At 45.7% G+C, this 288,358-nt stretch overlaps 3 protein-coding genes, 1 long non-coding RNA gene and 1 pseudogene across 5 annotated transcripts in view; 2 read left to right on the forward strand and 3 right to left on the reverse strand.

Annotated features, from left to right (window-relative positions):
• Positions 1-15,804: 15,804 nt before the first annotated feature.
• On the forward strand, positions 15,805-16,982 carry LOC119461685 (ras-related protein Rab-25-like; annotated as a pseudogene).
• Positions 16,983-18,471: 1,489 nt separating this feature from the next.
• On the reverse strand, positions 18,472-20,980 carry LOC125940018 (uncharacterized). Its single transcript, XR_007463244.1, has 3 exons — positions 20,790-20,980; positions 19,031-19,084; positions 18,472-18,516 (listed from the first exon to the last, which is right to left on the reverse strand). It is a non-coding gene; the product is annotated as an uncharacterized LOC125940018 (long non-coding RNA).
• Positions 20,981-21,143: 163 nt separating this feature from the next.
• On the forward strand, positions 21,144-35,116 carry LOC119436087 (transcription and mRNA export factor ENY2-like). Of its 2 annotated transcripts, none has more exons than XM_037702833.2 (5): positions 21,144-21,284; positions 21,401-21,480; positions 31,895-31,965; positions 33,458-33,532; positions 34,885-35,116. In XM_037702833.2, exons 2-5 carry the CDS (start codon positions 21,431-21,433, stop codon positions 34,962-34,964), a joined length of 276 nt encoding a protein of 91 aa, XP_037558761.1. In that variant the 5' UTR covers positions 21,144-21,284; positions 21,401-21,430; the 3' UTR covers positions 34,965-35,116. The 2 variants fall into 2 exon arrangements, with proteins under 2 accessions (XP_037558761.1, XP_037558760.1); XM_037702832.2 differs by having other exon boundaries at positions 21,161-21,288.
• Positions 35,117-35,205: 89 nt separating this feature from the next.
• Positions 35,206-172,185, reverse strand: LOC119436086 (protein FAN). The gene is made up of 32 exons (XM_037702829.2): positions 171,930-172,185; positions 162,340-162,438; positions 162,188-162,266; positions 160,297-160,352; positions 160,101-160,194; positions 157,036-157,104; positions 153,231-153,275; positions 151,463-151,515; positions 147,272-147,404; positions 141,345-141,416; positions 129,000-129,108; positions 128,503-128,596; positions 128,107-128,189; positions 123,394-123,473; positions 118,021-118,111; positions 113,784-113,847; positions 113,570-113,678; positions 107,982-108,051; positions 107,737-107,868; positions 102,898-102,940; positions 100,487-100,671; positions 97,430-97,529; positions 91,108-91,166; positions 85,291-85,358; positions 81,685-81,749; positions 76,634-76,695; positions 60,743-60,804; positions 53,262-53,445; positions 44,143-44,181; positions 43,863-43,965; positions 40,055-40,164; positions 35,206-35,483 (listed from the first exon to the last, which is right to left on the reverse strand). The coding sequence occupies exons 1-32, from the start codon at positions 171,959-171,961 to the stop codon at positions 35,386-35,388; spliced, it is 2,742 nt and encodes a 913-aa protein (XP_037558757.1). The 5' UTR covers positions 171,962-172,185; the 3' UTR covers positions 35,206-35,385.
• A 32,022-nt stretch (positions 172,186-204,207) lies between these two features.
• Positions 204,208-288,358, reverse strand: part of LOC119461779 (uncharacterized) — a 382,744-nt gene continuing 298,593 nt past the window's right edge. Inside the window, exons 7-23 of the mRNA XM_049669559.1 lie at positions 268,382-268,485; positions 257,558-257,758; positions 252,975-253,173; positions 250,830-251,020; positions 250,052-250,209; positions 248,432-248,591; positions 247,632-247,775; positions 245,929-246,190; positions 245,517-245,729; positions 243,853-244,142; positions 223,108-223,455; positions 221,782-221,928; positions 219,039-219,266; positions 214,163-214,360; positions 211,445-213,845; positions 208,913-209,047; positions 204,208-204,585 (exon numbers count right to left, since the gene is read on the reverse strand). Coding sequence (XP_049525516.1) covers positions 204,366-204,585; positions 208,913-209,047; positions 211,445-213,845; positions 214,163-214,360; positions 219,039-219,266; positions 221,782-221,928; positions 223,108-223,455; positions 243,853-244,142; positions 245,517-245,729; positions 245,929-246,190; positions 247,632-247,775; positions 248,432-248,591; positions 250,052-250,209; positions 250,830-251,020; positions 252,975-253,173; positions 257,558-257,758; positions 268,382-268,485 — 5,599 coding nt within the window. The 3' untranslated portion in view covers positions 204,208-204,365. The remainder of the gene's footprint in view (positions 204,586-208,912; positions 209,048-211,444; positions 213,846-214,162; positions 214,361-219,038; positions 219,267-221,781; positions 221,929-223,107; positions 223,456-243,852; positions 244,143-245,516; positions 245,730-245,928; positions 246,191-247,631; positions 247,776-248,431; positions 248,592-250,051; positions 250,210-250,829; positions 251,021-252,974; positions 253,174-257,557; positions 257,759-268,381; positions 268,486-288,358) is intronic.

Below are 288,358 nucleotides of genomic sequence, written 5' to 3' on the forward strand. Positions count from 1 at the left end.
TGCTGCGGCTGACAGCCAATACTTGAGATGAGCCAAGAAACACCCACGACGGGCGCGACGTCAAGCGAACGACAAGAAACAAGCGCAATGCAAACATACTCAGCGGAATTAGCCAACGTCACGCGATCTTGGACCTATGACAAGAACAGCGGCATAACTATAAACCTGAACGACCAATGGCTGACAAAGGAAAGGCAACAAGGAAATCACGTGCATCAAAGCCCCCGCAGTCACCCAATCCACACAACAGCCAGTCACGCCGCCACCGCCGCGCAAGTCTAGAATGCCACCCCTACCTTTGGACGACATCAAGATCGTCTACCGCCCACAAGCTGGCCTTGAACTCACCAAATGGTCACTCGTCGCAGTCACTCACGCAGTCGGAAGAGCCAGCGATATAATGCAAAAAGAATCCCGAAGACAACGTCCGCGTACAAATGCAAAAAGAAGAAAACATCATTATTGCACGTGCAGCCAACAAGACCTACGCTCAGAACTTGGCCAAGATCACCAACATACAGCTTGGAGGCAACATTTACAACGTGAAAGCCAACTCGCGTCTACCCGAAGATGTTAGCAAGGTGTTACCTACGGCATCACGCCTGGGACCTGCAGTGCGGAGCTAATGGATGGAATCCGAGTGCCAGCGCGCTATACAGTCCTCAAGCCCGCATGCTTGGACAGTCTACGGCGGCGGTCTTCTATTTTGAGGGCCCACACGTTCCCTACAGCATCATTTATCAGAGCGGTGACTGCCGATGCAAGCCATACCGCAAGTCAGTTCAATACTGCCGAACTTGTGGCAACCTCGGACATCGCCAAGACGTTTGCCCAAAACCAACCCCAAATTTCTGTTACAAATGTGGCAAAACAAACCAACCCTCAAAGCATGACTGCCAACCCACGTGCAAGATTTGCGGAGAAAGACACGAAACAGCCGCGAAAGACGGCAAAAAAAAAAAAAAAAGCTCAAGCCTAACCCACCACCTTACCAAATAAGACAGCAATGGCAAAACAAGATCCAAGAACGAGACAGTCGATGGAGCTCCAACCGCGACGACTTCCCTGAACTAGGCGCTGCCAATAGATAGGCCTCCAACTCAAGTAACACCACCAGTAGCACCACAAGAAGTAGCAGAGCCACGTCAAGATCAAGATCGCGGTCGCGTTCCCGAAAACGCGTGAATTACGCCAAAGCGACCGGCAGCGCCAGCGTCGAATTGGCAGAAGCGGTAGGCGTAAGAGCCCTCGAGAGCAAACTGCAAAATCAACAAAGCCTCATAGACAAACTACTCCAAAGATGCAAGAATACGAACATGGAAGCAGCAGTCATCTACACCACGGAGGCAGTTGATGCCGCGATTGAAGCTATAGCTCAGAAGCACCTCCTGGCTTTCGAGGATGTCTTTACAAAGAACATCCTCGCCATGATCGAAAACATCACCAAGCCTATCGTCGAAAAGTTTGTGACCCTTACCACGCAAGTCGCCTCCCTCGCAAATCAAGTCACCGCTCTTACGTATAAGCCAGGTGACTGGCCTAACAGCCCAGGTCAACAACTTCATAGCGCACGCGAAGAACAATTACGTCACCAAGTCCTACCTCGACAGCCTTCTCAACGCCACCTGAGCAGGGCAGAAAGAAGGCTCGCACGAACATTCACATGCATCCCGCTCCATCTCACCCAACCGTGATTCTACCTGTGAAACTGAAAAGCCTAATGCTGGCGACACCTAAAACCACAACAAAGAGCCCGCAAAGATCCCTGCGCATCTGGCAATGGAACTGTCGGTCCTTCCGCCCCCGCTATGCAAACCTACAAGAATTCGTCAAACAGGACCACCCCGATGTCATTGCGCTACAGGAAACTAACACCCGCAACGTTCGACTTCAAGGATACACCACTGATACGCAAACCCAACGCACAGTCGTCCTAACCAGGAAAACTCTCACAACGCAAGAACATGAAATAGAAGACATCCCCATCGAGCATACCCTAGTGGAGATCCTACCAGACAGAAAAACGCAGCAAAGACTCTTTATCGTCAGCATATACAGCCCACCTCGGGACCAATTTCCGGATTTCGACCACTTTATTTGTGACTCGGGAAACGCACGAAAGGCCATCAAGTTGTCATCATGGGAGATTTCAAACGCTAGATCGGAGCACGATCTCCTTCGTGAATTTCAGCAGAAACTTAGCATGGGCATATCCAAATACCACCAAGAAGAGAGCCCGCGTACACGACACTGCCCAACAACACAGGCTGACCCTCTGAACGACCCGCTACAGGCCACGAGAGTCAGAAACAGTGTCTCCAGGGACACAAACCCGAACTAACCTTCACATCGAACGTCCTCTGGGCCAAATGAAGCAGACTCTCGGAGACGCTTGGAAGTGACCACCACATTCTCCAACTTGACATCGCCCACAACCGGAATCAGACTAAGATTGGAGTTGCCCGACTAACAGATTGGAAGTCCTTCAGAGACAACCTGAGCGGCAACACAACAATTGACGACATCGACCATTGGCTCAAGGGCCTTCTCATCACCGCAGAACACCACACCAAGAACATCCAACAGCCCCGCAGTCGACACGCATCTCCTTCATCTCTGGGAGGCCAAAATAAAACTCCTGAGGAGGTGAAAGACGCAGAAACTCATAGAAAACTTAAGCAACGAATCACCCTTCTCACCATACATGCCCAAGATTACGCGGAGAAACTTATCAGGCCATATTGGCGCACCTTTTGTGAAAGCCTACAGGAACACTCGGCACCAAGAAAACCTGGCACTTCCTAACGCGCTCTCTTAGCTACCGACCGCACCAAAACGCAACAAAGGCAAGATCTGCGCAGACCTAATCCACAACCACGCTAGATCGGAGCACGATCTCCTTCGTGAATTTCAGCAGAAACTTAGCAGCGACAAGCCCACTTCGTCGGCAAGCCGCAGGCGTACGACGGCGCACCAAACCAGACCTTTATCGACCCTTCACGCAAGCAGAGCTCCACGCAGCCTTAGCCAAACCCACTAGAAACACCAGTCCCGGCAAGGACAGAATCACAAATAAGCTCCTACGCAACCTCCCGCAATCGGCCACAACAGCACTGCTCCAGTACTACAACGACTGCTGGGAAAGGGGGACCTACCAGCAGCCTGGAAGCATTCGGAGCTCCACCATGATCCCCAAACCCAAAAAACCCCTTCGCATCGAAGACCTCCGTCCCATATCCCTCACGTCCTGCGTAGGCAAACTCCTCGAGCACGTGGTGCACGACCGATTAACGCCATACCTCGAGGACAACGGATACTTGCCGCACACCATGTTCGGATTCCGACAGCATTTGTCCACGTAGGACGTACTCCTACTCAAGGAAGAACCTGCTCGACTACCTTGATCACAAACGCAAATCATCAATCCTGGCAATCGACGTAAAGGGCGCATTCAACAACGTGAGCCCCGAAGGCATTCTCCGCAACCTCAAACATACAGGCTGCGGAGCCCGGATCTACAACTACATCAGCAGCTTTTAGGGGCGAAGCTCCTTAGGGTGTGGGTCTGTCCCTCCTCTGTAGTAGTAGTAGTAGTCGTCGTCGTAGTAGGTAGCCACGTCTACTTTTATGAAAAAAAAAATTCCGAAAGTTGTCTGTAGCGCGGAATCGAACCAGGGACCCCTCGCTTCCGAACGCGCGGGCGCTAACCACTACGCCACAAAGCGCACATGGAAACACGCACCACGATGCATGACAATAATACACAACATTAACGAAAGACTGCGCGTTTCTAAAGCGTTTGTGCTAGCGCGTTACGGCCCGTGTAGAAGCTGGGTGTAAGACGCTGTGGCCTCTCCGCCTTACCCCCGTATTCATAAACGCTCCTCGACTTGAACTTGACTTGCCACCTCCTTGGGCAGCGCGTTCGAATAGCGTTTGAAGGCGGTGGCAAGTCAAGTTCAAGTCGAGGAGCGTTTATGAATACGGGGTTATACTCTCTCAGCAGTCATGTGATGGCGTCGGCAAACGCGGTGCACGTTCCGGCATGTGTAAACCGGCTGCGTAAGACGCTGTGGCCTCTCCCCCTTACTAGAGAGTACTGCACGTTTCTAACGCGTTTGTGCTAGCGTCCCCTTAGCGGGAGATGGTGCAATTATAATGAAGGGCGCTGTTATAAAATAGGAATGACATCACATATGGCGCGTGTCATTGGTGGAAGTCAATCGTTCGATTTAGTGCGGCGAGACTGGGCGAATTACACGGAATATTCACGGTTTACCGATGATTCCCTCCGGAGCTTCGCCCACTCATCATCATTCACCCCGTGGATATGCGGTGTTTTTTTTTTTTTTTGACACACCGAACAGCAACAGTAGGCGTCTGCAACCTCCGCAGCGATAACTTTCGGCTACCCAACGAGGAACCCCACAAGGATCTGTGATTTCACCACTCCTTTTCAACATCGCAATAATCAAGCTGCCAAAACAACTCAATGCCATCCCAAACCTATGTCATTCCCTTTACGCCGACATCACACCCTGGACCAAAGCACCTACTACTGGACAACAAGAGCGCAGTCTACAAGAAGCCTTCGATACCATTGAAAGATACCTCCGAGACTGCGGTCTCCAATGCGCAGCCGAAAAGTCGGAGCTTCTCGTCCTCAGAGCACGGACGCGAGGACGACCGCCCAACTATACCGAACCCGATCCTAGCGTCTTCCTGGACGGAACCGAAATCCCTACAGTCGACTCCCTTCGCCCACTCGGTCCTTCACATCCACAAGGACTGATCAGGAGCGACCAATCTCCCGCGTCTCCACGTACACTGTCACAAGTTACGCACATCGTCAAGAGGATAACAACCAAAGAAGCGGACTCAAGAGGAAGACACACTAAGGATAATTCAAGCCCTCCTAACTAGCCGTATCACCTACGGCACTCCTTACTGACGCTCAAGCTGGCTGTAATCAAGAAAATCAATGCCATCATTCGAAGGCAATCAAAGTAGCCTTGACCCTCCCACCCACGCCATCAACGAAGAAACTCCTCAAGCTCGGTGTCCACAATACGTGGGAAGAGCTCTCCGAGGCTCATAAAATCAGCCACCAGAGCGGCTCACGCTCACACCCACCGGACAAGAAGTTTGGTGCTACCTCAACTACAGTGAAAGCTACATTGGCGAACAGACCAGAAAGCAAGAATCTCACCCGCACTCCGTGAGCATATCAGCGTTGCGCGTATACCGCGCAATGTGCATCCGACTTACCATAAGGAGCGTCGACAAAGCAGAATCCGCGCACTCAGAAAGAAATACGCGACAATCCCTAATACGAGTTACACCGATGCTGCCCGGTATATTAAACGAAATGCCTTTGCCCTAAGTGTCCCGGATCACCAAGGCAAAGAAACTCGCCGCTGTCACCAACCGGGCAAGAGCCGCCGAGACTGCAGAGGAAACGGCAATCGCTCTGGCGATAACAACTTGTACTGAAGTAGTCGTAATCCTCATTGATTCCCAGGCAGCAGCTCGCAACTATAAAAAAGGCGATATCAGAAACGCAACTCAAGATACTTCGCAATCGCATCGCACGCACCCCGCTCCCCGACACCTACATCAATGGACTCCAGGCCATCAGGGCGTGACAGGAAATGAGGAGGCACACGCCGCACCCGCGAGCATATCAGCCGGGCTTTCCTGCTATCCCACACCAGGCCGGCCACAACATGATGACATCGCCCTAAAGTATTCGGAGCTTCTGCACACCACCGACTCCAGAAGACGTACCCATCACCACACAGACTGAGCAAAGGGAAGGAGTCATCATCCGCCGCCTACAGACAAACACCTATGTACACGAAAAATTATGCACATACTGTATCCTACGCTGTACTCGTACATGCACCCGCTGTGACGTCCCAGACACCCTGCAAACATGGTCTAGGATTGCCCACTGCTTGACACATCCCCAGATCCCAGCTCACAAGCTCAACAAGACGGCTCCAAACAAGGACGCCCCATAGAGGCTGAAGAGAGCACCGCAACTCAGCGCACTTCAATACCACCGCTGAAAAGTGGGGCGAAGCTTCCTCTGACGACCTGGACGACCAACGCAGTCTTGTCGCCCGGGCCAAGGGGCATCCCAAGCCAGAGGGTTCTTGGAATAAGGAACCCTCCCCACCTGGTGAACCGGGTCCTGACTGAATACCGTTTCAGAAAATAAAAGTTATTTCCTCTCTCTCTCTTAATATGCCAGTCACTATTTTGCAGCCAACTACTGCACACGTCTTCCCTCTACCACTTCGCATTTGCAGCATGAAGGGAGCACATTGTCTTAGTGAGCAGCCAGTTGCATTTCCGACAGCTGATCGCACAGTATAGCATGCAGGGCAGAAGCAATACTGTATCAGCATGACACCATGTTCCGGGTAGCCAGGGCACGAGTGCCCAGGATTTATTGAGCCGTTCTTTATCATTGAAATGGGGCAACGCCCCTCAGATAATGCTACGATATACAGAGAAGTTGGGCAACGCCCCCTCAGCTTATCAACCGTAGCAACGTGTCAGACGCGATACGATACAATACGTAAAGGTTTTGTATTTGTGCACTTTTGATGAGGCAACGTGCGGCGCGACGCCGTAAGAGCCATGTCGTTTCTCACAGCAAACTGCTCCGCGAAAAGAGCTATATCAGCTCTAGAGGAAAAGCTGGCGAAAAAGCGCGACTACAAAGGCGCCGCCATGTTGCTACGAATAATTTTTCTAGCTCTAGGAATATTCAAAATATTATGCGAAAACCAGATTTACACGTATCCGTATGCATGGAAAACGTTTAAAGTTCATCCCATATTTTTCAGAAAGATCAGATGGTTATTTATAGAATTTGGATGCAAAATTGAAGGTACCTGAAAGGCTGCGTTGTAGGCGCCTAAACTAGATGGCGCTACCACTCAGATAGGATCGGGATCGCCTTAGGGTGGCTAGAATAATCGCGTTATTGCACGACTCGTCTGAATCACTTCTCGTCGTCTGCGGCACAGGATAGCAACATGGCGGGGCCCTTGCGGTTGCCGATTTCAATGCATGGGCGCCATGGGCATTTTCCTCTAGAGTTGGTTATATTAACTATATGCTTTTCCCTCACTACGGCATGCCTCATAATCAGATCGTAGCTTTGGCATGTAAAATTCCAGAATAATTTAGAATGAATTATCACGTCATCGTACGTCAAAATGCGGCCCGATTCCGAAGCTAGAGCAGTCAAAAAATTGAAGTAGTCCGACGCTCCTCCTACGCCCTCACGCTAGTGGTGACGGTAAAGTGCCGTGCGCAGTGATTCCGCCACATCTCACCCCCAACTAGCTCAGGAATACATTGTCTTTAATCGATTTCAGCTGGAGGTTGAATCACCTTCCTACTTTTAGAGCGCAGTTCTTAGGGCCCGTTCCTGCGGTGAGCGTCGGCGTTGTCCTCGTAATCGAGCGAACGAACACAGCTAAGGATGAAAGCGAACGCGGAGAGCAGCTGCAGATGAAGACGGCGATAGCGAAGAGGACAGCTCAGGAGGAGGGTGCAGCGGAACCTTGAGGCGGAAAGCGGAGGAGGATGGTATGGCGAAAGCGTGAGAAGAAAAGCGTAGGCCGCGCAAGACTGGCTTTGCGGCGACAATGCATATACGATATGGCGCCTGAGTAGCGCGCGTCGTCTGTATGGAAAAAAGCACTGCATGAGCGGAGGACGGTGTGCAGCGGCTGCTGTGAATCGTGCCCACGCGTCACCCACGCGCCGCCTCACGCGATCTCCTGATTAGCGAGGCATTCGCGCCACACTTCGCTCCGTTTGCAACTGCCGCACGAGACAGATTGTCCGCGCCAGCCAATATATCGCGAAATGAAAACAGTATACAGCTGCGCTCAAATTTCGCAATAGGGAATATCGTAATCGTCGGTGAATTTTTTTCTGACGCGCCAAGTTGGTCGTAAATGTTCGCTGCATGTATCCCACGCGCAAATTTAAGGGAAGCCTGTGTCGCCACTGCCGCATGTCTGCCACTATGATGCTCCAGTATTGTCCACATTTTCCCAAGAGTGAAGCAGAACATTGTCAGAGATAGTCCCGAGCACCCGCCGGCCACCTGATGGGTGTTCCCAATTTAACATTCTGTGGAGAAAGGTGGCTTTAGTTGGTCTACAAAAGGTATTTCCTTCAATACCCGCAGTGCCATTTGGAATAGTGTTCAAGTAGGCATGCCTATTTGAACAACTTCCAAATGACATTATGTGCATTGAAGGAAATAGGTAGAATTTTTATGTTCTGCAACATTTCCTGTTTTTATTTTTCAACTTCAAGAATCAATAAGTATCCATTAAATAAACACCTCATGTTTCGATTATTTATTCCATTTCCCGATTTCAATATTCGAACAGCCGTACTAAATATAAAGCCTAATAATTTCAAGCACTATAGGGACAGCCTGTGAATGTGTTTTTTTAGAATTTATAAATCAGAATGCGCAACCTCGAGGGCATGAAATTACGTGATGTCGTCATAAATACCGTTCAGAGTTCTCGGTTTTAATCTTTCGAAAATTCTGCGCACTTTCTTGGGTTTTTAATACGGTTCACTTAGGATACTTATACGCACTTTGCCACGTCTGTGTCTCTGACCGCTTTCCGTTCTCGACGGCGGCGCGCTTCGGCCGGAGGGGATCCGCTCCCCAGTCTCGGTGTAATATGATCCGCCGCCTGTGCGGTCGGAACGGTCCTGCTCTCGCGGGAGGTGCTGGCGCCGGTGGGGCCGTCCTTATTTACATCGCCAGTTTAATGGGTCGCGGAAAACGGGGTCACGGAAGCGGGGTGGTTTGCTTATTCTCAATTCCCAAGTTTCTTTAAATGGATATACGTACATCAGCATATGCATGACATGAATGCCATGACATGTCATGATATGCATGCATGACATGAATTTGGAGTGCAGATGAAATGCAGTACATTTCATTTTGTTTTATTCGGACATTTCAGGAAATACCCACGAAAGAGGCAAAAGGAGACAATCTGTCTCCTGACTAGGCATGTGCAATTTCCCATGCACATGCTGACGATGTTGGAGTGCAATTTGAGACACAGCAAAAACGTATAGAGTCGGCTATTCTGCAGAAATTTGGAGTTCCGCGCGACTGCACTCGGCCAATGGCAACGGAGCGGTGCATGAAGTGTCGCTACATTGCTTACTGCTAATCGTACTGTGACACCGAGATTCATCGTGAGATGGATTCCGCCGTAATTTCTTTCGACCTTAAAGGGCCCTAAACCACTCTGAGGTCGAAATTTAGCTGTGGTGTTGCAGTTGTGCATGAGTATACAACGACACGTAGCCGTGAGAATTTTTCGAAATGGTGCCATAATAGCGGAGTTACACGCGTTTGATGATCGAAACGCGGCCCTTGCTCGTTTCGCTCTTCGCTACTCTCCTAGCGGCTGGTCTCTCCTCCTCGCCGAGTGCTCCTCCAAATGTCACGTGACATATGTCATCTCCAACGCGCTTTCAAAACAGTGTCCACTTCTGGTTAAGGCACGTCCACGCTAGCGGCAATATACCGACGTCGGCGACCGGCCTCCAGTGCCGTAGTTCGTCTGCCACGCGAGAAGTGTCCAAAGTAGACGGCAGTTCGCCGCCGGCGTGCGTGGTGTGTGTGTGTGTGTGTGTGTGTGTGTGTGTGTGTGTGTGTGTGTGTGTGTGTGTTGTGTGTGTGTGTGTGTGTGTGTGTGTGTGTGTGTGTGTGTGTGTGGAGAGAGAGAGAGAGAGAGAGACTATCCGACTCACTAATTTTGTTGACGCTGAAACAGGTCGTGTAAAAGTGCGGATCCTGCTCTTCGACACTGTAGTTGCATCTAATACAAATAAAAATTCATCTTAGAGAAGCAAGTTACAACGCCCTACGGCGATGTGACTATGCAAGGAATTAAGTTGAGTGCATTTGATATTCGACACAAATTTACGAGACTTTATTCGTAGCTTATAAATGCGGTTGCAGAACTCGGGAAATAAAAAAAAAAACACAAGTTAAATATGACTATAGTCGTATCTAACGTCGCTATTTGGCTTTCTTCTTTTATTTCATTTTTTTTTTATGAGACATGCAGAAAGAAAGACGCAGTTTCGCTCGAAGCCGAAGGATCGATTGCGTAGCGGACAGCTATACAAAGTAAGGATAGTATTTTATCGGCCGTATATAAACTTGTAAACATTCGCTTACTAACAAAATTGACAAGCAGGGTCACGCGCGCACAAGCAACATGAACACATCTCACTCGATGACCGCACCACTCGCTGTGAAAATCAGAAGTAAGAAAGCGCGGCAGCAGCGAGCGAATTGACCTTCGTGCTGCCTCTCGCTTCAACGCGAACTCAGCGGCGAGAACAAAGTGCACACGAAGCTATCTTTCCAGATAGGGCCCCCGCGGCCACGCCATACGCAGCGCCGCCGGAGTATACAACGCCGCCCCCCCCCCTCTCTCCCATCCTCCCGGTGACTTGCGCGCGACGGAAGACAGCGCGCTTCCTCCCCGCTTTCCTCCCTTGCGCGCGTGAGATTGAGGCGCCATTGTTAGCTCACACTCGCACGCTTTCACTCCCGCATACAGCATACGGCGCGCGGCGAGGATGTTATCGCCCTTGGGCATTATACGGAACATCACGGCGACGCCGACGGCAGAAATGCGCTGGATGTCCATATAATTGATGTTGCAATAATAACGAAACTGAACATTCAAGGACGCAAATAATAACTAACGGAAATAAAGATAGCAAACGGTGAACTAGCCTAGTGGTACATTATAAAAGGGATAAAAACAGCGGGAACATATGAGAGACCTGATGAAGAACGGAGGGACTATCTGGATATAGATAGCTTGGGCGCTGGATGGCGTGTGACCTTGACCTCGCCGGGCTCCTTCCTTCTGAGCATAGGTCGGCAAACTCACTATGAGTCGACTCACACTTCCTCAAACTCAGACCAACCGTGAGTCTGAGTGAACCCGACTTATAAACTAGTTGCAAAGAGAAAAAACAAGCTTTTTGGTATAACTAGATAACCATAAAGCAAGCACACCAGGATACACAGTGATCAGAAAGAATGGTGCTCTCGTGGAGCAAAATATTAAAACCAACGAGTGCAGCAGCGTGTATTCTAGTAAGCACGGCCGCAAATGAATGCCGCCAACTCTAACCGCCGCTGTAAACTACACTGAGCTCCCTTTTGCTAGGTGTTAGGCTCAGCGCATGTCTGGTGCATCCAAACGGAGTACAACGCTCGTCCTGTTGTACAAATCATTCCCGGGGCACAATGACCGTTCTTTGGACTTTTTCGCTCGCCCTTAAAGAGCCCCTCACCCGGTCTGGCCATTTTAGCTGACAAGCGCAGTGCATACAATGCGCGCTAACGATCGTGTCTGCTAAGTATCTGGTATCAGTGGCGCACCGACGGGGGGGGGGGGGGGGATTCGGCGTTGTAACCCCCCCTCCCCTGAGGCCGACTTAACCCCCTCTTTTGTTTAACCCTTTCTTTCCTTGCGCATTTGAGTACTGCAACTAAGATGTAACGCGCAATCGTCTGCACACTCACAAAAAGCGCATTTTGGACAATTGCAAGTGAAGAAATGAAATTAGTGCTATATTTAGATGGTATTGGCAAACTGTCAACCCCCCCCCCCCCCCCCCCCTGGCAGAGATCCTGGGTACGCTACTGACTGGTATTACATCCCTATACGCGCCGATGAAAAGGCTTAAATTTCAAACCAAACGCCGTGCGCCCTTCTCGCGGGCGCCGCGCTCCAGCCGGAAAGTCGAAGTCAATCGCGCAATAGAGACCCGTAAAAGAGCAATCGGAGCTTCCGGTTCGACGGATGACGCGCGGCATCGGCGGCATGCCTGGCGCACATGTTTTTCTACGCGGTTTCAACTGTCAGTCGTGCGAAGCTTTCCGTACGCTTTGTCGACTAGCAATGTCGTACCATTCATGCAGCTGATTTCTAGGTTTCAGTTCACTCTGCATGGGCGCGACGATGACGAGCCAAGAAAGGCAAGGATACATTTTTATTCATAAAGGAACTCTGGTTTTCGTTTCGGCGGCCTTTTTTGTTTCTGTCAGGTTTAGCTCTACGACATTTGCCGTTGCTTGGACGCACCGTCACTGAATGCTCTGCCTGCGGGTCAGTCAGACAGGTGAAAAAGTTATCGTTATCCGATCATTTATCAAGCGTATAGAAGCATTACTTAGAAAATCGGGTGCTGAGACGATGCTACAGTGGTGCATGCTGTTCTGTGATCCTAGCTAGAAACCGATATGGTCGGTTATAACGGCGCACTGAAAATGATAACTTTGCACGCTGTCAACGCCATTTCTCGGTCGAAACTCTAGGTTCATTTGAAGTGGAACGTAGTTAGACGTTCTCGCTTTTTTTTGCGATAGCAATTATATGGACACTCAAAAGCAGATTTCTGCCGTCGGCGTCGCCGTCGCCGTCGCCGTGAGGTTCCGTATGACGTCATTTGGAGAAGAAATCGTCGCCGCGCGCCGAACGCTGTATGTGCGAGTGAAAGGGCGCGAGGCGCGCGCGCTTTCACGGGGAGTGAACGCATGGCGGAGAACAAACGCGCGTTCTGCGCCGTGCTCGCTTAAGGGCTGCAGAAGTAGGCGTCTCTGTTCTCCTTCACAATCACCATGTATGTAGAGCAAACGCGCCTTCTTCCGACGAGCGAGAGGCCGTGGGGGAGGGGGAGGGAAGGGAGGCGACGTTTAGCTGCGGCACGCATGCCTATTTATATCAGAGCTCCGGCAACAGTCACCAACCCGCACGCATTTTCAGCGAACGCGGGCAAAACGCCGATGGCGTCGACAACAGTTCTGCGTTGTTGCCGATGCTGCTGCATGTCCAAGTTTATACAGCTGATAAAGCTAATATTACTCCGTATAGCTCTCTACAAGTTTGCTATCGCAATTGATGCTTCGCCTTTCAGGTGAAACTGCGACAACTTTTTTTGTCATCAATGACCGTATCGCCGTCATAATACGGCTGCGCATTATCTCTATCTGTGCTGAAGGAGCTGAGGAGGGCTAGTTAAAATCCCTATATAAGAAAAGTACCACCATCTACTCTTAGCTCCGCCGCCTCCTCTCCTAAAGCGCTTGCTTTTCTCTTTACTTTTTGGTTGCGAAAGCCAAGTCGACGGTGGCGCACCTAGAAAGTCCACGTTGAAGCTGTCAGGCCGGGCGCGCGCCGCCGCCGGCGGCGGCGACTGCGGCTGCGCAAGGACTTTCAACATGGCTCTCAGGCGGAAAAAAAGAAAATATAAAGAAGTAAAAATCGCGCGCTATCATCGTCCAATCGGAGATACAGGAGAGAGAGAAGCGGCGTTTATCAAAGGATGGTGGTACTTTTCTTATATAGGGACTTTAGAGCTAGTTGGTTACGAGTATTATGTATGTATCTTGCTGTGTCCCGCTTAAATTCGCGCTGCAAAACCTCGTTTCATAATACCTCTATATGCGCATGCGAGTACTGACATAGTTTCTGGTTGCCTGAGTCACTGTTAAGAAAGAAATAACTTTGGTAATCATTCCGTGTCGGCCCTTACACAGCTTCGCCGCCTGATAAGTGGCACTGTACGTCATTTTCTTTTTGTTCACGGATGGTCTCTGCATTGTTACAGTTTTGGAAGTGGCAGCCATTCCTTTGATGCTTGTGCACAGCTGACTCAGCAAGGGTTGCTGCAAGGCAGTATAGTTACATGCGTCCACATTTAACGCTTGAATTTGAGCAGCCAACGGCTGAACAGCCGACGATGGTTTTGCTAGGCACCTGCAAGCGGGTAATCTTTGATGGGATAAAGCCGGACTGCAAGCACAAGTGGCTCAGTAAGCTAAGGCGTTGGGCTGCTGAGCACGAGCTCGCGTGATCGAATCCGGCCGTGGGGCCGCATTTCGATGGAACCGAAATGCGAAAACACCCGTGTGCTTGCGTTGTAGTGCATGTTAAAGAACCCCAGGTGGTCAAAATTAATCCGGAGCCCTCCACCACAGCGTGCCTCATAATCAGAACTGGTTTTGGCACGAGCACCCCAGAAAGAAGAACGGACTGCAAGCGCATCAATGGAATTCAACGGCGAAGCGGTGGCGGCGGCTGCGCTGACTCGAACCGGAAGCAGCTAGCAGCCGGCGTATCCCACAATCCCTCACTATTTTACGGGTCACCTATTCCACGCGCGATTGTCTCTGAACAGCCTCCCGATAACATAGTCGAGGAAATTGACCGCGATAAATTCAGGCACTCACTCCACTCTCGCTTATCCCTTGTTAATCATACTCACTGTTGGTCTTCTTTCCCTACTATTTTCGTTCATTGTTGTACAATAGTTTACAAACCTATCGAGCTGTTTCTATTGTTATAATACAGAGCTGCATGTTAAAATTGTTTCATTTTAAGCTGTGCACCTGGCTGCAGTGTTTTTCGACCTTGATGTTTTGCGAGTTTGTCACTTTATGTGTCTGTGTACTAAGTTCTATGCCCCCCTTACTCAATGCCCCATGTAGGGGCCTTGTAAGGTATTTACAAATAAATAAATAAATAATCATGCGAAACTGGTGTTCGTGTCGCTTTGTCGGTATACACGTTAATGCCACACGTTTCTCTTCAAAATCTCAAAACGGTTATAAACTGCACTGAATGTACGCTTCACGTGGCGACATCTACCTTGTAGCTACCTTAATTAAAAAAGCTTTTAGCGTAATTTCATATAAATGACTTAATTTGGAAAGTTGAAACCATTGAAATAGTCGCCACTGTGGTTAGGATAATTCTGAAATCACTGGAATATCTCTCGAATATCTCATCTTTATTTAGGGTTTCCGACTAATTAATTCAGCGTATGTGATCGCCTATCTACATACGCCGCGCTTGGCGGAACAGTAGGCGATACAAGAGCCTACGAATAAATGAAGTAAATTCCAGCAAGCTCACAAACCCGTAGCCATCTATCAGACTAACCGCGTGTCTGACCAATTATGTACCTCTGAATAGTTTGGCTTGGCTCTCAAATGATTAATATCAAATTGCGCGCCCTGGATGCACGTGATCTTGCTTTGATCACCGGCCACAGATGGCGCCAGCGTGCAGATGATGGCATTAGAAAAGCGCAGTGTCGTCGTAGGTTTGCGTTCTACGTTAAAATGTTACTTTGCCAAATCGCGGACCCAAACTGCTTGAAATTCATAACAAGAACCACTGATTTCATTTCTGCGTTTGTATTCACCGCTGAGTTTTTGGTCCGCTCTGACTTCCTTACGGCTACACTTAATATTGTCTCATGGTCGTGCCACAATCACCGCTGAAAAACGACTAAGGCGGCTTTTCTGTAAGTATAGTATGTGTCGCCGAGTTAAACGGTAATTTTTAATAGTGTTTACACGGTTACATGCGAGCGAGTTGGAGTTGTGGCGCGTGAAAGTATCCGAACGGAAGGAGAAGACGTTTGTGGTAGTAGCTCGCCCTCGTGGCGTCACCAAAAGGGTTCTTTCATACTTTTGAGAACATCAGGCCACCGCACATTGCTCGTTTGTCTTCTGTGCTTGTAAAATAATGTAGTAAATATTCTGGAAAGAATGGGGATAGGTCTCTCTTTTAGGGAGTTACTTATGTGATTTCGGCGACGTTTGCGCCTTTGAACTCAGTTGCCACCGTTTGGATGCCTCGAATATGTGTTCATTTCATGGTTATTATATAATTTATTTCAGATTCACAGTTGACAATGGCATCAACAAAACTGCCTGAGCAGAAGGTGATTCTATGTGGAGAGTACGGCGTTGGGAGAAAAGTCACTGTTTCGTAGGTTCCGAAACAACTTTTGTGGCAAGCAACGATCGAAGCTCCACGCTTGGTTTAGACCATTTGACAAGTCTATAAGGTGAGGACGGGACTCAAGGTAAGCTTCCAGTTAGTGCATTGTTTGCGAGCCTCAACTGTTTTCTGTTATTGGACAGGCATACTAGGGCTCCATGCAATGCAGTTTCTCTCTTCTGAGTGAAAGACTGCATGTGGAGCGCATAGCAAAACTGGCGGTTTATTACACATCTGTGCTAGTGCGCGTGTTCCAGTAATGATCACGTTCTTGTGACACAGTAAGGTCAGACGCATGGGAAAGAGTTGTGCTGGTGTCTGATTTGTGCTTACTTGTGACAGTTTCTAAGTGCCTTGTTACAAAATTTATTTGATGGTAATACAGCAAGTTCTTGAATTTGTCAAATAAATAAATTTAAGGGCAACTTGTTATTAATTTTGCTGCCATAACAAAAGTTTTAGCCATTAGTAGGGCTGGTTGGCAGTATTTGCAATGAAGTGCTCGAATTTCAAAGCATTTGAGAAATATTGCAATATAATTCTTAGGATTTGGTGTACTGCATGCTCGTGAAATGTGTTGAATTCACTGACTGGGGTAGGGAATGCCATCACTGCACATTCCTTATACATATTTCCTTTAGAACTATACTTTCTGATTGTGAATGACTGTAGCTGCGCTCTGGGACACAGGGGGCATGGAGCGTGTGGCATCCGTCACGTCCAGCACTACAAGTTTGCCGAGGCAGCCGTTGGTTTTTAGCCTGGACAATCCTGACTCGTTCACATCTTGTCACACAGCATCTGCTGGACACGTAAGCTAGCGAGAATGCAAAGATATTTCTCTGTGGAAACAAAAGTTGACTTAGCGCATCTATGTCTCAAACAGATATAGAAGCCTTCTGTGAGCAGTGCCACAACCTCATCAGTGGGGTTTACCGCACATCATGTAAAACTGGTCAAGGAATCGAGGAGATGTTCACAGACATTGCGCGGCAGCTGGTTATGTCTTGCAGAGTAAAAGATTTGGAGATGTGGCCAAAGACTCTTTCAAGTCACCCAGCCAGAAGAACACAGGAATCGTGTTGCTAGGCGTGAAGGATCGGCACAATGAAGATAAATGTGAAATGGCAGCTGCGGCTTAAGAGTAAATCCAAGTCCACCAAACCTATCTGCTTTCCTCTCAGACAGAGACAATTACGAATTTTCAAGTTTTCTTGTTTAACTTGATGAAAATGGTTCATTTTTTCATGCCTTTTAGTGATCATGGCTTTTTATGTAGCAGCACAAAAATGCTATTGCTGTGGACTTTAGGAGCATTTGTTTTATTGTTTTAACATAGGGCAATTTTGGGCCCTTGCAGAAGTCATATTTTAGAATGCTTGAGTCACTTTCATCATACTGTGAATTATGATCACCACTCTCTTTTGACAAGCTATCAATGCTGGCATACTTCCTATGGCTGTCTTTTTAGTCATGCATACCTGTCAATGGTGTTTGTGTCGTTGGATACTTGCCAGTTTTCTTCTGCAACTTTACAAACTTTTAAGCTTGCAGAAATAGATTGTACATTTATTTAATAGAGTTGTATTTATACCAATGTTGTGCAAGCACTTCCAAGTGCATTGCTGGTTTACAAAGCAGCCTAATGGGACTTAACATGCATCTCGACTATGTGGCATGTTGCTCGGCCACTTGGCTCAAGGTTTGTTTGCAACCATTTCAGTCTGTTTTTTGCCAGGTCAATGTGCAAGAAGCTTGTGAAAATGTTGTTCGGCCATCTGCTGATTGTGCGCATGTTTTTTGTGCACAGAGGCAGAGGGAAAAAAGTGCCAAACATTGTGTATGTGGACATTGTGCAGAAGCTATGTTTTTTGAGGTGGTGTATAGAACTTTTTTTTTTGTTTGTTTCATTGTCATGAAATGCTGTACTAGTTGACAAAATGTACAAACCAATTGGCGTATGCCTTTATTACAGTTGTGCTATGTACATATCATGCAGTTTCGTATCAGACATTCAACAGGCGTGCATCTTGCAGACGTGCCTTCGTGGCACCAAGCACTGTGTACAGTTTATTGTTGGGTATCATTTTCAGGTTTTGCTAATAAGTGCTTATAACAGTAAGTCGATGTGTGTGTCTTTCGGTGCACAAGTTACATTTCAAGCAGTCTAGCATATTTTTGAAGAACCAAAATTTTCAAATTTGAGTAATCTGGACACATTAGCTTGCAGTAAGCAAGCCCAGACCTCAAGAAATGCCTACTCCAGGTGAAGAGAACTTTTTTTTTGTTGTATAGGCAGCCACAGTAGAAAATACACATCACTATTCATAATAAATATCACGATGCAAACATGTTGATAAAACATTATTCTCTACAACTGTCTACCCTTGACATAGCTGCAGCAATGGCAGAGGTCATATGTACATCTATTGTAGACTTAATGCACATATAACACTGAACAACATGAAATGAAAATGACAGCCTGCATCCAATGCACAACTTAGAAGTTCGAACCAGAGCTATACAAATATTGGAATGCTAGACACCAGGGGGGCCTTCCTGTACTGATCAGCGAAGTCCTTTATCTTTCGCCGAGTTCTTGTGGCTCATCAACACGGGGCACCTGCAATGACAGCAACAAAGTTAGTATATGATATCCGCACGCACACAAAAAAAAGTCTGGGATCCGCCCATGCCCATTGCTGACCCTACTCTCTGTATATGCCATTCTGCCGTCTGAACTAATGACCACACACAGCCTAAATACTGTTCACATTCGCAAACTAGCCACTTTGGTTGGGCAGTTTCACTAATTAAGAGGTTCATTGTGAACAAAAGGATTTCATAAAGTTCAAGGACTATAAATGGTTTTGTAAATGTGTGCTGTAAAATAAAGAACACAGCAGGTTTATTAACAAGGGCCCAATTGTGCTTCATGGCCAACACACTGCACAGCTGAAGTTATTGCAGTCCATGTTGTTGACTAGTTAGTCCATAACTTTCTCTTCACCACATAAGCAAATAACTCAGCACTTCTCGGGCAACTGGCCGTATACTAGAGAAGGCAGGAGCCCATGCACAATCATAGTGCCGCATGCAGCACTGCCCCTCCATGACCCTTCAGTGTGTGTACAAACCTGATAGTTTCGTGCTACATACACGCCCGCGTAGACTCCAGCGCCGAAAGAAATCTGCAAGAATACCAATAGGATCAGAAGGCTGCAGTCACAGGCAAGACCTTGGTTATAGGCGTTGCTCGCACAGAAGGCGCATTTGTCGATCACATCAGCATATATAAAATATAAGCCGCATATAGAACACATCTAATATATGCTGCAACACATAAAAAAGGCATGACATGTATTAGTAAAGTTAGCAGTTGAGTAGCTATCTGGGTCAGTTGGTACATACTGAATAGTAAAAACCAGTCATAAGAAGAACGACAGAGAAGAGACATCGCACACACAATGACTGGACTAACAACTGTGCTTTATGAAAAACCCCGTCTCCAGGAAAAACCAGGCGAGCATGCGCAGCTGAAAAGCCAACAGCTACACACAAATAATGTTGATTGCAAAAGGCCACGTTGCTAACGCCAGTGCGATAGGAAACTTAGTTCCTTCTGCATCAGTGAGATGGAGGTAGAACTGATGCAATTATCCCCTTGCATGTTGATATGGTAAGCTTCGAGAATTTCACACTCCGTCTTGCCCTTGCCTCTACCAAGTTTTAACATTAGAAAAAAGCGGGACGCAGCCGCATTCTCGACAATGGCGCGGCAAATTTGCTCCATCAGAGTGTTCCAAGAATTGTAGTGCTCTCGCAGCCTCTCATTAATACACCGGCCTGTTTGACCGATGTAAACTTTTTCACAGTTCAGCGGAAGCTCGTACACCACACGTGTCGCACAAGAAATGCAACCATTGTCATGACACGCGGGGGGTCTATTTCTGCCACGCGCAACACGTGAACAAAGGCCTGAAAGTTTGCATGGAGCAGAAAAAACAACGTTAACGCCCTGCCTCGCAGCAACTTTATTGACGTTGTGAGAAACCCTATGTACATAGGGCATCACTGGGTCAGCCCTTTTTCTCTCTCGCCTCTTAATTTTTTGCAGCAACGTTTCTGCCACTGCGTTCAAAAGCGCTTTTGGGAAATCAGCGGCAACCAAACGCTCGAACTGGTTGTCCAAACTTGATTTTATGCTGTGGTGGCAACTCTTTTGCAAGGTATTACTAAAACAATTCGCAGCAATCCCTCTCTTAACGACTTTTTGAGTGTGCGGATAAGTACGGTACCAAGCCTTCTTACTCCAAGGCAAGAAGCACCAGCACACATGCCATCGTCAAGAAAAGTTAGTTCAATTTCTAAAATCTAATCGAGTGGTTAGAATGCAGTCCATGTGTAAAGCAAAGTGCACTCGAGCAAGCTTTAAAAACCGTTAAGACCTGATCTACTACGACAGGCAAGAAGTCATTCGGTGAAAGATTTAAATAATCAAGAATCGTCCACATATCTGAAAACTTGGTTTATCAAGAAGAGAGCCCACGTCTCTTCTCTGTCCTTCGTCTTTTGACTGGTTTTTACTATTTAGTAAAAGTTTGTAATAGATTATGCTCGAATCACCGCTGACGAGACCAAAATAGCACCGTAAAGTAGCGCCGCCCCCGACACAACAGAAGGAAACATAACTGAAGCCCCAAGTTTGTACGATAACTTTTTAAAGAAATTATTTACAGTATCCGGCATAGTGCTTTAACGACGGACAAAATAAATGCCAGATATCGGTGAATGTATTTCAAGGTCGTAAAGCTATGTCGCGCAGTGTGCATGTGCACGCTGCTGCACCAAGACATTTGAGTGCGCGTGCAACGCCACGCACGCGCTGATACTCACAATAAATTTCAACATGTCCGCAGCTGCGCTGAGTCTGTTCCTGCTGTAGGATAGTGCTGCGCTCGCGGTTCAGTGATAAGTCACAGCAGGCTGTTACACGCAGAAAAGGCCCGTAGAGCCCGTAGAGAACAAGCACGCTTGCTTGCAGCTACACAAATTGCCCAAGGCGACAGGTTTCAGCCTTTGATTGTGCTAACACTACGCGCGCAGTATGGTATTCGCATTGCGCAACGGCCGCCCGCAATTCTTGGGTGAGTATAATATGCATCTGTTCCTGTACTGATGAAACTAGACGCAGGGCACAGTTTATTAACTAATACGATGGACAGGATTAGAATACGACAATACGTGGGAAATTCGTAATCTGACGAACCGCAGAGCATTGCGGACATTTTATTCCGGTTCCTGCAGCGATATTTGGCATAGAAATCTCCCCGAGAATAATCGAGCATCGACGTATGTCGAATCCATTGCCTGCTGGAAGGTTATGGGCGAGTAAGTACGTAACTTTGTGTACTCGGATGAACAGCAGTCCGTAATGACTACAAAAGATTCCATGTTGAGCGTGGATGAATAACCGTCATTTCATATTGGCAATCTTTGTGTTTCAGGCCTATTGACCGCCAACAGAGAGTGCAACAATGAAAGCCAGCATAAACCAAAGGCTCATAGAAACCGGAGAACGAGATCGGTGAGTTTTACTGCGCCGTACGCTCGCAACAGACATGCACGCGTGTGCGTCTACCCGCTACATCTCTTTGGGTATTCGCACGGTGTTCAGTTGTCATTCGACGCCCTTTTTTTTTTTTCATCTTCTTCCTTAGTGTTTTACTGTTGGCCATATTAACATAAAGTTGCAAGTAATTTACCAAAGAACTGTGTTACCCGAATGCTGCATTTCTAGAAACTGACACACGGGTTGTTTTCTGTGTTTCTAACCTATAAGTTGACGCCGCCGGTTAAGGTTGTAGCAGGCAGAAGCATAGTGGTTGAAACTGATAAAAACCCAATGGCATCCATAATCTTGTCAAATTCTGCATTAGCAGAGTGGACATTCAGTCTTTTCATTGGGTATAGGTTAGCCAGTGGTAATGCGCTGATGAATACTTTAAAAAGTGTATCTGCGCTTTTTTTGCATTAATATATCTGCGAAAAGGTAGTTGAAGTTTTTTTTTTTTTTTAATCTCTTCATCGAACAGGTGACAAAAATCTTTCATTCTTTGCACTTTGTAAATGTGCCTGTTGCTACGTTTTTGTGGCACATGCTTCTTAACCGTGGTTATCTCGTTGATGTTTGCGCAGTGCTTGTTCCCACATCGTTAAGCGCATCCATTTAGTTGCTTTAGCAGAGTACTATATTGGGCGAGTTGGTGCACAGTTAAGTTAATCTGACGTACTGTGGCGCAGTGTATTAAACACGTGGAAAAAAGACAAAGAACGCCACTGTCTCGTACTTTTTTTTTTTTTCCTCTCTGGTTTTTACATTGCGCCACAGTACGTCGTGTTAACCGTAGTACGCGTGCCTCTTTGTGGCACTTCACAGGCTTTGCTACAAACTGTTGTTATAAGTGAAAAGGCCATCACATGTTAGTGAATGGTTGTTGCAGAAATAAAAAGATTAACTTTCTTATGGAAATATCACCGAGAAACAGTATTCATTATTTTGTAGTGAGTGAAAAATAAGAAAATTGCTGAGAAATATTTGCTAAACTCTGCATATTTTGCTGTGTCACTGAAAGAAGCAAAAAATTGTATGTTTTATTGCCATACATAATGAGGAAGGTACTTATGTTAGAAATAAGCATGGCCATCCTGTATACATTTTAATGCCTGTGGCTGAGGTTCTGCAGAGTTGCAGTGGTAATGCTGAGGATCCTGGCAATTCCTGACAGTTAAGGGATATTTGCAAAGGGATATTTAGTACTGCAAAAATATTTGAACAGATTTTCACTTACCGGTCCTGGGCATACCCTTCAAAATTTTCTGATAATGAAAGGACACCACAAGGTACTTGCTTCAAGCAAGATAATTTAGACAACTTCCTGAAGCAGATGAAATTGGCAGCAGCATTGTTGCTGGAAAAGTCGCTGTTATCTAAAACAAGGTGTTGCTTGACAGCCTCTCTACTGCTTCAGTGCCACAGTTAAATGTAATCATTGCTAATAAAATGCACATGTATTCCAAAAAAGGTGTGAACTCGTGGCAAAATTTAAAAAATAAATCCGCACCAAGTGATGCCACCACTTCACCTCTTGTAAAAAGTTTCCCAAACTCGCTTTTCGTTCGCATTTTAAATTTATTATCATTTGTGGTTCAGCTTGGCCACAGCCACAGAACCAAACAGCACTGCTAAATTTATTGAAGCTCCTTGCAGCTTGCTTGCCAAGAGTGCCATCTGTGCAGCAGCATTATTTTTGCTTGTTCTTTTAATTATTATATTTGTAATTTTTTGCAATTCCATACCAACCTAATCTAGGCACCTCACCGGAAAAATCACTGAGGTTGCGTTTTAATACATGTACATTTAAAAAATTTAATAAATGTCTTTTCTCTCTTCATATGTTATTTTTTTGTTTAATTTTGTTATTTCTTTGCGACCATATTTAATTTATTGTGTGCGGCCAAACCCCCTTGTGGTTGTGTACCATGTGTTTAAAGTACTCAACATTCTTGAAACATTGGACCACTTTAGCAGTCTGTAATGGAGTGAGGTAATTTGATGCGTGTTACTGTAGCATTGGGAACTTAAACACTGAAGCGGCAAAACATTTAGCATATCTTCAACATTGATTTCCCATGGGTAATCTGGCATTCCTACAGTGACGCACCGACGGGGGGGGGGGTTTCGGGGGTTGTAACCCCCCCCTTGAGGTCGACTTAACCCCCTCTTTTGTTTAACCCCTTTTTTCCTTGCGCATTTGAGTACTGCAACTAAGATATAAGACGCGCAATCGTCTGCACACTCACAAAAAGCGCATTTTTTTGTCAATTTCCCGTGAGGAAATTGAAATTAGTGCTATTTAGATGGTATTGGCAAACTGTCAACCCCCCCTGGCAGAGATCCTGGGTACGCTACTGCATTCCTATGACTAAGTCTGGAAGCATTAGATTATGCAGTGGAACAGTGTGATTAGTTGCATTCTGCCTGCCTGCAAATGCATTGAAACTACTTCCATCAGCAAGCACAGTTTAATCACCTTCGGTGTTCCCTCTAAAAGTAGAGCCTGTTACAGATTACTTTGGTCCCACTGTGTGTTTACATCATTTTTAACCTTGTAATGATACAAAGTCCGAATTTTTCTAGTGGAATGCCATCCTAAATGTACTTTAAAATGCAACAGTGTGTAATCAGTAATCGCGCAGAGCAAATCCAGCAGCTGTGAATACATTCCAGCATACTGATCAGATCTGAGTGTGATTAGTGAGTTAGTATACTGCGCATGCATACTTCAGTATAAGTCTCGTATCCCATTCACATTCACACACTAATTATATTAAAAACTGATTTATGGTTCTCATGTATTCAGCAAATAAACAGAGGCATCAGCAAAACACGAATGTAAATTACAATTTTTTTTCCGCATTCAAATTGACATCCTGCTTACTATACAGGGTGTCCCAGCTATCACGCAGCACGATTTAAAAAAGAGGAATGGCGTTACGCGAAGCCAACCTAGTGCGTATTGTTTCCAGTACAGTGGAGTAGCCACCAGTAATTTTTCGTTACTGAGATTTAATTATCTAACTCGAGAAGTACTGGTCCTAATTATCAAAGTGTCAGTGAGAAAGTTGCAGAGCAACATGAAAAACTCCAGATACAGCTTTCTGTTGCTCAATACGTGCTACATAAATGTGTTTTTACGAGTGTGAAGTAAGCCCACGAATACACGCAGAATTGCCACACGACTGGCCGCTCGAGGCACTTTGCGTGTATTCGCGGGCTTCTTTCATGCTCGTAAAAACACTTTAAATGTAGCACGTATTGAGCAACAGAAAGCTGTTGTATGAAAGTTTTTCATGTTGCTCTACAACTTTCTCATTGACACTTTGACAATTAGGACACTACTTCTCGAGTTAGATAATTAGTTACAATTAGTTAATTAATCACGTAACGAAAAAAATACTGGCGGCTACTCCACTGTACTGGAAACAATACGCACTAGGTTTGCTTCGCGTATCGCCGTTCCTTGTTTTTTAAATCGTGCTGCGTGATAGCTGGGACACCCTGTATAGCCTAGCAGCCACAATGCTTATTGTGCATTACTTTTTGTCTTTGAAACAGTGTCTGCTAGATTTTGTGCATGTGGTGTGCAACACAGTTTTCACAGTCAGGTGAAATTTTTTTTTTTTCGGGGGGGGGGGGGGGTTGTGAGCACTAACCGTCGTATCTTTTGTATAGACCCACTGCAAATGCTGAGTAGACAGCGTGTGATGGCCGATTGGGGTTGCTGGCTTTTCCCCGGCCCCATGGGAATACATGAGAGAAAAAGAGTTTCAAATTTATATTCTCGTTGCACAGCGCAGCTATGAAGTGCACAATTCGTGAGAAAGTGCCTCATACTCTTGGAAGAGCTTGCAGAACAAAGCAGCAGCCATTTCAAACCTGCTATTCTTAAAACACAGTTCTAGAGGGAGAAGCAATATCCTCAATGCACCCACGTCATTGAAATGTTAGTTGAGTAGCACTTCAGACTTTTTAGAGATGTTTCATTTATTTCAACAATGACCAATAATGCAGGCATTTTGTTAACAGCTGCCCAGCACATGTCCCAAGAACTTTTTGAAAACATCGGTAGGCAGTCGCACAAAATGGTAATGACATGCTGGAAGCAATGGAGCGTAGCATGTGACACAGTGGTGTCAGATTGCACAAAACCATAATTGCTTAAAATTACTGGTATATTAGCATTTGCATAGCATGGCACCACACGCAGACACTGCATCGTGAAAGCAATTTTATTCAACCTTGTTTTTATAAAAACTACATCTTGTGATTGAAACCGGTGTCGAGCTTGTACTTTGACAATAAGCACTATGCAAATGAACACCAAGGCATTCAAACAATAAATGAACACTACCCAAGACACAGCAATGAAAACGTTGCATAAGTCATACAGAAAAACTAGCAAGAAAATTCAGCGCACTTGGCGTGCTGAGCATGCGGTATTCACGATGAGAAAATGCAAAATGTAAAAAGCAACGACACCATGTATATCCAAAGTGCACTGAGAACATGCACAGCCCCAAACACGTTCTGTTGCACACTTATGCACTGTCAAAACAGTACACATATTCCCCACAACAAATAAACCCGAATGCGACTCACAAGCACTTATAAAGATGCCGGTAACCGCGGACGTGAATGATTTCTTTGTCACAATTCGACAGGAGCTTGGCGTACTCCTGGGTCATTTCGCACGTCTTCGTTGGTTAGATGAGCCAGAAAGCACAAACAAAAGCTGCTCACAAGCAAAAACTGCTCGCCTTGTTTGTCCCATCTTGGTGTCATACGTAGCTTCGTTGCATTTGTGTGATCAATCGTTCACATTGTCGACAGCAAAATTCTTTCCTTGGCATGGACTTCTCTGGGAGTTCTGTGGTTTAATCATTCGATTTCTTCATACTGCCTAAAGGGCTCTGAACACTTCAATTAATTCAAACTTGAAGCTAAACATTTTGACAGAATTGCTGTCCTGTTGCGTTAATTAGTATTACTTATGTAGCATAGCCATGGCGTGTTCGTAGTAACGCCAGGCTAGTGAAGCATCAGCGTAGTCAGTAGAACAAAATGAGCGTTTATTCAAAGGTGTATAGCGTATTTATAAGTAGCCGAGTGGCAAGCAGATAGGAAAGAGCACGTGTTAGTAGTGATAGTCCGAACTCTGAAAGATCGCCAGATGAGGCGATAAAAGGTGCGCGCACTTCGAAGATACACGTGTAGTTGCAACATTCCTTCCTCCTCAGAAATGGAAGCGTTGCACTGGCTTGCGTTCTCTCGTTGAGCGTCTTAGAGTTTGTTGGGCGACACCGGTATTCAACGGGGCCACTGGAATATCTGGTGCCACCAGATCTGGAGAAACCGGTGCCATTTGGGATGCTCCGAGCAGTCATGCCTTCATCCGGGCTCACCGTTTCTGGATGCTGTAGTTGTGTTGCTTGGTCTGGCTCACTACGATTGTGGTGGTTGTAGTTACTGTCGGTTTATCCCCTGGTGTCGCGGGCGGACCTGGTCTACGTGCCGCTGGACGACCCCGTCCGACGTTTCCACGGCCACCATTCTCGCTCCAGATGTCGCCTTCACATGGCTGGGCGTCCACTTGCTCCCCGCACCGTAATTGCGGGCATACACATCGCTTCCAGGCAGTGGCAGCCAGTCATCTTGGTTCTTTTCGTCCTGGAAGTGCTGGAGGAAAACATGCGTCTAAGCGTGAGCGTATTTGATAACCCAAAGCAGCTCTGCTGGGATTTACCCGATTTTCGCGGAGTCCTCCGGTAGTTAAAGAGCAACCGTAAATAGGTTCTCTTCCAGATTTCCTTTACTCATTTTTCGAAGGCCATCTTTAATAGTTCGCACTGCCCTTTCCGCCGCACCATTAGATTGAGGAGGTATGGAGCAGATCGAAGGTGGACAATGTTGTTGTTCGCCAAGAACAACGCGAAGTCTTGACTGGCAAACTGGGTCCCATTGGGAAACGATCGTGCGTGGTATTCCAAACCTGCTGAAAATGCCACGTAGACAGTTAATGGTAGTCTGCGTTGAAGCATGCGACAAAGGTATTGCTTCGAGCCATTTGGTGTGTGCGACTACTACGAGTATCATTTTTCCGCAGATCGGACCCGCGTAGTCAATGTGAATACGGGACCACCTTTCGCCTGTTTCAGGCCAGTTAACGGCGGGCGCCGCGGTTGGCATCGGCAGATTTTGCACACAGTTCTGGCACTGAGCAGACACCTCTTCAATATTTCTGTCGAGGCCTGGCCACCAGAACAAGGAACACGCGACAGATTTCATTGCCGGTGAACCCTGGTGGTCTCATGTAGAAGATGCAGCACTCGCTCTCTAGCTTTGGTTGGTATTATGACCCTATTACCCCAGTACACCAGTTCATGTGCTACGGATAGTTCGAGCTTACGGTCAAAAAACGGCAATACCGCCCGGCCATTCCGTTTGCGTTTCTGGGCCACCCATGTAGTATGTACCGTTTGACCTCGACTAGGACAGGGTCAGAAGACGTTAATGCCTTCAGCTCATGCGTTGTTATGGCGCCATTGTTCAGCTGGTTTAGCGACAGCACATATTCGGGCGGCTCACCGTCGTCGTCAGATTCCGGAGATCGCTGCGGAAGTCGGCTCAGGGCGTCAGCGTTTAGCATCTGTCGTCCTGGTGCGTACTGTAGCCGGTATCGGTAGGCCCCCAGGTGGAGCGCCCATTGTTGTATCCGTGCGGCGGCCATTGTCGGCGTCTGCTTGTCTGATCTCAGCAGACCCAGCAACGGCTGGTGGTCAGTCACCAAGGTAAATTCCCGACCTAGAAGGTAGTCACGGAATTTCGTGACGCCAAATACCAGTGCCAGTGCCTCTCGCTCGAGCTGTGAATAGTTGCGCTCCGCCTGCGTTAATGTTCGCGAGCGGAAACCGATGGGCCTGTGGACGTTACCGATCGTGTGAAACAAGATAGCTCCCACACCGTACGGAGACGCGTCACATTCAAGCTTAAGTTCCTTCGAAGGGTCGAAATGAACGAGAACCTTGGCTGTTTTAAGGCTTTGCTTGGCAAGATCAAACGCGAGCTCTTGAGGCTGTTTCCATTGCCAACGGGCATTCTTTTCAAGCAGTTGATACAATGGACCAAGTTGGTTGACATGTTCGGCAGAAACCTCGCGTAAAAAGTAATCATACCCAAAAACGAGCGTAGCTCGCTGACATTACAGGGACTCGGTGCCTGCATGATAGCGTCAAGGTTTTTCTCTGTCGGATGAAGCCCATCACGATCGATGCGATGCCCTAGATAAGTTGCTGCTGGGCTGCGGAAGTTGCACTTATCGAACCTTAGCTTTACACCACGCTCTCGGAAGCGCTCTAAGACGTTTTTCAGCCTTTCGCCGTTGTCACTCGCTCTTTCGGAAATGAGCACATCGTCAAGATAAGCCTGTGCTCCTGGAAGGCCAGCCAATACCTCATCCATTTTTCTTTGAAATATCGCGGGCACAGAAGCTATCCCGAAAGGAAGTCTGTTGTAGCAAAATAGCCCTTTTGGCGTATTAATGACGCAAACTTTCTTCGCGTTATCGTCTAGCGCCACTTGATTGTATGCATCCCGTAAATCCAAAGTGCTGAAATAGTCCCCATCGTGTAGTTGCGCAAACATATCCTCAATAATTGGCAATGGGTATTGCTCAGTTGCACACGCTGGATTTACTGTGGCCTTGAAATCACCGCATATTCTTACTGCGCCGTCTTTCTTAAGCACTACGACTATGGGCGTTGCCCATTCAGAGTGTGCCACCGGCGACAGCACGCCCAGAGAAACTAAACGGTCTAGTTCAAGTGACACTCGCTCGCGTAGCGCGTATGGAATGGGTCTGGCCTTACAGAACTTGGGTACGGCGCCTTCCTTCATGTGCAGGCTGGCTGGAGGACCCTTGATTAGCCCCAGTTCCTCGGAGAACACGTCATGGTAGTCGTTGAATATGCTGTTCACGCTGGATTCGCTTGGTTCTTTTGTTGACCCCGAGTCTTCTACAAAACGAACCACCGGAGCACCTGCGCTGCTCAGCTGCTGGATTAAATCGCGACCGCAGAGGCTTGGTCCCGCACAGTCCAACACGGTCAGCGAACACTCTACTGTCACTCCTTTATGACAAACCTCGAGCGCAAGCTCCCCAAGTACTGGAAGGCGTCCTGTGTAGCAGGATAAATTCAGACCGGACGGTTTCAGTTTCGGCCATTGGTCGCGGTGCGTATCGTACAGTTGACGCGGAATGACACAAACGGGCGACCCGGTATCGACTTCCATGCTCAGCTGCACACCGCACCAAGTGAATGTTCGGCGAATCGGCGGTTCCAGACAACTTTTTAGTTGTGATACCAAAGTCCAAATGTGGGCGGCTTCGTGTTCTTCTGCTGAGGCTTCCGTCCCCAAGAGGGTGTTAGTTTGTGCCGTCCTCGCCGCGCCTTGTTCTCGAGCCCCGCGGCTTCGACATTTCCTTGCAAGGTGACCACGTCGTCCACAGCGGTAACAGCGCGCGTTAGACCAGGGGCAACATGCGTCATTATGTTTTGTACTGCCGCACCTTGTGCATTCTTGACGTGCGTCAGCCCTCCTCTCATCCAGCAGAGTTTCTTTCTGATACGCCTGTACTTTTAACACGGGTTTCGTTGCCGGTGGTGCACTTTACATCACTATCCGCAGCCTCAGCTGCAAGAGCCATCGCTTCAGCGTCTTGTAGGGTTAATTCCCGCTTTGCCAGTAGCTGCTTCTGCAGGGCACCTGACCGTATAGCACACACAATGCGATCTCGTAGCATGCGATCCAAAGAACTGCCAAAATTGCAATTGTCAGCCATGCGGCGAATGTCTACCAGGAATTCATTAATCGGCTCGCCCTCAGCTTGACAACGACTGAAGAACTTGTAGCTTTCGGTGATTTCGTGTCTCTTGGGACTGTAGTGCTCGCTCAAAACTTCTACGACTTCTTCATACATCAACATTTGGCTTGCGCGGAGTCACCTTCCCTGCCAGCACTTGGATCGTATGCGTATTAAACGCGCCAACCAGCAATGCTCTTTTCTTAGTCGAGTCTTCAATTGCATTCGCTTCGAAGTACGCTTCTACTTTAATAAGGTACGGCTTCCACTTATCTTTGCCTTCTTCAAAGTCCGGAAGGTGGTGAGCCATGATGGCCTTGGTTTCTCGGTTCTCGTGGGTTCCAGATCAGTGTCGACTTTCACAGCATGGGCGATGTTCATCCTCGTCGCCACTGTAGCATAGCCATGGCGTGTTCGTAGTAACGCCAGGCCAGTGAAGCATCAGCGTAGTCAGTAGAACAAAATGAGCGTTTATTCAAAGGTGTATAGTGTATTTATAAGTAGCCGAGTGGCAAGCAGATAGGAAAGAGCACGTGTTAGTAGTGATAGTCCGAACTCTGAAAGATCGCCAGATGAGGCGATAAAAGGTGCGCATACTTCGAAGATACACGTGTAGTTGCAACAACTTACAAGTGGCTCCAACCAAAAAATAGGTTTATTTTCTGGACGTTTCGGAAACAACTTTGTTCCTTCTTCAGGGGGAGTGACGACGGAGTTGCGCCTCGACATCTCCGTTGTCACTCCCTCTGAAGAAGGAATCGAGTTGGTTCTGAAACGTCGGGAAAATGAACCTATTTTTTGGTTGGAGCCACTTGAAAGTCATAACTTCAAACATAGCGGCAACTCTCATTATTGGCTGTAGTCTGTTAACAAGGTGTTGAGAGAGAGAACCGCTCTGACCTTCACTTTCACTCTTGCATGGCAACAACAAAAAAAGTTCATCTGCGTGGAAGCATGCTCTTTGCAGAGAAATGGAAAGTGAAAAGGGCAGAGAGCAAAGCATGCCTTGTGCACATCGTGTTGTTCTTTGCTTGGTGCTGCTGCTGGCTGTTTCGATGAGCACTGCTCAATGACCAAAAAACTTTTGAGTGTTGCATCCACATGTGATGCTAATAAAGAATATTAGAAAATATTGCCAGAAGTGGGCTCCAAGCGTTCCTTTCGAGCGTTAGGTGATACTCTTGAACATTGTTGCCATTTCTCCTTTTTCACGAAAATCTTATGTGTGCAGATAATGAAAGATCCGTGTATTTTTAAGTGAGAATGTTTGACGCTAACCTGCTATGCATTCCGCATCAGTTAAAAGTAAACCACCAAACAAAGACGTGTAGCAGGTGACAACAGCTACAATGGCGCAGTCATATTGCTAAGGACGCCAGCGTCCTGACCTTTGTTGGTAAATTTCCTAGCTGGTCTGTATGAGTACTAATTGATGTAAGATAGATAAATAATGCAAAAACATTCTTGGAATCTTGCATTTGAGAGGTTTCATTTGTACACCTGTGTTTTTGTTCCTAGGTTAAAGGAGTTGCTGAGGACAAGGCTCATAGAATGCGGGTGGAAGGACCAGTTGAAAGCATACTGCAAAGGTTAGTGACTCTTTTGTAGGCTATAAGTGTGTGTTTGAGAAGAACTACAGAGCATTTTTTTTTTGTGCACATTGGCTAAGTCATGAAAGGGACACTTAAGGAAAAGACTTAAGTCATGCTAGATTGGTAACTACATTCCTCGAGAATAGCAAATAGGTGGACCTTTCGTACACCACAGAATGCCATAGCCATAAGTGTGAAAGATGGGACTGTGATTCTGCCTTTGAATACTTGAAGCAGTCTTCTGCTACATCATAGAGTTTGACACCCTGTGATGGCTTGTTAATTCTTGATCATTAAAAAGCGCCGCGCATCATTTAAGAACAAGGGTTGTAGGCATTCATTGCACAAAAAAGAACAGGACCCAAAACCCACCTTTTCAGTTAACCTTAGAATTTATAGCTTTGCAGTAAAGTTATTATTATTCCGTGGTTTAAGCAAACTTTCAGTATATATTTTTTCCTTTTTCAAAGCTTTTTTTTTTTCTAAAAAAGATTTCAGAAGTGTATTTTGGCTCTTTCTTTGTGTATATGTCTGTCTGAGCAAATAAAAACAATCTATACATTTGGGTCATTTTTTGCAGTGTGTGCTCAGTAGCGAAAAAGTTTACACAAAAGCCATTTCTTCATCTATTTGTATGAGGATTGTGTACTGTAGGAAGATGTTGAGGCATTAAGTAGCTTTTCGATTATTGGTTTTTTAGGGCCCATGTTGGAATAGCGGTATTGCAGCGGGGCACTGCAGGAGGCTAGAGCAGTTTGTGCGATTTTAAAAAACCGTTGACAGGATTTTCTCACTCAGACTCCGAAACGGGGCACACACAGCAGCTCACTGCAATGACCTCTAAAGGGATGCAGTTCTGTGTGTCTCACACTGACAGATGAGCTTTGCAAGACAATGCAGTAAGAGGCATGCACAGGTAGTGAACCTTAGACGTAAAGATACCAGGTGAGGTGGAAAGCATCATGTGGGCACCCCGAGTTTTGGAAAGGTGAATGTTTTTTTTTTTCGCAAATAATCTAACAGGTAGAATCTAACAGGTAGCCTTTCTAACATCATGTTAATTGCTTTTGCCTCCAGTGGTGCTTCCTTGCAAGCAATACTGGCATCGCAACATGGACATTAAAACCAGTTATAAAATCAGTTTAGCTAGTGAAACTGATAGTGATGGCTACTTGACCATGTAGTGTCTGTCATGCTGAAGGGACAAATAGTGAAGAAAGCATCCTCGCATCTGTTTCCGTTTAAAATAGGTCACCTGGAATGCCTTGCAACTTAGTATTAAGATACTGGTGATCAGCCATGCAGGTTATGTCTGCCCAGCTGTAAGCAGAACTGGCTAGATCTGCCTAGGGCATTGTAAATATCCATTGAGTATATATTTAAAACTAATAACACAGGATGCTGGCCAACTTTGAAGCCAGTATGTCCATACCAGTGATTTTGGAGTGACATTGTGCAAACACTATTTATGGATATTCTTCCATTACAGAAATCATCAGAGAAAAGGGCGTAGAAAACGTATCTGTCGATGAACTTATTGCAGCAGTCACACCTAGAGGAAGAGGTGAGTGTCAAATAGTTGGAATCGAGTAACATTTCTTAGTTAATAATTATTTTTAAAGCAGAACTAGAGCAGGTTGCGGCATTGGATTCATTGTAAGACATTTTCTTCCAGTGGTAACTGTCAGTGTTTGTCCCATCTTGATTTCATCATTAATTGTGCCATTTTCTTTCATGTTCCAATAATGAACCAATTGAGACCTTCTTTAGTCTACTTCTCCAGTGCCAACTCTTGTTTTACTAATCTTTAGTGTGGACAGTGCATTACTGAAATGCATAAGAGTCACGAGCAAGAAAGTTCTCTTGCCATGTCGTCCTTGATTGCCAGTATTTTTGCCAGTAGTACTGGGCAATGTTGGAGGAGAAATGACCACTAATATTGCCCTGGCTAGATATAGTACACACACACACAAGTACCAAAGAAAGCGTATGGGAGGACACCTGCCACATAGCTTAGCATCACACCCACCGTGATAGCCCAGCGGCTATTATGGCGTCCCACTGCTCAGCTTAAGATAAGGATTCGATCCCGGCAATGGTAGCCGAATTTCGATGGGGGGGTGGAATGCAGAAACACTTCTGTACTTCAGTGCACGTTAAAAAAGGTGGTAAGATTAATCTGAAAACCCCGTTTATGACGTGCCTCGTAATCATATTGTGGTTTTGGCACGTAAAACACCAGAATTTGATTTTAAACTTCGCATCACAGATGTGGGTTCGGCTCCCACTTGTGACGACTTGTCTTTTTATTCACTTTAATTTGTGCATTTCAATGAAAAAGAACAGTTAATTTCCCCTATGGCTTCATTGTCTGTGGTTCTAAATTAAGCAAACGATTGAGCCCCTCTATTCCTGTTATTCTTGATAATTAAGGCCTTGCTTTTATCTCCTTTATGGTGCTCAATCGTGCATGTCAAGGTAATCCATCAGAATTACTAATGTCCTTCAAGACTTGTTGCGTACAATTATTACTTGCAAAGTGTGCTAGAGAAGACTTTGATCCTACATAGGCGTGTGGGTGTTTTTGCAAGTTAAGGTGTGGAACCCACATTTTCGGACGACTAAACTCGCTATAAGACACGTAAATTTTTAGCTGTATCTTTTTCTTTTTAAGTTTATAACAGACAGAATTGGCATATGAATGGTTATTAAAACAACTCGTGTTGCTTTTGTGCCCATGAATTTTGCCCTTCCTCATCACAACTAAAGCGCTCTGCTGTGACTGTTCTTGCCAGCACAGCTTTGGGATGCAAAAGGCTGTTTGCAAGTATTTGCAAACAGCCTTTTTGACACCTACCTGAAAAGCACGATTGACATTGTCAAGATTTTTAGACAATATGAAATCTTGTGTTGCAGCTACTGTGCCAGACATCATCAAGCGTGAACTCCTTCACCAGATCAAGAATTTCCTGATGGATCAGCAAGGAGGCAGTTGACTTCATGGCTCAAGACCGTCGACGTAAAGATGTGCTTGATTGCGAAACTTGTGGCTTAAGACATGTCAGAAAGCGCTTGATTGCACTTTTATCACAAGACTAATAGATTGACGCATGCGTGATGCTGTATGATAAACTTACGATTTTGTGAAGATTGAGTGTTGTTTATTATGTTTAGTATTTCAATGAAGAACAAAATTTGTAAAAATATATTCTGCATGGGCAACAGGCAACACTGGTAAAAAAAAAGTGTATATATATTCTCAAAATGTCAAATACTGTACAGCAAGAAATAGTAGATACAAACTTTCCTGTGTGCCTTAATTGCCAGAAAAAATACACATGGCACACAGTCGTAGTGCTGTAGAGGCTGTTCTTTGCATCAAAAACATAAGGACAGCAGTATCTGCAGTTATAGCCATCAGGGTTCTCCAGACTGCCATACCACCACTTTTCCATCACTTCCACCTGTTGCAATAAGGCTTCCATCGTCGGACACATGGATGCAGGTCACAGGTCCTGTAAAGAGAAGTACATGAATTGTCTGTATCTGGGCATTTCAACTATTAAATAAAGTACACTTGGATGCATAAATTATATGTTCAGGCTAAGCAGCAAAGATTTTTGCAATTTTACTCATACTTAAGTTACTTCTGTTTTTTTTGCTATCCATCAGTAGTCAACTTTGAAAATAGCACTTCAAGAAACTATTGACCAAGCAATGCCTTATGGCTAAACAAGTATTTGAGAAATACTGTTCAGAATGCACTATACCATCTCTAAAAGGCTGTCAGAATTGCTTGTAGCTGCGGATGTCAGGAGTGTTCATGACCCACTGTAAGTGACTAACAAAGGAATTCAGTGTATATTTGCCAAGTGCTCATGCAAGCATCAAATTGAAAGCTACAGGGTTTAAAACTCTCGCAGAATCCAGATGTATTAGGCGGGATACAACTGAAGATTTTGATGTTCTCTTTGACGAAAAACTCGTCGCAAATCGACCATGCTATCTATAGCAGAGCATCAGGCCATTTGCATCAAAGTATCATGGGACAAGCTACAGAATGAATAGACGTTTTCAGAAAAAAATTAGGATCAACATATATATCCAAGAGTACTTCCCTGCACTCAAATAACTGCATTAAAAAAATGATCTGGCTATTCACAAAAATTATAGCTGTTAAACAGAGAAGCACCCATGGGATGCACTCAACAATTACTGAGGAAAATGTACCCATGGCCACTACATTCAATACCAGCATTTCAATCTGTGCAGTCAGGCCTGCCAGTAGTCGCATAAATACTAACTAGCACCCATTTCCAAATTGATACGTCGGCTTAAATCCCAGAATCCTACCTCCATGCCTTCACGGTTGTCTTTGGAAAGTGTAAAAAAAAATTCAAAAATATATAGCACACATTGCTGTCTATACTGAGTCTCACCCTCTACATATTCGATACCTTTTCAAGCTTTTATCATTTTACAATGTCTCTGAAACTTTGCAGCACACTGTGCAATTTATTAAGATACCAATGAAGTGGAATTTTAAAGGGCCCCTCAACACTTATTGAGCATTTCTAAAAACTTCATTGTCAATAACTCGATTCATACAAGTTGCATTCAAAAAACATTTTGTTGAGAATGGCATTTTGGAGATAAAACTGGATGCATTCCACACTTGGTTCTGCAGGGCCCTTTTAAAAATAGAGGCAACGTTATTACACTTTACAAGGAAGAATGCGTGATCCTGGAGAGGGCAAACTAATGACCAATGGAATCCGTGCTTTTAAATTCTAAAAGCTGGCAGTGGTGTGCAACGCGTCGTCATACTGCATCATCCCAGCAAAGGCATGGGAATGTGTGTAAACATCAACATTCATCGACTTCATTTTAAAGTGATAGCTACTTTGGCCACTGTGGGAGGTTGGATGATTTCGCACAATAAACAGTGGCACATATCCAGTGACCCAAGTTATCTACTAGCTTGGGCCACTGGGTATGTGCCCGAACAGATCACTTCAGCACTGCGAATGTGACATTGGTATGTGCCCATTCATGGCCAATGCCCCAGAATGAATGTGCCAAGGTGACACAAAGGGTACGTAGCCTTAAATATATTGTCACCGTGGCGTGCAGTTTAAATTTTATTGTGGATGTTAACATCGACACCACAACTTCCGATTTTGGTGCCTACGACGCGCTAAACATAAGCCAAACGCGGCTGTCCTCAGCGTGCCGCAATGCACTTAGCCAGTGGACTCATGGTGGCACCCCACCGCGGTGTAGCCGACTGCAGCAACCAATAGCAGCTGCGTATTGGAATGTGCTTTATTACGTAATAAAGCGCACAGAAGAGAGTGAGGATCATTTCTTCTTTTGAAACGAATTGAAATGAGCGTTTAAGAGAAAGGTGACTTCGCATTCCGCTTGCGAGCTCCACGCACCACGGATGACAGCAAAACTTAGCCGAGATGTTCACAGCAGCGTATGCTACCCGCGGACTGAAGTGCAGTGGCCACAGGTTAGTGAGGTCTAGGATTTTTCTCAATTTGAAGAGAATAAAATTGGTCAAGAAAAAACAGACCAACCTATACGCAGTAAGGGTAAGAGCAGACCAATTCAGGCTGGTGCTCGCAAACAAATATGCAGCATTAGAACAGGAAGGTAAAGACAACATAGAAGTAATGAATGAAACCGTAACTAGGCAGATCTCGGAAGCAGCAATTGAAGTGGGAGGCAAGGCACCAAGGCAACCAGTAGGTAAGCTCTCCCAAGTAACAAAGGACCTAACGGCAAAACATGAAAGTGTCAAACTCGACAGATCAGATAGAATTCACTGAACTGTCGAAACTTGATCAACAAGAAGTAAGTAAGGGATATACGCAATTATAACGTGGAAAAGATAGACGAAGCATGAAATCAATGAGAACAAAACTTGGCATAGGACAAGGCAACATGTATGCACTGAAGGATAAGCAGGGTAATACCATCAGCAATTTCGATGACATAAAAGCAGCGGAAGAATTCTATACTGACCCATACAGTACCCAGAGCAGCCATGCTACTTTCATTCGAAGTAGTGATGAACAGGATACAGAGACTCCTATAACTAGCGATGAAGTTAGAAGGGCCTTGAAAGACATGACCAGGGGAAAAGCTGCCGGAGAAGATGCAATAACAGTCAATTTAATCAAAGATAGAGGAGATGAGATATCATGCTTGAAAAGCTTGCGACCCTTTATACGCAATGCCCCACGACTTCAAGTGTACCAGAAAGCTGGAAGAATGCCAACATTATATTCATCCATAAGAAGGGAGATGTTAAAGAAATGAATTATAGACCCATTAGCTTGCTTTCAGTATTGTATAAAATATTCACCAAGGTAATTTCAAATAGAATCAGGGCAACACTTGACTTCAGCCAACCAAGAGAACAGGCTGGCTTCAGGAAGGGATATACTACGATGGATCATATCCATGTCATCAATCAGGTAATACAGAAATCTGCAGAGTACAATCAACCTCTCTATATGGCTTTCATAGACTATGAAAAAGCATTTGATTCAGTAGAGGCATTGCATAATCAAGGAGTACAGGAAGCATACGTGAATATCTTAGCAAATATCTACAAGGATTGCACAGCAACCTTGGTTCTCCACAAGAAAAGTAGAAAGATACCTATCAAGAAAGGGGTCGGGCAAGGAGACACAATCTCTCCAATGCTATTCACTGCATGCTTAGAAGAAGTATTCAAGCTCTTAGACTGGGAAGGCTTAGGAGTGAGGATCAACGGCGAATATCTCAACAACCTTCGGTTTGCAGATAACATTGTCCTATTCAGCAACAATGGGGACGAATTACAGCTAATGACTGAGGACCTTAACCAAGAAAGTGTAAAAGTGGGGTTGAAGATTAACATGCAGAAGACAAAAATAATGGTAAAAAGCCTGGCAAGAGAACAAGAATTCAGGATGGCCAGTCAGCCTCTAGAGTCTGTAAAGGAGCACGTTTATTTAGGTCAATTACTCACAGGGGACCCTGATCATGAGAAAGAAATTTACAGAAGAATAAAATTTGGTTGGAGTGCATACGGCAGGCATTGCCAAATCCTGACTGGGAGCTTACCACTGTCGTTGAAAAGAAAGGTGTACAATCATTGCATTCTATCGGTACTAACATATGCGGCAGAAACTAGGAGGTTAACAAAGAAGCTCGAGAACAAGTTAAGGACCGCACAAAGAGCGATGGAACGAAAAATGTTAGGCCTAACGTTAAGAGACGGGAAGAGAGCTGTGTGTATGAGAGAACAAATGGAGATAACTGATATTCTAGCTGACATTAAACGGAAAAAATGGAGCTGGGCAGGCCATGTAGGATGGATAACCGGTGGACCATTAGAGCTACAGAATGGATACCAAGAGAAGGGAAGCGCAGTCGAGGACGGCAGAAAACTAGGTGGGGTGATGAAGTTAGGAAATTTGCAGGTGCAAGCTGGAATAAGCTAGCGCAAGACAGGGGTAATTGGAGATCACAGGGAGAGGCCTTCGTCCTGCAGTGGACATAAATATAGGCTGATGATGATGCTACCCGCGGACTATGTTATTTCACCGAGCACGAGGGGTGGTTCAGGGCCCCTTTAAGGTTTTGTGATTGGAAGATGGTGTGGGGATATGCAGCAATAAATTACACAAAGCTATCGCTGAATGAATAATCTTCAATAGTTTCTGCCACAACTTTTTTTTTTGTTGATGCTGACGTGAAAACAAAGAAATAACTTTCAGCAAGCTAGGTGGCAGCACTAGCAGAGGCAACATCATGTTCAACTCACCTCAGCTGTTCTATGTCAATTAACTGAGTCATGCAAAACTTCCCTAGCCTTCATTTCAATCGTTTTGGCTTGCACTAAAATTTTCTGAAAAATCTACACAGCATTATGATCAGTTGTGCTACAATGAATGGGTAGTGGTATCACTCGTCTTGTAAGCATTGCACACTCACACAAGACTTTAAGTAATAAATGTGTCACAGATCTAATGAACACAGTTCCCAGACCTAACAGCTCTGATGACTAGGGCAATAGAAGCCTCACCAGAATGTGCCGACACAGTTGCAGCAAGCTTTGCACTCAGCAGGTCCCAGACATGGATGCTTCCTGAATCACAGCCAGTAAACACGGTGGCACCATCCCAGGACAGGCATCTTGCAATGATCCATTATATGTCAGCAAAAAAATGCACGAGAAGTCGTCAGTCTATGAACTGAGGGTAGGTCTAAAGTTTGAATGGTTTCAGAAGCATAATATTTGGATGTATCATACACAGTTGTGGCTGCTGTGGTTATTAATACCTTGCAGACATTTGAAAAAGGTCGGTATTTTGTAATGTTCCATTTCATTTTCCATTCTTTTTTTCTCGTGCGCTGCACCAGTGACTGATCTCAGCAACAACAGTGGCATGCAAGTTGCCAGTCATGTTTGAGCCAATGACAAAGGTCAAAATCTATGGAAAATAAAATCAAATGCTAAAAAAAAACAACCTCAGACTTACAAATTGGCTGCACACACAGTACACGAGGCTCGGTGGAACATTTATATGGTGTCTCGAATTGATCAAAGTTTATGTGTAGACATGACCAGTGCACAAATGTGCCTTGTTTGCTTTCCACTGCTGCTGCTTGGCTGTAGCAGCAGGGACATGACCTTTGCCGCTCCTTTGGCAATTACGCTGCTGTACCTTCTTCACCATGTAACCTTATTTGCACCAGCATTGCAAATAACTAATGAATCTGAGATCAGCAGGGTGCTTTAGAGGCAAAATTTAATGCTATTCTGTGGCTTAATTTACTTTGAATCCCGCAGAAAACATTCAGATGTTTGTGGACAGAAACCACAGCTAACCCAAATGAAATCGACACCATCAAAATGAACACATAATACCGTTGCAGGCTTCACAAAAGTCCCTATAGACCCTTTTCAAGGCGATCCCGTGGGTGCATCCATGTTTGATCATATGGTGACGCGTACATTGCTTGCCTCAGCTGCCTCCGTGTTTACAATGAATGTGCATGACACGCCGGCGCGGCTCGGCAAACCTCTGTTTTGGCGGATATCATAGACAGTGACTGGGTGGACGACACAAAACTTTGGTCACAGTTTCAGAGAAGATGTATGCGCTTTCGGAGCTCATGACTTCTTGTCAAAACGGCGTGAGCAGCATATACGGTGCTTGTACTAAAAGCGGGGCTAAAAATGTATCCCAAGCTGTCCAAACTTTCCGCCTATGAATTAAATAAGGCTGAGAGTGTTGCTTTTCATTGTTTATTTGATTAACACTTCGAAGCACGGCTTGTCACATTTCTGACTCGGTAACGTTCCTCGGTGCATTAACTATCTAATTGTTTCTTTTCTGCCTAATCGCTTGTGGGTGTGCTCGGTTGCTGTAGATTTGTTCTTAGAACATGGATGTTCTGTGCTTTGCAACCGCTTATAGCAAAGATGTATTATCACTAGTCGCTCGCTTACTCTGTGGGCCGTCGTGAATTGTTTAGCTTGAACATTTGCATGTTGTCGGTCAAGTCACCGTCATCCATGCGCAGTTATTCAAGTGGCGCCCAATCACTTATTGATACGTTGGCGATAGAGTGGGCGTAAGTTTTCGTGGGAGGTTGGGGTGGATGTATGTAGACAATGTGCGAGAAACTATGCCAGGACGTGGCGCTACTCCCTTTGTCACTGTGTAAAGAGTGGTACTCAGTGTTGCCAATGTTCCTAGGTTTAAGACCTTTCTTTCGAGGTTAGCGAGACAATCGCTGGCAGATGAGTGAATCTTTTTATCCTCGAGGAAAGTCATGCATCGAAAAGGGCCGGCAACACAGACATTCCTTATGAAGCAGCGGCCTGTGGACTTGGTCACACAGATTCATTCCATTGTGCCTATTTCAGCAGCCAACTACTGCACACGTCTTCCTTCTACCATTCCACATCTTGCAGCAGGAATGGAGCATTGTGCATTAGCGATCACCTGGTTGCATTTCCAACAGCTTATGATCGCCCAGTAGCAAGGCAGAAGTCGTAATGGTTTCGTATTAATGCGCTTTCTCTAAGGCAACGTGGGTGCGCTGGTGAAAGCGCCATCTCGTTCCTCTAGCGCAATCTGCTCCGTGAAAAGGGTCTATATGATCACCGTAACATGGATACTACCCTCATGATTCCTGAATGTTCCAATCTCTATCTCCAAGAGATGGAGCCCAGAGGAGCAGCAAAGCTACTGCGGTGCTACAATAGTCGTCACTACTGCATTTTGTGTCACGTCACCGATGTGACCTACAATAATGCCCCGGTCAATCCAATAGCACCATCTACATTCCCTTAGACTGGTACAGTCGAACCTCAACATAACAATTGCGAATGTAACAAATTATCGGACATAACTATGTAAATCTAAAATGTTTCTCCAAGATATCAGCATGTAACGAATATATGCTTATAAGAAAGTGCAAATAGACAATGAATGCATTTTCACGTGGGATGCCACTTCATTATAACGGGTAACTTGCCGCGGTGGCTTAGTGGCTATGGTGTTGTGCTGCTAAGCACAAGATTTCAGGATCGAATCCCAGCCGCGGCAGCCGCGTTTCAATGAAGGAAAAATGCAAAAATGTGTGTGTCCCGTGCGTTGGCAGCATGTTAAAAATCCCTTGGTGGTCAAAATTAATCTGGAGTCCCCCACTACGGCATGCCTCATAATCAACTTGTGGCTTTGGCACGTAAAACACCAGTATTCAATTCAATTCATTATAACGAGGTGTTTCTCGAACTTGAGCCAAAGCTTTAAAAAAAATGTGGCACATCTTTAGATTATTAGACCACTGGCATATTGTTCGTAGTCATCCTTAGCTTTTTTTTTAAGTACCAATAATTAGCTAATTAGATAGGTTCAATTATGCAAATTTTTAAATATTTGTTTTGGGGCATAATTGGTGATTGTAAAAGTTGTAAAGCATGTTCAGAAATGCCCAATGAACTTGATTTCATTACATCTCTTACGCGGCTCTTTTTTCCAGGCTCTGAAGAAAGCCTGCAAAATAAAGAAAATGACATCACTGCATGCTAGTCTGTCAGGTATGCAGCGCCCTTAACTGCATTTCCAAGGAACAAAGCCCGCATACTTGTCATAAATCAGGCTGACGGGTGTGTTTCGATCCTCTTTCAGCACCGGTCTATTGCTTATGATTTTGGACCGTGCTGATGTGGCTGCCTGGATGCCGAGGCCCATAAGCTGATTTTTACGAGGGAACACATGGCCATTATTTGGAAACATAATTGAGGGTTCTGCGAGCCAGGCATGCAAACTCATAGTGATGTCTTTTTCACAGGCCTGCTTCAGAGCTTGGAAAAAAGAACCACGTAAAAGATAATGGACACAACTTCACTGGGTTACTGAGCGCGCTCTACAACTTTTACAATCACACTTATGCCCGAAGATAAATATTAAAATTTGTATAATTGAACTAACCTAATCAAGTAACCAAACTTCAAAAAATACTCTGAGTAACCTAGGACAACTACTACAAACAATAAGCTGGTAGTTAGTCTCAATAGCCCAATATGTACCACTTTTTCTTTTTTTTTAAAGATTGGTTCAAGTTATGTTCCAGCTTCTTCTGCTGCACTCTCTACATCCCTGTGTCGGTGTTTCTTCCCAGATGTAGTGTCGCAAAACTGAAGATAGCTAAAGCGTTTGGTCACCCAATACTGACGACGACGATGTGAAGGTTCTTCCACGCAATCGTGGCAACTATTATGCCTGTGTGGCTTCTTTTATTTTATATATAGTTGGAAACACATGTTCTCACACATCACAAATGCAATGTGCTTATCACAAATGCAATGTGCTTACCTCATTGGCCAACCAACATCTTTGCTGAAGAGAACTGTACCCGTCTGGACATCTAAAACTTTCAGGAGTTTATCTTCACTGCATGATGCTACCCTATAACCATCTTAAAAAAAAGAAAAGAAAAGCATGACCTCTTTCGCACTATGAACAGGCTAAAATAAAATGAAACATGTCAAAAAGCATGCTTGTTAGTTCAATGTTTATTCCTGCAGAGCATCAATGTTGTGTGGAGTGCATTAATGCTGTCTGGCTACATAATAAAGTTTCTGTTTGTACTTACCTGGACTGAAAGAGACAGCTGAAACAGAACCTTTGTGGACTGGAAAAGGAAAAAAATAATAAAGTGCCTTAAATATATGATCAAAATGTTCTGAAACATGTAATTCTGTAATAATTAGCACCACAGAAACACAACAAAATTAATTACTGCTCTTAATTCTGGATGCATAAGCAAATAATGAAGCAAACGTCTGCGTATGCTGCGACTCAAAAGCGCTTTTAAGGCAGTAGCAGGTCAACAATGCATTAGCAAATAACCCTCAAAGGGAACAAATTCTAGCGATGGGCGAATATCAACTTTTTCGAATACAAATCGAATATAAATAGCAAGTATTGAATATTAAATCCAATATTGAACAGTCTAACGCAAACACATATATTTACAACAGGAATATTTATTTTGGTATAATTAGGCACCACGCCTGCAACTGGTGCAAAAAAGACAGCTAACTATCAGGGACAAAGGATCAGTTTTATACATGGGATAACTAATTGCCATTATAAAAACTGTACAAATAACCTATCAAGATACATAGAGCCTGGCTGCTGAAAAATGAGTTGTGTAAAAATAAAAAAAAAAATAATCTGCAGAAGGACTTGTGTGCCGTAAACAGATGTAAACAGGCCCTTTGCAAAGAAAACATCATGGTTGTAGCATAAAAGATCGAACTGCTGCATGACTAGACCTACAAAAACACTAAATGGTAGACAACAAGCAAGAAATTGGGTAGCCTGTATCAGGGACACAGTCACAGTGGGCTACATGAAACATCTTATGCGTGCTGTTGAGGGTGTATGGGCACCAGGGTACAGAAATGATGTACACACTGTGGAGATGGGCTTTCACAAGGCTTACCCTACGAGCGACGGTCAGGAAACGGCACGACGCTCCTCCACTCCGCAATGCACAAAGGTGCTACGGCAGGGTTCGTCGACTCTCCGACACGGCGCAGAGAAGGCTCCGGAGTCAGATCGTCAACAGACACGGGTTTATTCACCCAAGATACAGCACAGTGCGACAGTCACGGCGCTTACGGGCCAAGGCTCACCGCAAGACCGATCGAGTACGCGCGCCCGCTGCGCTAGAGCTAACCGGGTAGCGGTCCGCCAAGCGCGATAACGAGGAGTCGCGAGAACAAAGGTCTCATGTAACCACCTCGTTGCGGGTCTGTGAGCATCTGCCGCGCGAGGAAGCGCTCAGCGGACAAGAGCTCGGGTGGAGAGGGTGCCCGGGGGCCGCCGCGCGGGAGGCCAATCAGGGCGCGTCCCAGTGACGTGCTCTCGCGGGGCAAGTCCAATCCCGGGGGGGAGAAGCACGGTTTGCGCGGGAAAGTAGGTCCAGCGCGCTAGCCATGTCCGCCACGTTGCCGTTACGGCAGTGGTTCCCGGAGATCAGGCTAAGCGCCACGCGCGAGCTGGGGAATGGGACGCGGGAAGGCACTTTGATCCCCACATTCCCCCCTCCTAAAGACCGAGGCCAGCCTCCAAAGGTGGCTGACCGAGGCCAAGTGGCAAGGTTGACTCAGCGAAAGAGGGCTAAGCCAACGTGGCAAAGTCTGAGAGGGTGTCGTCGTCTTCACTTGATATGAAGCCAGGGGCTTGCCTTGGCCACCAAAGTTCCGCACACTGGAAGGACCCACTGCCAGGAGGAAGAGTCGGCAGCCCAGGAAGGACGGGCCAGGGCAGCACCATGGTTCAGCCAGCAACACTCGAGGTCCGCTGAATAGGAGCAGCCAGGAACGCGCGAGTCGTGGCTGCCACTTTGGCGCAGCAGCCACCACGGAGGTCACAGGGCCCTCCGGATTGTGCGCTAGCAGAAACAGCAGGCCGGGATGACTGGCAGCCAGGTCAGCAGCGGAAGCCTGAGTGACCTTCCTCGGCCAGGGGTCAGCGCTTGATTGGGCGGACCAGCCGCAGTTAGCGGCAGCCTAGGCAGCAGGAGGCAAGGCTGGCACGCGTTTGTGGCCCCCAAAGGCAGGAGTAAGTCGTGGCAGAAGGACCAGGAGCAGCTGGCTTCGTGGTCAGCAAGACTGGAGGCGCGCGCAGTGGAGCCAGGCGCAGGGAGAAGACTGGACGACACAAGGTGAAGGACAGGAAAGCCCCCCGGCATAGCCGGCGTGCCAAGAAAGTTGCCCGCGCCTGGCTGACTGCCCAAAGAGGGGCGTTTGCCAGGCTGAGGCTTGGGCAACACATAAGAGGGTATACTAGGCCACATGGGCCTGTCACGGCTTCGATGTGCGCCCTCGCACCGTAGCTACATTTCTCCATTCACCGGCATGGTAGGGAATGAAGTGCAGCTACCTGCTAGTGGGAGAAAGCTGACTAGGCGCGTCAGAAGGCAGGTGAGCTCGAGAGGGCATATTAGGCCAAAAGGGCCTGTCGCCGCTTCAACGTGCACCCTCGCACCGTAGCTGTGTTCTCTCCGTTCGCCGGCGTGGTAGGGAATAAAGTCCGGCTACCCGTTGGTGGGAGGAAGTCTGCCTAGGTGCGTTTCCGCAAGTTGTACCGGTGGCGTGGCCTGGGGCCAGCCATGTCACGGTTTGTCTGCAGTTCGTTGACCGCCTCCCCCTCTCCCCAGTCGTTGCTACGGGCAACGAAAGGTTTGAGGTCCGAGACGTGAACTGGACCGCCGACTGGTCTCCCTTGGGAGTCAGCCAGTTTGTATACCAGAGGGGACATTTTGGTCTCGACTCGGTACGGGCTCAACCATTTGGCCGACAGGGAGGCAGAGATGCCTCTGGTGGCGTCACTCAAGACATGGTTGCATCTGAGGACGAGATCGCCGACACCATAGTGCACGTCCCTATGTGACCGGTCGTACTGGGCTTTTTTGTCCAGCTCGCGCTTTTGCCAGGTTGGAACAGGCCAGGTCAAGAGCCGCGTCCATCCGTGAGCGTAGTTCCGCCGCGTAGCCAGAAAGGCCGGCTTTCGTGGCGCACGCCCTGCTGCCAGTCCACAGAACGCGGTCCATGGGGTTTGGCAGCTCTCCCGAAGTTGAGGAAAGCGGGCATGTACCAAGTTGAACAGTTCACCGCGGACTGCAAGGAGAAGCCTATCTCGTTAAGACAGACATCCCAATCCCTGTGTTGCTGGGCAAAGGCCGCGAGCAAGGGCTTGAGGTTCCGGTTAATCTGCTCTGTTGGGTTGGCCTGTGGGTGATACGTGGTTGTCTTGCGGTGCTTAATGCCAAAGGCGGCACACGCATCCACGAACACCTTGGCCGTGAAGTAGGACGCATTGTCCGTTATCAGCTCCGCCGGAAAGCCGAAGCGGTTAAAGACCTCGGTCAACTTGTCCCAGATTGTGCGTGCCGTTAACTTCCGAAGGGGAAAAAGTTCAACCCATTTCGTGAAGTGATCTGTGACAGCCAGGAGAAAAACGTAGCCTCACCGGCTTCTGGGACAAGGTCCCACAATGTCACAGGCCGCGACTTGCCAGGGTAGCTGGCTGTCGATTCGCTGCATGAGCCCGGGGGGTTTGCACGCGCGAGGCTTCACACAGTGGCACACGCGGCATGAGCGGGCGTAGTGAAGAGCATCACGCTTCATGCCTGGCCAGGTAGCGGAGCGGCACAACTTTTGGAAAATCTTAAGGCCACTCGCATGTCCGGCCACCCATGAGTCGTGGAAATAGCTCAAGGTGGCTTTCCTTAGACTGCGGGGTATCACCACCTTGAAAGACTCCTGGGGAGCCTCTTCAGATGGGATATAGCGCAAGAGAGCGTTATCGGCATCCAGCAGATACGTATCCAACGTGCCCGCAGCAATACCAGCTGCCTCGCACTCGGCGCCAACAGCAATACCAGCTGTCCGGGTGCCCCCGTCGGCATTGCCGCCCTGCTCCTCTTGGGAGCTCGGCTCTTTGAGCCCGTCAACAATTCGTCGACAAAATGGATCGCTCTGCTGTGCCTTTAGTAACTCCTGCCTGCTGAAGACGATACTCGATGAGTTAATGGGGTCCACCAGGTAAACGTCCTCTCCCGGGGCTGGCAATCCGGGGATCGCTTCGCCGCCGGGGGTTGCGCCTTTCGAGTCATTGGAGGTGTGGCTCCGGTCTCTACTAAGTGCGTGAGCTTCGCGCCTTTTGAGCCATTGGAGACTGAGGCTCCGGTTTCTACTTGGTGCGAATGCTCATGGAAGTGGCGGACCAAAGGATCAGACGCCGAAACGGGGGCTCGCAACATGGCGTCCGCCACCACGTTTGAACTCCCTTTCCGGTAGCGCACAACAAAGTTGTACCGCTGCAGTGTCAACGCCCAGCAGCGCGAGGCGGCCTGAAGGCTCGCGCAAGCACTTAAGCCGGATTGTACGTCTCCACGGCAAACGGCACTTACGCTAACGCAAACTTCCGAGAGCAAAAAGAACCAACGGTCAGGTGGTCCGCTCAATGCGCGACCGACCCTATAGGGCCAGTAAACGGCAGTGAGCAGAGCTGGGTTGCCGCTTCGACAAGCGCATGAGGCCTCACATGACCGGGAGATGGATTGACGGCAGAGCGGGGTGGCTCACGCACGTCGAAAATGTCGCTCGGATGCGTATGAGGCAAGCGGCAGTCGGAAAGCGCGGCGACTTTGTCGGCTGAGCGGTGATATGGTCTCGACCGGGTGAGGTGGGTCGCCACCGCAAGAATCAGGAGACGACGATGAAGGCGGGCATCGTGATGACGAAAAATAGAAAAGATTGTATTCACTTCATTGGTACATGGTTTTGACTCAATCCGAGTCTCGAGCGGTTCTGCTTAATACGGGGGCCAGGATGGCCTTAAATAACCCGTCGTGGTCTTGTGGTAGCCGATGTCTCCTTCGGGGAACTTGTGGAAGTGTCAGTCCTCTATCGGGTGGTCAAGTTGATGACCACCTCCCCCTCGGGTCCTGTCCTTTGGTAGCTTGCCTTTTTCGTCTGCTCAGGTCGTAGAGGTGTGACGCTTTCTCCGCATTGAAGGGGATTATCTCATCACAGGAAAGGCGCTCGGGCTTGTTTCCCACATTTGAGAGGTACAGTTTCCAGGAAGATCATAACCGCCTCTTGGGGATGAAGATAATTGCCCCGACATGGGAACGTGCGCGGGTTTGGTTTCCCACAAGTGAGATGCAGAGTTCCAAGCCGATCATAACAGCGGGGTGGCTCGCGCTCGACACTGCCTCCCAGCTGCGCTCGGGACAAGGAGAGGCCAGCGAGCGGTTTTGCACCAACAGCTAGGCAGGGAGGCTCAGCTGCGGTGCACGGGACACCGAACTGCGCTCGGGACAAAGGAAGGCCAGCAAGCGAGCTCGCGCCTACGGTGGAGTGGGAAGGCTGCACAGCGGCGTATTCGTCCGAGAAAGGCGCTCGGGACAAAAGGTAGGCCAGCGAGCGTACGTGTACCAGCACTTAAGCAGGGTGGCTCCGATGTGGCACTTTAGGCACTAAACTGCACTTGGGACAAAGCGAGGCCAGCGAGAGAGTTTGTTCCAATACCTAAGCAGTGTGGCTCTGGTGCAACACCAGCCTGTGCTTGGGGCAGGAAATGGCCCGCGAACGCACCGGCAGAACGGTGTGGCTCCGGCACGGCACATGGCGCGGCGAACGACGCTCGGGACAAAGGAAGGCCGGCGAGCGTATTCGTGCGAGCATCTAAGCGGGGTGGCTTCGATGCAGCACATGGCGCGGCGAACGACGCTCGGGACAAAGGGAGGCCGGCGAGCGTATTCGTGCCGGCATCTAAGCAGAGTGGCTCCAATGCGGCACGTTGGGCAAAACTGCGCTCGGGACAAAGGCCAGCGAGCAGAGACAGCACGCCGGAGGGGCTAGTAAGCACCTGCTCCCCGCGCGTCTCAAGCAGTTGAGAAAACCTGTAACTGGCGTGGCTATATAGGACTAGCGTACACATCCGAGCGGTCGACATCACCTAGGGCGCTCCAAGGAAGGGATCGCTTCCGGTGGCCGAAAGCATAGGGTTGCGAAGGCGAACCTACCCCGTGCTATCGGTGTCGTTCGCTCCGAAGGACGATAAGTCCGCAGCCAGGGAGTCAAGCAGAACGACGGCCGTGAAGGGGGCTGCTCTGATGCCATGCCGAAACCACGTTGGGTGCCAGTTATGTAGAGATGGGTTTGCACAGGGCTTACCCTACGAGCGACAGTCAGGAAAGGGCACGACGCTCCTCCACTCCGCGACGCACCAAGGCGCTACGGCAGGGTTCGTTGACTCTCCGACACGGCGCAGAGAAGGCTCCGGAGTCAGATCGCCAGCAAACACGGGTTTATTCACCCAAGATACAGCACAGTGCGACAGTAACGGTGCTTACAGGCCAAGGCTCACCGCAAGACCGATTGGGTACGCGCGCTCGCTGCGCTAGAGCTAACCAGGTAGCGGTCCGCCAAGCGCGAGAACGAGGAGTCGCGAGAACAAAGGTCTCATGTAAACACCTCGTTGCAGGCCTGTGAGCATCTGCTGCGCGAGGAAGCGCTCAGCGGATGAGAGCTCGGGTGAAGAGGGTGCCCGGGGGCCGCCGCGTGGGAGGCCAATCAGGGCGCGTCCCGGTGACGTGTTCTCGAGGGGCAAGTCCAATCCCGGGGGGGGGGGGGGGGGGGGAGAAGCATGGTTTGCGCGGGACAGTAGGTCCGGCGCGCTAGCCATGTCCGCCATGTTGCCGTTATGGCGGCGGTTCCCCGACATCGGGCTAAGCGCCACGCGCGAGCTGGAGGACGAGACGCGGGAAGGCACCTCGATCCCCACAACACAAGTGAGATTTATTAACGTATTACAAAGCTTACATGCTTAAGTTATGGCAAAGCTAGTGTGAGTCCTATGGTCTAATCTTGCACTTTGTAAGCCTTGTAACTCCGATAAGCACAGGTTTGAGTTTTATACCTACTATGTCTGAGTTAGCTATTTCAAACGCGACCACTCCAGCTTGGATCACCATACTACCGAGTTATGCCTCTCTGAGCACCGAGTGAGAGGCTAAATTTAGCTTTAATTGCATCATGTGTGGTGTGGCAATGGCACCATCTTTGAATGCGACACATGCATGATTGAGTAATATCTTCGGTAAGGCGCGTTATAGTATAACATGTTTTTGCTACATGTGGTTATAGCAAGCGACCCCTTAAGCTAACTGAACTGAAAGACATCTGATGTAAAAAATTACAGTTGTTGTGTTGGCTCGCACTGCGAACACGAAAAAAAAAAAAAAAAAAAATGTTGCATTACCCATTTTGTATCTGCATAGCTTCAAAAAGCTTTGGTGTTGTGAAATATTTGGTTAGTTTTGAGTATTCGAAAATATCGAATATAGTTCCTTTTTGAATACGAACAGTTCGTGTGTAACATTTGATTTGTATTCCAAACTTTGAATACTGTATTTGCACACCCCTGACAAATACATGTCCCAGCAAATTACAGTGTTCGTATTAACCCCGTAAGTGTTCTATTAATTTTACCAAAAGTGACCTTATCTTGCTTTTTATTAATGGTTTATTTTCAAACTTCAGTCTATCAAAAGCCCTTCTAAAGCTTTTTAAACTAATTTGCTTCATGTTTTATGTATGAAAACACTGAACCACTGTTGGGCCAAGTCAATGTTGTCTTCGCTATCCAAATCATCACTTTTGGTAGAAGCGACGAGAAAACTATCATCATCATCCCCTTCTCTCGAAGAACAAAACTCTAGTGCATCGCTTTCACTCTCGCTTATACTGTCGGAGTCGAGCAGCGGCTGTATTTTGCATGCGCGACAAATGTACGAGCTGACAGAGGCAGAAGCTATCGTTTTTACGCCAAAAGATGCAAAAAGCGTGCGATTCTAAAAATGTGGCCTTTAAGCACTGTCAAAGTGCTGCCATCTGTGCAGTAGAAAACAAAGACCACAATAAATGCACCTCTCCAGTGCTGACGATATGGCTGCCATCTAATGTTGTAGAACACGAAGACTGAATAAACGTGGCCTTTGAGGTGCTGAAAAAGTGCTGTATCTACGTAGTAAAACAAGAAAGAGCAAAATAACCATGGATTTCAAACACTAGCACTGTAGCCGTTAATGTACTAGTAGAAGAAAAACTAAGTGGACGTGCCGAGTTTGTCTAAATCACTTCGAAAACGGGATTATTGCCGTTGACAAGCTGAGCTCGTCCAAAGCAGAATTAGCCAGCATCGCACTGACGAGTTGAGCTCATCCAAAACACTTTGAAAGTGTTAAGCACTGCCTCTTTGATCAAGCAGTGCTGGGGCATGAACCTGCTGACTTTAGGAGAGGGGAGTAATGGTTAGTGAGGTACAAGCTACTCTTGTATCCATTGAGATATTATCTTGAGCTTGTCTGGTGCATTTTCCTGGCTGCGATCAGTGTGCACCTTACTATCCAGGCTAAGATAAGATGGTAAGGTAAAGATGGTAAGGAGGTTCTTTGGACATGAATTCAGCATAATATACCTCTTCTAATACCTTTTCAAAATCCTCCATATTACTCTGCGACATTTGTGCTGTTAGCCTTGTGTTCACACCTGCCCATCTTGCCTGCTTGTGTGAGACGAGTTGGACCATGATGTGTTCATTGCTGTTGAACTATTTGAAGTGCCTCATTTTCATGACTATACAGCCCGTAAAGGAACTTTTAAAGCATGGGAGACAAGGTGCAGCATGCTTTTGTGCAAGAAGCCTCTCCTGCATTCTTGACCTGTCACTGGCTATAGGTACATAGCAGATTCAGTAGTCTTTGCCAAAGGGGAAGACTGTAAATGAGAGAAGTTTGGTCTTGCCTGCCTGAGGTACAGTAGACTTTGATACAATATGTGAGCCCTAACCGGCTTCAATTTTGCAGCGGCAATGTATGTACTAAAGTGACTAAAATAAGTAAAATTTAGTTTATTGGCAACCGTCACACAAATTCTGACATCTGCCACTTCTATGAATTTTAGCCAGCAAAAGTTATTATTGTGTCTCAAATACCGTGCTCTCAATACTTGGAAGCAGTGGTCAATGAAACAACCAGTATGACAGCAGGCCACACACAAGAGTGCAGCACAAGTGATAATAATTATAAACAGCAGCTCTGACACGGAATGCACTAGCTGCCTTACAGAGAACATCTCTGCTTCCAGAGAAATAGAAGAAATGGAGGTATGACAAGCACGAATGACTGACTCTCAAACTGTCCAGTGCAAGTAGAGCCCTGCAGCTTCCAGAGGCTGATGCAACCCTCCACGGTGCCTGAGACCAAGTTCTCCCCTTCAGCATCCAGTGAAACACAGGCCACACCCGACTCATGTTCCAATTCCATGAGCAGGCTGAAACCACTCTTGTCACCATGAGCCTTTAGCTTCCAGATCTGAAGAGATAGGAAAAATGCCACCGCCATGGCACAACCAGTTCTAAAATCAGACCTGCTAACTTTAAATTCGAATAATGCTGCAGTCAAACTCAAAAAGTACTTATAGTGAAAAATATTTTTTTATTATTCAAGATGGTGACTGTGTATTATAAAATTCGCAGACTTTGTTCTGTAGGGACACTGTGAACAGGTACTCGATCTGCTCTATAGCCATAGAAAGAATTTTCTGCACCACTCACAAACGAAATTTTCACAAAGTTTTTCATTAAATATTCGTGTAACAACGGCCGAAACTTCAGTTGCCGTTATACATTGGTTCTGTGAGAGAGTGCTGCTGCTGCTGTGGGTGGGCCTGAATAACTAAGTGGGTCCGAAAAATCAGGCTCTGAAAAATTGTTCGCAGACTGTATTTATATTAATTTGAAATCAGTTTTGCCCTAAACTTGTTAGGTGTGAAAAATAGAAAAATCCTCGATGTCAATACGACAATATTAAACAAGGTCTCAAAATTGGGCATTTTACAATACAATTGTAAAAGTTCAAGGGTGTGTAATTATGTACCTAGCTCATTATTATGTGGAATGTGGCAGACAATGCGCTTTTCATGAAATACAGATGCAAGAAAACACATAAACAGGACTATACTCGTGGACAACTTTCTGTGGCAATGAAGGGAAAGCTATGGGCACGTGGATGCTGCACATATCTGTTAGCACGTCAAGTAGTCTAGCAGCGTTTGAAAGTGCTTTTGGTTGCTCGGAACAGACGCTGAATCAGTGGCGCACCGACGGGGGGGGGGGGGGGGATTCGGGGGTTGTAACCCCCCCCCCCTGAGGCCGACTTAACCCCCCCTTTTGTTTAACCCCTTTTCTTTCCTTACGCATTTGAGTACTGCAGCTAAGATGTAAGACGCGCAATTGTCTGCACACTCGCAAAAAGCGCATTTTTTTACAACTTCCCGTGAAGAAACCGAAATTAGTGCTGTTTAGATGGTATTCGCAAACTGTCAACCCCCCCCCTGGCAGAGATCCTGGGTGCGCTACTGCGCTGAATCGACGCAGCTTCCCCGTGCGACGGTTTCACGTTTGCCCAGATGCGGAAGGGAAAAGCCGCAAAATAAGTAAACTTTTACACTCAGTGGTGTGTTCTGTCTTATTTAACTGTTGCTAATAAGCTGTTTATCTTTTCTCTTCCCCAGCCAAAACCAACATGGATTAAAATGCAGGACTCGTTTCAGAAGCGCTCTCACTTGTGCGTGCTTTGCCTCCGTAGCTTTCCCTTCATTGCCACAGAAAGTTGTCCCCGAGTATAGAGATGAACTTCCGAATTAATGTTCATTGCACCAGACCACCAGCCACTCATATGAGCCCCATGCTGTGCCGCTTGCGTGCACTTTATTTTATCTATTTTATTTGCACAAATAGACCCCCCAAATTTTTTTAAACCCTACCAGGTTTGGGCATTGCAGATACAATAGTCACCACGTGATCATTGCAAAGTATTACACCAACATAAGTCATGACAATACAAACACAAAATATTTACACAAAAGCTCGCACAATCTTATTCTCAGAGGAGCCACTCGCCCTGCCAGCAAGATCTCACTTGCATGGCTCTTGGGCATCACACGCATGGTGCAAGTAGCGTACAAAATGGCAGCAGCAGCGTGAACAACTCTGAAACACGGAATGCACAGAACCACCTCTGGCAATGTGCCACGCAGCAAAAGAAGGGAGAAAAAAAACAAAGAAAAGAAACAGAAATGAAGGTGAAGGTTGTGATAAAAGAGAAGGAGACAGCCCAGGTCCTTGGCTCCAATATTGGTGAAGGCAGGAGAGGAATATTGCTTGTGGGCAGGGCAAAGATACTTTGCAATTGTATCACGATACGATACAAGATACCCAGGCAACAAGTATTTGAGATACAGATACAAGATACGACCACAATTACTGTATCCGATACAATACTTTCCATTTGTATCTTAAGATACTTTGATACATTCACAAATTTCTTAAATGTTCTATATAATGTAGCAGCAAACATGTTTGCTAACACGTATGTAAATGTGTATACGCTGCGCTGTCAGCGGTTTTTGATTGCCGCTTTTGTAATTTGTGGGAGTCGGTACTCTGCTTGCTGACCAGCTAGCGGGTCACCATGTACAGTGGAATCTCGTTGATATGATCTTCACGGGAACCGGAAAATAAAGCGCGCCATCCGAAAATTGTATTATCCAACGTATTATACAACCAAATCGTATTATCGGAAAAAGAAAAAGAATCATATTATATCCCGAAAAACGTATTATACATAATCTTATCAACGAGATTCTGCTGTAACTACAAGAACGTGAATAAGAAGCAGCCTCTGCACAATGGCGCAAATACCACTGTGGAGTTTTACCTTGTCCGTAAAAACAAAAAAAAATCAATAAAACAAAAGGCAGGCTGTTCACAGACGTACGCGCTTGTTTTCATCGAGACGGCGTGAGCGCCACCGCGTGACTCTGCTCCAACAATTGGGACGCACAGACCTCATCACATGCTCTCGCTGGAGGGCTCTGGCAGAAAGATAAAAGAATGCCGCGAAGTTTTATTCAGGTGGCTTGGTGGCAGCAGTGTCAGCTTGAGAAGCGGAGTTCAGCCAACGTTTATCGCACGGTGATGTTGCGATTCAGGATTGCCAGTCAGCCTCTAGAGTCTGTAAAGGAGTACGTTTATCTAGGTCAATTAACTCACAGGGGACCCTGATCATGAGAAGGAAATTTACAGAAGAAAAAAATTGGGTTAGAGTGCATACGGCAGGCAGGCATTGCCAAATCCTGACTGAGAGCTTATCACTGTCGTTGAAAAGAAAAGTGTAAAATCATTGCATTCTACCGGTGCTGACATATGGGGCAGTAACTTGGAGGTTAACAAAGAAGCTCGAGAACAAGTTAAGGACTGCACAAAGAGCGATGGAACGAAACATGTTAGGCCTAACCTTAAGAGACAGGAAGAGAGCAGTGTGGATCAGAGAGCAAATGGGGATAGCTGATATTGATTGACATTAAGAGAAATAAATGGAGCTGGGCAGGCCATGTAATGCGTAGGATGGATAACCGGTGGACTATTAAGAGTTACAGAATGGATACCAAGAGAAGGGAAGTGCAGTGGAGGACGACAGAAAACTATGTGGGGTGATGAAGTTAGGAAATTTGCAGGTGCAAGTTGGAATCGGCTAGCGCAAGACAGGGGTAATTGGAGATCGCAGGGAGAGGCCTTCGTCCTGCAGTGGACATAAATATAGGCTGACGATGATGTTGCGATAGCAGTAACTTGTATCATAAGATACACGATACATTTTTCATGTATCGGAAATACAGATACTGATACACATCTTGTCACACGTATCATGATACAGATACAAGATACCCAAAGAGTATCTAAGATAGAATCTAGGATACATGCATCTTTGATACTGCCCAGCACTGCTTGTGGGTGCTGGCTGGGGCAATGGCAGAGAGAGCTTCTGCTGCAGGGAAGGTAGCGCTTCATGAGCTTTTATTTCGGCGGCTACAACTAAAGCCTTTTAAAATAATCTTGTAGCAGAATGCCACCTGGACAATGCTCAACAACTAGTGTATAAACAAAACTTCCGATGGGGCCTGGTGAGTGGCCCATTAACAACTGCAGCATATGAATAAGTCAATGAATGAAATAAACTTCCCAGTGAAGGACAGTGCCATCGCCAGGGACAGCTGTTTGTCTGTTGCTGCCATGACACATTCATTTTAAGCACAAGCAGCAGCAAAATAGCACAAACTACTATTTTGCTTTGTAAGCCAAACTGGCAGTTTCTGCCACAATAACACAGCAGCTATTGGTCATCATTATTACCAAAGATAAAGGGAGTTCACACAAGGGAATAATTCACTTCCCCACTGCACACGGGACAATGGGGACCACAATGGGGACCACAAGACGATGAAGTCAGGCCTTTGTCAGGCAGTGTAGCCCCATCATGATCCCCACAAAGGCAGGAGACTGTTCGAAATCCACAAATGGTCCTCACGGCCAGAAAGGGATGAGCTCTCAACCTTTGCAGGTGCATCTGCTCAGCAGCGACGCTGCTGGCGGGAAATGGAGAGCAAGTTCACCGGAAACAATTTCATGGATAGTACAGTCAACTTCAATTCGAGCCTGATGAGACCGACGCAACTAGTTGAATTATCCGGCAGGTCGAATTAAAAAAGGCAGAAAAAACGATGGAACACGCCGTTGATTCACTTGGCAGTATTTGCATTTAAAGTTAGCTTCACCGCAATACAGCAGTGTTATGCGGCGAAGTATGCCAAGTGGGAGAAGGTGCCACTGTTATGGGACATAGCATGCGTTCTTTAATTTGCACACGTACATGTGCCGTCTCCGTTCACAGTATACGCACCGAGACGCCTAATAAGTTTATTGGCAGGCCTTCAGAGTTTTAGGCCCTAGCTTTTTTGCTGGCTCGACCCCTCGACTTTCTAAGTTTTTTTATCTTACCGCTTTCCTTTTCGCTAGCTTTCCCAAAACACAGATGGTTTTTCTCTGCTTCTCGGTGAACGGCGCATGCGCGCGCCGTGCCCCGTTACCGATTTCACATACGAGACACGCATGGCAGACAAAACGAGGGCTCAAATCGTCACAGCAATGTTAGAAACAGCTCTGAATGGCTGCCAGTATGCTTATTAGGCATCTAGGTGCTAGTACTGTGACCGGAGACGGTGTGTGTGCGACTGTATAATTAAGAAACGCGTACTACGACCAGTGACAATGGCCCTTTTCATTCTTGGTATGCTTCACCGCATAACACTGCTGTATTGCAGCGACGCTCACCAGTCAAGTTCTTTTTATCCTGCGAAGGCCAAACTGAGATCGAAATAACGGAAGTTTTGGCCCATAAAATTGTATGGGTGCAGGCTGGGATATTCTGTCGGGATCGAATTAACCGGAGTCAAATTAACGGAAGTATGCTGCACTTCCCCAATCCCAGGAAGAAATCTCATGTGTGAATACTCCTTTTGCGAGAACACCATGTGAATAATAGTCTCACTGCTACTACAAAGCACCATGAATACATATTCATCAACATCAGCCTGTCTTACGCTAGCTGATTCCAACTTGCGCCTGCAAGTTTCCTAACTTCATCACCCTACCTAGTTTTCTGTCATCGTCCACTGCGCTTCCCTTCTCTTGGTATCCATACTGTAACTCTTAATAGTCCACCGGTTATCCATCCTATGCATTACATGGCCTGCCCAGCTCCAGTTATTTCTCTTAATGTCAATTAGAATATCAGCTATCCCCGTTTGCTCTCTGATCCACACCACTCTCTTCCCATCTCTTAACGTTAGGCCTAACACTTTTCGTTCCATCGCTCTTTGTGCGGTCCTTAACTTGTTCTCGAGCTTCTTCGTTAGCCTCCAAGTTTCTGCCCCATATGTCAGCGCCGGTAGGATGCAATGATTGTAAATTTTTCTTTTCAACGACAGTGGTAAGCTCCCAGTAAGGATTTGGTAATGCCTGCCGTATGCACTTCAGCCCAATTTTATTCTTCTGTAAATTTTTTTCTCATGATCAGGGTCTCCGGTAACTGACCTAGATAAACATACTCCTTTACAGACTCTAGAGGCTGACTGGCGATCCTGAATTCTTGTTCCCTTGCCAGGGAACAGGGAATTGAACCAGGGATTGAACATTATCTTAGTCTTCTGGATATTTAATCTTCAACCCCACTCTTACACTTTCTCGGTTAAGGTCCTCAACCATTTGTTGTAATTCATCCCCATTGTTGCTGAATAGGACAATGTCATCTGCAAACCGAAGGTTACTGAGATATTCGCCGTTGATCCTCACTCCTAAGCCTTCCCAGTCTAAGAGCTTGAATACTTCTAAGCATGCAGTGAATAGCAATGGAGAGATTGTGTCTCCTTGCCTGACCCCTTTCTTGATAGGTAACTTCCTACTTTTCTTGTGGAGAACCAACATAGCTGTGGAATCCTTGTAGATATTTGCCAAGATATTCATGTATGCCTCCTGTACTCCTTGATTACGCAATGCCTCTATGACTGCTGGTATCTCTACTGAATCAAATGCTTTTTCATACTCTATGAAAGCCATATAGAGAGGTTGATTGTACTCTGCTAATAGAGATTACTGTGACTTTTTCTCATTTTTGCAACATCTGCAAAACATGCAACATGTCAAGTTAAACTCCACCCATGGGAAACAACGTTTAATACAAGATAAAAAAAATCATGCAGATCCCAAGCACTGTGGGAATCGTATAAGTGAAGCTTTGATGAGCCAACAAGACAAAACAGTGCATCGCAATAAAAAATGTGCAGCGGATTTAGGAGCGAAAATGTCCCATAACAGTCATCAGCCATAGTGGCGTACCTTGCAGAGCAAAGGTAAGTTTTATTCAGGGGCGATATTCTCAAGTGATTACTTTTAGTGATAGTACTATCACCTTGGCAAGATTTCACGTGATTGAGCACTGGATGTGTCTTAGTAGATGGCGGAAAGTGTTTCTACCACTGCGTGAAGATGCGAGCTTTGCACAGCACCAGAAACGCTGTCAGCCGTATACGCTGACATGTCGGTGCAGAGTCACGTGAAAGTATGTTTGCTGCAATGACCACTATGTCATTGCACCGATAGTGCTTCTATGTTGTTTCTACCTAAAAGAGTTGGTTTATAGTCGGTTTGTTCTATCACATTAGCATTTATATGTATTTGTTATCACGATTTTGCTCTTGGTATGTATTTTTGCCTCTTCAGATTTTACAATTTTTGACACAATGACGATTGCAGTGAACACACTCTCTTTTTTCTTTAAGTGGTTTTTCTTATGGATGGCATGTATCGCAAAAAGCTATTGATAGCCTGATGTCTCACTCTTTTCAATGCCGTTTGTTGGTTCTTGCCTTTCCTAATTAATTTGTCTTGATTTGTGAAGTGATGGGCTATCAGTGGTCAGATTTTCTTGGTTAGTCATCCTTTATGTGTTCATGGTGTTTTGACGTGTGCTTTCTTCCTTTCGTTTGGCTTTTAAAAAAATAAAGTTGGATGGTATGCTATTCCTTGCCACTAGTTTTACTTGTTCATATGTTGTCGTTCAGTTCTTTGTTGTGATGAATCAACTAGCCCGAAACAGTCTTGGTTCCAAATATGTATGCTGATAAATATGCTGTAAGGAAGCACAAAGATAAAAATGGCAAAACTGTGTATCTGTCAGCAGTATAGTACTAGTCAGTAAGCTGTGACTCAACCTTTGCTGTGGAGTCCCAGGATGCAGTGGCCAGCACTCCATTTCTCCACGATAGGTCAGACACTGTGAGTAAAATTAGAAGAAATTGCCATTGCAGCAGTTACCAGTTCAAACAGCCCATAGCAAAAACTTTATAAGCTTGTTTTCTGGTGCCTCATGAATCTGGAAGATGACATGATGCACAAATCTAGCTATTTGAAATGGCATACATAGCCACTAGGTACTGTCTGCTACTACCCTCTCAAACCTAGATATGCAGGAGGCATTCAACAAGCAAATGGCACCGACAACCTGCTGCTATACCCAAATTTTCCCACCCTCACATGGTATCCAATGACATAGTGTGTCGTTTCTATGTGACCACAGTAGCATACAATGAAAACATGCACTGTAATTATGCAGTAGTGACAGCTGGCCAAAGTTAGTCATTTGTGTTGAGCAGAGAGACAGCAAGCAAGTAAAAAAGTGCTTTAAACATGAACATGACCCAATAATATGAGAAACAAACAGAAGATAAACCAAAGCTTTCTTAACCAAGTTGTTCCGAATCAATTGACTTTGTAGAGATTCACACTGTACTGTTGTTTTCAAAAATCATTCACAGCAATGTGATGATTACCAAAATGCTGTGAGAAAGCTCACAAAGCAGCTTATGCATGTAAAATTATGAATGCAAGACAGCACTACACTCAATGCCTTGTGGAGTGTTTGCAAACACAAGCACATGCATGGACCCACTCACCCATCCACACACACAAAATTGCTCCCTAAAATTACTTTTTCTGGTGAAGAAAACACCAATATAGTACAGTAAAAGCTCGATGATACGAATCTCACGGGGTCACGAAAAATATTCGTATTAGCCGAAATTCGTATCATCGAAACACAATTAAAACTACTGTCGAATCTCGATAATTCGAACTCGAAGGGGCCCGAAAATTTGTTTGAATTAAAAGGACGTATTTTTGAAGTATTCGTGCACCATAGCACGATGCACGAACGGTGCGAGTCGTGAAATATCGCGGCGCGCAAGCGCATAGCAAGCGCGGGCGACGAAACTGCCCATGCCGGCTCTTCCCGATAACGACAAAAAACGAAGCTTCAGGGAGCGAGCGGGCGGCGCCGGCACACGGGTGCGCGCGGAGACCGTCGAAGGTGAGGGAGGAGGGCGGCAGGGAAGCGGATTTGGCCGCGTCAACTCCGCCGCTTCGCTGGCTCCCCTCGCCCTCCCTCTCAACTCCCTCGTAGCTCTCTCACCTTCGACTCCGTGCGCACATCTCCGTGCGCGCCCGCCGCCGTGCTGGCGCCAGCTTATTTTAGCCGCCTCCTGAAGTTTCGTTTTCTGCCATTATCGGGAAGCGAGCGTTTGCGGGCGTGGCAGTTTCGTTGGCCCGACTGTGCCTCCGCCGCTGCTTCCCTCTGCGCTGCTGCCGCAGCGTGCAAGGTCAACATGTGACTAGAAAATAGAGGAGAAGGGTTCACTGCCATTTTATCCGCGTGGCTGAGACGTCGGCACTAGTGTGTGCTCGAATACGGTTGTCTAGAACACTCTAGTCGGCACGTACACGCTTGTTCCGGCGCGATGCAGAAACGGCGACCTTGCAATTTGAGAGAGAAGGAAATTTCCGCCGCGGGTTCTTTTCTTTTTTTTTTCTCCGTTCCTTCGCGCGCGGCATTGAGGGGTCTCTCCTGAGCTTTTGCTCTATGGCGGTGTCGGAGCAATGCCGGTCGGAGGCGCCGCCGCGTGATTTGGCGCGCTGCTAAGAGCATTGTCGGTGCGCGGTATGTTCGAAATAAGCGTGTTCGAATTCGCTTGCTTCGCGTTGACGTTGAAGGAAAGCACGTTTTTAATGATAGTCTCGCTGTGCAAGAATTGTGCTCAGTGTTGACGTTGCGAGGCCTAGCTCCTTAGCCAACTCCGTCCGCTTCATCTTGGGATCCTCATCGACCTTTCGAAGAATGTCTAATTTCTCTTTAAAGGAGAGTGCTTTCCGCTTGCGAGACATAGCTCGCTGCGACTAGGCAAAATGGCGCAAACACGAAGAACGCGGCCCGAAGCGCAGCAGCCACTCCATCTGACGGCTCGCAGAAAAGGAGGAAAAGTACAAAAGCACCAAAAGCGCCACCGCTTCAAACTATTCGCTTCAAACTATTCGCGCCCAGTCGCGGACTCCGCGCTGTCCGGCGCCGCGCCTCCGCACCAAAAGAGGAGAGAAAGCGCGTGACTGCGCGCTGTTCTCTTTCGCGGCCGTCGGAGGGGCGGTGTTTATTCGTATCAACCGACGCAGGCTGAAAATCGATTCGTAACAACCGTTCTCTAGCACGTTGCAAGGTAATGGGGCTCGGCCGGGACCACAGAAAAATTCGTATCATCCGGAAATTCGTATTAGCCGTGATCGTATCATCGAGCTTTTACTGTATACCTAGCATGAGGCCAAAGGGAAGCAAACCGCAAATAAGTGCAGAGAAGCAAGCAGCAAATACGACTCACATCTATCACTGTTAGCACATGCTCTTTTAAGCCATAAGGAGCCAGTACTAGCCAGAAGGCACTGTAACTCTTTCAGTGTACTATTAAAGTTATGAAAGACAACTGCATGCTCTTTGAAGAAAAAGATCTTATGAACAATAACAGATTTCATATCTACTTTCATTTATCACATGCACTCAGCGAACTCAGCCTTTGAAATTTCACAACCATGCTCATAGCTAGTGTGCACGTGCTTTAGCTTTCAATGAGAGATGCACATCAGAAACTCATTTTCCTAATTAATAAAGCTCAAAATTTGAAAACCTGACAATATGGCCGTCTTATTTGCTTTTTCAGAATTACAAATAATTTATGTAGCTTAAAGTAGCAAAATGTTACTTTTCTTGTGTATGGTTTTTCACATCGCTGTTTTAAAAGCTTGATACATCTGCATGCATATTTTGGAACCCATAAGTAGCCAAATGACTGCTCTTCATAAATATACACAAGAGATAACGTAAACAAATATAGACGAGTTAACTCAATGCACAGTGAAGATTGTGTATGGAATGTTTTAATATGATGCAACATTTAAGTAGGTAAAAGACCGCACAAAAAAGATGAAAACCCACCCACATTATGACATGAGAAAAATACACCTGAATGCTCTGCAAGGAGATTGAAAAAGTTTGGGAGAATGCATGTTTTGCTGTGACAGCAATAATAAGCTGCTGCAATGAAGTGTAATGCATGCAAGACAGCTGGACCATGGCACCACTTTCTCGTGGATCCAAATCAACTATGGAGGTTAGGTGTACAAATGCCACCATGAAAAGGCTCGTGATGGTTGAGCTCATGAAACTTGGCCGATCACTCCACCTACTTAACTGTAAAATGCGACATTTAGACAAAGCAAGTACTGCAGCTCATTTCCTTGTAAGTGTCCTCTGCATCTGCTGCCACAGCCGAGGGTGTTTGTAAAATGCAGTCAGTGAAATTCAAAGTACAGTATAGACCACTTATAACGTAACCGCTTATAGTACAGGACCGGATATAGTACGGTCTTTTCAGACTCCCGTTAATTTTCCCATAGCACTCCATGTATCTGCATACCACTTACAGTGCAGCCGCGTGAGACGAAATACCGGTTATAATGCGGCTTCCGCGGGAAAATCTCGCCGACAAGGGCGGCAGCGAGCACGTTTCTCAACGAGGTGCGCGCTCCCGGCCGGCGTATGCATATATTATTCAATGTAATCAAACTATCGTTAATTCGGACTTATTTGGCCGCACATCGGTTAATTTGGACTACTTTGGGAGCTCGGTGAGCGAGGGACGCCACAAATGTGCGACGCAAAAGAGCAAGAACAGCGCTAGCGTCCAACTGAAACGAAGCGGCGGAGTCCGCATCGCCACAGCCATCAGTTGAACTCGTACGTGAGTGACAGCAATGCCAGAACGCTTCGAGCCTATTTGTGTCTTTAAAGCTATATTCTTGCGTTTACCACTGCGCATAACACCACGTTGGCCGCGGGCTTTCGTAACTGCGTAGTCTTCATCCACGATCGCGTCGATAGCGGCCGCTGTTTTCTCCACAGCAGTTGCGGCGAACAGTAGTTTCGTTTTTACTCGGTACGTACGTCGGCCACGTGCGAAAAAAACCGCGTAGTCGCAATTAATGATCGCATAGATAGCGACCGCGGTTTCGGCTGCAGTTGTTGCAGCGAATGGTAGTTAATTCGTCCAGACTCTGTGCGTGCGTCGGGTGCCTGCCTTCAGCACCGCAAAGTGGCCGTTCATAATCGCGTCGATAGTTGTCACGGTTTTTTCCGCAGCGGTTGCGGCAAACAGTTGTTTCATTTTGACTCGGTGCAAAGCTGTCGAGCTTGAAGATAACCGGCTACATCGCGATTATGTTTTCGCCAGCTCACTGGCGAAAACGTGATCGCAATGTGCGCGCGATAGTACAAAGCGTGTCTACATGCTTGGCCTACATGTTTTCCATACGTGCAGGGCTTGAAAATCGTTGTTTTGGTTATAGTGCGGTACCGCTTATAGTGCAGATATTCGCGACTCCGGCGACTTACGTTATAAGCGGTCTACACTGTAATACCATGCCGCATCTCGTATCCTCTTGCAGTCTCGTTTTCTTGCCTGAGCATGCGCATTCCATTGACAGTTGTTAGGATCAACACCCCTTCGCATTTCCCCCCACTCACCCTACCTGCACATTATGAAATGCTACTACAGTCGAGTCACGGGACACGCGAAAAATTTTGTTGTGGTGGAACTTCATTGACGCAAAATTAGTATGTACAGTCGAACCCACTTACAACAATATTCAAGTGCCACAAAAGTTCCATTGTTATAACCGGGTTGCATGAAAAAAATCAACACGAGTATGGTAGAGCTGTTGTGAGAAAACTTTAATGGCGGGGAGGCCAGTGCCCCTCCCCACCACCTTCCTCTATCCGGCTGCTGATTCTGATGACTCGTTTAACTGTTTAACTTTGCTTTCTGCACGCTCCGATCTCGTGTAACAAGTCGCGGCTGTCGGCGTTCCAAGAATGGCACTGCTATAGTAAGACCTCGTTAATTCGGATTTCACGGACCGAAAAAATGTCCGAATTAACCGAATGTCGAATTATCGAAGGTATCAAAAAACCAATAAACAAATGCTTTTATTTACTAAATGAACCAGCATAATCCTGTTTCTATTTTGCAAAAAAGCAGTGCGGAAGGTGCAATTCTCGTCATCTCGTGATTAGTAGCGCACCCAGGATCTCTGCCAGGGGAGGGGCTGAATTTTTGTGGTGGTGGGGGGAGGGGGGAGGAAGCACTTTGCTTAATATGCAATTTCCTTGATTTAGCCAGAGGAATCCAACAGCAAATAAAATGCCTAATAATTATAATAATTTAATGACACCAAGAATGATGACGGTGTTTATTTCTTCAGCATTTTACTCAAAGTAATTTAAGAGTGAATGAATAAATACAAGACAGTGATAGAGTGTTTTTGTTAATCAGGAAAATTCAACCTCAAGCCACCTCCTGAATGGTAATGACAACGAGAACAGAGCACTGAAGGTACACGTTGGACTGGTGGGGCTGGACGCGTGGGGGGGGGTTAAATTTGCCTCAGGGGGGGGGGGTTAAAACACCCGAACCTCCCCCCCCCCCCCGTTGGTGCGCCACTGCTCGTGACTGATAAGCGCTCGCAGCGGCGAAGGCCTCGTGACTTTTACAGCGCGGACACGGCGCGCGTGTCTTCATCTGAGACATGCTTCCCAAGCAAAACAGGCTGAGGGCCGACCATCGGGTGGTGCTCTGCAGATCGCTGGGAGCCGATCATGTCGGCTTAAAGAGCTTGGACCGTAAAAAGGCCGTCTTATGTTGCCGAACCCGTCGGCGCTAGCTCGGCCTCGGATGCTGGCCCGGCTGCGTAGGGCTGCATAATGCCGAGCACGAAAGTTTTGGCTGGCCAGAGACGTCGGCTTCACGCTGGCATGACGCTGCTGGCCGATCATATAGGATGCCCCCGCCCGCCGCCTAGTCGGTGCCGACTTCCGCCTGGGGGGGGGGGGGGGGGAGCGAAAGAATAGAGAGAAGGAGGTCGCCTCCCGTCTGTGGCAGTCACGGGGAAGGAACCGGCAAGAGGCAGGCATGTAGATGCATGTTCGGGGGAGCTTTTGGCGGGAAGAGACGTTCAGTGGCTGCTTGATCGGTGCAGCTTCGCATGGTTTCTATGGCGCTGTGCTTCTTGCTTGCGGAAAATGGACACTTCCAGCCTACGAATTTTCACCTCCTATGGACGTCCATATTTACTCATAAGTTGCACGTATTATTTATGCCATTGGAGGCTATTTTTGTAGCGTTAATTTGGAAGGCGAGCACGTAAGGGCTGTGTTTCTTTGTTTCAAGAGCTCGTCTGCACTTTTCGATCTGTTGAAAGCGACATTATAATAGCGTGGCCAAAATTTGATGTCTTGTGGTTTGTCGTGCAAACGAATTAAGAGCCTGTGGGTGCATCGTGGTATGCATGTAGCACCGATGTGTGCATGCATTGCCCGTAGCACACTCATGCACCAAGATTTAAAAATATGCAAATGCCACGTAGTTGGACAGAACCAAGGTAATGTTGTTTGCCGTCGCTTGAAGATACTTAGATTCAGTGGCGTAGACAGGGGGGGGGGGGGTTGGGGGGTTCAACCACCCCCCCCCCTACTTACCCACCCTTTGTTTTCGTCGCTTCGCGCTGACATAATTCATGAAACCGGTGCTACTATCACAATTTAATTCCTGGGTGCTTCCGTTTGGGTTGGTAATTTACAGCGAATCATATCTGCATATGGAAAAAACTGTCACGGTGTTTGTCAAGGCTTTCAGACTCTGTGAAGTTTTGGGCGAGAATGTGGCGGCCGCATTCTGAAGCAACAAATGCGCAACAAATGAAGCAACAAATGCGGCAGCCGCATTTTAGATGATGGCAAAAACGCTCGACGCCCGTTTACTTAGATTTAGGTTGCACGTTAAAGACCCCAGGTGGTCGAAATCTCCTGTATACATTTCCGCCGCTTCCCTTCAGGTGCCGGTTAGGCCGCGCTCGCGCAGGATTCACGAGAAACGTCTCTTGTTTGCGATTGCGCCCCTACGGAAGGCTGGTAATTACTGTTGTGTTGTTGAATCCCAAACCAGCAATTACGGAAGGCTGGTAGTTGCTGTTTTGTTGTGGAATCCCAAACCAGCAATGTACACACGAAGGGGTTGATGACAGCAGTGAAATTCCACCGACTCGCAATAGAATGCACGAAACAGACAGCCGACAAGCATGAATTACTGCTGTGCGCAGTACAGCGTAAGTAAACTCTTGTTGCAGGCGCTGACAGTTCTCGTCGGAGTTCACGCGTCCTGAGAAATTGATTATGTGCACTATGCACTGAACAATACCGGAGTTCATTCCTGCATCACTAGTACACCAATCAGTCGAGATTCTGTGAGGTACAAGGCCGCTTCCTGTTTGCACCGGTGTAAGTGAAGCAGAAATGAGTTGCACGCACTACTTAAAATGCGTACACATGCCATATCTGTGCTGAGCGGTGAAATATTCTGTACAATTCTGAATCTGTTGACGTAAAGGCAAATGACGGCTGCACGCTCGCACACAGCGGAACACACAGCGGCCCATGCACTTGCCGCAGGAAATGCAACCCTCTCGTATGAGGGAGCAGGGCGACGAAAGCTTCGAAAAAAAAAAAAAAAAACGCCTTACGCGTTTTTGCGCATATTTAAGTTTTCTAGCGCAAAGACGCAGCGAACAAGCTATTGCTATGGGAGTAGGTATAGCCTGGTCACACGTGCATTTTCACGCGCATAGCCGACCTTGACTTGTGAAACGCACTTCGCCCCGACGAGGACGACGCCATCTACGCTTGACGAAAATTAACAATTAATGATGTCTTCTCCGATCGCACGGGTCGTCTCAATGATGCGTTTTCGAAGACTGGTCCATTCAGTGGCGCGATGAGAGACCGTTGCTCCAAACGCCCACTGTACCTGTCGTACTTACTGTATTTACTGAGCTTACTTTACTTTTTACTTAATTTCTTCACAAGCACACGCACACGCGAGGGGGGGCGGTCCCATGTCTTTGATATACATGTATAGAGTCTGCTTACACTACCGCTATTTATTATCGATCACGTGACCTAGAGGAAAGCAGAAGCTTGCCCCCCCCCCCCCCCCCCCCCCAGGTCGGGCCGGTGAATCCCACCCCCCCCCCCGAAAAAAATTTCTGGCTACGCCCCTGCTTAGATTATTTTTTGCATTCTACCTAATTACATAATTAGTTTTAATTAATTATTAAACTACTCAAATATTATAAAAAGTGTCGATGAGAAAATTGTAGAGAAACGTGAAAAACTCCCGATACAGCTTTCTGTTGCAATTAGTACGTGCTACATAAAAGTGTTTTGGAAAAACACTTTTATGAGTGAGTGTGAGTGAAACAGCTTTATTGAGACCAGCGGATTGAGGCCTGGGTCTAGTGTTCGGCCTAGGCCCAGGCCTCAATTTGCTGGTCTCAATAAAGTTGTTTCACTCACACTCACTCATAAAAGTGTTTTTCCAAATGTGAAAGAAGCTCGCGAATACATGCAAAGTGCTTCGAGCGGCATCGGGAGCTTTTCATGTTGCTCTACAATTTTCATCTTATTATAATATTTGAGAAATTGATTAATTAATTAGGACTAATTGTGTAAATAGGCGAAATGCAAAAATAATCTGAGTATATATCTCCAAGTGACGGCAAACATTACCTTGGTTCTGTCCAGCTACGTGGCACTTGCATATTTTTAAATCTTGGTGCATGGTAGTTGGGACACCCTGTATATGCCGTGCGCACGATGTATGTTTCTTTGCAGTCCTGTATATGCCGTGCGCACGATGTATGTTTCTTTGCAGTCCTGTATATGCCGTGCGCACGATGTATGTTTCTTTGCAGTTCTGTGACCCACCTAAGGTAATTTGAAGAAAGGCGAATTTCGCCCCACTAGCGTCAGATCTTCGCGATGCTTGTTTTGAGGCTAAATAATGTGAGACTGCGTTTGCATGTGTGATGCGTATTTAGGGTTTGTCATGAAAAATCATGGATTTGTCAGAACCTGCTCATAATCAAGTACAACGCTGAAAGAGTTATTGAGAGGCCACGAAGCATCTGGTCCAATATTAAGCATCCAAACAATAGTTCTAGATGTCCCACTTCTGAAACTTGCGTAGTACATGTTTGTATTTCAGGTACCAGGGCGGGACCATAGCAAAATCAGTCAAGTGACCTGGCTGCAGAGTTCTCTGGTAAATGGGCTTGCGCAATTCAAGGAAGGACATCTTCAAGTACCCATACAAGACTGCAATTGATTAATTCTCATTTTTTGTTTGTCACAACAACTAATTCCTACTATTACAGCATTTTACAACAAAGTATTTCAGTTTCTGTCGTGTTTGTATCTAAATAGTTCAATAAATGTCGACAAAAATCAACTGTATAGTGATAATTTGTCTACAAAGCGCTCGCCTTCTATATATAGCGTGCTTAAGGACACAAACATCTGCATGAATTCAGTAGTGAATTACACATGGTGCCCTTTCTTATGTCAAACTATCTTTTTTTAAATTCTTGTTGCACATACCAGCATTCCGTTTCTTCATCTGGGTTGCATTTAACAGGTGGACATTACTTTCTAAATGAGTATAGTATAGTGCATAAGTTGCCAATTGACAATATTGTGCCAATTATCTTTGTAACTATTAACTTTAGTGCCCATGTTGCAATAGTGGAAATGAGCCCGTTAACATACAGGGCCTATTCAGTTGGAACCAATTTTGTAACTAGTACCAGTTTCAAGATATACGTCAAAGTATGGGGCAAAAATGTCTTGGTGTCATCTGTATTTTCTTGCTGCACTGCGAATTATGCAATGCTCGAGGGTAGTATTCAGAACAACAACTCATTTTGCTGACTTAATTTGACTTCGTATATCTCGAAATTGGGCTAGTTAAAAAATTTATTCCGTTGAATAGGTCCTGCGTGCTTATGGCCTTAATTCCACCATTACGACATGCACCCTAAAGCGATTAAATAAAAATATAATTAGCGCGACTCTTTCAATTAAATGCTGCTGCACTTGCAAGTTATCCAGAATGTAATGTCTGCAGGTAACTCTGTTGAGCAAGCGAAATATTTGGTATCTGCGCCAGGGGCCTTAAGGTGGCGGTCCCACTCCGGCGGCACGAGCCCCCCCATTTTCAGTACTTTTGGAGCAACCGTGGCGGCTCTTCTACTAGGAATATAAGGTTGTTGTATATACCACAAAAAAGCTTAATCCTTGTAGATTCCAACTATATATAATATAAATAAATATTGTGGATAAATTAGAGTTCAAGAAATTTCCATTTAGGATGCAAAATTTCATTCATGTACCTTTATTAGTTTTAAACCGGAGCTTCATAGCTTTAGTACCTTCCCGCAAAAATGGGCAAAAGTAGGACCAGAATTCTAAATATTGCTTAATTTTGGTCGCATTATTAGGAAAACTAATAAAGGTACATAATGAAATTTTGCATCCTAAATGGAAATTCCCTGAACTATAATTTATCCACAATATAGCTTCCTTGAGCGTGTAGTTGCCGGGCTGTTTACAACAAAAGTTGCGATATTTTGGCGATCTTCAAAAGCAAATTATCCAAAAAGTAAAAATTCAACATTATTTTTCTGCGTCTAGGAAATAGATAAACATGTCCTAAAGCTACAGAGCAAGCCCCAATGCAGTAAATGCGCTAGTTTCTTCTAAATATGGTCACAACTGAGACGCAGTTCGCAAAACTATGTATCTCATGCTTGTTCTTGAACATATATTTCTAAATCACATTAATCAATTTATTTATATTATGTATAGTTGGAATCTACAAGAATTAAGCTTTTTTATGGTATATACGACAACTTTATATTCTAAGTAAAAGAGCCGCCACGGTTGCTCCAAAAGTACTGAAAACGGGGGGCTCATGCCGCCGGAGTGGGACCGCCACCTTAAAAATAGACATAAGAAAAAAAAAAAAAACTCAGTGCTTGAGTAAAAAAAAAAAAAGCCTACATATCAATGCCGGCAAAAGAATGTTGGCCGTGGACAAGCCATGTTGTGACCGTCGTGCGGAAGTCGTCGGCCCATATGGCGGCCAACCACGCCCACAATGAAACAACTGGCGGCCGTGACGTCGGCCCGATGCCGACTGCCGATCACCTACCGGTGGTCGCAAATAGATTGGCCACGTGCAAGAACCGAGCCCGGCCCGATCCAGATGTCCGAAATCGGGCCTTCGTTTCTTTAACTGGCCATGATGTCAGCCCGATTTCCTGCAAAGCTCATTTTTTTGCTTGGGTTTTTTTCACTACCGCGCGCACATCCAGATTATTTTTTCCACTAGTGTCGCCAGGTCGCCGCCCATCGTGATGTAGACGGTGCTCTTCATTCTCGACAGCTTTGCACTGAGTAAAAACGAAACTATTGTTTGCCGTGGCCGCTGTAGACTCGATTATGAACGGCAACCTTGCGGTTCTGAAGGCGCACGACCGACGCACGCAGAGTCAAACCGAAACTACCGTTTGCTGCAACTGCGGACGAAACCGCGGTCGCTATCGACGCAATCATGCATGGCGACTACTCAGTTATGAAGGCACGCGGCCGATGTGCGTACCGAGTCAAAACGAAACTACTGTTTGCCGCAACCACTGCGGACGAAATCGCGGCCGCTATCGACACGATCATGAATGGTGACTACGCAGTCATGAAGGCACGTGGCCAACACGGTGCTATGCGCGGCGGTAAACGCAAGAATAAAGGCTTTAAAGGCACAAATAGGCAAGAAGCCTTCCGGTGTTGTCATTCCAGTACGATTTTCACTGATGACTACAGCGATGCGAACTCCGTCGCTTCATTTAGGTGGACGCTAACGTCGTTTTGTCTATATACAAAGTTGGTTCTTTATTCTATGGTCGCACATTAGCGGCGCTCCGCCAGCCCCAGCGGTATCGGCGCAGTTGGCGCGGTCCATTCGTGTTTCAGAGGGTGCGTGGCGTAGAGCTATGGGTGCCGACCATTCGTGTACGTCCGTAGGGGTGGAAGGGCAACAGGACAGAGGCGCGCGAGGCTGGCGATGCGGAGAAGGATGGAAAACAGCGCCCGGCGGCATGCAATGGCTCAAATTTCTTTTCTTTTCAAGGAGTTCGCATTCCATTCCCTGTCGGCACGGACACCCAGTAGCTCAACTTCATCGTATGACCCTTTTCGCGGAGCAGTTTGTTTAGAGAAACGAGATGGCGCTCACCGCGGCGCACCATACCTCTCCTCAGCGACCGCGCATGAATACGAAACCATTACCGCTTCTACCTTGCTTCTGTGCGATCAGCTGTCGGAAATGCAACTGAGTTTTCGCTAACACACTGTGCTCCAATCATGCTAGACTGAATCATGTGGATTGAAGACGTGTGCAGTAGTTGGCTGCAAAAATAGTGACTGGCATGTTAAGGAATAGAATGAATTTGTGTGGCCAAGTTCACGGACCGCTGCTGCAACTGTCCGAACGTGTTACCGGCCCTTCGTAATGTATGGCTTTCCTCGAGGATACAGAAATTTGCTCATCCGCCAGCCTTATATCGCTAACCTTCAAAGATAGGGCTTCATCCCCAGAACCTCGGCAAGAGTGAGTACCACTCGTTAAAAAATGACAAAGGGAGTAGCGCCGCTTCCTGTCATAGTATGTTTCGCGCACGTTATCTATACACATCTGTCCCAAACGGCAGGAAAACTTACGCCCACTCTATCGCCAACGTATCAAGAATAAGTGAATGGGTGTACACTTGAATATATGCGCACTGTATACGCACAATAAATGACGGACTACACCTATGGTGCACGAATGGTCGAAGCTGAATGTTTCGTGGTGGTCCACAAGAGTAAGCGAGTTACTATTTGCTACAAGGTACCCAATGTACAAAACAGCGACGTTTCAAGCCATGTGCGCAGCAAGAACAAATATATTGGAACTGAGCCTACCAGCGAGCGATTAGGCAGAAAATAATCAGACAGTGGCCACACCGAGGAACTTCACTGAGTCAGAAACTGACAAGCCATTGCTTCAAAATATTTGCCGAATAAAGAACAAAGAGCAAAACACACTAATCCTGAATGAATTCATAATCAGAAAGCTTGGATAGCTTGGAATACATATTTAGTCCCGCTTTTAGAACAATACCATATACGGCTGCTTGCGCCGTTTGGACATAGCTCAATCAGCTCCAAAAGCGCTTTTGCATGTTCTATGAAGCTGTGATCAAAGCTTCGTGTCGTACACCTAGGCACCGTCTACGATATCTCCGAAAACAGAGGTTTTCTAAGCCGCGCTGGCGTCATACACTTCCACTGTAAACAAGGAGGCAACGGAGGCAGTTGAGGCAAGCAATGGACGTGTCACCACGTGATGAAACACGACAGCGCCCACGGGATCACCGCGAAAAGGGTCAATAACCGATAATGCAGCATGGGGGCATTGAACTAAGCAGGTTATTTCACATACAAAAGTTGACGGTGCAGCAGCTTCTCAGAGTTATAACCAATATATTGTTAAAACCGGTATTGTTATAAGTGGGTTCGACTGTATATAGGTATGCCAAACAGCAAAGCCGCAAACGAAACCGAAACCATCGTCCGGGAAATCTTCGCGATGGCGTGAGGCAAAGGTTGAGACATACCGAAGGCAGTCAATAACGTGTCGACTTCACGAGAGAATGCATCTCGCGCCGCTGTTACAGCATTTTTCGTACATTGCGGCCGATGCCTAACTCAACGTGCGTGCCCGGCCGATCTCGAAACACTCATTTTGCAGCACAGGCACCGCCGCAATGAAGCGGTTTGAATTATCACAATTTCATTGCATATTATGACAAAGTCGGCAAGCTTGCACTTACTGGAAGTTTTATTTCCAGAAGTCGGTCAGCCCAGATTTCTTATGCTTCACGGCAAGTAAAGCGCCAGTCTCACAGTCCATTAAAAGAGCCATCGCAATGTCATTGTCGTGGGCTCTGATAAGTTTTAGGATGAGGTCAAAAGGATCCATTACTTTCAAAGCAGTTGCCATGTCTTGAAAGCAATCTGCGACGTGCACAAAGTGCGCGCTTGCAAGGGCCTCATTTTCAAAGCGATCTGCAATGTGGGCAAAGTGCAACTAGTGCGGTAGAGTCGTGTGCGCTGTCCTTTCGACGTTTAGTTCACGTTGAAGCGAGAAACGGCACGGAGGTCAATTCGCTCGCTGCTATTTCCGCGCCTTCTCACTCCAACGTTTTGACACTGAGTTTCCGCGGTCATCGAGCAAGAGGTGTTCATGTTAACCTGTGCACGTGTGACACCGTGCTTGGTAATTTAGTTAGTAAGCGAATGTTTACAAGTTCATACGGCCGATAAAACTACTATTCTTAGTTCATATAGCTGTCTACTAATCTGCTATCGCAATCGATGCTTCGCCTTTCGGGCGAAACTGCGGCATTTTTTCCTTGCGCTTCTTCGATGGCGTAGCCATTTCGACCGGACACACACCAAAGAAAACGGCAGCGATTGTGGTGATCCCGTGCAGTCTTGCGCAGGCGCGTATGACCACGCGTGGCTATGGATTGCAGTGGCGTAAATCGGTACTATGAATTTGATTTTGTTAGCGAAAACCTAGACATACGATCAGACATACGAAGCAGACATACGATCGTCACAGCTTTGGAAGGGCCTTCTAATTTAACTACTCGGCAGTTCCAATTTCAGTTCTGTCCCAGTTTCATTATTGAAAAGTTTGATGAAGCGGAAATGCCGAATAAAACACACCTTCGTCATGAAGAAACTTTTTTTGTATTACTTTCTATGGGCAGCTGACGGGGAATCGTAAAATCTTCATTGTGGCGAAAATTTCGTTGTAGCGTATTCGTTGTACGGGGATTCGACTGTATTTCTGCATTAGATGTAAGCTGCTACAGTTGCGTAAATCTGAAAACTTCTTACATATGGCATTATTTTGATATCACAGGTGAAAATGTCAGCCTGAAGTAAGGCTGATGCACTTGAAGACCGCTGTGTGACCTAGAAAATAGCTACATTAATAAAGTACAAAAGCCTTGTATTTTTAACTGCCATGCACTCAGACAAAAAACGGTGCACTTAAGTCTTAGCATGTTGATTTATTGGCTGTGATTTATTGGCAGTTAATTTATTGGCTGAACACCATTCTGAAACACATTTTAAGTATGCATTGGTTTTGGCTCATCATTTCTGTCAGCTACAGTAACTTCTGTAGTTAGTGTCTGCAGCATTTGATGGTTATCTCAGTAAAACAAATGATTTGGCAAGCTGCCTGCGATGATCCATTATCATAGTATTATGCATGAAGCTATACAAGCTTTGTGTAATGTTTTTCTTGAGTCTGTTCTGCTGTTCAGCTTAAATCATGACACTGTCAACAAAGCAGCCATGGCTGTCAAAGTTTTTTCTCATTCGAAAAGCATTACAAACTTTTTGTGGCAGAGCAATGACAACAAGGTTACGCATTCAGTTGTTATTTTTCTGCAATAAAGGGCACTTGTACCAAGAACAGTCACACAGCAGTCAGATGGGCTTAGTAACAGCACCTAAACTAGCGTGCTTTTAAATGCAGTAACCATGGCAAGATATGTATTTGCAGTATAATGACATATGGCTAAGTGTTGCAAGTAAATGTTGTAGCAAATAAATTTCAGTACCCTTTCAACTTCATTAAAGTGAAGTTTAATTGTATTTGTCATATCTTGATGGAAATATAAACAAGTTGCAAAGATCTCCACCAGGAAAGCCAACTTGCCTGCATCTTCGTGAGCCATAGTTGATTCAGTGACACGCCCATATTCCATGTTGTAAACATACCTGTAAGCAAAACATGGTTTGCCTCGTGGAGCAAAAGCTATTACAGGAAGTGAAGGGCTTTGGTTGAATGAGGTGTGATTAATAAAAGAGCATATTAGTTTACACAACATGAACACAAATACTCAAGAAAGCGAAGGGAGTAACAGCCACAAAGCTCGATAGGTAGAGCACTGCATGCAAAAAGCAGAAGGTGTGTATTCAGAACTTATTTCTCAAGCTTTGTGGCCCTTCCACCTTATTATGCACATGAATACATTCTCTTTCAATAACTAAAACTTCTAAATCGCATATTCTCATTAGCTTCAGTGACATGGTTTTATCAGAAAGCAAAAAATAATCATTCAACGTTCACCTTCATTAAAGCCTGGCTGACAGAATTTATCAGAAAACAATTTGTACTAAGCAAGAAATACTTCCAAGTGCTCTTGATTATATAAAATGTGACTTTATAAATTTTAATGTCAAGACTCTAGGGTGACTAATTATGAGTTTCTTGAAAGCTCATGTTTTACAACACTGAATTAATCTGCTTAGTTGGTGCACAATGCTGTCATGAACATTTGAGCCAAAAACTATCCCTGACGTGCAATAGAGAGCTTGAAGTTTTGCTCAAGACCACCTGCTCTTTCCTTCAACTTGCTACAATCCCCATCACTTTTCACATTTGCAGCTTTCCCATTGCAGTCCTTGAACTATGAGACACCTGTGTAATATTTTTGTCTGTATACTATTATGTACTTATGTACTATTGTCCACAATTAAATAAATTCTTATATATGGCTATTGACCAAATTCTTAAGACTAACCAGGTCTTCTGGCAAGCTTTAGCAAGCACGGCCTCTGGCAGGAGCCAAAATGAGGAAATCTTATGACTGATAAGGTCATTGCACTACCTGGTCATGGAGAAGACTATCGCTGTGCCAATACTATATATGGTTTCCATCATTGGGTAATGTGGCAAAGCTTAGCAAGGTGATGGGTGGAGAGCAGCAGGCATAGCTATACACGAGCATAATGTTGCAGTGCCCTAAATTGAAAATTACCTTGCGACAATGGGCTTCCATATTTTTTTATTTTTTTTTTAGTTATAGGGTTCAATGCCCTGAATCTGCACAGGGGGCTATAAGATACGTTGTAGCCTAGGGCACCAGATTATATTTTGACTACTTGGGTCTTGATAATGTAATACTGTTCCAATCTGTTTTTATCCAAAATCTGCCATTACCCTTTCATGGTAGGTCAAAATGGCTTCGGCACCACTCACATGGGCCGGGCCCGAGCTATTTTGACCTATCAGAGAGAACTAACACCAGATTTGTAATAAAAACAGAATGGAATAGTTTCGCGGTATCCTGGCCTTGGTGTTGTTTAATATGCACCCAAAGCATGTCTTTGCATTCTGCCCCTATCACAATGTGGCTTCTGCGGCTGGAAATCAAGCCTGTGACCTAGTGGCCGGCAGAAATTCCTTTCTCTTTCTTTTTTTTTGTGCTCTTTGAAAGCAATCTATGATGGAAATATGATGTGAAAACATAGGATTGTTTCTTCTACTTGGTGTTTACCAAGTAGAAAATTCTCAGTCTGCAAAGCACACGGTAAACGCCCCTTTCTTTTTCCTCATGGCACAAGTCCTACTGCTACAGGGCTCACTAATCTCGCTAGAAACGATGAACTCTGCCATGAGTTACTTCTTCAGAAGCAGCAGTAGGGACTATACTGCAAATTTGTAGCTCTTAAGAGGCATGCACACTTCTTCATTGGAAGTTTGGTGATGATGAAACTCCATGCTAAACAGCAATACTATAAATATTGCAAATGACAGTGTAAACTTGTAAAATACTATCACATATAGCTGGCCAAAGTGCTTTATAAAACTCAGAACTATACAAGTGGTGTCAGATACTACATACTTTGGGTCAGGTGTTACCTTGAAGCAAGGGAAAAATGAGCTTGACTACTTCTGTCAGGCTCATACATGACGCCACAATGTCTGATCAGCATTAAAGGGTGCCCTGCAACGCTCATTAACAAAGTTGTGGAATATATTTGGTATTCAAGGGCTTTACTTCCCGAATCCCCTCCAGCTTGAAGTATCTGAATGCATTGTGTACAAGTAGAGTGATAGGCAGTCAACCCTTCAACCCTGCTATGATGCTTCTGCTCTTTCTTCCACGTCGTGCAGGCCGGAGGCTACTGTGGGGTTGGCCATTGCCCCCAGTGCTACACCTATTACACGTCACTTCAATGATGTTATCAGGGTGTCAAACAGAAAAAAAAAAAACAGTTTGGTTTGGGTTCGGGTTCAACATGCTCCGATTTCATTCTGGTTCAGTTCCAGCTTGAAGAAATAAAAATTTATCATTGTTCGCAAACTGATTCGCAACAGTGAATCACTTCGGCACAGTCTATTTTATCCTGCCTCATGGCAATCAATACACTGAATAGTACTATCGACTTGTCTGCGTGGAGCATGCGCAAGTTTCATCAGGAGGCAGAAATCTACAAATGAATTACATGCACACAGGGAAATTTTCATGTACTCATTAGAAACAGAGGTAATTAGTAAAAACTCCCTGCATCAGCGTAAGGTCTGGATAGCTTCCACACAGAGTCAGTAAATCCTCGCTTTGCTTCAGGTTTTTACTACAGGACTGGTGATGAGTGAAATGTGTCATGCGGTGTCGAAGACAGCGGAAATTCACAGTGTATTACATAAATTACAATTTCAAACTTCTAGTCTGCAGTGTAGCAAAGAAAGAAGCCACCATATGACATTTCCCTCAGTTTTCTACTTTTTTAGAAGCAGGTGAGGACATTGATGCTTCTAAATGATGAACAAGAACGGTTTGTGCTGAACCATATCCTTCTTGGGCATCTGCACATGCACGTAGCCTTGCACTGGCTAAGGGTACCAAGAAACTCAAAAGTATGCACGTTGTGCCCCACGAATAATTCCTAAAACTTGCTTGGCTGAGCACCAAACGTGCGTTGAACCAAGACACGTAGCAAAAGCAAATTTTGTGTGCCGTTTACAGCCGCCGTTACACCTCACTGAGAAGGTGACGGCATTCATTAGCGATCACAGAGTTACGGTTACAGTAAGTCATGCAGCTGAACTGGTTGATATCCCTCCTCGAGGACATTGTCCTTTCCACTCTCTGTGTTTATCAAGTTTATCTAGTCTTAGTAACAAGTTGACCTAACAGCGGAATTGGGAGCATCACCACAAATGTTGATTCTGCGGATCGACTGAAACAACCTTTAAGCAGCGGAACACGACTGGCATGGCCAACTTCAGAACTACCATCTACCAGCGTTTGTGCTGAGGTGGCCATAGTTACCAGCCCATACCTCATCGTCTATCCCCATTCTCACACACATTGCAACCCCCGAGTCGTAATCTGCTAGTAGGGTGCGCCAATTGAAACAGTTATTCGAACAATCATGCAAACTATTTAGCGCCCAGTTGTCACCTGATATGCTTCAACCGTCTCGTGCTGAACTGGTAACCATTATTATTTTGGGGGGTTCAGGTTGGTACGGGTTCAGGCACATTACAAAAATATTGTTTCAGCCCAAAATTGCAGTTTGGACACTGTTTTCGGTTCGGATTCGGTTTGATACCCTGGATGTTATTTCACTCCACCTACTATACGGCAGCATGGAGCTGTGTTTCTTTTATTGCGATAGCAATTATATGGACACTTCAACCAGATTTCTGCCGTAGGCGTCGCCGTCGTCGTGAGGTTCGTATAAAGTCCAAGGACGATAAAATCGTCGCCGCGCGCCGTATGCGCGAGTGAAAGCGTGCGGGAGACGCGCGCTATCACGGAGAGCGAACGCACGGCGGAAAGCAAACGCGACCGTCGCGCGAAAGGCCGTGGGGGTATGGGAGGGAGGGAGGAAGGCGGGCCAACGCTGTGCTGCTTCACCAAATGCTTATCTTGCAACCAGGCGCAAGGGGAACTGGCCACTCAATCTCCCACGCGAAAGCAAGAAAGCGGGAAGGCAGCGCGGGAGGAAGGGGGGGGGGGGGGTGGGGCAGCTTCTCCTCTACCAACAACTTCTCTGCACAACTCCTCTGCACTTTGCCCGGCGGTGGCGGTCGCCCGCACCGTCTCTTATCTCCGCACGGCTCTGACCTTTGTATGCGCTGTGCATTCGCTGCTCAGTTTCCGTTGAAGCGATAGACCGCGCGAACCTTCGCACACTGCGGCGGCTGTGCTTGCTGCCAGCGTTTTGACAGTCGTTGTCTGTGGTCATTCAGTGTGATCTATTCATGTTTGCTTGTGTGCGCTGACACCTACGCTTGTTAATTCAGTTAGTAAGCGAATTTGTCCAAGTTTATGCAGCTGATAAAACTACTATCCCTACTCCAAATAGCTCTCTACTAATTTGCTATCGCAACTGATGCTTCGCCTTTTGGGTGAAACTGCGACATTTTTGTTTTTCATTGATAATGTGACAACTACTACTCTTGCACAGCTTAAAGTCAAGTTGGTACAGTAGTAACACAGAAACAACAACAGAAAGCAGATAGAGTGGAGAGAGTAGCTGCTTCACTGCTTGAGAAAGGCAAAGCTAATACACACAGAATTGTAGCATAAGACATACGACATATTTAGTTCAAATACGCATAAACTTCTTTCAGAAAAACAGAGCTCGAGACACCATGTTCAGCAGACACAGCTACAGAAAGGACAATGCACAAACACTCCTTTTCCATTTTTGACCAAATAATAATGTGCACGTTGGAGTAAGGGCAGTTTTAATAGCATGCTATTAAGTATTACTATTGCTGTCTTTCAGTTTGTAGCAGGCAAACATAGGAAACAAAACTACATCAAGTCAATCCAACAAATGGACAAATATCTTTCAATGGCCTAAAGAAATTAAAGACTTCCTGTTCTGTTTGATGTTTAATTACTTCAGGTATTACACACTACACTGAATGAACAAGGCATTCTAGTTAAAGAGAAGGTTACTCACACATAATTATCCCACGATGCCACAACAACTGTTTTGTCATTCATTACGATGCATGAAGACAGTGCCTGTAGGACATGAACAACATGGCACTAGTAATCAATATGCAGATTATGCACCAACTTTTAAACACTTAATTATGCATTTTAACATTTAAGCACTTTAAATGCACTTTTTACCGGCCACAGTAGCTCAGTGGCTATGGCATTATGATGCTGAGCACAAGATTGTGGGTTTTGATCCCGGCCATGGCGGCCGCATTTCGATGGGGGAGGAATGCAGACATGCTCACGTACCATGCATTAGGTGCATGTTAAAGAAGCCCAGGTGATCAAAATTAATTCAGAGTCCCCCACTACGGTGTGTCTCATAATTAGATAGTGGTGTTGGCAAATAGAACACCAGAATTTAATTAATTTAATGCACTTTTTAAGACATATTGAATGCACTATATTCTCCCATATTCAATAACAATTTGCCTGTCCATGCAATGGTATATGTTAGCAACTTTGCACTTCACACAAGAAAAAATACTGTTTATGTAAAAGGGTTCCAAAGAACTGCAGTGAATATTTGAAAAACCACTTCATTGTAAAAGGACAAATGGACAATATTATTGTAATCTTGTGAGCAAACATGACTCTACAGGCAGTGGCTGGCAATGAAAAGTGTTTATATTGCCAAAAGATGCAGGCATGTCTTTTGTCTCAACTTTGACTTGCACTCTCAGACACATGCGCATTTGCAACTATGTAGCACCACGTCACAACTACAGTGGCAGTTTCCTTATGGAGCTGGTTGATTAAAAAGAGAATTTCAGTCAATGATTACTTAATTTTCAATTTGTCAAGTTATAGACAGCTGGGCCTCAGATCATAATGCATTTAAACCAATGGTGCAGAAGACAAATGCTACGTAGTACATAGGACAAGAGTACCACATCAGCTTTCAAGAGTCATTTGTTCATTAAATATTTTTCTTTCCAGTCCTTTTGTCAGGCAGTGTGCTTTACTGAAGTGAATATGAACCCAGATTAACTTTTTCCGTGCCAAAGACGAGTCTCACTCATTCAGGGATTTCCTTAAATCTACCGAGTGCCAAAACAAGTGGTAGTTGTTTCATCATTTGGCGTTAGTGCTGCACTACTGGATGGTACCAGCTTCCCAGAAAACTCATTTTTTGTGGCAGAGTTGGCAGAGACACAGAGGAAGTCTTGCTCCTCTAGGTTTTAAAGATGGCAGCACGGAGCGTGGCCCAGACGCAGCAACGACAGTTGCCTTTTTCAATGCCGAAATCATGAAGCTTTTGGATGTTTCTTTGCCTCATGTAAACAATTAGACCTAGAAAGCTCTAGTGAATCGAGTTCGAAGCTTCAACTTAGCACTGTGGATTGCATGGAAGAGTCCTTGCGTTGACACAGCTTGACAAAAACACTTTGCTGCTGCTGGTACCTGTGTGATTTTATTTTTTCAAACAGCCAGGAATGATGCATCATATCGAGGACAACAAATGTATGCTTGATTTTTGTTCTAAGAAATGTCTAGCTTCATTAGACTGTTTCTGTCATGCCTTACCTGCAACTCAAAAACATGACAAAATTGACAGTAACAGACAATAGAAAATAACAAATGAACTGCTGATATAGCAATAACGACAGTTGTTCACAACAAATCAGTCTTTAAAAGAAATTTGTAAGTTTTGGTGGCATTCTGATAAAAAAAAGTAGGCACAGAAAGGGCAATCTAACAAATGGTTTGTTGTGTACTCCACAAACTGAGGCTTCATACCATAACTATGAAGCCAAAAGCTACCTAACAAAACAAGAAAAGTGAGACAAGATTTTCATGTCAGTACTGATTTAATTTCAGCACAATATGACTGCTGAGACAGTTATGCATGCATCAAGGAAGCTTAATTCTTTAAATGCAGCATGCATGTTAATGCTAATAATTTCAAGACATGCTGGATCAACCAAGAACCTAGGTAAGTACATCCTGCTCCCAAAACCACCCCACCACTAAACTTACTGAAGAGATATGTGAAGAGCGGTGGCCTGTAGCTGTTCCCATATAGTACCCTCACCCCATAGCAATTCACTCTCATGAGGATTGTGTGAGGAGTGACGAAGTAATAGAATATACCTAGCCATTTGCTGTTGAGGTGCCTAGCATCAGGATGTTATGTGTTAAACACAATGCTACAAGGAAGTGTTTCTACTTTTGTACTAACAGGTGCACTTTGACAAGTTGGTTGTATATGAGTGCAAGGAAAACAAAGCAATAACAACACCGCAGGGCTACAAGTTTGTTGCAGTCAGTGCTGTGGTGTCTGTATCGTCTTTCTTTAATGCACTGCTTCCCTTGCAGGCATACAAACTTTTTGGGTTCAGTGTTCTGTATGTTGAATGACAGATAAATTTTCAGATAACCAGGAGGAAGCTATTACTGAGCATAAACTTCCAGTACTGAAAATGGTTATTACACAAGATGAAAACCATCAATATCAAATTTCGATGTGCAGCCATTAATGGCTATTGCAGATAAGGAGTAAAGCATAAATGGCCACTATAGCTAAAGCAGTAAAAGTTCTAGGATGATGGCGAGAGCAAGCAATATAAGATGAAGTGAAGCACAGAAAAATTTTTGTCTCAATTTACAGGTCATCTGTCTGACCAGCTCCGATTTCACAACAATGTTATCTGACACTGAGGCTTGCTGGCACCACTGACGTCAAGGGAGTTTCCTGGAGCAACGGAAACTGTTAGTAGAGTGCGGTACCTGTGAGGTCACATTAACGAGCAGCTTTTCTTTCACCATTCAACAATACTCTCCCTAACATAGTGTATCAGTGACACTCTGTGAGCTGAACTGTCTAACCTTCAGCAGTTAACCGAATGAGTCGTTTGGAAATCCACAAGATGTAGTATTCATGAAAAGGAAAGTTGGCATCTACGTGCAGTAGCCGTGAAGATACAAAGGAAACTCGTACAGGCTCCTCAGAAAGAGAGTGTGAATTGGCAACTCACCACACCATTTAAGCTAGCCTCCTAATAAGCTCAGTTTGTAGAGCGCCATGGAAAAGTGGTAGTGCCAGGTTAGATCCTCTAACTAGGACAGACTTTTCTTCAATTGCAAAGTTTCTTTCTGAGGTAACCACATGGCTTTCGTTTATAGCTTCATGCTAATTTCACATGGATGATGTTTACTTTCACTCCAGCAACTGAAATCACATTTAAATCAGACGCTTTTTGAAAGCATCTAATATGGTTCTTGAAGCCAACACCGATTTGATTTTCAACATAACCCTTGCTTTTGTAATTGATACAACTTCAAGCTCACCTTATGCACGAGCACTTGAAATTTTGGTTGCCACGACAAAAAAATGCTGCATATTTTGGTCCTCTTCAGATGGGGAAACTAAACATGCTGCCAAGGTGCCACCCCTCAGCAACAGTGACTGTTGAAAAAAGTGAACACCGCGTTCACTTTCTTCAGCAATCGCTTTACTTCCTGAACTTTAATTTAAGTGTTTCCATGATGAAACATTATGACCATGACAACTAGGCACAGCTGTAGAGTACCCAGAGTATAAGTAACACAAAGTCCTCACCATATGGGATACACTTGCACTCCTTAGCTGCTGCTTTTGCTCAAGAGAGTACAGCTTAAGAAGGCTGTCTGAAATTCACCAGAAAAAAAAAGGAAGAATACCATTATGGCTTACGCATGGAGCTTAAAACATCTGACCACCAAAGGCCTTCACCCATTATGCACAACAGTCAAACAAGATAAAGTGGCATTTTTAATGTACTTTATTTTAAGAAAGTGATTACTCAAGGAGTATGTAAAAAATCAGAAGTTAAAAAACGTACAACAACCAGAGAAATAAAACAGAAAAATTGTGCAATGCACACAAGCTAGGCCAGAACAACAGTAATCCCACAAAAAAAAAAATAAACTGTAATGAATCCATGCAAACCACTGTACCATGACAATTTCACTGTGTGCTATGACCACCTCAAAATAATACTGACTAACAAGAACAACACAATAGAACTAGTGCTTATTCTCAAAGCTTATGGGGAAACTGCACACCGCAATTCTTTATCATTGTATGTGTGCTGTGAACACTTCTGAGGTTTGTGCAAGTGAACTTTCATAGCACAACAAATAGAACTCCTTTTTCTTTGCCACATTTTGAGCAGCATGCATTTGAGACTTGGGCAAAGCGGTGAGTGTGGCAAGCAGCCTTCATTTTCATTCAGTGCAAGGTGGTGATGAGACAGATGCTGTAGAAACTATCTGCGAATAGAATGAAAAGTGCTTCAACTGCAGCCCACGTGCTAACATTAAATTTACAGCCAATGTTGTACGAACGACTACGTTGCCAGCCGGTTCACTGACAACTAATTCTGAGAAGTTCCCGAGTGTGAAAAGCATGCTTATTTGGATGAAGACGTGCATCACACTGCAACCACTCTTGAAATGCAAAAGACACGAGGCCATCACTATTCGAGAGCAGATTTGTGCAAGTTCTCCCAAGGCCTGTGAACACTCATTTGCAATATAGTCAGCGATAGGTTAAAAATAAATTCACAAATCCTTTTTAAAAGAGACATGTATACACACACTAATGAATTACACCTCTTCTGATTCTCTCTTCCCTTCATGGCTATGTATACTCCCACCTTTGCCTAGCTCAGGTGGGGCCCTGAGCTAGGCAAAGCCCTTCTGACCTTGAAGACACTGTTTGTGAGGTAAAAAAGATACCCATGTCTAAGAAGGGGTTTAACCTGGCCTTCTGTGATACAAATTGCTGTTAGTGCTCTTGTGACAATGAAAAGGTCCTCCTCATAATTTCTTTTCAATGTCCTCCATATTGCTGTGCGCATGTTTCAGCTGCAGGCTGTTTTCTTCATCCCCACATCCAACAGCATTGGTTGTTCATGTATGTGTGCATGACTGCAACTTAGTTGTTGGAGAACAGCTGGTGTGTTGGCCCATAAGAGAGAATTTTCTTGGAGCGCAGAGCGTAGAGTGCTTTTAAGGGCTTTTAAGGAAGAATTCTCATTCATTCTCAACCTATCACTGGCCATAGTTCCAAAAAATTGCACCTTCATGCAGATACAATAAACAAGCATAATCAATGATGAGCAGCAAACATTTTTTATTGTTTGGTTGTCTAATGTGACCTTCATATAGCTTGGAAACATTTTCCGCCCATAAAGTCTGAATTTACTCCATATCATTTTTATCAAAGGTAAACATTAGGCAGATATATGCATGGTTGGGGACAGTTGAATTAAAGAGAAGGAAAACTCCCACCAAAATTTATTTTTTATTTCGTCACAAACACTTCCCACCGTTTACTCTCAAGGCCTACGAAAAGTGTCTGCACACCTGTCTGTGCACCTGTCAAAGCGGCAAAAATGCATATACAGTATTTACTCGCATAATGAATGCACTTCTTTTCCCAAAAAATATGCGCAAAGTTGGAGGGTGCGTTCATTAGGCGGGGTAAAATTTTTAACCATATTTTTTACATGGCCACCTCTAAAAAAGTCAGTTTTGCCCGGAAGGTGAACCATCGATTGCGATAGCAAATGTATAGACAGCTATACGAAGTGAGTATAGTAGTTTTATCGGCCGTATAAACTTGCAAATATTCGCAAACTATGTAGATTAACAAGCCTGGTGTCAGCGCGCACAGGCAAACATAAACACATCCAACTTGATGACCGCGAACACTCGCTGTCAAAACGCTGGCGTGAGCTGGCGCGGCAGCAACACCATGCAAAGTGACCTTCGTTCCGTGTATCACTTCAATGCAAACTGAGCGACGAGAACGGAGCACGCACAAAGGTATAAGCCGCCATCGCACCTAGACTCAGCTCCCGACGCAGATTGCTTTCAAGATAGGGTGCGCACGGCCGCGCAATGCGCAGTTGCTAAGAAGTGTTTTTGCAACAAAGGGCCTATCTCGTAAAAAATACTTCTCTCATTATAAATGAAACACCAATGAAGCACATCTATAAAAGAACACAGGGCTTAGAAAAAGGATACTTATGAATTTAAGCACCATCTGGCGTACCAGTTTAAGGTGTCCCCTACCTGCTAGTTACTGTTAGAGAATATATCTTATAATTGCCAAGCAATAAAAATAACCTTGCACTCGGCTGCACAACGCTTTAAACAGCGAAGCTGGGTGATCGTAGCCCAGCATTTTTCGAAAGTGTGCGCAAACTTTTCATCTTATTACTCATGATGATGATAACTTCTTTTCGCGCGTCTCGGACATACGGCCGTCCCTGCGCGTTGCATAGTGCAGCTTGCAACAATGACACCGCGTTGCAATGCCGACAACGCGTTCCAGCAGACCCGCTCCGTGAATGCATCTCTCTTGCTCTCATAGCGCGCCAAACATGTTCACCTCGCAGAGCACGAGCATGCGAATGCGCCAGCTGTGGACGAAGACGACGACGCTCGTGTGCAATCATATGGTTCGCATAAATGCATGTTCGGCAAGCGTGGCTGTATAGCCTAGTGGTTACGACGCTCGCCTTGGGACTGGGGATACGCGGGCTCTAATCCCGCCTCGGCCAGAAAGTTTATTTTCTTCTATTTCTTGATAGTTTCTTGATACGAACCACAAACCACAAATTACGGCTTGCTTAAACAGCTTCGCTGTTAATAACATCTAAGAGATGCTCTACAAAGCCCTCCATTTTACTGTGACTGCATCCACAAACACTAGAGATGGAAATGCCACCAAAGCCATGAATAGAGTTACTGTACAGGCTCTCCTTAGGAAGCCAGAGTTGAGCGTCTGACTGAACTCACTATTCGCTAAACGTAGCCACATGCACAGCAAGCATCCTGCTTTGCAGGAAAGCCAACTTCACGGCTGTGCCGCTGATGCTAAGACTGGCCACATCGCCATTCCACAGTCTGGTCAGCTGGCAATGAAGCGGGATCATGCATTTTTAGGGGCGAAGCTCCTTAGGGTGTGGGTCTGTCCCTCCTCTGTAGTAGTAGTAGTAGTAGTAGTCGTCGTCGTAGTAGGTAGCCACGTCTACTTTTATGAAAAAAAAAAATTCCGAAAGTTGTGTCTGTAGCGCGGAATCGAACCAGGGACCCCTCGCTTCCGAACGCGCGGTGCTAACCACTACGCCACGAAGCGCACATGGACACACGCACCACGATGCATGACAATAAATACCCAACATTAACGAAAGACTGCGCGTTTCTAACGCGTTTGTGCTAGCGCGTTACGGCCCGTGTAAGAAGCTGGTGTAAGACGCTGTGGCCTCTCCGCCTTACCCCCGTATTCATAAACGCTCCTCGACTTGAACTTGACTTGCCACCGCCTTGGGCAGCAGCGTTCGAAACGCGTTGAAGGCGGTGGCAAGTCAAGTTCAAGTCGAGGAGCGTTTATGAATACGGGGGTTATACTCTCTCAGCAGTCATGTGATGGCGTCGGCAAACGCGGTGCACGTTCCGGCATGTGTAAACGGCTGCGTAAGATGCTGTGGCCTCTCCCCCTTACTAGAGAGTACTGCACGTTTCTAACACGTTTGTGCTAGCGTCCCTTTAAGCGGGAGATGGTGCAATTATAATGAAGGGCGCTGTTATAAAATAAGAATGACGTCACATATGGCGCGTGTCACTGGTGGAAGTCAATCGTTCGATTTAGTGCGGCGAGACTGGGCGAACTACACGGAAGATTCACGGTTTACCGATGATTCCCTCCGGAGCTTCGCCCACTCATCATCATTCACCCCGTGGATATGCGGTGTTTTTTTTTACCATGCTGTGTCTATTGGTATTGGTTCGCTGTTGCAATATTTTTAAAGATTGGTCGGTGCTTCACTCTCCCTAATCACTCTCCATAATCACGACTGTGATTACTCATGAACGGAACCCAGCTGCCCATATATATCGCAAATCTTTATTCGGCAAAGATTGACAGTATATGTCTGCTTATGTTTCAAATGTCCCCATGCAGTTACTTCTTATTTCACGTGCTATTTAAGCCGCACAAGCAAAGTAGCATGCAGCAGGTAGAGCATGAAGAAAATATAAATGTAGCAGTGCTGTGAGCATTTCTTCGATGCAAAACAATCCGTCTATAACGACCCGGCTTGAAGCCATGCTGCAGAATTTACTAATCGGGTGCTTACATTGCCTATGTCACATTGGGGTGACGGTAAAGAACACGGCAGTGCCAAAGCTCAGTCACAAATTTATTACCGGTGTCAGACGGCCCCTTTCGATCACGATCTTGCCCGATCCGGATTGAAATTCTCGACCACAACTGACTCCTTCCTGCAGCTTGAGCAAAGGAGCCAATCACAATCGAAAGTGCGCCGTGTGACACCCACTTAACTTGATATGGCAAACTTATGCCACAGAAACAAGTACCAAAAGCGCGGCGAGCATAGTAGGTGGTTGTCAAAATCCAACCTATGGGTAGGTTGCGTTGGCTATTTATAATGATTTGTACATTCCAGTACGTTTCAGAATGCGCAGCACCATTCGCATCGAGCACACAATTTGATTTGAATTGATTTAATGTAGAATTGGCAATGACATTCTGGACAGTTTCAATATATCTACGCGCGTCTTGCGACAAGCGATATCTTTGCAACAGTCGTTAACCGGTACAAGATAGCCACTAAAAACAGATAAGAACTTGCGCATGTCGGTATGCAAAGATGCACCGAACCGATCTAGCATGGCAGCATAATATATTTAGTCAAACAGCGCAGTATAAAAGTTGGCAGCCTTACCAGCATCTAAAGCGCACAATCTGCCTCGATCTAATCTAAATTCTCGTCGTTCTGATTATTGATCAAATACAGATCCCAGCGAAGTTGTAGCCCTTGTTTTATGGGGAATTGTTCTTTGCCGAAGATTTCTTATTTTAAATTTGAAACGATAGTGTTGCTATTGGCAACGATGTGAAACGAACGAGAGCCCACTGTCGCCGCTGACCTGAGCACCTCTCCTGCAGTCAGGAGATGTGGCTTTCCCACATAGTATGGATGCTTAAGCACGCAAGACGAAGGACCTATGCACCACTCTGCTACATTTGGTAGCATATACAGTAATTCTAGCCATGATAAGCTGTAAGAGCCATCTAGTGAAAGTGATATCACTGAAACAGGACATGTTGCAGTGAGGTTTATGAATGCCGCAGTGACACTTAACACAGAGAAGTATTTTGGAAAGAAGCATATTCTGGACTACCACAAAGAATGACAAATGTCTGTGCATGCAGACAGACAAAATAATACACAAATGGGATTATATGTCAAATCGACAATAAACAAAACCTACACGATCAATTCAAGCAATGAGTAAAATAAGAATACCTTAGCTGTAGTGAAATCTTACACAGACTTCCGAACATAACCCAATACCTTACCTTGAGAAACTGAGAAGACATTGCCTTTATTGGCTGAGAAGCAAACATCTGTCACCATTCTGTAAAGAAAGATTTGTTTGTTTATAGCTCATTTGCAAATATCAAGCTCTTGTCTGCACATACTGCTCTCATTTGCAGAAAGAGAAGAATGAAACACTACAACCACACAAGGTGTTCGACTCATGTAAGAGCAAGCTGTAAGAATAGAGTAATTGATGGTGTTTAACATACCGGGACTACAAGGGCTGTGAAGGCCCTGGAATAATATGAACCATCTGGGGTTCTTCAACACACTCCAAAGTCTCAGCACAGAGGTGTTTTTGCATTTCTCTCCCAATAGAACATGGCCGCCAAGGCTAGGAGCCAAGCACTATGTGACTGCATCCTCAGTGGCAGCATGCCATAGTCACTGAGCTGCTGCAACAGGTGCAGTAAGATAATTCACAAGCCCACCGAAGTAAAAATGCAGGGTTGTTGAAGTCCACCAAGTGTGAGAATATTACTTTAAGCTGAGAAAAATTATTAATGAGCTTATATACATTCGACACAGAGGGAAATGCTCAAAATGAAAGCTGCCAAGTGGTATGGCATCTAAAGATGTAATTATAGAAACTTGGGCTGGGACAATGTAACAATTCTATTCCAATGCTATTCCTTTTCGCATTTCATCAGTGGTCTGAGTGGAACTCCGCCTATCTTATCACCACGATTGGCCGGTCGTGAATGGTGGATGATGAAAAATTAATAAAATTGACTGAACAGAAACCTTACATTATACTAGCTTTGTCCTGAAGAACTTTCTCATAGCGTGAAGGATAGTCATGAAACCTAAATATTTTGTGGCAAGATTGCCTCATGCAACAAAATTTGCTCGACAGCACATATATGCTTAGCAGCCCCACCAAATAGCTGTTGTCATGGCATGCCCAAATTTGCACAGCCATAGTGCGAGAAGCCACAGCCTCCCAGTTTCCAAAACTGCACCACCAACGTTTCGGGTAAAAAGCTCCTCTGTGTTTTCTAGTACTTCCTTTGACATATCTACAATGATAATGATATAAACAGTTAGCTAATTATAGAGAAAAATACAATACATTTCCATTTCCACAACTTGAAACAAAGTCTAGAGGTTGCAAAGCACATTTGCTTTGTCCTCTCAGTTTTGCCCTACTTAGGTGGAGCATACTGTGTTTTAAAATCCTGGCATCACAATTTGAAAAAAAAAAAAGTTCCATCTGCATGCATGAAATTGACCCTGTGTTATTTTAAATGACCTTGTTCAAGACATGTATTTTCTTTCTTGTATTCGAGACATTAAGTTAACATTGATGGACAAATGTTGTAAGAAGTAGTATCAATTATGAAGGGTTTTTTTATGTTTTCATTAGGGGTGTGTGAATACTCAAATATCAGCAAATTAAATTGAATAGTGAACATTCGAATAATTTGATTGGCGTATTGAATATCTACTATTTGATACAAATGCCAATCAAATACCAGTCCAAAATGCCAATATACAAATCTGACATAGAAACAAGCCCCCCAAATTAACATGTATGAAGTTAGTTCGTTACTCCCAGACAACTAAATGATCACTTAGAATACAAGGACCCAAAGTTACACAAGGTATATGTGAATAACACAGCATTAGCTTTACCATGTAGACATTATCCCTATTTTCTTTTCTTTTTTTCTTCTTTTTAAACTTCATGCAAGTTACATAACATACTGAGTAAGCAAGCACAATATAGACCACTTATAACGTAACCGCTTATAGTGCAGGACCGGATATAGTGCGGTCTTTTCAGACTCCCGTTAATTTTCCCATAGCACTCCATGTATACACGTATCGCTCATAGTGCAGTTGCGGGAAACGAAATACCGGTTACAGTGCGGCTGCCTGGGAGTACGGAAGTCAGCGGAGACGGCGAATGCTCCCCTCGAACGGGCGCCCCAAGGAGTGCTCGAGGAAGAAAGAGAGACGAAGTGGAGGAGAAGGGCACGTGGTTCGAACAAACAGCCAGTGAGGCTGAAACCAGAATCTTGAGTGCGAGTCGTGAAATACCACGGCGCGCATAGCGAGCGAGGGCCACGAAACTGCCACCGCCGGCAAACGCTCGCTTCACGATAACGGCAGTAAACGAAACTTCAGGGAGCGGGCGGCGCCGGCACGGCATGGCGAAGGGCGGCAGGGAAGCGGATTTTGCCTCGGCAACTCCGCCGCTTCGGTGGCTCCCTTCGCCCTCCCTCGTAGCTCCCTCACTTTCGACTGTCACCGCGCGCGCGCGCCGCCGTGCAGGCGCCGCCGCTCCAGCTCCCCGAAGTTTCGTTTTCTGCCGTTATCGGGAAGCGGGCGTTTGCCCGCGTGGGCAGTTTCGTTGGCCGCCCTGGGACAGCGCCGCTGCTTCCCTCAGCGCCGTAGCCGCAGCGTGCAAGGCCAACACGTGACTAGAAAGTACAGGAAGCATAAAGGAGAAAGAAGGGTTCACGGCCATTTTCTACGCCTGGCTACGGTAGCGTGGCTGAGACGTCGGCACGTACACGCTTGGTCCGGTGCAACGCAGAATCGGCGACCTTGCTATTTGAGAGAGGGTGAAATTTCCACAGCGTTTTTTTTTCTTTCTTTCTTTTGTTTTGTTCACGCGCGACATTGAGGGGTCTCTCCTAAGCTTTTACTCTATGGCGGTGCCGGAGCAATGCCGGTCGGAGGCGCCGCCGCGTGATTTGGTTCGAATTAACGAGATGCGACTGTAAATTGAATGCAAACGTTCTAGCCGCATTCCTCGACTGTCGCATACGCGTGGCGGCTCGGTGCACATGTCTTGCATATGTGCGGGCCTTGAAAAATGTTGCTTTGGTTATAGTGCGGTACCGCTTATAGTGCGGATATTCGCGACTCCGGTAACTTACGTTATAAGCGGTCTACACTGTAATATGCAAGTGATAAAAAAAGTTCTAAAGCTGAATACGCTGACGTTTTTGATAAATATGCACATAACATTAGCCTATCTTGAATCAATACATAAAAGCACTTTTACAAAACAATGTATCACGAAATACTCTGACGTGACAGCTATTATTTTGTTAAAAATTTTCATGTTATGCATTGCTACATGAAATACAAGCATTTATTCCTTTTATGATGTCAAACATTCACTTGAGCAATAAGAATAAGGGAACACTAGGGGCTAAATTTTTGTTGCTCAGAACCATATGAAGTAACGGACAATGAAGCCAGAGAAGCATTGGGGAGTTAATTGTTATGTTTAATTCAAATTTAAATTAAAATGTATGTACAAATTGAAATGTAGAAATGAAGGATGCTCCGCATCTGTTGCCTTGGCTATGGGCGGTGCTGGCTAATGCATTCAAGACTAATCATGTACACAAATAGTGCCCAAGAAAGTGGATGAGAGGATGGCACCATGGCAGCTTAATTGGCATAGCACTGCGTGGATATTGTGCAAGATGTTAGTTCGGTCCCCACATGCAGCAAGTTATCTCTTAGTATTTTTACATTTCAATTAAACCTAACAATCAACTTTCCCTATGTTTCTCTGGCTTTTCATTGTCTGTTACTTCGTATGGTTGTGACTATAAAAAATCGAGCCCTTGGATCCCCTTATTTTCCTCACTTACTGCTTAGTGAGGGCCTCAAATTTGTCTTTTCTGGTGCCATAAGACAGCATACAAGTGTTTATGGTCAGTTGCTTGCTCCTAAGCAGGCCTACTATGTGATGCCCCAGATTAAAAAGGTTGTTTCAAATCTGCCACTTCAGCCGTGAACAGCTCTAGCTAACACTCTCAGGGATAATTTTGTGCACAAATACCCTAGAAAGTGGACAAGAGGTTGGCACCGTGATAGCTTAATTGGTAAGGAACTGCACGGGTAATGTGGAAGATGTGGATTTGGTCCCCCATTTGCAGCAAGCTATCTTTTCATCCACTTTCATTGTATTAATGTTATTTATACATTTCAATTCAACACAACAATTAAATATTCACTTGTTTCATTGAAACTATGCAGAGGAACATATTTTGGTAGTTTCAATAGCTAAATGTCATTTTAGTGTCTAGTTTTTTCTGAGCAAGGTCAATGAGATAAAAAGCAACAAGCATATAAAAGAAAAAAAAGAGGCTATTTTCCATCTATCTCTTTTCTTGCTTTACATGAAATACTCAAGAAACCTTTAAAACTACTGCATAATACCACCCGACTAACAAGCTTGCTGTATTTATATCTAGCATTATTTTTTTTAAGCGCTTTTGCATAAATGCACTGGCCGTGATATTTTAAAGCAACAGTAATTCGTAACACACACAGTAAATTCTGTTACAATGCACGCCAAACAAATAAAAGGCACAAAAATAGCAAGTGTACAAGGTGTGACCAAAAAGCCTCGAAATCACTTTTGTTGTACAAGAAAAGGGAGGGCAGCAAGGTGACCTGTGCTGAGTGGTTGATGATAACAAGCCTTATTTTTTATTGTGCTGAGTGGCACTGATGCATTGGAATTTGGAGCCAAGCCAAATGAGTCGCTGTGACACTATCCAATGACACACTTATGAATTACCTTACTTGTTTAACTCGGAAGCACCAAATGCACATTTACAAATGTCAAAATAACACACTTGCAAGTAGCATCAATCCAGTGTGGTTTTATGTGAGAACTTCGTATGTGCTAAGTCTTTTATGGCTTCAAAGCACAGTTTTCCCTCAAACAAGTACTACTAAGACCTTTATCCCAATTTATAATGTTGTAAATATGAGATAATCAATCAACATCACTTACAACATAAAAAAAAATTGTGTCAACAAAGATACACTAAGTGCTCACTTTAACTTAAAGTGCAATATACAGTGTAGACCGCTTATAACGTAAGTTGCCGGAGTCACGAATATCTGCACTATAAGCGGTACCGCACTATAACCAAAACAACAATTTTCAAGCCCTGCACGTATGCAAAACATGTAGACCAAGCATGTAGACACGCTTTGTACTACCGCGCGCACATCGCGATTACGTTTTCGCCAGTGAGCTGGTGAGAACATAATCGTGATGTAGCCGGTGATCTTCAAGCTCGACAGCTTTGCACCGAGTCAAAACTAAACAACTGTTTGCCGCAACCGCTACGGAAAAAAACGTGACCACTATCAACGTGATTATGAACGGTGACTTTGCGGTGCTGAAGGCACGCGCCCGACGCACGCACAGAGTCTGGACGAATTAACTAACATTCGCTGCAACAACTGCTGTCGAAACCGCGGTCGCTATCTATGCGATCATCGATGGCGACTACGCAGTTTTTTAGGCACGCGGCCGACGCGCGTACCGAGTAAGAACGAAACTACTGTTCGCCATAACTGCTGCGGAGAAAACCGCGGCCACTATCGACGCAATCGTGGATGAAGACTACGCAGTTATGAAAGCCCGCGGCCAACGCGGTGTTATGCGCGGCGGTAAACGAAAGAATACAGGCTTTAAAGGCGCAAATAGGCTCGAAGCGTTCCGGCGTTGCTGTCATTCACGTATGAAGCGTCCAACCGTCGCTTCGTTTCGGTTGGTTGCTAGCGCCATTCTTGCTCTTTTGCGTCGCACATTTGCGGTGCTCCTCGCTCACTGAGCTCCGAAAGTAGTCCGAATTAACCGATGTGCGGCAAATAAGGCCGAATTAACGAGAGTTTGATTGCATTGAATTTGATTGCATTGCATTGAATAATGCTATGCCGGCTGGGACTAGAGGACGAGTCCGAATTAACCGATTTTCCAAATTAACGAGTCGAATTAACAAGTATTACTGAAGCTCCAAACTAAATTTGCGGAACACTGCTTAAATTGACAGCATTGCTCGCGCGATATCTGCACTTCACGACACGCATCGCGACGGGTGCACAGAAACTGAAGCCGCGTTCAGTGCAAAACGCACCGCTGATAAGCCGCTGAGCAAAAGGTTTCTCCGTTGCCTAGACAACCTACGCGCGCATTTTTTTCCGTTCGTTTGCTCCGCGTCTCATGCTCCTCCTCCGCATCGCCCTCGTTGATCTTGTCTTTTATCGGTGGGCGCACCTTGTTGAGAAGCGTGCTCGCTGCCGCCCTTGTTGGCGAGATTTTCCCGCAGAAGCCACATTATAATCGGTATTTCGTTTCACGCGGCTGCACTGTAAGCGGTATGTGTATACATGGAGTTCTATGGGAGAGTGAACGGGAGTCGGAAAAGGCCGCGTTGTAGTCATTTCTGCACTATAAACGGTTAGGGTATAAGTGGTCTATACTCTATTAACATTTCTTAAGATTGCTGCATTGTTTCAGAATATATTTACTCTTTGTGAAGCATGTGCTCCGCCAACTTAGTGAGATCCGTCATGTTCCTCTTCCAGGCAAAGAATGAAAGCGAAGATGTCCGATCTCTTGTAGCAGTTTCTAGAAGAAAATCGAGGCAGGAGAAATGAAGAGGGAAAGCAATCTGTGAAATTAAGTTTTCAACTAGCTGATGATTGTGCCGACACTTTTGTTAGAGGAAGATGTGCCTGAGAAACCTTTTCTAGTTTTTAATAAACCTGTGATTTCATAATGAAATAATGGAGTTTTTTCTTTGTTCTCTTCAAAGTGTCTTATGTTTCAATGTAATTTTAATACTTTTTCTTTTATGGGGCAAGCAGCAACAAAATGCATTTCTTATTGACACTTTTTCATGCGCAAAACTTTTAAATGCATTAGTATTGCGAAAAAGATTAACTTAGTCGTGAACCATTTAACTTCCATGTTCTTTCCTTGAAAACGACATGAAAGTTCTCCGCCCTCCCCCCCCCCCCCCCCTTTTTTTTTCTTTTTCAATGTTTTGCACATAATGACCTCACTGAAAAAATGGTAAATTTTGAGTTTATTCCTTGTACTCAATGAAAACATTGAATAATAAATCGTGTTTTGAGAAAGTGAATTTTTCTTGCAGTACATAAAAGTCTTCAATAATATTATCTCAATGCATGACAAGAAAACAAATGTAAACTGCAAAATAGTATGCAAAATAGCACCAAAAGTCGGCAGTAGTCCGTGGGATGTGCAGAACCATTCGATGCGTTCATGGTGAACAAAGCAAAAGAAACTGTGGCATGGACAAGTAGGCTTGGTTGTTGCCGATAGTCGTACAAAGTGGTAAGGTGAGTACAGCTCCGGCTTGGGGTGTTCAAGGGTTGACCACTGTACAGCATAGTTAAGCAGTTAGAATTTGTCTACACCGCATCAACTTTTTCTTTTAAAGAGTTGACAATACTGAATGCATGCTTATTGGACCCAAATAAGAAAAGTGTAGGTTTTTCTCTATGTGACACACAGCAAGCACATTGTAAACGTGAATACATCATTGCACTCTATACAATATGGCCACAGATTTTTCTGCTGATATAACTATTCTAAGCGTGTAAAGACTACTTGAAAAGTTGAAAGCCAACCAATACTCTAAAATGAGCAAACTGCACTTGAGCGTTGTGCCAGGTCACTGAGATGACATGCAAAAATGGGTATTTCCCATTATCTTGCACTAGAATGTGAAATTCACTGGCAGTCAAACCATAACAAGAAAGTTTTTCTAAGTCTCCATAAATATTGCCACAGCTGCTGGCACCTGCAGTGTCATGTGAACAATAGTGTGCATGTGAGTGCACACTCATGCAAAGTGATTTCTGCAAAGTGATATAAAGTGGTTTCTCAAACCACCATGACTGCATTAGAAGATGCACTATTTTCATCAAATGCATGTCTTTGCCTCTGAATAAAAAAAAAGATTACTAAAATGTAATGCCCTGAAGTGGGCTAGGTCCCTGTACTTTCTTTTTCTTTCTTACTGGGGTTTTACGTGCCAAAACCAGTTCTGATTATGAGGCACGCCGTAGTGGAGGGCTCCGGATTAATTTCAACCACCTGGGGTTCTTTAACGTGCACTACAACGCAAGCACACGGGCGTTTTTGTATTTCGCCTCCATCGAAATGCGGCCGCCGGGGCTGGGATTCGATCCCGTGACCTCGTGCTCAGCAGCGCAATGCCTTAGCTGACTGAGCCACCCCGGCGGGTGGCTAGGTCCCTGTAGTGGATTACTCTGGATTAATGTTGACCACCTGGGGTTCCTTTACATATGTGGCTAAATGTCAGTGCATGAGCTACTCCACCAAAAATTTGCCTTTTTTTTATTTTGACATGTATCAGCACAATGTACAAGCATAATCTTGAAAAAATTTAAATAATTTTTATATGTATCTAATCGCTAACCGATTGATTCATTCATGGAGTTTCACCTCCTAAACCAATACGTGGCTGAGAGAGATGCCTTGGTGGAGAGCTCCAGTTTAACTTTGACTGCCTGGAGTTCTTGAACATGCAACTATATCTAAACAGACTAGCATTTCTGCACCCCACCTTCATCCGAATGTGGACATAGTGGTTGGGAATTGCACCCACAACCTTTTGCTCAGCAGCAGACCGCCATAGCCACTGAGCCACCACAGCTGTTGAAGCAGCAAATTACGTATACTTGAAAAGCAGCTGCCACATAGCAATAGCCGCAATGCCTGGAAATTACTTGGACACACAAACATTCACAGTGGAAAGAACACATCCTGCATTAAAATGAAGAAAAATCATAAACCTATGAATATGAACTGCACACAGCTCAACCACTTGGTGCCCTTCATCCTTATTGCAAAATTTTGCTATCTCATGCTGGGTGAATAGTTCTTGCATGCCAAAGCTAGAGCTGCGCAATGAACATCATAGTAGAAGGCCCCAGATTAATTCTGAACAGCCAAGGTTTTCTTAAAGCATGCGAAAATCTGAACACATGGGCACTCTTGCATTCAATCCTCATCAGAGTGCAGGTGCTTTGACCAGGAATCAAGTTCATTACTGTACTCAGTGGAAGAGTACTGTATCTACTCAGCCACCACAGTAGGTGTCTGTCTCATATAAAACTTTTAAAAATAAAAAAATGTGCACAATGCCACAGCGCTGCAGTAATGGGATTGTGCAATTGGGCGACTCTTCATTAATTTCCTGTGCTTTAGCTACGTGTTTGTGTAAGCAATGCAACACCTCAGGAGAAATAAAATTTCATGCTTCAGCCATCACACATTAAAGTCTGCACATAGAATGGGTGAAAGTGTCTAGTTACTAGTTTCACTATTACTAGTAAAAGTGTCTGCACTATACAGACACTTTCACTAGTAATAAGCAAAAGTGCAATACAAGCAATGTGCCCTGCTGCAAATATACTGATGTACGAATTTTTATGGCACAGGGGCCTAGAACGGCATGTAATTTTTCATAAAACTGATATGACACACCTTTGAAGTTTACTATGTGTAACCAAGAAAGCTTAGTTACAAACCTTCAGAGCTACTGCTGACATTCTCAGCCAGACTGTCAGGAGTAGCATCACTTGCAGTGCTCAGTGATCTTGGAAGAACAGTGCAGCATCGTTGCGGATGGGGGTGGTTGAAAATTTGCTTTGGTGTCTGGCCAAACTCCATGATCTGAACCTCTAAAGAGTGCCTTTCATGAATATCTTGGATGCTGAAGGAAAAAAAAATGAAAAAAGCAAGCTAATGAAAGAAGTCATTCTGTGTAACTCTGTGATACCCCTATCATTAATTACCAGAATTGTGGCACAGCAAAAGATGAGGTACGACAGAAGCAACACATACTGTGCACACTTCCAACTGATTTATTTTCAGAAGAACAGCGATTATTATACAGATGTACAGCACATGCGCAACAGGCACAATCAGCACCTCGTCTTCTGCTGAGCCACAATTCTGGTAATTAATCAGGCACCAACTAGCCCAGCAACATGTTTTATTGACTCCTATCATACATGCCATACTGCATTCTTGACTCACAAGCTATCAAATTAAAGTAATTGCGCTCAGGGGCAACGAAAATATATAGGTGGAAACAATAAGAATACGACAAAGTAATATTGCAATAACGAGACATGGACAGGGGGTACGAGATACACAAGGGCTAAGACTGACAGCTAAGCGAGTTCGTATAAATTCATGGTGGAAATTCTTAGCAATGTCTAAACTTTGGAACTTTCTTCATAATAAAAAAACGACGTACAGCGCGAAAGGACAAGGAGTGATAGAGACGACAAACAAACAGCGCGAAAGGACAAGGACTGATAGAGACGACAAACAAAGTGTTTGTCGTCTTCAGTCCTTGTCCTTTCGCGCTGTACGTCATTTTTTACCATGAATTACCAACTAGCCCAAGCAACCACCCTTGTTCAACTTTCATCAGCTTTGAATTAGGAGTGTTTCAAGTTGAGCGTGTGGTGTCCCATGTAAAACACATTGGGCATTACAGGATTGCTGTATGATGGCTGCACAGACTGAGGTAGGCAACATTTTTGTCAATTCTCAGATTAATTTTTCTTTGTTTATTTATGTCCCACTAATGAATATGCAAACCTCACTCTAATTATTAGCTGGCCCTAACCTCCAAGTTTTATCACTGTCACATCAGCCAGAAGCAATAACTACACATGAGCATGCAATATCTGTGCAGAGCCCAGACAGAGACTAGTGGAAAAATCCACACATTTATAGAAACACCAACTCCAGCATCTTGCAAGACATTTAATATGTGCACTTCATACCACGGTGCATGATGCACCTAGTATTTTAGTGCTCTCCTGTACCACATGCCTTCTCCTTTCGCTCTGCGATGGCGGCAAGGCACTAAAATTTACTCATTTACTTCCAATAAAGGCAAGGATTGAAAACACTGACAGCATGAACTTGGCAGTGCGTGCACAGTTTGTGCTGGTATAAACATCATGCTGCTCCACCATCTTACACAATGCATCATGAACAATGCTTCATTACAGACAAGCCTGTTCTTATCAGCAGTGTTGGCATCCTTGACCATCTTACACTTTATTTGTTTAGAAATTTCATTACAATCAAGTTAGATATTGTTACGGAGAGATGTCAAAAAGGGTTTATATACAATATTTACAAGTGACAGTGAGTGGCACAAACACAACAAAGATGGCGGGCCGGGATACAGCTCGTCCTCTTTCTTATCTGCTATGCCACTTCTATTTCATCCGCAGGATAGGTGCATGGCTCATAACAATATGCCATGTATTACGTGAAATGTAGTGTCCATGTCAAAGCAGGTCACTTGCTGCCCAACATTTAAAATTTTTACTCCACTTACATAGCATAGAGAAAAAAACAAGCAAATGATATATGCAGGTATGAAGCTTCAAATATGTAAAATGATTATTTGCCTTGATAAATAAATGTGTAAATAAGGAAGGAAGTTTAGGCAAATGTCTAGTCACAAAGACTGCACAAAAACTTTTGTATTAGTACTAGTATTACATCAGTAATAGTGCTAATACAAAAGCAAGTACAGTGAACAAAAGTCAGTTTTGCCCCCCCCCATGTGCTACCAGCACAATTCAAATCTTTCAAGAGCGTACTTCGAGCGTACAACAAAAGGTTTTCACTGTCAAATTGTGTAACAACATGCAATAATGTATGTGAAGCTACAGATTGTGATTTAGGCTTTCAGTGAGAAAAAGGAAATAGTGGAACAACGTTTTTATATTACAAGAAAATCTCAAAAGCAAGCTCTGGATGAAACAGTGTACCACAAGCTTTAAAGTACCTAAAATATGACTTGACAGTTGCCATGCCATTAACAAACATCAAGAAATCTTCCTGTGCACTGAAGACAAATTTGTCAATCAAACTTAAAAAATATATAAAAGAAACATCTTCTCACCTGTCCAGATCAACACTTCCTTCATATGTGAGGTGATAAAACACTGCAAAAGAAAAATGTTGGCTTTAGGTAAACAGTCCAAATTGCAATGCAGAGGGCTTCTTTTTTCTTTTGATTTATTTGTGCAGCTTTTAAGTTGAATATGTGCACAATCTTTGCAGTAGCAGCTATAGTTGAATGCTGACATAACAAAACTAATTTGAACAAAAATCGTTATGTAAAATATTTTTACCTCTTGAAGCCCATGTACTACTTCCCCAATCAATGAAGCAATCTTCCATCAAAATTTAAATTCAAAGAAGTAGATTATGAACAAAATAGTGACATACACACCAATATCAATGTGCATACACACATTGTTACGATTGGCGTGTAATACCCCGTGCAAAAAGGATGATCGAAAGACCATGCCTAATCGAAATGCAGGATGGATCCCAAATTTGCTACGGGTGTCACCAATGGTACCCGGCCTGGCTGGCACCCGCAGTGATTATGGGCCCCTTTGTGTGTGTGCATGACAGAAGGGGAGTGGGGGCGCCTGCCGCAAACTGTGCGAGTCAAGGGGAGGCCCTTTTTCATGAACCAAGCGGGACCCACGGGTTGCCGCCAGTGGAGGCAAACACGTGCAATGTCGTAGAAGAGAGGGAGCAGCCGCCAATCACCGACTGGACTCGGTACATGTCATGTGACATTGACATGAGCAAAATCCCGCCTACGATTTTAGCAAGCCTATTTCAGCAGCCCCACAATGTATCTTTTATTATTTTCTTCTTTTATTTCCTACTCCGTTACCATAGAATAAACAGTGCAAGTTTCGCACTAGGAATCGCTTCATCCCTGCCTGGTCGCCATGGTCTCCCGGACGCCTGCAGCCTGCCGACAAGGCCAGACTACCCAGAAGTAATGCCGGTCGAGGTTCGAGTAACCGGCGTCGCAACAACATACATATAGGCATGTCTGTGTGCCTCCACACACACAAAAAAATGTAATTAAATTCTGAGGTTTTGAGTGCTAAAACCATGATATGATTATGAGGCACACCATAATGGGCGGTCATCTGGGGTCCTTAACGTGCACCTAAATCAAAGTACACAAGCGTTCTTGCATTTTACCCCCATCGAAATGTGGCCGCCATGGCCAGGATCGAACCCGCAACCTCGAGCTCATCAGTGCAACGCCATGCCACTAAACTACCGCGGTGGGTAACACACAAAAGAAATTAATGGTTTAATGAAGTTTCTAGGAAAAAAGAAATGATGACTGTTGTACCAAGGTGGTTAGATAAACCTTGGTATAATGAACTTCAATATAACAAAATTTCACTGCCGCCACGAAGGCATACCAAGACACTAAACGGAAACGTCCGCAGACGCCACGGGAGGGGGGGAGGAGGGGGGGGCAGGTTGGCGAGTGTCCCCTTTTCTAGCACGGCCGTGGATGCGCATTACATACGCAGCTCGTGCGCCCTGATTTAGAGATAATCTACCGCGGGTGCAATGTGTGGGCACACTGAAATGATGTGGCATCAAATGCGCTGTCTTCCTGTGCATTTAGTACTGGAGGTTTCGTAACCTCAAGGTTCGGAGATCCATTAAAGCGAGAGGCAGACGAAGCATTCACCCACACTGGCAGCACTTTTCATGATAGCGTCATCTCACTGCACACGACACTATCAGCTGTGGGGGTGTAGTGGATGCGAAAGCGTGGCTGGCTTCCCTTTGTACTACCATTGTAAAGATATCGTCGACAAGGCATGAAACCGTATCTTTCCCATTGCCGACTCTCAAATTCAACAAAATTACATTTTTTCTCATTCAAATTTGCTTTTTCCAAGTGCCTAATAATTCAGAAAATTTTGCAGCCCCTTCCATTTAAGAAAAATTCATCGGCGAATGCACTTATTTGCATAAAAGGTTAAACTTCAATATAACGAAATTACAATATAATGAAGCAAATTGCCAATTTTACCAACTTTGTTATATTGAGGCTTAAATGTATAACCATAGTTTGTGCATAGTGGCAAGGCTGACATTTGGGTGACATGGTATGGATCCATGGTAAAATGTGAGTAGTGCGACAAAACCTGTTACATTCTTGTTTTTTCACATTACCCTCATTTTACCATGGTTCTGCATAGTGCACTGTGTGACCCCCATGTCTTCATGCATCAACCAATAGGTAGCTCTCCTCGACATTACGCTAGCTCACATTTTGTGGAACTGCACAAGTTCAGGCCCAATGGCTACCTCTTTATAACACTAAGTTAATTTTACACGCTGTAAATTATCAGCTGCAGTGGATGGATTGATTGATTGATTGACGGACTGACTGACTGGCTGATTGGGTGGGGGAGTGCGTGAGTTTAAGATCTCAAAGCAACAGGTCAGTAATGAGAGAGAACATATAATGTTGGGCTCCAGATTATTCTGACCAACTAAGGTTCTTTAAGCCTAAATACACAATTTTTGCCTTCTGCCCCTATCAGGACGCAGTTGTGCCAGCTAGGAATCAAACTAATGGTCATATGCACAGCAGAAGAACGCCATGGCCTATCAGTCAGTGTGGATAGTACATTAGCTGCAGTGATTGTAGATAATTTCCTCAATACCTCACATGACATGAATAGTAAACTTTTTATAGGCGCAGGATGTCACTTATTTAAAAATGTAAACAACTAAACATGGATCTATTCAAGACTAGCCTCGCAATTGCAGTGCGGCACCTAAATGCACTTGTACACGTGAACTGAATGTGCCTTCTGCCAGTTCTCAAGTAGCTACAGGTCACCTACTGTCCATTTGCAGCAAGCAAAACCAGTGCAGTTTGCTTTCTATTATTAACTACGTGCAAGGACAAATTTTACACTGCAAGAATAAGTAACAACCAATAGAAATGGTCAAATCATGAAGGTTCATGCAAAGTGTCAGTAAAGATGCTTCTACTATTCCTATGCAGATCAATCACACTAAATAGGCTGTTTAATCTATGGGAGGTAAATACAGTAGACTTCCGTTAATTCTATTTTTCTGTTAATTAGATCTTAAACAAAGGTCCCAGTGGGTGCGCATGCATTTTTAAGTGTCTTAACTTTCGTTATTTCAATTCTAAATTTGGCCTTCGCCAGATAATTCGAGCGTCTGCCTAGGCAGAGCTTAGGGGACAGTGAATGCAATGAACACACGTCATCTCCTGCTGAAAATGACTATTTTCGCCCTGACCTGCGAAGATTTTCAAGCAATAACGGTAGCTTACAATATCTGATTACGGTATTTACAAGATTTCAACGTGTGCCTTTTTTTTTTCTCTCTCAAGAAAATAACACCGAAACCCCCCGTTCGCAGTGTTCGTATGCTTTGATGCATAACACGGCTCTTTTCCAGACAAGCTGACTTAAAAAACGTGCGGCAAAGCTGACTTTAGGAAACTGGCCACTATCATGCAACACATACTCGACGCTTGCCCATTTTCTTTAGAAAAAAAAAAAGGTGAGTGTTGAATTTCTATGTTGTTTAGGTGCTTTAAAGTAATTTACACGTTAATTTATCGCGGGGGTGCATTTGATTCAGGGGCATGTTAAAATCGAGTAAATACTGCCAAATGAATCAGCAGTGCGCTTTCATGTTTTTTTCTGCTTCTTGTTTAATTCGACCCACCGGTTAATTAAATCAATTTTGTCGGTCCTGTCAGTATCGAATTAACGAAACCCGACTGTATTTATAACCAGGGGTGCAATATGAGTATACCTGAAGAGAATTCGAAGCGCTTTATCAGGGCTTATACCGCAAAAACATTCGCAGTTTTGCCCGAAAGGTGAAGCATCAATTGAGATAGTAAATTAGTAGCAAGCTATACAGAGTAAGGACAGTAGTTTTATCGGCTGTATAAACTTGGACACATTCACTTACTACTGAATTAACAACAAGGGTCAGCATGCACAAGCAAACATGAATAGATCACACCCGATGACCGCACACAACCGCTGTCAAACCGCTGGCGTGAGCAAGCGCGCCAGAAGCAGCGAGCGAAGGTTCGTACGGTCTATCGCTTCAAGGGAAACTGAGCGGCGAAAGCACAGCGTATACAAAGGTAGGAGCAGTGTTGCAGTGCGCGTGACCGGCTGCCGCCGCTCAAAGTATGCAGTTGCTCGCAGAGCAGAAGCCCCTCCCACGCTGCCTTCCTGCTTTCCTCCTTTTGCCTGTGAGATTTCAGTTCCCCTTGCGCCCGGTCCCAAGATGCGCATTTGGCACCGCAGCACAATGTCGCCCCCCTTCCCTCCCCCCACAGCCTTTCGCTCAATGGAAGAAGGCGCGTTTGCTCTCCGCCATGCATTCGCTCCCCATGAAAGCGCGCGTCCCTCTCATGCTATCACGCCCTTGGACTTCACACGGAATCTCACGGCGATGGCAGAAATCCGCTTGGAGTGTCCATATAATTGCTATCGCAATAAAAACATTATGCTCGACATAGCCAGCAAGGATAATTTCTTCACCTCAACCTTCTAAGATGCCCTTGCGCAATGACTGCCAACTACAGAACTCTCGCACTCTACTGTAGTTCTCAAAACTGAGTGCATATGTTTTCTCACTACTTTAATGACCAAAACAAAGCACTTTTCAGTGATGCCTTGTGACACATACTAGTTCCACATAATGAGAATATATTCAACACGGTCAAAAGCATTACCTTATTATGTGTCGAAAAAGCTGGACACAATAACAATGCTACCTACATAAGCCATATGTATTTAGACCAATGACAGCACAGATTTCCTTGAAATGCTATGAGTTCCTCAGACACCATTCTATGAACACCGAGAATGGAAGAAAAAAAAAAAGACACCATTGTCAGCTAGCACTGCCTCTTCTCCAGACTGTTTGTAGCCAAAAATTAGGTCAATCCAGGCATGAAGGTTTTCCGAAACAAAAGGTGCCTCAAGAGCCTCCCTGCAGGTGCGAATAAAATGTGCAGGGCCTGGAAAAAATAAAAAAATACAGTGTTCTGTAAGCTCAAAGTGCCCATGAACAAAAAAAAAAAAAAAAAAAAAGAAAGCAGGAAAGGCAGCCTATTAGATAGAACAAGAGTACCTTCAGCCCATGGTGGCAATTCAACATCACCGACAGCAGAGCCGTTTTGGCGTTTTCCAAAGTCCAAGTTCTAAAGCACACCAAAGAAGAACAATACACAACAGTAAGAATTAATGCTGCTGTAATACATTGCTGTTTATTCAAAAATATTTACAAACCTGACCAGATCTTGTATCAGACACAGCATTTCCAAAATTGTACACATTATTGTAGCCCTGCTGAATCACTAATCTAAAGTATGGAGTTTAATGTGCCGAAATTGCACAGTGGGTTATGAGGGACACCATAGTGGAGAGCTCTGAATTAATTTTGACCAACAGGCGTTCTTTATGATGCACCCAAAGCATGGCACACGAGCGCTTTTACATTCTGCCTCCACCAGAATGTGGCTGCCGTGGCCGGGGAATTGACCCTGCGACCTCGTGTTCAGCGACGAAACGCCGTAGCCACTAAGTCACCACAGCGGGTAATCACCAACCTACAATGAGCTTGCAAGAAGAATGCAAAGCGAAAGCATCTGCAGATGCAACTAAACAGTATGGTGGCCCTAGGTGGCCATTGTAAAACAGTCAGGCCATTTAATTTCATTCATAGCAGTTGTTTTACCATAGTTTTACCATTAACTTGAGTGGAAAAGGATAAAACCAAAACAAAGACAAAGGTTTCAACTCAAATTAATGTGTACTAAGTGGCCACCAAGCTGCAGAATTCAAATAAGTTAAACCTGCTTATAACGAACCTCCATATAATGAATTCCTGGATACAACGAAGTTTTTCTATTCCCCGCCGTTACTCCATAGAAGCACATGTACAGTTAAACCTGGATATAACGAAATTGACAAATTCCCGAAAAACTTCTTTATAAAGAGGATTTCGTTATATGCAGGTTCGGCACGAAAATTAGAAAAATAAACGTTTACCGTATGTACTCGATTCTAACGCGCCCTCAATTGTAACGCGCACCTGTTTTCCGTTTTCATCGAAGCACTCATCCTCGGAATGTCACACCAGGTACCGGATGCGTGGACGCGTGTCGTTTCGCACAAGCGCGAGGCATCGGAAACGAGGAGCGAGCGTCACGATGGCGTCGTAGCGTCGTATAGTGTTACAGTAGAACCTCGCTGTTAAGATCCCGGCGGCTGCATTTTCCCGGCTGTTACGTCGTTTTCGACCGGTCCCGGCACAGCTCCCTTAGAACTCAATGCATTGGTAACCCCGCTGTTGCGTCGCAACTGTGGGACCGTTCCCGCATCATACGTTGCAAACTGCCACCCCACGCTGGCCCGAGCGGCCATTTTGACTTTTCATGTCGCTTGGCTTGGTGGCTTGACGATGGCATTGGCCGCCCAAAGTGCCGGGGGCGACAAATATGACGTATTTTCGGTTTCCGCCAGCAAAAGTATGGCCCTTGAGATCCGTATTTGCTATATAATGATGGTGTCCATGACGCGCTCTGGCCCTAAAATTGGTTTTGGCTCATAGATATTCCGTATATAAGGGTACGGCCACGCTAGCGGCAAAAAACGTGCGCGTCATGCAGTGAGCGGCAACTTGCCGCACGTCAGCGCCTTGCCGCAAGGCCACCGTGGCACGCGCGTCTCGCCGCGCAGCAGCGCGATAAGATCTCCCGCGCTCTCCGAACAGGCGAGCAACACTGCGAGCGCATGTTGTTTCATGCGAGAGACGACGATCGTCGATTGAAAACCCGGCGTGGACCGGCGGCGTTCCGGTTGTGATGGCTCCGAGACGTCACCCTCGTCGCTCTTGATTGGTTCATCTCGCGGCACGCGGCATTTGCCGCAGAAACCATTTCGCGCGGCACGCCGCAAGACCCCCGATTCCTGCCGCTTTTGCCGCGCGTTTCTGACGCGCGTTTTTGCTGCGTGTTTTTGCCGCTAGCGTGGCCGTACCCTAAAGTCCAAGGGCGATAACGCAGTCGCCGCGCGCCATATGCTGTATGTGCGAGGGAAAACGTGCGAGGGGAGCCGACGACCGCGTCTAAATCTCGCGCGCGCAAGAAAAGCAGGGAGGAAGCGCGCCTTCTTCCGTTGCGCTCGAGGCACCGGCGAGGGAGCGAGGAAAGAGGGATAGCGGGGCGGCGCGCGGTCGTGCAGGCCGTATCTTGAAAGCGATCTGCGTTGGGGCAGAGTCTATAGCAGTGTAGGTGCGTCGGCGGCTCGTAGCTTTCTGTGTGCTGTGTGTTCTCGGCGCTCAGTTTGCGTTGAAGCGATAGACAACAGCACGAAGGCCACTTCGCTCGCTTCTCCGGCGGCGCTTCCACACGCCGCCAGCGTTTGACAGCACGTGTCCGCGCTCATCGAGTCTGATGTGCCACAGCGTGTACCAACGCGTCGGCAACATCAGCTGGAAAAGGAGAGAGTGCCGGCTTGGCGGGCTAGGCCAGCTGCAGCAAGCGGCAGGATCAGATTTGAATGAAGGGAGGGGGAAAGGTCACGCCCGCGGCGGCAAGATCGCCGGGTCGAGGGATGCAGGGCCGCCTCGCACACGCACTGCACGCACACGTGCGCTCGCTTCGCATTCCATCGCGGCGGAGAAGGTGCTTCCGGTTGCTGCTCGCACCAAAATGACAAAATTTGGGGCGAAATCTCTAGGTGGGGAAAATTCGTTACATCCAGGGGGTCCCGCTGCCACTTCGTTATGTAGAGGTCTCAAATACATGTGCTTCTATGGAGTAACGGCGGGGAATCGAAAAACTTCGTTATATCCAGGAATTCGTTATATGGAGGTTCGTTATAAGCAGGTTTAACTGTATTTGAGACCTCTATGTAACTAAGAGGCAGCGGGAGACACCCTTGAAATAACGAATTTTCCCCGCCAACAACCAAGAGATTTCGCCCCAAATTTTGTCATTTTTGCGCGAGCAGCAACCGGAAGCACCTTCTTCATCACAACGGAATGCGAAGCGAGCGCACATGTGCGTGCGTGCGAGCGTGTGCGAGGCGGGCCTGCATTCCTCGACCCGGCGATCTTGCCGCCGCGGGCGTGACCTTACCCCTCCCCTCATTTAAACCTGATCCTGCTGCTTGCTGCAGCTGGCCTAGCTGCCAAGCCGGCACTCTCCTTTTCCAGTTGATGTTGCCGACGTGCTGGCAGACGCTGTGACACATCACACTCGATGAGCGCGGACATGCTGTCAAGCGCTGGCGGCGTGTGGAAGCGCCGCTGCAGAAGAGAGCGAAGTGACCTTCGTGCTGTTGTCTATCGCTTTAACGTAAACTGAGCGCCGAGAACACACAGCACGCACAAAGCTATGAGCCGCCGACGCACTTACACTGCCTAGACTCTGCCCCAATGCAGATCACTTTCAAGATACGGCCCGCGCGACCCGCTGCGCAGTACGCAGTTGATGCCAGAGTACAGTACAACGCCGCCCGCTATCCCTCGCCCCCTCGCCGGTGCCTCGAGCGCAACGGAAGAAGGCGCACTTCCTCCCTGCTTTTCTTTCTTGCGCGCGCGAGATTTAGATGCCGCGTCGGCTCCCCTCGCACGTTTTCACTTGCACATACAGCATACGGCGCACGGCGACTGCCCTTGGACTTTATACGGAACATCTATGAGCCAAAACCAATTTTAGGGCCACAAAGCATCATAGACACCATCTTTAGATAGCAAATATGGATCTCAAGGGCCATACTTTTGCTGGCAGAAACTGAAAATATATCATAATTGTCACCCCTGGCACTTTGGGCGGCCAATGCCATCGTCAAGCCACCAAGCCAAGCGACATGAAAAGTCAAAATGGCCGCTCGGGCCGGCGCGGGGTGGCAGTTCGCAACGTATGATGCGGGAACGGTCCCACAGATGCGATGCAACAGCAGGGTTACCAATGCATTGGTTTCTATGGGAGCTGTTCCGGGACCAGCCGAAAACGACGTAACAGCCGGGATAACGCAGCACCTGGGAACGTAACAGCGGGGTTCCACTGTAACACTATACGACGCTACGACGTCATCATAACGCTCGCTCTTCATTTCCAATGCCTCGCGCTTGTGCGAAACGACACGCGTCCACGCATCCAGTACCTGGTGTGACATTCCAAGGATGAGTGCTTTGACGAAAACGAAAAATGGGTGCGCGTTACAATCGAGGGCACGTTTGAATCGAGTAAATACAGTAGGCGTGTCTTTTTCGAATTTTCGTGCCGAACCTGCATATAACGAAATCCTCTTTTTTTAACGAAGTTTTTCGGGAATTTGTCAATTTAGTTATATCCAGGTTTAACTGTAGATCCATATGCTTCTAAGATGAAGCTAGGCCATCACGACGGCCTGGAAAATGCAACGACATTTAACGTTGCCTAACGCCAACCTCACTAGACCAGTGGATATGCCCAGAGGGGTTGGCCAACTACAAAAAGAAAGCTTTAAATTCTGGTGCTGAATTATGATAGCAGGGCTTGAAGCCCACAATTACACCTCAAGAGGCACCCATTCAAGCCAGAGCTGCTACTGTGGACCCTAAGCCTCTTCCCCTACCCCAGACCCTATAAGTCAACGTCCAATTTTTCGGACTCCCTGGGTCCCTAGGGGTCGCGAGAACGTCCGAAAAATCGGGCAGTCCGAAAAAATGAATGCATGCCTTTTACTGTCCCCAAGGACTCAAATCGCCACAGGCATGTCCGAAACAGCTCTGAAGGCCTGCCAGTACACTTATTAGGCGTATCGTAGCTCGTACTGTGATAGGAGACGGTGGGTGCACACATACATAAAGAATACATACCGTGTCCCATGACAATTTCCCCTTCCCACTACTGGTATGCTTCACCGCAATACTTGGTGTATGCTTCATTGCGTAACACTGCTGTATTGAGGTGAAGCTGACTTTCAGAAACCGGCATTATGCAACGCGGCGTGCTTTCTGAGCTTCCAAGACATTTGCGAGGATTACAAAGGCAGAGTCGGCTCCATTGCTAACAGCGGCGAATTGTTTAAATAAAAAACACAGCTTCGTACAGAAAGAAGCTTGGTAGCGAACGTCGAAGTAGTTAGGCCTAGCGTTGCCGCGGTGGTGGCTACGGCTGCCAGCGGATCTGCATGCGAGAGCGCCGGTTCAAGGAGGCGAGATAATCGAAATGGCGGCATTGGTGGCTACAATTAATGGCATTTCGGCCCTGCGGTCATGGCAAAATGTCCGGAAATTCGCACGGCTAGGGTTTTTTGCGTCCGAAATTTCAGACGTTTTTTTTACATTGACTCTATGGGGTACGTGGCGGTGCCGCAATGACGTCCGCATTATCGGGCATGTCCGAAAAATTGGGCATCCGGAAAATCGGTCATTGACTGTATTTTTATTTCGTTTGTTTTCAATTATAACATTTGCACCCCCCCCCTTCCTGTTATGTATAGAACTGATTTTACAAGTTAAATATTTAATTTTTTTTTTAGTACTTACCTTTAAAAATTACAGTAGTGGTAAATGTAAGAAATAACCCATCCAAGAGCTTTTTAGTGGCAGTATAACAAAAAGCAACTTATATTTACTACAAATAATGTTAGCTTGAAATTAAGTTAGAGAATATTGTGCGCAGTCATAGGGTCATTTAGCACAGGAATAACTCAGATACTCACCAGCGAGTTGACCAAAAAATCGCCATTGCAAGTGGGGTCATAAAATTCCGGAATAAGTTCCTTAAAATCTGCCGCATCTGTGGTTACATTTCTCCATGTGTCAGCAATACTTTAAACAAAAGAAAAAGTATGCATCGTCACCGTCAAAGGCTACACACACACAACCCCATGCAAAGAAGAGTATAAAACTTCTAAAGCAAGCTGTAAAACGAACCTATTGAACATTCTGTCTGGGTGGTCAAAGCGGCCATTCTGCAGGCATAGCATATACTGTGGCACTGAAACAAGGCAAGAAAATCCCAGTTAACCCGAGAGCAGGAAATAATATACACACATGCAACAGGTTAAAGGCTTTACAAAATAAATTCGTCATTACTTTTTTTTAACTAAACACATATTTAGAGACATGTTTTACAACTAGATGCCATAAAGTTTCATTTTATAATACGACTGATTGATGAGTGTTTAATGTCCCAAAGCTACACACGAGCTGTGAGAGACGCCATATTGGAAGGCTCCAAGATTAGGACATTTGTAGAGGTGCGAATACTCGAATATTTGATTTCAAATCGAATTGTGAATGTTCGATTAATTCGCCTTTCTCGAATATTCGATTTTTCAAATATAGGTACCTTCGGTGAATGACCCGGCTCTGGTCGATTCCTTGACGCGTGATCTTTATAGGTACAAGGTTCAACCGGACCGATCGAAATGATTAATGGAGTTAATCATTACTGGTAGTTGCATGCTGTTCCAATGCTCATAAGGTGGCAGAACCAAGACAAAAAAAGATCTCCGAAGTTCCATGATACTGCAGAAGCTGTTTCATTACTCACTGCTATAGTTTATATTTAATATACACTACTAATATGGCATCATGCTGCAGTCTCACCTTGCACTATTAAATGATTTCATGATAACAAGTTCACACTTAATTTACTAATCACAATACTCACTCATTTTTAAGTACCATGTGGTCGTACACTATAAATAAGACAGGCTCATCACAGGTGGATATGTTTCTCTCTTTTAGCCGCTGATTGTGCCATAGTGCATACCAGGATAATGCCTCCAAATCAGAAGCACTAGAGAAAATACTAATAATGTTTAAAAGATGTTGCATGTCATAAGACACTTCTGATAGGGCTAAATACCAACGGTACAAAGCTGATTAATATGCTCAAAGTGTGCTAGAGAAAAAAGCTGGAACACAGATGTCTGCACATTTGTCCAAAACACCAATACATGATCAGATTGTGGGTTCTCTTCTTCCTGTTTCTATTTAAAGACAATGTCTTTCTTAGTGAGTTACCCCCACTTTTCCGTATCATTTATTTCTAGTCTTCTTCATGGGCTGTTCTTGTGGGTATGTGGGCCGCTCTCGAAGGTAGAGCAGTAAAAAAAAAATGTTGTCCAACGGTACTCCAAACTCCCTCACACAAAGAGTGACTCGATAGAGTGCCGTGCGCAGTGACTATACCCAATTCTCACCCTCAAATCACTCAGGAAGACATTGTCTTTGATCAACTTCAACTAGAGGTTGAATTGCCTTTTAACTTCTTTCTTTCCTTTCTTTATCCACAGTAATCATTTACATAGGGTAAATTTCTCAAGTAGCTGGGCAATTTTCAAGTACACTGCATGCAAAACAGTTGATTGTGCTTCCGTATTTGAAGCATTTTTGAGAGTTCAAGTGTGGAGTCCACATTTGTCGGCACAGCAACAAACACCAAAATTCAAATTCTGAACATGTTCTGCAGCCAGAAGTTTTTAATGATGCTGATGATGCAATTATTGTGTTGAAATTAAATTTTTAAATGGCAGAATGAAAGGGGCTCTGAAACACTTTTCAAACCAATCATCGAATGACCTCAATATTAACCCTTTAAGACGCTGTGTACACAGCTGTGTACGACAAGAAAGTGCGTCAACAGCAAGAGCATTGATGAAAGTAATGATATTTAAAATGTGTCTCATGCATCTTGAAACTATTCTGATTGCAATCGCATTGCAAGTTTGAATAACAGGCTCAAAATGTTTTAGTAAAACAAGTGGGAAGGTAGACGGTTGTGTGTACTTGCTCGGTACGCATATGTCGTTGTGTGTAGTGGGTTCACTCCTTTCATGGTTTTTTCAGTGTGTTGCACCAGGCACAATTTTCAATAGGCTGGATAGGTGCTTTTCAAGCCTGCTAGACATGAAATAGTTGCAGTTCTTATATGTAATGTTCTATAGTGAGTTTTTGCGTGGAGTCCATATTCTGTAAACTTGACAAAACTTGCTAAAGAATTGAAAATTATTAATCTATTCTGCAGGCTGTATGCTATTTATGACTTTGAATATGCAAGAATTGTGGAGAAAGTAAGTTTTCAATTAACATAATTCATTGGCGTCTGAAAGGGTTAAAGGGGCATTCACCCGAGGAAGGAATTCCGGCTGTTGGTGCAGGGAGTGCGCATCACGTGACAATGACGTCAGTTTTGTGAGATAGCATGCCACTGCCGCGTATCCCCGGAGAGAGGGGACCTTCTGACCGTACAAAACAAACAATCCCCACTTGGCGGGGAAGGCAGCGGAACTTCGTCCTGGTGTCTGGGAACCTTCACCAAGTTGCTGCTCCAGAGGCCAGCAACTGTATCGCAAATGCTTTGTTGTTGTGGTTGGCAGCCCTGTCACATTTGCGAAGGTGTGTTGCACGTGTGCCACTGTGATGGCCAAATTAAGTGACGATGCCACTTCATTAATTTTTTTTTTCTCTGGTTGAATGATTCTCATGCCTTTGGGACACTACATATAAAGCGTACAACAAGGTGAATTTGAAGAAATGAAGAGTGGTGTCGAAAGTAGAAGCTGCCAGGGTAGTCTGCTGACACTGATATCCCTCCTTAGTTGCTTTGCCCGTGTGAGCGGGGGACGTCTACAGGAAACTTTTCGCAGCGGCTGACATCAATAGACTCTAACCATATCCCCCGCGAAAATGTCCCTAGTGTAAATACCAATTAAAGGACGTCTCTTTACAAATCTCCTACAGCAATAATTTTTTGAATCTTTCAAGTATAAGCAGAGTTAGAGGTAGTTATTGCACTGATGTGCCGTTTTCTCACTCCTTTTGTCTTCACTAGCATGCTGGAAGCTACACAGGGGGGATGGCAAGGAGGCAAGGCCCTGCCCAGAAGTTGGGCTCCTTTTTTTTTTTAACCTACTTCCGGTTAAGGCATGTGTGGCGCTCTCTCGACGCAAGATGGACGCTCAGGCCACTGATCTCTATCATGTTCACGCACCTGTCGTCCACAGAGACCAATCAGAGCACGCAGTTCTTGGAGCATTTCATCGGTGAGAGGGTTCGTCATGACACTCTGTGGCAGCCACGTTATCTAGTGCTCCGTGGTAGCCACGCAGCACATAGCCTCCAAGATTGGAGGCCATGCGCAGCAGATGCAGCTACATGCAGGACAGGGCTATAGTGCATGTTTGCACTCCAGTCTGGCCATGCTACATGCTGTGGACCAGCTTTGTCATGCACCAGCTTGACTGAGGGATAGTAGCCACATCTAAATTGCACATTTTGAAGTGCTATCAAGCAATCTCTGCCACGGCGTCTGGCCAGGAGTGAACGAGTGCTGGCAAGCGTACACATGTGATCTTGGCTTAAGTTCCATGCAGTTCGAGGCCAGTTGAGTGTTCAAAACTAATCGAAGTTAGCGAGACCCAATGGCTACGGCACTGATAAAGTTACATTCCCATGTGGGCGGGCGCAGCTGGGCGGGCACAGCTGAGCGTGAGCATACGATAGTCAGCTTCTTCCGGAAGTACAGAACTTTTATCGAAATTCGAAACGCAGATTTTTGCTTACCTCACCCAGTTTCATTCACTAAATCAGCTATTATACACAGTTAAAGCAGGAAGAAGTGCAGTGATCCACACACCCTCCTTGATTGATGTCAAATATCGGCCAATGGCAGTGTTCTATGGGAATCTTCCCCTTGATGTCAAGGGGCAACTGCTGGCAGTCCCGATACAGGTGAGGAGAAGGCCTCTGTTTGAAAAGAGGGTCTCTGAAGAAAAGGTCACTTCGTGCTCCTCTTTTGAGCTCCACACGCTGCACGACTGCAAAATTTGGCTGAGACGTTCACAGTAGCGTATGCTATCCTTGGAATGTGTTTTTTTCATCAATCCTAAGAGGTGGTTCAGGACCTCTTTAAGTGGCACTGAAAGGGGATGTCAGACCCCATACTGATTGTAAATTCAAGGGTCACCAAACATTTGCAAATAAATTGGAAAGCCCTGTGTCATCAGGAACACTATTATCAAGGGAGCCAAGAGCTACACTAATACATACCGCATGGTAACACTATAAGCCAATAGAAAAGTGTAGCAGCCATATTCAGAGTAGACACATTGTACATCTCACATTAACAAAGAGCCTACTTACACAAGATTAGCACACTTACTTTTGCGCACTAAGTAGTAGAGCACAAAGCCAGGAGTAGAATAGTGGGATCCATACAGGAACTTGGGTTCAGCCATTTCAGCATAGCGATCCTACATAGTAAACACGCTTTTAAGACTTGTATAATCCAGAAATAATTTTTTTTTAATGTCTGACAAAAATATAGGCCTATGGAAGTGTAACACACATCACAGTGCTTTCTCTACATCAAGAAAACATAGTACAAATGCAAGGTTGCAAAGGTATGCTCTTGACCCATTTCAGCACAAGTTGTTTATACAGATACAGACATCGAACTAACTGCTACATTCATGCTTCAACATGTTTCCAAAGCACACCAGTGGCCTGACCATAGCTAAGAACTCAAGAGGTACATTCATATTGCCATGCCTACTTTGTTCTGCTTTTTTGCCTGTGACCGTTTTTCACCAGATCACTATTATCCATTTATCACTCAGTGCAAGACACCTACTGTAACCAAAATTGCCTGAATGTTGTTGCCAATTCTATAGCGAAAAAGTCGTCTAATGAGATTGTGCGTACGACCCGAATAGTGTTGTACATTCTCCAATGTATGCGAGCACTAGCGACTACTCTGGAACGTACCGTGATACATGCATAAAAAGCGAGCAGACTTGATCAGCGAGACAAGATTCGACGACCGACAACCATGCTCGCTGCCGTGGCTTTGAGTATTCTTAGTCTTTCTGAAAACAAGTTCACCCAATAAACAGTTACAGTTTTAACTCAAATTATTGACAATATTTCTCATTCTTCACCGTCACTACAAGATGACAATATCGTGCTCTGTGTTTATGAAGCTTCTCATTCATACCAATAGAAGGCACCCATATTTGGTAGCCTAATTCTAATATGGTAGCCTAATTCTACTGATAGTATTTCTGATCTATCTGTCTATCTATCATGACACTCCCTTGTTCATTTTGTTGCCATCATCAAACTCAAATTTTCAGATCACTTTATTTATTCTAAAGTACAGTGCAAAAATGGATGCCTGAGCAAAAAGTTGGTTTAAGCTGCTTGACTAGGCCCTAGCAATTGTGATAAGGCAGTAGCTAAAACATATTGCCATTAACAAAAAATGCAATGGAATATAGTACAAGGCATAGTATAAAGGACAACAAAGGGTAGGGAGAAGAAGAAAACGTTAGTCAGTGATGCCTTTATTCCAAGTCTTCTTCATTTGTGGAGGTGGCACATGCTGGAGATGCAGCAGAAAGACACAACTCCTTTTTAACAGCAGAGCTGTTTAAGCCGGGCGTAATGTGTCGATCGCAAACAGAAAATGTGGGCCGATCCTGGCGGCAGTGCAGAAAGGGTCCCAGCACAATGGCACATACCCCTGTGAACTAGCGAAGCTGAGCCTGGCTAAGTCTAGCTAAGCATGGTTGAGACTACTTAAGCTTAGACAGTCATCAATATCCAATCGATAGCTAATCGATAATCAATCAATAATCAATAAATTCCGGAAAATGCTGGGAATGGCTTGGTAGTGCTCAGCCTAGCCCAAATACGTGGCCTGCGATATTGTATTGCGATAGCCAATTGATAGCCAATCAATAGCTAATCGATAATCAATCAATAAATTCCGGGAAATGCTGGGGATGACTTGGTAGTGTTTAGCCTAGCCCAAAAGCCAGGACTAGGTAGGTGCCCATCAGCTCTGCTGTCTCTTTAGCATTGTGCCTCCAGTGCAAGCTACGCAATTTTTTTTCTCCTCTTTCCTACCCTGCCGTTTGCGTCTTGCCACTGGACTCATTTATATTGCTTCACCTTGGTGTTGGTTTATGAATAAGCTGCAGAGCATAGTGTCAGCCAATAATTTTAATGAGTGCTCAAGTAGCCAGGCCCAGTATTGTCCAGCAGAAGTATGCTTCGCTACAGCATCGGCAGTAGGTAGAATTGTCGAATGGCCATTTGAATCCTCGCGGGGCACCGAGTCTTTTTTTCTTTATAAAATTCTGCCAAAGCACCCTGGGATTCCAACAACAGACACTGGCGGACATCAAAACCACTACGGGAGTAAGCCCATAACAGCTATTGCTGTAAAAGATTAACGTTACCTCTTGAGTTTCATGACAGACTTAGATGCCTGAATGCTTGCTGGCATAACTAACAGTTATATAAGAGTTACATTTTCTCAGTGTTTAGTATACTTCTTTAATGGCAGATGCAGTGCAGTAAGAAAAGCATTAAAATAACACATCACAAACTCTAGCTTCAAAAGCAAGCTATTACAGTTTCCTAATTTTGTTATGCAAGCCTAAAAGTCACGCTATACTCTTTATATAATTAAAGATCATCTGACTCCAGCGAACTTAATTACTGTGAATAGTAAATATGAGCTCCTGATTTGTGGATACATTTAGATAATCCCTACGATATTGAGGAGAACTCCACAGTACTCCTAAAAAACTCCCCGCACTAAAGAACTAAGAGGCTCCCCCACAATCAGAAGCAGCAAGGGTAAAATACTTGCATTACCAAACTGCATCATGACTTGCATGGTGCAGTTTGAGATTGGAGCAATATTCTTGCATCATGCTCTGATACAAGTGAGCAATGCACGGATATATAATGTGAAAACACACACACATTGATGCACAATACATGATGCACATCAGGCTAAAATTCATTAATGATAATTTTAGCACAATTAACAGTTATAAACAGTGACCAGTGCAAAGCTTTACTGTTCACATAAAAAAAAAGTAAAGTATGGTCAACCTAATGCCTAAAACCCCATAAATCATACTGTCCTAGTACTAATGACAGCTACATCTTTGCTTCAAAATACAGACTTGTCTGACACCTCTGCCATTCAGGACATAACAGTGCTTGTCGTGCTACACATATGCCTTAGCAAGTTTGAGCATTCATGTGACACTAGAAGCTTGTGGTATAGCAAACTAGATGATAAACCATTTGACTGTAGTAAACAATAAAGTTATGTCATCACTATTTAACTTGATCCTTAGACTGTCATTATGCAGTGGGCTCTGGTTCTGCATGCCCTCTTGTCATGAAGAGTGGCAGACACAGTTGCTGACGTTTATCACACCTCTGCAGCACATGGCCAATGAATGCACACAAATTTTCTTTACACAGAAACAGTACGTGGCCAAGTGCGCAATGCTAAAATGCTTGTGCACAGCAAACAGACTTTTTGTCAATTGCAGCCCTTCCTGTAATGTCAATACGACAGTGTGCAACAAAGTAGTTTATACTAGCTGGCAGGTATTGCTAAGTATCAAACAACTGAAGCAGCAAACCACACAATTTGGCCTATGGCAGGTATCCTGCTCACAAACACTGTATGACTGAACCCAGCTACACACACAGAGAAAAATAAGTTCAATAAGCTCAAATTTTTATGAAGCCAAGCTACTGTATTTGGAATTTTGGGATGATGAAGCAAGCGTGCAACAAGAACGTCCCTATCTAAAGGAACAATTTTACCAAAATTACCCACCAGTGAACTAGCAACAATGGGTGGTCTCCTGTCTCCTTTAGCATATATAGCATCAACTGTGAAAGCTCATTCAGCAGCATCAACATAACTTTAAGCACACCCATCCTGCTAAACTGTGATGCAATCATTGGAACTCCGCTTCTGTCTACCTTATTTAACCCTTTTAGGGTCACCGCTGTACATGTATGGCGATGGAAAGAAATCCCAAATGGTGACGGCCGTATGTGCCCGGTGGCAACAGAACTAACATGCCTTTTCGGAGCGAAGCACCGCCTAATGTCACTACGGAGCTGCTGCAACCTTCCGTGACTTCTAAAAAAAGTTCTTATTGTGCAGCTGCACCTTGGCTTCCACCAAAACTGATTTTCTGTTTCATTCTATGGTGTCTGCCACCGAGGCAGTTTCAGAGTATTCGCGCTACGCCTAGCTTACTGCCACATGGTCATGCCTGCAGTTATGCACTTTATAATCAGCATTCTCGCATGTGCCATATCCAGTTACGGCCATCGGGAAAGCTCATTTTTACCTCGTTTCTTATAAGTACTACTGCGAGATGGTCGTCCACATGGCTCTCCCATAGGTGCATGTGATTTCTTCATTTACAGGCAGGCGCTTCCAATTTGGGAATACTGACATGCATGCATCTCTTCTTGCGAAGCGCATGAGAACTAGTCTAGCGATCAAACAATTAGTTACTGCAAATTTCTCACTTCCTTCGTTTTTTTTGGGGTTTTTTTCCCCCAAGAGGTGCACACCGCTGAACTTGCTTGTGGGCGCTCGCATGGCATGCCTCCCTTTCGCTATGGCCATGCATCCCTAGGGCCGCACTCCCTAACAATACACATAATTTTTCATTCTTCTGCCACTTGGTCATTAATTCGGATGTGGATCGGAGGCCGCCACACCACCATCTTTGCTGGGATTTTATCCTCGGTGCAACACGTGATAAATATAGAAAGTGAAATGGAATGTTTCAAAATACGGGCCCTAGTTGTGTCAAACCTATTTAAAGCATGAAAATAAGTTGTGTAACTATTATCTTTTACAAAAAATGAGCTATTCTTGTTTATTCATGTATTTAACAATAAACAATATATAAACCTGCACACATTAAGAAAATCTGTCCTGTTTTTCTCACCTAAAAAATTATTTGCTTGTTTTTTTCTCGCAATAAATCCCTCTAAAGAATTTAAATATGCAATAAAGCAATATGATCCTGGGGGGACGCATTTCCCCAAAAATTGTGATTTGCAAAGGTAATGCACTACAACAGGTAAGTGTAAATTCTTTAGCGTTCTCATCAACAATCCCCATTCACAATAAATACAGCACCCACAACTTTTTTATCTATGACAATATATCAGTGGCAAGCTGAAAATAATTCAAGTTGATGTCATCTAAAACAGCACAAAATAATTTTCAGAACTGTCGCAGTGGGTTGTCCACGGCTATGACGGCACTACCTCCTCCACCAACCAAATGTACAGACCAGTTGCTGTTGGACTAAACTGTTCAGGAGAGCTGTTTTAAATATATGTTCCAATGTCAAGAAGGCTTGACAGTATATGAATGTTAGATACACAACTTCCATTACTTTGACATAGGTTATTTAGGGCTGCCTTTCAGTTTGACCATGTTTAAAAGTTCCAAAAAAGGTGTCCATGATTGTTAAACACTTTTTTTAGTTACAGTGTTGGATAATTCAAATCAATTCTGTGTATCCTAAGTGCTGTATCAAAGAAAGTTTATTTCTGTTCAATATGGGCAAAACACAAAATTTTTCCTGCTTTTTCAGAACAGTTTTACAAACTGAAAATTGCTCAATATACAACAAAATTTTGATAGAGTAATGTGGATCAGCAGTGTTGTCAGAAGACTTGCCTTTAATTTCTTGAGACGTTTTTCAGACAATGCACCTAATGGCTGGGACAGGTCTCTGTAGCTTGCACTATTGCTCAAGTCTGAAAAACACCCAAGAACCCTACAGCTGCACAGATTTGCTACTAAATAGCTTGATTAACAGCATGATTAGCAAGCAAATACCACCACTGCTTTGCATACAGGCTACTGGATCATCTAACACTATAACACCCTTTCTAAACATGCATGCACCATAAAACTACTTTACAGAGAAAAACGGAAAGAAATGAAGGAAGAAATAATAGGCTGTTTTTTGTGCTACTTCAGAGCACCACTGATACACTTTTCAAGAGACCAGGGAAAAATGAAAGTACACAAAGAGTAAATATACGACTAAATTGTAATACCACATCTCTTTGATAGCCTTTTTTTTAAGTCACACAACTTCCATAGGACAGCTTCATGTGCCACAGAATGTCTCTGCAATGCAGTGCAATGTCATTTAGAGGGCAACAGCTACAGACCAGAGGAGGCTAATATGCACCCAAATTTATGCAAGCTGTCTAAGGTTTCTTACTGCAGTTTTACAGAAGACAGCACAAGACATGGTGCATTCAATTAACAATCACAAATGGCACAACTATTTAAATACAGAATAACCTGAAACACACTAAATATGGATATTTCAATTTGATTACCCTTAGTAGCTTCCAAACATATGTATAACTTAGCCCTGCCTTTACCAGACACAGTTACTGAAGAAAGGACAAATTCTTGTGATGAGACACTTTAGTCACTATAAATTGTAACTAAAGTGAGAGCTCAGCATTCAATGTGCTTCTAGCAGTCTTGAATTTAAAGAGCCATGTCATTCAAGCTCATTAATTGAATGCGCTGATTCTTGTGCTGTCTTTTTTAACACTGCAGTAGGAAGTATAAACATCACAGCTTTGTGTGAATATGTGCACAAGTCAGACTACTCTGGCTGATGGCTAGTGCCCTCTTAACCCTTTATGGACGAGACATATAAATACCCGTAAAGTGTTTTCTATCTAAATGTGCAAAGCACATCGAGAATAAGCATAATCAGTGAAGAGAAAAAATATTTTGCGGAAACTTTTTTAGCAATAGGGAGGAAAAACTAGCCAGGAAACTGGAAGTGGGCTTCCCCCAAAGCCATCTATGGCTTCATTTGAAATTTGTAGAGACAGCTCTCCTCATATGTGAACAATAGGTGTGCATTTCATTTGCTTTGCATCATGTATGTGAAACCACTACAGGTGGAGGTGTTGGATCGCTCTGTCTCCCCTGACTGATTTTCTTTAAAATGTAAGGCGCATGCCAACTTCTCATCCTTCGTTCCTGCTCTATATCAACAAATGGCACTTGCTGCCTGTCATTCAGTGTTGTCGAAGATATTTAGCCAGAAACTTCATACTCAATACAGAAACTCAGCAAGGAAAAAACCAAAACATTTCTGGTATGTTGCCTGTAGGCAACACTCGTCCATAAAAGGTTAACAACTCTGCGCTGTTGGGTGGCCCAATAAGGTTCCCCCACAGATATTTTATGACCAGTGAAAAAAAACTATCGAAAGGACTGTGACATTACCACAGGGAGGTGCCATCAATTCAATTTTTTTTTAAAGTAAAGGAGCCTACTAACATTTTTAAACACTGTAAATAAACCAGACCAATAGATACATAATGTGCTGCCTTAAAGATCTAAGCTAAATATTACACCATAATATACAGCAAAAGAACATGCCATTCTATTGAAAATAAGGCTTCTTTTTTTTTTTGTTCTGTCGTGCGAAATCCACACCATTTTTCATGTCACGAACAGACATAAACCAGTAACAAATGTGAACTGTTCACACTCCTTCAAATGTCTCAGATGAGCACATTAATGAAACTAAAATAAAAGGACACAGCAGAGGAAGTAAGTGTTGCAAGTTGCACACCTAAAACCTGCTGGCCATATAATGAAAACTACCTGCATGGAAAAAAAGAAGTGAAACTACAGCATGACAACTTGTAATGGGCAGTGAAGAGGCACTTCTCTGATATGTGGGGATGGGCAACTTGCCGAGCGCTGCAACAGACAAAATGTCAGGAACTACCTTAAAGGTGGTGAAGCACAGCTTCTTAATTTGTTATTTCCAGATTACATTATGGTCTGGAAAAAAAAAATGTTGCAGGAAGGAATCTGTAAAAGGCAGTGTCCTTTCACACTGAAGATATGTTTACACCAAGCTTATAAGTATTGTAAGTGGCCATTTGAAGGCTAACTAGATAAAATTTTGACCTCACAGCCAAAGAGCTTGTCTTTTTCCCTTCACTTATTCCTCAAGCAGGAGTTGATGAGCCAAATGGCTTGAAATATTTGGACAGCAATGTGTAAAAAACCAATTGACACAAGATCACAAGAAAGCCACAAGCACTATACTAACAAGTGAATGTTTATTGCTCAAGGTTCGACAAAATATTTTCTTTTTATAGCTCTGTAATGCTCTGCCTGTCTATATTGTCAGATTTTGAGCAATAAACATTCAGGAGTTAGTGAATGCTCGTAGTGTTCACTTCTGTGTTCTTGCATCATTTTTCTTGAGCACTGCTGCCGAAATATTGTTTTAAACCAAGACAATGGCCCTCATGATTGTCTATTTACAACACTTTTAAAAAGCTGCTGCCCCACTGCTCACACAACCAAAGCCGACTTCAGGCCATAAGCCTGCCCATTGCAGGTTTCATTGCATCCTCAGCATTTCAAACTTGTAAATGATGACAACGGCCCTTGCCCTCTGAAGCTTTGCAGTGCTGGCACTGCCAGCGTTACACCGCCACGCAGCTCCCTCAATCACACATGCAGTGGCCTGCAACTTTTCAAGACGCCTGTACACTGTATGTAATAAGCAGCCGCATTCTGAAACCATATGGGAGAAATCTGCCTCGCACCATCAGCAGTAGCTGCAGACAGCTACCAGAGAATAAGCCCAGGATTAGACTGACGTTCCAGTTCTCTACTAACATGTGTTCACCAGAAGTACTGTACCAAGACAGAGTGCGATCATTTATGTGCAGAAAAATAAAAAGTTCCTTTTCATGAGTATATTTGCTTGCGACTATTACCGAGTTTTCTATTCATAAATCTTCCGTCTAATTCTGCAGAATTCTCACAACCTTTGTTGTGCAAACGATGATGATGATAATGATGATGTCACAACTGTGTGCCCTCTCATAAGCAGGATTATTCTAGCTATGCATCAGCAGCAACATGTGTCAGCAACAAAGTATACCAAGGGTCCTTCATTTGCAGGCTTTGTATTTATTTTAAATTCATGGTGAGAGAAGGGCGGCGGGAGGGGCAGGGGGGGATAAAAATTGGGTGTTGTTTTGAAAGAGGAAAACAAAAGAGACATCTGTGTTTTTGCAAATAATTAACATGTGCAATGGTCTCTTTGGACACAAAAGATATTTTAAGAAGCAAGATCACTCACAGCAACATTTATGTCACAGAGCTGCTCGCAAGTCATGTGACGAACTCATTTATGCAAATCCTCATTGGCAGGCATTATTTATACTTTTAAAAGAAACCACATAAAAAAAAACAGAGAGATGTGTTTGGCGATCTCTTCTTTACTTTGTTCTCTACACTTTATTAAACAAAAAAAAAGCATTGTGCATACAGGCATGCTTTGCAAGAGGCGAGATGCTTTTCCTTTTATAACAAGAACGTGCTGACGTACATTATCAAATGAATTTTGAGCTTTTCTGTGTCCATCCCAGACCTGCCGTGCCTTTCGTCCTTGTCTGTTGTAGTCCTGCTTTATTGCTTTGCGCCATATGCAATTGCAACAAAATTAATGAAATACCAATTAGGCCAATCTGCCACCCTTCTCTGAAAGTAACATAGTTGAGTAAACGTCCTCTTAACGTCATCGCTGCATGTGCTTCCTAGCACATTACCTTTACATTTATGCAATGTGTGGGAAAGGCAATGCGATGGGCCATTGTCATATTCGTGTAAATGCAGCTACTGAAAAAGCAACAAGTGTTAGTTCACCAAAGCCCAGCAGGCACTCAATATATTACATATGCAAGTTTCCACTTGAGTGTTCAGCGTAAAGACAGCATATATTGTATTCATTTAAGAATAATACTACTAATATATCTTGACTATTAGTTTCGTAACACTGATGACTACTGAGTGCATAGAAGCTTCAAATGATATAGACATAAAATATCAGAGCAAGCACTAGCACATCTCTTTTTTCTTCTTATTTGCAAGAATTGGGAGTGGCTGCTGACATATTTTATGCAATACATTCTATCAATTACATTAATTACAACATTACAAAATTCCAAGCATGGTTACTTTTTTATTTTTACTGATTCTGATTCAATGAGTACACTGGTTTTGGTAACATGAAGGAAAGCAGGCTAAATGTGTGCACTTCCTGCAAACTGAACGCTAGCATGCTAATTTTTTGTCACAAAATGGCTATTAAACATTAAAAATTGTAGAGCTTGGTGAAAATACGAAAGTTCACCCGTCATCAATACGCAAATGTAATAAAATATGCACATAGACACCTCCACATTGACCAAGCAGCTCATCACAACCAAAAAGAGCATAACTTCGCAAACTTCAATGCACACTAACTTTATATTTTGTGGTTATTGCTCAAAGAAAAAAGAAAAAAAAAAACAATAAACTGAATTGACACCATACCTAAAGTATTGCTCTTGTAGTCCCCTATTACCCATGGGAACACTGGATACTGTGTGAGGTCATTAAAACTGCGATCAGCCAAACTGTAATCAAGGGTGTAGAATAGGTTATACTATTGCAAGGAATATGCGCAAAATCACTGAAAAGCATACAAGCATCAAATAGAGGTTAAATTTATAACAATATTTTATCATGTACAACAAGCTAATAAGAGCAGCACAATGTATTAAGTCCAAAACTGCAATATAGCTTCAGTTAAGCACATGTTATGCAAGGTTACATGTGCAAACAAATTGTGATAAAAATGTCTTTACAGCTTGTGCCTCAATAAAAGATGCACACAAAAGCAGAGAAAGTAAACAAGTATTACAGAAATTCTACTTCAACAGAACACACCTGTTGATGTAAAGCAAGTAGTCATAATTAGAAATGACACCATTCTGCCAAAGCAATGTCATGTTCTCTTGACCAGAGTCTTCAAGATTTAATGCTGCAAAACAAAACAAAATAAAAAAAGATCACAGCACCATTAATAGCAATATGACCACATCAAATTTGTTCATTCTTATAATTATTTTTCTAGCAAAGTAGCTTTAGTATTATGAGTATATCAACACCTATCCCAATTTATACAGTTCAGAATACAGCCATTAATTTCTACAACTATCGACATAATGGCTTTGCTCACTGCTGAGAGCAGCAGGAGAATCAAGGGCTGTATATGAAACTGCCAGGAAGCATAAAAGAGCACTTAACTGCCTTCTTATTGTAATGCTCCATGTAAAGTGCCCCTTGCACAAGCTGCATCTGTAACATTACCTTTATTTTTTCTAAAATAATGTCAGCAGTATATCTGAAATAGTGTGGTGAGCCATAACCAAAGAGGAGTTTACCTTCTTGATTCAAAAGTTGCTTGTAGAGTTCATCTCGCTCCTGCTGTGTCTTGAAGGAAAGGAACAGGTGCTTCAGCACAGAGCTATCCGAGCAATAAAGCTCAAGGCCCTAAAAATTAATCAACGATGAATCACTTACCAATTTCAAAAACAACATACAAGAATTAACTTAATTCAGTGCCCATATTCAGAACCTTTACATGGATTTCATAGGAGCATAATTGTCTCAAAACACCACACTGTTTTACTGTGCACATTTCAAGTGTACTGTAAAAACCTGCATATAGTAAGAGGCAAGACTTGGGGATACCGAAAAGAAAAAAAAATAAAGAAAAAAGTTTAATCTGCATATAACATGAGTGAGCTAAACTCTCATGAAAACGCTGAAATGCCTCCCAGCAGCACAGTTGCCGACATTCTCTGCAGCTAAAATCACCTTCCTCTTGAAGGCAGCCGAGTAGTGGTTTTGCAGTCCTGGAATTTGCTGCTGCACTGCAGAGAAAAAATGCAATTTCCTGATAGCATGCATTTCACGTAGTTAGCACGCTAGCTCAAGCGCTGCCAAGGTGCACATTCGCTTGCTATGTTTTCCTGTTATGACAGCCAAACCCATGCCGTCTCTAGATGGCATCTCCTGTATGGTCAAGGACGATGAGAATGATGGTAGCCATGCAGCAATAACGAAACCAAAACTTTGAGCCTGATATCTGGCTGAAATTTTGTCCTGAATACAGATATAATAATGACGCGGAAATTTGGACGCTAATAATTGGAAAAGTCCTGGTACTATATGAGAATTTTTACGGTGATGTAACATCAGCCCCATATGCTAACAGAGCATGGGTGCCGTGAGAAACAAATTCCTACGCAGTAAAATAGTATAACACTATGTTGTCGGCGATACACATTAGTGCAGACTACATATCCGAGTTACAAAGCCGGGATAATGTAACGATTCTATTACAATTCTTTTTTTTTTTTTTGTGCTTTGCTTTGTCAGTGGTCTGAACGGCACACCACTTATATTATCACCAGTATTGGCCAGCCGTGGGCGACGAGTGATAAGAAAGGAACCGAATCGAGTGAAAGGAATTACTACATTATATTGACCAAGGATGCATGTCAGGGCTACTGAAATATTCAGTTTTACCTTTTTTTCCCAATTCCTACACCACAACCATTTTACGCCAACAGTACATTATTCATGTATTCATCAGTACAAAAGCTGCCAAGAATCTGTTATAGCAGTGAACTGTTTTTTGAGTCGATCACAATGAATCTGTTGAAAGAAATCACGTATGTAGCTGTAGCGATAAAATTTCAACTTCTCATCCCCAATTATTTATGTGCATTGAAATTAGAAGCAGTTTTTTGCTGATTTCATGCTTGAGCATGAAATCTTTCCAAGGCTTAAGCTTTGGAAAGAGTACAGTACCTTTGAAGAGCTAAGTGGACATTCACATTTACCAACTGTATCAGAGAATCAATAAAATGAGAAGCAAGCAAGTATTTGCACCCGTCTTGCATGACTTGAAGACAAGGAAATATGACAATTTGAAGAGGATAGATGTGAGCACAATGCAAGAGACACCTCCCAAAATGAAAAAGAGCAGTTGAGTTACAGCATAAAAAAAATATACACATATACAAAAATATGCAGCCCGTTTCCTTTCTTTTATAGCATATGTACTTGCCAATCATTAGCCTTTACCAATATCGTTCTACACTTCACCACATACAACAACGTCAGTATAAATTCATTAATTAGTTTTAAGTCAATGTGGGAGAGAATGTTTGAAAAAACTCAATAGCAATGACATTTCATATATTAAAAATTTTATCCTTGTATCCACCTGTACCATTTTCACAAAGTGGGAATTACATTTTGTTGCTGCTTATTCCCACCTCATCGTTGACTGCAAGATAATCAGATGCGGCCGATATACACTAACACAAAACACAAGCCACACATGCATATTGTAGATTTCCAGTTAGTTTATCAAGCATGTTTGGTATCAGCATAATCTTTAAGGGCTAATCAATACAAAAAAATATTTCGGAAAGCAGGTGCTCCTATGAAACACGGTTGGGCAGTATCAAAGATACATCTATCTTAAGTTAATGTCATAGGATACTCTTTGAGTATCTTGTACAGTGTAGACCGCTTGTAACGCAAGTCACCGGAGTCGCGAATATCCGCATTATAAGCCGTACCGCACTATAACCAAAACAACAATTTTATTGCGATAGCAATTATATGGACACTCCAGCCGCCTTTCTAGCTGCCGTAGCTGTCGCCGTGAGGTTCCGTATAAAGTCCAAGGGCAATAAAATCGTCGCCGCATGCTGTATGTGCAACTGAAAGCGTGCGAGGGTGAGCCGGTGATCGCGTCACAATCTCACACTGCAATCAACGGAGGAAAGCGAGAAGGAAGCGCGCTGTCTTCCGTCGCGCGCAAGGCTCGAAGGGGGGGGGGGGGCGTTTATTCTGAGCGCGCACGCCCGCGTGCGCAGAGAGCCGCAGCGACAGACGTGCTTTCGAGCGCTCCCACCATTACATCATTCTACCCACACCTCTTGAGGAATGCTGGGATGTGTGGCTGGTGCGGCTTGGTGCGCCGGGCGAAAAATATGAACAGAGCTATTCATGCGCCAGCAACGTTACATGCCCGATAGCACGAGCGCCGGTTGTTCGCCACCGTGACGTCGCGGAGCTCGACGTGAGCACTCGCGTTACATTGGAGTATATCTGCGGTTTGAGAGGAGCGTTCGCCGTCTCAGTTGACTGCCAAACTTCCAGGCAGTCACACTGTAACTGGTATTTCGTCTCCCGCAACTGCACTATACGCGATACGTGTATACATGGAGTGCTATGGGAAAATTAACGGGAGTCTGAAAAGACCGTACTAGATCCAGTCCTGCACTATAAGTGGTTAGGTTATAAGTGGTCTATACTGTATCTGTATCATGATACTTGCGGCAAGACACGTATCTGCATCTGTATTTCCGATAAATCAACTTAAGTATTATGAAGTATTACCTATCGCAAAATCCACAATGACGTTGAGAGTTACTCAAGGCTAGCGAGTTATGGTTATTAAAGGTTATTCTAACAGACAATAATTTGGATTAACTCATATTTCTAGTGAACAATCTTGACAACTAGGAATGTGAAGAATGCACAATGCAGTGCCATCTAGAAGGTCTGCGCTTTCCAAATTAATGAGGCCATGACATTAAATTTTCGAGCTTGAATTATGCATTACATGTTCAACTGTATGTGTCACACAGAAAGCTGGCAAAACTTGAGCACATTCAGTGACGTCTAAAATTTGTATTTTGAATTTAATTACATTGCAGTGGTACCGTACAGCACTCTGGTGATGCTGATGGGTGAAGAAATGAAGTGCTCTGTGTGGTTTTGTTCTCGAATGTGCACCTCGGTGGTCAGCCAGAGATAACTTCTGCAGGTGTTCTCTGGCTGTGCTCTTTTTATTGCATGAGTGAAAGAACAGCCGGCTGATTAAAATGGCAACATCCTTCCTGCGCCCTAAGAGTGCCTGAGCAATAAAAGCAAGGAGAGTCTGACGTGGTGCAAGCTTCTGAAAGAACCAGTGAAACGTAATGCACGGGAGCTGAACCTGGAATGAAAAAGGACTGACAGACTTCAGACTACCAGTGTTGGCTCCAAACACTTCAAGCCAGAAGGCTGCACGTCAAGCCCATTCCTTACTTATCACCCAGTTTGGTTCCTGCTGGGGCCCTCGCACAGCGGTGGCGATGCACCCTCTCGGCACAGCGGACATGTGGTTCCACAATATTTCGGAGCAGATGACACAGCAGTGTCCCCGCACTTCTTGACGTCGCACAAGTCATGTCAAAATGGTAGTCACTGTTATGATCATTTACTGGGAATAGTTGGCTGGCGCCAGCCCGCGTCGATTTTTTGAGAAAATGGATTCCCTGCGGTGCTAGTACATCAAGAAGGACAAGTGGGGTGATCCAAAACTAAATGCGATCATCATTATTCGTTGGACAAGTATATGATCAATAGGCTTAAGTAGCATAATTCTAACATGATTAATATTTAACAATTCTTACTAATGAACTTGGAAATAATACCTTTAGGGGGCGTGTTGTAATTGCAGAATTGAAGTCACCCAGTACTCAAAGCATACCATTTTGGCAAAAACTTAATGTGCAGGTATCTGACAAGCAGCAATGCTAACTAGACGAGGACGAAGGAAAGGGTCACAACATAAGCGCCGACTCTCAAGCAAAAATTTATTCGAAAACGACACAAATATATAAAAAAATGTCAAGCTGGCTACTATGAATGTGTAGAGCCAGTTTTGAGAAATACAAAATAGAAATAGGGCATAAACTGCATTGTAGCTTCAGATGATAGTTTGCTGTACTGCATTTTAGGCAGCGCAAAAGCATATTATTTGAAAGAACTGCTGACCTATAAAATAATGCTGAGCTGAAACAACTTAAACCAAGCCAGTTGTAAAAAGCGAAAGGCAGGGTAGGAAATAAAAAGCTATGTCCTTGCTGCCCTTCCTCACTGAGGACACCACGTACGAGGAGTAGCTAGTTGACATCCATAGACTACTGTGGCCATACGACGTGCTTGAACAATGACTTATCGTAAAATGTTGGGAAATAGATACTTATGGCTTTTTATTTACTTGAAATGTTGAAGTGCCCGGGCACTTTTGAATTCTGCAAGGTGTATATTTCACACAAAACACCCTTTTAACATCCTGAAATTAATGAAAGGGTGCACTAAAGGTGTTCTGCTAACAAATGCTAAAAGTTTCGAAACTTTCACAGAAAGTAGAGGTGCAAAACAGGTGTTTCATCATCCAATCCACCCTCGAGGGTGTAATTTTCCTGAGTGTGTAGATTATTCATGGAAGCTGCACGAATTGCAGTAGTGCAGCAAGAGGGTGGCTTCATATAGTTTCATAGATGGCTTTCTGTCTACTGCACCTATTCAGCAGGCTTTTTGTCCATCTATGACCTTGGGTATAACACCCTTTTCTCAACCGATGGCCAGGTCATTAATGCAATATGTAATGCTTCGTCTCATGGCTTTTTTCTCACTGTGATTTATTGTTGTTCTGAAGTTGCCAACGTTTTTTTTCATGTTTTTTGCACACCCTTTCATGTGGGCCAAAGAAGCACTACAGTAAGGTTAGGGCGATTCCCAAATGCAGGCAATCGGCGAGATATCCACTGTTTGTAAGCCTATCTTTTGAAAAATTCCATTGAACAGCTGAGCATAGGTTTCACTAGAGCGCCAATTCGGGCTAGCTGGTTATTCATGATAATCTAGTAATAACGCATAACACGAATTATAAACAAAGAAGAGCAGTGCTGCGTATGCCTATTTTATGTTCGTCCCTCGTTTTGCGTGCTGTTATAGATGATCATGAGTAAGGGCAATGATAGTCGGCATGCTATCCTAGATGGAACATAATATGCCATTACATGATCTGCCGTTTTTTCGTCTCACGAGCTCAATGTGAAAGCCAAATGCCTGTTCTTGCAAGACCTTCATCAGCGTAACAGATATCTTTGCTGAAACTTTACCCTAACCTAAGTGAGCGCACATTGGTGCAAACTTTTGTCGTTGTCATCCAGGCCCATCTACTGCCCCGTAGAAATGCTCATGAATTGTTCACAAGTATTGTTATGTCCATGTATCACACATCAACATGTCCAGTTGATGTTGTGAGATCTTAAAACCATGTACTAATACTAGCACACAAAATAAAATGCTGACCCACATTAGGATTGTCCTGCAGACCAGTGCCTCGTACTGATATAAAGGCAGCATGGAAAACCGTGAATTGCACAGCATACCTGCGTTTATTTGATGCAAGCCTTGCCAGTCTCATAAAGTGTTGTGGAATAGCGGTAACATACTTCATTTAAACGTCGAAAAAGTCTTACGTATTCATAGAGGAAATTCAGATGGAACAAAGTGTGTTGGTAGGTCAAAAATCTGCGAGCCAACTAGTGTAAACATGACATGGCCCCAACAATGGAGCTATATTGAGGAATTAAGTAATGTATCGAAGTATCTTACGATATAAATGGTGAGTATCGTATCGTATAGTACAATCAATCTACTAGTATCCTGTATCTGTATCTCAAATACTTGTCACCCGAGTACAGTCGCCGATCGATTTTCTGGACCTTACGGGGACAAAAAAATAGTTCGAAAAATCTAACAGTCCGGAAAACTCGTTCACCCCAAAAAATAAAAATTTATTAGGCTTAGAGCGGCATAAAAAATCTGTAATAATGCTCTGTCTCATACTACGCTTGGAGGCAATCAGATTTGCTTGGATTCGTACAAGACTGATGTCGTCTACATATACAGTCGACAAGAGCGTCACCGCGTTGGCGATCTCCGTTGGCAGAGATCGCCATGGAGGTCGAAAAAACGAGCCCCGTTACTTCGTACCCCTTGGCTCTCGCGAAGGCACAGGAGGTGGCGCCGATCACACAAATGCAAAGCCGCACAAACACACACAAAGGCGTGACACGTCTCTGAGACACACCTGCTCTGTGGACACACCACGTGCAAAATAGCAACCGAAGCTAAAAAAAAGAAAAGAAAAAAAATGTCGCAGTCTCGCCCGAAAAGTGAAGCACCGATTGCGATAGCAAAATTAGTTGGCAACTATACGAACTAAGGATAGTAGTTTTATCGGCCGTATAAACTTGTAAACATTCGCTTACTAACTAAATTAACAAGCACGGTGCAACATGTGCACAGGTAAACATGAACACATCTTGCTCGATGACCGCGGAAACACACTGTCAAAATGCTGGAGTGAGGAGGCGCGGCAGCAGCAGCGAGCAAATCATCTTCGTACCGTCTCTCTCTTCAACACGAACTAAACGTCGAAAGCACAGCACATACGAAGCGACTGGCTTTGGCACTACAATGTAGACCGCTTAGAACGTAAGTCGCTGGAGTCGCGAATATCCGCACCATAAGCGATACCACACTATAACCAAAACAACTATTTTATTGCGATAATAGACAATCCAGGCGCATTTCTGCCGTCGCTGTCACCGTGCTCTAGGTTCCGTATTCGCTTAATTAATAAATAATTAACAAGCACGGTGTCACCCGCGCAGAAGCAAACATTAACCGCGGAAACGAACTGTCAAAACGCTCGAGTGACGAAGCGCGGCGAGCGAATTGACCTTCGTGCTATCATGCCTCTCGCTTCAATGCGACCTATAAGCGGCGAAAACACGGCGTGCGGCGGACTTTCCCCGTCACAGATTGCTTTCAGGATAGGGCCAAGGCGATCGTATCGCCAAAGTGGATCGTCGCAGATTACGCCCTGCTTCGGTCCACTGAAAATGTTCCGCATTGCTTTGCTGGCGAAAATCCTCTCCTTCTGTTTGCGCCAGTCCCGAATGCAAGTTTCGGATTCTCCGAATGCCTGTGATGCGGCCCAATTTCCGTCCGTCTCCGCACACGTGATCACTTTCCTTTTAAATGCGGCATCATGATGAACTCGGTACTTCATGCTGAGAGAGCAGACGCAGAGAACGTAAAGACAGATGGTAGACTATTGCCTAAGCACGTGTACTGCAGCACATGGAGGAAGCTACGGTAGCTAGGCTCGAGAGTAGCTAGGCTCGACGAGTGTGCGAGGCGAGCATTTTGAAATGCTGACGGCTATATGGTAACGCAGATTTAGGGTCGTACTCGATTCTAATGCGCACGCAATTTTCGGACCTGTTTTATGGGGAAAAAAGTGCACGTTAGATTCGAGTAACTTCGTTAACAGACATTTTGTAGCTTGAGGAGAGCGTGTGCCGTCTAGGTTGACTGCCGAACTTCCAGGCAGCCGCACATGCAACCAGTATTTCGTGTCCCGCAACTGCACTATAAACAATACGTGTATACATAGAGTGCTATGGGAAAATTAACGGGAGTCTGAAAAGACCGTACTATATCCGGTCCTGCACAATAAGCAGTTATGTTATAAGTGGTCTATACTGTAGTTGCACTTTGTTCACACTGCAGATCGCTTTGAAGATGAGGCCCGCGCGGGCGTGCACTTTTTCCACGTCACAGATCACTTTCAAGATATGGCGCCTGCGCAGCTGCCACCGGAGTAAAATGCCCGCCACACAGATATGGCGCCCACGCGCCCGCCATCCCCTGGAGCATTTTGTCAGCTAAGGAAGAGCGGGCATGGCCTCCGAGACGGGGGATGGTGCGTGCTCTCTTTTGATACCGTGCACCTCCCTATCTTGCAGGCTATAGAGCAGGCCACCGGAAAATCCAACAAGGTGGACTCCAAGGCCAGGTAGCGTGGCACAGAACGAGTGATTTAGTCCAGAAAAATCAAACTTCGGAGCCTAAATTCATCCGACGTCGCGAAAATGCATTAGCTCTATGGCAACCCTGACGGTGCATTTATGAAGTACAGAATATCCAACAAGTTCGAATTTTTTGAGTCCAAAAAATCTGTCGGCGACTGTATCTTGTATCTGTATCATGATATAATTTCAAAGTATCTTTGCCCCGCCCTGCTATGAAATGTCTCAAGACTATGCATTTTACAAGCTCTTTGATATGTGGTGAGCTTACTGAATTTATTTTTTGTAGGGGTAGGCAGAGCGAACCCCTACAATGTTTTAATGTCTTAAAAATCAGAAATCCGTTCAACTGTCATAAGCAACATACCCTGGGGTAGCTTGTATAAAAGTATAGAATAAAATATGCCTCACATTCTTTTGCGTCTTTACTCTAGTGTGAGACAGAAATTTTATTCAAAAGAGACTTCGCTTATTTTATATTTACAGCAGAGTGAGAAAAGGACAAAGAAACGACAAAACACAGCTGAAAAGGAAGAAAAAGTAAGCAGTTGGTCAAAGTGGTCTTCCTCATTGCTGGACATGAATCAAACCAAAGAACAACAAAAATAGTTCAAATGCTGTGTAGAAACAGTCATATTAAAAAGTTCACTCATGTTGTTACATTTCTGAGGAAGATCGGCACGCCTAAGAGCCCCGTTGCCATCGTGTGGCTCGAACCCAGTTCACTCTCTGGCTACGCCCTACCTACTACTACCAGGTGAGCATCCACAACCACTGGGACCAAACAAAAAAACTGAATTACGTGTCCTTTACGTGCTATTATTTATGACAATTCTATCACAATTTCGCTACTGTGATCGCACCCCTAAACCAACTTCTCCAAGGCGACAATAAACTTTCTACTTGGTCGGAAGCCTCTGATGATGCATTTACAACTCTTCGCCACCTACTTACATCTCCGCCAATCCTGTGCCATTCTGATCCAAGCGCACCTACAGAACTTCACATTAATGCCAGTGGTGTAGGCCTTGGTGCTGTGCTCGCACAACGCAAGAACACTAATGCCGAATACGTGGTCACTTATGCCAGTCATGCCCTCACATAACCTGAGGCCAATTACTCAGTAATAGAAAAAGAGTGCCTGGCCATTGTATGGGCTCTTCAAAAATTTCGCCCATATCTCTACGGTCGACCCTTTGACGTGGTGACGGATCACGCTCTTTGCTGGTTGCCTAACCTCAAAGACCCGTCGGGTCGCCTCGCTCGGTGGGCCCTCCGAATCCAGGAATATGATATCCGTGTCGTCTATCGCTCTGGATGCAGACACTGAAGCCCGGTGCCCTCTCGCGCTTCCTAGTTATTTCAAAGTGCCAGTACTTCTACCTACAGTCATGATATCTCACCATTTGACATCCTGGACATGGCCTCGTAGCAACGAAAAGACCCACGGATCGTCTTGATATTAGATGTTTTATCAAACCCTCCGGCAGCATCGGCAACTCGAGCGTTACGCCGACAAGCCCAGCATTTCGCCATTTGCGACGGACTTTTATACCGCCGCAACTACCACAGTGATGGCCGCACATGGCTCTTAGTCATGCCCCGCCACCTTCGAAAGGATTTACGCTCTGCTTTTCACTCCGACCCCCAGTGTGGTCACGGCGAAGTGTCGAAGACCTACACATGGCTTCGCCTCCGTTACTATTGGAGCAGGATGTACACCTTCATCCGCAAATACGCACGCTCCTGCATTGCCTGCCAACGACGCAAACGTGTCTCGCATCTTTCCACCACACCTCTCCAGCCACTTCCCTGCCCAGCTCACCCATTTGACCGTGTCGGCATTGATTTATACGGGCCTCTGCCATCTATTGGTGCTGGCAACCGATGAACTGTCGTTGCCGTAGGTCATCTGACACGATATGCTGAAACCACCACCTTACCTGCCCCATCAGCAAAAGACGTCACCTCGTTCATTCTAAACAACTTTGTTCACCGTCATGGCGTACCTCATGAACTGCTAAGCAATCAGAGTCACGTATCCCTCTCAGACATGCTACAATCACTCCAACCTGAATGCCAAATTATTCACCGCACCACTACCACTTATCATCCACAGACCAATGGCTTAACAGAACGATTCAACAGAACTCTTGGTGACATGCTATCAATGTATGTTAAGTCAGACCACTCCAGCTGGGATCTCTTACTTCCCTTCGTCACATACGAATATAACACTGCCTCCCAAGCCACTACTGGAATCTCACCGTTCTTTCTTCTTTACGGCTGCCAGCCCTTCAGCACCATTGATACGGTTCTCCCATACCGGCTGGACCCTGCCAACTGCTCACCTGTTGCTACAGTTGCTCAGAACACCAAGAAATTCCATCAACTGGCCCGTTCTTTGACGTCTGTTCAACAGTGTCGCCAAAAACAGTGTCATGACCACAAACCGCCTCCTCACCCTTTTGCCACTGACTCCCTCATGTGGCTTTGGGTCCCGCCTGTTGCTGCTCCTGACCTTCCGTCTAAGCTCCTTCCAAAGTACCAGGGGCCCTACCGCATGGTTGCGCAAACATCACCAGTTAATTACGTGGTAGAGCCTGTGTCGCCGTCTTCCGATCTTTGTTGCCGCGGGCAAGAGACTATGCACACTGACTGGTTCAAGCCGTACTACGATCCGCTGACCTCTTCTTAGGTCGCCAGGATGGCTACTCTTCCATTCCAGGGGTGATTGTGAAGAAGAAGATCGGCACGCCGAAAAGCCCCGTTGCCATTGTGCGACTCATACCGAGTTCGCTTTCTGGCTATGCCCTACCTGCTGGTGCTGCATTTGTAGCTGCTGCTATATGACCCGAATAAACCCTTTTTACACATTTCACAACCACAACACATTGAAGCTGCTTATGAGCAATGGGATGAATAGATTCTAACATCCATCAAAGCGTTGAGCAAAGTTCATAGCATTTCATCCTATCTTGAAAGCGATTAAGTTCCTAACTAATAAGCACCTCTTATATCCCTACGAAAATTAACTTTCATTCAAATGAGTGTGAAGTGTGCCTAACGAGGACAATTATGCATTGTTTGTACACCAATAAAAGTCAGTTTGGAAACAGAGCATGTAAAAGGTTCAGAAATGTGCAAAGTAAAACACTGAGAACAGTATAATCACTAAAGGGACACTAAAGAGAAACACTAAATCAGTTTACACTAATAAAGTATTCCTTGGAAACTAAATTGTTGTAATTTTACTATAATAAGTTGATTAAAAGATGAGAAAATCAAGGTTAAATTTCAATTTCTTTATTTTCGCGACGGAATCCTAGCACAGGTACATCAGTGTGACGTCACAAATTTCGAAGTGTTTCTTTCGTATTGCCATGCTGGCTAAGTAAATGTTCTTGAAACTTGCCATGTTCAATCTTTGGCTCCTTTAGAACACAATGTAGCCCATTTCTACCAATAAACAATTAACTAAGCCTCAGTATACACCATCAAAATCCATGCAATCACGGCAAGCTGGCAGGGAAACTTCAATGCGGTGTCGCCATCCGCCTTTCTGTTTTGCATCTTTTCTGGCTTACCAAGCCTCTTCACGCAGTAAGAATGGTGTTTTTGGTATTGTAGAACAGGTAACTTATTATACATGTGAAATAATTTTTCTCTTTAGAAGACAGCAATTACAATAAAGGCACGCATTTTTTAAAATTTCAAGTTGCTGTAAAACAAGTGAAACACGCTATTTTCTAACATATATTTCACAGCCTCAAGTGTGAAAGGGAAACTTGTCATCCACCTAAGATTAGCACGACGCTACAAATTTGACAGCCCCAAGTGTTATGCTTTTATGTGAAGCAGGCTTTAATACAATAGCAATTTGCTTTCAAGCCTGCACCCAGCATGTTTCTTTATAGTAATGTCTACTGCCAAGGGTTCTTGTAATGACACGCAAAAAATAAAAATAAGACAAATGCTCACCACTTGTCTCAAAAGGAATCTACGCCTAATGACTCTCTTCACCTCCCGAAGGTTGATCTTGATGTGTGGCCACTGGAAACAAGATGTGTAAACCAATATGCAATGCTTTAATCACATCAAAGTGCAACGTGAATCCTCTCCAAATATGACCAATGTCACAGCTGCTACCATTAAGGTTCATGTTAAAGGGGAAAAGAAAATGGAAAACATCAACAAAAAAACTAAATTTCGAAGTTCTGGTGGCATCCTTACAGGCTGCTGCTAACAATGATCACAGAAAGAGCACTGCCAGGCCTAAAGTCAGGTCACATAGAGGCTACTATGCGATTTTTTTAATTTCTTGTGGCATAAAGCTATATAGAGGATTTATAGGGCAAGCAAACGTGAACTGGTTTCAGTAGCACACAATTTCACTCAGCAGCAGAAACTAAATATAACAAAGAAGTTACCAAATTTATGCTATAATATACATGCAAGTGAACAACATTTTAAAAACAATTTTTATAATATATCCATATTGTGAGCCTAACTTACACATAGTTTCTTAGCAACAGCCATTTGGACAACACAGCATACCACTCAGTCATTTAAGTTTTTTTTTTTTTTTTCAAACACCAGTTACAGTTACAACCTAATAACATAGCACACCTAAAAAGGAATTTGTATACAGTAGCCGACGGATCTTTCGGACTCCAAAAATTCGGACTTTTTGGATATTCCGGACTTCATAGATGTACCGTCAGGGTTCTCATAGAGCTAATGCATTTTCGCGACCGATTTTTCGGACGAATCTAGGTGCCAATGTTCGATTTTCCAGACTGAATCACTCACTCCAAGCTACGGTGTAAGAAGAACAGGTGATCGGACGACATGGGGGTCGATGGTGGGAAACATGTCTAACTAATGGTGGTGTTTCACATCTGCACCGCTGCACGGCAGCACACGTTAGGAGGCTGAAAAAGTGTTAAATTCGAACTTGTAATTGTCTCTGTATGTAAAGAGCGTTGAAAACAACTAAAACAAATTTTTTTACTGTTTCTGTCTGCCACTATACTAATTGAAATCCCTCAGGCGCCGAAACAGACGATAACGTCTCCGACTTTGCAGTCGTGTCGCTCGATCTAGCAGATGGCGTTTGACAATGCCTGGAAGCAGTCGCCAAAAAAAGGTGTGGGCAAACAATAAGTTATCTTTATTTATTATTTTGCAATGTTTGCTTTACCATTGAGCAATCAGTCATCCTTGTTCTCGGTAAGCGCTTAATAAAGTGTTCCCGTGGTATAAATACTGGAAAAGGACGAATACGTTGAATCGCAAGAAAGGGAAGAAGAGAGATTTGCCGTTTGAGTGGCAACGATGCCTGGCGGAGACGGATTGAGCCGGACTATGGTCAAGAAGTGTTTCGTTCCAAACTGCAAGAGTGGATATGACTCGTGCAAAGACAAAGTATGTATGTTGAGTGTCCCTAAAGAGACGAGTCGACTGCAAGCATGGCGGGATGCCATACAACTTGAAGACCGAGTCCTGCGACCAGGCGACTACGTGTGCGAAAAGTACTTCGACCCAATGTACGTGTCAAAAACATGGACGGCAGTGCACAATGGAGTTGTTTTAGCCAGCACGACCCGAAGAGATTCTCTAGCTAGAGATGCTGTGCCTACTCATTTTCCGGCTACTTCACACTCCACTTTCAAAGAACTGTGTTCCGTGACAACTGACGCTTGCGAAGCGCTCCCGAAAGAAAGAGCAATAGGCAGAAAGCACAAGCGAAAAGGAAGAAACAGAAAGCAAAATGTAGTGAATCATGAGTTACTGGAACTAGCAACTGACACGCCAATAGAAGGCTGCCAGAACCAGAATAGCACAGCCAACACAGAACAGACTCCAGCTGACGGCAAGCGCAAATCAAAACCTGAAGGCAGTTAACTACAAAAACCGCAGGCAAGAGTATATGTTATGCAAGAGACAAAAGCTCAAGAGACTTCTCATGTGGACAAGGAAATGTTAGTCATAGCAGCTCAGCAGTCTAGAAGACCTCACAAAATTAAGGACTTCAGTGCAGCATCGCATGACGGTAACACCAACAGCATCAACTTCAACACGCTTTTTGAAAATCCCTATCTCGCCAAGAATAACGTCACAGGGTATGTATGCTCTACATCGATGGACTTCCTTTCTGTTGGTTTGCAAGTTGCTTCTATTTGTTTTTCTGTTGCGTCGTAATTTTGAATTAAAATGCAAAAAAAACAATCAGTTTCTCCTATCATGAATATTTTATTGAGGAGCATGCGCATACTGATTACATGGGACGATATATACGCATGAAAGGTGCCGCATGGTTCATAAAAAACAAACAGCCTTTATATTGATGCTTTATGGACCCAATACTATGCACAGAGCCTGTATGTGAATCGCGCAAACTAAATTTTCGTTTGAGCCTACAGAACAATGATAGCACAGTTCACAGCATTACGCGAAAGCGTTTATATACACACTCAGGAGGACATTGTACACGGTACTCCCCTAAGCACTGTTTTCGCATGAGAAATGAAAACTGGGACGCAGCGTATAGTGACGACAGATAGCAACTCGTCATCTAAACGTAACTTGCAAAATCAATTGTCAGCTGCTCCAGCAAAAATGCAGACTGTTAGCGCCGCTTTGAGCGAAATATACACTTTTGATTTAAAAATGCAGCAAGCCTAGCGACACTCTCAAATAACTCTTTAAGCTTTTGGGAAATTAAGATGATAACCTCAATACGAGAGCGTTACCACTAACAGGCGCTCTGAAAAACGCAGGCTGAAACGGCTGAAACATGCGCGCTCAGTGTATGTCTGCCCCCGGCCCCCATGCCCCCGGCGCCCCGCCCCCTAGTCGTGTGCGCCACCTAACGGCATCCCAACATTAGTAAGACATGCCGTGCGCTTCCGTCAGATCACCTGTTCTTACACCGTGCTCCAAGCCACGCAACCCGATCTCGGGGGCCGCCATGTTGGATTTTCCGCTGGCTTGGCCGGGCTTGGTTTCCAGTGGCCCCCTCTATAGCCTTCAAGATTGGTAGAAACACGCTATCCTCCAGTCTCGGAGGCCATGCCCGCTCCTCCTTGGCCAACAAAACGTTCCAAAAAGCGCCACTTGATTTTTTTTTTCTGTCAGGTCAGCACTATCGTCGTAATCACTTAAGCGGAACCCCTTTTTATTTTTTAAGTTTCAGTTGCAGTTTTGCACGTGGTGCAAAACTGCAACCAAAACACCTGCACATGGTTTTGCACGTGGTGCAAAACCATGCGCAGGTGTGTCTCGGAGACATTGTTGTCACATCTTTGTGTGCGTTTGCACGGCTTCGCATTTTTGTGATCGGCACCACCTCCTGTGTCTTTGCGAGAGCCAAGTTGTGTGAAGAAACGTGGCTTGTTTCCTCGATCTTCATGGAAACGTGGCTTGTTTCTTTGATCTTCATGGCGATCTCGATCTCCGCCAATGGAGATCGCCAACGCGGTGATGCTCTTGCCAACTGGAGACGACGTCGCTCTTGCGCGAATCCAAGCAAATCTGAACTAATAATGCCCTGCCCTCCAAGGCAGGGCATTATTAGGGATTTTATTGCGATAGAAATTATATGGACACTCTAAGTGCATTTTTGCCATTGCCATCGTCGCCACCGTGAGGTTACGTATGAAGTCCAACAGCGGTAAAACTGTCGCCGCGCGCCGTACGCTGTGTGTGCGGGTGAAAGGTTGCGAGGGTGAGCCGGCAACCGCAGCACGCGAGAGGAAGGCGGCCGGAAGCGTGCGGACTCCGTTCGCTCGCAGGGCACGGGGAGGTGCGCTCTGCTCTTGCGGCTGCTGCCGACAGAACTGCCGCGCAGGCACCGTATCTTGAAAGCGATCTGCTATGTGGCCGAAGCTTGCGCCCGCGGGAGACTCATCTTCAGAGCGATCTGCGACGGGTACAAAGGGCATGCGCCGAGTGCCAGTAGCTTCGTATGCACTTTTTTTTTTTTTTCGGCATTCGCGTTGAAGCGAGACAATAGACAGCGCGAAGGTCAATTTCCCCGCTGCTACTGGCGTGCTTTCTCACTCCAGTGTTTTAACGAGTTGCCGCCGTCCTCGAGCGAGATGTGTTCATGTTTACCTCCATGCGCGTGACACCGTGCTCAATTAGTTAGTAAGCGAGTATTTACAACTTTATACAGCTGATAAAACTACTATCCTTACTTCGTACAGCTGTCTATTGATTTGCTATCGCAATCGATGCTTCGCCTTTTGGGCGAAACTGCGACATTTTTCTTAAGCCCGCTCTAAGACTCAAATTTTTTTTCTTGAAAGGGGGGGGGGGGGGGGGGTGCGCGAGTATTACGGGCTGTTCAAATTTTCGGACTACTTTACAGTCCCCGCGAAGTCCGGAAAGTCGGTCGGCTACTGTACATGCACCAGCCAACGGCCATTGCACGTTTCACCCATCCTGACACATGCATGTGTATTTGTGTTTGCGTGTCACCACTTCAATTAACCACCCTTCCCTGCCTGCAGGTGCACCTTTGTGCAACATGCTAGAGCAGGTGAAAAATTGCGCTGACATGTTTGTGGGCTCTGCTACCTGCTGCAATGGTTCAAAGTACCTCATGCACGCATGCAATTGTGCAGCAAGTTTGGGTAGTCTCTTCTTAAAACTCAAACCCCATTTTGCATATAGCACCTCCTGGCAGTGCATGTCTGATCATGGTATGTTTGTTGCTTATGGCTGGAACATGCTGGCTCCTTGTGTTCGTGTCTGTGAAACAAAACTTTGATGACAAAAAGCCATCTTGGGAATAGAAACAGGGTGGTGCAAGGCCAAAAAGCCAGTTGATGGCCATCGGTGGTGGTCAGCCAAAAAGGGCATCAGCCGACTGGTTGCCACACACTACTGTCACAGCAGTAACGTAGAGCTGATGTCACGGCTAGACAGGATACTAAAAACAAAACGCCACCAAACAACCACCACCAGCGATCAAATTTTTGTCACTGTGGATGGAGAAAGAAGCTGTGGAGCGAAAGAGGAAGAGTGCTGAAGGTGACCATCAATGTAGGGCAAATACGAGAGAAGAGAAAGTGGTTGCCTATCATGTGGTCCTAATAAGTAAGAGTCACAGAACTGCTCAAAGATAAATCAGCAGAGATCAGCTTGCCAAGATGGCTCTTTGCTCTTGCAGATGTTAGTCGTTGCAAATAGTGACAGAGGTCTCCTGAATTTACTTTTCTTCTTTAGCATGGAGAGACATGGAGAGCAGGCAAAGCACACTCATGTGGGAGTCCAAAACAACAGAGCAGTTCACAGGAAGTTGGACGCTTGAAGTGATTAAGAATGGTAGAACAAGGAATGTTGTTAAAGCCAACGTTTCAACAGGTGGACATGTCTTCATCAGGGCTGCAACTACTTTCCTTAGCAGTGCTTTTGTGTACACATAGCTCACTCTCACCCACCCTCAAGGAAGGAGAGTGAGCTATGCATACATAAAAACACTGCCAAGGAAAGCAGTTGCTGCCCTAGACAAAGTCAGCACTAAAATTAGAAATCAGTTGCTGCCCTGTGAAGACAAGTCCCCTTGTCGTAACAGTGGCTTCAGCGGCATTCCTTGTGCTACCACTGTTAATCACTTATGTGGGAGGAGCTCCTGAATTCTAATCTTGGAACTGACTACAGGAAGCGTACTGTAGAATATGGCACATTGTCCAGTTTCATGAGGAAAACTTCATGCTCTAATGCCATGCATAATAGTAAGAAAACTCCAAGCAGTGCCTGAACAATGTGATGCATCTTCACCCCATGCAAACAAGTCTGAACAATATGCAATGCCCACAAGTTTATCACATGAGAATTCCAACAAAATGAGAGAAATGCTACACCCAATAACAATAAGATTAAAATAGTAAGTTCCTTACAGGCTCCACATTGTTGAATGGTTGAAAGTATAGCCTTAGGGAAGTGAGCAACACCAAACCAGGATTGATCACCAGAGGCGATATTTTGTTAGCTTTCGTTTCCAGGACAATTCTCTCATACAAATCCTCCAGGCTGCACAGAGAAAAAGTAGATAGCTTGAAGGATATGAACTGCCTTGTGGGAAAGAGATAGCAGTTACACACACAAAAAAGTTTCCTATATCTGTTGAAAAACTTATCAGTTTAAAAGGCATGTACATAAGCAAGAACATTATGCGATGCTAATTCTAAATTTTTTTATCAATATCACTTACTTAACTCTGCCATAGTATGTTACAAAAATCTACAAGTCTTCAAGCTTCACCAAAACTGTTAAATTATGGGCACCTGATCTATAAAAAAATTGATCTGCAATGGCCCTCAAACAATGCAGCCTTTGTTGAACAAATCATGAGTACATCTATGTGCACATCTTGAGTGTGTGTGCGTGTGCGTGCACGTGCGTGCAAGCGCGTGAGCACACACACACATGCACGCACACATGTAGAGAGAGGCCCATGTGAGCAGCAGTTCCAGATATGAAAGCTGTTTCTTTAATGCATCTGGAAATTTATCAACCATATCTCCAAATCGCATCACAAGCATATTGATGGCCATGCCAATGAGCAAAGGTATTCCGAGGCTTTCAGACAAAATAACATAAAAGCATGAGCTAGTTTACAAAGAACATAGAAACAGCAAATCAAACAACACAAGACCACACAATAAAGAACAAGCAGACAGTTGAAGCTATGTAGTGTCAATTTGTCTTCTGCCCTGTGCGACTTGGTAATAGACCGATCCCACCGACCGATCTGCGCATGCGCTGGTTTTCCGGAAGTAGCACTGCCACCATCTTGGTTGTAGTCAACTGGTCAACCACACCACTGCAGTTCCCCCTCGTTGAGTACTGCGCACAAGCTTCCCAGACATCTCTGCAACTCCACCACCGAGAAAAATTCGTCATGTATTTTAAGAAATTACATCGGCTGCTCATAGCAGCATGCGAGGCGAATGTTGAAAAGTGCCTGCTGCTCTTTCATTTCGATTGTTACCTGCTGATTACGCGTTTAGTATCGTATTTGTTCGAGTATGTAGTACATGCCGATGTATGCGGTCGTTTTGCGTTACTATTTTCGCACACGTGCATCTCGGTGACGTTGGAGACAGGTTTGAAATGCGGAGCTCAAACTTTCTTGCCCTAATGATGCTTACTTGCATGGGTTTCGCGCACGGCTTGCAGACTTCAGTAACAGCGTTATCTAGAAGGTAAGCTAGGCGGCGTTTTTAACAGCGGAGCTGTTTAAGCCAGCCGTTAGTCCGTCCGTCACGGACAAAAAATGTGGGCCGATCCTGCCAAAGCATGGTTGGGGCTACTTAAGCTTAGTCCGATTATCGATTAGCTATTGATTGGCTATCGAAGACTATCAATAATCAATGAATTCTTGAAAATGCTGGGGATGCCTTGGTAGTGCTTAAGCTAGCCGAAATACGTGGCCAATACCTTGTGATAGCCAATCGATAGCTAATCAATAGCTAATTGATAATTGATCAATAATAAATAAATTCCGGAAAATGTTGGGGATGACTTGGTAGTACTTAGCCTAGCCCAAATATGTGGCCAATACCTTGCGATAGCCAATCAATAGCCAATCAATAGCTAATTGATAATCGATCAATAATCAATAAATTCCAGAAAATGCTGGTGATGACTTAGCCTAGCTCAAAAGCCAGGACTAGCTAGGTGCCCATCAGCTCTGCTGTCTCTTTAGCATTGTGCCTCCACTGCAAGCTATGCTAATTTTTTATTTGCATTCAAGCGAATGGTACGCTTGCTGCTTCGAAAACCCCGCCTGCATGGCGTGAGGCGAGAGTCCCATTATTTGCGTGCATGAATACGCGCTGCTCTCCATTATGAGCAGCCGCGATATACTTTCATCAGTGATTCTTTCTTTTCGATTAAGCCGTTTAAGACAGTATCATCGCTGTCGCTGCTAGCGATGACAGAGACTCTCTTGCTCATGTTTGAGTGGCACAGTTAGCTCCCGGGAACTTGAGGCTGGCAGGTGAAAATAAAAAAAAAGAAAGCCATGTGTTTCAGTCTTATAACACTCTATTTATTTATTTATTTATTTATTTATTTATTTATTTATTCATTTATTTATTTATTTATTTATTTATTTATTCATTTATTCATTCATTCATTTATTTATTTATTTATAATACCCTCAGGGCATTACAGGGCAGTACCAAAATGGCATTACAGGGGGGAGTTGGTTTTGATTGTAAAAAATTTGAACATAGACAGCAGTAAATGTACATATTATTTCAAATATAAAAGAGGCTCATAAACAAAAAAACGTTAAATTAAAATTAAATTAAGGGGTTTTACATGCTAAAACCACAATCTTATTATGAGGCATGCCGAAGTGGGGAACTCTGGAATAATTTGGACCATCTGGGGTTCTTTAACATGCACCTAAATCTAAGTACACGGGTGTTTTCGCATTTCACCCCCTATCGAAATGCGACCGCTATTTGTCCCCGTGTTTCTTCTCGCACTTTGTATTACCAGTACCACCTATTAATCCGTTGGATCAACGTCTCTCAAAGTTTTCGCTCTTTAGGAAACACAAAGAATCTGAAGCCTTTGTCCCTTGTGCTGTTGTTGTAGCACCCAGGAACGCAGCAGGTGAATCCTCCCATCGCACGTTGGCTCCACACAAACCATAAAAATTGCCAAAAATAGTTCAGAAACAGGACGCACAGGGACTCGGGGCGGCTGGAGCGGCCGTAATACTACAAGTACCAGCATGCACCGCGGCAGCGGTGGCATCATGAAACTGGTCAATGGGATCAGTCTATTCGTGGTTAAAAAGAAAACGTTTTTACAACAGCGAGAAATGCACTATGCCCTTACCACAGAGGAAGATGGACAGGAGCGCCAACTTGCCTCAACTATTACAATGTATTTGGCACGGCCAACTAATGCCTGGCGATGCACCGCGCCCTGTTCTCTACAGTGATCTTTTTCATTGCTTACCATTACTTGACTTACTTTCTCTGCTAGCTGTTAGCAATAAACGCACCTACTGCTGTACTGACAAGGCAGCGAAAAAATGACTTGCACATGAGGACAAATAATGCCCTCGTGAAATGCGTGTTACTGAAGTGCCTCAGCTAGTTATATGCAACTGGAAGAGGGCACTATAGGTCTACTGCTACGTTAAGAGCTGGCAGTATTCTCAGCACTGCAAGAGAACAGGTACCACACAGCGTGGCTGTTGCTAGAATTAATTAATAACAAGTTTCAATGCCATCTATGTGTTGCTCCACAAAGCTTGAATTAGCAGGAAACAAGTTAGACTGCTTTATCTGGCGAGCTGGCACTCCTGTCTCTCTCATGGTGTTTTCCACTAGTCGAACTGGAACAGCCGTCGAAATCCTAAAACAAGCGCTCTGATTTTATCAGTTTGAATCTGCCAGCGAAGAGCAAAAATGCTTCGTGGGAGGTCACACCAGAAGTTGTTGCGCACATTTCATACAAACCAGTTCCGGAAACAGTGCCTGACTTCCAGTCTGTACATTTTTGCATACCAATTTTAGATGATGGCCGGTTTGCATACGATTATGCACATATTTGCGTACCAATTTTACATGAAGACAGATTTCCGCACAATCTGCATAATGATTTTACATGCTTCTTGACCTATTTCCGCCCCAATCCACACCTCAACAGCGGAGCACGTGAGAGCGATCTGAGACAAAACACTGCGATCCGAAATACCTAGCGGAAAACGTAAATCTGCTCCAGATCGAGCAGTGGAAACCGGATGCATTGCAGTGAAGCAAAAAACCCTGCTTAAGATAGACTAGTGGAAAATACTATTACTCAGTGGCTTTGACTGCACTGCGTTATTTGTTTTTGCCCTTATTTATTATCACAGCGCCCTTGGGGACCAGGCAATTTTTTTTTTTTATATGACTATGAGGATGCAGACAGAGCGTGTAAACAATTTCCGCCTGTACCTTTGGGTTGGCGTGCCTTCAGCCTCAGCCACACTCTCATGCAACTCCAAACGTGGACCACACTGCCCTATGTTTTCCAACTGCTCCATATCTCCAAAGAAACTAAATTTTATAGATATTCACCAGCTTCGGTCAAAGGAAATTCTTGATTGCCAAGACAAAACCATTGCAGCAATCTACATAGAGAAAAGAAAAATGCAATATATGTATTGCAGCATTAGTACATGACATGCACAGCTGCAGAGCTCACAGTACAATTTCTATCATGTTTTTAAAGGGTAAATATTAATGTTCATTGATAAATATCAATGTTTACTCTTTACTTTCCATTTATAAAAATCAAAAGATTTGCTCTTCCAGCAACTACACCTATGTAAATCAGTATACTTCCCTTAGCATGTACTTTACATGTTTCTTGTTAAGTACTATGTATGCAGATAATACTGCTAAAATTCAAGTGCGGCGCTGTGTCATATTTGCATGAGTATAATGTGACCTTTTCTACTACATATAATTCCAGCTTCACAGAGCAGCTGGCTTCAGTCATAAATTATGATGGACTGTGATAAATATCAGTTACATTTGTGTTTAAAGGCACTTCAGACGCCACTGAATAAAATTCAAGGTAGTAGGATGACACTGAGTGAGTTCTCGTAAATAGAGTAATTAAATCTCTATTTAATCTACAATCAGTCATGCTAGATTTTTTCATAAGACCTTATTCACCAGTTCAAAGCCCATACACAAGTTAATTACTGGTTACAGGCATTATGAGGAAGGAAAAACTGTTCCTTCATAACTGCTCATGGAACACGCCCATCGATCAACCCGTAAAACATGGTAGTGTCTTCAATGAAGTGGACATGTGTAGCAACACTCTGCACATTGAAGTTAAATTGAGCCACCTAAGGTAAGCAGAGGGTTCAATTCACCTACAACTTAATGTCAGTGGTTTTTTACTTGCCACTGCTGTACAAAACTGTTAAAAGCAAATCACATACACAAATGTGTACACCATGACTAAAGAGTGTGGTGACCATGGTGAATTTGTGACCATGCTCCGTTTTTTTTTTTTTTTCCCCCTTTCAATTTTGTGCTTCATGCAACAAGCTTAAAGGGATACGGACACGAAATCTGAAAATTTTACAAAAATGCTGAAAATGAATCCTCAGTGTGTGATTACACCGAAAAGAAGTACAGTGTAGACAGCTTATAACGCAAGTCGCCGAAGTCGCGAATATCCGCACTATAAGCGGTACCGCACTATAACCAAAGCAACAATTTTCAAGGCCCGCAGATATGCAAAACATGTGCACCGAGCCACCACATAATTGCTTTTCAAGGTGGTTTTTATTGTCTACTGTTATGTTATGAACTTGAAAAACAATTTTTAAAATTTAAATACCACGGTTAGATACCAAAAGCTGCGTCTCCATCTCCTCATGTTTGCTATGGTAAAAACTGCATGTCATTGCTTAAACGCATAGATGAAGATGGAACTACATGTAGTATATTGCCATGTTGCTGCCGCGTTCAGTATTTTGACGCGATCTCAGCGATTTCGAAACACACTTTAAGGTTGCTTTCAGCTGTCTGGAACAACACAGAGGGGGTCTAGATCAATTTATTTCCAAATTTCTCGAAAGCAGATTACAAGAATATGAGTAAATCCACTTCTTTCCAGTTACACATGCACCATACTTCAACCCAGAATGAATTTTTTGCGTAATCACTTCCGAGTGAATTTCGAAAAAAAGTTGAAGACAATATGTAATGTATTGTACAAGGGGTCTCGGGAGGATAAATACTTGCTTAGCCCTAGATGTGTATACTATGCAAGCAACAAAAATCTACCCTAAACGAAAAAAAAAAACACATATCTGAGAATTACCATGGAATCATGTTCTGGTGGTGACAGCGTTGATGCCCTTGAGAGCTGAGGGTTTAGAAACAAATGCAGAAAGAAATGAGAGGCAATATAAGATTACACGCCAAAGTGCCATGTCTAAGCATTTATTTATAGCAATTAATCTGATTTCATCAGGCAATACTAACTAGAAGACTAATACGCTACCAAACAGATGCATGGCATATTGGAAATGCCTAGGAGTTAAAATGGCTATCAGGTGACATTTCAAAAAAGATATATCAACAAACAGTACATGATTCATGACTATGAAAGCACAAAAGTATGCAAGATGTCTGCAGAACACAGGACGAGTGCTTACTATAAAGTGAAAGGATTTATAAGAAATATGCACATATATTGTATACTGGTTATTTATTATAACAGCAACAGACTTATTAATCTCTTGCGGTAGATACCACAATTCTGTTGCATTAGCTAGATTGCTTGCATAGGCAGACACTACTCGCAAAACAAGTTGCAATTAGTTAATTTTAAAATACCCTAATTAACCTTGTAATTAATCTCTTTAGAGCACATATCCCAATCTGCAGAATTGAAGACGAGCAGTAGCAAAATAATATCCATTTAGCAGAAATCCAGTGCTTAGCACCCGTTTCAAGAAATATGTCCTCAATATCTGTGGCAAAATGCAAATGCACTGATGTTCCAGTTCACACTTATCACCATTTTAGAATGCTGGTAAGTGTCGCCTTAGTGTATGACTGTCATTGAGTGAGAACATGAACCTAAACCAACTTGCCCAGTTCACTATTTTGGTAATAAATGGCAGCAAGGCTGTATAAAGATTCAAGGAAATGCTTACAGGCTGTTTATATGTTGGGATATCTAAATCTTGGATTGATGCTAAGCCAGACAGACAAAATGCAAGTTACAACCCTCTCCCAAATCTCCACAAAGCATAAAATAATCATTACAAGAAAAATACTAAGCCACGAGGTTTGGTGAAGGTAAAAAGAGAGATCGAGTGAATGCTACTCTCATACCAAAGCCTTCTTTAATATTTACTTTTTTTTCTTGTCTTTTCTTTTTATTTCTTCCTTCATTACGTTTTGTGGGGTCTCACATGTGCTCTTGGGACAAAGGAACAACAACGCAGTAGTGCAGACAATCAAAAGGGCATTTATTGCACCTTTCATACACTAATACATACCAGCCGAATTGCTACCAATAGAACATTCACACGGGCGCGCGACAAATCAAGGAAGTCCGACTCACCGCGACCCGATAGCGAGCGAATATGTTCGCCCCATGCTATGACACCATCGCCTAGTCGTTCACGTGTACAGTCACGCTAACGATGGCGCGCTCGAACGATCCGTGTTCGTCCATACCGGTGTCCTGCTCTAAGCCTCGCGCGACGGTCGCGCGAAGCGGGCCGGCGCACGCGCGAAGCGTTCGTGCGTGTTGGTCGCCGATCCCCAGCCAAAGAGAGAGCGCCTCCGACCTTTTTCTCCCAAGTGACCCCACCGTTAGCATCGCGACACTAGCGCCATCTCTCGCAACGCGCCGCAACCACCGCCGGGCTTAGCCACGCAGAGAAGCCGGACTACAGGAGACATGCGGGGAAAACAACATCAGGGGACGCGTGAGAGTCGCGCATCCCCACATCCCCCCAACCTTAAGTCACTACACATACGCCGGCGAAACATGTCACAAGGCCTATCAAGGCGCGCGTCGCGAACAAAAGTTAGTACATGCGACAGTGGCGCCGCCGAGTAAATGTCCACGCGTTATCCACAACGTGCGAGCCGACATTGACTCTGGGGTTCACCGCTGGTGTCCGTTGGTCACAGCACCACGTCTGCAGATTCGATGGCACGACTCCAGCCCAGGACTCCGGAAACGGCGACGCAGAAGTCCGCACAAACAAGCGTCGCTCGCGCCCTGCTGACGAGAGCCGCAGTAGCCGTTGGTGACTGCCGGCTCTTTTCCCAGCCGCCGAGGGTTGCGAGCCGGACATTGGCGGCCGCCGAAGTCGCTGCGCCGAATTGACCACAGGCATCTCCAAAGCCTGGGGTAGCTCGATTGTAGTCCGGGGCAGCAGCGCTGACGATGTGCAGGTGACAGCAAACCACGGGTGACTCCGCTCACGCTGCGTACACTCAACGCACTCGACAAATACTAAAGTAGTGCAAGGGAGAGGAATTCGGCATACGCATCGCCCACGTGGTACGATGTTCAATTCGGCTAGCAAAATTTCGGACGGCATTTCAGATGCTAAGTTCACGTGAACAAAGCTTGCTTTCTTGAGTCGAACGAGTAATTTCAATTCGTGCGAGGCGAACTAATGAGGGAAGTAATGTGCGACATCTCAATACCACGGTCCACCAGGTTGTGTCCCTCAACGTGCGACAGGCGGCTTTGTTAAGCCTTAGGCCTAATGCGTCGCTACTTTGACAACAACCGGCATCCAAAAAAAAAAAAAGCAACACCCAAAATGGGCACAAGAACAGGCAGCGGCGAGGAGACGTTAGCTCTGTGAGGTGGTCCTACTCCGCTCAGTTGACGGCGCCCACCGTCCCAGACGGTGTCGGAGCGCCCGGTGCCAGGCTGCAATACCAGTCAGCCCGTAGCGGCACCCGTGGCCCGCGGCCACCCGGCTCCCTGAGCCTCGACTTCCGAAGTCAAAGATATAGAAGAAGCTATTTACATAAGAAATTCGGACCACCCACGAGGCTTCCGTACTCACTCGCTTCAGGCTTGCCAATGCTCCGCGGGCTCTAGGCCTCGCTCTCCCAGGATGCAGACCACGTGGCTCTCGTACCGACGAGTGTACTTCAAAACACTCGCGAAAAGGCTTAGCATGTTGAAAAGTTCAAACACGCTACAGCAACCGTCGCCTCGCTCAAGAAAGCACACCGCCGACACTAGCGATCAAAATCCACGCTAGGACTACGCTTCGGTTGAAACATCTCGAACCGAGCAAAGCTGTTAAAATTATCGTCCGATGCCCCAAGAGGTCCACGTTGGGCAGCCAGATGTGGGGTCTCACATGTGCTCTTGGGACAAAGGAACAACAACGCAGTAGTGCAGACAATCAAAAGGGCATTTATTGCACCTTTCATACACTAATACATACCAGCCGAATTGCTACCAATAGAACATTCACACGGGCGCGCGACAAATCAAGGAAGTCCGACTCACCGCGACCCGATAGCGAGCGAATATGTTCGCCCCATGCTATGACACCATCGCCTAGTCGTTCACGTGTACAGTCACGCTAACGATGGCGCGCTCGAACGATCCGTGTTCGTCCATACCGGTGTCCTGCTCTAAGCCTCGCGCGACGGTCGCGCGAAGCGGGCCGGCGCACGCGCGAAGCGTTCGTGCGTGTTGGTCGCCGATCCCCAGCCAAAGAGAGAGCGCCTCCGACCTTTTTCTCCCAAGTGACCCCACCGTTAGCATCGCGACACTAGCGCCATCTCTCGCAACGCGCCGCAACCACCGCCGGGCTTAGCCACGCAGAGAAGCCGGACTACAGGAGACATGCGGGGAAAACAACATCAGGGGACGCGTGAGAGTCGCGCATCCCCACAGTTTTCACTAATTTCCTTCATGTTCAAGCTGTTTCCTTGCTCTGAAATGTTACAGCTCACTCAAGCTCTTTCTTGCATATTCTTTCTACAATTTTTATTTATTTGATGTCCATCTTGTTTTCTTCTCTACAAGATTTTACCTGAATGTTAGACCACTTGCCCATGTGAAACTTGCAACAAATAGGGTCCCAGAGGTTTCATAAGCAAATGTGTAACATCTGAAGCCTTACCTGGGAAATGTGCATGAGGCATTCATCGATGCTTCCATATATCAGCGAGAACAAGAAGGACACCTTTTCCTGAAACAGTTCAAATCTTCAATGCCTAGTGCACCCCTGACACATACAGTGTGCAGTTTTAATGATTCAACGGCAAAAAGAGAGAAAGTGAAAGCAAGGGGAGGAGGGAACAGTGTGGGAAGAAGAGCACTGTACAGATAACTATAATATAGAAAGGAAAGCTAAAGACTATGAGAGTGAAATGGAGAAATTTGCTTCACATTAAAGAGTTAAGGGACACGCCATTATTAAGACACACCTGTTATATGATGACATGCATGCTTCTTGTAGTCAAGAAGTATCCATTCACTCAAGTTATACAGTGGACTCCATTTTTACTCCCAGAACTTTAAAAATTAATTTGAGGGTTTTACATGCCAAAACCATGATCTGATTATGAGGGACGCCGTAGTGGGAGACATCGGATTAACACTGACCACCTGGGGTTCTTTAAAGTGCACCCAATGCACAGCACACAGCCATTTTTGCCTTTTGCCCCCATTGAAATGTGGCGTCTGTGGCTGGGATTGGTTCCCGCGACCTCAGTGCTTAGCAGCGCAATGCCCTAGCCACTAAGCCACAATGATGGGTTCCAACAGCTTTAAAAGCAGATTTTGCATTTACCGCATCTTTGTTCTTGCTCAAATTATACAAGATCAGATTTTTCTTGGTCCACATCATTCATAAAACACTTTGCCATCATTTTTTCTGTGGTTTCTTAATACTTAGTTACCAAGAGGCACTGAAACCACTCATCTCTGCAGCAGCTCACTTCTATGGCAAGGTGCATACATAAATGTGCTTTAAGTTGGTCTGCAGACAAACCAGGCAAGTAAAGGTGCCAGGTATCTTACAGAAAGATGCAGACTGAAAAATGCGATCTTGCTGCAAAATTTTACCAATAACAAAGCGACGGCAATCGCAAAATTTTCTTTCAATATTACCTCTTCCCCTCCCCCCAAAGAAAATTAAAAAATTCATGTCATTGTACTAGCGCTTAATGCCCCAGATGACCTCCATAGCTATTAGTAGTACATAAACAGAGCCTGCTCGAGCATACTGATCATTGTGACCAAATCTTGTGCGGCAAGATCTTGTCCTACACCCCTTGCTGCCCACACAACTGCAACAGATTAGTGTTCACTGCATGCATTACACTGCTTAAATATATGTCAGGCTGGTGAGTAACATGTGGCAAATTCAAATCCTGGTGCCAACATCTGTGAGGCCTGTTTTCTAGTAATGTGTCTTTAGAAAGCTTGTAAGAGAGAATGCATCCTAACAGACATTATTGTGGTTAACATTTTTGCAGTCAGCCATGACTACACTCCCAACTACACTCTAAATATGAGAGCAGTAAGTACAGTTAAACCTGGATATAACGAAATTGACAAATTCCCGAGAAACTTCGTTTTAAAGAGGATTTCGTTAAATGCAGGTTGGGCACAAAAATTCCAAAAAGAAACGCTTATAAGTAAGCAAAAGGGTAACAGATGGCAGAGCTCACCCAAAACATTTGGCAGTAAAAAACTGCGTGATTTTGCTTTTTTTTTTTTCCTTCGGCAACATCAACTCGAAAAAGAGAGTGCCGGCTTGGCGGGCTAGGCCTGCTGCAGCAAGCAGCGGGATCAGGTTTGAATGAAGAGAGGGAGAAAGGTCACGCCCGCGGCGGCAAGATCGCCGGGTCGAGGGATGCAGGCCCGACTCGCAGTAGCCGTGCATTCGAGCGCGCCTAGCGCCATGCCGCCGCTTTGCATTCCGTCGTGGCGGAGAAGGTGCTTCCGGTTGCTGCTCGCGCAAAAATGACAAAATTTGGGGCGATATCTCTAGGTTGTCGGCGGGAAAAATTCGTTATTTCGAGGGGGTCTCCCGTTGCCACTTCATTACGTAGTGGTCTCAAATACATGTGCTTCTATGGAGTAATGGTGGGGAATAGAAAAACTTTGTTATATCCAGGAATTCGTTATATGGAGGTTCGTTATAAGCAGGTTTAACTGTAGTACAGATGTTTATGGTGGCGTTATTATGTAATAACTGAGCAAGTGAATTTACTACATTCATATGGAATTTCACAACCTCTACAATATTTTGTATTTATGAAGAGAAACAACAGCATAAAACAGTTGTAATCCAGGATAGAAGTGATACTTTACATAAGCCATACATATACCTTATGCATCACAAATTTGATATTGTGATATTACAACTGTGGACTAAATATGCAAGATGAAACTAGGTAACTAGTTATTTAATTACTATCAAATTCTAGAACAGTGACACTGTTTAATAACTATTCAATATGAGAAAATAATTTTGTACAGCCATTCTTGTTTCAAATGCCGTGTGGTAAAAATTTGTTTTCTTCGACATATCTTCATAAAAATGTATTATGCGGAAGGCGTGCAATCAAACAAAAAAGTGTACAGTATCAAAGTATGAAGTAAAAATGCCTATGCCAAATTCCACTCGTCGATTGTGAACAATTTTTTGTTCTCTACTTGAGGAAATACACACTTGTTTCATTGATTAGATGTAGCATTGTAAGTTTTTTTGACAAATTCAATTTAGACAGCATATATTCTACTGATGAAACATGTGCTTCTGCACCTAATAAACCAATCAGATATGCATTGTCATCAATGCAGCAGAAAATAGTTGTTCTAAATTAAGCAGCTGAATTAACTATGTTATTCCCACAGTGCTTAAATTTACTATGGTATACATAAAATGAATAACCACTTTTCATGGCAAAACATTTTGAGTGCTTAAATTAGAAGCAAACCATGCAGCTTGGGTAGTCATAACTCAGTTAGATGAAAACTAACTGCTTAGAAATCACTAACAAAATCTGTCTCGGCTAAAACATGAAAGCGAGACAAGTGGCTAAGCATGTTAACAGTAAGTGAATAGTGCTGCTTGCAGTCATTTAGCCACAGCTTCCAACCAGGTTTTGTTACAGCCAAAAGCTCGCTGCAAGCATAATAACAAGGCACCATACAAAAAAAAATTTACCATACCCTTTTGAACACATAAGGTTTAATAAAGTTTCCTCCCAGCATTTCCACCACTTGGTCATTTTGAAGATTCATAACGCTATTCTTGCTGTATAGCCTGTTAACATAAAAATGTATAAGGCATGTCAGTGGCACACCCTAAGCATTAGGTACAGATGAAAAAATGAAATCCCTGGGAAAAATCTTAAGTATGACTTACTTGGAGAGCAGAGGACCTGTCCATTTCTTCACAATACTGAATTCATTTAGTGGAAACTGAAAACAACAGCAAGTTTATTTTGCTTGAAAATATGTTCATGCTTAAATACAAACACAAAGTAAGGTTATCATATATGCTGAAGAAAGGAAAACTCGACAATAGTGAAAGGCTAACAGAGCTGGCTTCTTTCGTTGAACTATTTTTCTGTTACCTCCCATGCTCGATTCAGGTGATGCTGCTTCTAGCTCTCTATTTAGACAACAGCACAGTGCACGAACTGTAGGCCTACAACCTTGCCGATAAATATCTTTGAAGGACGCAATCAGTGCTTTACCCTTTTGCAGACCAACAATTTTTGAAGTCCCATTGCACTTTCACATTTTCTAGTCCCACTTACCTACACTAACAGCATTATTAACTACAGACTTCCTGCTTAGAGGGGCAGAGCCCCTCTAATGGTGACTGGTATGGCATTATTGAAGGCGAGTTTACTCATTCCAGCATTACCACTGGGCAACAGCATCATCCTTCTTAGCTTCCGAGTTCTTGTAATAACTCATGAATTGAACTAAACATAACATTTGTTGGTCTTCGTCAACCTTCTGCAACAGTATAATAATATTTACATTGTGTGAACAGAACTTGTGCCACTCATACCTGGAAAAAGTTTACAGGTGGAGGTACCATGTCAGAACACTTTTTTTTTTATTCTAGGGTTTTACGTACTAAAACCACAATCTAACTATGAGGCACACCATAGTGGGGGACTTCAGATTAATTTCGAGCAGCTGGGGTTCTTGTTAACGCGCACCCATGCACAGTACAAGGACGTTTTTACATATCGCCCCCATCGAAATGCAGCCACCGTGGCCAGGATTTGATCCTGCAACCTCGTGCTTAGAAGCGCAATGCCAAAGCCACTAAGCAACCACGGCAGGTAACACTAATTTCCTTATGGCCTTGGTGCACGTCAGTGCACTGTGCTATTAACAAAGTAGACAGGCTTCATTCAAGTAAGTGTTGCAAATAAGTTTTATAGTTTGTGTTTTCCTATGTACTTTTTAACCACTTGTACTATATTGTAACATCAGTTCATACCTGTGCTTATTGAAAAATTCACTTTATCTAATTCTGATGGGAGGCTCTCCCACAGTTTTTATTTTGGACCACCTGAAAATGTATCACCTTGATATATGTATTGATGATTATGAAAGCAATTATGATGAGTGCAATTATGTTATAAGCAGAAAGTGAAGGAAAGTGAAAATAAAGCCCGAAAGTCAAGGCAATGGGTAAATTCAGTGTTTCTCATGGCTCCTGTGGCCTGCTGAAACTATGCATACCACATAGCAATGCAGCAGCCCACATGTCATGTCCTGTGAAAGCTGTCGCTCCAATACATGCACACACTTTGTTGTCAGTAGCTACATGATGTAGAACAACAGCCTTAGTGAAAAGCAAATTTAACGTATGATTAAAAAAAATCTAGCTAAATTACTTGCTGTTAAGCTAAATCTAAATAAGCTATGCCTTAAACTTGCAATTGCTTATGGATATTAATCATTTGCACTTTTTCAGCCACATATATGGAGGTCAATATGGTACTTACTTAACAAGTGCATGGAGCAAAATTAAGGAGTAGACCTATTTAGAGCACTTTTGTGTAGTTTAATAGTGTTATTTGCAACAACGAAGAAAGAAAAAAACTAATGAATTACTCAGCTACAACTGCAGCTGGGCATGCAGTTCAAAATAATCAACACAATAAATGCACTGTTTTTGTCAAGTATACAAAAGCAATATCCCATACTTGCATTGTTAAAGCTAGCAATAAGCAGCGATTTACCAAGCCACTGAAACTAGCTCAGTAAAGAAAAAAATGCCCCCGTACCTTAAGTATTGGATGGTTTATGTCTTCAGGTACAAAAAGAATGGACTTTGAGCACACTTTGAGCCGTCCCTTTTGTCTCCTGCAATAAAGATTTTGGGCAAGACAAAAATGCTGATAAGCAGACAAAAAGAACCTCTCAGTATATTCCTCACCTTCTTTGTGCTTCTGCCTCTTTCACATTATCAGGATAAAGGTACACACCGTAATCCTTGAAGTAAATTTCCCCGGGCTCCAAGAGTAGGAGAGAAAATCTGCCAGAAGATGGGCAGCATTAAGTACACTCATGGGTGCCATCAATAAACATACACGATGATGCAACTTGTAGTCATGCACTCTTCTATAAATTTTGCAGGTGAAAAAAAGCAGGAGAAATGAGACTGAAAGAAGACAATGACATGGGTACCGGCACACAAGTGCACAGCTTACAGCAGGTGCACAATAAATACATTTGAAAAAAACTTCAAGAACCGTGAAAATGTGCAAAAGCAAGACAAAGGCAAGCAAAACATGTAGTAGTCTGCAGTGTTTACCATTAATGTAGGCGACCTCTCTTTTTCAGAACATTATTGGGACCCCATAACTCTAGTCTCCCTTCTTCCAGATAGCAGTAATTGAGAATTTATTGTGCGATTTTCTTGACACACTCTCACAAGCTAACAACTTTTCAATTCAGAAGTTCAGCATGAAGTCAGCAGCTGCTGCACACCATGCTACATAGGCATGTTTACAGGGCAAAACATGCATTTATGATGCAGGTATTCGTACAACTGCCGGTTTGAACAATGTAGGAATGCCAGCCCCACTCAGCTGTCCACACAGTAATCGAAGCGAGGCAAAAATAAACTTGACATGGTAAAAGACCAATCTTTGGTGCTGCACACAATTTTTAAGAATTGCTTGCCGCAGATAGCACAACCATGTCACTTCAGCTGAATCACTGGAAGAGGTGGACTATACGTTCACAACAAATATTGCTTGCAATTAGTTAATTAACAATGATTTGTTAATTAGCTTTATAATTATATGCCTCAGGGACATTGCAACTGGGTATATGAAGGCAGCTATTGGAATCAGCTAGCGCAAGGCAGGCGTAATTGGAGATCGCAGGGAGAGGCCTTCGTCCTGCAGTGGACATAAATATAGGCTGATGATGACGATTACATGAAGGCAGTAAGTGATTGAGGCATGTTCATTTAGTAAAATTCCTGAGACTAGCAGAAGTTTCACAGTAACCGTTTTCAATATATGCCACAAAATACATTGGTCTTGCATATAGTTTTGTTTAGCGCTGCTTAAAGCTTTATTTGTGAAAATAATACACAGAATGTCTATGCATTTCAGCACATCTTGCGAATCTCTGAAGTAGTTGTCGTTTTAGGGTTCCTAGCAAAACTATATGGTTCGTGTACTGGCTGTATTCAATTTTAGAATTGCAGCATGTGCCTAAAGTAACTAAATATACAGTTTATTTATATATTTATATTCAATACTGCTGCTCTCATTCGGGAGCATGGCAGATGGGCAATACAGGTTTGCAAAGTAAATAATTGAAACAATAAAGAAAGAAAAGCAAGCATAATTAGTTACACAATGTGAAAGGAACAAAAACAGTTGACGAATGAAGCTAGGCAGGAATAACAAGAAAACCACAAAGTCAAACCTAAACATATACCAAGGCTTGACAGAAATAATAAATGCATTAGTTACCACAAGTAAATTATCGCGTAAAAGAAGGTGAACGCAAAGCGGGAAGCAATACGAGTATTTAGGTAAAAAGTGGCGTAGTTTCATATAGCGGCAGACGACGTACACACAAAAAGGAAGTGCTAGCACACGTAGCGACGTTGCGACAGCTTAATCTATATCTTCTATGCGTGCAGTGAATGCTGATAGTGATGCAATTTTTGTGATGGCAGGGTGTAGTCTTTCATTCTGCTACGACGGGTGGGAAGAAATAGTACTTATACGCATTATTATTACAGGGGTACTCCGTTAATGTGTACTTGTGTTTATGACGCAATGGTCGAGTTTAAGAAAAATAGATGCATTTTGAAGCAACTATATTAAAGTTATTTTTCAGTAGTTGAAACAAGAATTTCAAGCGTGCATGTTTTGCTCTCGTGGGCATCGTTTTTAGCGCCAATTGAACCGGAAGGTTAGTGGGTGAATCTGTGCACCTAAATTTGTTGCATATAAACCTGATTGCCTTTCTTTGTATTGCTTCTAATTTTGTTATGTTAGTCTTCGAATGTGAAAACCAGACTGTGTTAGTGTATTTGAGAACTGGCGGTATGAATGTTGTGTAGGCTGGCAGCGTGCAGGCATGGTTGAAAGAGCAAGGCTTCTTTTCAGGAAAAATAATTTGCATAACGCACCTTCAGTGACATTAGAAATATGGTTGTCTCTCCGAGATCAGCAGTTAATGTAACCCCTAAATATTTACGGTCTACAACTTTACCTAGTGGTACGTCGTTATAGTTGTACATGAAGTTACACGGTTCAATTTTTCTTGTTACTGTCATGGTTACAGATATTTTTGTATTATTTGACATCTGCCAATCAGAGCACCAGAGAGCTAAGGTGTTCAGGGAGGTATTAAAAAAGTTAAATTACGAAGTTTTACATGCCAAAACCACGATTTGATTATGACGCACGTCATAGTGGGGACTCCGGAATAATATCGACCACCTGGGGTTCTTTCACATGCACCTAAATCTAAGTACACAGGTGTTTTCGAATAGCACAGCATGATAAGTATAGTTAGTGATTTCCCGATACATCACAGCTTTGACACTGCACTGTCCGCAGGGTTGTTGTGCGAGTGGGTGATGGTGAAGACTATGAAATTGGAAATCAGTGATGAACAACTTCTCAGAAATGGGCAATGGCTAGTTTAGTACAGCAAAGTTCAATTTCAACTACAGGAGGGATGACCAACAGCTACCACAGATGTACTAGACTTTTCGAAGGACCTGGCGAATGTTACTTGTGTAGAGAGGCACTCTAGTGTAATTAATTAGAGCGTAGAGCACTGCAACGAGAGGTTACACAGCGCAGGCAACACAGGCACACGGCTTCGACCAACTCGTCGTCGTCGTCTTTCTTGAAGCAGTGCATACTGCTCGTTCTTCTTCAGTACAATTATCTCCCCGGAGAAAAGGAGCCGTCCCGGCGACCTACGGGCAGGAGAGCACAGGGGGGTCGAAATAAGGCTTTAGCCGCTGAACGTGCACGATTTCGCGCCCTCGGCGGCGCTTATCCGAAGGTGGCTCAAGGGGTTCTATCATGTAGTTCACAGGAGACGTTTGACTGACCACACGGTAGGGACCCTGGTACTTGGAAACGAGTTTCGCTGAAAGTCCAGGGCTGGTGGCGGGAACCCAAAGCCAGACTAGTGAGTCAGGAGCATAGGGTGCAGGAGAGGCGGAAGTATCCCAACGGTGCTTCTGTCGCTGCTGGTCTTCCGTAGTAAATGTGCGGGCGAGCTGTCGGCACTCTTCCGCGTGTGCAGCAGCTTCGGACAGGGCAGTAGACTCCGTTGTGTCAGGGCGATACGGGAGGATGGTATCCATTGTGCAGGAAGGCTCGCGTCCGTAAAGAAGAAAGAACGGGGAAAATCCCGTAGTGGTCTGTGTGGCGGTGTTGTAAGCATAGGTCACGAAGGGTAGAACGCGGTCCCAATTGGTCTGGTCAGATGCGACGTACATGGATAACATGTCGCCAAGAGTGCGGTTAAAGCGCTCAGTCATCCCATTAGTCTGCGGGTGGTATGCAGTAGTGGTGCGGTGAATTACGTGGCATTCCTTGAGTAGGGCTTCTATAACCTCAGAGAGAAACACACGGCCTCTGTCGCTGAGCAATTCTCTGGGGGCTCCATGGCGAAGTATGATGTTACGCAGAAGGAACCATGCAACATCACGCGCAGATGCGCTGGGCAGAGGCGAAGTTTCCGCGTAACGCGTGAGATGGTCTATTGCCACAATCACCCAGCGGTTGCCGTCTGAAGTACTCGGCAGGGGCCCGTAAAGATCAACTCCGACGCGGTCAAAGGCGCGTCCTGGGCAAGGCAAGGGTTGCAATGGGGCAGCTGAGGAACAAGGGGTATTCTTGCGGCGTTGGCAAGCGAGGCAGGAGCGCACATATCGGCGGACGAATCGGTACATTCCGCGCCAGTAATAACGGAGTCGCAGGCGCGCGTACGTTTTTAGTACTCCTGCATGCGCGCATTGCGGGTCATCGTGAAACGCTGCACATATGTCCGAACGTAGATGCCGTGGGACCACGAGTAACCATTTGCGGCCGTCCGAGAGGTAGTTACGGCGGTAAAGGAGTCCGTCACGAACAGCGAAGTGGTGTGCTTGGCGACGCAGTGTACGGTCAGAAGAAGGCGCTGATGGGTTGGACAGAAAAGCCAGCATAGAGACAATCCATCGATCCTTCTGCTGCTCCGAAAGCATGTCCGTGGCGGTGAGGGAGGACTCGCATATCGGTACCTTCGAATAATTGGGCTGGCCTGGCATAGGGGAGCGGGACAGGGCATCCGCGTCCGTATGTTTACGGCCAGAGCGGTACAGCACTCGAATGTCGTACTCTTGGAGGCGGAGCGCCCATCGAGCGAGTCGACCTGAAGGGTCTTTTAAGGACGACAGCCAGCAGAGGGCATGATGGTCAGTTATTACGTCGAATGGGCGGCCGTAGAGGTAAGGGCGGAATTTAGTTATGGCCCAAATGATAGCCAAGCATTCTTTTTCTGTAACGGAATAGTTGGCTTCCGCTTTCGTCAGAGCGCGGCTGGCGTAAGCAACGACGTATTCATCGAAGCCAGTCTTTCGTTGCGCAAGAACAGCGCCAATGCCGACACCACTAGCATCCGTGTGAATTTCTGTCGGTGCGCTGGGGTCGAAATGACGGAGAATCGGGGGTGAGGTTAGAAGACGACGCAGCGTCGTGAATGCGGCATCGCAAAGTGGCGACCAGGCCGAGAGGTCGTGGTTACCCGCGAGAAGCTGCGTCAAAGGCGCTATTATGGTGGCGAAGTTGCGGATGAAACGGCGAAAGTATGAGCACAATCCGATGAAGCTGCGGAGTTCTTTGGTGGTCTTTGGTCGTGCGAATTCGGCGACTGCTTGGAGTTTGGTAGGATCTGGAAGCACACCATCTTTCGAAACAACGTGGCCAAGGATGACTAGCTGTCGGGCGGCGAAGCGGCACTTCTTGATGTTGAGCTGGAGTCCAGCATCGGCGAGGCAAGTGAGAACGCGTTCGAGTCGGAGCAGGTGAGAAGAAAAGTCCGGGGAAAAGATGACAATGTCATCGAGGTAACAAAGGCATGTCTGCCATTTGAGGCCGCGGAGGATGTTATCCATCATTCTTTCAAATGTGGCAGGCGCATTGCACAGGCCAAAGGGCATCACGGTAAATTCATATAAGCCGTCAGGCGTAACGAATGCCGTTTTCGGGCGATCTGACTCAGCCACCGGGACTTGCCAGTAACCAGATCGTAAGTCTAAGGACGAAAAGAATTCAGCGCCTTGGAGGCAGTCTAGTGCGTCGTCGATACGGGGGAGAGGATAGACATCTTTCCGGGTTATCTTGTTCAGGCGTCGATAGTCCACACAAAAACGAATTGTCCCATCTTTCTTTTTCACCAGCACTACTGGAGAGGCCCAAGGACTGTGGGAAGGCTGTATCACGCCGCGTTGAAGCATGTCGCCTACGTGCTCGTCGATGACACGGCGCTCCGTCGCGGACACACGGTATGGACGCTGTCGTAGTGGGACATGGCTACCGGTGTCGATGTGATGAACGACTGTAGCTGTACGCCCTAAACATTGTTGTTGGTGGTCAAAGAAGTGCGAAATCGGGTAAGGAGGTCGACGATCTGCGCGCGCTGACTCGGAGTGAGCTGCGTATCAATACACCGAGCAAACGTTCTGTCACACGCTGGCTCAGACGTAGAGACAGGAAGAGCCATGGCGTCAACCTGAAGAGGAGTCGAGTCATCAGGCACATCGTAGAGAAAGTTCGGCTCGAATTCGTCAGCAGACCCGAGGCACTCGCCATGTCGTAGGCTTGATGGACACGAAAACGGATTCGTAACGTAAAGTGCGCTGGAGCTCTGGCGAATGGGAAGGATGGCGAAGGGAAGCAAGAAGGGATGACGGCGTGCAGCAAGTTTCGATGGCGTGAAGAGAACTGTAGAATCGTAGAAAGCAGCACAGGAAACGGGCACAAGGGCGGAAGAGAAAGCAGGGATATCGGTGTCGGCGGCGACGAACACTCTAGCAGAAGAAAGAGGCAAATCTTCAGAAAGACTTCCGCAAAATGGAGTAAGCGCAAGTTCTGCACGGGCACAATCAATAACTGCGCGATTAGAAGAGAGGAAGTCCCATCCTAGAATGATGGCATGAGAGCAGCGGGGAAGAACAACAAACTCAATGTGATATAAACTGTCTTGTATGGCGACACGGACGGTGCAAGTTCCTACAGGCTCAATTGGCTCAGCGCTTGCTGTACGTAGCGAAATAGCGGAAAACGGCGTCGCGACCTTTCGGAGCGTACGGCGAAGCTGGTCGGCAATCACTGACACCGCGGCACCGGTGTCGACAAGCGCGTGAACAGCGATACCTTCCGCATAAACTTCAATGACGTTCGCAGGGGATAAGCGAGGGCTTGAGCAGTTCGATGAGATCGCAGTTCTTGCCTCCGGAACTGCGCCTTTTAGTTTTCCTCCACAGCGGGGGGGCGGCGGACAAGGGGGGACAGGGAACGTCGACGGGGAGAGGGAGACCGACGAGTGGTGAAACTTCGAGGAGCAGGAGACGAGGAAGCGAAGTGCGGAACAGGTGGAACATAGCGGGGCTGAGAGTCAGGTGTATTCCCTTGGGGTCTCGCAGTATCGGGAGGGTACCAACCCCGCCGGCGGCAAAATCGTGCCACGTGGCCAGCAAAGCCACACGCGTAGCAGATCGGCCGATTGTCCTGGGTACGCCACGGATTGTGAACAGGGGGCCCAGGCTGGGGTGCACAATGTTGAGCCGGACGTAGGGGCTGCGGAGGCGCGCAGAAGTCGCTTCTGGGCACGTAGTTTGCAGCTGCAGAAGGCGACGCGTAGAAGCCGCTTGCGGGCGTGTAGTGTGAAACTGCAGGCGGAGGTCTTGGACTGGCAACGACGGCAGCGTACGTGAGTGGAACCGGCGCTGGAGGGGGCTGATGAGCGAGAGGTAGTGCGTCGCTCACTTGGTCGTGTATGACCCGACGTAGTTCCGGAGACAAGGAGGACTCAGACGACCGGGGTAGCAGGCAAAAGGGACAGTTGACGCGCCACTTCCTCTCGAACAAATTGTTTGACTTGGTCGAGGAACGCGGAGTGGGCGGGAGCAGCATTGAAACTGTCGGTGAGGGCCGAAATCGTGTCGTCCGGCGCGGCAGCTCGGCGCGTAGTGAGGCGTTGTTTGCGGAGCTCGTCGTAGCTCTGGCACAGGGTGATCACCTCGTCAACCGTTCGAGGATTTTTCGCCAAGAGCATCTGGAAGGCATCATCGTCGATGCCTTTCAGGACATTCTTTATCTTGTCACTTTCTGGCATAGTGGGGTTGATGCGCCGACAAAGGTCAACGACATCTTCAATGTAGCTGGTGAAGTTTTCACCCTTTTGCTGAGCGCGACCACGCAAGCGTTGTTCCGCACGAAGCTTTCGCACAGCAGGGCGACCGAAGACCTCTTTGAAATAATTAGTAAAAGCAGTCCAGGTGGTAAGGTCGGATTCATGATTCCGGAACCAGAGATGAGCGACTCCAGAAAGATAGAAGTTGACGTTAGTCAGCTTATCCTTGTCGTCCCATTTGTTGTGCGCACTTACGCGGGCGTATGAGGAGAGCCAATCCTCGACGTCATGATCGTCGGCGCCACTGAAGACAGGAGGATCGCAGTGGCGTAGGGCACCGGAGCAGACAACAGGCGAAGCCTGGGGAGGATCGGGCTGTTCGGCGTCCTCAGGCATGGCAGAGACGGGAGGGAGCGTCCGGCTGCGGAGTTCCAGGTCGGTAAAGTGCCCAGCACTTCCACCAAATGTAGAGAGGCACTCTAGTGTAATTAATTAGAGCGTAGAGCACTGCAACGAGAGGTTACACAGCGCAGGCAACACAGGCACACGGCTTCGACCAACTCGTCGTCGTCGTCTTTCTTGAAGCAGTGCATACTGCTCGTTCTTCTTCAGTACACTTGCAAGTTTTCATAGCACTGCCTACTTATGGGAAAAGAACAAATAAACATCTCATAATGTGGTGTGTGTGTGTGTGTGTGTGTGTGTGTATATACATACAGTCATAAGTGAAAAGAAAAAGGAAATTAAATTCTGGGGTTTTACATGCCAAAACCGCAATATGATTATGAGGCACACCGTAGTGGGGGGGTCTGGATTACTTTTGACCACCTGGGGTTCTTTAATGTGCACCCAATGCACAGTAAATGGATATTTTTGCATTTTGCCCCCATCGAAATGCAGCCGCTGTGGCCATGATTTGGTCCCACGCCCTCTGGCTTAGCAGCGCAATGCCAAAGCCACTACGCCACCCCAGAAAGGTATGTGATAAGAACAAAGCAAGGAACTACACAGAATGTTGGAGCCATATACAAACTCCTGTTATCAAGCTGATGTTACAAAATAGGTAGGCATATGAACAAGAACCTGTACAATCTGCCTAAGCAATAGCCTGTGTTTCTATGTGCTTTGTTTTTGTGGCTGCACTACAGAAAGTAAAATGGGAAAAATAAATAAAATAAATAAAATACACCTGCAATGCAAATGCTTAGACAATCATGGAAGCTCCCACTACAAAAAAAAAAAATGGGTAACTACTGCAAGGGGACAATTACTGTCTTGGCAGGTAGCAATCGCTTCTGACTAGTTTTCTAGTTATATCTGCATTTTACCCAAGGTATGTTCATGCCATGCCATCAAGAAGCTGTCCGTTGTTAGTGTGCACTTTTTATCATCAGGATTCTCTCTGACCTGTCGTAGCCCCTGTTTTTCCCTCCTCAGCTGGCATGTCAAACACGTTAATGCTTTTATAGTCAAATTTAGCAAATAATCTAACCCTTACTGCTTAGAAAGAATTAATAAAATTCTACCACGAAACGGGCTTTATACACTCTGCTACAGCATGTTATTGCAATAAAGTGCGCATTCGATTGGCCATTCGAACGTTCGCTCCAGGGAATCTTCAATGACGCTATGTGCAAGGAATGTGCACGCTTGCGCAGTGCACTGCCGGGTCAAAACATATTTCAACATCTTAGGATAAATCTGGAATAGCCTATAACAGGAACAGAACTGCATACACGTGAATGTGTAATGAAACAAATCGGTTTCACACGGTTTCGCAACCTCCAGAAATAATGGTGTTATCTTATTGTCAACAGGATCCAGTGACACGCCTATCCATTTTGAAACACCGTTAACGCCTCTCTTTGCAGATTTAACAAAATAAAAACAGGAATCACGAAATTTCCAAAGCACTACTTAACTTAAATTGGGCATGGAACATACCATGACACCGGACAATAATGAAGCTTGAAAATCGGTCTAGATTGATAATTAAAACAGGACGATGGGCAATATATTGAATCATTCAACTCGCAAGCCAGCCCTCTTGCAAGTTTACACGCAGCCAATATGAGAGTGAATAGGGGATTACTTCAAGCGCGCAGCAGAATATATACTACTAAACGAAACACCTACCTCTCCGAGTTCGGAGGTTCGATGAAAGCCATCACAACAAACTATAAACACTGTCAGGCTTGCTGCATGTCACACGTGTTTTCAAAAGACACCATACGCCATCTCAACAACCATACAAGAGAAACAACTTCAAAACGCGCATAGCAATACATGAGCGCCCAACCGGCCTAGAACCTTTCAGCTGCACTACCGCGCCGCTACAACTTCGCCTTGCTCGAAACTCCTGTTGCACCCACCGGCTTCCACCGCCTGAAACTGCCGAGACCGCTAAAACCGCGGCAAGATCCGCATTTCATCTAAAGAAAGTAGTGTGACCCGAGCCACTGATGGTGAGCGATGTTAATATTCAGTAGTTATGAATATGTGACAACAACGAAATTCTTACAAATGAATAATAATCCGAGAAACTTTTAAAAGTGTACGAATATTGTGATTCTTCTCATTCGCACTAGGTGGCTTCTGCAGGCGCGCCAACGGCGCCACTATTTGAATTCAGTTAGAGTCACGTTGGTCGGACGGACGGAAATAACTTTAATGATAAAAGCACCTGGCGAGATTGCCGGCCGGAGCTCAGGCCACCAGGGCATTATGTGCGGGGAGGCATAGCTTTTCCGCTGCTGCCCGGGCCCGCTGGATTGCCCATAGTTGGTCGTTGGTTCAGTTTACCGTGGTTCAGTTCTCGAGCAGGCAAATCCAAGCTAGAGGCTAGGCAGCAGCTACAGAAGCTCGTTTACAAATATGAAGGAACGACCGATGAGCTCATCACCGAGGTCAGGGATAGATATCTCAGCTGTGTGGGGTCTGGGTCCCTGCCCGAGTATTCGGGTTTAGAGAACCCCGATCTTGACAGCCCGATCACGGTAGCTAGGTGAGGCCAGGGCCGAGATAAACCGTCTGAGGACGAAGACGGCTGCAGGGCCGGATAGGATAAATAATAAGATGCTCAGAAACCTGGACGATGTGTCGGTCAGAAATCTGACAGCGTACATACAGGACTGTTGGGACAGCGGGCAGCTTCCGCCGGCGTGGAAGGATGCCAACCTCTTCTTCATTCCAAAGCCTGGAAAGAAACCTAGTTTTGAACATCTAAGGCCCATTTCACTTACTTAGTGCGTGGGCAAATTAATGGAACATGTTATTCAGAGTAGGCTGAATAGGTTTCTGGAAGATCAGGGACTGTACCCGACACCATGATTGGTTTTAGGTCTCATCTATCGGCATGCGACGTCATGCTCCAGCTCAAAGAACAGGTGATAGACAACAAAACAGTAGACACCAGGGTAGTCGTAGGATTAGATGTTTCTAAAGCATTCGATAATGTGAAGCATTCGGCCATATTGGAGAGTCTCGGAGCTCTCAATGTGGGCACGAAGACTTACAATTACGTAAAGGATTTTCTTACGAATAGAACGCCAACGATCAGCTTGGGAGGGCAGTCATTGGAAGGTATTAAACTGGGAAGCAAGGGTACGCCGCAGGGATCAGTTCTGTCGCCCACCTTGTTTAACGTCGCGATGATGGGTCTCCCCGGGAAGCTGGCAGGCATAGAAGGACTGAACCATACGCTCTACGCGGACGATCTGACGCTATGGATGAGCAGAGGCAGTGACGGGCACATCGAAGAGACGCTGCAGAGGGCAATCAAATCTATCGAGGAATATCTGGAGCCGATTGGCCTCAGGTGCTCGGCGGAGAAGTCGGAGATCCTTTTCCTAACATCACAGACGCGGCGACGGCGAAGGGGACAGGACCCGGGGCACGGCATCGAGCTGAGGGTAAACGGTAACATTATTCGCACAGTCGACAGTATCAGGGTCTTCGGTTTGCGGATTCAAGCGAACGTCAAAAACGCCAAGACGATCCAACGACTGGAAGCGAGTACCAGCCAGACGTGCCGATTACTCAAGCGAATAGCAAACAAACACGCGGGTATGAAGGAAGCGAACCTCCTAAGGTTAGTACAATCTTTCGTAATTAGCAGGGTCGTATATGTAGCCCCCTACCTGAAATTCACCAAAGCAGAGAAAGACAAGGCCGAGATCATTATTAGGAAGGGGATCAAGACGGCTCTCGGTCTTCCCCCGAACACATCAACGAACAAAATCTTAAGTTTAGGGGTGTCCAACACCTTAGACGAGCTCATTGAAGCGGCGACAGTATCGCAATATCAGAGACTGCTGCGCACTCAGACTGGTAGAAGGATCCTGGAGCGGCTGGGGTTCGAGCCCCAGGCATGTTCCAAGCAGACAGGCAAAGTCCCACCGCGAGTCAGGGACAAGCTGAGAATACTCCCGTTGCCCAAGAATATGCACCCGGTGCATCACGAGGGCACGCGAAGGGACAGATCTGAGGCGCTGCAGAAAAGGCTGGAAGGCAGGCAGGATGTGATATACACGGACGCGGCCGAATACAAGCAAGGCAAAGTATACGCAGCCGTAATTACACGCGAAAACGGAGGCCCTGCCTCGTGCTGCAGCATCAGACATTTAGGAGCAACGGAGGCGGAAGAAGTCGCCATTGCGCTGGCTTTGACTCAAATGAATGTGAGAGTTATTGTTAGTGATTCAAAATCTGCAATCAGAAACTTTGATGCGGGCAGGATCTCCGCCGCAGCTGTACACATATTAGCCGTCGGACAGCCCCCGGCGGAGCAGGTTTCGCTAATCTGGACACCGGCTCATCAGGGTTTGCGAGGGAACGAGAAGGCGCACGCGCTGGCCCGAGGTCTCACTTTCCGGGATTCCAGCGCTGTCTCGACAACACCCCCAAGCGAGGAACCCCTACAGACCGCTGACGAACTGAACACTTTTCAAGAAATGCTTAATCATTATAAGCTGGGGCGTAAGACTTACCCGAGAGCGGATAAGAACCTTACCAAAAGCGAGGAAGTTATGTGGAGGAAACTGCAAACAGGGGTATTTCCGAACCCACAACTGTTGAGAAATGGCATCCCTCGGTGTATAGCCCTCGGTGTAGGCATTGTAATGGTATAGCGGACTTAGTCCACATGGTTTGGACCTGTCCTAACTTTGATGAGCCAGATAGAAGCAGAGAATCCTGGGAGTCCTTGCTACTCAACGAAGCAGAAAATGCTCAACGTCAAGTCATCGGTCTCGCCCTGACCGCCGCCGCGTCCCAAGGGATCCCGGTCGACGGTTAGGGAGGATGAGTGTGGGTTTAGGCTGAAACATGTATACCCCGTCATCTATTTGACGGGTGCAAATAAAGTCTCTTCTCTCTCTCTCTCGAGCAGTTGTTGGTATTTTCACTTAATTGTTAAATGCCCCTAAACGCTACGAAAACCTTTACGCGATAAAGTTTTTTTTTTTCGAGTGAAGTACAACTTGTGCAATTAACCAAGACAAAGATGATACTGGACAGGACAGGCGCCCCAAGAATCTACGCAGCTATTGCAAGGTTTGCGCAAAGAAGCCAATCAACATCAATTCAATCACGATAGGGCTCGATCGCCATCGAATGTGCCCCGTGTGACACTGGCATTGGGCGAGGCAATTCTTAATCTCCAATTTTTCGATTAATGATTTTAATTCGCGATTAAACGCGGTTAATGTAGCATGGGCAAAAGCAGGAAAGCATGCATTTCTCCGATGCACTGCATATGACGGTCACAACCCTCCTTCGACTAAGATTCTTCGCACAGCACACTGTTTCATGAGCCACCTGAGCGTGGAGCTACCTGCTCGTGAATTAGTGGAGGTTCACCTTGATTTCTTTAGGTTACCAGTTAATTTTCATTCATTTAGTTGTGCATTATGAGCGTACCAAAGACGCATGGAGTTTGTCCACGTTTCTAGGTAAGTAGGTGTGAAACCATAAAATATATTGTAGTGCCTGAGGTTGTCGATGAAGCGAGGCAACTTATGTTCTGTGTTGCAGCTAGACTTATTTGCTTTGAATTCACATATATTTAGCCCTTTACCTCCAGAGTTATTTTATTGCGATAGCAATTATATGGACACTTCAAGCGGATTTCTGCCGTCGTCGTCGCCGTCACCGTGAGGTTCCGCATAAAGTCCGAGGGCGATAAAATCGTCGCCGCCCGCCGTACGTGCAAGTGAAGGCGCGCGTTATCACGGAGAGCAAACACGGCTTCCGTCGTGCGAAAGGCCGTGGGGGTATGGGAGGGAGGGAGGGGGGGCGACGCTGTGCTGCGGCACCAAATGCGTATCTTGCAACCGGGCGCAAGGGGAACTGGCGACTCAGTCTCGCACGCGAAAGAAGGAAAGCGGAAAGGCAGCGCGGGAGGGAGGGGGGGGGCAGCTTCTACTCTGCCAACAACCGCGCTTGTACTTTGCCTGGCTGCGGCGGTCGCCCGCACCGTATCTTGAAAGCGATCTCCACACGGCTCTGACCTTCGTATGCACTGTGCATTCGCCGCTCAGTTTCCGTTGAAGCGATAGACCACACGAACCTTCGCTCGCTGCGGCGGCTGCGCTTGCTGCCAGCGTTTTGACAGTGGTTGTCTGCGGTCATCGAGTGTGATCTATTCACGTTTGCTTGTGCGTGCTGACATCATGATTGCTAATTCATTTAGTAAGCGAATGTGTCCAAGTTTATGCAGCCGATAAAACTACTATCCCTTCTCCGAATAGCTCTCTACTAATTTGCTATCGCAATTGATGCTTCGCCTTTCGGGCGAAACTGCGACATTTTTTAAAAGACTTTTCCAAAATGGGAACTTTCTCTAAGTGCTTGCTTGAATCGGCACATTAAATAAATGCCCGAAATACACTCAGAATAATATATTTATTTCCAGAACATCCATATTTTTATTTTTGCTTTAATTCTAGAGAAAGTTGGCTTCACTACACTGCTTGAAGTTGGCTTAAAGTAAAGAACAAGTGGACGTCCCAACCATAACTTCTGTGGCCTGTGAGAGTTGTGACGAAAGCGACTGTCACGTCGAATCACATTTAGTCAAGTAATAATCGAGTAAGGTGCGCTCTGTTTGCATGTGGGCGCGACACTATGCTTGGTAATTTATTTAGTAATCGAATGTTTACTGGAATTTACACAGCTGATAAAAATTCTAACCTTACTTCTTATAGCTGTTTAGTAATTTGCTACCGCAATCAATGCTTCGCCTTTCAGGCAATTTTTTTCCTACGTGCTTTTCGTGTCCTTTTTGCCTCCTCTACTACCGCAATTCTTTGATCACTTGCTTTACTTTATACACGGAGTGATCATTCTCAAGTTTTATGGAATCTCTAAAAATCGCTTGTGGCAAATCGCATAATTCTTGTCCTAGAGCTAGATTATTCGAAGAGGCGGGCATTACTAGCACGAGAAATCGAAACACACATTCAACTAATAAACTAAAATTCACTAATTAACTCCATAATTAATTACTTTACGGCCCATATTGCAATTTACGAATTGTAGCCGTTGAGCTTGCAGGACGTATCCAATTGAAATTCATTTCCAGGATGACACCAGTTTCGAGACATTATTTCCCAATGTGTGGGACGAAATACATGGGTGATCCAGTTACTTTTGTGCTTCAATGCATAAAGGAGCGTTTTGTTATAAGAGAAAGCGGAACACTGAATTTATACGGCGAGTTTGATGGCGCATATCTCCAAACTCGTGTCATTCTGGAAATTAATTCCAAACGGATACGCCTTACAAACTCACCGGCTACAATTCCTAAATTGCAATATGTGCCATAAAGTAAATAATTCAGAAGATAATTAGGTAATTTTTGTTCATTAGTTGAATAGGTGTTTCAAATTCTCGGGCAAGTATTGTCCGCCTCTCTGAATAATCCAGCTCAAGGACTAGATTTATGTTATCTCCAACTATGGGCTGTCCAGAGGGCCCACGATGCGGCGGTCGGGCATGGTCTGACTGTCCCAACGTGGGAGCGGCCCGCTGCGCGCTGAGTCGCGTACCTCAGGACGTTCATTAAAGTTTTACATCCATCCATCCATCCATCTGCAGCAGGCTGTTTTCCAAAGTTCCGTAAAACTTAAAAAATGATCAGGCCTGTATTATCTGATAGCCGTCGCCGTATCATAATTGGTAGTGCAACGCTCGCATGATGCGCAGGTTGTAGGTTAGGATCTCACCAGCGGCATGTTATATTTTCGTCCACATTTACTTCCTTTTCTTCCTTCCTAAATTTCTAGATTTAAATTTCAACCACAGCAGCTGATGTAATCTGTGCTTTCCTTGGCTTCATTGTCGGTTTTTTATGGTCGTGATTAACAAGAACCGAGCCCCTCGGTTTCCCTTCTTCTCGGGCATATACAGGTTGTCCCAGCTAAAAATTACCAATGTTTTAAATACAACGGAGTGTGCTAGGAGGCTCAAACCAACACAGTGTTGTTGAGGATCGCGTGTCCTAGTCGGCGGTATATTTTTCGTTTTGCAAAGTCAATTATTTAGTATAAACTAATTGCCTAACTTTTGTTGCGATAGCAATTATATGGGCACTTCAAGCGGATTTCTGTCGTCGCCGTGAGGTTCCGTATAAAGTCCAAGGGCGATAAAATCGTCGCCGCGCGCCGTATGTGCGAGTGAGGGGACGCGCGCTTTCACGGAGAGCGAACGGACGGCGGAGAGCAAACGCGACTTCCGTCGTGCGAAAGGCCGTGGGGGTATGGCAGAGAGGGAGGGAGGGGGGGGGGCGACACCGTGTTGAGGCACCAAATGCGTATCTTGCAACCGGGCGCAAGGGGAACTGGCGACGCAATCTCCCACGCGAAAGGAGGAAAACGGGAAGGCAGTGCTGGAATCGGGAGGGAAGGGGGGGGGGAGGGGGTGGGGGGCTTCTACTCTGCCAACAAATGCGTTCTTGTACTTTGCGCCGCTACGGGCTGCCGGTGTTGTCGCGCGCACCGTATCTTGCAAGCGATCTCCACACGGCTCTGACCTTTGTATGCGCCGTGCATTCGCCGCTCAGTTTCCGTTGAAGCGATAGACCGCACGAACCTTCGCACGCTGCGGCGGCGGCGCTTGCTGCCAGCGTTTTGACAGTGGTTGTCTGAGGTCATCGAGTGTGATCTATTCACGTTTGCTTGTGCGCGCTGACACCACGCTTGTTAATTCAGTTAGTAAGCGAATGTGTCCAAGTTTATGCAGCCGATAAAATTATTATCCCTACTGCTCCGAATAGCTCTCTACTAATTTGCTATCGCAATTGATGCTTCGCCTTTCGGGCGAAACTGCGATATTTAAAAAAAAATATTGGCTTCACCAAGAAAGTGCCAATACGAAAGTTGTAGATCACATTTAAAAATGGCCGACTGAAGTGTTTGCACCTATAAGCACCATTGATGGAGCTTCTTGTAATTGCCTTTAAAGAAAGCTCGCGGAATACAAAAACAAGCGCGTCATAGCACCATTATTTCAGCGCTCCCAGACGACCAATCAAGAAACTAAATCCGCATATATCTACAACAGTTCCTGGACGGGCTTGGCGTTTTCGGTGGCCCCAAGGTACGCGCCAGCAACTCTCGCTAGTAAGATAGAATCGCGATCGAATAGAAGAACATGACAATTGCATTTTCCTCCCGATTAAAAGTTCGGCCCTCAACATTTACTCAAGCCCTAACTTCTTTATTTTTAATTTTTTTCTTGCCTTGTGTGTTCGGGCTTCATTCCACAAGTGGAGCGAATGATGTCACCTCGAAGCGCGACACACCTTCATCACCGCCGCTCACTCTGTGCGCCCGATCGCGACAGGGCACGCGAGTGAGTCTAGAAAAAAGCAGCAAACAATGTCCTTTACTGGTCGGTTGTCTGGGGGCGCTGAAATAGTGGCGCTATCACGCGCTTGTTTTTGTATTTCGCGCGCTTTCTTTAAAGGCATTTACAAGAAGCTCCATCAATGGTACTTAGTTGCAAACACTTCAGTCGGCCATATTTAAATGTGATCTACAACTTTCGTATTGACACTTTCTTGGTGAAGGCAATATTTAAAAAGTTAGGCAATTCGTTTATACTAATTAATTGACTTTGCAAAACGAAAAAAAAATACCGCAGACTAGGACACGCGATCCTCGACATCACTGAGTTGGTTTGAGCCTCCTAGCACACTCCGTCGTTTTTAAAACATTTGCTACTTTTAGCTGGGACACCCTGTATATAAATAATCATGACCATATAAAGCCAACAGAAAATGAAGCCAAGGAAAGCATCGGGGAAATTAGCTGTGGCTGAAATTGAAATGTAGAAGAAAAGAAATGAAAGTGAACGAAAACTGAACCCCTGACGAAGGTCGGTCCACCGACCGAAACTGTTGGGCAATAAAGCAAAGATTACCGCGAAGTTGTGGAATTCATTTTCACTCATTTATTGTCTGACCCGTTGAAGGACCCTACTATATATACAGGGTGTCCCTACTATCATGCACCAAAATTTAAAAAGATGCAAATGTCACGTAGCTGGACAGAACCAAGGTAATGTTGTTTGCCGTCGCTTGAAGATACTGAGATTCTTTTTATTGCGATAACAATTATATGCACACTCAAAAGCAGATTTCTGCCGTCGGCGTCGCCGTCGTCGTCGCCGTCGCCGTGAGGTTCCGTATGACGTCAATGGAGATGAAATCGTCGCTGCGCGCCGAACGCTGTATGTGCGAGTGAAAGGGCGCGAGGGGCGCGTCTTTCACGGGGAGTGAACGCACGGCGGAGAACAAACGCGCGTTCTGCGCCGTGCTCGCTTAAGGGCTGCAGAAGTAGGCGTCTCTTTCCTCCTTTACAATCGCCATATATGTAGAGCAAACGCGCCTTCTTCCGACGCGCGAGAGGCCGTGGGGGAGGGGGGGAGGGGGAGGGAAGGGAGGCGACGTTTAGCTGCGGCACCAAGTGCCTATTTATATCAGAGGCTCCGGCAACAGTCACCAACGCCGCACGCATTTTGAGCGAACGCGGGCAAAACGCCGACGGCGTCGACAATAGTTCTGCGTGTTGCCGGTGCTGCTGCATGTCCAAGTTTATACAGCTGATAAAGCTAATATCATTACTCCGTATAGCTCTCTACAAATTTGCTATCGCAATTGATGCTTCGCCTTTCAGGTGAAACTGCGACTTTTTTTTTGCATTCCGCCTAATGACATAATTAGTCTTAATTAATAAACTGCTCAAATATTATAAATAGATGAAAAGTGTCTATGAAGAAATTGTAGAGCAACATGAAAAAAATCCCGATACAGCTTTCTGTTCAATGCGTGCTACATAAAATTGTCTTTCCCTGCCTGGGCCGGTATTTTGTAGCGATGCCTTTCCGGTGCTAATGCCTTTTCGCGCTTATCGCGCTTTGTCAGAGGTGAGGGCTACGGTCCACTCGCGTTATCAACAGGATCAGCCGGCCGTGAGCGGTGGATGATAAGACTAGTATAGAATAAGTCATAAGGCATCGCTGCAAAATAGCGGCCCTGGAAAAAGCCCGAGAATAAACGTAAAGTGCCTCGAGCGGCCTGTCGCGCGGCAATTTTGCATGTAATCGCGGGCTTCTGTCACGTTCGGAGAAACACTTTTATGTAGGACGCACTGAGCAACAGAAATCTGTATCGGGAGTACCGGTGTGCTTCCCAGAAATGCGGGCGGTGCTCTTCCAGCTCCTCGTCTTCCTGTGCTTGCGGTTTCAAATTGTACGCGCCCATCTTATTTTCTGGTGAGTAAAGCGAGAGTTTGATCTGCGTGCTCATAACAGTATGTCTCGCCAATTTTCGCTCGCCGTGAGGCAGCTAGCTTCTGGCTCCAACATACCGCGTCCTCCAAGCCAAGACGCACACTGCCACGCACACTACCGAACTCACGGTCACAAAGAGGTTGCTCATAGAGAGCCGTGCACTCCTTGTAGTGAGCATCTTGCAACCGTAGCCACCAAAGCAAACCAGCAATGTTTGATCCCTAATTTGTCCTCCATGTTTCTGCCTTCCACTCTGTCGTCGAGGTGCCTCTCAAATTTGCCGAAATAAAAAGGTCTCCTCAGCGCCAGCTATATTTACGTCCTTTCAGATCCCTGTGATGAAGTTGTTGATATCCAAGGTATATACTGAACGGAAAAGCGTAAATTTCCAATACAAATTTTGGCGCGATAACGAAGTGACGCTAACTGATTTTACGCTTAAATATCCTGAATACTTCTTCAAATATAGCGATTGTATTGTCCTTGAACATGATAAGTCAATTATTTCTTTAATGGGCTCCATATCGAGATGATGCTGATGGATCAAGTGTTATATGATTGATCATTGTATCCTGACACTCCCCTTGCCTAGTACTACAAGCAGCGCACGGTTCTTTGCTCCAAAACAGCGATCTTTTTATGTAATTTTGCATACCTTACACATTGTCAGTCATGCAATTCCGCTTTAACGGTCAGCATTATGTTCTTGGGCTACGATTGTGCTTTCTACTTCTACTCTTCTGAAATGATTTTGTAGCTTCTTTTTCTTTTTCTACATACCTGATTGGCAGCCACTGCATAATACAGATCTATCTATCTATCTATCTATCTATCTATCTATCTATCTATCTATCTATCTATCTATCTATCTATCTATCTATCTATCTATCTATCTATCTATCTATCTATCTATCTATCTATCTATCTATCTATCTATCTATCTATCTATCTATCTATCTAAAGAGCACTTTTCTGCACCGTTAACATATTGATGTGAGGTGCATTTTTATGTGCTACGCCATCTATCAATGTAGCAATTATATATTTGAATTTCGAATGAACAAACGAATAATATAGGTTAATCAGTGATTCTTTAATAAAAAGCTTACGCGTTTAGAAAATTCGTATAAACCAGCCGAAGCTTTCTGTACTACATGCGGGCCAGAGGCGTATAGGTAACCGGGGGGTGACACCGGGCTCGTGCATCTCCCCCTCCGCCAAACCCGAAATGTCTGTGTTAGTATATGCGGCCAGCCCAGCTCCTTCTCCCACCCACCCTCAACCTCCCCATCCCCGGTAAACTGCGCCCATCTCTCCCCCCGAAAATTATTTCTAGCTACGCCACTGGTGTGGGCACGCTAATTAAACTTTATATGACAGTCGTTGATTATAGACCAAGAAATTTTGTACTGTTGGCCTGTGTTATTGGAGAGTTGTCATGCAATTGCCAGTATACAATGTGGTTTAACTTCGGTCTTTAGAGCGAAAAAGTATGAAGCCTAATGTCGCTGCTTGTGCAGAAGTGATGCATATTTTGTAATTTTGACGGACATTTTTCAAGATCGATCTCTCGGAGCCGTCATGGCGGCGGGAACATGCATGGAGGACACGGCTTTATAGAGTGCCAGGGCTACTTTAACTCGCAAACCGTGCTTCTTCTTCCTGGTGGCGCGAGTCACATGTGTGAGCACACCTCAGCGGGACGTGCCCTGATTAGCCTCGCAATGTTCACCCTTTTGGTAGCCTCTCAATCCTGAGATATAGAAGCTCCAAAGAATCGCCAAGAGCTTCATTTGCTTCCACGCCGTGGCAGAGGCACTGGTACTCCATATAGGCTCACTTCTAATTGGACGCAGGACCTTCGCTCCCGTGACTTGTCAAGCTGCCCGATCGGCCTAGACGTAGCGGCAGCGCTTACTCGATCGCGCTTGCGAGGAGTTTTGGCCACAAACCGTGACAGTCGTGCTCTGGCTCACCTTGGCTGAACAAACCTGCATTTGTTGGAGATCTGACTGTGGACGTTCTTTGCGCCTTTTCGGAGAGTCGATGAACCATGCCGCAGAGTCCCCTGTGCGCTTCTTGACCGTCCTTTCCTCCAAGTCGTTTGCTGGGCGAGCCATATACAGGAAACTTGTATGATTCGGTCAAGCAGCTAGCTGCTAGCTAACGTTCATTTCGACAAATGAAGAGAGATTAGTTCAGTGCGCTATCTCACTATAGGGCGTATTATGGCCGGACCCTGAGACCAACCAGGTATACAGCAGTGACAGGGCTACCTCCGTAAGGCATTGCAGCCGGTTGCCAACACCGTGAGAAAGCTGTTCTGTCACAGTTTCCGTGAGAAAACTGCGCGAGTTGGTTCGACGTACCCTATACACGAGCGTGGAGCTTACGAGAGTCACTTCAGTGTCAGACAAAGTGATTCGTGCGATCCTTGGACTTCTAGCTTACGAGTAAATTGACAAGCGTCCCCGCTTCTGTTTTCTACCGCTCACAAACTCCGACGCACTTGCTGTTTCTCCCTCTTACCAACTGAAAAAGTTGGAAGGCAATTCAGCCTTCCAAGTGAAGTCGATGAAATACAAAGTCTCCCTGAGCGAGTTGAGAGTGAGAAGGCTGTGTGTGAACCATATAATTTATTTTGAGTGGCCCGCAGCGTCTTAAACGACAGCGTCTGCGTCTTCGACTGGAGGCGCAGCATCTCAACGACCGCGTCTGAAAACGCAAGCTGTCATGAGGGAACAATACGAGAACGGTCCCCTTTCCACCACACGGCGGTACCGCCACGACGTGCAGTGGTACTGCACGGCAGTACTACCTGCACCGATACCAGTGGTACCAGATTTATATTCGGGATTGGCGCACATTTTTAGACTGCACTATCTCCAAGATCGGCTTACGAAAGAGGCTAGAAACATATCCGATACGGAACAGGGTGGGTGGGGGGTAACTCACCAAGAAAGCTTTGTATTTAAAAGAAAAACAATGCTATATTTAAGTCCATCATTTCTCCCACTCAAGTGCTATATTTCTGAAGTGGCCCCTCATGTGGTCGTCACGTATTAATTCCCTTTCGTTTACTATTTAGCAACCAGTCTTTAGATATTTCCGTAGAGCCGTAAATATCGACACGTTACCCTGGTACACGGTAGTCACGGAACCTGAGCTCACAACAGGCATATTGATTATAGGAGGTAAGTGGGTAAAATAAAGCACTGCCGAAACCACAGACCCCAAGATTTTGTTGGTTGCCCAGCTTCACGGGGTTCTGTGAAGTTGGGCTGCAGTGCATAACAAAACAGAATGCTTGCATATATTCTCGTGATCAGCCTTACCGTGAGCCACGCGATATAAACAAGAGAGGTGCCAACAGTCCTTTTCCCCCGTCTTCTAATGCTACGTGCTATTGGCTTCCATTATAGTGTGAGGAGCCGTTGCTTTGAGCGTGAAAATTTAACACCACTACCTTGAAAGCTTCTTCAGAAAATGTATACTGTTTCTCTGTTCTTTCTTTATTTTATTGCAAAAAAATTATTGCCAATAAGCACAGCAATGCAGTAATATATACTGATTCGTTAACGTAAGTGCACTAAAGGCCCTAAATGTAAAATCTGAAATCGTAACCCCTGCTATAGGCGATATATTAAACATGCTAGTTTCTAACAAACACGAAAGACCCATCCGTTTCTGCTGGGTACCAAGCCATGTAGGGATACCAGGGAATGAAAAGGCAGATGAATATGCATCCTTGACCGCACACACAGACATAACGAATACAACAATACTATTTAAAGATATCATTCGAGTGATACGGAAGGCCGTGGCGTCAGAATGGCAGCACGAATGGAACTTTTGCCCATGTAACAAGCTACATCTAACTAAACCTATGCTTGGCGAGTGGAAGTCGTGTCATCATCAAGTACGGTTTATTGAAATAATCTTGTGTCGACTTCGAACTGGGCACACACAACTCACACACAATTTTTTACTTAGAAAGGAAAAACAACCAACATGAGAGAAGTACCACGACCCTTTAACAGTGATGCACATTTTAACCACATGTACACAGATTGAAACACAAAAACACAAACTTTTGCACAAATTATATCAACTACACATACCTTTACACCCCGCTTTAATTTTAGGACACGATCCACTGGTGCCACTGACTGGCTTGCTTAGCTTTTTAGATGAAACAGACTGTTTACATAAATTGTAGATCAATGCAGCTTCTTACTGGTTTTACATCGGATTTTCAAAGACCTTGTGGCTGACGCAGCATAGCCTAAGTCGCTTTTGCGCCAATAAACCCGACTTAACTAAGTAACTAGCTTTATTTTATTGCTGAAGAAAAGAAAGACCAGAAAGTAAGAAAAAAAAAAGAAACAGTTCCTTTCTTTCGCGTTTTCTTCCAAACTTCACACTCTAGGCAGAAATCGATGCGTGCATGCACGTGCAAGTCTGTGTGCGACCTGTGTAGTTCCTCACTCAATTCCATGTTGCGCTTCTACAGTCCGCGAAGTAATTTTGTAAGTTTTGCCTTCGGGACAGTTTTGTGAGCACGCGTATACCTGCAACTTCGGCATCAACGTGGTGCGAAAGCGGTGAAATGCGAGACTCAAGAAGACTCACTATGTTTATGTGAGTGCACAAAGTACACATAAGGCATAGTGCCCTGACAGCTTTCTCAATGAAAAAAAGAAAAAAAAAAAGACGGACAGGCCATAGAAAAGTTGGAAAAATGCCTGATTCCATCACTTACGAGTGTGCATACAGCGTGGCTGTCTTCGATCGAAGCGTCTATCCTCGTGCGCTTCCCTCTGCCGCTTCCGTGTGTTCAGCGAAGCGACAAGGCAGGAAGCGCGTTGCCAGCGTAGCATCCCTATACGTGTGATACCTTGCCGTATTGCATGTGCATCGCAGAAGCCGGGTTGCTATATTTAAAAGCCCGCAACCCAAGGCGCCAACTTTTCAGCCTAAACACTTGTAAACTGGGGCACACCCTCGGAGTAAAGCAAAGCAAATAATACCCCAGTGAAGTGATTTTCTTGAAAAGTAATATGACTGCAACAGCACAGTAATTTTGATCTCCACGTGATCGCACAATATTTCGCGCGACATTATTATTATTATTATTATTATTATTATTATTATTATTATTATTATTATTATTATTATTATTATTATTATTATTATTATTATTATTTTATTTTTTTTACATGGAGTTTCCTTGTCGGATGTCAACTTTTAAATCGCTCTTTCCACGCTTCAGTGCCTGATGTCTTCAGTGCTGCAGTCTTCAGTCTTCAGTGCTGACGCTTCAGTGCCCCTAATGTCTGCACCGGCTTATCAGCTTCAGAACATTTTGGTCGGTGCAGTATACATAATTTTTCTTACGTGATATCGAGCCGGATGTAGCGTGTGTTTGACCATATATACGCACCTGTTTTCCATTCCATCGTGCGATGACAAACCAAACATCGTTGCGCACTCTCACTTCTCTTTCCAGCTTTTTAATAAATTGCTACCAAGGAGCCAAACAGCGTATAATGTGGAATGGCCGAAACTTTGGTCAGCGTTTGCCTCCGTGTACGTTTACTCCAGCATGCACTGTCTTGCATACTTCGCAATTCATAATCAGCTACGATCGGTGCATGCGAAGACGATGAGTAAAGTGCGAAAAATATACGCACGTGGGTGTGCAGAATACGCGGCTTTATCAATCATTAGGTGTGTGTGCTTCTTTAATCGCGTTTACACAGCTATTCGACTGTTCTGTTCGGACTTGTGGATAAAAGGCGCACTTCTTTCACCTGTTTGACGGAGTGGGCAGCTGTCCGCACGTATATACAACCATCCTGCCCAACGAAAAATGTCCTGCTAAACCAGATTGCTTATCTAAACGGCTGCAAGATGGTCTTGGACTCTCTACGAACCCAATTCTTCAATTTTATTTCTCGTCCTGTCACTACGCCTTCCGACGAAAGAGTCCTGCTTTTGTCCCAATAAAAGGCGCCTGCAGTCGCTGTGCCGCCAGTGGCGACGATATTGCTGGTATTGAACGGGGATATATGCGGGGATCGTATTCTGGGATGAGTCGGGTTGCTTTCCTCTGACAAACAAATCAGAATTCTGAAACCCATGAAAAGGCCAAATGTGTGTGCGTGTGTGTTTGGTGTGTTTATCGGCACGTGTGTGCGTGCGAGTGCACGCTTAAAGCTGGCAACCGAGCAGAAGTGAGAAATAATTGAACGTCTCGTCCCTGTCTGGATGCGCGCTTTGATTTGTAATACAACAGCAACTACAGACCGGTCCCATACCCTATTAAAGCTCAGTTGACTACACCAGTGACAAAAACTGTGCCCCGCGAATATTCCTGACAAGTACACATTTTGCCAGGGGATGATTTTACCAGCCGACGTTCGGTTTCGCCTCACGCGATTGGCCTAGAATGGCCTATAGGCCGCGATATATCGGCGCGGCCCGGACATTCACGTGAGACGAAACCGAACGTCGGCTTTTCGAACGCGTACAAGATAACGACCCTTTGCGACTTTCCAGAATCATTGACCAAAGATCAGCGAAGCCGTCACACTTTCCCGCAAAAGAGGATCATGCCACCATGAAGGACCGCGCCCTGATATTTTGTAGCCTCCCCTTTAATTTTCTATTCTTTTCGCCATTTGTCATTGACTAGAAGGACGGCGCCGTTATCGGCGGGATCGGCCATTCGGCGTTACGGATAAAAAAAGTGGAAAATGGAATGGATCGTTGCGAAAGAAAGTTTCTGGGGCCGTATTTTCTAACAATTCATTTTATTTTCCATTCTCTTCACCCTTCGTCACTGCGTCATATATGGCTTGGACGGCGCCGTGCTGCTCCGAGTGGCAGGCCAAGTAAAATATATTTTTAATTTTATAAAGTATTTTTCAATGCCCACATTGGTTCGAAGATCGGTTCAAATACGCTTCAGAAAAAGTTTCAGCTTGAAAATTTCATTCCCCTCCTTATAGTGCTAGTTTCTCAATTAATTTCACCTCTTCATTTACGTTTTTGCAAATTTCACTAATTTCTTGTTCTGATTGACCCACACAATTAAATACGTTCTAAGAGATGCTGCACAACGTTTTTCGCATTTTTATAAATTTTTATTCCGACCTGTCGTTTTGGGGCTGCCTAGTGATCCGTGCTACGTGGTCCAATTAGCGTGAAGTTAGTTTATCATTGCTTCCGACTCTCGAAACCTTTCTAACATCTCCAAATACATTTTGTTTTGGTACTCACTCTATTCCGTCTTTTTCATTCTTATCCGACTTTTATTTTTCTGACTGCCATCGTTTCAAACCTCTCGCATAGGCGTTTACTTGGAAGTTGCGATATTGATAACTTGATAATTTATTGCTTCCACAATTAACTCAGATCTGTATAAGTTCTCCTGCAGATGATATGTGACATTTCCCGTGTTTCTGCATAGTTTCATTCCGATTTAATTGATGGTTCTTTAGTTCCTTTGCTATCGGTGCAGACGATTTTCGCGCACGGTTTTTCGGGACTCCAAAAGGGATTCGGGTAGGATTAACAGCTTCGGGTATGTAAACCGTCTTTACCGTCAATCACATATTATATACGCCACTAGTGGACGCGTTCTGGACGCGTTAAGATCGCGACAGGTGCTCTGTGACTGATGCAAGGTCCTATATTTGCAGGCTGTCAGTTGCGGACAGAACGCGAACAAATGATGGCGCTTGGATGGTAGTATACACGTACATGCGTAATGCGCATGCGTATACACGCGCACACCCTAGATTAGCGTGCACTCCGCCGTCTCCTTATTCTGGGCCCTGCGACAAGAAAGCAAAGTATTTCAAGTCAGCGTAAATACCGTGGCACAGCATGCATGGCGTGCGCATGAGCTCGACGCATGATAACATCGGATTATAATTTGAACAAAAATTAGAAAACATATTTCTGTAATGGCACGTACACACTAGCGGCAAAACGCGCGCGGGGCGCCGGCGGCGGCAAAGCGCAGCTGAGGCAGGGCGGCCACACCAACCGGCGTTGCGCCGCTGTGGCGATCACATGACAGACTAGACTCATCTCCCCTTCTCGAACTATCCGTCAGTACAGTACCGTCCGGGAGCTGACGCGTGCAGACGATAGTGCGAAACGAGTTTCCGGCGAACACCGGATGCGAGTACGAAAATAGAGTCACTGTAAAAATTTCAGTGACTTGACCCTTTTCGCGGCGATCCCTGGGCGCTGCCATGTTTGATCACGTGGTGACGCGTCCATTGCTTGCCTCAGCTGCCTCCGTTGCCTCCTTGTTTACAATGGAAGTGTATGACGCCGGCGCGGCTTAGAAAACCTCTCTTTTCGGAGATATCGTAGACGGTGACTAGGTGGACGACACGAAGCTTTCATCACAGCTGCAGAGAACATGCAAAAGTGCTTTCGGAGCTGATAAAGCTATGCCCAAACGGCTGAAGCAGCCGTTTGGCTGAAGTAGCTCGTTTATAAAAGCGGGGCTAAATATGTATTCCAAGCTATCCAAGCTTTCAGATTATGAATTCAGTCAGGATTAGTGTGTTTTGCTCTTTGTTCTTTATCCAGCAAATATTTTGAAGCAGTGACTTGTCAGTTTCTGACTCAGTGAAGTTATTCGGTGCGGCCACTATCTGATTATTTTCTGCTTAATCGCTCGCGGGTGTGCTCAGTTGCGATAGATTTGTTCTTGCTGCGCACAAGGCTTGAAACGTAGCTGTCTTGTACATTGGGTACTTGTAGCAAATATATATTACAGCTAGTAACTCGCTTACTCTTGTGGGCCGTCACGAAACATTCAGCTTCGACCATTCGTGCGCCATAGGTGTAGTCCGTCATTTATTGTGCGTATACAGTGCGCATATATTCAAGCGTGCGCCCATTCACTTATCCTTGATATGTCGGCGATAGAGTGGACGTAAGTTGTCCTGCCATTTGGGACATATGTGTAGAGATAATGTGCGCGAAACTTAGTATGACAGGAAGCGGCGCTACTCCCAAAATTTGTTTAACGAGTGGTACTCACTCTTGCTGACGTTCTGGAGATGAAGCCCTTTATTTGAAGGTTAGCGATACAAGGCTGGCGGATGAGCAAATTTCTGTATCCTCAAGGAAAGCCGTACATCACGAAGTGCCGGTAACACGTTCGGACAGTTGCAGCAGCGGTCCGCGAACTTGGTCACACAGATTCATTATATTCCTTAACATGCCAGTCACTATTTTTGCAGCCAACTACTGCACACGTCTTCCATCCACATGATTCAATCTAGCATGCTTGGAGCACAGTGTGTTAGCGAAAACTCAGTTGAATTTCCGACAGCTGATCGCACAGCAGCAAGGTGCAAGCGGTAATGGTTTCGTGCGCGGTCGCTGAGGAGAGGTATGGCGCGCCGCCGTGAGCGCCATCTCGTTTCTCTAAACCAAACTGCTCCGCGAAAAGGGTCAATGCGAAACGAGCTGTCGGGCGGGTCCGCATGACAACAGTTTCCAGTGCGCACGTCACGGAAGCGGGCCGCTGTCATTGGTCTCCTTCATCCGCGGCACGCGGAAGACCGCAAAATATCGGTCCAGGAGCGATCGCTCCCGCGGCAAGAAAAACCTGCTTCGCGGCTGCTTTCGCGGTGCGCGTCTTACCGCCGGCGGTGCGCCGCGCGCGCTTTGCCACTAGTGTGTACGTGCCATAACGTGGAAACTGGCAGCCCAAGCCTCGGAGGGCAACATGTATATCGGGACGTCATTTGTATATTTCACGAATCAAGTGTTTTCACATGGGACATAGCAGAACTTGTTCTCGGACTAGTCGGTTCGTAGCTAGTACCGACACAAGAAAGGTGACAGCTTTCGTCCTGTCACATTTCCTGTGTCCGTCAACGCTGCGGTTATTACGTAACTGGAACATCGTCACTCCAAGTGATATCACTATTTCAACCGACGTGATGGCGGCTACATCATTATTATCATATCAATTCAAGGCATTCAAGACACAGCTGCTTTGCGTAGGGCGTATGGGATACCTGCAGCGTATGCAGCTGCAGCTGCAAATGGGGCATATGTATTCGGGCAAGCCAATTAAAAACAATTTCCTTACCTTTTACACCACCACGTTTTTCTACCAAAAGCCTCAACATCATTTTTGTTCAACCACCACGGCCACCAACAGTATCTATCTATCTCTTGTATCACATCCTGATGGCTTACATCGGCAGCGGTGAAGAGCCCTCTTTGCCAGCTCATCGCTGGTTCTGCGACTCACCTGGCCATTTATTTGGCTGCCACCTCCGCTTCGCTGATGTTCGCCCTACGTTGACGCTCCTCCTCGGCACTTTTCCTCTTTTGCTCTACAAATTATTTTTCATCTGTTGCATCGCCAGATCAGTAGCTGCAACATTTAGACAGCGCGAATCATGCTGCGTGAGCTTATTGCCTGCTGTTGCTTGCAAGCTATATGCGCGGACCTAACCACTCTCCGATCCCGTCTGCGTTATATTTGCACGCTATAAAACCCCGCAGAAACTACCACACGTAGTCGCGCGGTAACTCAGCGAGCAAGGCGATGGCAGGTTCTGCTGCTTCATTTGTTGCGCAGCAGCGCTTTAGACATAACCATAAATCAAGATAAAACGATTGAATCGAATGAAGGCAGGGAAGCAGCTATAACACTTTTTTTTTCTTCTTTTCAGAATACGAGGTCTACGTAAGCCATGCTAATGCCGTTACTGCTGGCTGCAAGTTTTCGATAAAACGGCTGTTTATATTATTAGCATTTTTATATTTTTTGTAATGTTGCAATGCATAGTTGATAACGGTGTTATCAGGGGTTGATGAACCTACCTAGAAATTGCCCCCACATAAAAGTTTTCGCTACAAAAATAATTTCTATTCTAATTTAGTCCTCTTTGACGTATGATTACATTACAAATGCCGCACTGGTGACTTATAATTGCCGGAGCCTTATTTTTTATTATTGCATCGTTTTCTCTTCTATATGATTGTTCTCACCGCTCGAGTTCGGCACGTGAGGAGATAAACCGGGCAGTGCCAGGTATTTTACAAATCTGGTTATCCACTTAATAGAGCAATATCGAACTGTCTGTGTGAGTCCGAAGAGGTTGGCAGATAAAACGTGGTGTAAAGCGCAGTCATAGCAAATTACCTCTATCAGTGATTTTTTTTTTTATAGCAAGCCTTTCGCAGTAACAGAGAACTGAGTTGCTTGGTTCACAGAAATATTGTATATGCTGACTTTCTTAACGTGTCCTCAGCCGGACTTCATTGCAGCGAATACATTCTCCACAGTCCTAGCACGCTGAATGCCATTGCGGATGGATTGCGCTTTGGCTGGCGACCCGCGAGCAGCGTTTCGCCAGCGTGGCTCTTCTTGACAGTCCATAACCCTTCAAAAGTGTCTGTGCCTTTGTCTTTGTGCGAAGATACTGTTCCAGCGCTTTACATGAACTGTCTCGCAAACAGAAACGCTAAGCAAGTTGTACGTGCGTGGACTCGTCATAGGAATAAGTTTTATTGTTGAAGAGATGGCTCATAGACCTTGTGAAGAGGTTGAAAGAAGGGGAAAGAGCATACGGCTAAGGGTATATGAAACAAGGGTCTCATGCAACAAATCGATCTTTCTGACAAGTGGCAGGGGCCACATTCTCGTTTGATCACATTTGCCGATACTTTTGTTTTCCGCAGCACGCAGCGCGGGATACCTGACTGCAGCGACGAGAGTTACGTCACTGTCACTATACGTTGTTGCTGCCCAAGCTACCAAGTATATGTCAAGGAACGCGAAGAAAGCAAGCATGCCTGCTTACAACTTACCTCTTGGCTGTGACCACCAATTTGGCTGGTTTGCTCAATCGGCGCGCCTTTAATGTGATCTAGCAAAATTCATTGAACGAGAGAACGGGCCTGCATGTACAGAGCCCCACGCAGCGCGGGCATTTGGTGGCGAGTCTCCGGGCGAGTGAGGCCCTCGCATTCGAGAAACGTCCATGGGTTCACGTCTTCGGCTTGCGCGTCCTCGTGTGCAGAATAAGAGAAGGTTTTGCTGGAACAGCTTTCACGAATCAGCGTCGAAGAGCGAGTGTGTTTTTGAAGAAACGTCTTTCGACAGAGCGACGTTCGGCGAAACGGATTCTGCGAGGCCGGTAGTCAGGTGAAATATCACTTAACAAGTTTGTGTCCCCGACCAGCTGAGTGGCGCCGATGCATCCAGGTCGAGCAGCCGGAAGCAAGGACAATTATGAACAGGTGATGTAATAAATTTATTAGGATAGAAACGTATTACACGAGAGAGAGAGAGGCGGAAAAGAAGAAACGAGTAACAGAAAGCAATTGCCACGAGTAACAGGCGTGTGCAGACACGAATGAGCGTGGTTTCGCACCACGGCGCGAAGTGCCGCCGGTGTTGGCGAGTGATGCATCGAAACGACAAATCTGACCTCTCGGTGCATGTCGCGGAGAAAATAATGTATGAAAAAATAGAGCTAACGGCTCGGTCCACTATACACGGATGATATTTTCGAACGAGAGAAAGAGAAAAAATCTGAGTTTCGAGCATCGTATGTACACATCCGCAGTGGCCCGCGGAGTTTTCGGGGACGGGAATAAGTGAAGGTGGGGGCCGGGGTATTTATTGGCAGCGCAGCAGTTGGAGCTCCTCGCGCGAACGCCCGCGCGCGGTGCGACCAGAAGCGCGCTTCGCCTTTCGCGCCAACGCCACTGCTGCGCTCGCCCGATCACTCCGCAAACAACTCTGAACTAAAGGTTTGCATGTGTTTGTATATATTATATGTATATTTATGTGTATAATATATTCATATGTATACCACACGTACACACATATGCATGCACGCGTGTGCAGTGTGTATTGCACCATCGAAACATTATAGATAGACAGTCGCCTGGAAACGTTCGTTTCCCACTACCCTTCCAGAACGTTTTGTCACTACAGTTCACGCCTGTTGAGAACCACGTCTGCGACGGCAACGGAAAGAGAAGGATATTTTGTACAACGAATGCAGTCGTTTGGCTGACATGGAAAATGAGGCGTTGCATATGAGCGAACGATGTGGCACCGATGACATTTTATATTCCGCCTTGCTTCGTTTTTGTATGACGCTGTCGGCTGAGGAGGAGCGAGTGAGTGGGGCGAATAATCTGATACAAGGAATGACGTGGCTATATTCCAACGATAAGGAAGCAAACAAAAAGAAAGTGTATGTGAAATGCAAACGTGTGCGACGCATTACGTTTAGGATTTTTGGAGACGAAGTGGAAAGCGCATCCGGTGCATTTAAGGCCTCTGTAGCGCACGTCACTGTTAATTAACTACAAGGAACATATGTATGTATAGAAAAATAAATGTCCCAGGCGAACCTGCAAAGCTTGGGTGCAGCTACCTTTCTTCACACGAAACACGAAAAGGCGGACTGTCGTGGAATACTGGCGTCACCGAAGAGAGAAAATTAACGTTATGTTTTGTGACATTGGAGGCCTACCGACGGCTACAACACCGTCTATTCTGTATCCCCCCTTCCGATTTTTTGTGACCCGTAGACCATTCCGTGTGCATAATCGGGCATGCAAAAGGTACTAAAAATATAAACGAACTCGCCGCATTCTCATAAGTGGTGCAAACATGGTTGGCAACAGTAGGTAAAATAGGTTGCTTGGATGACATTTACGAAAAGGATGACAGTGGGACTGCGGAAGAACAAAGGGAGATTTTTACTGGTGGCCGCAATGTTCTGACCCTAGCTTTGGCTGGTTCAGTTTCGTATGCATCTATCTATCGCCTCTATCAAAAATCAAAACAAAAATTACACACAAGGAGTTCAACAGAGTTATCACTACTGATGCTCGTGGTGCTTCCCCATGTCTTTATGAGCATGGGGAAACATGCTTATAAAGACATGTTTTTTCCCATGCTGACATGCTTTTTCTCCATGTTCAAACATTAAAAAAAAGAATTCAGTTTTTTTTTTAATTTTGCGCTCAATGCACCTTTTCACGAGCTTTCTTCGTTATTTGCTACATCGCTATAGTACACGCTCGCAGATTATATATATATATATATATATATATATATATATATATATATATATATATCTTTAATTAAAAAGCGCCAAATTACGGTTATCCACGTATAAACAGGATTGAAAAAAAAGAAGAGGAAAACGTTTAAAGAAAGCTGCAATGGGCAATGTGCACACCGACGTGCGACGAAACGCTTTGACTATCTCAAATGACCTTCAGTTATTCCTCAAGATGTGATTAAATATCTTAACAAAACAGATTCAGGGTGTACCTACAGCTGTTTTCAGCTGCTCTACGGCAGCTACTTACACCTGCAAGAAGAAGGCTGAAAAAAAAAAGCGAACAATATAGGCAAGCAGGTCCAAGGAAATAAGCTGTTCGCAACACGACACGGACATTTCTTTATAAGCCGCCGAACCGGATGTCACAGGAGAAGAACAAAGCAATAAATTTATATTCACGATTAACACAGTGAGTATAACGTACTCCGTCACACTTTTTCTTGCTCGCGAATACTACCTACACGACGAACAAGACTAAAACCGCGTACACAAGCACACATGCAAGAAACCAAGAATCAGAATAGAGAATACCATATTTTGCAGTTTTAGCCCAGAGCGCCCATCGACTGTGTTGTCACAACTATAGTACAGTGGTAGCAAAGCGCTACAGTGCCTCGGCCCACAATTAGTCCAGCCGATCAGAAAAGTGAACGGTTATTGTACAGTGACACGAGTGTTCTCTCGGTAATACTCGAGAGAATATAACCGCGGAAAGCTATTACCACCTTGGACGAGCTGATAATGAAATTAGAGAAATGAGAGTTGAGGTGAATACATTTCAAGTAAAACTCTGAGATGCCTTACATCTGCAATGAACCAAAAAAAAAAAAAAAAAAAAAAAAACGCGATAAATAGTTCTAGTCAGAGCGTCTGATCGAGTTCTTCCTTTTTATTCTTCGCACTGACATTGTTACGTGACTTGTGTGACACGCATCGCAATGTCATTTCTGATAAACGGGAAACGCCTGCATACATACATGCCTCAGTGAATGAACTGCTGTGCTGCCTGCTTTAAGAGATATGTACATTTCATGGGGCACGACTCGCGAGGAGACGACGATACACAGAAGGGCGTACGGGGTGTGCATGTACATTCAACTTCTTAAAGCAAGGTCCAACTGAATACATGAAAACACACCAGAACCGCACTATAACACACAGAGTGATAAGCATTTGAAGGCACACAGTTATTCTCAAACAGAAAGACGATCAAATCACACGAGGGCTAGACGTGTATAGTTGCCTGCGCCGTTGCCTATATATATATATATATATATATATATATATATATATATATATATACTGCTGTTTTGCTGCAGATACCGGAGAACAGTTTCACGCTATCGAGGAGCACGGCTTATCCAGAAAGAAAGCTAACTGTAAGCTCACCAAAAATAAAAAGAAAGGATGGTCAGTGACATGAAATCAGTGAATCAAAAGAAGAATATATTAAAAACGAAAGACCTTACTAGGCGTGAGGCATTTGCGAGAAGGTATCTTGACGACAATTACCGTTCGCCACCAGGAGAACAAAGTCACTTATCTATTCGTCACTTATCTCCGAACGCAAGTACCTCAGGTGATATCAGCATGCCTCACTTATGGTTCACTGGGAAATGCCCCCACCCCTCTCGTAAAAAAAAAGAAAATTAAAGGTTAAACACATTAAAATCGAGGGCTAGATGAGCCAAACACCAAGAAGCGTTCTTCCCTCATTGTTTCCAAGAGATGGGGGAGTTATGTAATACTGACTTGTTCACGAAAAAGGTGTTTGACAGAGAATGTGGCAGGGGTTCGGGTGAAATAGGCTACTACATGTAGTTAACGCTGCGAGTTGCTTAGCACAAGACTACTCAGGTAGCACCAAAGTAGCTGCAACCTCCTACTTCGCCCGAAACAAAACAGCAGGCGCACTGGGTTGCGTCATGCGCGCCCCTGGGTGAGCCACTGACTGGTCCCTGCGCGCAACGTTGTCCGGCTCTCAATGAAGACGAATTGGTTTCCCGCAGCGCCGAGTTCCTCAGATAAAATCAGATCTCCCTGAAAGCAGCCTGAAGTTGCAATGGAAACCCGCATACGGGTTACTTGGAAAGTTCGGCAGTTAAAAAAAAAATCGTCTTGATGCGCGTTTCGCACATCCGCCTTTCCGGGGTCTATACTACAATATATATCTGGGACTATACCTGGGGGATAGAGCAGATGAAAGGGCGAGGCGAATGAGTCGGCAAATGAAAGTTCTCAGGCAAATGCGAACTTTCCCATTTATCCCAACTGTTTGATTAATTAATATACGCCATAGAAAACTGTCCCTGCATCGTCACATCAGCGCGCGTCTCGTCGGTCGACTAGACAAAGCATCAGTGGCCTGCGCCATGTCAATCTTCGAGAGGCGTATACTGCCCGCCAGAGGCAATGCGCAAAAGGAACGCGTTAGATTGACGCCTTGCTCGTATAAAAAAAGAAGAAAAAAGAACCAGCGGGCACATTATTTACATCCCCTGTTCAAATGTCAAACTCCATAAACAGCCTGTGCCCGTCCCTCTGAGCTCAGCAAGTAAACCAAGACATACGTGGGCAAATGATGCGCTGGGGTAACTCTTCGCTCACATTCACAGCCAAGTTGCTAGGGACTTGACAGACGGGCGTAAATGTACGATGCGCCTCTTGGTCCAGCAAATGGCTATCGACAAGTGATCGTGCTTCGTTAAAATCCAGGCGCTTGCTTGCGCAACAGTGTGCCTCCCGTACCATAGTAGCTGGAACTGTTCAGACTTCCTACTTAAATTTGGACGGTCGGTGTGGAGTGTGGAATTACTCAGAATCATGGCTGCGCGCTTTTCCCCTTTGTTTATATGCGCAAGAAAGCCCTGAATGATTTTATGCCTTTTGGGGCGAGGAAGAAAGAAGAAAATACGGAAAAGAAAGACGACTGCGTAATGTCATATTCTTACAATCTCTTAATAATATCTCCCGAACACTGTGATCGTATCTTGAAGTACACAAGTGGCTCCAGTGCGTGATGAATGTTATCGCGTTTAAGCATAACGCAGGGGGCACTAGTGACTGACGCTCCTCTTTTAGTTACTCCATGAAGCTGATGGTGAGTCTAGATAACTATTGACGACAGCTAATACCTGTAACGCATAAAGGTTGTCAGATGCAACGGTGCTCGTTTCGCGGCTAATGATCAGCTCGCACAATCGGTGCGTCCTGATGAAATTCAGATTCCATGCTTCGCGTGGAGCACTGAAACGAATACGGAAAGTCCATATCACTCCTGAAAACCGTTAGGACGCTCGTTTATATGCCACCTGAGCTTATAGTGCAGAATACGTACCAAAATACATATAAAAAAGCTAACAGATTGTTAATGGTAATTTAATAAAACTAAACTTCAAATGCAATATTACGGCTAAGCTTTTAATGCGAATGGTTGAAGAACGTAGACACGAGAACTCATCATCGATTACTCACCACCTGGCCTGACGCCACGCTATTTTTTATTTATTTTTTTGAAAATCATGAAATTCAACGCACCTTTTATTAGAAAGAAGGAAACCTAGACAATAACTTTTATCTTTTATTAATAACTTAGCTTTATTTGGAATAACTTTATTACCACATTTCAATTAATTATTTTATAATAATTGGTAGATTTTTTTGCCATAATACTGAGGGAAACAGAGTAGACGAGGTACTTTCTAGCTCAATATCTGAATACCAGCGTATTAATAATATAACAAAAGACAAGCGATACATACTAAATAATAATAATAATAATAATAATAATAATAATAATAATAATAATAATAATAATAATAATAATAATAATAATAATAATAATAATAATAATAATAATAATAATAAAGCCAGAAAAATAAACCACTGCATAGAAGCTCGGGGACTTTAGTTTCACTTTCGAACTACCCACTTGTTGATTTACAACGAGGCTATGCAAGCATCTAACTATAATCTGCGGCTCTGCCAAACGTTATATTAATGTCAGCAGCGTACGACCGGCCGGGCGTTCTATCCACTGCCACTGATCTGCTATGTAAGGAGCTCGACAATGCCACCAACTTTATCTTTCACAAGTGAGAGAAAAAGTGAAACAGAAAGGAAGAAATAGGCAGCACCCGGCAGCTTTCTTTAACAAAGTCAAGGAAAGGCGAGCAGCCAGTCGTGCAGATGTGCGTACTGTACTCAGCAGTGGCAATGGGCTCAAGTGTTACGGCTGACACTATACATGCATATACGCTGACACGGCCGACGCATACTTTACATATATGGCAGCATATCGCCATCCCAGTGATCTGCAACATTACGAAACTACCTTCTAGGCTTTCTTTCTCTCGCCCCTACGTAGTACATGGCTTAAGTATAGTACAGTCGGTAAGCAAGACCAAATGCCAAACCGTTCGCCTATCGTTACAAGGTCTTGTCAAAAATACATGCTAACTTAGTGAACTGATTTAAAAAGATGCAACGCTCGCTGACGCACAAAATTCATAACCTAAGCGTTCCGATAACACGCAATGGTGATGCCGAATAGGAATATGTTTCTTCATAAATGGTTCACTGGGGGCTTGGTGAGAGTAAATCATGCTTTTTTTCCTTTTTTTTTTTGGTACTTACGGTAAATACCTCAAAGCGGTCACGTTTCGAAATAGAATTTCACCTTCATATCTTTTTTTCTGCATATATAGGTGTGTCACTGTCACTTCAGCTCGAAAGCAAATTATGCGCACAGCAATAAATGGGCGACGTGCCGTTTGTTGAGACGGAAGAAAACGCCTCGAAATGGTGAAATGGCCGTATAAAGCACCCGTGGTCGTGGAAAAGCAGGCAGCCAACATTCCCAATAAAAACAAATCAATTCATGAATCATCAAGCACATACAAAAAAAAAAGAATGTAGCTGTTTGCGTAACGCAATACGTGCGTAATGTGGCGGTTCATGATTTTAATAAATCAACTACGAGCCTAAAGATAAGCTAGGTAAGTCTAAACAACAATGGCATGAGCACGGACGCGTGTACGCATGCGCGGTTTTAGTATTTGCAACTGCAATTATGCGAGATAACGCGCCACGCTGCTTACTTGAGTGTGGTAAGGCTTACACAGGCGTAATTGTTTGCGCATACAGGTATCGAAATGTTTACCCTACCTGGAGAACGCTCCGGTAAGCGTGGAAAATGTGGAGGTAGCACGTCTACCTAATGAGAAAACAAAATGCTAACTACTTCCGACTAGGCAGCTACTTCTGGAGGTAGTGATAGAGTTCCGAGCGTTGGTCACAGCAAATAGTAAGCATGCAGGTATCCCGAAGTAATGCTACATGAGAAGGAAAACAAAATTGGCGCTGTCGAATAGCGTAATGAAAGTTACAAGATATCATACCGTAGATATTATACCGCACGAAGACTCTCCAGAAAGCAAGTCAGGAGCAATAAAAAAAACAAAAAACGAACTATTACTACAACAACCAACTAAATGACCAAAATACCTTTCCATTCTTCATGTCATGCTAATTTTATTTGCCAGCCGCGGTGCCGCTATTACGCTCTGCTGCTTAGCACGAGGTCGAAGGTTCTATTCCAGGTCATGGCGGCCGCATTGTGTGAGGGGTGGAATGCGAGAACGCTCGTCTGCTTAGGTGGCACATTAAAAAACCCCGGGAGGTCAAAATTAATCTGGAGTCATCCAATATTACGTCCTTCATAACCACACTGCTGCTGTAGGACGTGAAACCCCTTGAAACAATTCCGCAGACCTCAGCTTACATCTTCCCCCCCCCCCCCCCCCCCCATAATGAGCCCAAAAATTAACATAACCGACATCCATGGCAAAAGTTTGTGCAGTGCCGCATCATCAAAGAGCGGTATGAACGCACAATAAATGAAAATTCTCGAAAAGGCTACCGAAAGCAAGAAAGTAACTGCAATTGCAATCTTCAGTGCCATGGTGTTAGCTTTCTCGTGCAGCCGCTGGTCTTCTCCAGTCCGGTTTTGGTCTTTTGGCGCGTTGGTTGTAACCACGAACTTTCTCTTGGACCATGCACTGTACGTCATCAATAAACAAAGATCGTCTACCGCCTCGCTTCTGGCCACGAACGGTCTCACCCCCCTTTGGAGTTGTTGACCCAGCCTGCTCAACATGTTTCTTCTACACTACACCTGTTTGCAGAGAACAAAAGTTGCGGTATTAAACGGTAGTCGAAGAGTAGATGTTTTAAGCTGGGGCCAACGTTTCGACAAAGGGTCTGTCCGCCTGTCGAAATGTTGGCTCCAGTCTGAGAGATGTCTGGTTCACCTACTGTTCATTACTTCATCGCCATTTCATCGGGAACCTTTGACAAGTTACAGTAGGCTCACACACATATTCAATAAAAGGATCGCAGACCAAATTCATAGGTGCGCTGCGTCCGATTACTCCGGATGTCACGTCTACAAAATCCGGTAGTTCGCGACACGTCACTTGAGAAGTAAGCGTGCACGAAAGCCCGCAATTCCAGTACCAACGCGGCGTTATTTGACAAATTGGGTGTACTTTCTCGATACACCTCGTAATTTTTTCGAAAGGGTTACTTCGCATTATTCAGCCATTATCTTCAACGAAGAATGTTAAGCTTAATAATATATATATATATATATATATATATATATGTATGTATTTGGGTATAGCTAAAGCTATCATGCCAGAATTTATTACCTTTTTGTTGGCAGCGAAAGTTGAACATTATTACTACCACTCTGCTTGTGCCATTAGTAGCTCGCATCCGCATAACTGGCCATTGTTGGCCGAGCGTGACTTGACATATACTGCTCTGCGAATAAGAATCTATAAAACGCCACGCTCCGCACGGTCTCAAACCCTGAATCGCTGATAGTTTCTATCAGCTTGCCACGCTGCGCCTCTATAGCAGCTACTATCTACGGCGCACGAAGGCCAGAAGGTGTACTGAAATGCCTTTCAGCAGAATAAATAAATACCGCTTGCTTCAGACAAAGCGTCGTCGTCTTCTTCTTTCTTTTTTTAAAACTCAGCGTCAGTCACAGTTATAGCAACGTGAATGAGGTGTCAACCGTACCGCAGCATGCAAGATTCACTTTACATTTTCAGCTTTCCTGCAAAGGGAGTGGTGATTTTCGCGTTATATTTTTCTTCAAGAGCAATGTGGACACGTCTGCGGTGTATTAAAGCAAAGAAAAGCAAACGTTGCTATCAATCACAGGATTGGAAATTATCGCGCAGTTCAGCACCATGTCAATGGAACAATGACAATGACTCCGCACCAGACACGAACATAGAAAACAACTTCGTCTCCTCGTTTTTGTTTCCCATACAGAGTTCTACCGAGGTGAGCGACTTTCGCCGCAGTACTTGCATATAGACTACCTCCAACAGCGTATGCACAATGAACACGACCTTATATAAAAATTATGAAGTGCATTCCTTCCACTCTAAAGCAGCAGTAGCAGCAGCAGCTCTGAGCTTTCTGAGAGAAGAATATGATGCAGCATGACACCTTGTACACCTGTGCTTCCGAGCATCAGACAGGAAATGAGCTCCATTTGGCCACTACGACTAACGCATGGCGCACGCAGTATCCGCGGCGTAGCGCCGAAACAGCAAAATCGAAAATAACAAAAGCTATTCAAAACGCTCCGGGCAGAGCAGCTGTCCACCTCCGCGAGGAAGGGCGATTCGCTGCATCATCCCGGTCGAGAAAAGTGCCGGCGCGGCTGCCTCGCTGGCGCTCTTAAGGGAGTGGTGCTGGTTGAGTCCGTGTGCTCGCCGTCGCACACAGGACCGGCACGCACACACACACACACACACACACTAACTCAAAAGTGTTGTACTCTCGGTCAGCTGCATAATGGGGTGCCAAAACGATGCAGATAACTACTACACTGTGGCGACTACACCCGCGTCCAGCGCATTATGCAACGTTTCGTGCCAACGTAGATCGCGACCTGCCAAGCACGTGGCTGAGCAACATAAGAGATTGCTGGCTCTCGAAAGCCCTTTCTGTAGAGACGCGGGTATTTAGATCATCGCAGGGGAACAGTTCGACGAGTCGTGGATGCGGTCGCCACCGATTTATTTCTTCTTTAAGTTTCAGCGCCATTTCAAGACCTCTTCAGGTGGCCAGTATTGTATTTGCTCTCGTGCCTGTTTTGCTGGCCACACTGATGACGTCAGGCACCACTCAGGGAGCCCACCTGAGGGATTTGAGAAAGAGCAGAGGGCAAGCATGGTCGACTTTATAAATGGACGGGAGTGATGGGAATCGACGCGCGGGTTACTAAAGGTGTGCGAGCGTTTTCACGCCAGTGTCTGACCTTCGCGCCGCCGCCGAAAACGTGGAATGTGGGAAGCTAACATCGCACAGCTGCTCAGTTGCCGCAGTCCGAAAGGAGCCTTTCGCGCATCGGAAGAAGTGAACCGAAACTGACTCTCGTTGCAACATTAACGACTGCGGCTCGGTACTCGAGAACACTATCTCGGTCGCGGCAGTGGCTCGCCAGCGCCTGAGGCGCCTCTCCCTTAGAAACACGCGAGCGAGGCAGCCGCGCCTCTTGAAACGCGCGCCTAAAACGCGCACGTCACGCGAGGGCGCTTAGCGCTCCTCAGACGACGTCCCCCGGGGAGTCGTAGAGGTCCTCGGTCGCGTCACCGTCCCGCCCGCCTTGAGTTCCACCGTCGGCCGAGTCCAGGGATGAGGGAAAAGGCGAGCCCATCCGCGTGCGCGCCCTGGTACTGTCGCCGCCGCTCCTCGGGGAGGCGCTACCGGGCTGCTGCTTGGGGCTGCGCGGCAGGAGCACCGTGGTCTCGCTGACCGATTCATCGCTGCCATGCGGGAGAGAGAAAAGAAATGTATGGCTCAGAAACACGGTTGGAATTGCACCCAGCACCTCGGAGGAAAGGTGCTCTTTTACTGCTATTTTTCACATCGCGCATATCGTCAACCAAAAGTGGCAGCGCTGTCTATAAGCAGACACTGCGTCTAGAGAGATATCATCTGAGGAGGAACCCGTTGCAGCCATCACCACTGGAAATAAACTTTAGTAGGGAGCCGATCGAAACGTCGACAACAGCACAAGCCCCGCTAACGAGAATGACAGGGGGGGGGGGGGGGGGACGCCATTCCTAGCAGGAAAGTACGGCGGCAGTAGCTTAGGGGAACATAAAGTAAGAAAAAGGTGGGCGTAAAGGAGCACGTGCTGGAACTATTAATACAGATAGCCACCTCTAAAAGGCAGAAAACACCTTTTCGCTGAACTCGGGAGTACTAAACACAATTTATATTTATTGCACAAAATCTGGCCATCCACAAGTTAAGTAGAGGCATGAACCATTAGTATTTTAAATAGGAGCTTTCATTGCGAAGAAAAAGAAGAAAAAGTTCCCGTAGACGTCACGCCTGCAGCAGAAAGGATGTTGCACATCCGCCGCCAAGGCTGTCTGTGGTGCCGCTTGCTAACACTCCCAGGGTTAGTTGTAGTAGATAAACATAAATACCCCACAAAGTGGGTAGGAAAACAGCACCGCGGTAGCTCAATTGATAAGAGCACCGCAGGCGTTATGCGAAGATATGGAGTCGTATCCCACCTGCGGCCAGTTGTTTTTTCATTCACTTTCATTTCCATTTATTTATCATTTATTTAATTCAGTTAAGAACACTCAAATATTTTCCACTATGCTGTCCTTGAGATATTCGCCGTTAATCTTCACTGTTAAGCCTTCCCAGTCTAGGAGCTTGAATACTTCTTCTAAGCATGCAGCGAATAGCATAGGAGAGATTGTGTCTCCTTGCCTGCCCTGTTTCTTGATAGGTAACTTTTTACTTTTCTTGTGGAGAACCAAGGCAACTGTGGAATCCTTGTAGATATTTGCCAATATATTCACATATGACTCCTGTACTCCTTGCAGATGACATTGTCCTATTCAGCAACAATGGGGAAAAATTACAACAAATGGTTGAGGACATTAACCGAGAAAGTACAAGAGTGGGGTTGAAGATTAATATGCAGAAGACAAAGATATTGTTCAGTAGCCTGGCAAGGAAACAAGAATTCAGGATCGCTAGTAAGCTTCTAGAGTCTGTAAAGGAAAACGTTTATCTAGGTCAGTCACTCACAGGGGACCCTGATCATGAGAAAGAAATTTACAGAAGAATAAAATTGGGTTGGAGTGCATACGGCAGGCATTACCAAATCCACGACTGGGAGCTTACCACAGTCGTTGAAAAGAAAAGTGTACAATCATTGCATTCTGCCGGTGCTAACATATGGGGCAGACACTTGGAGGTTAACAAAGAAGCCCGAGAACAAGTTAAGGGACCGCACAAAGTGCGATGGAACGAAAAATGTTAGGCCTAACGTTAAGAGACAAAGAGAGCGGTGTGTATCAGAGAGCAAACAGGGATAACCGATATTCTCGTTGACATCAAGGGAGAAAAATGGAGCTGGGCAGGACATGTAATGCGATGGATAATCTGTGGACCATTAGAGTTACAGAATGAATACCAAGAGAAGGGAAGCGCAGTCGAGGACGGCAGAAAACTAGGCGGGGTGATGAATTTAGGAAATTTGCAGGCGCAAGTTGGAATCAGCTAGTGCAATACAGGGGTAATTGGAGATCGCAGGGAGAGAACTTCCTCCTGCAGTGGACATAAATATAGGCTGATGATGATGATGATGCTGTCCTTAGTGTCATTGTTTGTTGGCTACTTATGATATGACTATATATATATATATATATATATATATATATATATATACGCAGGTTACATGTGCACAAAATGCTAGTACATACCAGCGAGCGGGCTTATATAACCCTTGTACGCTGACCGGCAAAATAGTGCGAGCTCCTACTAACACCTGTACAAATGTCGGCTCACAGGTATCTCTAAAGCACACCGACCTGTTATTGACGCATTAGAGTCAGTGGAATCCGTGATTTACTTGATTTTCATTGATTTATCGATTTGGTATGTGACACTGCGTGTGTGCTCGCTCTTGGTCAATGCTCCAGAATTGGTATGTGCCATTGTGATAAAAGAAGTACGTAATCCGTAATGCATTTAGATATGTGTCGTACTTCTCTGTGCATGCACCTGCCATCCCCACTCTTCCCTCAACAAGCGTCATACATCGCCAACACCCTCGTTACGTCGCTGCGTAGACGTTTCACACAGGGCTCCGCCTGATTTGGTGTTTTCATTTCGGCATGGATTGTGAGCGGTGTAGTGCATAAAAGTAAACATTGCATGTTATTGAAGTTATGACCTTTATGGTGGATAAACATAAATATTGCATGAAGTTGCACGATACATACGACGAAAGTTAACACAATTTAACGCCCCGCCGTTTTGTACAGGATTCGGTTTGCCACTTCACCAAAGCATTCGCTGCACACAGATTCCAACATGTGTGCTTGATCTGGAATTTTTTTTCCAAGCGATGATGAAGATGGTGATCATGATGATGATGATTTAATGGCATCCGCTTTGAAACGGGGCGGTGACAAATAGTCACCAAGCCTGCTTGAGTTACTCAGGCGTGCTATACATGCTTTTCATTTTAGCATTTTTGTATACATATTTTTAGCTTTTTGCTCTTCCTCAAAACTTCTCTATCTACCTCGTACCTCTACCTATAAATGTAACGGATCCGGTCGTATCAATCTCTTCTCTGCTTTTTTTCTACTAATACTCTAAACCTCCCTTGCTTATCTCGACTGCTGACCGGTTGATGCTTCCATCCACTTTAAATCCAAGCGATTCTGGAAGGCGCACGTTACCTACGGGTCTCACTAGGTGAATCCCTTCGCATCCCATTAGGATATGCTGAGTGGTCTCCGGATCTTTGCTGCAGCATATACATGCTTCATCTGGTTGCGAATATTTGCTCCCGTAGGTTTTTGTCCTTAGGCAACCAGCTCGAGTCTCAAACAGCAATGCATTGCCCTTTGTGTTACTGTATAGATTTTCCCTCCTAATTTTGTTTTCACGTTCTTGTAAATCTCCACTGCCTTTTTTTTTGTTTCCATTCTTTGTATCCAATTCCCTGTCTCTGTTTCTCTCACTTTCTTTCTGATGAATCGTGGTTGTCTATTTACACTTTCAATTACGTTGTACTTGTCTGCCAACTTTCTTGACCTCTTCCGCCATTCTGCGTCCACGCTATTCAGCCACCCATTCATTTTGATCCATGCTCCTGAGCCTTTCTTCAAAACTGATTTCGCTCTGCGTTTCTCTGACTTCAAACGAGGTTCAGCCCATGTCACACTGCACTGTGATTTGTGATTTTACCGTGGGCTCCCAAAGCCAACCGACCTCCCAATGTTTGGTTAACCTCCAACCCCGACAAGATATCCGATTTTTAGCACAGAATGACATTTGCGAACGCTAGCGCTGGCACCATTACTCCTTTCTAGATTCCAGGCACCGCCTCATATTTATTGTGACCCCAAAGTGCTCTATATGTTTCATTATTGCAGCATTCCGCTTCCCCTTTAGTTTCAGATTATCTTGGTGGGTGCTTGAGTAAGTCTTTCCTTTGTTTATGTATACGCCCAGGTATTTCTATTGCTTGACTATGGGTATGACTTGCTGGTGAATTGACATCACCTAATTACTCGTCTCTTCACTAAAGATTATAATTCCCGATTTCTCTGGGCTGAACTTAAAGCCTAGATTTGTCGCTGCGTTGCCACCCTTATAAGCAAGTGACTGTAAATCTCTTGCATTGTCCGCTAGTAGCACTATGTCGTTCGCATACATCAGTCTGGGGACCTTCTGTTGCAACATTTATTCATTACACGACAACAAGCGACGAGAAGTAGCTGGCGCCACCTATAGGCACCAGCCTCTCCTATTGTATCAGAAGGAACAGAAGATGGAAACAGAAGCAGCCGAGTGTGGAAAACGAAGTTAATTGCATAAAATGGGACCAGTGCGCGTATAGAACAAGGATTGTATACATGTATACTAGAAGTGAAGAAGGAAAGTGAAGACATTTCAGCAAACATAAAGAGAGCTTCGCTTATAACCGATTCTCATATATGCGTGAGATCCACCGATATTTGTTTGTCTTGTCGCCTCGCTCATGAAAGTTTAACATCGGTGCTAGATAAGGCTAATTCAATTCTAAACAATATTCAGTCTACTGACCTGCCATCGTCTTCCACGAGCGCCTCTTGCCGCTTTAGTATTTGGTGATGAGTTGGTGTTGGAGACGTTGGAATCCTGTTGCTAGCTTCACTGGCCGAAAACGAGCTCTGATTTCCAGACGGACTCAGCGAACATCTGGAAAGTAAAGTATGAATGGTTATGGAGGAGGACGTTGTTGTAGGCGGTAGGCGGCTCTAGCACGACGTGCAGCATTTACTGGGTTTACTGTGGAAAAAGAAAGTAACACCCCGAATCTTCCAAATACCGATACCTAAGACCTTTTTCGTTCACAGCTAACTCTTTTTATGGAATTCTAACCCTCAGCAATGTGTCATTTTGGGGGGCAGGAGTCCTGCCGCGCTTTCTTGCCCTTTCGCTGGTCCACTAGGCACCTGTACATTTTATTGCGATACGAATTACATGGACACTCGAGGTCCATTTTCACCGTCACCGTTGCCGTAATGTTTCATATAAAGTTCAAGTGCGATAAGATCGTGCCCCGCACGGCGTATGAGGTGGGCGCGAGGAAAAGCGCGCGAGGGTTAGGCGAGAAGGATGCTGACTTGATGCGTGCCGTTTTCCCGCGCGCCCAGTGTTGGAGGTCACGTGATGAAGCACACGCAGACGTCTTCTGCTCTAGGCCGGCCGTGGCTGCGAATGGCTCTCCGCGCGGTTGAGCGCTTACGCGGCCCACGCACCGTATCTTTGGAGGTGTCTGCGGCGGGTGAAAAGCTTAAGGGCGAACGAACGACATAGATGGTATAGCTTCATGCGCGCTGCCTTTCCACGTGAACTGCGAGGCAGCACGAAGGCGTTCGGTTCCGTCTACCGGCGCTCTTCATCACGCCAGCGTTGTGAGAGCACGTGCTCGCGGTCATAGAGTGAGATCTGTTCGTGTTTGCCGGTGAGCGCGTGACACCATGTTTGTTCATTTAATTAGTAGCGAATGTTTACTGCAATTTATACAGCCGATAAAGCTACGAACCTTACTTCGTGTAGTTGTCTAATACTTTGCTATCACTATCACTGCTTCACCTTTCGGGCGAAACTGCGACTTTTTTTTCTGTTTGCCTGAAATAAACTTCAAACTAATTTAATGGCACCGACAATACAAGATAACCAATCTGCCGGTGATAGAGACTTATGATGGCTTCTAATCCGAGGGTTAGTAAAAGCTAATAATTTTTCTCTGCACGACGCAGTCATCTAGGAAAGAGCGCATAAACGTCCACGTCACCGCAATGAATGTACATATTTACATCTGTTGCTAAAAATTTTAGCTTTAGCGACAGCCGTAAAAATTTTCGTTTGGACCGATGGACACTCAACCTGGACTAGAAACAACGTTTCTTTATTCGACAACACACTGACTCCAAGGGCGAAGTAAAAGGATATCTATTGGCAGTTCTCCTGCTCATCAAATCTTGTGGCCGCTCCAGGCCACGCATACAGGATATTCAGGTCGAGGTAGGGCTCTCTTGAATAGGGAATTGACACTTAGATAAAGTGGTAAAGTTCACTCTCTTCCTTTCTGCAAAAGATGGTACGGATCTCTGTAGTGAAATGAAGGGCGCCGAAATCACAGTCCTCCGAGGACGTACCGTCGATTTGATCCTAAAATTTCTGCATTGTTTACTTGGGAGTAAGACCAATCTAAAGATATTTCGTTTTATTGCAATAACAATTATAGCGACACTAGAAGGAAATTGTTCTGAATAAGGATCAAGTGCAATAAGATCCTATCGTGCCCCGTGCGCCGTATGCTGTGAGTGCGAGGGAAAGCGTACGAGGGTGAGCCGAGAAGCATGATGGCTTGATGAGCACCGTCGTTCCGCACATCCATTGTTGGAGGTCACGTGATCAAACGCGCGGTAGGGGGAGGAGGCAGGTGAGTGCGCGTCTCCTCTAGCCCGGCCGTCGCTACGCATGGGCCTCCGCGCGGCTGAGGGCATACATAGCCCCGAGCCGTATCTTGGAGGTAATGCGGCTGGCGCAAAGCTGTGGGTAAGCCGAGATGGCTGGTGGTTTTACGCATGCTGTGTTACCGCTGGCTTAGTGTTGGAAGTCATGCAATCTGAAGTTTCCGAGACGCACGAAGTGTTTGCTCCCCGCTGCTGGCGCTCTTCATCAGGCCAGCGTTGTGACAGCGAGTGCTCGCGATCATCGACTGAGATATGTTCATGTTTGCCTGCGCACGCTCGACACCGTGTTTATCAATTGAAATAGTAAGCGAATGTTTGCTGCAGTTTATACAGGCAATAAAGCTACGATCCTTAATTTACGTTGTGTAGTTTATTATTTTGCTATCACTATTAATGCTTCAGCCTTTCAGGTGAAACTGCGACTTTTTTGGTGTTTCGAACAAGCACGCATACGAAATGTCTGATGCGATGTTGGTATGCATGAATAAGGGTGATCTTGATGAACGAGATTTTCGCCTACAAAAAGTTCAATGATCAATAAAGCTGAGACACGTGGACACGTTGCTTTGAACTGTAAAGCCGCATCGTCGTGGCGAAAGACACTGCTTACCTCCTGGGAGGCCTGGGCGAGCGTGATTCCGCGGTTTCGTCCAGGCTCCTGCTGGTGCTGCCCTCGGGCGAGATGAGCCGCAGCGACGGCAGCGCCGAGGGCGGCTGAGTGTTGGTGGCCTCCTCCCGACGCTGCGGCGGCGGGTGCACGCGCAGGCGGGGCAGGCACGGAATCAGCTCGATGGTCTGACCAGGCACGCAGTGCGACGAGTCGATGACGATAGCCAGCTCGGAGAAAGGGTGGCCGCCACGGTCGGCGCTGCAGTCGGTGGACGAGCAATCGGTGCCCATATGATCCTCGTTGGTGGACGGAAGCGAGTCCGAGGACGAGGAGCGCTGGCAGACGAAGAGGGGCGATGCGGCTCGGCCGTCCACGGGACTCCGCGCGCTGCTGGCCCGGGGGCTCTTGCAGGGCCGCCGCGGCCGCTGCTCGCCGTCGTCCGAGTCTGAGGTGGAGTGGGCCGCCACGGCGGCAGCCATGCTGCTCTTGGACGGGTTGCGCGACAGCTTGGCCTCTGCCACCAGCAGCTCGTTGGGCAGCGACTCGGAGCTGGGCGTGATGCCGGGCGAGCTCCCCGGCGTGGGACGGCGGTGCTTCTCCCCCTTGCGGTGCTTGTCCGCCTTACGGCAGCGTGGGCTCTCGAAGCTGATGCTCTTGGCGAACGGGGACGTGGCCCTGGACACGTCTCGCTCGGGGACGTCGAACTTTCCCGTGTCGAGGATGATGTCCACGGAGCCTCCACCCCGGATGCATGACTTGCTCATCCTAATTTCCGCGATGTCGATGCCTATGCCCTCATCATCGACAGAGTCCTCTGTGCTGGTGGTCTGGTAGTTGTGCCGCGTCGTGCGGTACTTGCCCTTGAGCGTCACGCGGTCTTTGAGTGACGGCGTGGCAGGGCACAGAGCTCCCCCTATGGACGACCTCCGTTTCTGCAGCAGTGGAGACGTCGGCCGGTGTGCCTCGAGGTATGGGTAAGCCTGGGCCACCGGAAACTGAAACGCCTTGGTACCGCACGACAGGTAGTTGGGCGATAGCGAATGGCCGCTCTTGGGGGAGACGCTGGCGCGCCGGCCCTGGTGCGCGGGGTTCTCCAGCTCGTCAGCGATGGGACTGCTCGAGTTGCACCTGGACAGTCCCGGGCTGGAGAGCGAAGAGTACCCGGACGTGCTGAGGTTCGACTCCGATATGGTGCGGTCCGCTGAGGAGCACATGATGGTGAGCGGACTCAGGTAGTTCATGGTCTTGCAGGATGGATTCGGAGTTCTGGGTGGGCTCGGCGCTTCCTCGGACTCGCAGGAGCTCATGTTGGCTGTGATCAGGATCTTGGGCATCGGCAGGTCGACGGAATATTTCCTCGGGACACTCAGATCCGTGGCCTTCTGCTTGCAGCCGCTGCCCACCTTCGGTAGGCTCAGCATAGACACCTGGGTCGTGTCCTGCTGCTGTTGCTGTTGTTGCTGCTGCTTCGTTGGGGACTTGGGGAACGCGGCCGGTGAGGCGGCCATCATTGTTTTCTGAAGCAAGTCCAAGAAAGCCCCCTTTGGGTCCCCTCCGGCAGCTTTGGGCGAACCGGGCTCTGCCTTGGGAGTTGCCAGTGTTTCCGCCACCATCGCCGTCTCTGTTGCCGTCGTCACACTCGGCGTCTCCTTCGCCTTCTCTTCCAGCGAGGACGACTGCTGCTCGACAAAAGAGCGCGGCGACGGTGAGCGGGAGCCACTACTGGCTACGGCGTCCTGGCGACACAAGGTTTCAGCACCGATGGAGCATCGCGAAGGAGACTCGGGTATCGGCGTCACCTCGACCTGCACCTCACTGGTCTTAGGCCCCGCGCTTATGCTATCCGAAGAAGAATTTTGCTCCTGCGACTGCTCCCGGATGGAGTGAAATTCTGCGGTCCTCTGAATAAAACTAGTCTCCATGCTGCCCTCGCTGGCAACTGACACGTCCGATATGTCCCCGGGGGTCTCCTCGCGCTTGATGCTCTGTATCTTGCGCTCGCTGAGCTTGATAAACTCATCTAGACTCATCCTCCGTTTTCCCGGCGATTTCGACGAAGTGACCAGCGAGGCTAGGATTCGCGAGGTCTCGGACTCCTTCTCCTTAGGAGCCGGGCCCGGACCGCTGGTACCAGGCATCGGGTTGTCGCTGTCGCTGGAATTGGCTGACTGCTTCTTAGAGCCGGAGGACTGCGACGATCGCTTGAGGAGCTCATCGAAGCTGAACGTGCAGGCCCCCTGCTCCTTGTCGGACGGGCTGGAACCGCCCTGCGCACTTCGGATGCTGTGCCGTCGAATGCGGCTCAGCAGTGACCGCTGACATGGCTGCGGGCTCAGACTAGCGGGCGTCAGGCTCGGCTGGGTGGAACTCAGGCTGTAACGTGTCGCGGGCGGCGACGGATCTGCGAACAGCCACATTGTACCCGAGTGAGCCCTTCGTCATAATGGTAGGCTTTGAATACGGCCATTGTACGCCATGTCAGCGACTGCTTTGACTATTTTAGCGAGCGGCATCACGAAACTACATACGCGTATATCACGTTGCACGCATCGAATAGACACTACACGGAACGATGAAGCATGATCAGTAACTTGTTCCCTTGCTGTATTAAAAGTCGCGAAATATTTTCGACGGGAAAAAAGAAGAAAGAAAGAAAACGGTCACATTGCAATAAGCGGGTCGAAATAGCAAAATAAAGAAGTGAACATGCTACTCAACTGTTTTTGCTGCGTTCAATCTCTTCGGCCAGAAACTTCTCAATCTTGTCGGCGAACTTGCGTTTTATGCAGTACACTAGCAATATGAGCAAAAGCACAGCTGAGACGGTGATCAGCCCTAACCAGAAGGGCTCCTCAAGCATCCTCTGACTGAGAGGACGGTACGGCAGACGGAACAGCTGCTTCTCGCAGCGCAGCCCTGAAAAAAAAAGAAGGTTCGATCATCGTTCGCACTGGCTTCGAATTATCGGGCAGTCAACCCGCACCATCATTGCGTTTAATGCATGAGTATGCTTGAAAATACTTCGAAATTTCTCTGCGGGATGCCTGTCAGGTAACTAGAACGTGGAAGGGCTTTAGTGCATACTGTAACGCTAAACTTACTAAAATTAGCATATCGACATTACGTTTTATTGCAGTTGCCAAGAAAAGCGCAAATTATTAATTGCAATGGCGCGAGAAAAATTGCCTGTAATGAAGGGTATTGTAGCTGGTATGCGCAATCGGTGTGAAATTCTGCTCACAACACGGTTACCTCGCCCACACAAAAGTACACCACATATTTTTCGTGCTGTCTCTATACACGCCGGAGAGCTTATCCCATGTTGCTTACCCCATGTTGTGCAAGCCAGTTTAACGCTCGTTGAATAAGTTATGGATAATGCTGTTTGGACGAGAAACTTGAAGAGTTTCACAGACAGAGCGGCATTTAGCGATTATTAACTCTTCGAACGGTTTCTGCCACCGGTTGATGCATGAAAACTGGTTCGACAACGTACTATATAGGCAATCGAATTATCAATTAACCAAACTACGAGACTGTTCGCTCTGACTGAGGGCAAACAACATGTAATGACAATAGCCGAGATGGAACCTGTGTTTTCTCTGAGAAATAAACTTACACAAGCACTTCGAATGCATTTATGTCATTAAAAATATATAGACACTATACTCCAATGTTTAGAGACCACTCATTCTCTGAGATTCCCTCTGACAAGTGTTTCAGGTTCATAATACAGGGTTTGTCCGAAAAGTAATGTCAGCGATTATATTGCGAAGCGACTATACGTCGCAACGCGCTAGGACCGGTTGGGATTGGTGGAGGGGGAAGTTAGCTTACACATGCCCGTTCGCTCAGTCGTCTGCGACCATCTGGAGAGTAAGGAAAGGCTTTTCCGTGAAACTCGTTTTATTTCCCGTGCAAGCCGTAATGCAGTGCTCGTTGGAACAAAGGATTGCTATCGAGTTTTGTGCGAAACTCGGACAGTCGGCAGTCGAAACTTTTCCTGTGATAAAGACAGCTTTTGGTGATAATTGTTTGTCAGAACGTCAAGTCTACCGGTGGCACAATACCTTTTTAGAAGGTCGGGAAGAGGTCAGCGATGAAGCCCGCGCTGGACCGCCATCAACGACCATCACCGACGAAAATGTGACGCGTGTGAGAGATATTTTGTATTCAGACCCTCGTTTGAGTGTTCGTTTAGTGGTACAGACAGTAAAATTCCAAAAAGTACCATTCACGAGATTTTGACGAATAATTTTCAGATGCGAAAAGTGTGCGCTAAGATCGTGCGCAAAATGTTAATGGACGACCAAAAATCAAGCCGAGTTGAAACGGGCCAGCAACTTCGTGACTTGTGCGAAAGTGACGGTGACAAGAACTTTTATTGGTCCTCAGAAACTGGCCAGGGGGAGCCGAAGGCTCCCACAGATCAGTCGGTAGCTCCGCCCACGATGGCACCGGGAGGCGAAATCCCGTTGCGATGTCGTGGGCCCTCTGGACTGCCTGGAGTTGGATGTGGTGGTGATCGCTTCTTAGGAACTCCTCCCACTGTTCCTTTGTGGCAAGTATAGAGTTTTCTATGGCTGGGCACAGCCAGAGCATATGATCGAAAGAGCATGAATCAGCTCCGCATTTGGGACACGACTGCGGGAAGTGTGGGTCTATCCTGCTAAGGGACCGCGGATTGGGGTACGTGCGGGTTTGTAACATTATGAGCGTGCTAGCTTGTGGTTTATTTAGTTTTGGGTGAGGAGGAGAGAACCGCCTCCTTTCCAAGCGGTAGTGTGAAACGATTTCGTGAAAGGTGCACAATGGGTCTTTCTGGATGCAAGCCTCGTTACGAGGATGGCCGTTGACGGCTGCGCGGGTCGTGAAATCGCGCGCCAGATGTGAGCCCGTTCGTTGGGGTTGCAGCCATGCGGTTGGATCGAGTCCCCCAGGTGGGCCGGGAACCATGAAATGTGGAAATATGCTTCCGTGCCGATTTGACCGAAATTAGTGAGCTTGTGCGAAAGTGACCCCCACTTTTTAGACAATGTCATCACAGGAGACGAGTCTTGGGTGTTTAAATACGACCCCGAAACAAAAAGGCAAAGTGCTGAGTGCTACAGTTCGGCGTCCCATCGCCCCAAGAAGGCCATAATGAGCAAGTCAAAGGTAAATACCATGCTCATTGTGTTTTTTGACATCAGCGGGCTCGTCCACCATGAGTTTGTACCACATGGCAGAACGGTGAATGGCAAATTCTACGTGAAAGTGCTCAATAGATCAAACCAAGGATTCATCGCGCCCGGCCTGACATCGGGGGTGATTGGAAACTTTACCACGACAACGCGCCAGCCCGCACCGCCTTCCTCGTGACCCGCTTCCTGGCCGATTGAAAGGTGCCAACGGTTCTCCAGCCACTCCACAGTCCTGACGTGGCTCTCCTAGGCTTCTTTTTCTGTCTGCGCTTGAAAATTCCCATGAAAGGACATCATTTCGGGACAGTTGGCAAAGTCGAAGAGGCTTGCACCAAGGCTCTAAAGGACATTCTTAAGGAGACCTACCGTGACGCCTTCGATGCCTAGAAATCTCGCTAGAAGCGATGTAACGACGCCGGAGTAGCATATTTTTAAACATTTTATAGTGTTGTACCGATCTGATCAATAATTTCTTTTTAATGAACTCCCTGACAATACTTTTCGGACATACCCTGTAAATCACGAAAGGAATACGGCTGCGCACACAAGTACTCTTCACTTTAGCGCATTGCATTCAGCACTCGGGACACCTGACTCTAGTACTCCGCGAAGCATGCGCAAAATGGCACGTCTCATCGCAGCTTGCTGCACACACACACAAAAAAAAACATAGAATGTGAAACGTATCTTTATAATTGTTGAGACGTGTTACATTGAGGCAGACCCCTAAGAACGATAAAAAAAAAGAAGTTATCAATCACGCCCCACGGTATCCAGTATCTCTCAGTATGTACAGCACACAAGGGAAATGTTTAAAAATGAAGGAGGTGTACTACACGATATAGCAATGTTCCTAAGTCTGCCGTCTTTGGAAAACTCGAAAACGTGTCAGAAACGCCGATTTACATGTAAAGTTGAAAAGAGCGATAATGTACAGCACATGACGGCAATGTTTAAAAAGCACGCCAAGGCTACCTCACTGTGGCTTTGTTGGATGACTTGGTGAATTTTACGCGTTTGATGTAAGCCATACCTTTGGCATGCGGCTAGTGTGCTCGCTGGTTGTCTAAAATGATATTATACTTAACAGGCAATAACAACGACAAGGAAAGCAACAACGACAACATCATCAAAAAAGTTTCCGCTGTGCTGTCGAGAACTTTTAAGTTCAATCTCCACCTGGAGACAAGTGTATTACTTCTTTTTTTTCTGCGCATCGACATTTTGGGATGACCGACTGACTTTCAGACTGCATTAGCGAAGACCCAATTGTGATCTGTAGAACAGCTTTCACCATTAAGAAGGTCAAGTAAGGTTCAACAATCGTTTTCTCGGTCGCACGCTGTACGGCAGAAAATATATGCTTTCGAATACCGAGTGCTCCGCCTTTCGCTTTAAAAACAACAATAACAAATAATTACACTTCGACTGCAAGATTTTACTTGCGCCACATTGATAGTTTATCATGTATAAATAAATATATAGGGATCCAGCACGTCCTTTACTGGTCTTTGGCGGATTATGAAGACAAGTATATACAAGAAGTATGATGTGTGCACACCCTCATAGAGATTTGTGAAATAAAGTCATTACCTCGCTCAGAAATGGAAGACTGAATAAGTTTAATAAAGGCCTCCATAAGGCCATACAAGCAACAACGAAGACAAAAGATTTAGCACGCGCAAAAGTGCCGCGTGTGTAACTGACTTGAAACGTTTGGTTAACTCAATTGACAACTCCACAAGCTACGGGTGTGAAACATCCTTTGTACTCCCACCGCTTGTACTCCCACCAAGGCACAGGATCGTCAATATACAATGTACGGTAATAGCCGAAAGTTAACTAAGGAAATTCAAAACGTTTTTTATCTCGTGAGTTAGGATTCTTCCGTGGCCCGTTGGGCCACGGAAGAATCCACGGGCAATGGACCCATACACAGTCCACCGAGGCACGCTGAGAGAATTGGCGAACAGACGCTGTGTAGGTTGTCACGGAGACACCCCTTCAGGCTCTGCATGAAACGACTTTCAGGGAGCGCAAAATTGCCCGGACCCTCACTGAGCTGGCCAGGCTGCGTAGTGACTTCGTGTTCCGGACGAGATAACTCTGCGCCGCTGGTCTCGAAAATAATCCCCTGAAATGAACGTATACCTTCCAGCGACGTATTCTCGCGTCGAATGCAGCTTATGCGAAGTTCTTGGTTTAAGCCAGAAGATTAAGCTATGCAATTATAGAACACAACTCCATTAGGCTGCAAGGAGATAGCAGGGTTTTGTGTAGACCAAGGAATGCGAGAGATTGGCGCAGGCTCTGTGAGTGTCTCGTCAAAAGTGTAACATTTACAGGGTTTCTCGATGCTGGAGGCGACCCAGTCTCCAGCTGTATGCACAATGCTCAAGAAAGGAGCGTACCTTCAAAGAAGATGTTGCAGTGGCAGACAAAGGATCCGTTGAGGACGACACAGCGGCCCTGGGGCCCGCAGGGATGTCCCGCGCATGGGTCCACTGTCTGGGTACAGTCGGGACCCTGAAAACCCTGCTGGCACGAGCACTGCAGCGCCCCCGATGACGACACGCTGCAGTTGCCACGACCGCTGCAGGCGTCGCCAACGTCGCACACGTGCACGTGGCAGAACATCGCTGCGGCAGAATGAGAGACGCCAAATGTCTTTGTTAAGTCATCGGGGTCACATTGTTAGTTAGTAAAGCAAAGTATTGGCACAATGACAGTAACAGAACTGCGCTCAGACCTATGCTGTTTTGCCTCTTTGTCTGTGCCGCATGTCTTGACCAATAATTCGAACAGAAAGATCGCGAACCTCCGCAGCATGCTGCGGCTGCACGCAACAAACATCTCTTACTGCAACCTCTGTATGCATCTGAGCGCAGAAAGCAGCAAAAGTGCAGACGGTAAAAGTGCGGCCGGGAATGAGTGCTCTGCACGATAGAAACGACCTTGGTAGTACTTTTTAGGCTGATAGTTTCAGCCTTAAAAGCATTAAAAGTATGAATCACTGTGTTTCGTGCTTGAAGGTGGTGCAAGAGTGTTGTCTACCAGCAGCGAGTTGAGCCGTTTCTACTCGGCCTCTCACGGGAGAAAATATTCGCAATACATAGTACCATATTTCATCGGCCCAGAGAGCCACACGTTCACTGCACATATTTTAAAGGCCAACAGCCTTGATTCGCCGCCAAAAGACACGCTCTGCATTCTACTGTGCGCATGAATTTCCTGGACTTTTTCTCCCTTTATGAACAGTTTTCCTATCCACGTCTGCACGTGTAGGATAGGTAACCGGACTTGGTTGCCCTCACTGTCCTTCCTGCGTTCCTCTGTCCGCGGGAGTGACTGTGAAACGATGTCAAATTTCAATTTGTGAAAGCGTCAAAACGTCGAAGTCCAGTTGGTATGTTTCAGTCAAAAATGACTTACTAGCTTATCCAGAAGCGCACAGTTTGAGAACAATGAACACCTTCACGAATACGATGGCGCGCGCCCTGCGTCATGGTCACTGGAACTGGTGTCAATTCGCGCGCATTTTTACCCCCCAAAAAGGTTCGTCTAGTTCCAAGTAAACTCCCCCTTGTTTTTCCTGCACTTTCAGTAATATTGAACAACATATGCAGAAATCCCCATGTGCGACCAGTCCGGTAAGAAACACCGTCTCACTCTTTCTTACGTTTTGACACGTTTCGCCAATGATCTTTCATAACGTTTTCATGTGATATAAGAATTGTCTGCTACCCGCCGCGGTGGCTCAGTTAGCTAAGGCGTTGCGCTCCTGAGGTCGCGGGATTGAATTTTGATGGAGGCGAAATGCAAGAACGCCCGTGTGCTTGCGTTGTAGTGCACGTTAAAGAACCCCAGGTGGTCAAAATTAATCCGGAGCCCTCCACTACGGCATGCCTCATAATCAGACCTGGCTTTGGCACGTAAAACCCGAGAAAGAATTGCTGTAATGCAGTGATTTCGGCTTGTTAGTATGACATCGTGAGGCTTATAGCACGTGAAATAACAAGGACGAAGGAAGACGTGACACATACAGAAAGAATATTTGTCTGCTAGGGTAATACCCGTCGTCTTCTTCTTTCTGGGGTTTTACGTGCCAAAACCAGTTCTGATTATGAGGCACGCCGTAGTGGAGGGCTCCGGATTAATTTTGACCACCTGGGGTTCTTTAACGTGCACTACAACGCAAGCACACGGTCGTTTTTGCATTTCGCCTCCATCGAAATGCGGCCGCCGGGGCCGGGATTCAATCCTGCGTACTCGTGCTCAGCAGCGAAACGCCTTAGCTGACTGAGCCACCCCGGCGGCTAATACCCGGTGAAGTTGTACATTCTGCTGTGCTGCAATGTTAACAAGTGTTCTTCCTTCCGGCCCTGCTTATCTCCCTGGTAAGAGTTGCATAAGGCGTGTGCCAGCAAGATGTCGTAACTGCAAAGCTTATGATAGCATGCAGGCAGCCAGCCTTGGATATGGGAACAGATTCGTGGTACAAGACAAACAAGAAAAACTGCAGCATCTGCTTCCATAGCGTCGACATGCGCTTTCCCAGATAGAAAGGCGAGTCAACAGCGGTTCAAATCGAAGAAATACAAGGTGTTCTTGGGCGCATTAGTGTATCATGCGGTTTGTTGTTTAGACTGCACTATCTTTGAGATAAGCCCACATTTTTAGATTGCACTATCTGCGGGATCGGCCGATATTTTTCGTTGAGTAAAGCCACGCTTCCGGTTTCGGTTTCAGGCACGCGCAATATGAACGTGCGCGTCTGGGTTCAAATTCGGCCTTTTTTGCGCTAATTACGCATTATTGCTGCTCCGTACAAATCTATACGCTAACTTGGTGCGTCTTTTTCGTTCCGAGCTTCATACTGAGGCCTTTTTTCGTTGTCCTACGTGCTCTAGACGGCCTCAAATTGCCTTCTTTGGGCGAAAGTGGTGAGGAAGTGGCTGCCAGATACCCGGATCCCACGAACCCCAAATCGATCTGATGTTTCCAAAGAACACCTTGTCTTAAAAACGGGAAGACAACAGGCAGCTCAGCCTAGCTGTTGAATTATTCTTATGCACGTTTTCGCTAGTACAATGAATATCGTACCTAGCAACCAATCATCCTACACTTGTCGACGTAGCGTGCACTCGCGCATACCTGCGAATGGCGGAGTGCAACTGCAGAGGCGCTTCTTGGAAGTGACGTCTTCGATACAGGATCCTCCGTTAAGGCACGGGTTTGGCGTGCAGGAGTCCAGGGAGACGTCTGCCAGCAGCGTCACGGTTTTGTCCAGGTACAAAGGATCTAGGTAGGAGTGACAGTCAAGAACGTGGATGAACGCATGAGCTACAAGAAATCTGGAAACACCTTTTTTCAAGCTTTCAAAACGTCGTGTAAGTAGAAAGGCGCCATGGAGGTGCACATGTGTGGGCAGATAGAAAACTTTTAAAAGCACGACTCACAAAACATGAATACACTGGTTCCACAGCCCTATCCGATCCTGTTCTGAGCGATGCGCCACTCCGTGTCCCTTATTTTCTCTTCTATGTCCTAGTCTATATCACCGCGGTATGTACCGCCTGATCGCACACGTCCTCAAGGCACGAAGTAGATTACTGGACGTGCTAGTTTAACGATGCATGAGAATACTTTGGAATACGGTCACTAGTTCTGAAAGAAAGAAGGCGACTGTTTGTACTTTCACTACTGCGCATTACGTGCCTCTATAACACACGGCGAAAATATAGCCACGAAGCCATTTAATGCGTTTTGATGGCAAGCGCAGAAGACACGTGAGAGGTTCCTTATACAAACGAATAACTCCGCATAATGAGTGATAACCAGAAGGACCAATAGCGACTTAACCCTACCGACATACAACATTAATTCCTTTCACGTACAAGAAAAAAAATTGATGCCCAGATATAAAAGCGATCACATTATACCTGTAACAGCCCCTTATTGAAATTGTCGCTCTTGGATTATTTCAGAGAAAATTGCGGGTAGTTGTCCTGTCGTTTTCGGGAACACGCTGCATAACAGACAAGGAAGTATTTCGGACAGGCCACGCTGTTATTTGCAATATGTTACGATAAAGGGAACAAGTACGTGTTATTGCACAAATTCTTGTTATTGTTTCCGGACGCAGTCTGGTTGAACGAATTCAAGGGGCTTGGCGGCAGCGTAGTCCACTGACACCACTGAGAGTACGAAACAGCTTCACGCTGTAATCTCAAGGCGCAAGGCCATGAGTGCATACGTTTCAACGAGGGACTTGAGTGACACTTAGCGCAATCAACCTTTATTTCTAAAGCATGGTTCCCAAATGGAGCATCGACATTCCAATATGACGTCACAGTCAGAACACGCAGGCCTTCCATGTACGAGAAAAATAAGTAGAAAATTGATGCTTAGATACAAAAGCGATCACATTGTGGTTGAAACAGCTGAGCAGGCGCTGACCCCCCGCGAAATCAATCGCACCTTTTCGTGTGATGAAGTAGGCTTGGAAAGGGGCCGCCGGGGCGCCGTATGATAGCCGAAGTGTGTGGAGCGTGGACGAGACGGTGGCATTGTCGGCGCCAGCGCTGAGTCTGAGCGCCAGCTGCGGGGTCCGGTACGGGTCCCACAGGTGGACAGCGCCAGCAGCGGCGCCCGCAGAGGCAACGCTGCGGTTTACGAAGCGCAGCTCGACGCGCTGTCCCAGCGGCGCCAGCAGGCGCACGCTGTAAGCCAAGCCCTGCGGCGGCCGGTGCGGGTAATTGAGGCTCTGCACGAAGCCCCGAGAGCGAGCCGGCAGCTGCAGGGTGGTCTCCAGCGATGAACCGGACACTGCAAGGAACGCCAGAGTGTTGCGAGTTTTCCGAGTATGCCAACCGGTTTGCAACCCAACAAAGGTCGCACAGACATGTACAAACAGCAAGCAAGTTTGACTGCCGGCGAAAGTATATACTTAAAAACTGACCCTGAGCTGAGCCATCCGAGGATGCTTACAAATGGTGCGGACAAAGAAAAAAAAGAAAGAAAAGGTTCTCCCTTAAAACAACGCAATGGTAACAATGTACAAAATAATAGATAAGAATATTAAGCTAAAGTTGCCTCGTAAGAAAAAAAAAAGTGACAGGCCTGCGCGACACACACAGCACAGTCGCAGCGTAAGCTGGTGGAGCGGCTCACGAGTAGCTCCAATTTGGGCACCACGCACAGCAGGGTCTTCGCGGCAGTCTCTTCGCCTCGTTTTGACGAGAACGATCTGAACTGTCCGCCCGGCGTCGACGGCGAGCTGCGGCTTGTAATGCTCTCTGCACAGCAGTCTGCTGAGCCCGATCAAGCCTTAGAACTGCAACTTACATGTCGGGCACGCCGCCTTTGCAGGCACCTTAACTAGATGGCGCCACCATACTGGCGGAGGCTCGGCAGCTCGGGAGCGCGTTGATTGCGCGCCTCGTCTGAACCGCATATCGTCGTCTGCGCCTGCGGACGCTGCGTTTGCAGGCATCTTGCCTAGATGGCGCCACCATGCACACAATACACGGTCCCAAAGTGAAGCCGCGAAATGCCTGCTTTAATTGAATTCTGGGGTTTTTACGTGCCAAACCCACGATTTCATTATGCGGCACGCCGTACTGCGGGACTCCGGAATAATTTTAATTACCAGGGGATCTTTAACGTGCCCTCAATGCACGGGACACAGGTGTTTTTGCATTTCGCCCCCATCGAAATGCGGCCGCCGCGGCCGGGATTTGATCCCGCGACCTCGTGCTTAACAGCGCAACACCATAGCCGCTAAACCACCGAGCGGCGGGTAAATGCCTGCTTTAGGTTTTACATACAAATTTTATCTCCTGCAGCCCTTCTTTACATGCTACTCTTTTTTTTCAGTAATTCCTTCCACCAGTGTCACCAATCATCAAAGCGCTAGTATTCGTACAAAATTCGGGACAGGCTAAGTTCCAACTTGCCCGGTTCATCATCCTTGTACAGAATTCAGCAATTTAATTTTACGGCTGATTTGCAGCGTGTAAGATGGAGAAGGAAAAAAGAAACAGAAGTGGTCGTCACAGAGGAAGAACCGACTTAACTAAGTTGTAGTGCCTACTCAGCTAAGACATAGCTGTGAAAGTGATGACTTAGCCTCTGCCGCAGCAATAAAACATTGAAATAAAGATTGCCACGAGATCTTAATGCGTTGATGCGTAACCTTGAGGAATCTAAGGTACAGGGAGTGTTCATGGATGCACGAACGTATCCGATATTGAGGCAGGATAAAAAACTCATGCTTCCTCATTATAGTTGGACTGAACAGAATTTATTTCCACGTTCAATGAAGCGAGGCGGCGGAGACTGAAGGCGTGATGCCTGACAAGGGACTCTGCTCCCACGCCTACGGGTAATACTGTAGATATTTTTTTATATAGGCTGTCCCACGTAACATGTGCCAAAATAAAAAAAAATATATTTAAAGTTTACTTAAAAGTCTACTTACAAGTTTTTTTCCAAGCCTGAAAGAAACCAGCAAAAGCAAGCGTAAAACGTGCTCCGCGATTAGTCGCGTGGCACTTTTTTGTGTTTTGGGGGCTTTCTCAACGCTTCAAAAAACTTTTGTGAAGTACGTATTGATTGAGAATTTTCCATAATGGCCTACTACAATTTTCGGATTGACAATTTTGCTCTGACTTTAATTCTTGATAAGGTAATTATTTAATAACTAATTACTTAATTACGCAAAATACAAACAACAGTCTGGCTTGCTCCAAGCGACGGCAAACAACAGTACCTTTGTTCTGCCCAGCTATGTGACACAAGCATATTTTTAAATTGTGGCACAAGTTGCGTGAGACATAGCATGTCTAATTGTTTAACGGCATCATGTACTGTTAACATTAAACTATAATAGCATTCAATGTCATAATGCACTATAACGTCGCCTAACAGCGTCCAAATAACGTGTTCAGAAACTGTTACAGCGTATATATTTGCATCATTAAAGTGTAAATATTTTGTTCTTTGACCTATATTATAGAAACATGTTTAAAGTTATTTGTAATTTCTTCTCAATTATCTTATTCTGCGTTACGAACACGTTTGGTCAACCGGCCTGATAATAAATTTGTGTATTCCAATACGTACTGCTGTAGTTCTCTTATGTTATTGGCAGTAAGGAAAAAAACCCACAGATTTGTGACATTTGCATGCATTGCCTTTTAAGTTCCATTAAGTTCATTTTAAGTCATACACCAGATGAATTAGATATGAGTGAGGTGTGCAGTCTGCTTTCGATTCCTCTAGTACATGCTGTTGCGGCAGCTTGTGCAACCCATCAGCGCAGCCACTTTTCAAGACAACCTCTGCAAGCTTTTCACAACACCTTAATTACAGTGGGCCTGGTAAACTACTTGGTGATGTTGTTACGTGCTGTAACGCTAGTGAATTGATCCGTTGATCCGTTTAGTATAGCGCGGCTGCAGTTTTCTTCGGCGCACGAAAACTAGGTGTGGCCCCACTACACACGTATGTTCTCGTGTAAGCTTTTAGTAGAGCGTTTGGCCGTTTGGCGTAGCCGACCCACATCTAACGCTAACTGCTGCAGTGCCACTGATGGGCAGAACTCAAGCAAAATTAGCGGTAACGATGACGTCCTTTGTTCGGCCGAGCGATTTCAAAACAGTCGACTGGTTTCAATAACGGCAATAAAACAGTGATAATACTTTGTCCTCCAAGTGAGATGAGACTAAGTGGAGGCTGATTTTACCATTTATTTCTTGCCGTCGATACATATAGCAAATAGCATGGGTGAATTTGGATTGATGCGGGTGGCCTGGCCACTGCCGTGCTGTTACGCTAACTACGTAAGCCACGCAAAGCCTGCAACACTAAACGCTTGCCGCCAACGGACGCTCATGCCACCAACGGACAAACGGCATATCAAGCTGAATGCGATGCGCACAATTGTGTTTATATATGTGCCTCGCTCCGCTCGAGAAACGAGTGAGCGGAGCGTGGCGGCGCTTGGCTTTGTCGTTTTGCAGCCAAGCTGGCGGCACGCCTCTCGCCTCTCCGGGATACGCACTTAAAAATTCGGAATCAACGCCGCTCTCTGCAGTACCTCATGATGTGGAATCTGAGTTGAGCGGACTCTAAGCGACGCTTGGATAAAACTCTCTAATGTTAGACGCGTTATCTTACATGTTACGCAAACCATTTGCCGCCACGAAGATGTGGCAACATTGCCGTCACCATTCCGTTCCTTGCTTTCTGTCTACCAGATGGTGCCACAGCATTGAGCATTGGCCGCGGTTCTGCGATGCCGAACGCTCTACTAAAAGATTTCCCGAGGACATGCGTGCACGGGGTCGGAGACTGCGCGCATCGGTGCAAACGGCCGTAACGATATAATGAAGTCGTCCGTAATATCAGCATTTTGTCCGTGATTCCGCTCAGAAGTATGCCATAAGGAAGGCGAAAAGAACAAAGCAGTTTTCAGCGAGTCACAAGAACAGGGAGAGTTGCCCGTATGGAAAACGACATGATGATGTAATTACAAAACTCGCCTCAAGGTCAAACGCACTGCTAACTAAGGTGGGGCACGCATGCACGTATAACGTTTTCGCTTTGCCTTTACGCAACCGCGTAAGTGTATGACGGCCTGTGGAAGGGGGGCCCGCAAAGGTTGATTTCGTAAGAGCCGGGCGATGTTGAGTGACTCCTTGCCCGCACGTCACGGTGTATATCTAGACTGTTTCACTGGTTACAAACATAGGCCCTGCACGGCTTCCGGTTTTGCCCACTGACGTAGCTGCTGAATGTAACTGGCAAAGAAGCACCCATGCGTAAAAACATAAACCTGATAAGGCACGTGACCGGAAGTTTCTTGGGGGCAGAACGCTCGCGGCTGTTATCGCGAGCTTGAAACCGTCTATATATGAACAGATTCCAACGTCGCATTTTCTCGGTCCCATCTTTGGCGCTCTCTAAATGAAAATTTCGTCCGCAGGAAAAGGCATTTCAGTACACAGCAAAACGGAAAACCGGGCTAGTTGGTAACTGCTGACCATATTGAACTGAAGCACCAAACAGGCCGAACACGAAATAAATTATGGGGTTTTACGTGCCAAAACCACGATCTGATTATGAGGCACGCCGTAGTGGGGGACTCCGGAAATTTGGACCACCTGGGGTTCTTTAACGTGCATTTAAATCTAAGTACACGGGTGTTTTCGCATTTCGCCCCCATCGAAATGCGGCCGCCGTGGCCGGGATTCGATCCCGCGACCTCGTGCTCAGCAGCCCAACGCCACAGCCACTGAGCAACCACGGCGGGTAGGCCGAACACAAGCAAAATAATGGCTCGTGTTCGTGTGTGTCTCCGTTGTTCTACTAGCAGCGCGCCTGCGAACGAGGCCGCGGCTGACGCATTTCCATGGTGGCAGAATGCAAGGACGCTCGTGAACTTAGGTGCACGTTACAGAACCCCAGGCGGTCAAAATTAATCAGGAGTTCCCCACTACGGCGCGCTTCATAGATCATAATTTTGGCACGTAAAAACCAAATAGTCTAATTAATTAACAAAAAAATTCTACTTGCACTTCATTTTTCTGCTCTATATATACGGTTCAACATGGTCTGTTCAGTAAAACAGGCACGCAAGCTATTCTTCTCGCTTGCGGCATCTCGTGGCTGCTCACCGTACACGGCATGAAGAAGGTGGTTCCCACGATTAACGCGAATATTGTATTTATGTTCCCCACAAAACTTTCAAGATTTTGTCAATCTACCGATCCGTTCGTAAAGCTTTGTGGTTGGACGAAGAAGCATCAGTCTCCTTCTGTGCCGCGCACGCAAGGCGTTGTTTATGCCATTCCGTTCATGTGCGGCAAACTATACACAGTGTTCTATTCCAAGGCCACTAGATGAAGCGGCCGAAGGCGAGATGCTGATGCAAAGAACATCGCGACGTCGCAACGAAGCCGGAGCTCCGCCAAGCGCGCACACAAAAAGCAAACAAATGGAAGTTCCGGCGCGACTATGTTTGTGTGAGTTTATTGACAGTCTCTTCGATTTGTCTGCACCTTCTGAACTAGTTCCGTTGCGGCGCCGTGAGAGTACAGGGCCAGTTCAGAAAGATCAAGTGTAGGGGCCGCATAACATAAAACTATTCCATTCAGATTTTATTCCAATCTAGTTGCAGCTTCTTGAACAGAAGCGTGAAACGCTGGCCATCTGCAGTGGTCCCAAAAAGAAAAATTGGGAGGACGCTTAAGCTTTGCTGTTAAGAGTGGAACGCGGTAGCATTCAAAGATCCCTGACTGCTACTCATGGTTCCCGACGACTGCAGCTTATGCAACCGTAATGGTTACTGGCAAACACTGGCGGCGAACGCTATGCACGTAGGAGAGCTTTCTGGCGGAAACGCGGCCTCTTGCGTGGGCCGATCCCGGAGATAGTGCGCAACCGCGCCAAAGAAACTACATTATTTCCAGGTTTCCGTATTTGTTTCGCACTTTTAATATTTCAGTCTGAGAAGATTTAACATAAAGGGCATGCGCTGTGGCTGTTTTGTTTCATGACATTTGTTTGTGGATTGTCATTCTCAAAATTCCGAGGAATAGCTTTGCCAAGAATGCAAGACAAGGTATGAGCAACATTAATGATAGAATGGTGTGGCATTCCTAAACGTAGTTCGGGATGATTTTCTCGGCCGCGGGCGCCAATGCCGACGCCGACGCCGGATTTTCTGCGACACGGGGCCCTAAACACTATCGCGTTAAAAAGGAGCAATAACGTTTGTCACAAGACGTTCGTTTATGGAATGAGCCCTGACAGCATGGGCAACGACGAAAAGCAAGACGAAATATTGAATCTCGTCACATTCATATTACGACGCCTAAACAATTTTACTTACCTGCCGCTTCGTAAACTCATAGCTGTTTACTTGTCTTACAAACAAGCTGTCGACATTGCGGACAGCAAGAACATCTCGCTGAACGTTAACACAAAGCCGCAAGCTGGCGGATGTCGATCATCTGCTCGAAGCGCCACTGCCATGCTGCTTTACTTTGGCTGCACCTCGTATACCGAGCGTGTGCAGGCCAGTCGTGAACTCGCCGAGAACTCGGTTTGCTTTCTCGCAAAAAAAAAGATAAAATAAAAAGAAATAGCAGAGTGCAGAAGGTGCGCGCTGCGCTGCAGCAGACAAACGAATATGAAAGTGCTGCACTTTCTGAACAAGTGCAGTAAGTGCAGCCAAATCGAATAGACCTTGTGTCTCATCTTCAACATAGACTTGCTGACGTCATGGAGCATATGGCAGTGATGATAGCTTCACATTTCCCAGAAGACAGATGGCATGGGTTTGAAACCAAAATCGCATGCGGTTCGCCCCGCAAGAATCATTCGCGCTTTTCACGAGGAAAACCACGAGATGCCTGAGTGATCGGCTGAGGAAGCTTAAACAAAAATTAAATCGATGGATTAACAACAGCAACAACAACAAAAAAATAAAAGAAAGGAAAAGAAAAACAGAGAAACACCTAATGATGTAAACGCAATTTTCTTTTCTTATTATCCGCAAATTGTACACACTAAATATTGATGATATTTCGATTATTTAAAGGGATAGTTTGTGAGAAGCCGTGACCTCAATCACACTTTCTTTTCTTTCTTTTTCTAACTTAGCGTGACAGTTTTAAACCTTTTTCGACATCAAAGTAAATAAATGAAACTGAGCGGCCAGTCCAGTTACTTCGGTGATTTTCAACAACTGCCGCAAGAGCAAGAACATGAACACGGCGCGGATCTCTCAACTTACTTTATTTGCTTACCGCATGGTTCTCCACGGCTATCATTGCCTATGTTCTGCGCGACTGGCCCGCCATTGTTTGGAACATACTGCCAGAGTTCTATAGAGGGCTGGAAATAATCAGCATTAGTTTCAACAAAGGCGCTGACAGGTGCATGGAACAAGAGCCTCGGTTTCTGGTTCATCCATAGAATAAACACTGCTCGAGCTTGAGAGAGAAAGAAGAGAGAGAAAAGAAAGTGTCAGCTCCGACGAACCTGCTCAAATAACTGCGCTCGCAATGCTTCCGGCTTCTGCAGCTCCGCTAACGTGTGGAATCTTTCTGGCCTTTCTTGAGAGAAAAATGACTACCAAGGTGGAATGAACACGCGCGCCGTGGATCTCGAGAAATAAAACAAAAGTACACATAGAGAGAGACAAAGATATCAGTGCAGCAGCGAGACAAAGAGCTCGGAATGGATGGACGTGGAAGGAAAAATACATGTGCAAAAAATTAAATATATACTTACACATATAAATAAAAAATATAGACGGAGTCTTCTGCTTATTCCACGTGAAAAATCTGTCCATGGCGTCTTACTTATTGCTAGCAGAGAAACCAATCGTCGAGACGAGAGCGTACTCGGCGTTTCTCAACTGCCACGAGGAGGGACAGCGACGAAACAGCGGGGAATGACGCCTTCAACCGGCGCCCGAAATATAAAGAGGCCCAGCCTTCTTTCTTTTTTCTTTATTTTCCCTTTTTTTGATCGTGACCCGCTTTCTTCTATCCTTGCGAAGAACTCACAATATTTCTTAATAAACCGTCACGGGGAAATTAAAGAGCGCGCATATTGTCTTTGTATTCTCTCTGTCAGGACAGAGAGACGAACGGCGGCCAATTTTAATCACTTTCCATTAGATGAGGATGAGGAGCAGGGAGAAGCTCAACATAGGCAAGGAGGGCAGGGGCGTTGTTGAGAGAGAGAGAGAGCAATACCTAAAAATAGAAAAAAACAACAACAACATTGTGAGCTTAGAAGTGGCGCGAAACCCACGTTAAAGCACCTTGCGCGCCGTATATAATTTCGTGCGCGCATGCAGCATGCGAGTAGAAAGTTCCCGGGACTAATTGCGAGGAAACTGCACCGCTCCAGTGTGAAGACGGGGGTGGGAAGGATGATGGGGAGCAGCTGCAGAACAGGTGGAGAAGCCTCCGGGAAGAAGATCGTTCGAATGAACATCGAAGTGAGGAATTTCATCGGGGCCCGATAGAGGAACCCCGCAAGCGCTTAATTCCTTTTTCATTTTATGTTAATCTCTTCTTCTCTCTGAGAGGTATTGTATGAGAGTCCCACGGCACCGTTTTGCTGAGATCGCGCAATGTGAACGCTACGCGAGAGGAAAGAAAAAAAAAGAAAGAAAAAAGAAGAAAGGCAACAAACACAGACACGCGCAAGGGAAATGAAAGATTTGCGAGCGCTGCGGGGCGCTGGAATGGAACCGGTGATGAAACTAGAGAGGAGGGCCTCCCTTTCATGGTCACTCGCTCGGAACAGCACGACCCCGCAGATCGCTAAAGGGAGGTAGTACACGCTGCAGGGAAGGGACAAGTCGACAACAGTGCTGGGTGAAAAGTGCGAGAAAATAAAAAAGAATAAAAGCAAAGAAAAAGGGGTATATCCCTATGTGCCAGAGAAACCATTAACGGAGCACCCGCGCTCTGCCCTTGTTCCGCATTTTTCTTTCTTCAGTGAGTAATAATTAGTCGCGCTAATTAGCTCCCATTTCGTAATAACTTTTCGTACTTTCCGTCCTACTTGGCTCACCCGAGCCTTGAGTAATGATTCCGCACACACGTACAGTTAAGAAGTAGAAAGCGCAAAACAAACGGCGATGTTTGCAAACGAGTGAAATATATATAGCTTACGGTAGTAAACACTGACAGCAAGAAGAATAAAAAAAAAATTGAAAAGTCTCTTCAAATGAAGTTCTGTCCCTTCGCTCCCATTCTTGAGAAAACCGAGGCCCTTTCGTTTTCTGTGCCGTTCGCGCACACTGCCGCGTGAGCCACTCTGGCTTGAGGAGGCGGTTCGCCGCACGCTGCTCAGGTGCACGTGCTTATACAGGGGCACCTGTATAAGCACGTGCAGTGTGAAGTACACCCGGTTACGTCACCCTAGCCCGTACGCGGGGAGCCTACGTATTTGAATCGAGAGAAGCTCGCGCTCGATGTCCGGTGGCGTCGCCGACCTCTACAGTCATCGAAGATGACGTAACCATGAGCGCCAGGACGTCAGTAGAGTGCAAGAGACGTGGCGCTAGTTAACCGTGCCGGCGATGTGTGCGGAATCATCCAGGTGGCGAGTGCGCACGAGCGGCGCAGCAGAAGCAATATAACTCTCTGGCACAGCATTACCACTCACCGTTATAACTACCGCCACTCCAAGGAGCCAGATTTGAGAGCGATAACTTAACCTAACCTAGCAAATCCATGTCGCGCACACACAGGTTCTAGCTGGTTAGATGCTAACTGTGATGGCTGAGCGGTAGCGCTATGTCACAACGTCGAAATGGTAAAAAGAAGGTCACCGTGAAATTGGATTAAGACACAGGCTCGGATTTCCTCGAAGGCGTGCGAGGACTTAGCTCATGCCAGTATGAAAGATAAACGTTGAGGAGAGGACGCGCTTATCAGCACAGAACCGTCACTCATACCGCCTCAAACGCCTTTGAACTTGCTCCGTTTTTAGTATACCTAAAAATTGCAGTTCACTTGTATTGTGAAGCAGTGAGGTGATAGCTGGCGAAATCTAACGAGCAGCAAGTCTTGCACTACTTCACGGTTCTGAAAAGTGCATTTTGTCACAAAGCTGTCCTTCGACTGCCAGCTGAAAACAGAATTCTCTGTTAAATGTGGTATGGGGCGCCTTAAGCGGGAAGTGATTCCTTCACGGCTTTATTTTGTAGACGTTGCCAAGGAGGTTTACTTTATCTCGGTCATTGCTACATCAGTCTGTAAAAATCTGTGCCGAACGCCTGCTAGTGATGTCGCTATGTACTAACAGTGTTTGAAGCTAAATTTCTCGCTTCGTCATTGAAGCAGACTGCGTCTGGAATACGGCTTATAGCACGGCTTCTGGCGCACTTACAACAAACTGCTGAAAAGATTTACTTGGCCAAGTACGAAGGACGACATCAGAAACTACACTCGCACGTGTCACCTATGTCAAGGGAACAAAGTGATATTCAAGCAGGCGACAGATGTGATGATAATCCCAACACATTCACACATCCCCTTTGAAGTCATCCACTTAGACTTCGCGGAGCCTAAAAAGAAGGAAGAAGACAGAAGGAAAACTTAAGCATTTTTGCTCACTATCGACGAATGCACACGAGTGATCACGGCCAATGCAGGAGAAGGCGCCAGCAGTGTCATTGCTCTTCTTCAAGCTAAATGCTTCCAAAATACAAAGACGATAGTGTGTGATAATGGCCCTGCCTTTCGGAGAAAAAAAGTTAGACAACTGGACACGAGATCACGGTATTACAGTAAAATTTTGCACAGCACGGTGTATTGAAGACTTTGTGGCGCCTGAGAGCCACCGGTCAGAGTGCGCCTCAACTGGAAACGTGTTCAAGTATTACAGCAGGAGGTGTTAACAATAGAAGCCGGGGAGGGTGAAGCAGACTGCGTCTGGAATGTGAAAGAGGAGGAAGGCGAGACAAGAGGAAGAAGAGGAGTCGGTGGAGAATATGATTAGATGACGGTCAACAGCGCTCTTACGAAAGTTATGTGTGGTAGTTAGTTATTTTACCCGGACCGCTACAATCATTTATCGTCACGTCTAGTAGGCGTCAGCCACTTCCTTTAATCAGGTATAGGACTTCTTCAGGTTTTTAAGTTGTTTTATCAGAACCGTTTCGCAATGGACGATGAGGCTTTTAGTTGCTGACCACAAAAAAGAGGGTTCAATTCGCTGCTACAGCGGCAGCATTTTAGTGGGAGCAGAAAAAGAATAATGCCTGTATAACTTCGACCCAAGAGGACGAAGTTAAGCTGGAGCCCTCAATGACAGGGTCTCTAACAGCCCATATGTCAATTTCGCACGTTAGAATTCATTCATAACATCACTTACTACTATTCAGTTTGCATAAGTAAAAGGAAGTCAACAAATGTTCCGAGTAAACAGTATTTTGTCTCGCAGGTTTTCTGTACACTAAGACAAAATGAAAATATGTCAACTTAAAATTAGGAAGAAATGGTTACAGCCGCCGACAATTACGACTTTAGACTTCATCTCTTACTGTTTTGTATGTCGTACCGCTACCGCTGTGTGATGGCATTTAGGAAGCTTCTTCAAAAAAAGGTTCCCCAACTTTTGTTTCTTGCGGACTGTTCATTAAAACGCATGAAATTTACTGTGTGCGTAACTGTGCTTCTTGTGCATACATGGAGCTTTTTTTCTTCTTTTTTTTTTTCTCCATAGTCTTGCAAGTATTCTTCACGCCAACGTGGGACTAAAACTTTTACTTACTTGTACAAGTTCGGGTTGCATTAATAAAGCCATGCTCACCTCCTGCGGATCACCCTGTCATCTTTAACACAAATAAAAGGGCTAGTTGCAAGGCCGATTAGGAATGTCGGAGTAATAGCGCAGAGGCGCAAGAAACATCGTAGAGAAGACCCATCTTTGGTAGACCGCTTAGAGCCACATAACAAAATCATGTAACCAAATCAGCGCCTACGTATCCGGCGGCTTCACGGTTCATAGTCTCCAGCTGCAACTGCAATGCATTATGAACACACCCTCACTGCCAGACCATGTTCCGCGCACAGCGTTTTTGAGGGATCCGAAGTGATAAAGGTCTGAAAGCACCAAATCCCCAATCTTTCATGATCTTTCTGGTGCTAAAGAGAACACCAATGGATAAGCACCAACTAGCCCAAAACTTCACGTAGCTCGCCCACAAAGCGAATGCGTAACTACCTTATAAAATTTTCGCCATCGCCTCCTGGGTTTTCTGTTTTCAGTCGAAATTATTAGGACCTCTTTATATGCTATTCCTTGGAGGATGATAGTAGCGCACACCACCCTGTGTAGTACCTGCGCTACCGTCATTCTGAGATTTCAGGCTTTTAAGGCCGCAAACGTCAGTAACATTGCTCATCGTTAAGATTTGTTGCCAGACACCCATAAATACTCGTGAACGTTCGCTATGGTTTTCTTCTACGGTCCGTAAGTAACTCAGTATTTTCTTCGTGCTGTTTTGGACGAGTTTTAGATTGTAACGACAACTTCACGGGGCTGCTTTATTTGTGCTATCTGTTCAATAACGATGCAAATAAACATATACACAAGAGAGACATTGTTGTAGCAGACTACGTAATTATATAGGTATATATATATATATATATATATATATATATATAGGTATACATACAAACGGCGTATATGCACCAATAGCTCTGAAAGTCTCTCCATTCACCTCACGAAGATTACATAATCATCTTTCTTTCCCGTGCATCTACGATAAAACAGACGCTTTTAACTTATCTGCGCTTCCACGTGTCATCCCGTTGTGGAACGACGTTCCCGATATCCTGGTAGCTGAAGCTTCCATCACGACATAAGCATGCATTTCTTACTTTAAATAACTTCTTGTGTGCTTTCCTTCTTGTATGCATTTTTTTTTCTTTTTTTGATCTGAGGATTTTAGAGTTTGTGTAAACTTGATTCTTCCTTGTATTATTATTAACAAAGTGCTCTTATGTTCTGTATAATTGTATTAAAAATTAAATTATGGGGTTTTACGCGCCAAAACCACGACCTGATTATGAGGCACGCCGTAGTGGAGGACTCCGGAAATTTGGACCACTTGGAGTTCTTTAACGTGCACCTAAATCTAAGTACACGGGTGTTTTCGCATTTCGCCCCCCTCAAAATGCGGCCGCCGTGGCCGGGATTCGATCAGCGACCTCGTGCTCAGCAGCTCAATACCATAGCCACTGAAGAAATGTATAATTGTATGCTCCTTATAATATGTAAACTTTTGAAGCTCCCCTTACCCAATGCCCAATCTTCGGGCCTGTAAGGTATTTTGAATGAATGAATGAATGAATGAATGAATGAATGAATATGAGCGCTTGAATTTAATACCAGAAAAAATAAAGCGAGGCATTACTTCTAGGCGACCCTTGCGTATCGTTATGAGAATGTCACGCTAATCTTGCCCTTAATTGAAACTGTGGAAACTTGCGCAGTGGCATGTTCGACACCTCTCGTCCTCAATTTTGTGACGCGCACTCTTAACGCTGCCCATCGCATGGACGGGCCTGCACGTCACGAGGTCAGGCCTGCACTTTCTATACTGATGCTAAGAGTTAAAAACAACAGGAACACAGCATCCGATCGCAACCTGCGTGTCCCGAAATCGTGCAGTAGCACATACGACATCGCGCTGCTGCGGATTATCTTGTCACGAATCTTCCGTCACTCGCGTTCTCCTTTTAAGGCAAGGGTCACTTTGCACTTCCGAACGCCGGCGACGTTTATTTGCGCAGTGCACGCTTCCCGCTCAAAAATTTGGCGCCGGGCCACTGGATAGCATCTCCGATCGCCATTACGGTGCCTCCGGCCGGAGGTGGGCATTGATTTTTAATTTGGATAACGCGAAGGTCGCTAACGAGCTTATACAGGGAAGAGTCCGGCCGCCCGATAGGGTGTCGCAATTCCCCTTCTCGGCCGGTAATTACAGCGGGGGCAGATTGCAGCGGTAACCAAGCGGTGAGTTTCGTAGTACGCGGCGAGCCTGTCCCCAGCCGCCTCACTTTGAGCGCCAAGGGCTGCCCCGAGGGCCGAACAAAGAAAGCGTTTAGACGGCACATCACTGAAGTGCCTTTTTTGTTGAATTGGGGGAAATGGCGATGCAGAGGCCGATGGAGCCCTCATTACACGCTGTGTATATCCTTGATTAGATTTTGCTTGGGTTTTGTTCTTAAGCGGGCAATCACGCGAAGCGCGAACGCTCACTGAACATGCTATAGGTTCTCGTTTTTTCTGCTTTTTCTTCTTGAACATAACTTAAAAAGTAAAGGTCAATGGAAGAACGCTCAGAAATGAGGACTGTATGTAAACAGCAGTACAGCGCAGTAACATTATAGGAGGACTCACAGATTACGTTTTTGCAGATAAATATGAATCTGATAAGGAGATAGAATATGAACCGTTAGGGAGTATTAACATGCCATTAAGGAGGCAAAGGAGTGAGCAGACAAAGAAAAAAGGACGCATAATCACCCTCCATTTTAGAATTAGCCTGCCATGACAAAAGGTCCAATGCAACTTCAACGGGACGTGTTTCACTTCTCGCTTTGCGAGACAACGCCCATATATTAAAATTTCAGCGAAGTTTGTCGTGACACACGGTTTGTCATCTTGTGAGGCTTGTGGACAGCTAACGTTCCATTTGTGAGACGTTGCAACACGCGGCGCGGTGTGGGCTTACCTTAGTTGCTTTGTTAGAAGGGCGTGAAGATCGCAAATGTAATGCAGGCTAGAATTTTTTGGAATGAACACTTACAATTGTGAATTCAATTCGAGCGATATTAAAGGTTGGTTTCGAAAGAATTACACCACCTCAAGTAACTGGAAGAATTACCAGCTAATGTACGGAGGAGAGAAAAACTAAATGTGCCCAGAACACACAAAGTTGTCGGGTATTAAATAACGGAAGGAACAAAAGAAAATAGCAAGGCCCGACGAGAATGCTTCTTTAACTGATCATCATTAATTGGTTGATGATAGTAGTGCAGGGGTAAAACGTTCAGAAATTTATACCCCCAAATTTGGACATTGCTCAATCGGGAATCTGCAGAGCTTCGCCGCAACACGCCAGCGTAACTCAATGGGCAGCACTTTCAAAAATTATATTTCATAATATCTACCTAGTTTCAACAAGTTTTTGTTAGTAAAGTTGAAAGGGTATTTCTTTCTAAGGACATACGCATTTATGAAACTTAGTCGACAATTACTGCGGCGTTATAGCAGTGTTTTGGTCCTGACCAAAAGACTGCTATAAAGCAAAATCGGAATTAGGATAAATGCCGTAAATGCGTATGCTAGTAGAAAGAATTACTCTCTCAACATTGCTAATGTTATCTTGCTGAATCTCCGCCAATATTTTGAAATCTATTTTTTTTTGTGGCTCATTAAGTGACACTGACGTATTGCGGCGGAGTTCAACAGACTTTTCGAAGGGGGCAATGTGCAAAATTCTTGGATACGACGACGTGTGATATACACTCTGACAGAAAGAAACTGTACGAATACGTACTCGACAGCTTCTTAAAACTACAGTGTGCATGGTTTTAACACATTAAGCAGTAATTCCGGCATAAATTATATTCCCGAATACGTTTCTGTGCATGTTTGGAAGCGCGGGACAGAAGAAGGGATCCTCGGCTCATTAGCGGATAGTATGTCGTCCCGTAACGCAAGTCTTATTGTGTCGAGCGCCTTGACCATCCATTCATCTGCTCTCCCATTTCCTATACACCAGTGACAGCAGTTCAGCCATGCTTGCTCAATTGTACCTTGTGTGAGATCAGCAGACTTTGACGCCACATTCTCGTTCTGCGCGTTGCAGGTGGTCTGGCTTTGTGCGATTATCGCTAGTTTTTTGTACCTTTTTCACAGGACGATGGCACGTGAACCGTTCCCTGTTAAAATTCAGTAATCCGCAAGAAACACGTTTTGCTTACTAAACCGAAGTTTAATTCTGATTTTGTGTCGTATGCATAAAAACCACCGACAAAATCTCTGTACCCTGAGGTGTGCAGAGTTTTTATGAGTGTACCCTCATATGTACAGACTGATAGTTTTGACACGGTGATGTCTATAGTTTCAAACACAATCCGTGAGGTCTTTAATTATTTCTGATAGTGATAATGATGATGAATATGTGTTCGTCTCCTTTGCGGAAAAGAAAGAAGGCAAACAAAACTGCCATGCCCACCTAGGTCATTCAGAACTGTCAGCTAAACGAAAAAAAAAAAAAAGACCCCAAAGAATAAAAACAAAGCCTGTTTACTTCGGTTCAATATAAATGGTAATAAATAACGAGGCAAAACTTCTTATACACAGATAATGTAAAGTTTTTAACATTTGCCTTTCGACGCGTTATAGGTAAGTAGTAATCCGAAATATCTATAACCAAATCAAATTGCGAACTCAGCACCTGAAAGCGTGCTTCACCTTTATAATACCATACATGTGGAGAAGAAAATGAATGAATGAATGAATTATGGGGCTTTACGTGCCAAAACCATGATTCGATTACGAGGCACGCCGTAGTGGGGGACTGTGGAAAAAATTTAGCCACCAGGGTAGGGTGGCTAGAATTATAGCCACCCTAACCAGGGGGTCTTTAACGTGCCCCCAATGCGCGGGACACGGCCATTTTTGCATTTCGCCTCCATCGAATTGCGGCCGCCGCGGCCGCGATTTGCTCCTGCGACTGTAGAGAAAAAAAAACCAACCTTTGAGAACGCTGGAGAGATTTAGGCATAGATTGACATCTACTTAGCGACAGTGGCGTGCATACGACTGCTTGCGGAAAGCGGATACACTACTTTGTTCTTTAAATTAAATGCGTGTAAACAAAGCGTACTAATTGGCAGAAAAATAGCTAATAGATAAAACCCACAGATATCAATTTCGTCGTCGCGTCCAGCAAAGAAAATACAAACAAAAACACGCGTGCTCAAAACTAGTTTACCATGACTTGAGCGCGAACAACACACAAACACACACACACACACACACACACACACACACACACACACACACACACACACACACACACACACACACACACACACACACACACACACACACACACACACACACACACACACACACACACACACGCGCGCACACACACACACGCACACAAACACGCACACGCATGCCACACACACACACGCACACAAACACGCACACGCATGCCACACACACACACACACACACACACACACACACACACACACACACACACACACACACACACACACACGCACGCACACACACACACGCCACACACACACGCACACAAACACGCACACACATGCCACACACACAGGCACACACACACACACGCCCACACACACACCCACACACACACACACGAGCACGCACGCACGCACGCACGCACACATACACATGCACACACACACGCCACACACACATACACATGCACGCCACACGCACATAACACACGCACACACACGCACGCACAAACACATACACGCGCACATACTACACACGCTATATATATATATATATATATATATATATATATATATATATATATATATATATATATATATATATATATATATATATATGGTGGCCCTTCCAGGCGGTTACCGAGTCAGGCAATGAACGGTGTTAGCAACATCACAGCACTTATCGCCCCACTGGTGCAGCGGCGCACGAGTGCGTAATCGCGTGGCACTTTTCGTATTTCGCGCACAACGAACAAAATAATAATATTTACGCAGAGCATATAGCACATTGAAAACGACTGAATGGGTTGTTTTTGGAGACAATAACATGTTTTCCTTGGTAGTCACGCCTTTAATAAAAATTTAGAAAAGTTGTTCAATGAATCTATTCCAATTACCCAGGAAATTAGTACACAATAATCATCCTGGCGACAGAAACTGACTGATTACCGAACACCGTAGGTCTCATAATCGTATACTGAACCGGTTTTTCTTAACAGCATGGCTAACGTTAGCTGAGACAACCAGTATATATCTTTCTGGGATTCGCTAAGTGGAAAGAACAAAAATCACACTCTAAAAGATCCCGAGTGTAATCTGTCATCGTTTGGCTGACAGTAACTGGCTCTCGATCCGAGCTCCTGGTAACGCTAGACAGCAAACTGTCTTTTATTATCAGTTCTGAAGAAATAAGAGGAAAGTTACTGATTATATAGCTTCAGAAATCACTGACTGAAGTGGCTTAGCGTGTCCCAAGAATAGCACCAGTGCAGTGTACAGCGCACAGCAGAAAATCTGCCTGGGGCCTTATGCTACAGGGCTGATAGGCTCCGCTAACTTTGGGCACACTAATTTGGGTACGTAATACACAGTTTTAGAAAAGCGTTTGGCGCCTTACATAGGCTAAACGCATGTCCTTCGCTACGAAGCGCGTCCGTTGAAGACATTTAGTTTAACGTATGGGAAATGCAAACGCATAAAGAAGACGTTAAAAACAAGGCGCCTCGTGCCAAGCATGTCCAAGCCAAGACAATACATTAGCAGTCATCCAGTCGTTTCTGTGCCGACGCGTCTCGTCAGGCCTATATGGACGCCAGGATTGCCGAACGATCTAGAAAAGCTCGATGCGCTATGCGTTCATAAGTAGCGTTTTATTGGAGATTACGGAAGAGGAAAGCTCACTTCAACAGTTACTGGCGATCAATGATAGCGAGAGCGTATTAATCACGACAATTTCGCTGAAGCGTCAGGCTGCCGCCATGTTTGACAGCGCTATTTCCCGCGTACGCAAACGTTATGTACGTTAAACTCCTTAAATACCATACGTTAACACAGCGTACGTAATTGACAAGAAAACAATAACCCATGGAGCATGAGCTGTGACGGTAACGCTATTCCTTTAACGTATGCAATGCGTTTACGTTTCCTTGGAAACGCTATTCTAAAATTGTCTATTTACTCGAATGCCTTGTCTCCTTACGTGCACACGAGTGATAACGGTGTGCAAATAAAGCTTTCGTTAATGGCAACCGACTCAATGCAGTCGTCCAAATAAGTGGTGGCCCGCTAAAGAAGACTGCGCTCTTCTCTATCGTTTTTTTTTATATGAGGTTATTCAAAAGCGCTGAATTCACCTGTGCATTGAGAGCACCTTATTTATATCCACAAGAAGTAAACTATCCCCTCAGACTGTATATGAATAGCGAAGCCTTAAGCGTCCAAGGGAGCTCACAAAGTCCAGGCAAGTCGGCGCGTGTTCATTATGTTGGTTCATTAGTTGTGATCATTGGTCGAGTTCATTAATTGTCCCGGACCGATACGAATTTTTCTTGAACTGCGAGGCTTTCGTTTCGAGGAACCCGTACGGGTTTACTTTGTAGCAATTGCTACGATTGGGTTAATGTCCCATTTTCCATTTAATATGTTGGAAAAAGTGCTAAAAGGCAGCGGGGATGACATCGCGTTAGTGTAGCCGTCAACTGCGAATTCCTTGTCGGCAGTGACTGTTAATTTGCTTCTCTGGATGGTACTTCATTAAATATCTAGCCCCTTAGTTCCACTAGTGCAGACCACTGTCATGAGCCACAAAATGAAGAAAGAAAGAAGAAGAAAAAGCAGAAGATAAGAAGAGAACAAGAAGACACGAGGAGTTGGTGGCAGAAATAAAGAAAAAAGAAGTTAGAAAATAAGAGCGGCTGAATAAAAGGAATGCAATATGAAAGTAGAAGAAGAAGCGCAAAAGTGCACGCGCAGCTACGTGGCCAATGGGAGAAGAGACACGTAGCCGAAGAGAGCAGCCCAGCTACGCTCTGGGACGACGAGGGGCAGAAGGAGCTGGAGGCCGGAAAGGACGGTTGGATCACGGAGACGGCGGCAACCCGATGGAAGCTGTTCTTCAGCTGCCGCGGCCACGACCCGCGAGCTGAGTGGACGTCCCACCGGAAGCCGCAGCTACAGGCTGACGGCACCGCTTCCCGGATTCCCTGCGGCTACGATCCGCAGGCTAGCGGAGTTGATCGGGCGATCCAGGCGCCTCGGTCACCCCACCGTCTTGACCCCCGAACCAGGCCAACCGTGGACCGAACGTCGGACACAGCGACTTCGAGTCTACGACGCATCGGCGGGCCCAACGACGTGTCGCCGGAAGCCGCGACGACGAGGTGACGTGGCCACGTCGAGGGACTTAATGTAAATACTTTGGACTTATGAATTTTAATATCTGAGGACTCTGGGGATTTTCTAGAATTTACTCGTGCTGTAAATTGTTTGTTTCGTGCTGTTTTCTTTGTCGTTAGTTTTTTCAATTATAAATGTTTGTCCTAAACGTACGACTGGTCCCTGTCTGTCTTTAGTCCACCGAAAGTCGTGACAACCACGTAAGAAAACGCACGCGGAAGCGCCGCAAACATACAACACGAATCAGGGCTTGCTGTACAGGGAATTGTGTTACAAAAGATTACGCTTGTATTCCCTATTTTTACATTAAAAGAGTGCGCATGTCTTCTTTACTGCTATATTATTATTTTAGCAATGTTTTGACTGAAATTTTTGCTTCCTGTTTGGCTGCACAGGCACACATTCCACTTTCTGCTGCCATAGCAAAATTTTCTTTTTGTCGTAGAGGACGGCTAGGCGCGACCATATGCTGCTGCCTGCAACTCACGTGCGTGGTAAGTGATGTTGAACCCTCGGTGCCTCCGCGTCCTGTGCTGCTGGGCCTCGAGAGTCAGCTTGAGCGTGTCGCCGTACGAGAGCAGCTGGAAGCCACGCTGCACGTTGAGGTCGCCGCCGCACAGGCTGATTGTAGCTGGGCTCCCTATGGCCGTGGTGGCGCTGAGCCTCACGCTGACCCGGTCGCCCAGGCAGTGACCCGAGGCTTCCCGCACGCCCACGTCCAGGTCCTCCACCGTCACCAACACCGGCAGGCTGGGCGTCTCGGACTTTATCACGTACCTGAGACAGAAAATTCGCCACTGTAACCGAACGCTTGAAGTGCCAGATGGTGAAAAAGCAAGCCAGACACTACGCAGATAGCAAGGAACAGGAGTGTTTCTTGCTACCTATATCGATGACGCTCTTGGAGCGAACGAATGTGGGATAATATATAAAGCGTGTGAACAAAAAATTAAGATAAAACGAAAGAGAGAGTGAAGAGAAAGTGAAGTACACAAAAACGTTAAGTATGTTTTTCAAAAGTACTCCGGAACGCGTCTTGAACGCGTTAAATATTGACCCCTTTAATGAAGTGAAAGGTTTGTATTGATGAAGTAGCACAGGGCGCTACTAAGAAAACCAATTCGTTATGCGGAAGTAGACTGCTTTCGTGAATCTACGCCTACCTCGCGGATTTATGTACTATGCTTGTTTGATTAACCGAACCAATGCACTTGTAAGATCATGCTCTCGTGAACATCAGTGACGAATATGATGGCCCCATGCACATCGAAGAAACATGGTATTTTTCAAAAGATGGCTTGTCATTTCCTGCCACCTTTCTGAATTCTCTCGACAATTCGCGTAATCCCTTGCTACTTAAGACAGAGGGTTCACAGAAAGATGGAGACGAAGCAATTGGCAGCGAGTGAATACGGGAAGCCTCAGCCTGGAGCGAACATTTTCACAAGGGGACTTGTTTTCGTCCCTGACGAACACAAGTTGAGCCGGTTGACTGCCTTAAACTACGGAAAAGGGAAAAAAATGGGGTAGGACACTGAGGAGAGGAGAAAAATTTTATGCACACATCGTTCAGTCACAGACTGTCACAGAGGCCGACGAAATTAAAAAAAAAGAGAAAAAATAAATGAACCGCAGATGTTCTTTTGTACCTTTTTTTTTTGCATTCCAGGGGCGCGAGCCCGCAGTCACAGTGAGTGTGCCTTAGTAAGAAGCACTTTCAAGTTGAGACAACTCAGTTTTTGACAATGACTGCCTTCTTGAGAAGGTAAACGTTTCAGAAGTTCGCCCTTCTACTATCTTCATACCTACAAAGGTCAATCCGCAAAAACGTGTCCGTCAGCTGTGCCCCGAAATGCGCTTAGACAGTGATTCGGTCATCCCTAATACCTGCCCGTACAGCACGAATACGCATTTGCCGCCACACGCGTCTGACCCATTGTTGATGGTGCTGTCAGCCATATGTGCTACCATGTCGCCCCCGATAACTAGCGCTGCTGACTGCATGCTTCCAACTGTAGCATCCGTACCCGCAATATGCCGTTAGGAAGCAAACGCCGAATGTGTTCTTCCAGCTTTGCAATTGTAAAATAAAAGATAAAGACCTGGCTGGCTACTACAACCAAGATGGGCTAGCGCATCCACCTTGCTCACCTGCAGTGCATGCTGTTGGGGTAGAAGAGCGGGTAATGCGGCGAGACAAGCGACTGCGGCCGGTCTTTGTACGCAGTGAGAGTAGATGGCGGGTCGTGGCACAGCGATGCCATATCAACCATCGTCCAGCTAGCTGCGAAGCCCGTGGCTGTAACCGAGTAGTCCGAGTGGAACGTCAGTCGCAGCTCGTTGGACTCCGAGAAGTGGTCAAACCTGCACAAGTGCAACGGCAACATTTCTCTATTTAAACAGAAGGTACCAAGTGCTGCCTGAAAAACAAAGTGTTTGCCGAAGGTACAGGTACAATGTTGTTTTTTTTTCTTTTACTCGAATAATACCCGGCAGTTCCTCGATTCTCGTGGAGTAGGCAGGTTAGAAATTCATCCAGTGGCCACTGGACTCGCAGGCTCACCTGTCCAGGTCGGTCTCGTGCTGTCCGCAGATGCGCACGGGATCAACCTGGCTGTGCGGGCTCTCGATCTCGATGTAGTCGTATAGGCAGTCAGCCTGCCACTCGAGGTCCAAACGAGAGAAGGAGAGCAGTACCCGCGACCCAGGTGGCCCCACGATGGACACTGAGTAGTGCAGGTCATTCAGGTAGTGCGACGGGTGGTGCAGCGACGTAAGCGTGCCCGACGGCTCCGTGCGCGTCGAGTTCAAGTCCTGAGGAAGTGCTGCAGCGGGGGAAAAACAACGCACTGTCGTGTGTTTGTGGGGCGTGCACTTACACCTTGCTCTACGGTAGGTGTACGGCGTACGAGGGACTCAACACAACCGGGCTGCACTTAGGGATGCAGCACGGACGCTTCGAGTGGGTGTTAACCCAGTGCTATCTTTCAGCAAGGAGCGGCTACACGTCCCAAGAGGCAGATCATTGATTAAAGGTTACATGAACAGTTCTCGTTTAGGAGTCTAGATCTCCTGGTATCATTTTCCTCCAGCCTACATACCTATCAAAAAAGAAATTTCGAAACATCGATATGCGGCGGGTGCCGCGACAGATCAAAGTAAACGACAAAGAAAATAGGTAGTAGAGTACTACGATGTAGATACATTATGTTCGATGGCCGACAAGGAAAATAAAGAGAAATTACTTCGAAGCATCCACGTTAGCTATTCATCCCATGATGGCTGGCATAAGGTCTGCGGTGGTATGCGTTAAACATTGTTGCTTTGCCATTTATCATTCATGCATCATAGCCTGACTCACCCACAGACTGATAAGAATCTTTGGGTGCAGTCACTCTTGGTTTAATTGTCCCCTCAGGGGAATGACATCAACCGCTTTCCGGCTTGCGCGTTTCCTAGACGCTCCCAGCAGTGATCATGGATTTTGCCGCAATGTATTCATGTATTCAATACCGCAATGCGTTCATGTAATAAGCGTTTATTGGTACAAAAATACAACCGAGGACTTACCTTTCCGGGACGTGGTTTCTAAGCTTCTTCCCTGATTACTAAACGCAAGGACCCCGTATTCACACACACACACACACAAAAAAAAAGTGTTTATGCTAAAACTGTTTGTAAGAGCCGATTCCAGCCTATTGCGATATCGCTCATATTATTGGCTAAGGCGGCCACCCACTGTCAAAGAGCAGTTACGAATGAAAAGCTTTGTGAATTCGACCAAAGGTATTTTCATGACCCAGGCCAAAAACGAAGTCGTTTTGCATGAAATTCGTGGGATGCCACTCGCCGGGTGAACGTTTACCTTTCTTTCGCAGCGTGCGCGACAATCGCACCGATTGTGTTGAAGATGGTATTGACGATTTTCGTGACTAAGTCCATCTTCTCTGACAATAATAAAACAGAGTAACTGAAAGGCTCGAAGAAAGCAACCGGTCATAAATCGGTTGAACCCATCTACTGGAGAATCCTATACTGCAAACAGGAATAGAACGCAGAAGTTCACGTATATAGGCGCCTCTATAAAGCGCCCTCCACGCCATCGCCCCCTAAGGGCGCCATCCTGTTGGCTGCTGCACGATTGGAAAACATTTAAGTCCGCCTGACTGCTATCGACCGGGCCGCCCCGCATGGGATGCGTCAGTTCAACGCGCGCACACGAGCGCGAGTCCCGATGAGCATCGATCTACGACAGCGAGCACTCACTGAACGCTTTCTTCTGGCAGATGTATCGGCCGGAATGGTCGCACGGCTTCCAGGCCCAGTGCAGGTCGCTCCCGTTCTGCTGGGGCCGCCACTGTAAAGCCAGGCACAGAGGCGTCCCCTTGGTCCCAGAGCTGGCCGTTTCCCCTGGAGGGCATCAGGAAATGGTGTCACGTGCGTGCTCTCGAAGGTACATTATTGGCGCTTTTGTCGCGTGGAAATATCACCGAAAATTCATGAAACCGGTGCAATGGCGTTATTCGACTCGTGCTTGAAGACGGGCGGCGAGTAATCTGAGGAGCTAGGCCGCACTCTCGAGGGAAAGCAGCCGATGAAACTTCTGCACGTGTCGCTTCTCCATATAGGTGATAATCTTGGTTGGTCTCAACTTTCTTTTGCCATTCTCGTACATATTTATATGTGTGAGTATGTATTAGCTAAAACCCATTCATACAACGCAGTGGCAAATACTCGGGACGACCTGATGTACAAATAAAGAAAACTACTACCTCCAAGCGGTCGTTACTTTGGCTACGTTTTGAAGACAAACTCGCACTGTACTCTCAACGTACGACAAACAAGAGTTGAGATTTTGCTGATTAAGCTCAAACGCAAATAAAAAGGGGTGTACCGATAACCACCCAGAGTAAATGACATACGTTTCTACATATTGGTGAAATGAGCACAAGACAATGCGCTTAATTGAGTGTAGTCGCGTCCTAGAGGGCCTGCTCTGATGTGAAATGAAAGTGGAAATAAACATCTGCCAAGAGAGAGCAGCTTTCACGGGTCGCGCATCTCACCGGGCGGCTCTTCGGTGGTGTCGGCAGCGTTCTCGGCACTCGCCTCGTCCACCCAGGAGCCAGCGTCTGCCCGTTGGCCCACTTTGCGGCCGCCCAGCCAGTACCAGACGCCGGAGCCGGAGCCCTCGGTGGCAGCCACGAGCGCCCTCAGGTGCGCCTCCTAAACCAACGAGAAGAAAACTGCGTGGACCGCTAACGGCGACGTCATTGGCTGCTTAAAGCCGAGGCAAAACATGCTGCTATGAGTTAAAAGGCTATAAAAGTGAAAAGACAGTAGCGTCGTGAGCAGAACTTGTTCCACACAACTGGCACCATATTCACAAAATCGTCCTATTCACAAAAGAATCCGGAATGGTCGCACGCCTTCCAGGCCCAGTGCCGTATATGACTCCCTCCAAAGAGAGCCATATACGGCAACTCTAGTAGCCACAAGTTTGAGCTCTCACCACGGTTCTGCAGCAAACTCCTGCAGGGTACAGAGGTTCGAATCAGGCCCTCTATCTGGCGGTAAGCTTGGGCACCCCCAAGCTTACCGCTCAGGTCTAATGTTTATAGGGAACCCTAACCCACCTGGCCTAAACGAAACATAGATCTCCAAAGTACGTCTGAAAGTTGAGCAAACATTACCAAACTCGAGTGACTATTTGATTTAATAGCTCAATTATTGAGAACAACATTTACGAGCAGACAGCTCTGGGATACGTTTAGAACATCCCACCTGATCTTGAGAAGAACTGCCCGGCACTCCTGGAAAACATTAAGAATACGGTAGTGCAACCTGAATAACTCCCGTAAATACCTGGGCAACACTAAGAGGTTGCCCTAAATCTGAAGAAACACACTCCTTGCATGTACAAGCAGATGTTGTGTCCTGTCCGCAGCACCATAATAACAAGCAGGACATGCAAGGCCCGCCATGTTGGCGGGCTCTCGAAAAGATGGACCTTACACAGTTAGACTTTGATCCTGGCGCATTTTTCTTTCTTCCTTTTGTGCATTTGGATTCATGTACCAACGATTTTCACATAAAGCGCGCGCGGCGCAATGCGAATGCCGGTAGAGAGAAAGAAGAGCGCGCCGCAGTGCAAGTGCGCCAACGTCGCAGGCACCCCGTCTCGGTCAACGCTGTGCACGGCCGGGCGCTTTAGTGCGGTGAGCCCGACAAAGAACTGAGGGCGTTTGCCAGCACCCAATGCAAGTTATCTGTAATGGTTGGCATGACCAGAAACGCACTATTGTTGCAGCAATCTGAGGTTGGGCAATATGTCTTTTTTATGTCGTGCATGGTGCCGCACCAGAACCTAAGCGTGACGAACACAGCCGACCCACTTTTTAGCTCATAACTGCTATTCGCAGTAAAACTAAGCCTGGGATGGTGTCGAGGAGGTAAAGGATGCAACTTTACGGCCATCTCCCCTCTTCGAAAACGCATCTCGTACAGTCACACAAGACGTGAATGTGTACGCAGATGCCGCGGCGCTAGGCCTTGTTGGTTGCGTCACCCGAAGTGCTCGGGGAAGCCCGTTCACGGAATTTCGCCCAACGCTCTACGAGAGACGCCTGCGCCATTCGAGCTATCGTGACTCCTGCTTGGCTGGACGAGGCAAGAGAGGGGTGTACCTGCGCCGCCGTGCGGACGGCGGCCAGCGTGGCCTGCGACTCACTGCAGACGCGCTGCGCTGTGGCCCAGGACACTTCAGGGAAACTGGCCGTCAGGTAGCAGTGGTCAGCGAAGCGCTGGAACTGGCGCGCATCGCACAGCTGCGTCGGCACCACCTCTGTGGGAAACAAACCATTTACTCGTGAGCCGAAACAAGCCTTTGAAGGCATGCGATCTGCATGCGGGAAACTTCGGCTAGACAGGTGACACATCATTCCACTGTCAGCTGCTCATATGTTGCAGTTCACCTCCCTAGGTTAAAAAAAAAAAAAACAAGTCTCTTCCAAGCCTCGCGACTCATTTAATTTATAACATCCGTGTAATGAAAACGGGCCTCCTTGTAAATAAGAACGTGATAGTTCGCTAACTGGTTCTGAATAAAAAGGATGAGCGGATAACTTTTCTAACTCATGGCGCGGTCAGCCTGCAGATTCTCCCTTGGAGGTCAGGGATTGTTTGTAGTCGCCAGCAGAACCTCTGTGGAATTACATCCGCTTCTCTTTTTGTCACTGTTTGAAAATACCGGCGCATCCCAGTGCGAACAAGCAAACCAAATTAGCGAACTGATTTGTGGCACTACAGTATGGGAGCTGTGGCAGAAAGCAATTCTCAACGGCATTATAAACGCCACACCTTTCGGTCAGTTGACGTTAGTTGAAATCAGCCTTTTTTTTTTTTTTTCACTGAGCACCACAGGTTACATCGTTTGCGAGAAACGCACAAAGACAGGGACTGTACCTGGCCTGAGAAGGGCTTCTGCTTTGAAGCCTTTGAAGGCGTGCGAGAAGTCGGAGACGAAATGAACTCGAAGGCGTCGGCCATGGCTGTACTGACGCAGCAGTTTCACCCTTCCACTCCAGTCGCCGCAAAGACGGCCACTACTGCGTTCCTCGTCGGGTTCATCGATTTCTACGTAGTCGTATTCGCACCTGCGCAAGGTTTAGAGCGACGATTTAGACAGCCCATGCACCTATACTTTTTCGTATAAGCAATAACAAAAATAAACCTTGCCGGTTTTCATACACGCCAACTAGGCCAGGCTGCACCTTCAAACAGACGCACTCTGCGACGCAAAAACGAACAGGGTATGGGGTTAATGCTGTTGTTTAGTAAAGTGATTTTCCGACTTTAAAGTAATTAAACAACAACATCAAATACCTGGCCAGTACGAACAGCTGAAAAAGGTGCTAAAGGGTTTCAGCCTTGGTTTTCAGTTTAGTATCATGAATCGACATTGTCCTCCAGCTTTTCGAAATTAAATTAACTATAAATTCAGGAGTTTTACGTGCCAAAACCACGATATGATTGTGAGGCGCGCCGTAGTGGGGGACTCAAAATTATATTCAACCACCTGGGGTTCTTCAACGTGCACTCAATGCATGGTACACGGGCGTTTTCGCATTTCGCCCGCATCCAAATGCGGCCGCCGCGGCCGGGCTTTAATCCCGCGACCTCTTGCTTAGCAACGCTACGCGAAAACCACTAAGCAACCACGGTGGGTCAGCTTTTCTAACAAAGTAAATTTCATTTCATTAAATCCGTACTCTCAGCCCTTATGGGCTATTAAAGGAGTGGATAGCGTACACAAAGAAAAGTGCATTTGCAAGAAAAAGAAAAAAAAAAGAAAAGGTCGTTTCTGATACATCGAAAGCAAAGAAAAAAGAAAAAAAAATGCAAATCACACTCAACATGACAACACTTTTATGACAGAGCGTAAGGATACGCAATACGATTTAGTGTTTCTAAATATTTGCTGGCAGAATTTGATGTGTCAACCGAGTCCGGTAAAGAGCTGCAGCATATACAAGGGACATTATATCTCTGCGACATGACTTCTGCGACTGTGCTTGCGATATTCAGTCCAGAGCGAAACTGAAGAATAGAGATTGCGCACATGTTTAGATAAATATACTGGGAGAGTCGACAGAAAGAACAACACACACACACAAAAAAAAAAAAACAGAGCAAAGCGACAGCCACTGATAGCGCAGTGGCTGGCCACGCAGCTTTCCGCGCAGCGGCAGGTGCGCGAAATAATTGGAACAGAAGGTATGTATAGAAACGTAGAGGATGTCGGCCCGGGCTTTTTCGCTCTAACGTGCTTCTCTGCACGGGAGAAGGGGTAAAGCGGAACGTTCAAGGGATTGAAGGTGATGACGACAAGGATATTGCTGCCATGATGCTAGTCATCAACACCAACGTTTATAGATACTAGAAAAAAGTATATATAAACGTTGATCAACACAGCAGCATATCTAAATCAGTGGTGAAAATGCGTGCAAGAAAAGGTGGAAGGGGAAGACCAGAGGAAATGATAAAACCTGTGACGAAAGTCATTGGCTGTGGTCAGCTTCGGAGACTTTCAAACAAAATGGAACTATAGTCGCTGACTGCTAAAAGTGTTTTTCCAAGGGTGAAAGATGCCCGCGAATACATGCAAGGTGCCTCGAGCGGTCTTTCGCGCATGCATTTTGCGTGTATTCGCAGAATCTTTCACGCACGGAAAAACACTTTTATGTAGCACGTATTGAGCAACAGAAAGCTGTATCGGGAGTTTTTCATGTTGCTCTACAATTTTCTTACTGACACTTTTCATCTAATTGTAATATTTGAGAAGTTGATTAATTAATTAAATAGGACTTATTATCTAATTTGGCGGAATGCAAAAATAATGTGAGTATCTCCAAGCGACGGCAAACAACATTACATTGGTTCTGTCCAGCTACGTGGCATTTGCATATTTTTTAAAGTTTGGCCCAAGTTAAGTAGGACACCCTGTATAACGAGCCTTAATTAACCGTCCCTTCAAGGCAGTAAAATTCGGCAGACGCGGTCAGGCGTGCCCTGCAGTCTACAGATAGGCGGTTGAGAAAGTGGGCGCACCCTGGATGGTCCTCGAGCAGGAATTCGTTGAAGCGCAGTTCCACGCGGAACCCTGCTGGAGCCTGGATTTCGACGGAGCAGCGTTGGCTATTGGAGTAGGCGCCGGGAAAGTTGGGGCTTGACACCACGCCGCGGCTGTGCTCGGGGCTGAGCACAAGCGTACGGTTGCACTCCACGGTGCGCCCGACCTCCAATGTGGCTGAGAAGAAAGCCGTAAAGGCGACACGGTGAGAACGCTACGTGGTGAAAATATCAAGAGAAGCGGAGCTGGTAAACGGCGCGGGTGGATTATCGCCAGTCAAGAACTTTAACGTCTAGTGGCCAGAATTGCCTTCTATTCCATTCCCACACTAATCAGGAGAGTGGAAATTCCCGTTAATTCCACTCCTGTAAATAATGCCTCGGACTGATGAGAGTGGGACCATGCCCACTACTGGAGTCGCAAAGCTGATTCATTCTACTCCTCCAATTCCAGCAAATGAAACGTCTTCTCTATAACTGTTTACGGTACGCGCTTGCGCTCGTCGTAACAAAAAATATCTTTTTGAATCTTCCACACATTACAAATAACGTTTACTATGTTTTCATGCGCATGCTATTTCTCTGTCCATCTGAAACGCGAAAGTCATTATGTTTTGCAGGACGATCCTTTTCGTCTCTGATTTACTGACATATTTTAAGTGGCGTCACTTTTTTTTCAAGCACACCTCTGTGATCGCCTGCTATCACGCCTCCTGGATGCTAGACAGCGTGCGAACAAAACATGGCGCGTATTTCAAATCGCGATGGACTAGCGCTAGTCCGTGCATAGTGCATGCACGGTGCAAGTGTTTGCGAGATCGTTTCTGGCCTCCATCTTTGTGTCATAAACCATGCATGCTCTTGCTAAATTCAATCATTTTTGGCAACTAAAAAGTGCTGTTTTTAAATGCGCTTAAACCTTTCAACGTGGAAAAGTTTTCGGATCTTCAGAAGTGAAGAATGTGTAGAATGCCGTTTGCTTTGTAATTACTGTGGCAGAGGCAGTCACCTGTCAGGTAGACACTGAAAGAGCCTGTACTCAGTAAAAACTGAGAAATGTAAGAAATTGGACAAGTATAGTTGAGGGTAATTGGCAAATATATACCAGTTTGTAGTCTCGTTTAAAATGATCATTTAGTGCTCCAGTACTTTGTGCTGATTCCATTCCAAGTGCATTCCAGAATTTCGGGCTCTCTTTCCATTCTCATTCCATTCCGGGTGTTTGAAAATGTGGAATGATTCCGGAAACCTTCCAACTCCGGAGTTGCCCTTACACATCTCTGCTAGTCACAAGGTTTCCTTTCTTCAGCTGACGGCGCGATTATTACACTTCCTTTTTAGTGCGAACCACAGTTTTGAGTTAGGCAATGGGCTAATCATGTTCATTCATGTGTTACGCTTTGGTCCAGACACGGCGCGACTTAGTAAAAGCAAAAGTAAAAGCAAAAAAAAAGTAAAAGTAAAAGTAAAAAAGTAAATGTAAAAGCAAAAGCAAAAGAAAAGAAAACGGCGGACTTTGTGCGACCTTGTAGAATCGTGGCGGAAACTCCAGCGAAGCAGATTTCAAGACAAATAAGCCGTGGCATCCTGCGCGTGAGCATTTCTTCATTTTTTTATTAATTTTTTTAGTAAGGAAGCGTTTCTGGTTCCTGTGAAACCTTTTCGCAGCACTCGCACATCTTCCTCACCACCCCTGTCTGTCGCGCCGGCGCAGTCTGTGTTGAGCGGCACGACTGCTCGCAATTACCGCTCTAATATGATTACTTCTGAACTGATAAAGACACTTTAGACATACTTGACAAAAACAGCGCTGAAATAGGTGAGGGAGAAGGAAGGTAGGTACATACAACGAGCGCTGCCTACATTTCTTCGTCATCGTCTTCTTTAGCGCTGTTATTACTAGGTATGCATTCGCCAACTAGGCCAGCTTTGTCTGATGACACTTTAAACAGTTAATTAAAAGCGTTGATTGTCTCCCACGTGCGTATGCGTAGTTTCAAGAGAGCCGTTTGCTTGCAGCAACAAATCTGACAATTAATCGACTACTTGAAGGAACGTTTTCAAAACTCCAGCCTCGCTTGCAAATTTTCTATGCGACACCCCCAATACACCTACAACTTTGAAATTTCTCCACTATATCTCTCCTAACCGAAACATTATTTCTGCAGAATTTCATCTTGTTGCGCCAGACAGTTTGCAAATTGGCAGACGCTCTCAGCACGACGACAAGCATCGATGTGAACCAGAATTAGCACATGTTTGATAATTTTCTACAGCGCTCTCAAAGGACCTCAAACCTTAAAAATTTCGCCAGCATGCTCCTCTCATAAAACACCTTATTCCTAACAAGATTCATTTTAATACGCTCAATGCTTCTGAAACGACGCTCTGTAGAACATACATTCACACATTACATTACATTACAACGTGCCTAATGCCCACATGCTTCTAACTTCATCCACAGATCGTTGCGGCTTGAGCAGCATCGTTTCCAAATCTCACTGCGCTTGCTTTAATGGTTCTCTTAATATATTTTGTGAACATTTGGAGGGAACAAATTAATCTTCCCTTAATGCGATAGCGCATAGGGGAAGTGGAATGCAGCAACAATAAAACATAAAGTAATTTGGGGCTACAATAAATATAAGGTGGTGCGAGGAATTTGGAAGGAGTAGTGGGGCCAACGCTAACTTTTGCAAATGCCATTCTGTGCTTCAAATCGGAGATCTTGTCAGGGTTGGAAGTTTAGCAAAGGTCGGTGGGCCGATAGCCATTGGAAGCCCAATTTAAAAACACAATTGAGGCAGTGCAGAGTGACATGGGTTGGGGGCTCTTTTGAGGTCGTAGAAGCGCAGAGTAAAATTATTTTTGAAGACAGACTCAGGAACAAATGGATGAAAAGACATGAGCGGCTAAAGTGCCCAAACATTTGTCCCTCAAAAGCGTGGACACGGAATAGAGGAAGAAGTCAATAAATTTGGCAACCGAGTACAGGGTAACTGAAAGTGTAAATAGACAACCCGGAGTCATCAAAAATAAAGTGAGAGATGATGAATTGGATACAATGGATGGAAACAAGAAGAGTATGGAGACTTAGAAATACAGCAAGAAGGAAATCAGGAGAAAAATCAGTACAATAACAGAAAGGACAATGCCTTGCTAGAAAGGGCAGGCCCGAGCTGGCAGCCCGAAGACAAAAACATATCGGAGCAAATATTCGCGAGATGATGAGACATGTGTCTGCTGCAGTAAAGGTTCGGAACCGACTCAGCACAGCGTAACGGAATGCCAGGATATTCACGCAGCAAGATCCGTAAGGAACGTCCACCTTCTAGAAGCGCTGGAATTGGCAAAGCGGATGGAAGCATTAACTGTTCAGCAGTCGAGATAAGCAAGAGTTGGTTAGAGTATTGGTGGGAAAAAAAGAAAGGCAGGGAACAAATTAAAAGAACTGGAATCGTTACAGGCATAGGTAATTGTACAATATACAGAAAGAGGTTTTATTGAAGAGAGGAAAGATCAAAGGAGATAGGCAAAATGCTACACTGTATATAATATGTATGTAAATTATATCTGATCAGCTCAAGCCGGCTAGGTGACCATTTGTCGTCGCTTCGTTTTGAAAGGGATGCCAATAGAGATCGTCATCATCATCACCATGTGCTGCTGCATACAAGCTCTATGCTTCTTAAGGTTTGGAAGAGCCTCTTTGCGTTGTTAAGGAGTTTCTCGGAGTTCCTCAGGTGTAACTCGAGTACTCAAGTGATTTAAGGCAGAGAGTTGGGCTAGCTGGAATTTAGACAAGGACATGCTACAGCGCGTAAGAAAAAAATGGAAAGACGCGCAGAGACAAGAGGAGGACAGAAAATGTAGAGAGCGCTACCTTTTATGTCATCCTTTTGTCTCTGCACCTCTTCTCATTTTTCTTACGCGCTGGGGCATGGCTGTGTCCTACTCAACTGATCTGTTAGAGATCGCGTGGGAGCCTCTAAACCCGTGGGGAGGTGGCGGCCCTCGTAAGCGCTGTCGCAAGCGCTTGTATACGAATGAAAAGGTTGTTGGAGTCGAGGGCGCTTTCATTATTATGAAATGTTAGCGTAGCATAACCTTAAACAACACCATGTAGACTTAATAGAAACATTAAAAAAACTGTATTGAACGATATCACGAAAACGATATCATCCGTTACGTCTGGAGCTCCGAAATCATTAATTAGTGTTCAGTAAAATTCTCAGTTGAGAAACTGCTCCAATCCCTATTTTCATTTTTGGGCTTGGCGTTTACTACACGCTTTGCAGCCTCTCATCAGAAACCGGACCCTTAATCAAAATGCTCTTCGTACGCGAGAGGATTCGCAAAGCAGGCACTGGCCAATCGTGATAGCCAGCATATTGTTGGTAAAGATGCACGATCAATGATAAACGGTTCTTAATAATCAAAAGCTTTGTGAACACGGCCCCAGTGGCCTACCACACAAAGCTTTTAAAAAATTTGGTTTGGTTCCTCCACGTGCGGTGTTCCGCCTTGTGCCTCTTAGTCCGGTGGAATGTGTTTCCCCTTACCCCCTTGGCGCAGCCGCTGGCAGACGAACGGGTTGGCGACGGCGCAGTGCCGGTCGTTCCAGAAGAAGGTGGCCGTGTGCCCCTGGCCCTTGCTGGGGAACAGGAACACGTCGCGCACCTCGACGCAGTCTTGCTGCGCCAGGCCGTCGTCGCTGGGCTGGGCGCCATATCCGCCATGGCTGCTCCAGCCAGGGAACCAATCTGCGAGGATCACGTGGTGTTCAGCCACTTGAGCACGCGCACACCACAAGTCCTCACCTCGCTCTCCCTTGCGAGGTTAGACCTGCAATGCCTATATCCGCAGTGCAATGTGCAGCTCATCGAACACACGTGCCTTCAGTAATCAAGATAGTCAAAGTAAACCTCCCGGAAACAGTGAAGCAGGAGCCCAAGGCCGACAGCAGAATCGCATCTGTTTGTGAACAATGATTGGCAACTGTCGCTTGAGTGACTACAGCGCTTATCATGAGGGCTTCCCTCTATAGACCACCACGACCACTCACAACGACGGATTGACTGTTCCAAGTACTAGATCTCACCTCCCGTACTAACCGAACCGTGGTGATAATACATGCGTTTTTGGTACTTGCGCTAGTGTGTTAGTGTGTGTAGTGTTTGTCATTATTTTGATCTTGCTTTATCTTGTTGTTGTTTTTTCTGAAAAGTGCATTTGAGGATTTTAAAATAGCCGGCTCTAAAAAGGCCTACATTTCCAATGTTCTTAATTTATTGCAACAACAACAACAACAAAACCGACGACGACGGTGTATTGAATACGTACCACTGCGTATAGCGTCCAGAAACTCAAACGAAGAAGCTTAATTCGAACACACATGGCGGGAAAATAATACAGGAAACTTATTCGAAACTCCAGCCGCACATCCTGCAAACCCCAGTTTACCTCGTCATGACTTCGTCATCTGTGAACGCTATAGGACCTGGATGTTTTTGACAACATATTTCTCAACATGCTTTTTGTCAACAAGAAAGGCGTGGCACAATGTTGCTTTTAATGCGATTGGCATTGCTACGGCGCACTTTTAGACATCTACGTATTTATGTTCGGCTCTTACCGTTTTCCTTTCACGCCAACTTGGGTGACTGGCTGTGTGCCACCGAGTGTGTGCCGCTGTTCAATGAACCTCTTTTACGCCAACTTGGGTCACTTGTAACTAGAACGCGTGCGAGTTCTCGTTGCCTGTGGGCGAAGAGCTCATTTCCTAGCACACTTCCTAGCACGGTGTGTGTGCCAGTAGGTACGTGCCACTTGGCATGTGCCACTCTGCAAAATCAACTTAACATATACAATATGTCATATCAATTACACATCCACCATAAGAGAGATTGCTAATCGCATTAACGTCGCCATGCAATCATCTCCCATAGATACATGCGCCGTCATTTTTTTTTGCTGCTTTTCTTACACGTGTCAGTGCTCGCATGAGGAGTTTTGCGTTCACATTAATTTGGTATTCGTCACGGGCGTAAGCGCCTAACACGTAGCTGGAGTCAAGTATATAGGGTGTCCCACGTAACTTGAGCCAAACATTAACAATATTCAAATGGCACGTAACTGGACAGAATCAAGGTAATGTTGTTTGCCGTCGCTTGGAGATACTCAGACTATAATTACATGAAAATTGTCAATAAGAAAATTGTAGAGCAACACGAAAAACTCCCGATACAGCTTTCGGTTGCTCAGTACGTGCTACATAAAAGCGTTTTTTCGAGCGTGAAAGAAGCCCGCGAATACACGCAAAGTGCATCGAGCGGCTAGTAAGGGAGTACGTTTCGCCAGCTACCGGCGGACCTATATAGTCTTGCAAACTACTGCCGTCAGTTTCTCCACCCGAGCCATGTTTTCAAGAGAGTCGGGCGAAAAGTTACGCGAGAAAGTCATAGTGCTAGCATTTCTTTACACAGCCAAATGACTGTTCGAAGCAGGTCGTTGCTGCAACACTGCAAATAAATAAATAAGGGCATGAAAAAGAAAGGAAACTCGTGCTGTTATACTGGCTCTTATTTCGCAAAGTAGACGCAGAAGCGAAGGGCCTTTTTTTCCACAAAGCGAAATTACTGCGTGCACATTCCTCCCACGAAACATTGTCGTTCTCGCCCAAACCGGGACAGGCACGTGGCTTCGTTCCGCGCGCTGCTCTTGCACATGAGCGCCTTCAATGTGGCTCCGTGTTACCGCCGGTAACGGCATCCCGGGAGGGCAATTATGAGAGACCCGGTCATCCCCGGCTCGTGTAAGCTAACGCTGCAGTGAATGACTAGCCTCCTTTGTACCAAGCATGCATAAAAAATGTATGCAAAAAAAAACAAGAGAATGCAGCATTTTTCTTAATCAATGTATACACTGCGAAAAGGCAGGAAAACATTTTAAGTTCGCTTATTTTTAATTAGCTTAACTCGGACCCCATTGCAAGTGATGAAAGATCTTCCACAACAGCACAACCGGGTTTTTCCAAGCCCTAATGAACTCGAGAAGACAACCAAAGGCTAATTACGTTTCTAAAGGTCGTACAAGTTTTTCTAGATGGCGAGAGTGCGTAAACGTTTACGGAAAGTTAGCCAAGTTTTCTTCAAAGCGTCAACAGCCAGCTTGTTGTCTTTCTTTATTTCCCATGCTCCACAGAACGAGGCTTAACGCTTACACAGCTAACCAAACAGAAACGTATGTATCTTTCCCGACGGAATGACAAAAAAAGAAAGGCGCAAGAATATTCGGAGATTAAGCCACTGTTTTGATTTTATGCTAAGCATGTAGTGTAAACACAGTTCCAAAATGAAGCCTTTATATACGCTTATCACGTTATGGTCTTCAAGCTTCACTCCTTGTATATCACAGACAGCCCTTACGAAGCGAAACTTGTTTGCGTGCTATACAGCAAATGCTGCTTACGAGCCATAACTGCCGACAAGGCACCAGCGGAAACGTTGAACTAATAAGGATGTAGCCCGAATCTGTGCTTGGTAAAAGCTGCCTTTGAGAACAAGCGCCTGTCTTTAAAGCATTTATTGCAGATCAGCGTAGCGAAGCCCAGAAGCATACAAGAAAGAAAGAAAGAAAGAAAGAAAGAAAGAAAGAAGACGCCGTCTCTCCCTTTCACCTTACAGCACACGTCTTCAGTTTAGTATATATGCGAATTTTACACTGCTTACGCCAACCGAATAAAACGCATGTTTGCCACTGCATAATCCTTGCTTCCTTTTCTGTTTTTGTTTTTCTTGCACGGCTCTTCTATACGATCAAGTAAAAAGGCCTACCGCCCCGGAACCGCCAACGGCCCTTCACCCCCCTCCTTTCCACCTTTCTTCCTTCCCCAAAAGAAATGCTGCTTGAGATAAACCACAGCCGAATGAAAAGAATGCGCCACGCTAAGCCGAAAAACGCAATTACCAGGAAATCTGTTTTAGTTTTGCCTCTGCCACGCGATCGTCGGCGAACCGTCTGCTTTTGCTAGCCCGCTTCTCCTTTGCTAGCGCTCCGCGGCGGTTGTGCTAGGCCCATCGTTTTCTTTTTAAAGCCACTGCTATTCCTGCCCTCCTCCGATGTCGGACGACGATTCGAAGCACTGAATTATTTATGTCAATGTGCGCTCCCGTTTAATACTTTCGCGTGGGTGCATTCTTCGGTGGCGCGCAGACATTGAATCGTCTCCTCCCTCTCTTTTATCGTTGCTTCTTCTCTTTCTGAGTGCCCGATAGGCCGCGAAATTCGCGGAGAAAGTCGCTTTCCTGCCGAACCACTGCACAAGGCGCTGTTAAAAATAGGGGCACGTCCCGAAATATATATATATATATATATATATATATATATATATATATATGAAAGGAGCAGAGACAGCGAAAGAGAGGCAACATCAGCGACGAGAAACTAAAAAAAAGAAGAAGAAAAAAAGCCACTATGTGTCCAAAGCGACGACAGAGCATCAAAATTCTCTCTGCGTTCCTGGGCTGCACGCACAACATTCCACAATTATTGCGGCCACAGCGCGATGCACGCTGTTCGCACGGGTGGCTTCAATGCTGTGCGCGCCGCGTTTGAACTAGGAAAGAGTAAACGAAAACAAAACACTCAGAGCGAACGCGAATGGAAGCTCAGAGGAGCGCGCTTTATGTGGCGAACAAACAAGTATTGCCGGCCCCCGCGGCCATGCACACTGTTCGGGACACGAGGACGCACTTGTCGCGACACGCCCTGCAGTATCCGTGGCGCGCGAGTAAAGAGAGGGATAAAGAAACGAAGGTTTGAAATATAATAGAAGTGAGAGACTGATACTTAGGATTAAAGAAAAAAAAGGAGAAGAAAGTATACGACGACATCAACAAATGTAGAGTGTGTCACGTGTATTCTCGCACGGAATTTTCTAGTGCTTGCTTAAAAGCCGCACGAAAACGTTCTTTGCTGAAAGATTTGTTGGTGCTTTTATACTTGGCAATTATTTTTTAAGCCAGTGCACAACAGTATACGGCAATTAAATTTAGTGGTGCTGAAGCACAAATCCGTACCAGCGCCCGTGACATATTTGCCCACTTGTCTGCATGTGAACGCCGGGACCAGCCACAGCTCACGCAATGCACATCGTGTCTACAGGTGCTGTTATACTACATGCCAGTTAAAGGAGTCGTTCTTGTCTCCGCAAAAAGAACTCAGCGCGCATGCTGAGAGCGTCTCATTGGCCGCCGCGGTTGGCGTTGCGCGACTGAGGTCGCGGGTTCGATACCGGCCACGGAGGTCGCATTGCGATGGGGGGCAGAATGCAAAATGATGTTTACCGTGCATTGGGTGCACGTTAAAGAACCCCAAATGGTCAAAATTAATTCGTCCGTCGTGCATAATAATCATATCCTTGGTTTGGCACGTAAGACCCCAGAATTTTATTAATTGAGAGTGACATAGTGCATTTTTTTTGCATACGTATATACTAAGAGTATTTAAAATAATGCAGCGCTTGCGCTATGTACATTCACAAAATGTGGTGAGCATTGCTTGACGCGACATTATCCAAAGAAAGCATCGACCAAAATGAAACATCAAATATTCCACAGAACCGCTTGAGCAGATATTAACAGCGGAGCTGTTTAAGCTTTTGGTTAAGCCACGTAGTGCGAACAAAAACTGTGGGCCGATCATGGAGGTAGTGCAGAAAGGGTCCAAGCGCAATGAGAGACAACCCTGTGAACTAGCGAAGCTGTTAAGCTCGAGGATGGTCCGTCAAGTTTACGCCGAAAAACCTCCGCCTGGCAATGACGTCACCATGCGTCGCCTAGCAACGCTTCGCCCCAGCTGCGCCGACCGCGTCGAGCCTCGCCACAGCTGCGTGACCCGTGACGTCATCGCCCGCGCCGCATCGCTTCGCCTTAAGGCTGTTTCACATGGCGCGATTGTGGCGAAAAAAAATCATTCTGCCGCGCACGTCGCAGAGCGATTTTCGCTGAGAGCTTTCACATGCGTCTGTGACAGCGCGATTTCCGTTGCAGCGACGCCGAAGGTCGCCCGCTGCTCACGAAGCATCCAAGCCTGCATCGCTAAATAAAAACAACGTGGAAACTAGTCACATAGTAAAATGTTCTTCTTATTATTTGAAAATAGAATTAGTACACTATTTTTTAATGTTTAAATGCGTTGAGTCTTTACGATCGCTTAGTCTGCAACCGCGGCGAGTGAAACGCTGCACAACACAGCAAGTATGAGCGTGCGGCTAGTGCGGCGTCGGTGGGGTGGTTTCGTTTATTACCCCGTTGTTGCGGTAATATATCGAAGCCACAACTCTTCTCCTGGAGGAGTATATACTTCTGCAGAAGAAGCGACCATTGAGTGTGTAAGCACCTGGCACAATTTGTAGCGAAAAGAGGTTCACGACGGTGACGATCAAGTGGGTACTTGCCGTTTGTTGAAGGCGGCGTCTGCTCCTGACCTGGATAGCGTGCAGCTTCTCATTTTAAACGAATTGTGTGAGCTAGAGAAAACAAAAATTGTTCATGAAGCTCCTGAGCCACAGGCGGTGAAACTGGTGCGCGACATTGCTCCGCTGAGCTTCCAACACGCGGTAAAACAGGAAAGCGCCTATTTCGACGGCGCTTGCTGTTACGTCACGTTGCTCCGCCCACATCGCGCCGATCGCTGCGACTCAGCGACGGAAATTCCAACATGTTGGAATACCGTCGCGGAGAGCCCGCGACGTCGCGGCGGTCGCTGAGCGACGGAATTCGCTGTGTCGCTGTGTGAAAATCGCGCCATCTGAAACGGCCTTTAGCGGGAGACACACGGTACGATTCGGCGACCGATCCGGCGTCCAACGTGCTGGAACGGCAGCCGGAACCGAGGCGTTTTGCCGTGCCGAAGCTGGGCAGATTTTCACCGTCCGACAACCGCACCGTCGTTTGGCCGCAGCCAATGATATATAGCACGCCTGGCATGTGACGTTCTCTGACGTTCCCTCCAAAGAGGCGGCGCCGGCAGGCCGGTTTCTCGCCGCTTTTTTTTTTTTCTTGCCGGCTGCAACAGTATTGCTACAATTTGTTTCTGACACTAAATAGTTACCAGTTCGGTAAAATCATCTCGAACGTGTGCCTGTTTTGCAAAGCAGCGCCTAGTATTAGCACTCAGCTACTGGCGAGATCGGCCGGGAGCCGCGATGCGACAGCATTTCGCAGGTACACAGCATACACCGACCGTATGAGCGAGGCTGCTCGCTTAGCTTCCACGCTTGCCCTTCGCATTGACGGCGTCGAGTAATCCAATTGTATTGAATTATGGGTCACCTAAGTGTACAGTGTTCATCGTGTTGGCAAAAATGAGCGCACTTCGACGAGCTCGGGCTGGATCGCAAGAGCCGTCGGCCGTGGCGTCCGCCGAGCTAGGCTTACCGGCCCTATCGCTGGCTGTCAGTGGAGCCGTCAGTGGACAACACACTGTTGCGAAGTGTTTTGTCACTCGCAAAGACACAATTTTAGTGACAGTGTTGGCGTAAAGCGAAGCCGCATTGCGCAAAGTTGTTTATCTTGTATTTCTCGACGAGGATATAGTCGTCGGAGCGTACGAGCTGGGGCGCAGGATCTGGGCGGAGCTTACGCGCCGGTCGCTCGTTCGGATACACGTCCCGTGTGCCCCGAATGCCGCATGCTCCGGCATGCGGCATACTTGCTATCTACCTATTAGGTGGGTAGCAAAATCTCGGCTGTCGCAAGGGATTGTGGGGTGCGCGTATTCTGCTACAACTTCCGGTTCGAGACCACGACTGCCGTCTATGCCGCCATCACTTCATGCCCATGCATGCTTCATGCGCTTTGGCTTTTATATACTGCGGAACTTTGGTGAAAAACCACGATGCAAGCACCGCTGGGCAGTTCCAAAACGTAGGTGTGAGCTATCGTTCCTTTGTACTTATGTTGGCGCCCTTAGACTCGTGTATTTTTAGGTGGCAGGCATTTCATGCCCTAACGTGTTTGTGTCGCGTCTAATAGTCATATAACGTTTATCAAGCGCAAACGTTTGTCGAGCGCAAGCAAACGTTCGTTAACTTAAGAAGTAGTTTTTAATAAGTGGTAAGTCAACCTAATAAGTGGCTGTTTGTAACGCTTCCCATAACAAACGGTGCAGTCGATTGCTTCGTCCGCTGTTTTGACTGCAGCGCGGTGCCCAGAGCACGCCATGTCGTCGGCTACTGTGCCTTCGCAGTCTCTCGTTTTTTCCCAAGAGACGCATGTCGTGTATCACTGCAGAGAGAAAGCACTGATTTAAGTATCGGAAAAGTACACGAATTATTTTGACGTTATCTCTACTCCCTCTTTCGTGCAGCCTCAGTTGCCTTTTCGTTGTACCGAAATGAAGACGGCACATAATCAATGTGCTGAGGATCCTTGCTGGGTGCGCCTTTGTGTATTTAACTGATTGCTAAAAAGGGGGTATTTGTACTAGAACGTTAGTAGACGAAGTTATTCGCCAAAACACTTGCCTGTGACGAAATGATCTTCACATATTCTGGCTCCGACGTTCGGTACCCACAGCTCGCCGTTCACGGTCGCTCGTTTGACGGCAGCTGCCCATTTACGTTTGTGCGCTTCATTCCATGGAAAACGAAATATTTTTTTTCCTTTCACGGAAGAGTTCGCGCACCCTAATGCCGAGCAGCCAACCATAACCATGTTGCTGAAGCGTGTTTTCTTCGCGAACAGCAGGAAATCGCACTCTGGAAACTGCTGACAAGGCTGAACGAAGCAACAGAAGCGCCAATAGCCCTCGAACCGCAAGTCGCTAGCTGACGACATCGTCAATGCCCGTCATGGCTAAAGTCCCTATATTTATAAATATAGGGGCTTTAGTCATGGCCTGTCATAGCCGAGCCATGACGTCACTGCGCCGTGCGGAGCGGTTGCCGCGGCTGCGCAGACACGGAGCTAAGTTGTGACGTCACTACACCGACCCACGGGATATATAGCTCCGCGTCGCCGCCGCAGCGACACCAAAGTCCCGCCGTCTCCGCGCCGAGCACATCGCCGCGAAGATGGGGCAGCCGAAGAAGAGCATCACTCCCGAAGCAAAGGAAGCGCGGCGCGAAAGCCACCGCGCCGCTACTCGAGAGCGAGTGAGAACACATCGGTCCGATCCCGAGTATCGCGCCACCGAAGCGGCGGTGAAACGTCGGTGATTCGCAGAAGATCCGGAGTTACGAGCCCGCGAAACCCAGCAAAAGCGTTTGAGCGTCCAGATACTTTAATGACCGAGTGTTCGTTGCTCTTTGGGCTGTCGATGATTCCGGGGTGATCTTGCGCAAAACGTGGCCGAGTCTCGAAGCATAACCTCGCAAAAACTTGGCCGAACCGAGATAAAGCTAGGTGGCGTCGCTGTTCGTCCAGTCTTCGCACCACTAGTGTGAAGCTGCTCCTAATTTCTTTTACTCAAAAGGGCATTTCACGGAACATAAAAATACAAATCACGAGTGACCGCGTCATAGAAATTCTATTTTCCCCACTTTCTACACACGTCAATCAAAGGTCCTTCATACCATAGGAACAATGCGGGATATCGGGTGCGACCGTACATGCTGGTAAACAGCGGGGCTATTTCGCACGCCAGAGAAGACAAAAAAAAAAAAAAAAATGAGAGAAAAGATTTATCAGTACCTCAGGACTTTCATTAAAGTTTTACATCCATCCATCCATCAGTGCTGAATAAAAAATTGCCCGCATATTACAGGCGAAGGCGAGCAGGCGTATTCGCGCTTTCGGAGATGGCCTTGCTGAGAACTCGGGGCGGCACACCGGTTGATCTTTCGCTGCATTTCGCCGCTGCGGGAGCGCGCGCGCGCGCCTCGGAGGCCGTAAATCAACTCGCAGAGCACCCGCACGGCGAGCGCGACGCATGCAGGAGAATCGTCCGGTTTCGCGAGACCTGCTCCAACAGTCGGCCTTGCTGATCCCGGGTATCTCTGGCCGCTGATCCTCTTCAGGGCGCACCCGCCACGAGTTAACGACGGCGCTCGCATATATACTATATGCTAGGAGGGCGCCGTTTCTCAGACGGTAGCGAGAAGGAACCCACATCCGGCCCCCGGGCGCGATGAGAAGAAGAGACGGGGGCGCAGCAATGGCGCCGACCGAGCTGCCAAGCTCACCCGCGCGCCGCGCCGGAACTTGGAGCGCGCAGTGAAGTTCGCGAGGATCCGCGTGGACGGGCCGAGCCCGCTGCCTTCGCGGGGACGTTATTGTTCATGTTGCGCCTATGGAAGAGGGAAGGTGCAGGCACGGAGGAGGGAAGCAGATTCCTGGCTTCCAAGGATCAGCCGATTTGCCTCGTTTATCAGAGTTAAGAAGGCGGCGGCTGCCTTCGGAACTGAACGCAAAAGAAAAAGAAGAAAAAAAAGAAAGAAAACGAGAACTTAGCGAAGGATAGCGAGTCGCGTAGGGTGCAAGTGCTTTCTCGTGTTACAGGCTTGGGCAGCGGCACGCTGCGAGCGACGCGTGAAAGTAATCTCCGCCCGGTGCTCTTGCTGGACTACACGTGCGGCACACAGATCTCCGGCTTTGTTTCCGCTGCAAGCGCCCTTCCTCCTCCCGCCACCCGCCCCTCACACACACTATTCCCAGCACAGACATGCTGCCTGAACGCTCGCGTCGCGCCGGCTGAATGGGTGAAAATGCCAGTGTTGTCCCCGAATGCTGCTTGCCTCTTTACTATCCGCCATCCAACACGGACCTCGTCTTGTCTTCTCCGTCTGCTGTGCTTCTGCTCCAAAAATGATAACACGCCAGCACTCAGCACGTCTCTGAAAACATCTGGCCCCTCGCAGTTAGCCACGGTTGTCCTGTCTGAACAGTTTGATTCCTACCGGTTTTCCCTTCAGTTTAAATCGGGAACCGCCGTCTTTAAATCATACGTGCAGAGATGTTAGCAGCGTGAAATGTGTTTGCGTAGCACTAGAGTGCTCTTTCGCTCTACAAGACAGAAACAAGCTTGAGAGGTCCCAATAATCGCAGAATTGCATCCTTTGCAGAAAAAAAAAGGGGGGTGGGGGGCGGAGTGAAGCGAAAAAAAAACATAAATATAAAAGGGGCACGACTATGGGGTACAAGTAGCTTGACCACGCCTAACGCACGCCTGTCCAATGGATGGGCAAAGCATCCTCTCAGACGCTGATAATGAGGACATTCAATGAGATCGTCTTACGAAGACAGCGGCTTGGAGACTCACTCATTGTGTCGGGAGTCAAGTTCGCTAACACATGATAGAATACATGCTACACTGAGCTTAATGGTCGCAGAATACGTGACACTTTCGATTAATATATAAATTGTAGAATGATCAGAACTTACGTGTGTACTCAAATTCCTGACCGTCAGCCCAGGTGAAACAATTTTCGTACTGGAGGTCATTCCCACCAATCCAGAAGGTGTGATGGTGGTTCTTGTACTCGGCACTGAAAAGGAAAAAAAAATACATGCACATATATACATTTTTTTTCACTTCTCCTTCACATGTCACACGTGGCTCGGGCAATATTTTGGGGTTTACTGCTTGACGTCGCAGTCATAAGTAATGTTTTGATGCTTGCTGTGATACCGCAAGTACGCGGAGGCACGCTTTCAATCGTTTTCCTACCCCAGACGAAATTGTCGCCGCGTGGGAGAATACCTACAAGCCTGTTTCAGCGGATATGCCATGTTCGTGGAATACTTGTAGTTAGTTTGCACGTGTACGTATTTCGACGGCTTTGTGCTATATTACGTGTTTACATATAAAGTGTATTGTTTCTACATAGTGTTTGTCTTCTTGTACACTTTTCAGGGACACTGCGCATGTATGACATCGAACAGCAGATGCTTAGCTGATTGCAGTATTTCATCATCACTCTTCATCCTCCTCTACTTTCCTCTTTTTTCGCCTTCTCCTTTAATCTGGAGTAGCGGGCAAGAGACACGTTCGTCCCGCCAACCTCTCGGCCTTTCCTCTAATTAACGATTCTCTCTATTCGAGCAGCCCAGCACAGTTCACCGAACTCATCCGTGTACTTCACGGATGAGTTCTACTCTATGTGCCGCGTCGTTTTCTCTAACGCCATGCCTCGCGCCAGGTGACGCACAGCGTGTCATATAGTTCGTAGTGACCCTGGGAAGGAATGTCTGCACAAAGTGTGCCCTGCCTTGTCAACATCTTCCTTGCTTATTTTCAAGGTACCACTACTATACGGCGACACGTTAGGGAGGAGAAGGGGTAATTCGCATGGTAAAGGGGGCATCTATAGGTTGTGTGTTTGTTGTTACAACATTTTAAAAAGATTTAGTGATCACCGCTACTATATATGCGTCCAACTTTCGCAATAGGATTGTATTTTCTGGTCCGCATCGTTAAATAATACACTTCGTGTCACTGAGTACCTGTTTCGTCCAGTCCCCGAGGTCTGTGTACTTATTTGCTAGCAGGCAGCGAAACCAGTCCATGGACCGAATTCACAAAGCTTTTAGTCCGTAAACGCTGTTGGCCAATGGCCGACTACCTGCGCTAATAATATGTGCTAACGCGCTCAATATGAGCCGCAATACGCGAGCCGTGGCTGCAGCGACGCTCTGACGAAAAAAGTGGAGAGGGTGTCGCCATTTGAGCAATGCGCATACCCCCTCATTTCCATTGTCTGCTTTCCTCGCGGGGCGATAATATACTGGCCCACCGAGCAGCTATCACTCCATCGCGGATAAAAAAAGTAAGAAGAGTTGCAGTTTCACCGGAAATGCGAAGCATCGATTGCGATATCAAATTATTAGATAGCTATGCGAAGTAAGGATAGTTGTTCTATCGGCCGTATAAACTCGTAAACAATCGCTTACTAGCTAACTTAACAAGCATGGTGTCACGCGTGCACAGGCAATCACGAACGCATCTCACTCGATGACCGCGGGCACTCGCTGTCAGAACGCTGGCGAGGAAGAGCGGCAACAGCAGCGAGCGAATTGTCCTTCGTGCTGCCTCTCGCTTCAACGCGAACTGCGAGAACACAGCGCACACGAAGCTATCAGCCCTCGGTGCACCTATAGACTATGTACTTACCGCAGACCGCTTTCAAGATAGGGCCCGCGCTGCCGCACTTACCCGTGCCCACGGTGTAAGATAAACACACTTCAGGTGGGGACACTTCTCGGCTTACTTGCGAGGTGCGATCGACCACATAAAATAGCAATGGCGCGCGTCTATTGGCCTGGTGACGGCAGCGGATACCTATCGGCGGAACGACACAACTTCAATCAGAACGCAGGCGAGAGCTTGCGTAGACAAGGAACGCGCGCATGCCCTCTCCTCCGCGCGGTCCCCTCACCACGGTGACCTACTTTCGCGCGTCACTCAATCATTTCGGATTTCCCGCGAAGCGTCGGTTGCTATTGGCTCTTTTCGAGGAGCAGTTTGTTCTCTAGAAATGAGATGGCGCTATCGGAGCCCCGCCGCACGTTGCCTCAGCGAAAGCGCACGAATACGAAACCATTAGCGCGTCTGCCCTGTTTCTTTACGATCAGCTGCCAGAAATGCAAATGGGTTTTCGCTCACACACTGTGCTCCATTCGTGCTGCAAAATGTGAAGCGGTGGATTGAAGACGTGTGCAGTAGTTGGCTGCAAAAATAGTGACTGGCATATTAAGGAATGGAATGAATATGTGTGACTAAGTTCACGGACCGTTGCTACATACGGACAGGCTGTATTGCCGGCCCTTCTCTATGCACGACTTTCCTCGTGGATAAAACAAAAATTCACTCATCCGCACGCGTTGTACCGCTAAAAGCAGTCACGCATTTGTCTTTTTCACAAAATGTACGACCACAACCCCGCTCTTCGATCCTTATTTATCGTACCAGCGCCATTTCGCTCACACCAGCTTGATCATCCCCATAAGGTTAAGATACCGTATTTTTCAACTACTGCAGGCTCGCAATCTTTCGTCCCCAGAACCGCAAGGGACTGGAATTACTTACCCGCCTTCATAACGGACATAGCTGATTCAACTGCCTTTAAAAATGCCCTATCAAGCTTATTGTAGTACCACACATTACGTTCTTGTGTGCTTTATGTCAGTATGAGTAACACGAGAACAAGGTGAGGGCAGGAGCCAACGTTTCGACAAGTGGACTTGTCTTCTTCAAGGCAACATATGCTCTCCTCGGCACAGTATATATAGGTAGGGTTCTTCTAAAGGGGAGAGAAGGTGAGGCGGGTGGGTGAGGTAACGAGCGAGAGTGTGTTATGGCGAGGGTGTAGAATTGAAAAGCAATATATTGTACTACTGATAGTCGGTGGAGGAGTTTGAGGCAGCGCCGTGTGTTAGCAGGTTGACGTGTCATGTCAACCTGCTAACACACGGCGTGACATACTGACATGACGTGTCATGTCAGTATGTAATTATTCGGTCTAATGATTCGTATATGCTGTATACTGTTTTGTATAATTCTGTGTAATGCTTCTATCTTTATGTTATCTTTATGTTATTATTTTTGTGTTCACTTTTACTTTGTATGCCCCTCCCCTCTGTAATGTATTTATACCTTGAGTGTACTGAAAATAAATAAATAAATAAATAAATAAATAAATAAATAAATAAATAAATAAATAAATAAATAAATAAATAAATAAATAAATAAATAAATAAATAAATAAACCTCCAAAGAAGACTTCCACCCCGGAATGTCGACAAGAGTGAGTACCGCTCGTTAAACAATGACAAAGGGAGTAGCGCCGCTTTCAGGCATAGTAAGTTACGCGCACATTATCTACAAACATCTACCCCAACTCGCACGCAAACTTACGCACACTCTATCGTCAACGTAGTAAGAATACATGAATGGGCTCACACTTGAATCAATGCGCCAAAGCATAGATGACAGCGACTACACCGGCAGCACACGAATGGTCGAAGCTGAATGTTTCGTGACGGTCCATAGGAGAGGCGAGTTACTTAGCGATAACACATCTTTGCTACAAGATATATTACAAAGCACAGAACAGCTACGTTCCAAGCCTTGTATGCAGCAAGACCAAATCTATTGCAACTGAGCACACCCGTGAGCGAAATTCGGTAGAAAATAACCAGAAAATAACTGACGAACTTCACTGAGTCAGAAACGTGACAAGCCACTGCCTCAAGGTATTTGCCAAATAAAGAACGAACAGCAAAACACACTTATCCTTATTGAATTCATAAGCGGAAAGTTTGCATCGCTTAGAATACATATTTAGCCTCACTTTTAGAACAAACTCCATATACGCTGCTCGCGCCGTTTGGACAAAGCTTAATGAGCTCCGAAAGCGCTTTTACATGTCCTCTGAAGCTGTGGCCTAAGCTTCGTGTCGTCCACTCAGTCAGCGTCTACGATGTCTCTCGAAACAGAGGTTTCCGTTCCTGAGCCGCACCGGGCGTCATGTACACCCATTGTAAACACGGAGGCAACAGAGGCAGCTGAGGCAAGCAATGGATGCGTCACTACGTGATCAAATATGGCAGCCCCCACGGGATCGTCGCGAAAAGGGACCCTACCAACCGTAGGTAAACACCAATAAAACATTTTCTGCCTTGAAGTTGCGTCGTTACACCGATAGGTATCCGCTGCCGTCACCGGGCCGATAGACGCGCGCCGCTGCTACTTTATCTGGACGATCGGGTCTCGCGTGTCCACACCTAAAGAGTATATATCTTACACCGTGACCGCGCCATACGCAGCCTCCGCCGGAGTAAAACGCCCCCCCCCCCCAAAAAAAAAAAAAAAAAACAATTGGTTTTGGGGGGGGGGGGGGTTGGTATCATTTTGGTTTTGGTACCAAAATGATACCAAAACCCATGTGACCAAGTGGTGACGTCACGTTTGACATAAAGACATAACGTGATTACGTCATCACGTCAAACATTACATTACGCGATCACGTCACCTCATCACGTACAAGATGTCACCTGATGACGTCATGTGATGCCGCTTGGAGAAGCAGCACACTGTGCGCTTCCCATTTCTTTGGATTGTCTCCGTTATCGTCCCACATTTTTGAGTGAACACGCGGCCACTAAAAATCCTGACCAACTAGAGGCTAACAGCTTCACTGCAAAAGAAGCGAGCCACAAGGAATGGTATTCATAAGTGCCACAGAGTCATGCGCGACAGAGATCAAGGGAGACTAGCCATAAGAATTGGTGACAACATTAACCGGGCATAGTGGCAGACTGCTCATTCACGTGTACTAATGCGTTCAGAACGCCTGAAGGCTGTGTTTTAAAACAGGGTACAAAAAAATACGGCAGCTCCCACGTCCTGTGGGAATCGATGTTATGCGAAGCAGTGCACGCAGAGCCTACCAAGTTAACGAAACGACCATGAGAGCACCAAGACGTAGGCGGCTCTTTCATGAACTACATGACACGCATGTCATGACATTGACATTCATGTCATGAGTCCTAATGAGTCGCTTTAGCTACACCTAAGAGACCTTAAGGTGAAAGCCTTAGTCATGCTCATGACTATGACTTCTACCACCATCCTTTAGTGTTTCCTTCACCTAGTACCCCACCCGAACCTATTCCATTGGTTTCTGAGTGTGAATCATTTTTCGCTGCGTCACTGACGTTTTTGCTGACTCATACCCATGACTATGACTTCTACCACCATCCATTGAGTGTTTCCTTCACTTCGTGCCCACGTCCGAACCCATTCCAGTGGTTTTTCAGCGTTAATCTTTTTTCGCTGAGCCATTGTCACTTTTGCTGAGTCATGCTAATGACTGTGATTCTACCATCATACATTGAGTGTTTCCTTCGCTTAGTGCCCACGTCCGAACCCATTCTCGTGGTTTTTGTGTGTTATTCTTTTTTGCTGGGTCATTGTCATGACCTACATGACACGCATGCCATGACATTTATGTCATGACCTATCACTTATGTTCGTCATACACTCCTGTCATACTATGCCAATTTTGGTACCTACCAAGTTAACGAAACGACCATGGGAGCACCAAGACATACTCGGCTGTTTCATGACCAACATGACAAGCATGTCATGACATGTCATTTATGTTCGTCATGTACTCTTGTCATAGTATGCAAATTTCGGTACATACCAAGTTAACGAAACGACCATGAGAGCACAAAGTCGTAGGCGGCTAGATAGATAGATAGACACTGTCAAAGTAGCAAATGTTCGCCAAGAAATGCTTCGCATTTAATACATTTGGTACAGCATAGAAGTGAAAGACGGCATGCATGGTGGTGCATTATGTGACGCTTACGGGTAACGCAATTTTTACACTGGCTCACGGTGCGATAATGTTTTCCGCAAGAGTCCTCTTTTTTAATTTCTTTACACGGTTAGGGCGGGTTATACAGAAAGAAAGAAAAATAATCGGTTCTATACACTCGACCTTCTGTACACACGTTTACTCACGGCAAACTAAACGAAGACGTGGCAAGCGCGGAGGCGGTCGCCCCCTTCCCACAAAGTCTTTGGTATATGACTGCGACTGCAGATACTGGGCCACACAGACCAGCGGCGAATGAGGGACCGAGAACAAAGTCGAGTGAAGTCGTCCGATCATTGAACAATAACAACAATACCTTGATTTGGGCGAGTTAGCTCATCTTGACAGAAGGAGGAGGAGCAGGAGTAGATTTTAATGAAGAGAAGGGAGGAGAGGTCGGCCTGGAAAGCGTGTCTCTAGCCTGCTACTCCTAACTGGGGTAAGGGGAAGTGGGAGATACAGGGAGAGGTAGGTGGCAGGTGATTATGATATCGTACAATGAGCTACTATTTACACACGTTGTCCAATACGCGGTTGTGCACTTATTACACACTACACGCAGGAGCAGTGTTGACAGTCTTCTTTAAATAGCACTATGGGCGAGGACGAACAGTATGGGGACGACAGGACGGGCGCCCATGCTTTTGTTTGTGTACTTTTCGCCCTCGTCCATGGCGCTGTTTTAAGAACACTGTCGAACAATAATAATTGGCATAGGAAGCCGTTTAATAAATTATATTAGCGTAAAAAAATTGGAGGACGCTTAAGCTTCCCTATAGCGTTCCGGGCCCGGAACGCTATAGCGTTATCGGGCCCCGTTCGCATCCCATTTTTCTTTATGAGTAGGCTTCACTGCAGCACAGAACGTGGGAAAGCCAGCTTACAAAGACCAAGCTTACACCGATCCCCTTAAAGTTGGCCTCACTTTTAAACAGACATGAGTTGCTCGGAAGACGTTTTTCCAGGGGCAATATAAGTCGTCTTATATTAAAATGTGAAGGCCCTAGGACCTTTTTTATTATTTTATTAATTGTTTGCTGTTAACCGGACGCACGCGCGTGTCCGAAACGCATTAGACAGGGTAAGTCCCAATTTGACCTGTCGAGGATGCGAGCGCCATCTGGATAGAATTTTTGCAAGTAATCTACCCGAGTGCGCCGCTGTTGGTATGGTAGAAATACTGGAAAAGGGGTTTGTGTTTGAGTTTCCTCGTAGCAGAATTATGTTTTCTCGTACATTCAAATTACAATCCGACGCCACCATGTCTGTAGGTTGTGGTTAAATCGTACTTTACCATTTTTCTAACGAATTTTACTGTGAGAAATTCAATTTTTGTTCACTAACACCTTGCACCACGCGGAGGGCCTGCGCGGTCGGGGTGGTTCGGGATGATTTTCTCCGCCACGGACGCCGACAGTTACGGCGACGCCGGATTTTCTGCGACATGGGGATAAACGCGGTTCATCGTACTGAGGAAGCGAAGGAAGAAGTGGCCGGAGCTAACCTTTGCTCTGGGGCCTCCATTAACAGCGAAGCTTCCGAAGCGAAGCATCACATGATGACAGGAACACTCTTAACAGACAGTACCCAGCAGAATACACCTAAGATGTTACCCTTGGCCAGATCAGTCGAATGCACTAAGGGCAGTCGCAATATTCAACAATAATGGGAAAACTGAAAAGCATTTCAAAGTGGAGCACTAGCTCAGTCCATTTGTATCTTTACTTATGAGAAGCAGTCAGTGACTGGTGTTATTTCTGGTGTTGGACTCTAAATGAATGTTGGCGGCGGAGTCTCTTAACCTATACAGTGAGCTGCGGTTAAGACGTCTTGCTAAAAGCAAGGGTTCGTATTCACAATAAGAGTTCTTATGCTAAAATAGTTCGCAAGAGTACATGCCAGGCAATCGTGTTGTTGGATATGCATTAAGCGAAGGTGGCCATCGAATGGAAAACAACACTTGCGAAGGAAAAGCTTTGCGAACCTTCATCTTTGCATATGTCAATTTCACTGCAAGTTTTTCTTGTGCTTTCGGGGCATGTGGTGCATAGGGATCGCTAAACCAGTTCAAAAACAGGTTCGGCGTTGGGGACCGGTTTGCGATCCTGTTACAGTTTAATTCCCCGAATAATTATGAAAACATTACGGGGGATGCATATAACTTTCTAAGAATGTGAAGGCGAAAGCCTATTTGGACCCATGGCGATGAGGAATGAAGCTCTGAGCTCATGCGGCGACGTATACAAGGCGCGCGAGCGTGCTGCCGCCGTTTCCAGAACATTCTACGGGCGCTGCGGCGGACATTTCCCTCCTCCTCCCGAGCGCCGAAGTTGCCCTTTCCCTCAACACCCTCTGGCGTTCAGCGCGAGACGCAGTATAGGAACGCTAGCACAGAATTGCACTTGCAGACGTTAGCGCTCCCCAATTAGTCCTTTCCAGATTCCACGCACCGCCTCATATTTACTGTAGCCCCCAAAGCCTTCTATGTTGCAATATTGCTGCATTCCGCTTACCCTTTATTTTATGATGAGCGGCGTCGGAGCCAGCTATGAAAGAAGCCAACGAACGCGCGAGCAGTGGCCCGAGCGCAAGGCAAGCGCGAGGCGAGCTCGCTCACTTTTTCCATAGCTCACAGCGACCTCCTTGAAACATAGAGATTGAAGGCTTTCGCGTTAAAAAATAAATTGTAGGGTATTACGTGCCAAAACCAAGATCTGATGATGAGGCACGGCGTAGTGGGGGTTCCATATTAATTTTAATCACCTGAGGATCTTTAACATGCTTCAATGCACGATACACGGACGTTTTTGCATATCGCCGCCATCGAAATGCGGCCGCCGCGATAGAAATTTGGTCTCGCGACCTCGTGCTTAGCAGCGCAACACCACAGCGCTTAGGGCTACTTCCCGAATACGAACCGTAAATGAACCGGAGGAAAATAAATGAACCTTCAACCTGAATCAGTTTTTCATTTTTCGCTTTTTCGGCCCTCTGCTTTTAACACAGGCGCCTTTGCATCCCTTCCAGTCGGTCGCTCTCACGAAGGAAGGAGAAAGTAAAACAAGTGCCATTCTCTTACTTCCGCGGAAGTCACGTCACCATGTTTTTATTTTTAGTTAAAGAACAGTGGGCGCGTAAAGACAAAGCCTGCGTTGAGAACACTGAGGAAAGAAAAAAAAAAGGGTAAGAAACAGAAGGTGAACTAAAAGGCGATGGGAGCGGCAAAACACGTTAAACACATCGACGAAGTCCTCCGGAGGCGCAGAAACAGTTCCGCTCGCATCCCGCCAGTCTTGAGAGGCAGCAACAGCACGATTTTCTTTCCGTATTTTTTCTTTGAATTTTACGAGCATCACTTTTGAAGCTTGAGAGAGCGGCGGGTCCAATTTTGAATTGTCTTAACACAGCTAGCGAGGCGGCACGTGGTCGGTGACGAAGAACGGCGTCCGAAGGCTGTGCTGGAGGTAAATGCGACGCCATGGGGCACTAGCAGCTTGCAAGTGAGGCGCGGCAGATGTCTCTCTTGACAAAGACGTGGCGGTCGAGCAGCGCCGAAGGCGTTACCTGAGGACTTCGTGGCACCCAGAATTTCACGGCAGAGCGGGTGGGCCCCTCCTGTTCGAACGCGTTCGGACAGGAAGGGGCGCAGCTGTCCGGCGGCAGCGCGTGACACCGGTGGTTCTTACATGATGACGCAAGTCTTGCGGCGGCAGCGTTCGGCGTAGAGCCGCTTGAGTTCCTCAAAGTCCTTGCGGATCTCGTTCACCTCCTCGATGTCTCTTCGCAGCTGGTCGTCCTTCTCGACGCACAGTTGGCGGAGCGCCTTGAGCATGGCGTTCTTCTGCGCCGCCTCCAGGCGCGAGTTCTCCAGGTTCTCCTCCAGGCGCTGGATCCTCGACTGGAGCTTGGTCACAGTGCGCAAGTAGGTCTCCTTGTCCATTCCCGAGTTCGGCGAAAAAGCGTTGGCCAAGTTGGGAAGCTGACAACCAAGGTCGAACAGCCACGGAAGCACCGAAAGCATAATGCTCCTGCACGAGCGCCTCGCTGCCGCTCTCTGCTTCTTCTTCGCCTACGGCGCCGGCACGTGCTTACCGCGCTGGGCTTCGCGTAGCCATAGAGCAGAGAAAAAAATAAACATTGCTTGCAGTTTTTTTTTCGCAAAGCATAGTGTTGCATATTAAGGATACTAGAAGAAAATCCGGCTACTAGTGTCACCGTGCGTCGCCAGTATGGCTGTTAATATTTCTAGGGCACTAACCGTGTAGCACAAATTTGCCTAAACTTCTTCCTTCTGGCTTCGAACGGCATTCTGAATCCTAGTATTCCACTTTGTGAAGCTAATTTTTCGTCGAAAATTCACTTTAATGCGATGATTAGCCCCATTTAGCTTCCAATTTTTTGCTATTCTATAGTGGTTAGACGCGCCGCGGTGGCTCAGTCAGCTAAGGCATTGCGCTGCTTAGCCAGATCGCGGGATCGAATCCCGGCCGCGGCGGCCGCATTTCAATCCAGGCGCCATGCAAAAACGCCCGTTTGCTTGCGTTGTAGTGCAGGTTAAAGAACCCCAGGTGGTCAAAATTAATCCGGAGCCCACCACTACGGTGTGCCTCATAATCAGAACTAGTTTTGGTACGTAAAACCCCAGAAAGACGAAGAAGAAGATAGTGGTTAGAACATTGCAGACCAATGTTATTGCGCATAATAGAAAAAGTTACACATGGTGAGTGTTACTTGCCGCAGTTCATCTAGATTTAGGGAAACACACAATCCATAACTGTCCAAACTTTTGCGCATGTAAATTACGAGATGAAACTAATGATAATAAAGGGAAAAGTGTAATTTCCCCCCCCCCCCCCCCCCAAAAAAAAAAAAGAACGTCACTCACCATGGTGGCTCAGTGGTTATGGCGTTATACTGTAACTGCGCACGAGCCGGCAGATTCTCGGCTGTGGCGGCCGTATTTCGATGAGGGCGCTATGCAAAAACGCTGAGGTGCCGTGCTTGAAGTGCACGTTAGAAATTCCAAGTTGCCGAAATCATTCTGGAGCTCGTCATTATACAGTGTCTCTCTCATAGCCCTTGTACAATCTCGTTCCTCGCTTCTGATGTCAAATAAGAATAAATACAAGTGATCGATACAGTGGGTTTGGGTTTGTATCGATGGATACAAGCCCAAACCCACTGCTCTCAAACCCGCGATTTGCGGGCTATGAGAGCGGCACAACATTCTCACCATCGCACTCCCACACCCTGCTCACAGATTCACACACTCACAGCACTGCTAATTTACTAAAACATGCAAGGTATGGCTGATTTGCGCCGCACTGTGATTTTGTGAGAACGCGATAGCTGAATGTAAAGTTGTCACTCCAAATAGGCTCTATACTCCGTTACATACATAGCAGTCAATGCTGTGGAAGCTACGCAAGAAGTTCAGTCAAGAAAAGTTATCACTCCGCGCGTTCTGTCTATGCTTCGCTGCGCCTTCCGTCCATACTTCGCTACGCGCGAGCATGCACTGAGGCTCCTCGCGAGATGTTGCAAATAAATAACCCCAAAAGAACAAAAACATAAATAAAATGATCTAAAACACCGCATTAGCAGCCGTATACCAAAGCGTGTTTGTTTCCAAGGATTAAAACTTATTTCGTTCAATACTGAGCCTATATAAAAAACAGTTGCGCACAACTGCGGTAAACAAACATCGAACTGTTTCAAAGTGCGAACGAAGCCACTCCAAGAAGTCTCTCTGTATAGACGTTCAGGAGAGTCGCGCCGGAGCTGCAGCGTTCACGTCCCTGTGGCATCTCTATTTCTGGCGCCAGTGCAAAATCTTTTAAATGCGAAGCATTTCTTAGCGATCATTTGCCACTTTGACAGTATCTATCTATCTATCTATCTATCTATCTATCTATCTATCTATCTATCTATCTATCTATCTATCTATCTATCTATCTATCTATCTATCTATCTATCTATCTATCTATCTATCTATCTATCTATCTATCTATCTATCTATCTATCTATCTATCTATCTATCTATCTATCTATCTATCTATCTATCTATCTATCTATCTATCTATCTATCTACACCTTGGTGCTCTCATGGTCGTTTCGTTGAATTCGTATGTACCAAAATTGGCATAGTATGACAAGAGTGTATGACGAACATAAATGATAGGTCATGACATAAATGTCATGAAATGCGTGCCATGTAGGTCATGAAACAGCCACCTACGTCTTGGTGCTCTCATGGCCGTTTCGTTAACTTGGTAGGCTTCCCGTACACTGCCTCGCGTAACATCGATTCCCACAGGGCGTGGGATCTGCCAGCTTTTTAGCGAAGCTTTATAGGCTCACAAGTATCGGCGGTGGTGGTGTCACGCCGAAAAGTGGGCCGATCCTGGTGATAGTGCAGAAAGGGTCCAAGCTCAATGGGACAATGCACATACCAGGGACAAAAAAGAAAGAAAGAGAGAGAGAGAAAGATAGAAAGAGAGCAAGAAAGAGAGAAAAAGAGAAAGACAGAAAATCACCAGCCCTTCCCCTGTCCAGAAAATGGGGGTAAGCGAAGGTTGTCGTGTGTGTGCTTGACCTAGTACTTTCCCTTCCCTTTACTACTACTTTTCGTTCCCTTTCCTTCGAATTTTGTTTCCTTTCGTGCAACTTTTCCTTCCGTTGCGTTGTACGTTTCGTTCCCTCGATGCATACATTTGCAGAAAATGCAATGTTTGCGATGCATACATTTGTAGAAAATGCAATGTTTTTCTCTGTGTGCAGTTACTTTTCAATTTTTTTCGCTATGTCTTTGTGATGTTATATGTTGCAACTTTTTGTCATCGAAAATTATGTATGCCCACTCCTGCTTAAGGCCTGGTACCCAAGCTAGCAGTATGGAATAAATAAAAATAAATAAAAAATTTAATAAACGTTTATGTTTTATTACCGTGACATGTGAACTTTACGTTACCCTGACGGAGGTCAGATACACACACGACAAGCTTCGCTACTCCCATTTTCTCGACAGGGGAAGGGCTGGTGAATTCTTTTTGCTCTCTGTCATTTTACTTCACACTACTTTGTAATACGTAACAGGTATAATTTATGCACAAAGTCTTCCTCACGGGGTGCAGTACTGCGTAATTATAGATAACAAAGGTGCTCACACCTGCAAAACAATCCGCGCATCAGCAAAAAGCCGACATTTATGGATGCTGACCTTGTTCGTATGCCAACTGCTTGCTGCACTTGCAGCGACAGAACGTCACAATTTTTAATAGCTGGTATGAGGCACAGAAAAGAAATGTATTCTTCATTATAATCATGATATCTGCGCAGGAACATACTTGCTCAAAAGTGGCAATGAAAAGTGTTTTCTATCGATCTGCGTAAATAATTACCGTCAGCTCACAAGTGACATGTTTTCTCGATGTGTTAACAAAATAAAACAGGCATTCACTTTTTTGAACTAACATTCACCAGCTTGAGTGCAGTCATTATGTTGAGGGGGGCGTAAAGCGTACAAGGCTCAGGTGAGCTGAGCAAGCTAAATGAAAGGCCGGGTTAACGTAAGACAGCTGAAGAACCCGAGAATAGAATTCATAAGGGCATGCAAATTAAGGTATACATCTTCGCAAACAAAGGTAATAATACTGCGATCCTCTTACAGCACCAGGAACTGACGTGTGAAGAGGACTGTGGAGCCACGTAAAGTTTTCTCGAAAAAGATTTCGCGAGTACTGCTTGGACACGGAGCCGCTAAATCTTCATGTAAGGCTGCAGCACAGGAGCCACGTACTCTCAATGAAATTCAGTGCCTGTGGTTCCAAGAGTAGCTTGCGTGCTTGCACGCCAAGCGTGAGTAACGCACCTTACCAGCAACCACTCAAGAACGCCCGTCAATTCATTTGCAAGTAAGTTTCGATTGTGTATCAGCGATATAGTGCCGAAGCAATCTACCAGGTCTACCAGGTGTCAGATGTGTTGGTAATTCGTCAAACAGGTGCTTATTACTAGCCACTGAAAATAACAATAATATTATACATATACGTGTATTTTCGCTTTTGAGAGTGGGCGAGGAAATGTAATTGCGATATCGGAGTGGTACCTACGTTTCCTCTGAGAAATGTCCTTACACAGGCACTTCAGGACGCGTTTATTTAAATTCCAATAACGCCTCAGTATATATGATGTGTAGATGCGGCTCATCTTCCCCTCTGAGAAATGTTTCAGGTTTATTCATTACTCGAGAAATTTGGCTACACAGTGAATACAATCTGTTCTTTCACTGCAATAAGACAGAATTTTGGTCTAGTTCGTTGAAACGCATATTTTTACGGCTGCGCAAAACAGAGAAGAGAAACTACGAAACATGGCGCTGACTCGCACATAGCGTTCCAATGCTTGCAACACCAGGTTCTAAGGGGGGAAAAAAAAAAACAACTGCTGTGGTGATGTGCTGATAATATGCGCCTCGCAACCAAAAACTATTGCTTTAACAGCGTCAAGAACAGCTGTTTTTTTGTGCTTTTTTGTTTTTTTAAAGGTTTTTTTTTTTGATGACGGACAGAGGACGTTGCGTGAAAACTCGTTTGTGACTAGTAGAATGGCTATCAACGTTCAAAACTTCAGCTTCGTAGAGCAACGTTAATCCCGTGCTATCACGAACCGAAAATAGCCCATATCTATTTGAGGTCGATGGCGCCTCGGCGCAATTTGAAGTCTGGGCGTGTAGCACTTCGTTCGGGCCGCACCCAGCGTGCTTTGATTGAGTGGGTGTGAACGAAGTATGACAAGTGACCCGTTTACGCAACGTGCTGCTGTATACGAAAAGAGAACTGCAGTTTGACACGGCAGTCGGCAACGAAAAATTACAAGGCACAGTTCTCATGTTACTGCTCTAGAAATACTGCTAATATCTGCAGCTGCCATCGACATGCGTCCCAAGCAATTGCAGCGCACTGTTATTGTATACACACTTGTTGCGAACACACCGTATAGATACTTTTTTGCATGTCATGCACAGTATGCACGTCACCGAGAAAATACTGCTTGAAATATTGGCCCGTAGCGGCAAAACCTGTGCGTGTGCGTGTGCGTGCGCGTGCGTGTGTGCGTGTGTGTGTGTGCGTGTGCGTGTGTGTGTGTTTGCATGGGTGTATAGCGTTCGCGTGTCCTGTAGCGTTCGCGTGACCAAGTGTCATTGATTTTCATTGATGCTGAAATAAAATGATTGATTGATTGATTGATAGTTGGACATACCGACAAGCCCGACGTGTAACCATAGGAAAATCCCCGTTTCGCTGGTCGACACTGGCATAGCGCAACGACAGGGATTATTGCGAAAGCTCAATGACTACGCATAGTATCAACGAACGAGTACTGACCATTGCATGTTCGTTCAGCCGTTGTACTCGCCTCACACTGATTACGTTACTCGAATAGCCAACTCGTACATGGCGCTGACAATGTCTATCGCATCGAATAATGCTGTTATGGACTAGGAATCAGAATTGCGTTCCCATTTTTTCAATAAACAGTGATGCTAAAAAATATTGACTTCTCAGCGTGTCATATAGTCTCAGGAAGACCACTCTGCCGGAGAGAAAGTGCCGTGAACACTTTGAAAGGTAACTTGTTATTCTATATTTAACTGACGTGCTAATTTATTCATTCAGTTTCTTAGCACATCCCTTATAGTATATCTAGGTGTTTGTAGAAGATCACAAGATTTCGTTCTCCAAAATGTGTGCTTAGTAGCCGGAAGCGTGCTGTTTCGAACCTCTCCACTTACATTGTTTGTCGTGCAGGGCCGGGGAAAGATCTCCCCTCCCCTGCGTATTTTAAAGCGAAGCTTTCTTTGGCAACCCTCCTGGACTTTGATGACCGCGGCTGCTGCTTCGTGCTGCTGTCCCTGTCTTGGCGGATAGCTCATACATAGGACATACACGAATCAGCTTATTTGTAGCGCCATCTGTACTACCCCTACAGGTGTAGGTGGTACAGAGTCTGGGCGCTTCGGGGGCTGATAGCTTCCTATGCGCTGTGTGCTCGCCGCTTAGTTCGCGTTGAAGCGAGAGGCAGCACGAAGGTCAATTCGCTCGCTGCTGCTGCTGTACCTTCTCATTCAAGCGTTTTGACAGCGAGTGCGCGCGGTCATCGAGTGAGATGTGTACATGATTGCCAGCGCACGCGTGACTCCATGCTTGTTAATTTAGTTTGTTAGCGAATGTTTACAAGGTTATAAAGGCCCATAAAACTACTATCCTTACTTTGTATAGCTGTCTAATAATTTGCTGTCGCAATATATGCTTCGCATTTCGGGCGATAGTGCGTCTTTTTCTTTGGTGTAATGTAATAAGAAAGTACTGCTTTGGAATGACTCTCCCTCTATACACGTTTTTTTCAGCCTTTGCTTTCATTTTCACGGTCCTTTGCTCCACGTATACATGTTTCCTTCAAAACGTTGTCGTTTGTGTTTTCTTCTTTCTTTTTTTTTTAGTCATACCTTAAAAGAAGCTGTGACACTTAATTTTTATTTTCATCATACGATGCCAATTGGGAAAGAGGCGGACAGCCAGTTATCTTTGGGAGGCGATGGCATTTTTGGACTGTTTTTTTCGGACATATTTTGTTAACGAAGAGGGGCGCGTAGTTGCGGAAAGTCTTATGAGTACAATTTCTCTCTACAGTAAGTAGGCATGCACAAATTTCAGGCGACGTCTGCGTTAAAAGAAAAGGGAGACGGAGGGGAGTACAGAAGGAGCCGATCAGTGTTTCACAATTGGGTCACGTTGACAGGAACCGATAAGGAACGTTGCAGGGTGCGGCAGAGGCGTGACATGGGAGAAGTGTGGCATTGAAGAACTCGGGCTTTTGAAGTATAGCAGCAAGCCTGTCACAAGGCTGCACCATTAGACACGCAGAAGATACCTGACTGCTGGAGAACAGCTGTTGCTCTTCGTCAGAGACTTTATGTATGGACAAGCGAAACTACTTTCCAGTCATGATCGATACTTCTTTAATGCTTATATTTATTAAAGATGTGCGTTTACGCGCCTTAAACGTAACATGACATGATGGTGGAACTAGGGCCTCCTGAAACTGCTACACGCGTGTTTAAATATATCTTTTTTTTTGCAGTCGATAGGGTAACTAGGCAGTTTAAGTTAAATCGAAGCTGCCTCAGGACGTTATTACCACAGTGTAGTAAAAGCCAGCTGTTGACGTAAGACTGTAAGAGCGTCATCTTGACGGTGTCCACGAGTCGCGCACGTTAAACGTATACGTTCTTCTCCTGAGTAATGATCCCTGGAAGATTAATGTCGGCTTGATCTTTTTTTAAAGACATAGGCCTTTGCACGCGTGGCACTCATAGAGGCCGCAGTGCAGACGACACTCGATCATCCCGAGAGGCGTTCGCCTTCAAGGCTGTCCTCGGAGTCGCTCAGCCACTCGGCACAAACTGTGCGGAGCGCCTTTAATGATTTATTATTGCTCAGCGCGAACAGCTGCTTTAGCGCTCGTACAGGCGTGAAGACTGTAACAACAAAAACAACAACAAAAGCCAAAATGCGAATTTCTCTTATGTGTACGCAAACGTGTATCAGAATAAAAAGTTTGACGGGCTCCAGGCTCATTGAACAAAACAGGAAGTGCTGGTAGTCTTTGTGCGTTCCGTTGTCCGAATAAAACTGATAAAACTGCGCTTCGCGCGATGTTGACATTCTTCTTCTTGTACTCTTTTTACTCAAGCGGGGATATTTATTTTTGCCTAAATAGAGGAAACCATACAGTTAATTTTAAATAGAGAAACCCATACAGTTAATTAGCTCGCAGCATCAATTTTTTTGTACTCTCACGCCATCATCGAGGCTTCAGTTATTGCGTAGAATTTGACAATACAACAGCCACCTAAGCTTCGTCAAGAGTGCTTTGCTGTGAGTACCGTCACCAGGGGGACAATGTCGCGATACCTTTTAAAAATACGATCAACGTCTAATACGAATGAAGCAGTGAATGATAAGCGACATTGTCAGCAAAGCAGATGAGGGTGTCATGAAGAAGCACTCCTCGTCTCCCAACTAGCAGAATAAATCATGGTAGTAGACACTCTTCGTGCAGTCACGAACCCACTCAGCACAGGATAGCCTTAAGCGATTCGCGGAAATGTGAAGCGTCACATGGTGTGCGCGTGCGTGCGTGCGTGTGTACGCACGCGCGCACGGAGATTGCACGTTTATCAGAGCAAGAAGTTGTATATTTGTGCATGTCATTTAGGATTGCCTGTGTGTGCTCGAGTAAACAATTTATTGAAAGTTACTCGTCGCCGCATTTGTGGCCGCAGGATAGTAAAGTCTGTGTAAGAATAAGCTGCTACTTGAGTGCGATGAAGAAATACAGGAAAAATAAGCGAATTTCTCCCATTTCACGAGTAAGCACTTTTGAATTTTGCGAACTCTTCCAGTTCGCTTAGAAATGGATAATGAAGCTTGTTGAAGCTGAACATGAACATTTTAGTAAGGCCCTGCAAAGCGCGTGTGCGCGTTCTTTTGCACACGAGCCCCTTAGAACGGGTGTTTTTGTCACAAGTGATTCGTTTCGGAGCCACGTGTACTTAGCTGTGCCGCTGATACCGCCATCAAATGTGTGTTCTTTTCTTCCGTAAAATACTCTCGCGCTAAAACATGTAGCTCCCGTTAGGAACCGCTTTAGTATGACGCCTGCACTGAACACGACTGCTCATCAACGCGTTTGAGAAAATTAGACGCTGCGCGTTTTGCCTGACCTTAATTTCAGGCGCACTCCGCGAGGTCTTTCGAGTGCTTTCTTTTTACTACGGCAGGCCCATTTCCGTAATCGATCAGCACGTTTCTACTGTTAGGAAAGCCACATTCTATGAAACCTCGTTAAAAAGGGCGCATTGTACCTGATATGTCGCGGGAAGGGAAAAATCGGAAAGTCACTATGCAGTGATGCAAAAGCCGTCGAGTATATAGTATATTATTATGCGCTGACGCTTCATAATAACTCGGGCGCGGCATCGAGTCGAAAGAACATTTACTCATTTTTTATATGTATACAAGCAGCTAGCGGGTGCCTATATTCACGAGGGAATCATCTTTCTCCTGCGGGTTTCAGTGACCCTCGTGCGCGAACAATTGACAAAACTAACAAACAAAAAAATCTCTCCGCACAGTTCGTGAAAAGGAAGGAAAAGCGCGTACTACTGCGGTCAGTGTATTTTTTTCGCCCCCATATTTGTATTCTTTTCTTCTTCGATCTGTTTTGATCCCCGAATAAATAGAATGTTATTGGTATTGGGCGTTATGGCCTTTCGCTGCCACAAAAAAAATACGATAAATATAAAAGTCACATTCTTTTATTGAAATGGGCGCGAGGCCGTCGTGGTAAACACGGAGTTCTAATGCAAACACATCGGCCACACGTTTCTGCCAGTCCGTGTGTCGGGTTTCACTTCTTGCGTGACGAAAATATAGAATCCCGTTTCTGTGCAGATTACTTCCCGGCGAGAAACTACTTCGGCACTTACGGAATTCTTAGTACGAAGAAGTTGTGTCCAGTTTTTCTCTTTGTATTTTTTTGTGTGGGGGGTGGGGAGTAAAATAAATGCACGAGAAATGCGTATTTTCAAAAGGGTGATGCTTGCTTACGTTGTTCTATTATTCGCAATTACCTTTAGGAACGTGCTGCCACTCAAAACTAAACTTGCGTAGCCAGAAAATGAAAAAAAAAGAAAAAAAAAGAAAAAAAACTTGATGGCTCAGCGCTTGCGTTCGAGATCCTCTAACGGTGCTCTTACGACACGCGAGTGTGACATGAGGGTGCGACTCCACGGAAAACACGGGAAATGCGGGAGATGTAAATTCAAGACGATGAGTAACACGAGAACAAGGTGAGAGCAGGAGCCAAACGTTTCGACTACGTGGACTTGTCTTCTTCAAGGCGACATATGCTATCCTCGGCACAGTATTTATATATAGGTAGGGTTCTTCTAAAGGGGAGAGAAGGTAAG

The sequence above is a fragment of the Dermacentor silvarum genome, chromosome 1 (genome assembly GCF_013339745.2).
Source record: "Dermacentor silvarum isolate Dsil-2018 chromosome 1, BIME_Dsil_1.4, whole genome shotgun sequence".
NCBI classification, from domain to species: Eukaryota; Metazoa; Arthropoda; class Arachnida; order Ixodida; family Ixodidae; genus Dermacentor; species Dermacentor silvarum.

Excerpts from the sequence above, each read along its gene's own strand:
- LOC119436087 (XM_037702833.2), top strand. The coding sequence starts at position 21,431 with ATGAAAGCCAGCATAAACCAAAGGCTCATAGAAACCGGAGAACGAGAT. Across the intron at positions 31,966-33,457 it reads GTTGAAAGCATACTGCAAAG|AAATCATCAGAGAAAAGGGC; the intron begins GTTAGTGACTCT and ends CTTCCATTACAG. Across the intron at positions 33,533-34,884 it reads AGTCACACCTAGAGGAAGAG|CTACTGTGCCAGACATCATC; the intron begins GTGAGTGTCAAA and ends CTTGTGTTGCAG.
- LOC119436086 (XM_037702829.2), bottom strand. The coding sequence starts at position 171,961 with ATGGCTTTCATCGAACCTCCGAACTCGGAGAG. Across the intron at positions 141,417-147,271 it reads CATTCAACAATGTGGAGCCT|TGGCCACACATCAAGATCAA; the intron begins GTAAGGAACTTA and ends TCTTGTTTCCAG. Across the intron at positions 43,966-44,142 it reads AGCTGTCTCTTTCAGTCCAG|ATGGTTATAGGGTAGCATCA; the intron begins GTAAGTACAAAC and ends CTTTTTTTTAAG.